General features: G+C 52.9%; 15 protein-coding genes across 24 annotated transcripts; 6 read left to right on the top strand and 9 right to left on the bottom strand.

Annotated features, from left to right (window-relative positions):
• Positions 1 to 2409: 2409 nt before the first annotated feature.
• LOC141970805 (GRAM domain-containing protein 2B-like) lies at positions 2410 to 6248 on the bottom strand. The gene is made up of 12 exons (XM_074927688.1): positions 6151 to 6248; positions 5861 to 5995; positions 5617 to 5695; positions 5231 to 5404; positions 5038 to 5136; positions 4018 to 4089; positions 3845 to 3904; positions 3474 to 3537; positions 3101 to 3172; positions 2875 to 2956; positions 2533 to 2640; positions 2410 to 2460 (listed from the first exon to the last, which is right to left on the bottom strand). The coding sequence occupies exons 1-12, from the start codon at positions 6246 to 6248 to the stop codon at positions 2445 to 2447; spliced, it is 1059 nt and encodes a 352-aa protein (XP_074783789.1). The 3' UTR covers positions 2410 to 2444.
• A 4341-nt stretch (positions 6249 to 10589) lies between these two features.
• Positions 10590 to 20740, bottom strand: MFSD12 (major facilitator superfamily domain containing 12). Its single transcript, XM_074928043.1, has 10 exons — positions 20433 to 20740; positions 16207 to 16417; positions 14429 to 14552; positions 13999 to 14196; positions 13648 to 13740; positions 13452 to 13544; positions 12598 to 12768; positions 12250 to 12344; positions 11741 to 11871; positions 10590 to 11056 (listed from the first exon to the last, which is right to left on the bottom strand). The coding sequence occupies exons 1-10, from the start codon at positions 20707 to 20709 to the stop codon at positions 10962 to 10964; spliced, it is 1488 nt and encodes a 495-aa protein (XP_074784144.1). The 5' UTR covers positions 20710 to 20740; the 3' UTR covers positions 10590 to 10961.
• A 1964-nt stretch (positions 20741 to 22704) lies between these two features.
• On the top strand, positions 22705 to 29013 carry HMG20B (high mobility group 20B). 2 transcript variants are annotated; one of them, XM_074928045.1, is made up of 10 exons: positions 22705 to 22725; positions 23191 to 23270; positions 25230 to 25335; positions 25596 to 25799; positions 26013 to 26133; positions 26251 to 26303; positions 26605 to 26680; positions 26938 to 27153; positions 27562 to 27694; positions 27904 to 29013. In XM_074928045.1, exons 2-10 carry the CDS (start codon positions 23233 to 23235, stop codon positions 27914 to 27916), a joined length of 960 nt encoding a protein of 319 aa, XP_074784146.1. In that variant the 5' UTR covers positions 22705 to 22725; positions 23191 to 23232; the 3' UTR covers positions 27917 to 29013. The 2 variants fall into 2 exon arrangements, with proteins under 2 accessions (XP_074784146.1, XP_074784145.1); XM_074928044.1 differs by having other exon boundaries at positions 22710 to 22759; positions 23188 to 23270.
• A 318-nt stretch (positions 29014 to 29331) lies between these two features.
• GIPC3 (GIPC PDZ domain containing family member 3) lies at positions 29332 to 32038 on the top strand. The gene is made up of 6 exons (XM_074928024.1): positions 29332 to 29589; positions 30068 to 30253; positions 30578 to 30758; positions 31241 to 31353; positions 31566 to 31647; positions 31728 to 32038. Exons 1-6 carry the CDS (start codon positions 29332 to 29334, stop codon positions 31877 to 31879), a joined length of 972 nt encoding a protein of 323 aa, XP_074784125.1. The 3' UTR covers positions 31880 to 32038.
• A 210-nt stretch (positions 32039 to 32248) lies between these two features.
• On the bottom strand, positions 32249 to 39042 carry TBXA2R (thromboxane A2 receptor). Of its 2 annotated transcripts, none has more exons than XM_074928016.1 (3): positions 38966 to 39042; positions 33101 to 34011; positions 32249 to 32628 (listed from the first exon to the last, which is right to left on the bottom strand). In XM_074928016.1, the coding sequence occupies exons 2-3, from the start codon at positions 33920 to 33922 to the stop codon at positions 32371 to 32373; spliced, it is 1080 nt and encodes a 359-aa protein (XP_074784117.1). In that variant the 5' UTR covers positions 33923 to 34011; positions 38966 to 39042; the 3' UTR covers positions 32249 to 32370. The 2 variants fall into 2 exon arrangements, with proteins under 2 accessions (XP_074784117.1, XP_074784116.1); XM_074928015.1 differs by lacking the exon at positions 38966 to 39042 and adding an exon at positions 38559 to 38660.
• A 2797-nt stretch (positions 39043 to 41839) lies between these two features.
• Positions 41840 to 47691, bottom strand: CACTIN (cactin, spliceosome C complex subunit). Its single transcript, XM_074928170.1, has 10 exons — positions 47520 to 47691; positions 46397 to 46886; positions 45786 to 45881; positions 45158 to 45303; positions 44914 to 45076; positions 44663 to 44780; positions 44217 to 44409; positions 43749 to 43871; positions 43000 to 43268; positions 41840 to 42529 (listed from the first exon to the last, which is right to left on the bottom strand). The coding sequence occupies exons 1-10, from the start codon at positions 47663 to 47665 to the stop codon at positions 42039 to 42041; spliced, it is 2235 nt and encodes a 744-aa protein (XP_074784271.1). The 5' UTR covers positions 47666 to 47691; the 3' UTR covers positions 41840 to 42038.
• A 272-nt stretch (positions 47692 to 47963) lies between these two features.
• On the bottom strand, positions 47964 to 98260 carry PIP5K1C (phosphatidylinositol-4-phosphate 5-kinase type 1 gamma). 2 transcript variants are annotated; one of them, XR_012635254.1, is made up of 18 exons: positions 98017 to 98260; positions 73406 to 73437; positions 71012 to 71098; positions 70581 to 70711; positions 69857 to 69974; positions 67773 to 67925; positions 65375 to 65674; positions 64681 to 64886; positions 63432 to 63515; positions 62856 to 62904; positions 61769 to 61853; positions 61250 to 61411; positions 60120 to 60258; positions 59792 to 59824; positions 57313 to 57417; positions 56896 to 57028; positions 52683 to 55142; positions 47964 to 52299 (listed from the first exon to the last, which is right to left on the bottom strand). XR_012635254.1 is itself a non-coding variant. In XM_074928216.1 (18 exons), the coding sequence occupies exons 1-18, from the start codon at positions 98249 to 98251 to the stop codon at positions 52297 to 52299; spliced, it is 2139 nt and encodes a 712-aa protein (XP_074784317.1). In that variant the 5' UTR covers positions 98252 to 98260; the 3' UTR covers positions 47964 to 52296. The 2 variants fall into 2 exon arrangements, 1 of the variants encoding a protein (XP_074784317.1); XM_074928216.1 differs by having other exon boundaries at positions 52683 to 52766.
• Positions 98261 to 99474: 1214 nt separating this feature from the next.
• On the top strand, positions 99475 to 112871 carry TJP3 (tight junction protein 3). The gene is made up of 21 exons (XM_074927798.1): positions 99475 to 99594; positions 100040 to 100139; positions 104446 to 104634; positions 104720 to 104844; positions 105033 to 105135; positions 105323 to 105776; positions 106076 to 106179; positions 107125 to 107287; positions 107376 to 107466; positions 107705 to 107769; positions 107932 to 108010; positions 108153 to 108309; positions 108694 to 108802; positions 109257 to 109476; positions 110064 to 110260; positions 110452 to 110547; positions 111345 to 111415; positions 111510 to 111821; positions 111947 to 112168; positions 112408 to 112451; positions 112629 to 112871. The coding sequence occupies exons 3-21, from the start codon at positions 104587 to 104589 to the stop codon at positions 112726 to 112728; spliced, it is 2760 nt and encodes a 919-aa protein (XP_074783899.1). The 5' UTR covers positions 99475 to 99594; positions 100040 to 100139; positions 104446 to 104586; the 3' UTR covers positions 112729 to 112871.
• Positions 112872 to 113137: 266 nt separating this feature from the next.
• On the bottom strand, positions 113138 to 120515 carry APBA3 (amyloid beta precursor protein binding family A member 3). Of its 2 annotated transcripts, none has more exons than XM_074928115.1 (10): positions 119170 to 120515; positions 118683 to 118722; positions 118086 to 118231; positions 117851 to 117937; positions 117105 to 117236; positions 116586 to 116765; positions 116205 to 116417; positions 115541 to 115660; positions 114235 to 114375; positions 113138 to 114077 (listed from the first exon to the last, which is right to left on the bottom strand). In XM_074928115.1, exons 1-10 carry the CDS (start codon positions 120298 to 120300, stop codon positions 114006 to 114008), a joined length of 2262 nt encoding a protein of 753 aa, XP_074784216.1. In that variant the 5' UTR covers positions 120301 to 120515; the 3' UTR covers positions 113138 to 114005. The 2 variants fall into 2 exon arrangements, with proteins under 2 accessions (XP_074784216.1, XP_074784215.1); XM_074928114.1 differs by having other exon boundaries at positions 117105 to 117263.
• Positions 120516 to 120553: 38 nt separating this feature from the next.
• On the top strand, positions 120554 to 121660 carry MRPL54 (mitochondrial ribosomal protein L54). The gene is made up of 3 exons (XM_074928087.1): positions 120554 to 120663; positions 120944 to 121100; positions 121403 to 121660. The coding sequence occupies exons 1-3, from the start codon at positions 120582 to 120584 to the stop codon at positions 121533 to 121535; spliced, it is 372 nt and encodes a 123-aa protein (XP_074784188.1). The 5' UTR covers positions 120554 to 120581; the 3' UTR covers positions 121536 to 121660.
• A 2005-nt stretch (positions 121661 to 123665) lies between these two features.
• Positions 123666 to 129307, top strand: LOC141971002 (mucosa-associated lymphoid tissue lymphoma translocation protein 1-like). Its single transcript, XM_074928036.1, is given in 17 exon segments — positions 123666 to 123802; positions 124028 to 124194; positions 124773 to 124903; positions 125016 to 125166; positions 125488 to 125576; positions 125578 to 125670; positions 125865 to 125961; positions 126133 to 126180; positions 126263 to 126298; positions 126576 to 126779; positions 126905 to 127082; positions 127376 to 127450; positions 127923 to 128050; positions 128121 to 128267; positions 128509 to 128666; positions 128764 to 128898; positions 128985 to 129307. Coding segments are annotated over 17 exon segments (2226 nt in total). The 3' UTR covers positions 129237 to 129307.
• A 2165-nt stretch (positions 129308 to 131472) lies between these two features.
• On the bottom strand, positions 131473 to 138887 carry RAX2 (retina and anterior neural fold homeobox 2). 2 transcript variants are annotated; one of them, XM_074927944.1, is made up of 4 exons: positions 138530 to 138887; positions 137034 to 137060; positions 134636 to 134886; positions 131474 to 132752 (listed from the first exon to the last, which is right to left on the bottom strand). In XM_074927944.1, exons 3-4 carry the CDS (start codon positions 134876 to 134878, stop codon positions 132309 to 132311), a joined length of 687 nt encoding a protein of 228 aa, XP_074784045.1. In that variant the 5' UTR covers positions 134879 to 134886; positions 137034 to 137060; positions 138530 to 138887; the 3' UTR covers positions 131474 to 132308. The 2 variants fall into 2 exon arrangements, with proteins under 2 accessions (XP_074784046.1, XP_074784045.1); XM_074927945.1 differs by lacking the exon at positions 137034 to 137060 and having other exon boundaries at positions 131473 to 132752.
• A 3484-nt stretch (positions 138888 to 142371) lies between these two features.
• On the bottom strand, positions 142372 to 144240 carry LOC141970994 (complexin-3-like). Its single transcript, XM_074928025.1, has 3 exons — positions 144046 to 144240; positions 143293 to 143380; positions 142372 to 142946 (listed from the first exon to the last, which is right to left on the bottom strand). Exons 1-3 carry the CDS (start codon positions 144198 to 144200, stop codon positions 142725 to 142727), a joined length of 465 nt encoding a protein of 154 aa, XP_074784126.1. The 5' UTR covers positions 144201 to 144240; the 3' UTR covers positions 142372 to 142724.
• An 840-nt stretch (positions 144241 to 145080) lies between these two features.
• Positions 145081 to 159840, bottom strand: MATK (megakaryocyte-associated tyrosine kinase). 2 transcript variants are annotated; one of them, XM_074927865.1, is made up of 14 exons: positions 159806 to 159840; positions 159205 to 159235; positions 149609 to 149664; positions 149278 to 149391; positions 149009 to 149124; positions 148445 to 148664; positions 147387 to 147480; positions 147221 to 147286; positions 146968 to 147067; positions 146792 to 146876; positions 146551 to 146624; positions 146262 to 146457; positions 145845 to 145931; positions 145081 to 145726 (listed from the first exon to the last, which is right to left on the bottom strand). In XM_074927865.1, exons 2-14 carry the CDS (start codon positions 159233 to 159235, stop codon positions 145544 to 145546), a joined length of 1422 nt encoding a protein of 473 aa, XP_074783966.1. In that variant the 5' UTR covers positions 159806 to 159840; the 3' UTR covers positions 145081 to 145543. The 2 variants fall into 2 exon arrangements, with proteins under 2 accessions (XP_074783966.1, XP_074783967.1); XM_074927866.1 differs by lacking the exons at positions 159205 to 159235; positions 159806 to 159840 and adding an exon at positions 153586 to 153721.
• Positions 159841 to 179592: 19752 nt separating this feature from the next.
• Positions 179593 to 220461, top strand: ELAVL1 (ELAV like RNA binding protein 1). Of its 4 annotated transcripts, none has more exons than XM_074928091.1 (7): positions 179593 to 179686; positions 191043 to 191226; positions 207116 to 207219; positions 207908 to 208061; positions 211450 to 211675; positions 215041 to 215043; positions 218876 to 220461. In XM_074928091.1, exons 2-7 carry the CDS (start codon positions 191055 to 191057, stop codon positions 219198 to 219200), a joined length of 984 nt encoding a protein of 327 aa, XP_074784192.1. In that variant the 5' UTR covers positions 179593 to 179686; positions 191043 to 191054; the 3' UTR covers positions 219201 to 220461. The 4 variants fall into 4 exon arrangements, with proteins under 4 accessions (XP_074784192.1, XP_074784190.1, XP_074784191.1 ...); XM_074928089.1 differs by lacking the exon at positions 215041 to 215043 and adding an exon at positions 215934 to 216005; XM_074928090.1 differs by lacking the exon at positions 215041 to 215043.
• Positions 220462 to 234885: the final 14424 nt, after the last annotated feature.

Genomic DNA, 234885 nt, shown 5'->3' on the forward strand with positions numbered 1-234885 from the left:
CCCAGGCACAGCCCTCGGGGGTGGCTGCAGCGGGGCTGTGGTGCAGGGGGAGCGCAGGCCCCGGCTTCTGCAAAGCACAGGTGAGGTGAAGGGTCCTGCTGCCCCTGCACAGGGGGGACCCTGGCCTGGAGGAGGAGAATCCCCAGCGCCTCCTGTGCCATGGCCACAGCCACTCCAGCCAGGCCCTGCCTTGGTTTCCCAGGGAGGGTGGGCTGTCAGCAGGGATGTGGCAGCTCTTGTGCTGCCTTCACTGGCTTGGACCACAGAAACCTCTCGGTTGGAAAGGACCTTGAAGCTCCTCCAGCCCAACCATTAACCCCACACTGACTGTTCCCAACTCCCCCAGATCCCTCAGCGCTGGCTCAGCCCGACTCTTCAACCCCCCCAGGGATCCCGGGGACTCCCCCCTGCCCTGGGCAGCCCATTCCAACGCCCAACAGCCCCTTCTGCACAGAAATCCTTCCTCAGAGCCAGCCTGACCCTGCCCTGGGCAGCTTGAGGCCATTCCCTCGGGGCCTGGCGCTGGGGCCTTGGCTCCAGAGACTCATCCCCCCTCTCTGCCCCCTCCTGGCAGGGAGTTGCAGAGGGCCAGGAGGTCTCCCCTCAGCCTCCTCTTCTCCAGACTGAACCCCCCCAGTTCCCCCAGCCGCTCCCCAGCAGACCTGTGCTCCAGACCCTGCCCCAGCTCCGTTGCCCTTCTCTGGCCACGCTCGAGTCATTCAGTGGCCTTTTTGGGGTGAGGGGCCCAAAACTGAACCCACTCATCGAGGGGCGGCCTCAGCAGTGCCGAGCCCAGGGCTCAGATCCCTTCCCTGTCCCTGCTGGCCACGCCAGTGCTGACACAAGCCAGGATGCCATTGGCCTCCTCGGCCCCCTGGGCACCTGCTGGCTCCTGTTCAGCTGGCTGTCAATGAACACTGCCAGGTCCCTCAGCTGCTCCCCACCAGGTCTCTCCTCTGTCAGATCCTGCTCCCTTTAAGGACATCTCACAAATGGGGTGCAGCCCTGTACACCCCCCCACCCCCGAGTGTCCCCTGCCCTGCTCAAGCCCTGGGGTGCTGCTGGGGAGGGGCATGAAGCCCTGACAGCTCCCTCCCACCCCCAGCAGCCAGTCTGTGATGCTGTGGGGCTCTGCCGGGGCTCTCTGCTGGGGTCCTGTGGGGCAGAGCTGGGCCCTGGGGCAAGGAGGCGGAGGACCCCCATAACACCCTCACCTCTGGCATCACCCACCACTGTTGGCAGTGGGAGGGGGATCCCCCCTACCCCCAGGGACAGCACCGAGCTGGGGGATCTGGGGTGGGGAAGGGATGACACAGGGAACAGGAAGGAGAAAATATTGGGGCAAGGAACTAGTGGTGCCTCAATTTCCCCACCTTGGGGGTGGGGGGAAAGCCCCAGGGCTTCTCCACCAGATCAGGATGGGCTCAAGTTCAAGGGCTTCAGGCTGGGATGACCCTGCTGCAGGGTGCAGGTCCTACTGTGCCCCTCCCCAGCTCCCCCCCACCCAGTTTACACTGCAGGAGGTGGCCTGGTAGGACCCCATTTGTCCCACCCCCCCACATACCTGGGACCTGCACCTGCTGGGGCCCTTCCTCTGGCAGGGAAAGGAGCAGGGTAAGAGGTGGGCCCCCCCCCCTGTGCCCCCTCTCACCCCCTTACTGTCTCCTTCCCACATGTCACCCACAGCCAGAGCCCCTGGGTGCTGGGGGGGCAGTTCAGGGTCTGTCCCCACACTCTGCTCCTGCCCCCCACCTTGACACCTGGTACATCAGCACCTGGACTCACCCCCCCCCCCCACATCTCTGCACCTACTGGTCCTGCCTCTGGCTTGTTCTGTGGAGGGGGGGGCAGAGTGGGGGGGCTGGTTGGTGTATCTGGACTGGCAAGGTGCTGCTGGGTGCTGACCACCCCAGACCCCCAAATCCTGCCTGGGGTTGGGGAGCTCACAGCCTCCCTCCACTTGTCCCAAGGAAAAAGGCAGCCACGTGTCCTCAGGGAAGGGGCAACATGCCCCCCCTCCCAAGTCCAAAGTGCCCCCAAAGGGGGTCACATCTTTATTTATTTATAAAATAGTCTGTTCCTGCCTTGCCTGGCACCGGGCTCTCCTCTGTCTGGCACCCCCCGTGGTCGTGGTGGGGCTGGAGCTGGGTGGGTGCCTGACCCCAGCCAGCCCCTGGGCGCTTCTCTTTGCCCCCTGGGCACTACTGGGGTTCCTCTTGCTGCTGCTCAGGGTGGGGAGTCGTGGGGGAAGCAAGATGATGCCCCAGAGCCTGTGTGGGCTCCCCAGGAACTGTGGGAGGGGTTGGAAGGCACTTGGTGATAGAGCGCACACACACCCCCCCCACCCCCCGCAGTTGTTCCCTGTGAGATGGAGGGAGGGCTCAGAGCAGCCCCCGAGCCACCCCCCCGGGCCAAGGCTGGTGCCGGCTGGGTCCTTCCTGCCCTCACGTCGTCTTGTACCTGGGGGGGAAGACAGGTGAGGGGTTCCATGCTGCGCTGGGGACAGAGGGGTCCCCGGCCCCTACCACTCACTGGTGCTGCAGGTTGAGGTCTGGCCAAGCCCCCACGGCCGCCAGCTGCTGCTCCAGCTCCACAATGCGCAGACCAATGTACCCCGAGGACAGCAGCAGGGCCACCATCCTGGGGACAGGCTGGTGTCAGGCACAGGGGTCACAGCCGGGCGAGGGCAGCGCTGGGAACCAGGCTCCCACGCCCTCGCCCTGGGCCAGGTCAGGTGCCAAAAGGAGGGAGGGGGGGAACCCTGGGCTGCCAGTGCCACACTGGAGAGGTGTCTGTGCTGGGGTGCAAGCAGGGATGGGGACCAGGGGGGTGTCCCGAAGCCCTGAGGTGCACGAGCGGGTCCTGAGGACTCACAGCAGCAGGTAGATGAGGATGACGGTGTTGAGGGGGTGCAGCTGTGCGGTGGTCTGGGCCCGTAGCGCAGTGTGGGGTCCCCCTGCCAGGACGAGGCAGTGTCAGCACTGCCGGGAGCCCCAGCCTGGCTCGGTGCCAGAGAACAGCCCTGGGGTCACACCCCAGCAGCATCCCCCTCCCCAGGGCCCCCTGACCCACCCCAGAGCCTGCGTGGACCCCCGCTCACCGCTGCTCAGATCTGCCGCTGCTGCCTCTTCATCCTCCTCCTCCGCTTGCCCTGGCGCCAGGCTTGGCCCATCTGCGCGCAACAGGGAAACGTTTGATCAGTGCCCAAGGACCAGGGAGGGGACTGGAGGGTCCTGGGGACTCAGCGGGGCACACTGGGCCCCAAGGGGCTGCCCCTGCCCTCCCCAGTGCTGCAGGAGATGCTGCTTAGGTGGCAAAGGGCTGCACGGCCCCTCCTGGCCCACACGTGGCTGGGGAGGGGGAGCAGAGCCCAGAGGTGTCAGTGGGGCAGGAACGCGGGTGAGGACACACGTGCTTGCACAAGTGGGGCTGTGAGTGTGTGAGGGGGCGCGTGCTGCAGCGCGGCTACTCACCTGGCAGCTCCTGCAGGCTGTCGGGATCCAGGGTGCTCTGCTCCAGGTCTGACTGGCTTGAGGTCTGAAAGCGCACAAGCCCTGGTCGTGGTGCATGTCCCCAAGGCACCTGCCCCATAGCTATGGGGACACAGGTGGCACCCAACGGTCCTCATGCCAGCCCCAAGGAGGGAGCCCTGAGGCTCCTGGAGTCTGTGCTGCCCTGGGCTGGAGCTTTTCAAGTCCACGTTTCCCCCCAAAAGCCTTCTCAGGGAGTGGGCACCCATGCAGGGTGGGCTGCTGCCACCACTCCCATCCCCAGCCCAGCCCAGGGCCCCGGGGCCGCACCTCCCTCTGCCACAATCCTCCTGCCAACCATTTCCCAGGCTTACCAGAGGCTTCCCGAGGATTTCCTCATTGCTCAGAGAGGCTGAAGGGCTCCAGCTGTTGTCCTGGACAAGGAGAGATGAAGGGTGGTGCCGGGGGTACCGGGCCACCCCCATGGCCCTGAAATGGGGGGTACAGAACCTCTGCGTGCCTGGCCCCAGCCTGGCCCAGCACATACCTGCAGGTGTTCACAGACCGACTTCAGGAGCTGGTATGTGGCCTCCCGCCGGCGCAGTGACACGAAGAGAAACTGCCGGGGAGCAGGAAAAGGGTTTGTGGCAGAGCTGCTCCCTTGGTTACAGCCCAGAGCCCATCAGCTGCTGGGATCTGGACACCCCACATATCCCCGGGCTGAGCTGCCCCCCCAGCACCATCCCTGTTCCCACTCTCACAGAATCACAGAAAACTCTTGGTTGGAAAAGCCCTTGAAGCTCCTCCAGTTCAACCGTTAACCCCACCCTGACCGTTCCCAACTCCACCAGATCCCTCAGCGCTGGCTCAGCCCGACTCTTCAACCCCCACAGGGATCCCGGGGACTCCCCCCCTGCCCTGGGCAGCCCATTCCAACGCCCAACAGCCCCTTCTGCACAGAAATCCTTCCTCAGAGCCAGCCTGACCCTGTCCTGGGCAGCTTGAGGCCATTCCCTCGGGGCCTGGCGCTGGGGCCTTGGCTCCAGAGACTCATCCCCCCTCTCTGCCCCCTCCTGGCAGGGAGTTGCAGAGGGCCAGGAGGTCTCCCCTCAGCCTCCTCTTCTCCAGACTGAACCCCCCCAGTTCCCCCAGCCTCTCCCCAGCAGACCTGTGCTCCAGACCCTGCCCCAGCTCCGTTGCCCTTCTCTGGCCACGCTCGAGTCATTCAGTGGCCTTTTTGGGGTGAGGGGCCCAAAACTGAACCCGCTCATCGAGGGGCGGCCTCAGCAGTGCCGAGCCCAGGGCTCAGATCCCTTCCCTGTCCCTGCTGGCCACGCCAGTGCTGACACAAGCCAGGATGCCATTGGCCTTCTTGGCCCCCTGGGCACACTGCTGGCTCATTACCAATCCCCCCCCAGTCCCTCTCTGACCGGCAGCTCTCCAGCCACTCCTCCCCCAGCCTGTAGCGCTGCTGGGGGTTGTTGTGGCCCAAGGGCAGCCCCGGCATTTGCCCTCAGTGAAACTCCTCCAGGTGGCCTCAGCCCATTGCTCCAGCCTGGCCTCTCACCTTCTCCCCCTCCACTGTGCGGATGCTGAGCGCATTGGGCACCAGGAGCGCTGTGTTGGTCTTCTTTAGGGCCGAGATGGAGACAATGGGTACCACTGCCTGCACCAGAGGGGCCAAGCAGTGTCACCATGTCCCTGACTGCTGCCTGTGCCCCCTGGCAGAGCCGCTGGCCCCGCACCCATCCCCAGCCCACCTTAATGTCCTTGAGCAGGAGGCTGGAGTGGAAGCAGACGTGGCGGGAGGAGATGTAGAGGCGGCCGTGGTAGGGTACCTCTCTCTGCCAGGCGCAGGAGAAGCAGGCCAGCAGCGCTTCCTGCTCGGCGAGCTCCCCGAAGGCTTTGCGGTAGCCAGCGACATGCTTGCTCAGCTGCGGGGGAGGCCGGGGCGTGGGGCCAGCACGGCGCGGTGCTTGGGGCAGAGCCCTGCCTCCACAGACACCCCGCAGCCTCCTGCTCTGTCGCCACCTCTGCCACAACACCAGGACGGCCCCTCCCTCGACACCAGCCCCACAGGTAGCATCCTGCCAGGACCACGGCGCTGGGGCTCCCCCCTCCTGCGCCCCGGTGCCCCGAGACTCACCGACGGGGATGAGTGTCCCTGCCTGCCCGCGGCCGCCTGCTCTGGCTCCTTGCAAAAGGAGGGGTCACAGGTTTTGGATCTGGGGGGAAGCAGCAGGCAGGGCTGAGCTGCCCCGGCTGTGCACACACATGGGTGTCGTGCCATGTCACCTGGGCGAGAGCACCCCGGGGCACAGCCACGCCGGACGGGCGAGGGGTGAGCGCTGGGGTGCGGGGATGCGTCCCCAGCGAGGTGCAGCACCCACCTGGCGAGCACGGGGTACCCCAGCCGCGTGCCCAAGCTGCCCCTCTCCTCCAGGCTCTGCCACCGCTTCTCCTCCAGCCCCCCCCTTCTGCTCCTCCTCAGCTTTCCCGGCATGAAGGATGAGTTGGACACGTAGCTGGGGCAGAGGGGACAGGTTAGGGGGGACGGTCCCCATGCTGCCCATCTCTGCAGCACAGCAGCTCCCACGGCGGGGTTACGAGCCAGTCCCTCCCCTTGGGGACAGTGCTCTGACCCTGCCGGGACCAGGAGAGCAAAGCCCACCCCAGTCACACGAGCACTGGTGCACGGCCACTGGCTGTGACTGCCTGCAGCTGCCGGCACATGGGACTCCCGTCTGGCTGCTCAGCCGCTCCCAGGGGGCTCCCCATCGGCTCTCGGGGGTGCACAACCCCCCCGTCACAGCATCTCCGCGGCTGGAGGCCCCGTGGCTCTGCCAGCCCCCTGCCTGCCCCCGTGACTCAGTTTCCCCAGCGGCACAGCCCTGCCCGGGGCCGTGGTTAGTCCCCGCCGCCTGCCCGGCGGCCTTGGAGGGAGGGCACAACGACAGTTATCTCCGGGAGAAGCCGCACCGCCACCCCACCCGGTCTTCGCAGCCTCCCCGGGCCCCAAACCCCGCGCCTGGAGCCCCCCGCCCCCCCCCCGACAGCCCGCACCCTGCCCCGCCGGGGTGCGGGGGGGGTGACGGACCCCGGGTCCCTCCCGGCGCTCGGAGCGAGGGTGCGCGGCCGCGCTGGCCCCGGGACCACGGTTCCGCTGGCGGATCCACAGGCGGGCACCGGAGCCCCCCCCGGGGCAGCTGCTGCCCGCCCCATGCGGTGCCCGGTGGGGGCACAGCCGAGCCCTCCCGCCCCGTCCGGGCTGCGCCGCGGCCCCACTCGTGTCCCACTCACGCTCCGTCCAGAGCTGTCCCCGGCCCGCAGCTGCCTCCTCCTCCTCCCCCCCCGGCGAGGAAGGGCGGGCAGGCGGGGCCGGGACCGGCCGCAGCAGGTTTGCAGGGAGGTGTCGGGGCAAATACCAGCCTGGGGCTGGCTGGGGGGGGCCCAACGCACCGAGCCCAGGGCCCCCGGCGGGCTGCGAAGGGGTGAACGGGCACCCGGCCGCCCCGGCTCCCAGGGGTTGCGGGAAGCCGTGTGGCCCCCACACCCGCCCGCCCACCTCGCCCGGCCTGCAGAGCCGGGGGGGTGACGCTGGCAGCAGCCCCCACGTCCCCTGGCCGTGGCAGCCCCCGTGGGGCAGCCTGGGGGGCGGAACGGGGCACTGAGCACCCTCACCCCGCAGCTCCAGACCTGCCCGCCCCAGGAGGGTCCCTGGCCACAGCCCTCTGCATCCTCTGGAGGGGTGGTGCAGGACCCCGACCAGGGAGGGGGGCAAAAAGCACCCCCAGGTGTGGCTGCAGTGGGCAGCATCTCCTGTCTGTGCTGCCCTGAGCTGGGGCCATGCAGCACCCAGTGGGTGAAAGCATGCGCTGCAGGCACCTCCGTGACCCCAGCCCTCGGGAGGGGTGGGCGGGGGCTCACCTGTCCCCAAAACAAGCTGCAAACGCAGCCCCCTCCTCGGCAGGGCTGAGAGCTGGGGCAGCACCCCCCCAGACCTACGGGCACCCCGCAGCATCGCCCACCCGGTGCCCACTGCCCACCTCCAGCCCCGCCAGGTCCCTCACAGCCCATCCCCTCCCCAGGTGGTTCTGCAGGGCAAGTCTGGCCACTGCCCCCCCCCGGAGGTCTCTGCCACGGGACAGAAGGTGGTCCCCAGAGGCCCAGCTCCAGGTGTGGGCAGAGCGCTAAGAAAAGTGGGGAGACCAGGCTGGGGGCGCTCAGCAGAGCCGAGGGTCCGGGCAGGCAGTCGGGGAAAGGCCTTTGCACTCCCTGCCGGTGCCGGGGCATGTGCCGAGGCCCCGCCTGGCCCAGGCTCAGCCCTCGCTCTCTGGACTGGTGCTGATAAAGCCTTTCTCACAGCCCAGCTGCCTGCGGGGAACAGCCATAAACCCGGTGTTCAGCCTGGCGGGGGCTGACAGCAAAGCGTGGGGTGCTGCAGCCCCCGCACCCCAGCTCCACCCTGTCCTGCACCCCAGCTCCATCCCCCCCAGGACCCAGGTCATTCCCCCCCTGTACCCCAGCTCTTGTACCGGCACTGGCGTGGCCAGCAGGGACAGGGAAGGGATCTGAGCCCTGGGCTCGGCACTGCTGAGGCCGCCCCTCGCTGAGTGGGTTCAGTTTTGGGCCCCTCACCCCAAAAAGGCCATTGAATGACTCGAGCGTGGCCAGAGAAGGGCAACGGAGCTGGGGCAGGGTCTGGAGCACAGGTCTGCTGGGGAGCGGCTGGGGGAACTGGGGGGGTTCAGTCTGGAGAAGAGGAGGCTGAGGGGAGACCTCCTGGCCCTCTGCAACTCCCTGCCAGGAGGGGGCAGAGAGGGGGGATGAGTCTCTGGAGCCAAGGCCCCAGCGCCAGGCCCCGAGGGAATGGCCTCAAGCTGCCCAGGGCAGGGTCAGGCTGGCTCTGAGGAAGGATTTCTGTGCAGAAGGGGCTGTTGGGCGTTGGAATGGGCTGCCCAGGGCAGGGGGGAGTCCCCGGGATCCCTGGGGGGGTTGAAGAGTCGGGCTGAGCCAGCGCTGAGGGATCTGGTGGAGTTGGGAACGGTCAGTGCTGGGTTAACGGTTGGACTGGAGGAGCTTCAAGGTCCTTTCCAAACTAGTTGATTCTGTACCCCAGGATCCAGCTTCTTCACCCCCTGTACCCCAGCTCTGTTCCCCTTCCCTGTAGCCAGCTCCATCCCCCCTGCACTCCGGACACACACAGTGTGTCACCAGCTGCATTTCTCCACACAACCCCCTGGTTCACACCCAGTCACCCACTGCCCATTCACACACGGACACCCCCCCCCCCCCCCCCCCCAGTCACTCACCCCGGGGGCTCCATGGCAGCCCTGGGCCACCTCATGCCTGTGCACCCCCCGCTCACGTGCCCGGCACGTGGAGACCCACCCAGCTGCACCATCATCCACACGCATGTGCAAGCGTCAGGGGTGTGCACACACACTGCCCACGTGTGCCCCACGCGTGTGCAGGCTGGTGCTTGCACACCTGCAGCAGCATTCACACACCTGCAGCGCACGCTGGCATATCAGCACACACACGGACGCACACGTGGGGGCACAGACACAGACACACACAAATACAGACGTGGACACAGACGGGCACAGACGAGGACACAGATGTGGGCACACACATGGGCACAGACACAGACATGGACACACAGACACACATGTGGACCCCACATGGGCACAGATATGGACACAGGCATGGTCACACATGTGGGCACACATACGGACACACACGTGTGCACAGATGTGGACACACATGTGGACCTAGATATGGACAGACATGGGCACACATGTGGGCACAGACATGGGCACACATGTGGGCACAGACACAGACACACACACGTGGGTGCACCCACGGGCACACATGTGGCCACACCACCCGTCTCCCCCCAGCCCCATCTCCCCCGTGCCCATGGTCCCCGTGGCCCGACCCCAGCGCAGCACCAGGCTGGGGAGGGGGCTCAGGAGGCCGCGGGGCAGCACCGGGACCCCCCAGCGAGGCAGAACCCAGGCGCTGCTGGAGCTGCCAGCGCTGCCCCCCCCGCCCGGTCCCCCCCCGGCAGGGCCTGGGCCTCGCTGAGCACTCCGGGGGCTGTGACAGGGCCCCCGGAGCCCCCCCCCGCCTGCTGGGTTGGGGTGGCCTCGTTTCTCAGCTCTGTGACCCCAGGGGCCGCAGCACATGCCCGGCCACGGCGTCCCGGCCCTGCGGCCTCTTCGTCCCCGGGTGATCCACAGCCACGCGGCAGCCAGCCCCAGCCCGCAGGTCCCGCCGGCTCCCGAGGGACCGGGCGCCTCATCTCCCCCCAGCCGAGCGCTTGTGGCAGACGGGTGATACCCGGCCGCTGCGGCCTCGGCCCCGGCTCGCTCCCGCCCGCGGGGGCAGGGGACACCGGGAGCCCCCGCGCTGCCCTGGGACGGCAGCAAGGGGAGCCCGCGGCAGCGCGGCCTCCGCCCCGGCCTCCCGGTTCCGCTTCAGCGGGAGCGGGGGGGCCCCGGCCGCAGCGCCCGGTGCCGGCAGCACCGCCAGCCCAGCGCGGCTGCCCGCGCCGCAGCGCCTCGGCGGCCCCGGGCGGGCCGGGCCGGGGGCGGGCGGGGAGACGGGAGGCGGCCCGGCCCCCCGCGCTGCCAGCGGGGTCGCCACCGGCCCCGCCCCGCTCGGCAGAGGGGGCGCCCATTGGTTGCTCTGCCTCGGGAGGCGGGACACCCGCGCAGGAACCAATCATTAGGCTCCAGCGCGGCTGCGTGGCAGCCATTTTGCTTGCGGGCGCAGCCGCCATCGTTGTTGAGGGCGGCCATCTTGTGGGCCTCTCCGTCCCTCTCTCTCTCTCTCTCTCTCTCTCTCTCTCTCTCTCTCGGACTCCGCCGCCGCTTCCCCCGGTGCCGGCGCCTCCCTCGCCGTGGAGGAGTAAAGGAGAAAGGGGGAGCACCGTGGGGTTAAAACCCCAAGAGCCCTTGTACACGCCCCGAACCACCTGCCCTGCTCCTGACTCCCAGCCATGGGCATCCCCCCCCCACCGCAGAGCAGAGCCCAGGCCCTGAGGGTCCTGCCCAAGCTGGGAGGGGCCCAGAGAAGACACACCAAGGGCGTTATCCACGGTTAGAGGTGCTTTGTTGGGTTTGTTTTTTCCTCTCCTTTTTCTCCTCCTTTAGAAAGTGCTGTTTGTACATACTGACCTTACAAAAGCAGGTTAAAACCGAGGGCCGGGCACCCGCCCCCCGTGCTGGGACCAACTTTCACAGCCCAGCCCAGGGCTTCTAGTGTTACACTTGTGCAAGCACAGGGGGACATCCTTCATGAGTCCCCGGGCAGGGCACGGGGAGGGGGGAGTGTGTGTGGGACACAAGTCCAGTGCAAGGTGACAGGGAGACAGGGCAGGGAGCCAACCCCTTCCCCGCACCCCCAGTCCCAGCGCCAGCCCCCGCCGCGGGGTCCCTCCGGGCAGAGCAGCAGTGCGGACATGGCCGTGGCTGCGGACGCTGCTCAGTTGACGGTGCCGCTCGGGCTCCTTCCCTCCATGCTCTCTGTCCCGCCATAGGAGGCCCCCACTCCGCTCAGCCCCTGCAGGCAGATGGCATCTGTGGGGACGGGAGAGATGGGACAGGTCAGGAGGCATTGCAGCTGCTGAGGTGACCCACCATACGCTGGCCTGGACCTTCTGGACGCTCCTGCCACTGGCCCAAGAAACCCTACTCAGCACATCCCCAAGGCAGAACAGGGAGCATCCACCCTCTCCCCCCACCTCAGAGCAAGGCACCCAGCAGGGCAGAGAGGCAGCTGCTGCGCTGGCACTGAGCACTGGTGCCTTGGTTTTGCACCCCAAGCCCAACCCCTGCGCCCACATTTGGCTACCAGCATGCGGAGCAGCCCCTCCGCCCCTTGGTGACCTAGTCCCCTAGGTCTGTGTGACCCAAGGGGTGCCAGGGTCAGCACAGTCATTGCAGGGCTGGGCAGGGCAGGTCCTGCTCTCCAGGAGGGCACAGCAAGCAGGCACAGCCCCCAGCCCTGGGGCCAGGAGCAGCAGAAGCGGGATGGTGACCCTGCCCCGTGTGCCTACCATGAGGGTTCCCCCACGGGCAGGGCTGCGGGCGTCCCCGCAGCCAACCCTGCCATGCCACCTCCCTCTGGGACAGGGTTCCTGCCGCCTTCCCTGGGGCCGTCTGGAAAAACACTTTCGATTTAGCCCAGGCTGGCACAGGACACAGGGCTCCCAGTGCCCTCAGCCACATGCCTGTCCCCCCAGTGCCCCCAGCCCCACTCACGGTAGCGGATACGGATGGGCCAGACCATGATGCAGCACAGAGAGGCGATGGCAGCGATGGCAATGCCTCCGGTGACCAACACCATCACCCAGTGGTAGAAGCTGATGCAGGCAGGGCAGCAGAGCTCAGTCCTGCAGGGAAGGGGCAGGGACATGGCTTGGTGGCCAGGACCGGCAGCTAGCCCAGTGCTGCCTAAGTGCCCTGGGGCTGCTGACAGGAGTCCCACATCCTTGGTGTCAGAACTGGTTCACACTGGGACATGAGTGAAATGTCTAGGGCAAAGAGAGAGGGCAGCACCCTGAGCACTGAGATCCCCAGCCCTCTTGTGCTTCCCAGAGATGCAGCCCTCATCTAGGGCAAGAAGAGAAGTTGAGGAAGGATTTAAGGCAAATCAGAGTTGTTTTCCACCCACGTCTCTTGCCCAGAACGAGAGATATTTGCTGTCTGGCCTCCAGGCAATGTGGCTGAAGCTGCCACAGGGAGGGTTCCCACTCCTCAGGGATGCTTACGGGCATGGGTGCAGGTTCTGGATCGCCATCACAGCCAGGCCATTGGCCATCTTGTCCGTGAAGCTCATGGCGCCGTAGACAAACGCGCTGCTGTGCTGGGAGGGAAGAGGAAACCTCATCGGGCCAGCCCCACCAGCAGCCTGGTGCCGGCAGCGAGAGCCTTGTGCCCTCTCATGGGCAGAGCCCACATTACAGCAGGGCCTGGGCACAGGGAGCTGGGTTGCCCACACCCCTCCAGCAGAGCCCCCTCGCAGGGATCTCCATCCCACACCAGTGACCATCGCAGCCCACGGGCTCCGAGCCCCGCTGGGATACCCCGGCCCATCGTGCCGGGAGGAGCAGATGTACCGTGTTGGTGCCGATGAGGTCTGCTGTCATGGAGAGGGAGGTGACCAGGATGGTGGCAGAGCCAGCCCCAAGCAGTGCAGCTGCCCCGTAGATTTCTGCTCCCATCTGCCCGGCCAGGATCACCCAGGAGGCAAAGGCCAAGATCACCAGGATGCCCACGAAGTAGGTCAGCTGCTCCAGGCCAGCGTGGGGACCGGCAGAGGGAGAAGAGAGCTCAGACATCCAGCAAGGCAGGGCCAAATGGGGAGGGGATGGGGGTCAGCTGCTGCCTAGGACCTGCAGGGGACAGCCCCTGGCTCTCTCCCAGCTGGATTTAAACGAGGAGCCCCCAAACAGCAAGTGCCTTGCAGTGGTCCAGGCTGTTTTACAGCACTGGCCACAGCCTAAGAGCCAAGCGCCCTGCAGAGCTGTAGGCAGGGTGCCCAGGTAGGGCACGGGGACACCAGCTGGCCAGAGAGATGGGGACTTACTGGGGGAAATGGTGCTTGCTGCAGTGTGGAGGGGGATGCACTGGAGACCCCCACACCTGCCCAGGGTGGCTCAGCCAAACCACCCCTCTCTGCACCATGAGACTCTCCCAGCTCGGTCAGGGCTGCACAGGACAGGCTGACTCTGGACCAGCATCACTTTCCCCAGCCTCAGAGACGTGCAGGAATGCCCCATGCCCCATCGCCCTGCCCACCACCCGCACTGTTCCAGTGGGACCCACGCTGCTGCAGAGGATGCATGAGGGGTCCCTGCTCTCCAGTCAGGCTCAGGTGTGCTGAGTGCTCTGCTCGCTTGTGCGGTCAGGATCTGGTCCCTGAGCCTCTCCTTGGGTCTAACTCAAAAACCACTAGGCCCTCAGGACTCACATTTCGACCTATCCACTTATTCACGGGCTTCATGAGGAAGGAGGAGAGGAACCCACTGATGTACATCACCAGGGGGATGGTGGCGATGTATTTCTGCAAGAGATGAGGTCAGGGAGAAGATGAGCTCTGGACCATCAACACAGGACCCCTGGCTATGTGACCCTGACACACAGGCAGGGACCTGCCCCGCGCCCACCTTGGGCAGCAGCAGTGAGTTGGTCAGGTACATGGTGATGTAGGTCTGGGACAGGTTGACGATGAGCCGGGTGGCCATGTACAGCACTGCGACCTGTGAGGGGACAGAGACAGGGCAGCACTGCTCAGCCTGTGCAAGCTGGGGGTAGGGAAGGCTTGGAAGGTACCTTCCATGACCCACCCTGTCATAGCACAGATGCCCACTGAGAAGGGGACAGCCCCTCTGATGTGGTACACAGGTGCCCAGTACAGCACATCTCTCTGAGCTCACCCGCACCACGGGCATGTCCCGCAGCACCCAGACAGGGCAGCAGCCCAGGAGCAGCCCCACCAGCGCTGCCCACGGCTGTACCTGGTAGAAGGCAGGCTCCAGCAGCCAGTCTTTCCAGATCAGCAGTGGGTGTGGGTGGCTCGTAGGCTCCTTCTGCAGCAGAGGTGTGCTCTCCTCCAGCTGGGGCAATGAGCCCGGCGGGTATGGCTTCTCTTTGGTGCCCAGGTGGAAGATGAAGGAGAACACGGCCCCCAGCCCCACCACAATGAGGGACAGGTTCTGGGAGAGGTAAAAGGTGTGAGCATAGCAGGGGGTGCCCTTTGCCTGCCCATCATCCACCCCCCAGCCTGGTGGATAAAGAGGGGTTCCCAAAAACCCAGGGAGAGCTCAGTACGGCCCCTGCCCATTGCTGTAGTGAGGTTTCAGGGCACTGACATTTCACTCCCTCTGGTACCTCCCCAGTGGACCCATGTCCCACCCAGGGAAGAGAGAACCCCAGGGACTGACTTACCCGAAATATAGGGACATCCTGGATGCCCAGGTGCTCTGTGCGGTCAGGCTGGTCCACCTGGAAGTTCAGCAGGAGCCAGGCCAGGCCATACACAGTGATATTGGCCATGACAGTAAAGGCATACCTGAGGGAAGAGACCACCTCAGGGTGGGGCAGAGGGACAAGCGCAGCTCCAGGCACTGCAGGGACACCTTGACCCCAGGCTGCCCACCAAGCCAGGCATGCTACGGCCAGCTTTGCACCCCAGTGTCGCTCCTGAGGTGACACCTCCAAGAGCAAACAGCATCTGGCCAGGCATCAGCCTTCCTGGTGCATCTCTCAGCGTGCCTAATCCAAGCCTCAGTGCATGACTGAGAGGAAACCAAGATCCCTGCAGGTCAGCCTGTCCACCCTCCAGTCACAGCCCACCTCTGACCCAAGGAGCTGCCTGACCCGGTGCCCCCAGAGCCAGACCCTTTGGCCCCAGGGTTACCCCCTACACTGCCCCACATCCTCCCTGCCTGGCTGCGCTCCAGGCCCTGCTCGCCTGCCGGAAGGGGAACTTCCTCCCACTGGGGCAGATAACCAAGCCGTGCTCCATCTGATAAACGCTCCTTCCCGCAGCCTGATTCTGCCAGATAAGCAGCACAGAGCTGGGCTCCGCACACCAAGGTGCACACGCTGCCCAGGCCCTGCACTGTCCCTACCTATGGGAGAGCCCAGGCAGGGCCATGCCCAGCCCAAGGGCACCCGGGGGAGACTGTTCCTCCCCTGTGAGCATCACCACAGAATCACAGAAACCTCTCAGTTGGAAAAGCCCTTGAAGCTCCTCCAGTTCAACCGTTAACCCCACACTGACCGTTCCCAACTCCACCAGATCCCTCAGCGCTGGCTCAGCCCGACTCTTCAACCCCCACAGGGATCCCGGGGACTCCCCCCTGCCCTGGGCAGCCCATTCCAACGCCCAACAGCCCCTTCTGCACAGAAATCCTTCCTCAGAGCCAGCCTGACCCTGCCCTGGGCAGCTTGAGGCCATTCCCTCGGGGCCTGGCGCTGGGGCCTTGGCTCCAGAGACTCATCCCCCCTCTCTGCCCCCTCCTGGCAGGGAGTTGCAGAGGGCCAGGAGGTCTCCCCTCAGCCTCCTCTTCTCCAGACTGAACCCCCCCAGTTCCCCCAGCCGCTCCCCAGCAGACCTGTGCTCCAGACCCTGCCCCAGCTCCGTTGCCCTTCTCTGGCCACGCTCGAGTCATTCAATGGCCTTTTTGGGGTGAGGGGCCCAAAACTGAACCCACTCACCGAGGGGCGGCCTCAGCAGTGCCGAGCCCAGGGCTCAGATCCCTTCCCTGTACCTGTGGCCACGCCAGTGCTGACACAAGCCAGGATGCCACTGGCCTTCTTGGCCCCCTGGGCACACTGCTGGCTCCTGTCAAGCCGGCTGGCAATCAACCCCCCCAGGTCCCTCTTTGACTGGCAGCTTTCCAGACCCTCCAGTCCTGAAGGAGAATCACCCCCAGTTCAGGGAAGTGTCCCCTGGGCTGTTTCACCAACATCCCCAGCATCAAGACATTCCTTCCTGGCACCAAAGGTTTGGGCCACCAACCCAGAAGACCAGTGTCACTTGGACACATTCTCCAGGACACTCACACAGCCCAGTCCTGGTCCTGCCATACCAAGGGCTCAAGTGTGCCACGGCAGGCCCGTGGCACCCAGGGGAGCTCCTGTCACACAAGCGATGGAACCCAGCACAGGCAGGGTTGGTGCCCCAGATTCAGGGGACGCCCAGGTCTGGCCGTGCTCACCTGAAAGCTGTGAGCTCCACCTTCTCATGGTCACTGGTCACCAGCTCAGGGATGAGAGACAGGTGGGAGATCTGTGTGGCTGCCCAGCCGAATTGGAAAATGATGATGAAGGGGAGGTAGTAGATGAAGGCTGCCCACTGTGGCGTGTTCTCCTTGCAACCCAGGCAGGGGTTGAAGATGAAGGGGAAGGACACGAGGACACAGGTGGTGCCTGGGAAGAGAGCGGAGCAGTGAGAGGCTGCAAGCCCTGATTCCCTGGGACCCCAACGGCCCCAGCTGGCTCAGGCACAGACAGACAGAGAGAGCCAGCCCTCTGCTAGGACAGGTCCTGCCCCACAGGGCTGGGGAGGCAGGTGGGCCCCTTCCCCCAGCCAGATGAGACGCACGGAGCCCCAGACCTTCCCTCACCCCATGTCCTTTGCTCTTGTACCCCGCAGAGAGACAGACAGACAGACGCTTGTCAGAAGACTTTTCCCTAGTCAGGTTCCCCCCTACAAAGCGTAGCACCATCTCACACCTGCTCTGTCCCCCTCAAAACCCCCGAGGACAGACCCTCATGCCGTCATGACATGCAGCCACCAAGGTCCCCTCTCCCCATCCTCAGCATGCAGATAACCAGACCCAAGGACAAGCACCACCCCGCCACCTGCCCAGGGGTGATAAGGCAGCCCAAGAGCCAGGAGGGCTCTGGGCTGTCCCCCGGGCACAAGGCCAGCCCATCTGTCCCCTTGTCCCTTCTCCCACGGGGTGAGCAGAGGAAGCCACGCTCCCTCCATGCCTGCAGAAGTCACTTGCAGAGTGATGGCCAGGGACACCCCCAGCATGGTGTGGGGGACAGGAGCAGATCTGCCCCCCACGCCAGGCTCGGAGCCGTGGGAAGGTCCCGGCTGAGTCAGGGCAGCAGGGCCAGGCTCCTCCTTTTGCTGCAGCGTGACGGCGTGGGGACGCCTGCGTGGAGCAGGCAGGGACAGGCTGACTTCTCCCTCTCCGTTCACAAGGTTATGGAGCAAATCTGCTGAGATGCTCCACGGCTCCCGACGCCCAGGCACCGATGCAGAGACGACCACGTGCCCTGTCCTGCGTGTCCCCAGCTTCACTGGATGCTGCTGAAGAGCCACAGGAACTTGTTCCTATAGCTGAGGGGAACCTGCAGCCACTTTGCCGGGTCCCCAGGGTCCCCTTTCCAGGGGACTTTGCAAGATCCTCTTCCTCTCGCCCATGAACACCCAATTCTGCCTCCTCCTCACTTCCATGGGGCACAGCCACCCCAGCTGCCACAGGGCCGGGGCAAAGCAGTTCTCCCTGTGCTGAGGGTAGGCAGCAACAAACCCAGCCCAGCTGAGATCCATCCTGAGCAAGGACGCCAGCAGGGTGCTGCCCTGCACCAGCTCGCAGCCGGCTTTGTGCTCCAGGAGCTCTCGAAGGACAGGGGACTCGGGCACACCCCAGTGTCTCTGCCCCAGACAAGCCACTGGGCTTCTCGGAAGGGTCCAAGAAAGTTCAAACCAGACCAGACCTCCTTTGTTCCCTGTTACAAGGCTGTTGGTTTTAACCAGGCCCTGTCTGGAGAATCGGGGAGGCTTTTCCCCCTCACCAGTCCCAAGGCCCCGTAGGATCAGGCTCCGCAGACCCCTATGGACTGCGAGGGACTCGCCTGCACCCCCTGGGGAGCGCTGGGGCAGGAGCTGCCCCCCCCACGAGCCATCGCCACCGTCACACACCCAGGAGACCCCTGTCACCCCCTCCTCCTCACAGCCCCCAGCACACCACCAGGGCCACCCCCACAGAGCCGTGCTCCACTGGCACGGGGCTGGGAGCTGCATCCTGACACCTGTGTATCCCTGGGCCTGCCCAAGTGAACACAGCTTCACTGTGAGCCAGAGGGGCCCTGGGGGATCCCCCCTCTCCCAAGCAGGACCATGGGAACCCCCCAATACCACCCTGCCCATCCCTGCAGCACTGCTGAGCAGGCAGCAGAGGTCCAGGCTTTCATCTCCCAGCCCTGCGGGGCAGGATCCCGGATCATGGGAATGCCAAACTGTGCAGCACAGGCGCCCCAGGCAGGGAATTTGGGACAGCACTGCCAGACTGGCTCAGACAGGCAGCTCATCCTTTCCAGCCCATTGCGGCAGGAAGCTGCCCCTCAAAAAAGCCGGCGAGCAGCATGCGGGGTGAGCCACACAGGACCGCCGGCACTGGAGCGCAGCGCCATGGCAGGGAGACGGCACCAAAAGCAACTCGTGGTATCTCCCCCCGAGCCCCAAGGCCGCGGTTTCCTCTGATCTAAGCATGGGTTGCCACCAGATGAGACACCTCGCTCCCACGCGAAGCGTCTTGCCACAGCGTGACCGAGTGACTTGAGCGTGGCACCGGCACAGCCGGTTCCAGTGGGTCTGCTGGCCCCTCTCAGTCGCGCTGCGGTCACCCAAGGGAGGTGACGGGGTAGCCCCCACCTTCCAGGAATAACAGGGAAACGCAGCCTCCAGCCGTGCTGCTGGAGCAGACAGGGCCGGGCAGGGCGCTCTGCCCCCCACAGCAGGCAGCGCAGCCCCTGTGCAAGTCGTGATTCAGGACTTCCCCTGGGGTGCACGCCAGGCAGCACCCAGCTGGGGCGGACGCGTGTGGGGAGCGGAGCAAGCAGAGCTCCAGCCACTTCCCTAAATCGAGGGCGCAGATCGAGCTGACACCGAGGCAGGGGGAGAAGCTGGCCCTGCCAACACCCTCCCTGACTCGCCAAGCAAAACTCTGGGGAGCTCAGCCACCTTATCAGGCTATCATTCGGTTGCATGAAGCGGTTGGCCAAGATAAATTTGGGATCAAGATAAGAGCACCCACACTACAACCGTCCTCTCTCCATGCTGGTCCACTCTGGACAAGCTGACGCTTGGGCGTTACCGTGCCGTTACCGGGAGGAAGCATCAAGGGTCTTTATCTCTGGCTGTCACTGGACATTTCTTCACTCTGACTGCCCCGTTCCCCCTCCCCAGGGCTGGGGCAGGCTTCTGAGCTGGTGACAGCACCAAGGACCTTCCTCCAGGTCACGCTGTCCCCTCACAGAAGGATCCCAACGCAGGAGTCCCCACCAGCCCTTGGATTTCATTGCAATTTTTGACCCCAGGGCACGATGCAAGAAGAATGCCTGTTAATAATTCACGCCGAGCTGGTGCTTCCTCTGCATCCCCACGGGGCCCTTACTCACCGGGAGCCAGCTGCCTTCCCCGGGAAGCGCCGCCTGCAAACGCGGGGTGCCCAGACACAGCCCTGCACCCCAGGGTCACCCATGGGGACAACTGGGAGCTGCCTGGCCACAGGCAAGTCCCTGGTGAACCCACAGGCCCCTGGGAAAGCCCAGATTTTACTCTTGGTCTCATTTTTACTGTAGCATCAACTGGCTCAGCACACAGCTCTCACCCTGACTTGATGCTACCCCCAGGCTGGGGGACACAGGGACACCCCGCAGCCCCCCCACCATGCAGGTATGGCCTGAGGGACAGCGGGGAGCCCAGGGGCTGTGGGTGCCCAGGCAGCACCCACCCCTGTGACAGTCACCCCAGAAAGCCTCCCTGGGGCCATCCCTCTCCACTTGGGGCATCCCAGAAAGACACCCCAGGTGACTCCACTCAGGGCACCCCAGGAAAGCACCCCCAGGGCTGACCACATACCCCAGAAAGACTCCCCCAGGGCCACCCATCTCCATCTAGGACATCCTGGAAAGGCACCCTTGGTCTCCCCAATTCAGGGCACCCCAGAAAGGCTTCCCTGGGGCCACCCCTCTCCACTCAGGGCAGCCCAGAAAAGTACCACAGTTCTTCGCCCATCCAGGGCATTCCCAGGGCTGAACCCTACCCCAGAAAGGTGCCCTGGAGGCTGACACCCCCTCACTCAGAGCACCCCAGAAGGGCACCTCCCTCCACTCAGGGCACCCCAGAAGGACACCTCCCTCCACTCAGGGCACCCAGAAAGGCACCCTTGGTCCTGTCCCCTCCCAGGGCACCCCAGAAACGCACCCTGGCACTGCTCCTGCACCCCAGAAAGCCTCCCCCGGGGCCATTCCTCTCCACTCAGAGCACCCAGAAAGGCACCCTTGGTCCTGTCCCCTCCCAGGGCACCCCAGAAAGGTACCCCAGGACTGCTCCTGCACCCCAGAAAGCCTCTCCCGGGGCCATTCCTCTCCACTCAGAGCACCCCAGCAAATCCCCCCCTGCCCAGCACCCCCCAGCACCCACCGGCGAGGTGCCAGGACTTCCTCCGGCCGTAGCGGCCGCAGCCGGCGGAGCGATCGGCCTCGTAGCCCAGCAGCGGGGTGCAGAGCCCGTCGGCCGCCTGGCCCGCCAGCAGCAGGGCACCGGCCAGGCGGTGGCCGTAGCCCAGCACGGCGTGGAGGTAGAGCAGCAGGTACGTGAACCACAGCGAAGCGCACAGGTCGTTCAGGAAGTGTCCGGCCGCAAAACTCAACCGCGCCCGCAGCGGCAGCTCCGCCGCTCCCGCCGAGGGCTCCGCCATGCCGCGCCGCCGGCCCGCAGCGCCGGGACTGCCCGCACGGGCCGGGCCGGGCCGGGGCGGGGCTGCGGGGCTGCCCGGCCCCGCCATCCCGCGGCTCCCCCCCTGCCCGGGCCGGCCCTGCCCGCCCCAACCCTCCCCTTTTCCCTGCGGGGCCGCCGCCTCCTGCGCTGGGCGAGGATGCTCGGGGCGCGTCGGGGTGCGGGGGTCGCCGGAGCTCCTGGTGGTGGGCTCTGGAACCAGTGAGGGGGGCTACTGGGGTCACTGGGACGCTGGGGTGACTGCTGGGGTCGGAGGAATCCCCCCCTTTGGGAGGGTACTGGGGTCACTGGGATGATGGGGTGTGTATTGGCATCACGGGGGCCCCTATGTAGGTGCGTACTGGGATTATTGGGAGCAGTGTGGGGTATTGGGGTCACTGGGATGATGGGGTGACTGCTGGGGTCAGGGGGACCCCCCTTTGGAGGGGTAGTGGAGTCACTGGAACGCTGAGGTGACCATTGGGGTCTGGGGGACCCCTTTTTGGAGGGGTAGTGGGGTCACTGGGACAATGGCGTGACTACTGGCATCATGGGGGCCCCTATGTAGTGTGTACTGGGATTACTGGGAGCAGTGTGGGGTCACTGGGACTCTGGGGTGAGTACTGGGATCATGGGCACCTCCTGCTTGGGTGGGTACTAGGGTCACTGGGAGCAGTATGGGGGCACTGGGATGGCTGGGACCTCCCCTCATGTAGGTCATGGGGTGACTAGGACTATTATGGGCACTACTGGGGTCACTGGGAGCAGTGGGAGGGGGAGTACTAAGGTCACTGGGACTCTGGGGTAACTACTGTTATCATGGGACCCTACCACTTGGGTGAATACAGGGGTCACTGGGAACAGTATAGGGGTACTGATGCAACTGAGACCTCCTCCTGAGTAGGTACCGGGGTCACTAGGGCCAGTATGGGCAGTAACAGGGTCACTGGGAGCAGTGCGGAGGGAGTACTGGGGTCACTTGGATCATGGGGGCCCCTGCTTGGGTGCATACTGGGGTCAGTGGAACAAGTGTGTGGGTACTGGGATGACTGGGACCTTCTCTTAAATTATTGGGGTGACTGGGACAGTCACAGGGTGATTGGGCAGTACTGGGGTCACTGGGAGCAGTGAAGGGGGTTACTGGGGTCACTGGGACTCTGAGGTGGCCACCCCTTGGGTGGACATTGGGAGCACTGGGAGGGTACTGGGGTGACTGGTACCTCCTCTTGAGAGGTACTGGGTGACTGGGACCATTATGAGCAGTGCTGGGGTCACTGGGACTGAGGTGACTAGCGGCTCAACTGGGTGCATGCTGGGATCACTGGGAGCAGTGTGGGGTTACTGGGATGACTGAGATTTCTCTTGAGTAGGTACTGGGGTCACTGGAACCAGTATGAGCACTACTGGGGTCACTAGGATCAGTATGGGTAGTACTGGGGTCAGTGGGTCCCCCCTTTGAGGGAGTACTGGGAGGGTTCAGGGCCATTGGGACCCCAAGGGTAGGTTTTGGGGTCACCAGGAGCAGCCATGGGGTACTGGGGTTTCTGGGAGCAGCAGGGGAGGGTAACTGGAGTCACTGGGACAGCCCTGAGGTGGGCGCTGGAAGCAGCAAGAGCACACCGGGGGCACTGGGCCCCTCCCGTGGTCCCGACCGGGGCTCCCGCCCCCCCGGAGACCGGGGCGGGCACTGTGGCCCCACTCGCCCTTACCCGTGCCGTTGCCCCTTTAAGGCGCTGCCCTCCGACACCACTTCCCGGTCCCCACGCCGATCGCTGATTGGCGGGCAGCCTGCCGCGCGCGCCGGCCTCAACGTACGCGCACGCGCCGCGCCGGCAGGCCCCGCCCCCCCTCGCCCCGCCCTCTCCCCACCGCTTTTCCCTGACGTAAACGGCTCCAGCCAATCCGCGTTAGGCTCCGACCCCACGGCTCGGCTCGAGCAGCCAATCGGAAGCGCCGACGCGGGCTTGTCGTTTACATAATAATAGCGGGGCGTTGCCAGGTGAGGAGCGGCGGCCGAGGGGCGCCGGGGACGCCAGGAAAGTTGGGGCCGGTGCGGGAATGGATCGCGGGGGCCCTGCCGGGGGCCTCGGGGCGGGCAGGGGGGCCCGGGGGTGGGGGGATCGCCGCGGGGGGGGAGCTGTGGGGGTGAGTGTGTGGGGGGCAGTGGTGGAGCCGGGGGGACACAGCGGGGGGCCAGTGGGGGGGGTGGGAGTGGGAGGAGGGTTGACGGGGGGGGCTTCCCTGGGGGAGGTGGAGAGACCTAAGGGGGGTCTGGCTGGGGAGGAGACGCCGTTTGGGGGGGGGGGGGGTGGTCTGCGATGCCGCCACAGGATAGAGGGAGCCTGGGCGGGGGGATCCCCCAAACTTCCCCCTTGGAGCTCCGGCAGCACCAGCCCCCTGCCCCATCTCCGGAGCCCCCCGGCCCCCGCCCGGTGCGGGTGCCAGCTCTGGCTCTGTCCTTCAGGGGTGCTGACCCGAGCGGTGTTGGTGAGGCCCCCCCGGACCCATGGCCCACAGTGCCAAGCAGCTGCCTGCTGGGATGCTGTAAGTGCCGCCCCCCCGCCGCGCTCCAGGGCCCCCCATGTCCTCCTGCATCACCCTGCTGAGGGCAGCCGCTCGTGCCTTGCCAGCCTTGGGCATCATCTTTGTGTTTTGGGGACCCCCTGCCCTCCTGCGGGCTGCACGGCTCTTCCCTTACTGCCTCCTGCGTTAGCTTGTGCTTCCACCTAGCTGGGCTAGTTAGTGCGGGGCAAAGGGAGACCTGGTGTAAAGGAAACGTCTTTTGGGATTAAGACCAGTGAGGTCTTCGCTCACACGGGGTGACCACACGCTGTCTTAAGCTGGCATCGACCACCGGCCCCCCCGGCAGAGGGGTGAGAGCCCGGGGGCTGCGGCAGCACCAGGGCAGAGGGAGGGGGATGCCAGAGCAAACCAGCTGAGGGAGGCTTGGAGAAGAGGAGGAATCTTGCCTGAAATAACTTTTTAAAGCATCCTTAGGCATGCGAGGAATCTGGATGGCGGGCTGGGGAGGCGGAGGTCCAGGATCTGGTGGTGGAGGGTGTTAGCACGTTCCCAGCTGTGTGGCTGAGCGTGATGCTGCTGGATGGGCATCTCCAGGAATGTTTCTGGTAGAGATGACAGAGGAAGCCTAAGGCTGGCAGAAGATGGAAGGAGAGATGGTCTCACACCTTCCTGTAGGCTTTGGTGTGAGCATGGGCCTTCAAGGCAGCTGGCTGGGCTTGGATCCCAATGGGAAGAGCTCGTGCTGGGCATCTGCTCCATCCGCAGGGACCAGTGCGGTTACTGGTGGTGTTCGCGGGGGCTTGCAGAAAGGGCTCCCATCAGATTACTTGCAAGGGTGGCTCATACAGATACAAGATACTGATAGTGGTTGGTTGGGGTCTCTGAGGAGATTTGGGTTTACACCTGTGGCAAACAGGCGACACCATCTGGGGCACATCCTGAGCGGGTTGGGGTCGATCTGGCTTTTGGTACGTGGCGACATTTCCTTTCTTTGCTGGGGCTTGTCCTTGGCACTGGGCTAGATACTGCGTCTTGTGACTTGCATGAAACCCAAGTGAGCCCCCCTACATGGGGAGGCCAACCGTGCTCTGCCACTGGACAGGCTCTGATGGAGCAGGAGCTGCATCAGGGACCAAAGGGTGTGCGGGGAACAGGGGCTTGGCTGTGGGATGCAGCCGGCTGGAGAAGGGGCTGGGGAGGCTTGGGGAGCCCCAGGGTGATGCTGCAGTGGGGCTGTGTGTGCTCAGCTGGTGCAGGGAGGCTCTGCCAACCCAGGTACTGGACCCGTGTCCTCTGCTGAAGGCAGATGCTGATCTGGAAAGACGAGGCAGCAAGTTGGAGAGCAGGGGTCGGGGCTGCCGGCCGCACGTTAGAGCCGCTGGGTGCATCTCGGTGGCGGCGTGGGTGGCAGGAACCTGATGGAGCGGTTGTGCCTGGAGCGGGTCGAGCCGGCGCCTGCACCCTGCCCTCATCCTCTGCCTCGAGGGTTCCCCTTATTCCTGGCAGCACTTGTCCAAGGGTGTGGGTGAGCCAGGATTCAAACCCCCATGACTCCTCCTCCCTTGCAGAGGAGGATCAACTGGTTTGTGCTGCTTGGGACTCTGCTGAGGTGTGCACCTGAGGCCTGGTGGCATGCAGGGGTGTGGCCGTTGCTCTTACCTGTCCCCGAAAGCAGCGGCAGCAGCTCCTGGCTCCCTCCCAATTGTCACTGAAAGGTCCCAGGGCCGTCACTGGACCTTGGGGCAGCTTTTGTGTTCCCAGGACTGCCCTGCTTGCCCGGTGCCGGGCTCTGCTTGAGACCCGTCACAACCACGGCCTCCCCTCACAGGGGAACAGGGGCTCTGGGGGCAGCTCTGGGGGCTGTTTGGATGGGCAGGAGCTGGGGGATTTGGTAAGCTTGAGGCTGCGTCGCTGGGGGATGTGTTGCCATCAGTTCCAGTGGTTTTCCAGCCCTTTCTGACAGATACTCTCTGGCTGCAGACATGCCACAGGCAAAGCTCAGCATGGGAACTTCCTGGTGGCCATCAAGCAGGAGAAGGGAGAGTCAGCACGAACGAGCGGTGAGAAGCCACACGGAGAGGAGGAGGTGAGCTCTGGTGCCCATATCTCTCCTTGCAGGAGCAGGGTCTGGGTTGCCCAGCCTGGGGCTGTCCCTCTACTTCAGCAACCCAGATGCAGCTGGGCAAGCCCATGGCTTGTGGCCATGGCCTGAGGAAAGGCCCAGACCTTCCTTCGAGGAACTGGAGGCCCAGGAGGGTCTGCAGGCCGCTCCTGTGTCCTGCCAGTGCGATGGCATTGTGCACTCTGATCATGACGGGTTGTCCCTTTCCCTTCATTGGGTGCCAGCCAGTGAAGAAGAGGGGCTGGCCCAAGGGCAAGAAGAGGAAGAAGATCCTTCCCAACGGCCCCAAAGCCCCTGTGACAGGCTATGTGCGTTTCCTGAATGAGCGGCGCGAGCAGATCCGCACGCAGCATCCTGACCTGCCCTTCCCGGAGATCACCAAGATGCTGGGGGCTGAGTGGAGCAAACTGCAGCTTTCAGAGAAGCAGGTACAGAGCCCCAGGAGAGAACCCCCAGGGCTGGGCAGCATCTGGAGCCTGCACCCCAAACCCCTTTGCTCACTGCCTGGCTGCGGCTCCACAAAGGGAGCTGGTCCCAGTACTGGAGGGCTGGTGAGCAGGAGCTGGGCCTTGAGTGGTGGGGAGGGGTCAGCAGCCCCCCGGGGAGCCTGAGGCTGCAGGCTGAGGATCCTCTGACCACAGCGGTACCTGGATGAAGCAGAGCGGGAGAAGCAGCAGTACATGAAGGAGCTGCGGGAGTACCAGCAGTCAGAGGCCTACAAGATGTGCACGGAGAAGATCCAGGAGAAAAAGATCAAAAAAGGTGAGTTGTGGGAGCAGGGGCTGCCAGCGTCGCTGCCAGGATGCAGCCAAGTGGTGCCAGAACCTCTCGAGGGATGCTGGGCTGGCTCCTAGGGGTAACCTCCTTCCTCCTCTCCAGAGGACGTGGGCTCTGCGGCAGTGAACACCCTGCTGAACGGGCACCCACACAAGGTAAGGCCCCGGGGAAACTGAGGCACGTGGCACCACTGGGTTCGGCCCACAGGAGCCGGGCTGGATTCAGGTTTGTGCAGAGGGAGACTTGCAGGTTGTGCTTCAGGGCGTCAGCTTCCCGTTGAAGTGGAGTCTGGCGTGGCAGGAGGCAGAGTGTAGCTCCCTCTGCCCGTCCTCCCTGCCTGCCCAGGCAGGACCACCCCTTGCCCTGTCCCTGTGCCTCCTTTCTGCCCTGCCCCAAGGAGACAGGTCCCCTTCGATGGGCTCAGCCCTGCCTGATCTTTCCCCTCCCGTCCCCCAGGCTGGCGAGTGCAGCGACACCTTCTCCACCTTTGACGTGCCCATCTTCACGGAGGAGTTCTTGGACCAAAACAAAGGTGAGGGGCTGGGCTGTGGGGCGGGGGCTGCCGGAGCTGCGGCATCTTGCACTCCCTGTTCCGCGCGGTGCGGCTGCGGCTGGCGCTGGGTGCGAGGTCCAGGCTGTGGAGGGTCCCTGGTACGCGGGGTAGAGGGGCTGGCACCTGGGGGTTGGTGACACTGAGCCTCCTGGAAGAGCTGTGGCTGGGGAAGGGCTTGTGGTGGGGTGAGGGAGAGAGTCAGAGGGACCAGCCCTGCTGACACGTGGTCCCGGCAGCCCGGGAGGCCGAGCTGCGGCGCCTGCGGAAGATGAACACAGAGTTTGAGGAGCAGAACGCCATCCTGCAGAAGCACACGGAGAGCATGAACTGTGCCAAGGAGAAGCTGGAGCAGGAGCTGGCCCAGGAGGAGAGGCAGACCCTGGCCTTGCAGCAGCAGCTCCAGTCCGTGCGACAGGCCCTCACCGCCAGCTTTGCCTCCCTCCCCATCCCTGGTGAGTTTGGGGCAGCTGTGGGGACCGGTCTGCGGGGTGGTGACACTCGGGGGCACCGCTGGGGCTCTGCATGTGGTACAAGGAGGGCAGTGGTGGGGTGGTAAATGCTCATCTTGCTGATGGGGCAGGATCCTGGAGCACTTTGGGGGTCTCTGTGGGGACCCCAGGGATGTGGCAGCCAGTTGGCTCCCCTATAACCGGGTAGGGTGGGCTGGGAACTCTCCTCTCAAGCCGTAGTCACAGGCAGAGGTCAGCACAAATCCTTTTGTCCCTGGGCTTGTGCTGGCACGAGCTCCCCTGCTGCAGGAGGTAGCACCTAGTGTTTGTGGTCCCTTCCTGGTCACCAGTGTGATGGACGGGGCTGGACGGGGACTCACTAGCCCTGCTAACTGGGCTGCTGCCTCACAGGCACTGGGGAAACCCCCACGCTGAGCACTCTGGACTTCTACATGGCCAAACTGCACAGCGCCATCGAGAGCAACCCACTGCAGCATGAGAAACTGGTGGTGCGCATCAAGGAGATCCTGTCCCGGATAGCTAGGTGAGCTGGGCAGAGCTGGCCGGAGCCAGCACCCACGGGCCCCCGTGTCCCAGTGAGCACTGGGAGCACTGGGTCAGCCCCGCGGCGGGGTGGGTGATGGCAGCCGAACAGGGAAGATGTAGGCAGGGAGGAGCTCTGAGCTGTGCTGGGCACCTGGGGGAGAGAGAAGCTGCCCCCTGTAATTCAGCTTTGCCTTCCTCCCTCTTCAGTGAACACTTGTGAAGAGGACCAGTCCTGCCCGGAGCCCGGGGCCGGCCGGACCACGGCCCTGTCCCTTGGAGCTCACACAAGGGACAGTCTCTGCTGGTGGTCCGGCTGCTTCCCCCTCCACCCCCTGCACCTCGCTGGAGTGAGCTGCGCCCCCCCAGCCCCGGTGCAGCTGGGCCCTGCGGCTGCACCATCTCTGGGGACCAAACGGTGACAGGGCTGAGAGCCACCAGCCGGGGCGGTGCTGGGCGAGAGGGTCAGCGGCGGGTGGTGTGAGCGTCCCCCCACTCCTGCCAGCTCCCCCAGCTCCCCCTCGTGACATCAGAGGCAGTCTGGTGGCAGATGAGGTGCCTGAGGGTTACTGGCCTGGACTGAATCGGCCTCTTCCTGGGTGACCCGGGGGCTGCCGTTAACCGCCCTGTGAGGGAAGGGAGGCAGCCGCCTGCCCCGGGAGCCCCTGGGGCTCGGCGCTGCCTCCTGGCCCCTAGATCAGCCCAGGAAGCCTCCTGGTCCCCTGTCCTGCAGCGGGTGACGGGGCAGGCTTCCTTCCACCCACCTCTGGCTTTATTTAATCTTCCCACTTCCCCTTGCTGCTCCCCAATGCGTGCCTTCAGCCCCCCACCTCTGTCACCCTGCCTGTCACCTCTCCTTCCCCTGCACCTCTGGGACCAGGCAGGGCAGCTTCTGCCCTCTGCAGCGGTGAAGGCAAAAAAAAAAAAAAAAATCTTTATGCTGAAGGTAGAGCTGAGACTGACCCCTTCCTCTCCGGAGCGGGGAGCCTGGGGGGGGTGCACAGGCCTTTGGCTTCCACCTCCCTGCCCAAGCCCGTCCTGCGTCGTGGGACCACCGTGACAGCAGCTGTGTCCTGGCCGTGCTGTGCCAGGCTTGGCTGTCCCAGGTCTGCCTGTCACTAATCTCAGACTGTGTAATTAGAGAGTGTCTTATTTTCTTACTAGCACTATGTTGATCTGGCCCTGGGTTTAACCCGGGGCTGGTGTGCGACCGCTCCTCTCTTGCCTTCGAGGTCTGTGCTCTGTAGATGAGTCTCCTGGTTGCCGTCTCCTGGTGGCCGCTTGGCTTGGGATGGAGATGGGAGCAAATAAAAGTTGGAGAAAGAACCATCCTGGCCTCTGTGTGTTCATGCTCAGAGGCAGCTTCGATGCTGCTCTGGCCCTAATCCCAGGGGCTCTGGGGTGTGTAGCAAGGGGCATGGCCCCGAGCTCAGCGCTGCAGCCCCCAGCCCTGACCGGGGAGGGTGCGGTGGGGCACCCACCTCCTCCAGCCATGCCGGGGCCCTTCCTACGTGGCAGAGCTCACCCGATCCCAGGCGGGTTACCTGCGCTGCTGGATCGGGTTCCCAGGCCCGGGGATCGCCTTACGGCCAAGCCGGGAGCCAGCACCCATCTATAATTCAGCAGTGCCGCAGCGGGATGCGGCGGGCGGGCAGGCGCGGCAGGCAGGCCCAGGAGGGCAGCCCCATGGAGAACGGCATGGGGCAGGAGCCAGGCACCCCTGAGCCACCCGCTGCCGAGGGCATCTCGGCCCCCCGGCCCCCCCGTGCCCGCCCCAGGCTGGTGTTTCACACGCAGCTGGCCCACGGCAGCCCCACAGGGCGCATCGAGGGCTTCACCAACGTCAAGGAGCTCTACGCCAAAATCGCTGAGGTCTTCGGCATCTCGCCCACTGAGGTGAGGGGGCTGCGGCTGCTGGGGCGAGGGGAGGGGGCTTCGCACCCAAAAGAGGGGGATGCCAACCCCGTGGCACGGTCTGTGGGCAGCCCTCCGAGGGGTCCCCTGCTGCTTGCAAATGCAGCCCCTAAAATGACCTGGAAAAGAGCAGTTTACTCTCAGGCTGTCTGGTCTCCTTTGGGTGGTGATGGGGTGACCCTGTGCCTCGGTTTCCCCCCTGGCACGTGGGTAGGGAGCCGGGGCTGCCTGTTGCATGGCTGATGCCAGCTGCTGCGTAGCCAGGAGCTGAGGGAAGGGGGCACAGGGTTGGTGCAGCCCTGGGTCCCCGGGCAGGCTGGGTGTCCCTGGACTCCTCTGCTCCAGCAACGCCCAGACCTGGCCAGTTCTGCCCATGGCTGGTTCCTGCCCTGGCACCACTGATGCCCCCCCTTGCTGCTGGGGCATCCCCAGCCCCTGATGATGGGGTTCCCTGGGGCAGATCCTCTTTTGCACGCTCAACACGCACAAAGTAGACATGCAGAAGCTGCTGGGGGGACAGATTGGCCTGGAGGACTTCATCTTTGCCCACGTCCGGGGCGAGACGAAGGAGGTGGAGGTGACCAAGACAGAGGACGCACTTGGCCTCACCATCACGGACAACGGGGCTGGCTACGCTTTCATCAAGGTGACCCCCCCTCCCTGTGGGGCCACACTGGGGCCGGGGGCAGCAGTGGGGGGGTGTGACTGTCACTCCATCCCTGGGACCATGCTCCCTTCCTGACACACACCTCCCCCCCCCCTCAGTCCTCTGGGTCCACCCTGGCCCTGGGGGTCTCCCCCAACATAGTGTAGTTTGGGGGGGGACGGGACACACCCTCCCTGCCTGACTTGGTTGCTAGAGGGACCACAGCAGTGTTTGTGTGGGGTGGGATGGGGGCTGTGCCCGTCCGTCTTTCCCGTGGTGCCACCTTGTCATTGTGTGCCCCCCGTCCCCCTCCGCGGTCCCCAGAGAATCAAGGAGGGGAGCATCATCAACCGCATCCAGACGGTGTGTGTGGGCGACAGCATCGAGGCCATCAACGACCACACCATCGTGGGCTGCCGGCACTACGAGGTGGCCCGGATGCTGCGGGAGCTGCCCCGGGCTCAGCCCTTCACCCTCCGCCTGGTGCAGCCCAAAAAGGCCTTTGGTGAGTTGGAGGGGGGGTCCCCTGCTCTTGCCCTGGGACCAGGGGGACTCCTGGGAGAAGGGTGGGGAGGGCCCTGTGGCCCTGCAGCCCCCTCCCCAGGGACTGGGTGCCCCCCCCAGGGTTCACCACACCTGTGTGCACCCCTGCATGGCACCCATGTGTGCACTCCTCGGGGGGAAGGGGGGGGGGGTCCCCACACCTGCTTGTTCTCCCTTGGGGGTATCCCCACTCTGTGTGCAGTGTCCGGGGCACCCACGAGCACCCTGTAACTGTGTGCACCCCCACCCTGCACCTACGGGTGTCCCTTATGCCTGTGCTGCCTGTGAGCATCTTCCCCCCGCATGGCTCACCCTGCAGTGCCCCCCCGCTATGTGTGGGCTGGGGGATGGCCGGGGCTGTGGGCAGTGAGGGGCAGGAGGTGCCATGCCCTGCCTGCACCCTCACACCCACCCCCCTCCCGTGCCCCCCACCCCGGGGTGCAGACATGATCGGGCAGAGGACGAGGAGCAGCAAGTCCCCGAGTGAGGGCAAGGTGGCCACCGGCAAGGAAACGCTGCGGCTGCGGGCACAGGGCCCGGCCACACTGGAGGAGGGGGTAAGACCCACCCAGAGACCCCCCACCCTGAGCCCATGGGCGCTCACACCATGCCTGGGGCGGGGACGAGCAGCCCCATGCCCCTGAGGGGTTCATTGTTGGGTGCTCACATGTGCAACATCCACGGGCATGGCCCCGTGGGAGCGGGGTGGGGGGTCCTTGGGCTGTGCCCTCACTCCTTGGCACCCACCTCCTGGGCGTCTTGCCCCCAGCCCAGCCCCTTCGAGGAAGAAGCTGCCCGGCGGGTGGATGATCTGTTGGAGAGCTACATGGGCATCCGCGACAGCGAGCTGGGTGAGTGGGCAGGGCGGGCAGGGGGGGCCCACCCCGGACCCCCACCCACCGCTGACCCTGCCTCTCCTCCTCCTCCTCAGCCTCGACGATGGTGGAGGCGGCGAAGGGGAGCCCTGGTGCGGCCCAGCTCGCCCGTGGCTTGGACTCGGTGCTGGGAGAGTTCGCCTTCCCCCAGGAGTTCGTGGCTGAGGTGTGGGCAGCCGTCTGCCACCCCAAGCCGGGGCAGGAGTAGTGGGGGGGTTGGGGGGGGGCGGCAGTAGCACCCCTCCCCTGTGTACCCTCCTCTTGTGTCCCCTCCCTGTGTCCCCACCCCACCTGGGGCTGATGGTGCCGGTGGGGGTGTCCCCATCCTGCCCCCCCGCACCCTCCTGAGCTGCACTTGAGTGCGTCCCCTGGGTTGGGGGGGAAAGGGGGGGGGGGCGAACCTAGCTCAGCCCCCCCCCCCCCCCCAAGGACCCCCCTCGTGGCCCCCCAAGCGTGGTGGGAAGGGGCCGCGGCTCATTAAAGCAGAGACTGGAGGACAAGGGCTGTTGTTCTGGTCCCCCCCCCCGCGTTCACCCTCAGTGGGTAGGAGCTGCACAAGCTGTGTTTTATTGGGGGGGTGTCACTCAGAGGAGGACAGGGGGAGCCCATGGATACAGGTGATGGGGACAATTAATTAACCTGGGTGGAGGGGGGGTGTAGTGGCTTGTGCCCTCCCTTAGTGCCTGTCCCCGGGGGCTGCTACTGCAGGACGGAGTCAGCGGTGAGCTTGCGGCGCAGGGAGGGGTTGAGGACGAGGATGGAGGGGCGGGGGCGCAGGCTGGGGTAGATGCGCTGCAGCACGGCCCGTCGGAAGAGGATGTAGACCCAGGGGTCCAGGATCTGGTTCCAGGTGACCATGCGGATGTAGATGAGCAGCATCTTCTGCGTCTCTGTGGGCAGCGTCTGGATCCGGCCGTCGGCTGGGAGCTGCTGCAGGACTGTCTGGACGATGAAGATCTAGAAGGGGGAAAGGGGGTGAGGTGTCAGCAGAGGGGGCCACACAGAGGCCACGCGCTGCCCCGGGGTGGGGGAGATGCTGAGGGGCCAAGTGTGGCATCAAGCCCATTGAAAAGGGGTCCCAGGCTGGTTTCGGGCAGCTGCTACCAGGTAGCACTTGCTCTGCCTGCGAGGGGTGCTGAGCCCCAGAGCCCACGGGCCGGGGTGCAGAGCGGTGGTGGCGGCACAGCGAGACCCAGGGCCTCACCCGGAGGGGCACCCCGACCTGGGGCCTCACCCGGAGGGACATGGAGGGGGGAACACACTGAGACCTGGGACCTCACCAGGGGGAGCATGGGGGGGCCACACCAAAACGGAGGGACACCAAGACCCGGGGCCTCACCAGGAGCACGGGGCAGGGGGAACACACCAAGACTCGGGGCCTCACCAGGAGCACGGGGCAGGGGGAACACACCAAGACTCGGGGCCTCACCAGGAGGGGCATCCAGCAGATGGTGGCGATGATCATGATGCCCACGAGCTGCACCATCATCTCCACCTCGCTGTCCCGGCGCCGCTGCACCGACTCCCGGTCGTGGTAGACACGGCAGAGTGTCACCACACTGACTGTGTTGAGGATGAAGGAGAGCAGCACAGAGAAGATGCCCAGCAGGGCGAAGAGCAGGCAGAAGACGACATCACCAGTGTCAGGCAGGAGGGTGAGGAAGCACCAGGAGCCAGGGAACTGCAGCGTGTACCGCCCCAGCCCCAGCACCGGCAGCAGCCCCAGCAGGCAGGAGAAGCCCCACACCAGCCCCACGATGGACCAGGCGCGGCGTTTGGAGATGCTGGTGGAGCGGGAGAAGGGGTGGTTGATGCCAAAGAACCTCTCACCGGCCATGGTGGCCCCCAGCAGCAGTGGGCACTGCCCGAAGAAGACCATGGAAAAGCCGAGAAAGTTGCAGAGGTGGCAGCCGGGGTCCACCCTGGCCCAGGCGAACTTGATGAAGTGGTAGGGGATGATGACCGAGGCCGTCACCAGCAGCCCCATGAAGTCCGTGACCACCAGCCCACAGAGGAAGACGAGGAAGGAGGAGCGGGCCTGGCTGGACAGCTTGCGGGAGGAGCTGAGCAGGACGCAGAGGGCGAAGAGGTTGGAGCAGAGGCCGATGAGGCCGAAGGCGGTGGAGAACCAGGGCGAGGTGATGCTGTTCTGCCCATTGTTTGGACCGGCGCTGGCGTTGAACACCCCAAAGCAGGTGTCTGACTGTCCAGCTGCGCTGCCGTTGTGGGGGTCCATCTCCCCCCACCCCATCTCGCTCCTTCTGGTGGTTTCAGGCGCCGTCCTGGCTCGGGCCCATGGCCTGTGCCCCCGGCCAGTGCCAGCACCGATCCCACCTCGCCCTGCGTGGATAAGGAGGGGGTTTAGGGCCAAGCCATGGCCAAAGCCACCCATCACCCCCCTGAGCCTGCAAACGTGGGGCACCCCGTGGCTTGTGGTGGGGGGACGCAGCACGTGCCTGGCTGGCACCGCTCTGGGGGCAGCGGCAGCAGCGGGCGGGGAGGGCCCCAGCCCCACAGCTGGACAGGATTAACTGTCCCCGGCCACGAGCCACACACGGCTGTTGCCATGAGGCTGCAATCCAGCACGGTGGGTGTTCGGAGAAACGCCGCACTGGCAGCTGGGCTCTGACAGCACCGGGTCCCTCCTGCCCCCGGGGGGACAGGGCCAGAACCCCCTGTGGGGGGATCTGCCCCCTGCCGCGGCGGGGGGGTTGGTAAACCTGCTCTGAAGGATGGGTCATGCAGGCACAAGGCGGCTGCACCTTCCTAAGCCCTGGCTCAGGGGGGAGAGGCCCCGTTCCCGCAGTGTGCGGGGGAACTGAGGCACAGGACGGGACGGCCACGCCTGGAGCTGTGCGCTGCACCCCCCGGCACTGGCACCGCGGCCAGCCCACCGCAGCGGGACACGCAGCCAGCTTGCACGTGTGACAGCCCCCCTTCCCCACCCACAGGCAAGGGTCTGTCACCGGGCCATCGGCCCCGCGGCTGTGGCAGGGTGTGTGAGGACCGCTGCGGTCACGGGCAGGCGGGTCGCTGCCGCTGGCTCGCTGGGTGACCCCGGGCAGCATCCGGGAAGCCCCAGGGCTGCTGCCTCCATCACTCAGTAGTCCAGGCTGCAAATGGGATGATGTGGGATGGGGCAGAGGCATGGTGACAGCGGGGACCAGACTCCTCCTCTCCTCCTGGGACCTTTCTCTAGGCTGTGGATGTCCTTGTATCCCATCCGCCCTGTCCCCACACCCTTGGCTGGCGCAGTCACTGGCCCGGTGGCCCCTGTGGGATGCCCAGCTGTACCCTGACCCGCTGCCTCTGCAAAGGTCCTCTGGCTGTGGAGGTCCCTGCACCCCCACCTCCCCTCATGCAGGGTGGCACTGCCACCTGCCCTCTGTTCCTGTCCCCAGGTCAAACCTCAAGCCAGCCCTGACTGGTGTCAAACCCAGCGGCTGGCCCTGCTCTGCGTCCCCGTGTCCCGGGCAAGCCCTGCGCTGCGTCTCGTGGGCTGGGACCCCCCGACTCGCCACCCCCTTTCCGGCCCCTGGTGTGAGGGCAGCTGCGGGGCTGGGAGCCGCCGTGCACACCCGAGGCACACGCCGATCCCACAGCCTGTCCAGGGGCTGGGATGGGGCCAGACATTGCAACACTCTCCTGTGGGGCCACATCCAGGCAGGCCGCAGGGCTGAGGGTGCTGGCACCCGTCTGCCACGGCAGCACCCTTGCACCCATCACCGGCTGCACCGTCAGCCCCGTGGCTGCTGGGGAGTGGGGAAGGGATCGGGGGTGGCGGTGGGGACACGTCCCCATCTGCGTCCCCATCTCCGGGCAGCGGCTGGCAGAGTGTGGCGGTGATTCACTGCCGCAGCGTGAGGACGGCCCCAGCTTTTTCCATGAGACAAGAGCGAAAACTTCCCGCTGTTTGTTTTCTTCGGCCCCTGAGGGATGGCAGCGGTGGCCCAAAGGCGTCAGTCCCCTTGAGACATGCGGCCAGGCCTTGGTGTGACGGTTCTGGGTCCTCAACAAACCACCAGCCTTTCCCATGTCCCCCGGGATTCTCCTCCTTGTGGGGTGGCCAGTTCCCCCCCTGCCCCACAGCGATGCCCCGTGGGGGCCGTGGATCAGATGTCCCACTCTGGCTGCCCCTCGCCACATGCCTGCCCACATTCTCGGGGCGCTGTCCCCAAGCGTGTGTGTGTGTGTCCTGCCCCAGAGCGCTCCCTGCGCTGGCTCCAGTGCGGCTGGCGATCAGGAGCCTGCAGGGTGCTGCCACCCTGCTGCCCCACCACCCGGGGCCTCACAGCCATGTGGGACACTTGGCAGGCTCTGACCCCTCTCCCCACCCTGTCCAGAGTGGGGGGGGCTCTCCCAACACGTGGCCGGGTGAGGATGTATCAGTCCTGGCAGCTCCATGCTGCAAACTCCAAACCCCGCTGTCACCCACGTCCCCTCCCTGTCCTTGCCTCCCCCCCTGCCCCGGAGCAACCATGACCCAGCCCCTCACCCATCACTCACCAGCGGGGTTGGGGACACGGGGGGGCTCTGCCCCAGGACTGGCTGCGATGCTGGGGCAGGCTTGGGGCTGAGCAGCTGGTGCACAGCCGGCCTGGGACCGCGCAGCACTTAGAGGGAATCAAATATTAAAGAGGGGCCATTTAGCGCCAGCACAGCTGGGAGCGAGATAAACTCCATGACTCTGCGCACACCAGAGCAAACCAGAGGCGCTTACGGGAAGGAGTTCATGTGGGGGCCAGGGGCTCCTCACTCACCATCTCCCCCCCTCAGGAGGATGTGTGTGGGGACGGCAGGTCCTGAAGAGGAGAAACCCTGAGCCCGGTGCCTCCCCCCCGCTGACCCCCTGCGCTTGGGTTTGGGGTTTCCAGCTTGGGCAAAGAGATGTTCCAGGTTTGGCTAGGAGTAGAGGCAAAGGGTGTTGGGGTGAAATCCCAGCAGAGAGGAGCTGTCTCTGAAATGGGCTGCTGGAGGCTGAGGCGCTGGCACTGCGGCGGGGGCCGGTGCAAGCGCTAATGGGGTTCTTGGCGCCGCGAAAGCCCGCGGGCCAGCGTTACACCGCAGATGCACAGCAGGCTGCCCTGCCTCCGCCGGGCACCACTTCCTGCCCTGGCCACATCCGAGGTCAGCGAGGGAAAGGCGAGAGGCTAATAGGGAGTACAGGAGAGGCTGTGCCTTATCAGCACAGCTCCTGCCCCAGCCCATTGCTTCCCCAGGCTTCCTCAGGCAGGACTGGGCGCGGGGCTAGCAGGACCAGGCCAGGGCGGGGCTCACAGGAGACGTTTGCTGGGCAGCAGGACACCACATGCCTACAATGGAACCCCAAACCAGACAGTAGCGACTCCCCCCCACACCCTGTGACCCCCCTCAGCCTGGGCTCTGCCACCCTGGACGCGGTGCTCAGCCGCAGGCCGGCTCTCCAGAGGATGCTGCAGGGTGTTTGCATTTGTCCCTCATGTCCAGTCCCTTCTCTTTGCTTGCTGGATCTCCCCAGGGACAGCTCCATCCCACCTTGTCCTGGGAGGACGAGGAGTTTCTCTGCAGTGTCCCTTCTGCCTCTCCTGCTTGATGTCCCTTGTGCAGGTGGTCCCATGGGACCCTGCCAGGCACAGCTGTCCCTGCCAGGGATGGACGCGGTGCCACCACCAACCCTCCCCCAGGCTGGGGCTCTCTGGGCAGCTCAAGGCTGGGACGGGAAAGGCAACAGCCACATCATGGGGACAGGGACCTGGCAGGGCCCCAGCGTCCCTCCCTGGACCCGCAGCCATCAAAGGGACCTGCGGCTGGGGGAGCTGGCCTGGCCTGGGGCAGGGACATCCCTGGGACACCCAGCACAAGGGACATTCTCATGGGAAGCCGTGACAGACCAGCTGGGATAGGCCCTGTCAGGCGTGGCAGCTGTCCCGCCTGTCCCTGCCATGGCCCATGGCAGATTTGTCCCCCCCCCTGCTCACCCTCCAGGCTGGCTGGGGCACAGTCAGCTCAGCTCCTGTCCCAGCCTGTCCCCAGGCCCCCGGAGCAGGGTAGACGATGGTTGGGGTTAGGGTGCACCCCCATGCCCCAGGCACCCTTGGGTGCAAGAGCCGGGGCTTGTTGGGAGATTCCCCCCCCCTCTGGACACGGTGGGGAGAGGGGTCAGATCCTTCCAAGAGCCTCCCATGGGTGCGAGTGCCCCCGTGATGGGGCAGCAGGGTGGCATCACCTCCTGCTCCCCGGCCACTGTGCCCCGAGGTGGCAGCTCGGGGGGGGGGAGCCAGGGGGAGCCCCCCCGCGCCTCGGCTGCCCCCGGCCGCAGCACCGCGGCATCTCGAGGGCTTCGAAGCTGCTGCGGGGCCGCCCGCTGCCGCCGTCCGAACCAGCCCCTTCCCGGCCCTTTCCCGGCGCTTCCCCGCAGCGCCGCGGAGCCGGCGGCAAACTTTGCCGGGAGAGCAGCGGGGGGGCGGGGGCTGCGCTGGCAAAGCCCCGCGGAGGGGTAGGAGCCGCCCCGGCGGGGGAGCCCCGAGAGAAAAGTCCTGGTGCCGGGGGGGGGCCTGGAACGTACCAGCCCCGAACACCTACCCCAGGGACAGACAGCCGCGGGGGAGCGGGAGCACCACGTCCCCGTCTCGCCCCCATCCCCCGTGGGGTCACCGCTTCCCCCCGTCCCCCGAAACGCTCCGGTTCTCCTGGGTTCGGGGGCACCGAGCGACCCCCCCCGCCCCGCGCAGCCCCGTGGGGTGTTCGTCCGACCCAGCCCCGCCATCCATCCATCCATCCTCGCCTCTCTGTCCGTCCACCCCAGCGCTGCCGCCTGTCTGTCTGTCCACCTCTCCCGGCCCTTTGTCCTTCTCAGCCCCCCCGCCCCTCCATCAGCGCCTCCCTCCCCCCGCCGACCCGGGCCCTACCTCGCTGCCGGCGGGACCCCACCCGGCGCGGCTGAGCCCAGCCCGGCTCGGCTCGGCTCAGCTCGGCTCAGCTCGGCTCGGCTCGGCTCAGCTCGGCTCGGCTCAGCCCCGCGGGAGGGCGCGGGGGAAGGGCCGGGCTCGCAGCGCCCCCCGGCCCCGCCCCGCGCCCCCCGGAACCGGGTCCGGATCCGGCCCCGCGCCGGTCCCCCCCCCGCTGCGAACGGGGCTCTCCCCCTCCCCATCGCCCCCCGCCCTGCCTGGGTCCGGCCGCACCGGGCTGCACCCCCAAACCCCCGGCAGCATCCCCCGCGCTGAGCCCCCCCGGTGCCGGCACCCAGAGCCCCGGCGCGGCCTCGAAGGCGCCGACACCCCCGGGCGGGACGAGGGGCCGCGTCCCCCGGCCTCACCTGTCCCCGCGGGGCTGCGAGAAGGGGCTGGCGCGGAGACACCCCGGCCCGCCGGCCCGGCTATATTTAGCGGGGCCGCGCTCTTATCCGGGTTACTCATTTGTTTACCCGGGCCGGATTCCTGCGTCTGGAGGGGGGGTCAGTCCTGCCGTGCCGCCGCCGCCCCGCGGGACCCGCAACGGGGCCTCGTCCTCCGGCCCGGGAGCGGGACACCCCCGCTACCCCCTGCAGCAGCCCCGGAGACCCCCGATGGGGAGGCAGCAGCTCCTGGAAGGAGGGTGGCAAAGGGCTGAGGTGCCACCAAGAAATGAGTGGGTGTCCCTCTCGACCACGTCCCTGGGTGTCCCCTGCACGCCGGCTGTCCCTACCCCGGGGCATGCGGCTGGGTGAACCCCGGGGGTTTTCACACGCTGGGGGGTTTTCCCAGCCCGACTGCTCTGAGCGTGGGGGGTCACTGTGCTGCCCAAAGCCCTGGGCCAGCCAGGCTGGCTGAGTGGCACATCTCCAGGCGCTGTCCTGCTGAGGAGGGGACACGATGGCCTCCACTGCAGCTCTCTGTGCTCCGCTGGGGAGGGCAGAGCCCAGCCCTGGCACTGGCATCTCCATTCAGCTCCGAAACACTGGGAGAGTCCCAGCCCACGGATGACACGTGGGCATCAGCAAGGCGGGGGCAGGCAGAGGGCCTGGTGATGCTCAGAGTCCTGAGCAGGAGGTTTAACTGCCACCACCTCGGCACTACCAGGGCACAGACCCCATCTCTCGATCCCTCGGTGTGGAGCAAAGACTGCCCCAGCAAAAGCCCAGGAGGGTGGTGATGGCTGGAACTGGAGGGCCAGGCTGCAGAGCTGGAACACGGCTGGTTCTGGCAGGCGGAGGGTGCCGGGAGCAGGAGTGGCACTACGGCAAGCGGAGCCCAGCTCAGCAGGCACCTGCCATGCCCGGATGCTGCTGGGGTGTGCCAGCCCTCCTGCCGTTCCGCCTGCCGTCCCGGTACCGTGTGCAGCTGCGCTCGCAGAGGATGTGGGCACGGAGGGGCTTGAAAGCGGCTTCACACCCACCCGCCACCACCCCAGGGCGAGCGGCTCTGGGAGCGGAAAAGAGCTGTGCCTCCCAGAGCCAAGCGTGGCAAACTGCAGAGCAGAGGAGCGTAACCAGCTCCCCCCAAAATAGAGGAGACATGAAGGGCCCCGAGAGTAGCCAGGGCCTGAAAAAATTATCCTGGGCTTCAACTGGATCCAGCCTCTGAAGCAGCAGCAGCACCCAGGGCTCAGGCTCTCGGCCCCTCAGTGCCTCTGTCCAGGGCTCCAAGCCAGGGGTGCGGGGAAACAGCAGCGCCTGGAGGGGGACGTGGACCCTGTCCAGGCTGGGGACACAGTGGGGTGTTTTTGGGGGTGTCCCCCCCTGTGTGTGTGTGTCCTGGAGGGAGAGGGGCTGTAGGCAGGGGCGCTCTGCCAGGCGGTTTAGCAGGGAGAGCACACAACCACTGCGTTTGTTGGGTTTTGGTTTTTGTTTTTTTTTCCCCCTATTTCTCCAAAACTATGCCCAGGCACGGCCTTCACACCCTTCCTGCACCGAGCTCAAGCCCTGAAACCCCCCTGCACCAGGCAGCTGCTCAACAGCTTTAAATAACCCACAGGAAGGAGAGGCCGGGGGACGTGTCCCGGCGCAGCTGCTGGCCCAGGGATGTCCGGCAGGAAGGGGAGGGGGCACCCATGCACGGGGTGGGGGTGTCCCCCCTCCCCTGCCCTGGGCTGGTGGGTCCCCGCACCCATGGGTGGCCGCGGCCGGCGTGGGAGCCCCTGTGGTGTTCTCAGGGCTGGATCCTGACGGCAGTGCTGAGCACAGCGGGGATAAGGCAACACTCCCCCCCCTCCCCGAACTGGGGGGGAACATGACAGCCATGGGGCACCCCCCAAAACCAGAGAGCCCCCCCCAGCCGGGCTGGGGACCTGGGCAGGCCCGGCCAAGCTGCCCCCCCGTGGGGCTGTAGCCAGGGACAGGATGCAGCAAGGCCCCGAGGGAGGAAACAACCTCGAGGCTGCGACAGTTCAGGGCCGAGGCAGAGGCTGCCCGGCGGCTGCGCTCCCCAGAGTCACCCCAGCGTCGCTCACACACCGGCAGCCTCTGGCGGCTGCTTCAGCCCGGCGTGGGGACACCCCGACAGCTCGGGGGCTGGGGGGGACAGGGCCCTGCGGGGCCATCCCAGACAAGCATGGCCGCGCTCCATGGTGGTCACCCCAAGGGACTGACGCCAGTGAGTCCCAGCCCAGGCCTGAAGTGCTCCCCAAAATCTGCCGAGCATCGCTCAAGACCCTTGGGGTTCGCCACCTCGGCGAGAGGGACCGGGGGAGCAGGGCTGCCCCTGGCCAGGGCAGTGGAGCCGCTAGGGTGCGGGGGGGAGGGACTGAGCACAGAGAAACCGGATTTTCCCCTGTAAGGAGATATCCCAACCAACACCCCGCTCCTCCTCCTCCCGAGGCAGATGCCTCGCAGCCGTTGAACCCTTTCAGCCTGCAGCCAGGGTCGAGGGACTTGGTGGTTCTCCCAGGCTGGGAAAACCATTTCCCAGGGGAAAAACATGCCAGGAATGGGGTTGGCCTGAAGGGCGATGGGCTCAGGAAGGTCTGTGGCAGCGGGAGCTCTGGGGCACAGCTGCGCTCGGGGAGCAAAGGGCACTGCAGCTCCAGCTGGGGAAGGTCTGGGCTGGAGGGGGCTGGGAAGGGGCTGATGGGGGCAAGGAGGGGGTGTGGGGGTGAGGACAGCCCCCCTGCACCATGTAGCCCCCAGAGGAGCTGCCAGTGCTGGCCCAGTGTGGTCCTGGCTGGTGTTGACGCACAGGTGAGGTACAAGGTACCGAGCAGCGTGGGGTGCCCAAGCACAGGATCCCACGGCTTAAACAACCCCTCTTTATTTGTACCAAAGTCTCAGGGTCCCTCAGGATAAAAGCAAGGACAGGGAAAACACTGAGGAATAAGCCCTGTGCTGGGCCAGGCCTTGGGTACGTCCGTGGGACAGCAGCTGTGCTGGGGCTGGGAGGGCCCTGCCATGGGGCAGAGGGGAGGGGAGCAGCCCCTCACCTGCGGTAACGGTAACGCTTGAAGTGGAACCAGAGCTGGAAGATCCCGTTGGCAAACTGGCAGCGGAAGCCGTGGCGGTGGGAGTACTCCCACTCACGGTTGACGATCTTGAAGGCGATGTCCTCGTAGGGGGGCCCGGCGTGGAAGCGCAGGATGGCAAAGTCCTTGTTGTCCTGGCAGGCCTCCAGGAAGTACTCGGGCGTCGAGCGCTTGTCGATGAGGTCGGGGTAAAAGATGTTGAATTTGTAGCCCTGCACGATCTTGGGAGGCGGGTTGTCGAAGTCGTAGTGGGTCTGGTTGTACTTGTTCCACTCGAAGCCCGTGTGCACCCGGTTGAAAAAGCGGGGCTTGCGGGGCCGGTACTTGTCAGCCCAGAGATAGGCCTTGCCCGTGAGGGGCATTTCCACGCTGAACTGCGCTTCGTCCGCACCCATCCCCTCCTTGGCCTTACGGAAGAAGATGTCATCGGCGCTCTCGGTGGCGTCGCCTGTAGGAAGGAGAAGTGACACCGGGTCCTGCCGCGGGGACACTGCGCCCAGACGCGCAGAGGGAAGGAGCAGCAGATGCTGGGCGGGGGATGTGGAGCGGGACAGAGATGTGTGCGCTGCCGGGTGGGCTCTGGGTGGGCACCAGGCTGAGCTGTGCTGGAAAACTCATCCAAAATGCTCTTCCCGCTTGTCCACAGCCCCAGCAGCCTGGTGGCGTGGCTCGGAGCGGGGAGGGACCAATGCGGGCACCCGCAGGGAACGTTGGGCTCTGAGCCCCATCCCCCTGCTCTTGCCTGGGTCACCCATGTCCCAGGCCAGCTCTGGACGTGTGCTCCAGCTCCAACCCACCCTCTTCTAAGGGCAGCATCCCTCTCCACCCCTGCACCCCGAAGCCCACGCACACACGCCCCCCACACCCCCTCCCCGTGCCAGGGCCGGCGGGCGCAGGGCCTGCCCGGGGGGCTCCTACCTGTGACCTGGAGCTGCTGCCGCAGGAGCAGCAGCCGGTGTGTGTCCTCCTCGGCCTCCAGCACGTGGGCATCAAAGGGCAGCTCGTTGGTGCCCAGCAGCCGGGGGCTGTACTTGCCCGCGTCATAATCATCCAGGCTCTGCTGGATCAGGTCCTCCTCCATCAGCACGGCTTCCCCCTCCGCCTCTGCTTTGGCCTCTGCATCCTGCTCGGCCTCAGGCTCCAAGGATGGCCCCGGCTGTACCACAATGCTCTCCTCTGGATCCAGCCTGCAAGGAAGAATCACAGAATCATCTGGGTTGGAAAAGCCCTTGAAGCTCCTCCAGCCCAACCATGACCCTCCCCCTGACCGTTCCCAACTCCCCCAGATCCCTCAGCGCTGGCTCAGCCCGACTCTTCAACCCCCCCAGGGATCCCGGGGACTCCCCCCTGCCCTGGGCAGCCCATTCCAACGCCCAACAGCCCCTTCTGCACAGAAATCCTTCCTCAGAGCCAGCCTGACCCTGCCCTGGGCAGCTTGAGGCCATTCCCTCGGGGCCTGGCGCTGGGGCCTTGGCTCCAGAGACTCATCCCCCCTCTCCGCACTCTCCTGGCAGGGAGTTGCAGAGGCCCAGAGAGACAAGAGGAGCGGGATGGGGATGGTTCCCTTGTTCTCTGCTCAGCTGAGGTCTGTCTATGGAAGGACAGCAGCACAAGGCTGCATTTTCTGTCCCAGGTGCCCCACAGATGCGCTCCCCGATGCTGCATACCTGTCGCTGGGGGAGGATGGCTCCCGCTTAATGATGGGGAAGAGCGGTTCGCTCTCCACACCCTGTTCCTGCTTCAACTTGTACAGCTTCTGGCGCAGCACGTCCTGGTGCCGCTCCCGCAGCCTGCAAAGGGAAGATGAGCTGTCAGGTCTCACCCAGCAGAACCACCCCATGCCCACACTGCTCAGAGGTGTGACACCCACCACATTGGGTCTAAACCTGCTGGGTTTTGTACAGTTTTAGACTGAATAACCCTGCAGTTCAGTTCCCTCTTGGATACCTCACTGTAAACACTGCCACTGGAGAGGGGACCGAGTGTCCAGCCCTCCTCTCCTCTTGGGAGAACCAACCATCTTGGAAAACTCCTTCACCAACGACTCTGGGTTTGCGCCTCCCCAACTCTGCTCATGGCAGAGTCTGTGCTCTGTCTTTCCACAGCCCTGGCCTGGGGACAGTCCCTGCTCTCACCTGGCCCGAGCCATGTAAGCCTTCAGCTGCTGCAGTAGGCTCTCCCAGTACCCAATGTCAAGGTTGGGTCCTCCTGCCCGGATCTTGCTCTCGATGCCCTGGTACAGCACCTGCAGCTGGTTGTACGTCTTCCCTTTGAACACGGACTGCACGTCCGAGCTGACAGAAGCGTTGACACCATCCCGACGCTCCCCTGCACAGGCAGGCAAGGGCAGTGGGTCAGCCTCCGAGCACCCAGCCTGCCTTCACCCAGGCCCTCCGGTGCTGCACCTGACAGCGCAGGCCGGACCCCAGCCAGAGGAGGGCTGCCAGATCCACAGCCTCCATCCAGCAGATCCCAGAGAACTCCCTCTGAGCCCGAGGGCACGTGGCAGACCCTACACCCCACTTTACTCACAGCTCACGCTCCCCCTGACACCCACACCAGGCTCTTCTCTCCCACTTACCTGGGCCTCCTTTCCCCGAGGCCTCCAGTTTGCGGAGCTTGGCTATCTCATCCTCCGTGATGATGGTCATGTCCCTCCAGAAGTCCACGTTCTTCCCTTGCTCCAGCTCCATGTAAACCTGGGGGCAGGAGGCAAGCAAGACATCAGGAACCTGCTCCATGCCACAGGCAGGGAAGCAGAGCTGGGGCGGGGACAAGCCTTCAGCTGCTGCCCCTCAGCCAGCCCTGGCACAGTGGGAGCAGCGCTGGCACCTGGATGTCCTCCACCAGATCTTCCATGTCAGAGACAGTCAGGCCGTTCAGGAAAGTGTAGGGCTCGTGCATCTCCACAGCCAAGTCGTCATCCTCTGCGCTGATGTACTTGGCCAGAAGATCAATCGGTTTTGCTCTCCCATCCCGAATCCGGATCTTGGACCTGGGCAAAAGAGGGACAGTGAGCAGTCCCTGCCACCCTCTACTCCCCAGCAGCCGCGTCCCTCTGAAGCCACACACCTACCGCAGCTTGGCCTGCTGCAGGTGGAAGTTGTCCTCCTGCTCCTCCCAGGTTTTGAAGTGCTCTGCCTCCTTCTCCCGCTGCAGCATCTCCAGCTCCTGCTCCCGCATCGCCTTCTCCCGCTCCCGCTCCAGGCGCAGCTGCTTCACCTGCCCAGGGCAGAGGAGGGAGATGTGAGGCCGCCGCAGATGGGGCACCCACGCAGGACACCCATTTGAGGACACAGCTGTAACCCTGCTTGCTGAGCTGCTTCAGCTCCTGTTATCAGCCCAAGGCTCCTGGGGAGCCAGGAGCCACGTGGAAGGAGAGCCAGCACGGGCCAGTGGGGCCAGGCTGCCTGCCGCTCGCTGCCAGCCCTTTGGAGGACAGAGAACACAGTCACAACTGAGTGCCTCAGTGCCACAACCTGGCACTTGTCCTCAGCACCTCCTGAGCTAGACTCAACCCCAAGAGAAGAGTCTTTTCAACCTGAAATAGCAGAAGTCAGTGTCCTGCGGTTCCCCTGATCCTACATCCTATGGGCACCCCCAGTGAGAAGAACAAAGGGACTTCCAGATTAGTGACTGGAAGAACTGGGCTGTCCACAGGGTTCTCTGTCAGACAGTGGGAGAGAGGGGACATCTGATCCCACCTTCTGCAGCTCCAGGCGATTGTCCTCCTGGATTCGCTTGTTCCTCTCCTTTAGGTCCTTCTCATCCAGGTGGCTGATCCCCTTCTTTTCCAGCGCCTGAAATAAAGGCCAAGGGAAGCTGTAAAACCCAGCAACCTCTACAGCCCCTCACAGGCCAGGGAATACCACCACACCCACCCACTCCTGCCGCTGCAGCAAGCTCTGATCCTGTTGAAGGTCCCCAAATGGCTCAAATCCTACTCCTGAAGCACCTCAGCAAAACCCAGGCTCCCCGACCTGGGGAGCACTAATGCAGCAGTAAAAGCTGCCCAGTGCTCAGGGTCCCTCTTCTGCAGCCTGACCCACCTCCTCGCCCCACACCCCTGGCTACAGACCTTGGTATTCAAGAGAAAGGGGGTAAAACCCCACTGAGCTTGTCAGAAACACCCAGCTGCTGACCTAGATGAGCGCTTTGCTCTCATGTGGCTGCTTTTAGTGTCACAGAGGTTCCCACCTCAAGCAAATGTCCCTGCACAATGCCCCACTGCTCCTGTCCTGTTCCATGGTGGCCACAGGGGCCCAATCTCCTTCAAGCCCTCTCCTACAACACGTGGACATGGAGGAGAGCTCACCTTGCTCCAGATGAAGGTACCCAGCAGGTTGTTGTCCCCAAAGGGATTGTCAGTGTTGGTGTAACCCATGTACTCCTCTCCCCACCCCATCTTCTCCCTCTTCTTCCTCTCCTTGGCCTCCTTCTTGGCCAACCGGCGAGCCCGTTTCTCCTCGGGTGTCTCCAAGGCTTTCATGAGTGCAGCCTGCTTCTTCTTCTCCTCCTTCAGCCTCAAGCGCTCCTGGAGGCTCAGCTGTTGTCCCGTCTCCTCCCTGCTCTGGGATCGTGGCAGGGAGGGAGAGCTGACGGAGGACACAGAAGACCTGGAGCCATCTCTCTTTCTCCGCCGCTCTCTGCTCTGGGCTCTTCGCTTGTCTTGCTCGCGCTCTGAGCTCGAGCCAGAGGAGCAACCCCGGGACCGTGAGCGGCGTTTCTTTTGGCTTTTATGGTGTTGGTCCCTGCTTTTGCTTTTCTTCTTCTTCCATTTCTGCCTCTCATCGCCAGAGTCAGAGCTGGGGTGGGGGGAAAATCGTATTTCAGTTGGCAGATGGTTACTGGCTCCGTGTCAGACTCCAGAGCGCACTTCCCTGCCGCAAACGTGTCAAAAACCAACCTAAGCCGCAGCTAGAGCTACCAGCAGACCTGAGAAAGCTCAAATGCGCTTTCATGGCGGTACCCGCTCCCCTCTACCACCCCCATTCCCCCAGAAAAACCCCAAACGGGCTGGTTTTGTGGTACGAACAGCGTTTTTCAAACCCCTCGCCAGCCCAGGTGTATTCAAGCCTTCCCCGGTCCCTGCCCGTGGCACAGCACGGGCCCGGCGGGACCACCCGCCGTCAGCCGAGGGAACGCGTCGCCCCCGCACCGGAGCGACCTCTCTCCCCGCCCCGAGGGGCTGGGCTCGGCGGGAGGAAGCGCCCGGCCCAGTCCCGCCGCAGCCTCCCTCCGGGTTCTGCCGGTGCCTTCACCCCAGCCGGGCAGCGGAGTCGGGGACAGGGCCCTGGTTTGGTCCGACCAGCCCTCAACCACACCGAGGCCCGTCTCCCCCGACCCCCGGCACACCGAGGCCCGTCTCCCCGCCCCACCGGGCCCGGTTCCCCCCTTCACTCGAGGCCCAGCCGCTGCAGGGCCCGGTGCCCGCTCACCCCGAGCTCGGCTCCCGGCGGCGCTCCCCGCTCTGACTGCGCCGCCTCCGCCGCTTCTCCCGGCTGCCGGAGCGCTCCCGGCCGCGCTCCCGCCGCGGTGACCGGGACCGCCGCCGCCGGGCCGGGCTGCGCGACCCCGAGCCCATGGGCCCCGGCTGCGGCTGCGGCTCCGCCCCGGGGTCCTCGACCCGCGCCCGGCGCACGGGCTGCCCGCCGCGTTCGCCTGCCCGCCGCGCGCAGGCGGCACCGCGGCAGCCCCGCGGCGAGGCCCTGGCGGGAGGCGGCGCCGGGCGGGGGTGGAGCGCGGCGGTCCACGTCTGTCCGTCCCGTCCCCCCCCCCCCCCCCCCCTTTTCTTTTTTCTCCTTTTTCTTCCGTTTTATCCCCAAAAGGGGCGGTCGGGCCCGGCCGCGAGCGCAGGAGAGAGGAGGCAGAGCCGTCCGGAGTGAGCACAGCACAGACTAGAGTATGCTTTATCACAGAGCCGAGGACAGATAGCATCCATTTACAGTTCTCTGGAACAAGGGCTCCCCGGAGAGGGAGGGGAAAAAAAAAAAACAAACCTCGAAACAACCAGTAAAAAAAACCGCTCATGACTTAAAACCCCCCAAAAAGAAGAGAAACATGACAACACCCACGGGTTGGCATCACCCCCGCGCCCCCCTACTTACATACATTCGTTACATGGTGCACGCACAGAGCGGACACAGGAAACGAGTGGGAATATGAACATCCAATAGAACATACTTGGGTCTAATGTAGACATTAATGGAAAGAAAAATCCGACATGATCCGGTACGCCTGAGCCGTAGCTTTCACCTTGTCCTTTTTGGAAAGAGCTGGAGCACAAGGGTGGCCGGAATGAGCTGGGGGAAAGGGGCCGTGCTTCGGGAGCCCAGGGACAACCCGGGGTGATGGAGCCACTGTGCCTGTGCCAGCCCTCTGCTAAGACCTGCAAGTGCTCTGCCTTCACTAAGAAAACTTCCCAAAGCGCAATTCCGGCACATGTGGTCGAGCCACTCACCGCAGAGGCACCAGCAGCCAAAAGCTGGATCCCTTGTGTGAGCATTCAGGGTTCTCTACAACAGCTCCTTGGTTTGCCCCGTGCCTTCTGCTCTACACCTGCCTGCTAAGGGCAGAGCCAGTACAGGAGCTTGACGGCAAGCACAGAGAGATGCCCATTTTCTCTTGCCAAATCCACACCTGGCAGGCAGCAGCCACCTGCAGTTTGGCAAAAGCCCAAGCCATGAGCTCACTAGAAGCCTCCACACCACACAATGTTCAGGGCATGTCTCACAGAGCTGAGAGTCCCAGCTGGGATGATGGGGATGAAGAGCAGTGGCAAACAGAGCTACGTGGGAACCAGCTGTCTCAGAGGGTTGCTCTGCTCAAATCTCGGAGGAGTCAGTGCCTCCTTGTAACTATGGAGAGAATGAAGGGGTTACAGCACCCGCTGACAAGCTGCTAGGTCACTAGAGAAAGCCCTGACAGAGAAAGTATAGGCAATTTATGTCCCTGATGAGCTGGAAGTATAGCTGGAGGGACATTCAGACCAAGGACAGGTCATGGTTCTCTTCCTCAAAAAAGGGCTGATGCTCATTCCTGTGGGCAAGACCTAGTGCTGCCCCCTCTGACTGTGTCCCCTGCAAAGGCAGCACTGACGGTGCTTGGGAAATGCTCCCAAGCTCCCCAACACTCTCCTGCCGCAGCACGGTGCAGAGAGGTGAACTAACAGCAAGTTTTAAACTCCGAGGTCCTTTTAGCCTCCATGGGAAGTGGAGGCTGAGCAGTTCTCCAGCACTGAGGTAACTGGACAGTAGGTAGCACACAGCAGGGAGCACATGCAAGCCCAGAGAGGGGCAGTTTCTGTTTCAGATCAACATCTCCCCAAAGGAAGGTTGCTTCTGCCCCTCATGTTGACAAAGTTGCTCTAAGCCCTTCACGTGTTCTCTCACAGGACCAACCCTCTGTGTCCAGACCTGCTCACTCCAAAAGGTTCAGCGTTACAGAACTGCACAAAGATTGTCTCAAAAAGCCTGAACGCTTGAGGAAAGACACTTGGAATAAACATGCTGCAAAAGGTCTGGGTTTCCCCACATCTCTTGGGACCAAGCACAGCTCCAACTTGCAATGTTCATTCACTGAGATACTCCATGAAGGTGGGGCTCAGATGTTCCCTGCACACAGGCTAAAGCAGCCTTAGAGACCCCTGAAATGAGGGGAAGGAATAAAGTCTCCATCAATGATGCTTAAACCATCTTAACAAGATGCTTGATTTCAGTTGGCTGGGAAGTCCCGACCCACCAGCCCATGAACATGGTGGGACCAGGACAGCTGGGCGTCAGGTCGGACAGCCTGAGCCCAACCTCCTGCGTTCCTCCCCAGAGCTGCATTCCTCCAGTGCAGCACCCAAGAGCAACATCTGAAGATGCAGAAGGGATATGGTTCCCTCTGGCCTCTCCAGGCATGGTATCATGCTTCTGGAGGAAAAAAACCAAAGGCTGAATTTTTAGTATTTCAAAGCCTCTTGCTTTCAGCTCAGAGGCAGGTTAGTCTGTAGGTATTGCACTCCTCCCGTCTCCCCTCCTCCAAACTACTGAGCCCCCCCAGCACTCCCAGGCAGCCCGCAGAGCCCGGGTGGGACTGGCACAAGCCGACGGGGTGGGTTGGGAGCCCCCTCCCAGCCGACTGCAGGGGCTGTCATGGAGCAACGCTACTAGCTGGGTGAACGAGTTGTCAAGTAGCGACTGAAAGGGGATAGTTTCTTGAAAGACTTTTGATAGATTATTTGGTAAATAGATGAATACATCTAATGGTAGCAGCTTGCAAGATCCCCAGCCTGTGCTCTTTAGAGAAGCTCGCCTTACAGCCTTCAGCATCTGTAGGCAAGGGGGGGGAAGGCTAGGTCCCAGACTTCTAGGCAAGAAAATATCAATTCATGAAGATCCTCACCAAGTTCAGCACATAACAGAGGGGAAGAGCATCCCACCAGCCCAGTTACCTTCTGGGACTTGAATTAATCCATCCTGAGTGCTGCTGTGAAGACAGATTGGGGAGACTGAGCCCCAAGAGAGGGGTCCTGCTTCCCCACTCCTCCTACAAGGAATTCCAATGACATTAACGAGAATAAAGAGTTTGTGACCCTCTTTCTCAAGTGAGGCTTGTAAAGAATATGACTAAGACCTGGCTCCCTCTGGCCTAAAGGATTTCCTTTCTTCTCTCTGGGAGATGAGGATGGGATTGCTAGAGTTCAAGACAATGCTATGGTGTATGATGGATGAGCCTAGTCTGAACACTACCCAGTGACACCAAATCCTCTCGCCCAAAGCCTGCAGCCCTCGAAAAGCAAAAACTATCTCAGACATCCAAAGCAGCAATTTCCAAGAGCAGATGTTACCACAGGCAACATCCCAGTCACCCAGCTATTTGTCCAAGAGAGTCCAGGAACACAACACTGCCTGGCACAATCAGGTGGCAGAGCCAGGCTTCCGCTTCTGCCTCTAGCGAACGTGGACATGCGTGCGCCTCCCAGAGCACCCTGAGGTACGGAGGATACGTGTGAACCCGATGTTCACGACCCCCAAGGACTGGGCGGTCGGATACACCCATGAGCATGCGAGGTGCTAAGTGGCTGCAGTGGGATGCAGGGTCCGGAGGAGCCACACCTGGGGCGGGGTGGAGCGGGGAACTCGTCCTCCGGCGCGGCTGGTCCCTGGCGGTGCACAGATCTCCTCTGTCCGTGCCCGTGTGTCTGGAGCAGGCGGTGGTGTGGCAGCCGGTGAGACGAAACGTGGGCTCCAAGCACAGAGGGACGGGGTGACACAGCAGTGCAGCACACGGCGAAGGCAGAACCCATCATGACGTCCAGAGAAGAGCCGAAGTGACCACGTCACTGTCACCAGGAATCATTTGCTTCCCTCGCACAGTGTTACAGCTCGAGAAGTCACTAGCAATTTCTGAATCCCTGTAAATTGGCATGGCTACTTTGGACTACTGTAACATGGGAGCAATTCTACTCAATGGCCTTTAATACATTGCATTTACATAGCACCTTTCATCCCAGGGTTTAAGTGCTTTAACGGAAGTGGGTACTGAACACCCATTAGCACGGGGGAAACCGAGGCACAGAGTGGTTAAGTGACTTGCTTTAGGTCACTCGGCAAAACCGTGGCAGAGCCTGGACAGCCTTAAACCTCCTGACTCCATCAGTTGGTTAGACCACACTGCTGCCTCAAATGAAGCCACTCCGGTCCCTGCCCTCCCCAGCAACGTGCTCCTACCAATTCTCCAGTGAGGTCTCACACTCCTTTCTGATGCACAAATATATGACAACAATAACAAAAAAAAAAAAAAAGTGCAGTAAACTAAATGTTTAAAAAAGCACATTTGTGCTGTCTCTGTGCAAAGATAAAAGAAATAAATACATGGTTAAAAAATTAAAAAGGTTCACAGTATCACACATGGATAGGTAGCTACGATAGTGCACGTCTGGAAAACACTGTGTTACTACCCAGGATTCTCTACACCCAGCTGGGTGTCTCCGTTGGGAGTTGCGGGTGAGCGGGTGGTTCTTTGCTGCCCACGTCTGGGATAAGTAGAAATACACGGTTATAGTTTTGCTCCGTTCTGAAATGCAGTGCCTGAGATCCTGCAGTGCAGCAATACTGGTGTCAGCAAGCTCTTCCCCATCCCACTGGAACGGCTGCATCAACGAAAAGGGAACACATCGACCTGCAGAGGGAATCGCTGCTCTCTGGGGCTTCTGTGTCTGCATAGAGATTACTGCAAGAGGAGAGAAGAGAGTCATCACCCAGGCACCCCCCCGCGTCCAGTTAGGTCTGAGCCCAGCCAGCTCCCCAGAATCAAAACAGGCACGAAGAGGGAAGGCTGTTTGTTTCGCATCCTCCAGTAATGACAACACAACTGGAGAACTTCAGCTCCCCAAAGCTTTCACTGCACCAAACAATACGGAAGAAGCCACAACCCTTGCTGAGCAGATCGGGTCTCTGCCAGAGCAGAAGGATCTTGCCTGCTGCCACAGAGCTGATCCGAGACGCAGCAGGGCTCTGCCGCAGCCATGCAAGAGCCCCATGCTGCGCAGAGGCACAGCGCAAGCTCTGACCTCGACCCACCAGGCACCCGGCACACGTTTCTGGTACACTTACTGTATCGCTCTCCTCATCGGAGACAGAGTGGAGTTGAGCGCTATAGTGGAGCGGGGAGTAAACCCAACTCCTCTCGTCTGTCGGCTGCCAGAGTGGCCAGAGACGGCGGGGAGAATGCAAGGAGAGCAGCAGCAGAGCAGGGAGCAAAGGAGAGAAGAGGGAAAAATAAAAGGAGAAAATAAAAAGAGTAGGAAACAATACAGTAAGAACAGCTGTACCACCTGGAGGGAGAGAACTGAGCTCAGTGCCAGCTCTCAGCAGAGGAGCCTTCCTCTTCCTCAGTAAGAACTGCTCCCTACCAGCTGGGACATGGGACAGCCGGCCAGCAGCTGACACTGGACCTTGCTCCAGCTGCAGTGGGGATGGCACAACCCTTCCTCTTGCAGGGAGAGACTTCTAGAGCTCTTGAGATGTCAGGGAAACCTCCTCTCCCTGCCATAGCATCGCCCCAGCTCCAGAGAAACCGAGATACATGGGAAGCGACTTACCTAAGGGTAGTGACAAAGCTCTGTTCCTGCTACCCAGTTCCAGCTCTCGACTTCCCATTTCCTGAGCCCTGTGCATGCTACAAGCTGGCATCTCTGGTGTCCAGGAGGGCTTTTATAGTGAAACCTGACCTGGTTTGCTGAGCCTTCCCCCCCTTCCCTGCAGGCCAAGCAAGGCAGCAGATAGGTGGATTAGACCATGGTGGATGGTGGCCACAGAAAGCAAATGGTTAACACAGTCTTGGAGACAGCGGGGTGATAGGAACAGGTACAACAGAGGAGGCAAAACACAATTGGATCCTGGAAGGAATGAGGGCGAAGGGGACGTGTGTCAAGGGAGCTGGTTATCACAGCGGTGGGCACCAGTGTGACAAAACACACTTCTGCTGCCAACGCAGCACAGAGAAGCCCAGGCAGATTCAAGGGCTGGTATCTGCTCCCAGTGTTCCCAGGGACCCACTTCCACTGCAGACAGGCTCTTTTGGCTCCAGGGGTGCTCCCAGAGAGAGAAAACTGCCCCCTTTGACTCAGCCTGGGGTCTGCAAAGGAAGACAAATGGAGCTGGGTACTTGGAAGCAGCCCGGGGGGTTCCCAGCCTGGGAACCAAGTGTAACAGTCTGTGATGTACAAGAAACTACAAGAAGCCAGAGGAGCTTTGAAGCACTGGGCTCCGCATGCTGAACCCCATCAAAGCTGCAGATAAATTAGCAGAGACCGCTGGGAGGAAGGAGGGAAGAGAAACCCTTGCCTGGAGCTTCTTACAGGGCTCTGCTAGATGTGCAGGAAAGCTCAACACTGCATAAAGCCTGCCCCACATCCTGTTTTTCATCCATCCTGACTGAACCGCATGCTCCAGCCAGCCTCCTTCAGAGCCTTTTAGGACCTCAGATGCATGCAGGGAGCTGTAAAGCCGGCGGGGGATAAAGGAGCATCTGGTGTTTGGTGTTAACCCTCCCAGTGCTGAGGCAGCCAAACCCAGCCAAGGGGGCAGGGGGAGCTGCTGGGAGGGGTGGCCCGTTTGCCCACAAAGGTGCAGCACTTTCCTCATGCCATCAGCCAAGGCCAGGAGCATGTTACTGCCCATTTCCCCATGCAGCCTGCCTGATGCCCTTCTCCACTGCTCCCCTGCCTGGGACCAAAAGGGCAGGCACTGGGAGGACCAGGCTACACAAATGCTTGTGCCGAGGCTCTGACAGCACTGCCATTACCCTCTGAGGACATCAGCTCTCCCAAAGCCTGAGAAAGGAAATACTAAAACCCAGAGCAGTCTTGAGCTCTGGATTAATCCCCTCAAATGCTCAACTGCCTCCCTGTATCTTTTGGAAAGGAAAATCCTTACCGCTCAATGAAAACGTGCAGCGAGGAGGGAGCATATCAGTGATTTTGAGAAGGGCTGGAGAGCAGAAACCATTCCCAACCCAGCAGCAACTTCTAACTCATTTGTCTTTATGAGCTGCTCACCATCCCAGCCACCAGAAAGATGACCAGCCACAAGCCTAAAAGGTTTTATTTGCAAAAGGATTTTTAGCAGCTTCAAAACATCTTAATGGTCTCTCTGGACCCTCTCTGGCTTCCTGGGCCAAGGGAGCCAAGCCTAACATTACCTACAAAGGCTCAGGTGTTTCCTGGCCAAGTCTGGTGCTGGCAAGTTTGTCCAAGGCTGGGTGATCAGCCCATCTCATGGCAGGAGCTGTGTCACCAGCCTGCAGGAAAGCAGAGCAGAACGTGTTTCTGCAAGATTCTACAGGGACGTGCATTTGGGGGAATTCGGTACGCTTCCCTGGTTTCTGCTGGGCTGGCTCCTAATGGCCACACAATACAGCCACAGCATCCAAGGGAAAGGGAGTGCTGGCCTCAGTGTTTCAAAGCTGCAGCTCTGCTTCCCTACATGTTCACTTACAATCCCAGAGGAAAGCGAGGTGGTTCGGAGTCTGCGCTGACGGGGAGAGTAAATCCAGTACCTCCCATCTGTGAACTGGATGGCCCCAGGACAAGTGAAGTGAGAAAGGAAAGAGAGGAAAAAAAGGATGATGTGAAAAAGAAAGCAAAAAACAAGGGGTTGGGCAACTCCAGGCCTGAACAGATCAGCGGGCAGGAAAGCCGTGCGTGGGAAGAGCAGCACCGATGCCCTGCCACAATCTCTGCACTTTTATCCCCCTGTGGGTGAACAGGAGTATAAAGTGCTCTCCTTTCAGAGCAGACTTCCAAAGATCAGATCACCGTCCCCTGGGACTTGACAAATCCTCTTCTGCACACAGCATCCCTTCACCGACCATCGCCCCTGTAGCTCTCCTGCGAGAGAGCAGCTGCGGGCCAAGCTCTGCTGCACTCTGCTGCAGCCTCACTTGAGCTCCAGCTTGAGTAGTTTTCCAAGGAAAGCACCCGTGGGAGCCCAAATCAGCTTTTCCCTTCATCCCAGCAGTGACAAACACTCCACAGCACACGACACACATTTAATGCAAAACTCAAGGACTTAGATGAAGTATGAAATGCTGATGAGCAGTCAGTCACACTCTGTGAGCACACACTGCACACAGATGGTTTCCTCCGGATCAAGAGGTGCCCCTCAAGTTGGGGGAGCCCACATGCCCAGAGACAGGGAGGAAGAGGTGCTGACCCTTGCTAGAAGACACTTGCCAGTGGGGCAGGCAGCATGTGCAGGCAGCTTGCACACAGCTGCCATCCACAGGCAAAGAAAGAGCAGCCAGTGTTAGAGGGAACTGTTTGCATTTTGAACAGCATGCATGAAAACCCAAACAGACAAGCTTTTAAAATGGAGCTGATTCCTTCCACAGATCCCACGAGCCTCGGAATGACTCGGCAATGAGTGAGCAGCTCTGCAGCAGAGTCACACAAGCACAGGGAAAGGCAAACGTTGCCATTTTTAGGTTAGCCTGAAGGAGCTCATCAGAAGGGCTCAGCTCATCGCCATGTAACAGACAGCAACAAGTCAGAGCAGACAGGAGCCAGGTACTTCTTTTAATGAGAAGGTTCCAGTGCCCAGGCATGGAGGAAAGCCCTCATAGGTCAGACCCTCAGCTCTGCTCTGGGAATCCACCGGGCAGGGGCAGGTACATGTGGCTAGAAAGTCTTCTCTGGTCTGCAGAAGCTGCTCAGACACTGCAAGAGCTGACTGAGGAACACAGCGCCAGGCTCCACGGCACTCTGCTGCCAACCAGCAACCACCTCACTTACACCCTGTCTCAGCACTAGATTTCCACTGCATCACCTAATGCATCTGCCTGCAGGGAAAGGAAAAGCCAGAGTTCACCAGAGCCCGAGGTCAGCCCCACTGTAACCACCTCCCTTCTGGCTTTAGGCCACTGAGGCACGAGTGTGTTCAGGAAAGCAGCCAGGCTCTGTGCCTGAGGAAGGAAGAACCTCTCAGTTGCACCTACATTCACCTTGGCTTGTCCCAGGAGGGAAAGCGCTGGCCTAGATAAGCCCTTCAGCGTTTTGAAGTAGAGCAGCACACCCACAGCTACATCCACAGCAGCAGTACCACCCATCTGAGCCTCAGTAGATGCTATTTTGAGTTCTCCAAGGGTTAATCCAGTTCCCTGCACTCAAAAACCCATCCAGCATTAAGATCTCAAGGTGCTCAACACGAAGATGGTGCGGGGCAGACACCGCCCTGCACCTGTCTGAAACTGAGACTGTTACAGCCTACTGTTACAGCTACTTTTCCCATCACACCCCTAAGAGGCCAGGTGGAGAAGGTGTCTTACAAAATATATGTCTGTGACTGGCACGTCATCTTCATCGGAGGCCTGGCTGGCTGGTTCCGAGGCCTGGCTGGCTGTCTCCACCTCTATTGTAGCTGTGGATGTTACAATGGCACAGGCTGAAGAAGCCGCCTCTCTGGAGGGGGGGAAAAAAATGACAGATTCTAGTCACTGCAATCAGAAAAGGATCAAGCAAGACCGTATGATTTATTACAGAGGAGCTCAAGACACTCTGCTGTCACACCCAGAAAGATCAGATCAGAAGTAACCATGCTCAGCTTCACTTAGCTGTCAGGGGGAAGCACCTATCTCTCCAGGAAAGCGTGTGCCCAGCAAAGTCGGTCTCCAGCACAAGTTGCCACAGACCAAATGACACTGGGTAGGGTTCTGCAAAGCTGCTCAACACTCTGAAACACTCACTCTTTGTCATCTTCTTCGGGAGCTATGATCTCAACGTCACACTTGGGCTCCAGCTCGACACTGATCTGCTGAAGCTCCTCCTCAACCCGCACCTCTTCGTGTGACCTGCAAACCGAAGAGAGACAGGCCCAGCTGGGCGCTAGTTATGCAAAGTCCTCAATTTCAGGTCAGCCTGAATCAGTCCCCAGCCAGCTCAGCCTCTCTCACCACAACCTCCCACTGCAGTAGTTTGCCCTGGCACACGCCTGCCTGCTGCCAGCCACTCCGGGCACCAAGCACCCGGCACAGACCAAGCTCTTGATCTGAGTTCAGAGGGAGATGTCAGACTGCCCAGGATGGAGGATCTGGGTAACCAAAACTCCCAGGCAAAGGAGTCAGTCCTGTCAGATTGCAGTGCATAACACTAACGAGGTGGGAAAAAGAGGACAGAAAGAAAAGGATTAATTAGTCGGTGCTGCAGAAAAGACAAGCAGTGTGACCGAGCATGGGAGGAAAGAGATTTGGCCACAGAAAAGCCTGTGCCCAGAGTTAGCCCAGCGTTATCTATCAGCTGCACAAGGGCCAAAGCCTCCAAACCCTTCCAAGACTCCCAGCACACCAAAGCTTCTCAAGCTCGCCCCAGGGTTAACATCAGATTTATCTGCCTGACCAGGAGCTGTTTGTTAGAGTCTTCAATTGAATACTTCATGCTATTACAGTAATTGCCTGTACTAGTGGTGCTGGCTCCACAGTCCTCATGGGAAGGAGGAGCAGGCACTTGCCAAGCCGAGGGCAGAATCTCAGGGAAGGGACGAGCTCCAGGTTCTTTAGCAGCCCTGTCCTGCTCCGTGCGGCCTTGGCTGGGAGCCGGCAGGCGGCACTCCTGCCCTGCTCTGAGCCGGGAACCCACTCCTCTCCTCTCCTCTCCTCCTCGCAGGGGTGGATCTCAGAAATCCAGAGGGAATTCCCCAGCAGATTAAAATAATCAGAGGTGTGACACGATCTTGAGCAAATTGGATAAGGTCTTTTTCATTTCAGCTCAGGAATGTAAATTCACACTTTAATAACTTTGCTCTTGCACTGGCTTTCACCAGGGGATCACAGAGTGCTCTACAAATACCCAGGTCCCCGCTCCTCTAGAAAGGGAACGCTGCACCACCAGCACCAGAAATGGAGAAACGTGGCAAAAAACATCAAAGGTGGCCACACTGAAGTGAGGTGGTTGTAGCTGTGACAAATCTGACCAAGACATTAAGCTCCCTGTACAGTCGAGGGACAGTCACTTTGATTCACTTGACCTGTTTCTGGATGAGTGCTCACATCCTACAGCAACTCCCTCCATTAGGTACCGAGGGAATCTGGAGTAACTCAGGTGAAGTCACTGCACTTTGCTGAAATTTGGAGACAAATTCAGGCACCAGTGGTGGGACCCGTTTGGCAATTTCAGACAACTGGTTCTGCAGGTGCTTCACGGGTCCCTGAAACTTTAACAGTTGCTGCAAACCAATGGGTCCTCACTCTCCAGCGACAAGAATTTACCAAAATTCAGCGGTATTTTCATTAAAAAATACCACAGAAAGGGATTTTTTCACAGTGTATGTGGTCTGAAGCTCAGAAAATCACTAAAAGCTAGGAATGAGGGGAGAAGTCTGTAAGATAGTGCAAACCCTCATCTTCCAAAGTCCTCATCTTCCTCTGAAGCACCAAGCACTGACTGCAGGGAGAAAGGACATCAGCCCGTCCAGCAGCTCCTCTGCCTACAGCATATCCCAAGACTGAGTCTCTGATGTGCATTTTAACGTCTGTGCCTACAACACTGACAAGATGTCCTGGAAAGCTGCGGCAGAGTCAGCACCAAACACAGGGTCCTCATGCAGATCCCGCCAACACAGGCAACGGGGCCGTTTTTACTGGTGCAAAAATATGCGCCTCTAAATCCAGACATCCCTATGCAGTAGGGGGGTTTTTGTCCTGCCTTGCCCTTGGCTCTGAGCCACCTATCACCACAGGAGGGAAAAAAAATACTCAAAATACCCCAAGTTTCTGAAAACACTGGAAGGTACTTCTCTGGGGACTAAGGGTGCTCAGTGACTCACAAAGTCAAAGCCCTTTTCCATATTCACACCCACCACACGCAGGCAGCAGGCAGATGCCAGAGGAGGAACGTTCCTGTTGTTAAGACTTACCCAGAGGGGGACATAATGACCTTCCTTGATTCTGGTGCTGATTGGGTGGGTAGATTTGGACAACTTTGTTGTCCTCTTTCCCATCAAGTAAGATTTAAGATTCCTTGCAAGCACCAAGAAATCTGCTTGTAAGGAAAATTCTGTGTAAGAAATGGGAATCATATGATTACAGGAAGAAGCTCATCATCCTGCAGAGGACCATAGCAGTATCTTGGGGCTGCCGAGATTCACATCCACCTCTCAAAAGACCTTTGCACAAGGACAAACATGAGGTCTCTGTGTAGCAGTGCAAGAAGAGATGAGACTTTTCTCACCTGCCATCCTGCCCTGAGGAGTGTGTGCGCCTCCTGCAGAAAGAAAACCAGAATAGTAGAGTTTGAGGAGCAATCTAAGATAGAAAGCCTATGCTGCCCCCAAATCTAACTCTCCACCCCATGAGGGAGATGTTCTACTTAACAGCTGACACTTCTCCCAGCAATAATTAATCCCATCAAAGCTGTGTCTGCTTGCTCCCAGGAGAGATTTAATTAAAATCGGTCATTAGCATTCCAGAGCATAGGGCAGCCTGCTGAGATCTGCAGCACGGAGAGGAATGGCAGTTGCTTGACTCCGGTGGGAGCAGGGGACAAGTGCTGTACTCACCTGTACCTGGGCTGCTCAGAGGTCTCTGAAGGGGATCGCTCGGGAACGGAGAGAGATGTTGAAGATAGTGTTGTGGCTATGGAGGCCGTGGTGGCTTCTTCAAAGGAAGGAGGTGTGCAGGGTAGCAGGTCTGGCCTGCCTGCTGGCCCAGAGTGGAGGGCAGGAGATGCAGGAAGAAAAAGATGAGTAGGTCAAACACCAACACCTTACCTACACCAGGCCTGGGTGAGGCTGTTCCACCATCAACGGGCACACCCCTCACTGGGACTGGTCAGTTAAAACCACAAACAGGCAAGAAGTTTGGCTATGTTCATGAACACAACAGCTTCTCCCAAGGCAACCTCTAGAGAGAGCCAGTAAGCATCATTTCCAGCATGACAGACAGACACTACAGAAAACATAATGCCAATGAAGACATGTCAGTGGTAACCAAAGCTGGATTAAAGGCTTGGATCACCAGAGATAAATATCCAAGTGAATTAAGAGATGAATCAAGTGCTCACTGCTTCGCATAGGTAGAAATCTAACACTTGTGCACTCGAGGAGCCTGTCCTTCACCATTCATCTGTAAATCCAGCCCAGATGGAAGCGATGAAAAGGCAGCACAGAAGCCGGCCATTTGTCTTTTTTGAATGGCAAGATCTCGCCCCTTATAACTGTCAAAACACTGTCATTAGAGTCCTGCAGCTCTCAGTACCACCCCTTTTCCCCCCCCTTTTTTTTTTCCCCTAAAGGGTGGAAAATTCAACTTTCTGATCGCTTTTGGGCTATGACTGCTGGTGCCAGTTGGCAGCAGCTCCCTTGCAGCAGTGATGCAAGTGACCGTTTTTACTGCAGAACCATACAGTGCTGCAAAGAAGGGATTCGGTCTTCTTCAATGTAGAGGCGTTGCTTCCCCAATCAACTAACTGCTGGTGCTGTGACAAAACAATACACTCTTACCTTCTCCCCTGTCCTGGTTAAGTTTAGCACCTGCAAAGCACAGCAAGACATGCAGCGAAGAGCTATCCATCAAGGAAGACAAGTGGTCAGTGCACAGTGGGGAACTTGATGAGAACGGGGAGGATCCTAAGGAACTGCTAGAAAAGAGGGTAATCACACAGCCATCAGCCACCAAACGAGACCATTACCTTCATCGTCAAGCGTGGGGTAACTCCTGGCCGCACGAAGGTCATACTGTGTTTCGTCCTTTTCAGAGGGAAGCTGGCTAGCTGAAAATGCAGCTGTTGGACCGGCCGTCTTGACAGCTAGCAAGGCACTACGCCCTTTCTTCGAGGGAGATGACTTCAGAGCTGGGGGAGAAGAGCGAAAGAAGATGAAATTACCACCAACTACTACTGTCACACCAGAGGCATTTTTCCCTTCATGGGGAGAGGCCTCTGCCCTCTGACACAGACAGACAGACAGACACACGTTCTGCAAGTGCCACCTCTAAAGGGCTGAGCCTGAGTCAGGCTGCAGGCAGAGCTCCGGGGTGGGAGTCTGAGCAGACCAAAGCAAGCCCTGACAACCTGAGAGCTTTGCTCTGTCCTACAGTGGAAAAGCCTGCCCAGGCTGCCCAGAAACTCTCCACATGGACTGAAGCAGCAAGATTGAGATAAGGCTTGCCTCACGTCACAAGGGCAACAGCTCTTAGACTGGGTACTTACAGGAATTCTTTCGAAACACCGTGTTAGTCATGAATTTGAAGAATCTCTCTGCATAAAAGCTGGGTCTGTGTACTGACACCGTGTCCTACAAAGGCAAGAAGCAATTGTTTAATTTTAATATTATCCCTCAAGGCAGAATTTCTATAACAATGAATGCAGTCTTTTTATTCCAATATTTAGCACTGATAGAGCCTTAAAATGGAAAGGCTTAACTGAAATGATCTGATTAATGCTATAAATAAGCCTGAAGCATTGCCTTTGATTTGATTGCATGTGATTAGATTCTTGCTGTAATTTTATAATGCATTTTGGTGATTTTATTCCTTTGTAGACTTTCTGGATTTTTCCAATATTAGCCTGATTACAGACATCGAATTTCTTCTGGCTTTGCTGGCTGACATTCAAAGCACACGTGAATATCTTTGCATATGACAAAGACACCAAAATTCAGCCAAGGGTCTCCATATGTTTCAAATGGTTTGCACTTTTTCTTTAAAATAGTGAAGATGAAGCTGTCTTTGCTTCTGATGTTTGTGCGACCATGACTTGGCATCTACACATTTCCTTTGCCTTATTATTTAAGGGAAGCTAGAATATACAATGATGAAAAATAGTTTCCCCATCCAAAGTTGCTCTTTTGCAAACACGCACCTGGCTGCTGCAGGAGACAAGACAGCAGGGAAACACTGGAAGGGATTTATTAACAGATAGCTTACTGAAGTGGAAACACAATCACAAAGAGAGCAAACACAGGGCTCCTCAACACATACACGAATGCACACGCCTTGTGCGTGCAGCTCCTGGTATCATGGGGAGGAGGAAAATGACAGATGGGAGCAGAGGAGGAAAGCTGGTAGCACGACAGCTAAACATGCGAGGAGGTGGAATGAGCAAGAAAACCTGATTGGGAATAAGTGGCACTACACCGCTGTGGAGGCATAAGAGGCAAGAACGATTCCTTTCATCAGCTTCAACTGTGCCAGATCAGGCACTATAAATAGCAAGTTAATCGGCACCAACTAGCATAAACGAAGCCAAGGCAGGTAATCCTGCTGAGGACAATTCCTGACTCTGTACAGGCACTCACCCCGTCATGGACAAGGGCCTTCCAGGTATGTTCTAGCTTCTTGATGAACCTAATTCCAGGGGAGAAGCAGAGAGAGAGAGAGAGACACGGATTCAGGCACGTATTCTATATAAAGCCACCTTTCATACCCCACACAGGAGAGGTCACTAAGCTGCTAATGATTCCTCCTTCATCTGGAGAGTAGCTTTCCTCCGGCCAAGAGAGGTCAGCTGAGCACACCAGCATCTCTGCAGTCAGGTCAGGACTGCCTGGGAACTGTACAGGGAAGGAGGAGCTGGGCTGGAAGAGGGGCAGAAATCACCTTCCATCCCTGGGGATATGCTGCTCACCCCAGGCACAGAGACAGGAACTTCTTTATGAGCAACTCACTGTATCTTAGAAAAATGGCTCTGTGTCACCAGCTGTTCTAAGGACAGGATAAAAATCCACAGCCCCCAATGCACATCGACAGACGGCTTCAGGCAGCCTGCCTACTCGTTACCAAATTCTTCCGGAGAGGAAAGTCTTCCTGCTTTCATTCAGTATTAAAATAGATGCTAACACACTTAAAGGACAGACAACTGCAAAGTTACCTACCTGTATGATTGAAGGATATCTATTATTCCTACATGTAGGAGGAGACGCTCTCCTTTGCCATTCACTGCTGGGATTCCTCCCATCCTGCAGGTAAAACAGAACCTCAGAGAGTGTAGCCTCAAAAAAAGTACCTGTACTACCCCTGAGACCGGCAGAAGGGCAGACAGCAGCACTGAAGAGGGGGCACTGATGTGGTGGTCAGCCACAAACTCACTTTGGGCACAACCATGGGAAGTCACCTACTGACCCAGGCCACCTCACACACGGTGTCCCCAGGGTTGCTGCCTGCCTGGATCACCAAACACCATCAGGACAGGACCAGTGTTGTATGGCAGCAGCTCTGCCTGGGCCAGGAAGCACCACATTGTTTTTTCTTAGCTACAGGACACTGTATTCTGGAGATCAGATTATTTATCAGGTCAGAGCGAGCTGTCTGCCTATTAGGGCAGCAAACCTTTAAGGACAAGGCTATTTCCAGTCCCATGCACACTAATATCAGTCCTGCCAATGGTGCAGCAACCACTAGCACCAGCACACACCAAAAGCATGCAAGTATCAGGCAGGCCACTACAATTAATGATGCTACTTGAAAGAATGGAAACTCCAAAGTATTATCCTGGCTCCACTGTGACTGATCCTCCATCAAAACTGGAGCAGCTGGTTTCAGACAGCAACCAACAGCAAACTCCAGCACTTGTCAGCAAGCTTGGTCCATGGACAGAGAGACAGTCACAACAGCCACCCGCAGCCCAAGAGCCATAGATCGGGCACAGCACAGGACAGGTTTGGGCAACCCCCCACAGCTCCACCACTTACTCCAGCACTTGGATACGCTGCTGTTCGCTAACCACACTGGGATGGCTTCACAGTACTGTCAGGGCTTCCAAAGAGGAAGCGATGGAGAACAAACTCCAAGCCCCTAGGGACAGGCTGATCCCTTCTTCCACTCCGGTATTTGGATACTGAGCTAATTTCTCCTCCCCAGAGCATGGGTGGATGTTTAGAGGCTGTTACCGGAGCTGACAACCTACAGACTGGCCTAAGAGATTGCCGTGAGGCTGTAATCTTACAGAAGCATTTCCCACCCCAGCTTCCCTCTTTCACACCACACTGCTTTACTGGCAGCAGTACCATGACCCCCGCAGAGATGCTCACTCTAGCAGTTCTTATGAGCCTCATCAAGGATTTACTACTCCAGCCTCCACCTCCACTCCTCCCAGCAGCGCAAGCAAACCAGGTTTGCACCTACGTGTCATCCGTGTCTATGGACTCCCCCCGGGCAGCCCCACCCTGGATGGACTCCATGGCCGTGGAGTAAAGTGCCTTCTGCCCCATGGGACGCTTCTCATCCGACGTGCTGTGGGCTCCCTCAGACTGCCGCTCCCGTTCTTGCTGGTCTATGTTATGAACCCCAAGCAGGAGGCTGTAGTCCATGATTTTAAAACTTTCCAGCACCTACAGGTTAGTATTGAGTTGAAGAATAAAGACAAAGTATCAGTCCAGCAGCTCAAACACAGCACAGATCCCAAAGCACAGATTCCCACTAACAACTCCCTCTGCCACAGTTTGAACATTTCAGAACCAAGAGTCATCTCTGGACTTGACTGCATAGCTTGGCCATCCAACAATCAACCCAAAGGCCCAAAAGGCTTGCAAATAACATTGTTGTACCATGTATCTGCTCCACACTGTATAGGAAAAAAATGTATTTAGGCCCAAGAGCTCAGCTACAAGTGGAGCAGGTTGCCACAACTTGATGCACCAAGCAAAGGAATGCAGCCTTAGTCTTCAGAGGCTGTCATGAGATCCAACTCCCACTGCCCTTTTTCCCAAAAGCAAAGCAGTGATTTATCCTGCTTTGCGGTTAGCAGATCAGCAAAGTTCTCAATCATTTGCTTTTCCTCTCAAGAGCCGCAGAACTTCATTAACCTGCTTCTCCTTACCAGACAGTCTCGTTGCAAAGTTTTCACCAATGCACTGAAGGTGTCTGCATCCAACATCAGGCCCTCAGGCATGTCTTGTATGAAGTCTAGATCCTTGTATGTAGGGCTGGACTTTTCTTTTTCCTTCTTTGATGCCCGGCGTTTATAGGTTGAGCCTTTCAGGTCAAATTTCAGGTGCATTTTCACCACGCGAGGCAGAATGTTGTTCATCACGACCACGCGGATGTTTTTGCCCCCTGACTGCACACAGTACAGTCCATAAAACTTCGGCAGCAGCGTCCGTGGGTTCTGGTTCAGATTCTGCAGGAGGGTTGGAAAAAAAGCATGGGGAAAGGTCATTTTGGCAGAAGACTCCTGTTGTGTTCAACACGAAGTATGTTAACAGATCTCGGGGCAGTTAGAGTAGGGGTTCTTCACCTACAGATTTTCTGAACTTTACATGAGAGTTTACTGTATACATTTGACAAACTCTTTCATTTCAGTGGCTTTACGACCTGAAAATACCACAATGCCTTGAATACAGGGAATGAGATGTTCAGCACTCTCTGGGCAAATAACCAAGTCCGGAAATTCCCCGCTTTCCCCATCAACAGCAGCTAAAAAAGGGAAACCAAACTGGAAGAGAAATAAACACAATAAGTGGGAACTTCAAAGTTTAAAAATAACAGCTATCTTCATCTCTTCAGAAGTGTCAGAAATCAAGAGCCGTTCCCTGTCCCAGAATAAACCAGGGACAGGGTACTTTTTTTAAACAAAACAACATAAATTTTCTCCTCCTTTTGCAGAGTTACTTTATAAAACACAGTTGGCCAGAGAGCACGGATATCCTGCTCTGCTGTCATGTCCTTTTTTTAGGTAGCAGTATTATTAGGAATGACTTGACAGGCATGATTTGCTTGTTCAGCTTTAGGAAAGTTTGTGAAGGAAACAGAACATCTCTGCATGCTATGAAAGGACAGACAGACCTGACAGATTCTCTGACAGACGGCAGAAGCACGACTGTATTAAAATTTCATGCACCTCCTCATCTTACTTAACCGGGCACACGAGTCAGCCCTCTTTGTGAGGGCACTGTTCAACATGGTGCAGGTGAAAAACAGCAGAGGCAGGCAAGACTAAACACAAACAGCACTGGCCCAGCTTTAAAGTAACTCAGGATGAAACCACTCTGCTTCCTGTCCACTGACTCCTTTTACACCATGGGGGTTCCCCAAGAACAGCAGAGAGATCAGGTGTTAGCACCACAGTAACCCACAAACATTGGAATGCTACAAGTAGACGCTAACTCTGCACCAGACAGGTAAGTTCAGCTCAATTCATTACACCGATTGCTAACCAGGACAACTGTAGAATTCAGAACAGTGCAACTCCATTCCCATTCAAAACCCTCCACTGGATTTACTACATCCAGCAGGTAACAGGCAACACTTTCCAGGAAAGCTCATCCTGTCCAGGAACTTGACTGTCACTTGCAGAATCAAGTGACTGGCTGTCGGTTATATACACACACCTTGTCTCACCTTGGCAAATTCTTGCCAGTTAATACTGAGCAAGTGAAGTATTTTCATGAAAAGTGTATGATCACATAAATCAAATCCACTGCAATATGCACACAGATGGGGCAGCATTACCATCGCTTGCCATCACCTTCCCCTTGGCCTCTCCACAGCAAACCCCTGGGTGGTTCTAACTGAACTTCAGCGTCCTCATCTATAGAGCTGGACTCTTCACCACAGTTACACAGGAAGACAGCTCCTGTTCTACACACCAAAACATCACATTTGGTTCTGATTTACTGGTTGTCACCACTTGCAAGTCCTCTGGGTCTCAATATATTGCCTTGCTAGCCCTGAGACAGGCAACAACTATCTGCAGCAGAGTGGATGTGCAAAGCTGGCTGGTACTGAAGGAGTCTTTAGCTCAGTACTGCAGCTGGTAGGAGCCAGGACAAGCAGCAACTGCCTTCAGAGTAACTGTTAAACACCAGATGGGGAGATATCCAGCGACAGCACCAGTTTCCCCACAAAAATCAAGGTGGCCATGTTACTGCAATCGACAGCCATCCTCAAAGCCAGGCTGAGGCAGATGCACGGTGCCAAGCAGAGAAGATTGAATTAGTGGTGGGAAAAGGACACCCAGAAGCACACATCTGGGAAGCCATTTTCAGGCCAGAACATGCCTACAAGCCACGGCACAATTATCTGCCTCAAGTTTAGCCACAGAGTCTGCAAATAATTGGCAAGATTTGTGCTTCTTCAATTGCCTTCATGACACTCTGTTAACACTGTCCCTGGCTCAGGACAGGCAGGCCACAAGAAACCCAGGTGGAAGACATGCCCTGTGTGATGCTTTAGACAGAAAAACTGCCATGACAAGCCCAAGGGTGATTGATACACACCATGTAGTAGCCAGGAAGGAGCTTCTGTAGGAATTCAGCTTCCTTGTGCATCACAGTTTTTATGATGAATTCATCGTCGCTGGTGACATAGAAGAGGGAGCCGCTGGCACCAGGGTTCGACAGCTCTATCAGAGGCTCGTTACATAATGAATACTATGGAGGAAAAGAAAAAAGATGTTTTTAGCCCCCACTCGTTGCACCTTGAGTTCTTGAGGGCTTTCCCCAGCATGCTGTCTCCCTGTGAGATTAAGGGGCAGCAAAGCTGAAGTGAGAACTATTTTTATTATAGGTTAGGTCTAAGCAGCAAAGCCGATGGACAATTTACAATTAGAGACCGAGATTACAGTTCAGAGCATCCCAACTGCTCAGAATCAAGCTAATCATCTGCTTTCAGTAACATCCAGCCTTCACAATGACATCTTATCTTGTCCCATTGTGCGTGTACACGTGTATCACATTTAGGCTTCTTTCAGCACATTACCACAAGGGCAGATGGAAAGAGAGGATTTTAAGAGACATGCCAGTCTGCTCAGGGTACCACGTATGACCGTGCTGGAGGGAACACAATGCGCTGGCTGTTCTCAGCAGCCTCCTCTGGCCTTGTGCTGCCCTGCTACAGAGGATTTTTACAGCCATAACTCACCCCCCTCAGTCCTGCTAGAAACACATGAAAAGTATTAGAGCAGGTGTCCAAACAAGAAGAGGGATCAGCGCCGGGTAAGCACAGCAAGGGGTACTGCATCAGGAACTGAACTGGGAAGACATTTCTAGACATCAGTAAGCAAACAGCAGGTCCTCAAATGAGGACATGCCTTGCAGCAGCAAAATAAAAGAAGAAAGCACAAGCACGCACGAGCATTTTGCAGCCAGGTACCAACCCCAAGGTAACTGTGCAGGGCAAGGGGGTTCAAGGCAGTATCACGTCAGAGCTGCCACAGCAAGAGGTAAGATAGGGAGAGGGAGGGGCATAATCATGACATACAATATATAAGGGACATAATCAGAGCAATAAATTAAATGCTCATCATTACATACTGAAAACAGCTTTCAGCCCTGCACAGATTAATGATCCAGGACTTTATCAAGTTAATTATCTCATGCATAATTAAAGACATTTGCTGCTGTAGCAGGCAAGAGAGAATCAGGGGAAGCAGAAGCAACAAATCAGAGCTGTGACCTTTGCGACTGAGGCAGGCTCTTTGCCTCACCCAAGTTTTGAGCCACTCATCAAACCAGCCAGCATTATCTTGGATGGCACAGACAGGGACCAATGTTACTGTCAAACTGTGCAGTGGCACAGATTTGTTTCCACTCGTAGGTGTTCAGCTACGATTACCCCTGTCTACAGCTGAAGCCAGAATAAAAGGGCTATTAAGAAAGGTGGAGGGCATGCACTTATTTGGATGTATTGTTCCCTTCCCCGGTTCAACAAACATCCTTTTCCAAAGAGCAGGACGTCACATACATGCAAGGGACCAAGTTCAACCCCAGTGTACTCCAAGCTCCAACAGCTTGTATTACTAGGTATTTTAAAAACAGCCTTTCCAGCTCTGAGGAGCTTTCTGAGCACAAGAACAAGCTGTATTTTATTATGTCTTTGTAAGATGATTAAAATAACTACACTCACATAGCTCTTGAGTGAGTACACAGGAAAAATTCCCATCTTTGTCCTCAGAGCCCCAGGGGACATTACAGGGTTGCACCCAGCAGAACACAACTCCTTTTGCTTGTAAACACAGTACGTTATTGTCACCACAAGCAACAGAAAGGGAACCCCACTGCACAGCTTACACAGCACACACTGGATGCGGATCATTTCCTCTCCCTCCAGTGTAACCTTGTGGTAAGCTTAGCAAATGAAGACTTCGGCTAAGTGGTGCTGGTCTTGCTGGGACTGTCACTGGATCTCCTCCAAAACTGAACAGAGTCCCTGAATCCACAGCCTGTTCCCACTCCTTGCTGGGATCAGAACAATTCCTCAACACTTTTATATCTGTTTTAGGCAAGAATTACTGACAGCCTTGATTTAGGGGCAGATTTCTTGCATTACTCTAGATCATCTCAAATAAAGAAGGAAAACATACCAAATAATCATCTGGACGAATGCCAAAGAGTTCTCGGAAGTACCGAAAAGCCACCGGTGCATAGGTCTTGAACCTGAAGTCAGCATAATGGTGAGCCGGGGTGAGATTACTCCCTTCGCTGCACAGAACAGACATCACATGAGCAGGGCCTCTGCATTACCATTCACCAGATATGTACAGTCAGATCAAGGTGACAGTGTATTTAAGATTAGTTGAGCCTTGCAAAAAGACATCTTAGTAACAACAACAACAACAAACATCTTTCTTACGTGGCAGGACAATAGAAAAATAGGTTTTAAATTATCTACTAAATCTATTTCCAAACAGTGCAAGGAACAAGCACTTGCCAAGCAGAATATATTTACACAGGGCATATAGCTTTTAGGAGCTTTGTTTATTCACAGAATTAAAGAATGAATTTCTTCCATTTCAATCATGGTATAGCTCTGCAGAAAAAATTCTAAATGGACAGGTAGAAAGAAAAGCATGTAGGAGGCTAACAAACTCAAGCATACAGTACTGCATCTTACACTGTAGCTCCTTGCAGCCAGTGTACTGCAGAATCTAACACTTCCCACTGTTACGTTTGTATGTAATGGATGCATATTTAAAACATTCAGAGCATCCAACTCTGATCTAAAGACAGATGGAAGCTCTCTTGAAAAATCAGTGAGCAGAAAAGAAATAGCTCATCCACTCGTTTTGTTTCCCCTGTCTCCCTTACCTTGGGAAAAAAATGCTCTCCACCACGTAGAAGTCCTGCATCAGGACATCTCTCTCTGGCTTGGAGCTCAAATTGCCGACAGTATATCCAATCCCCAGCTGGATGGCCCCCTTCAGAGTGGATGAGGTGGTCTGACAGAAAGAAAAGGGCAGTCAGTAAGCATTTCACAGCAGATTATCACAGTAACATCCCCTGTATTAGGATACAGTCATGTCTGTGACTTCTGTGGGGTCATCTTGGGCACTACATACTGCTAAATGAGTTCAAGCAGCTGCTGAAGAGATGGATTAAGGCTTCCAGGCTTGCCATTTACAAGATTATGCAGTACAAGGGTGCTGCCTAAAATCTAAATCAGATTGGTAGCTATTGGGCCCCAACTTCTCAGCCTGCCACTGACACATAGCTCTAGCTCCCCACTCCCAAAACCAAACCTTTTTGTAGGTGGTTTCACCAGAAGCATCAACGCCTCGATGACCTATCTTCTTCCCTTGTCCAGGCTGTCCTGGTAGTGATGGTCCCTGCAATGAAAGAGCATGGCTAAAGCCCAGATCAGAAGCTGACCTGGCTGACAAGAACAAGCAGAACAGCACAGGCACAACCATGCTACCACAGCTGTAAAGGACAGAGGGATCGCTCTCTACTGCTGGAGAAGGGTACTTGCAGGGTGCAAGCAGGTGTAATTGGTACTGGCAAGCTTTAAACAAGGCTGTCTGAATTACATCTCCATCCCTCAAGACAGGATGAGTTACAATACCCAACCACTCCATCTGACACCCTCAGTACTAACTGGGCTGAGTCCTCAGCAAAGATGCTGAGCTCAGGAAAGAGCTTCCTTCCCAGCTGCAAAGATCGCCCCCTTGCTTCACTGTGGTTTCTCAATGACTTATAATAGTGATGTATTACATCAAACAGCAAGAGAAGTTTATTCTTAAAAATCCCATGCCCTCAGGTGTCATACTAATACCTTGCGCTTCAGTGGAGAAATGAGACAGATAACAGGGACAACACAGCCCCATGCCTGTGTTCACATGGAGATAATCCATTTAAGCAAATCTCATTTGTTTACAACTGAAAGGGCGAGCCCACACAGGGTGAACTGCACTAACAGCTCTTCCTAAAGTTTTGCAAAGAGTTTCCAGAAACACTGTAGGACTGCCAGTACTCTGGAGTGAGAACACATCTATTTCTACCCCATTCTCCTCTTCTACCTGTGAATCTGCCTGGGCCTTTTTTTTTTTTTTTTTCCTGATTCAGGAGTGAGCCAACTGTGGCTGCACCCTTTAACAAGGCACTGGAAGCATGTTTTGTGTTGTTTGATACAGTTCCTTTTGCAGCCCCTGGCACAGGGCCTCTGTACTCTGCCACAGAGCAACATTTCACCTACTCCCCAGCTCTCCCACCACCCCAGCCAATTGTGGAGCCTAGCAGACAGCTAAAACTACCCCTGAGCCACCAGAGACATTTTGGGGTTTGTTACGTTATAGAACAGCCAGACCTTGGATGTTCCTCTAAGCAGCACACAGAGAGACCCAAGGTCACTTCCCAAGTGACAATATTATATCGCTCTCTCAAGTGCTGCACAGACCCGTCTCTCAGCACTGATGTCTACAGCAGACAATGTATAATTTTGTTCTGACTACAGAAGTTCTTTGTGTTTTAGCTTTTAATCAAGAACTTGAAGCTATTTCTGGTCAAACCACTTGTACTTGTGGTATTAAGGGGCAGTCTTGATTTCTCCTTCAAAAATCTTATTTCCTACTCTGTTTTAAACATTTAGCACAGCCAGGCTTGCTTCCAAGTACTCCTCCAAGCAGTTGTGATCAGCAGTACAGCTTATCCCTTCCTTGCAGCTTCTAACCAACAAGCTGGATCCTATTACACACAAGCTCAAGCTGTATCGTCCTGCCTCAGCCACATGGCCCATCACCATGCTCTCAGAGCAATTAACAGACACAAGTATTGGTTAAGAGACTGTCATCATATGAAATGCAGTAACAAAAGTCTCTTCCACAGTCTCTTGGTTTACCTGTGACTGTTTCCAGGGCAAGAAAAAGCAGGGTTATTTGTGTATTGAACAAAGCACTCAACTTTCACAGAAGTTGAGCTTCCTACCATGTTATTTCTGGGAAAGCAATAAAGAAGCAAGTGTCACATTCCTGGCAGTTTTATGGGAAGATTTTGCTATTCATGTATACAAATGCTCATCATCCCAGGTGAGCAATGTAAAGGGGTATGTCAGAAAATTAGATCAATCAAGAATCATTTGAACATGATGCCCTAAACCAAAAGTGTGGGCTTCAGGGAACAGCTTTCAAGCACAGATCCTCCTACTAGATTCTTTGCTGCCAACTGTGAAGAGTTTTGCTCCAGAAGGTAACGGTGATTCAGCAACCTGTGACCTGGATTATCTGAGAGAAGATCAGTCCCTCAAGATGTTCCCGTTTTATGGCTTGACTGGCTCCCAGGAGTGGGTGAGACCCAACACAGAGATCTGGAGATGCCCAATTCTCCATTTATCACCTTCAGGTTCTGGTGTAAAAGAGGTGCCCCCAGCCACTCACAGACAAAATGGATCATGCAGCTAAAATTGGTGACATGGTGGGCATAATCCTTTCAGATCCTTTCTATGGCTGTGCTGATGCCAACATGGGAAAGACCTGCCACTAATTTTCTTTCTCCCAGATAACAGATATCAAATTTTCTGTAATCTTAAATGTATTCTGAAATCCTGCTTTGCTCAAAAAAGTCAGGCAGAAGTGTTTCCTACAGCTCTGTGTTCTCATTTTTCAGCATGGGATTTTCAAGGCCAGCTTTACACATCTCACCTCGGTGATGGCTGCCTTCTTTGGTGCTAGACCTGAGGAGAGAAGAGCAGAACATCAGTAAAAGTAGAGACATAAAAAAAAAAAAAAAACCCAAACCCACTGAGAAAATAGCTTAATGCTTCACTCTTTCAAGCGAGCTGGCAAGCTTTTCAAGCAGGTAGCTTTGCTGTTTTCAGTTTCACTAGTGCAGGAGGCTGAAGTTATAGGGGTCACTCGAACAATTTCGTATGCAGGAACACAAAGATGCACAATTCTTCCCAGCAATAATGTCTCCTTCAGTAGAGAGAGTTCTTGTAAATCTCTGCTGCAACGTGAGCAATAGGTCCACACTACACTGAAGAGTTGGTTACGTACAGAAGCCCGGAGACACACTTAAGCAGCTGCTTTCCAGCTACTCAGAAGGCACTTGACAAACTATATTGATAATTGAATCTATTTATAGAATCCAAAGTCCAAATGTATTGCAAAAAATGGATGCATCATTTATCTAACACTGCCTTTGGGAGAAGCCACCATTACTCCATTACAGTGAACGGTGAGAAATTAGGATTTTGCCTAAAGCTGTCAGATATATAATCACAGCTGGAAACGTGGGCCCAAACTCTCCTCTGAAACGAGGCCATCTTTCCACTTCCTAGCACAAGCCCAAGTTTGCAAGGAGCTCCTTATTTTTAGACAACAGTGAGAAGAAACTCCTCTGCCACCAGCTCCACAAGGTGTTTGCTGACCTGAGAGCCTTGCATGTGGGACCACAAGCTCCAGCCCAACTGGCTCCAGAGAGCCACCATGAAGAAAGATCAAGAGCTGCTCAAGAAGAGCTCCCCACCCCATCCCGGCAGCACAGCATTCCCTTGCCAAGGCAGCCCTCCAGCCTCCCCGAACCATGTCTGCATGCAGAGCCCAGTTATTAGGAGGGAAGCCCACTTGCAAACAATGCAAACCCGTGTTTCCATCTGTTTCCAGGTGTGAGTCTGCCATTCTGTGCTCCTGTCTGAAGTGTTCCTACAAGCATAGATCGTTAACCAACCCACAATCCTTTAGAAAGGGCTTCATTTCACAAGAAACCATCGAGTGGAGCTTGAGACTTTTGGCTCTGCAGATAGGCTCTTCCAACCCCTCAACTATTCCTCCACTTGAGGGCAACAGGTGGATCACACAATCTGCAGGTACACAAGTCCTCTGACTCGAGGAGAGGGATATGTACACCCAAGCTGGGGGGGTGGTCCCTCTCCGGGGGAGCGGGAGATGTCCAGCCCTCCCAGGTGAAAAGCAGGAAAAGCCCCAGAGGATCCAGCCCAACACACTGCTGCTTCAGCATCTCCCCCATCTGGCCAAGGAGGAACTATGATGATTTAGCTGGGGTAATGGAACTATGATGGTTTAGCTGCTTAACATCCTCAGATACAAGCAGTGATGCTTTGAGGCTTGTTTCAAAATGAACCTGAGCAAGAAGTTGGGTGTAACAGGAGCGCAACGCTCTGCAGATGACAACAGTGCTAAGAGAGTGCATGATTCAGTTGTATTTCAGGACATATTTCAGACACTGGGAAGCAAAAAACCAACAAACCCAACAAAAGGCCCTTGGTGGTCACAGAGGAGATGAAAACTGCTCTCCATCAGAAGTGCTGAGGTTATTTCACCATCATGATCTCTGCAAACTGGGGATCCCCTGGTGCAAAATGGGTCTTGTCAAGGTAGCAATCTCAACTGTCCACAGTGCAAACCCCAGCCCAAGAGCTTGACCCACTTCTGCAAAGCTGGAGTGGCACAGGAAGATTCACTGCTTGTTGTTTTGTTCTACATTGTGCACTCTAGTGCCCAGGTTTCACATTAGGAAGAGAATCAAGGGACTGAAGCAAAGGTCTGAAATCCTTCTCCCTCCCTGAGATACATTGCACAATCCCATCTCCACCAGGAGAAGGGGAGGTAAGCAGAGTGGGAGCCCCTCACCCAGGCAGAGCAGCTCCTCTCCAGCACTGCCCTGGGTTGCACAAGGGGCCGTCACCGTGTGTGATGGGCACCATGAAACCCCATCACTCCCTCCAGCTCTTTGGGACTGCACCAGCACACGGCTCAGAGGGCCACTGCTAGCTCAAAGCCTGCATTTTTGCGCTGAAAACTTAGCTCTTTGGCCTAAGACAATACAATTTTATGATTATTCAACAAAGAGCCCCACAATGGCCAGGGGAGCAGAAGATATGGCACTAAGTGAGCATTTGGCTAACGAACTTTCAGGGCATGGGCTGGAGTAGCAACTCAAGACCACAGAGGAACCTAAGGGGCAAGTGGTGCTCCAAGTTGAACACTGGAAATTGCTGGGAACACGCTGCAGCCAAGAGGGCCCTGGGCCAGGGAGACCGTGTTCTCCCTGCCATGGCCACAACCGCTCCCCTACTGCACTAATCTCTTCTCTGCACGTTGTCACAATTCCAGAGCAGGAGATTATCTTTAATTTTGTGATAATCACCACAAGTCACTTTCATTCCCAGCTTTTAAGTGTCTGCTGCTGTACACATACCAAAAGTGGAATCTACACAAACTGCCTGCATTAAGGAAAGGTTCCTTACCAGAGGTGAGGAACTGTGGATCTTCAGGAGAAAGGATGCTTCAGGTAGACAACAGCATTGCCAGTAAAACCTCCATACCCACCCACCCCCCCTTCCCCCAAGAAAAAAAAATTGCTTTATAAAATCAACTTGTCTAGGCAGAAAATGAAAAAAAAAAAAAATCTTCCACTGGCTACTTGGTGCACAGCACCCGGCTGTGCTCATCTCAAAGAACCTGACAGATGGCCCTGCAAAAACTGATTCAACTCCAGCTTCAGGGTTATACAGCCATGAGAGACAGCATTCAGGTTTGCGGGGAACAGAAGCTTTGCTGCAGGAAGTTTCAACAGTTAACAAGCTAACTGAAATGATTCTTATCTGATTTGGTGCAGCTTAGTGAGGCTGTATTCAGAAATGTGACAAATGGCTCTGGAAGGGAACCCAGGATGAAACCCCAGATTTCTGCCCTGCCTCCAGCTTGTGCCTGGCTTCTGTAGTGTGTTTCATGCACACTTGACCTGCTGCCTTCAGTTCCTCTTCTCATCAGTGCACAGCTCTGAGCTGACCCTATCCCAATGCTCAAGCTCCTGCGGAGCCTCAGAAATGCTTCGGTTGTGGCATTCGGCAATTCTCATCTCTGACTTAACATCTGCTTTTTGTCATATGCCTCTCTATTCACAGCCACCACCAGCCTGCCCATCCCTGCCACAATGCTGACACCCCACAGGACAGGGATGAATTTACTCCTTGGAAACCCTCTGCACATTTACTGTCCAACACAGAAAATGACTCTCAAGCTTTAGCATGGGCCAGAGGAGCATAAACCTACACAAGACTAGATATCCCTTTGCTCCTCTTATGCAATATACTGCATCAACAGATGGGTGTTCAGACATTTTTAGGCCCCTCACCCTCCATTCACATGTTTGATTGCTTGCTCCCAGTAAGCAAAGGCCAACACAGACCAGCAGGAAGGCTGCTCTCACAAAGGAAAACCCTCATCATCGTTACCAGGTTCATCAACAGCCTTATCGGTGCATCTGAACTCACAAAATGGTGCAGGGTTGGGATCAGAGCAGCTCCCTTGGCTTCTTCCAGCCCACAGACTCTCTAGATGCTGTCATCAGGGAAATGCAAGTGATGGCAGAAGATGATAAGTTAAAATTGTCGAATCTTTGGGCTTAAAAACAAATTTCATGAAACCCAGAAAATACTGCCCTGGATGTCTAAAACTTCGAATGAGTTTAAGTTCAAAATACAGGTTTCAAGTTTTGTTTACATGCAGAGAATAAATTTTAAAAACTGATCAAGGGAAAAAAAAGTCACTCAGATCTCTCAAAACCAGCTAAGGCAAATTGACTAGCAAGCCCCCTTCATTATAAACCTGGAAAAAGCCACGAAAGGCTTCTATCCACTGAAAAGGAATTTAAGAAAGTTTACAAACATCCAGCAGAAGCCTCCTTTAAGATCTAACAAAGAAGTCTTCTTTATAAGGCAGTATTTGATGCTTTATGATGCTCTAGAGAAGTCAAAGTAAATTTGCATAACAGGGAGATTTATCTGGACTCCTTTCTTGGGTCAGAGATGGTGCTGCATCTTTAATAAAGGCTTTACTTTATTAAAGTGTTTATGAGGAGATATACAATGTGACTGCAACTAAAAATACATTAGAATATAAACACCACGTAAGCTCTTCAGCTGCAGGCTGTACCAACATGACCCCTCCAAAAATGCAACAGGCTAGAGACTTGCCATTTGCCACTCACTCTCAATTGGGGTGGTAGTAATTGCAATCAAACATGGCTAGTTTTCAAAGTACATTCTCCAAAAGTGCCGGACCAGCAGTTTGTATTTGTTGCTGTTGGCTTTTTTATTTGTTCTTTGTTTTTGAACTACTGAGCTGACAGCAGCCTTTGCAAAAATGACATTTAATACTAACCCAGTGTAATCTGCTAGAAAGCCATGAAATTCTGACAAGTCACACACACGCTGAAGGAGGTCTGGATCTAATTTTACACTTATTCAATCAAAAACAAGACATGACACACCTGAGCAACCCATTTAGATGATAAGAGGTGGTGAAGACTGCAACTAGGATGCTATGATTGTTCAGACCACTCTAAATGCAGCCCTGTCTGGTCAATGCATTATGTACAAAAGCATTAAGAAACAGAGTGCTAAGACATGAGCTGTGAAAGTTAAAGGCTATACACATGTAGCAGACGTGTTGCAGTCAAAATACAGAAAGTCTGAAAATGAAATGCATCCATCAAACGAGACGGCTGTTACTTCCCGTAAGGGACTGCTGATAAAAAGATTAAAATTAAGGGGGGGGTGGAGGAAGACAATTCAGAGAAGATGCCAGAAAACACGTCTCGGCTGAGAAGCAGCATCTGAACTAGCACAGGCAGCCAGCCGGGGCTTCCTGATGAGCCAGCACGAGCACCAGGCTGTATCAAAAGGGAAAGGCAGAAAGCACCTCTGAATTTCTTCTCACACTTGAAATGTGCGGCTTCAGCTCCCAGCAAGCAGCACGCAGGAGCAGGCAGCCCAGGGCAGTCGTTAGAGAGGAGGGAACAGAACCCGGATGGATCCTCAGCAACCTGGAAAAGGCACCTACTGACAGCCTGCCCTTCCCAGGCATCAGAGATGACCTACTTCTGATCATTAAACACATTTTCTTCCCATAAAACAACACAATTTGATTAGGATGAGAAACATCAAGTAAGCCACAATAGTAAATAAAAAGTTTGGGCGTTCTTCCACCATTAAATGCAGCATCTCTTGGCAGAAAGAGCTGTAGCCAACTGCTCTGCACCCTGGCCATGGAGAACTGCTTCAATGGAGAGCTTGTAGGAATAACAAGGAAATAAAGCAATGTGAGAAATTATCCTTGTCATATAGAATCTACATAGAGCTTTGATACCAAACTGTATCAATTTTTCCCTGGAGCACTTGCTGAATGAATTTGTGGGATCATCTACACAAAACTCACACTGGCTGAACACAGCCTAAACTCTCTCTCCACTGTTTAGCCCCATCCGGGCCGGCGCTGAGGCAAGGCTTGCTCGGTCCCCAGGGGCAAACACGGCCAGGGGAAGGAGAGACCCTGCTCCAGTGCACCTGCAGCACAGGTAGCTCCACATTCCTCAGGACAGCTCAGTCACCGTCCAAAGTCCAGCAGTAATTTGCAGACAGATAGAAGTGCTGGCAGCACCGGGTAGTATTCAGACTGGACTACCAGGAGCAGCCGGAGATAAGTAATCCCATTTAATCCCACCTTGGCTGCCCTGCTCTCCTCCCCGTCCTCTGCTCCCACTTACCACCCACATCAGCTCCGTGCCTCGTTTTGCCATTTCAAGCACACAGGAACCACCTCCACTTTGTGGAGAGAAGATTACATTTCCAAACCATGATCTGATGCACCAGCTCTATGTGCTGCACTCTTTTCCCATGCCCTTTGTCTTCTTTATTTGAGCATAAACTTGTTAGGGGAAGGAATGGCATGGCTTGTACAAATTCTGGGAAAGAGCTTAATGTACCCTCTAGGTAGGACAGGGCCTCGGGGCACTGCCATGACACCTACCCAAGAGCAGTGACACAGCTTGCTCCCTCATTTCCACCCTGGGCAGCTTTTATCTACAAGCTCTTCAACTATCCCGAGACAGGCGGGCAACAGGAACCCCCTGAGCCAGCAGTGAGCCCCAAACCCAGTCCTGCCCCAGTCACACCTCCAGGTTTCTGATTGAGGGATTTGAACCCCAAACCAGAAGTGGTCTCTCTGCTCCCTTGCCAGCACTCCCCAGTCATCAAGTAATTTAAGCCCTGTATTACAGAGCCCAGCGAGGGCTGCTCAAAGCAAAGCCTATGGAGCATCACCACTGCAAGGGACTGCCACAAAGGGATGATTCTGCAGTAAAGGCACCTACCAGCCTATTTTATTTTTGTTTTTATGCAGAAACTCTTTCTGCCTCAGAAATAAATCTGTTTATTGCAGCTCAGGAGGCAGGGCAGAAGCTGAAGATGCAGGCGGGGAGTTAACACATTCCTCCCTCAGCTGCAGGTGCGGGACCGCATCCTGGGTGCAGCCCTCCTCGGGGAGCCACACTGCTGAGCCAGGACATACCATGCTAAAACGTTTCCTTGACAACTCCCCAGAAAAGCACTTACAGCACGGAAGCCCAATTACAGTGAGGAATGAGCAGGACAAGACCAGGGAAATGAAATTTAAAAAGAACTGATTTGTTTTCTTGTCTCAGATCAGCTGCGTGTAGAGAAAAAAAAAAGGACAATTTCTGAGCGCCTAGCCCGAACCGTGTGACACAGCCGACAAAAAAGCCAAACAAAAATCTCATCAAGAGGAGCACACAATAGCTGACACCCAGTAGCGGAAAAGGCTGCAGCCGTTCGGCTCCACGTTCAACTGTGTAATTATGCAATCCAGTGGGATGTTCAGGCAAACATCTGCTAGATGGGAAAGGTGCAGTCTTATCTGAACAGAGTGTTCCTGCTCCCTTCCACGCTGCTGGTCACAGGAGGACTGCGGAGTGGAACAACACACGCTGCCTGGCACGTCCAGAGCGGCCGAGTGCTCTCCCCACTGCCCACGCGGGCAGCACAGGCGGAGAGGCGAGATGCTCCCAAGGTCAGGCACCCCGGCTCGGCGTTAGGGATGCCAGCCTCTTCCTAGCCTCTGGGTTCTCTCTTTATTACAACCTTCAAGTCCAAATCCAGAATTCACAGCAAAACTTGATTAGGATTAATTAGAGACAGCAAACATCACAGCAGGAAGTGTAACCTCTCCAGGACAGAGACAACTCTCTGTGCCTGTGACGACATCCAGGCACAGTGGCACCACACTAAAACCACGACGCCAATTTAGAGCAAGGCCGTAACCAGCTGAAGGACTTTGAAGTCACATTCCTTACTATTAGCCAGAAGAGCTACAGCAACATCCAGCTGCCCCCTTACCTTTGCTCAGGGGTAGGATAAACTTCACATCACCTACTAGCGGGTCCCAACCCACCGGCACGGCTTCACTGGAGCATCTCCTGCCTGCTGGGAGAGCTGGAGTTCAGCAGAAAGAAGACAGAGAACAACCTCTTATTGCCTTTCTAGTCGTGTTGCAAAAACATCAGGGACCTGAATATAGTGCAGGACCCCAGGCAGCCCTTGGGACCCTTTGTGTGTGTTCAGATGCAGTTTTCAGCTGCCACAAGGTCCCAGAGAGCCCATTTCCCAACCGCAGGTCAGAGAAGCACAAAACAGCTCTGCCAAGGCTTGGTCCAGAATTCACTTCCCTCCTTTGTTTTCTGAGTGTTGCTATCTCCCTGTCTGCAGGCTCCTGCCTAGAAGCAGGATTCAGCACTTTTAACATGTGTCCTGCCTCTGTGCAGGGCAAGGATGCTCAGCTGCATCCTCCGTTATGCTGTTCTCCAAGTGCCCCTAAAAGAGGAGAGAGGACTAATCTGAGGTTCCATACTGCTTGCCAGAGCCAGAGCAGTTGTTCTGCCTCAAATACACATGGTTTGTAGTGTGACATGGCTCAGTGCTTCAGCTGCATGACCTCAGACCTCAGCACCTCCTGGCAGGTAGGGATGAGTGCTCTGGAGGCTCTTCTCCACCATCTGACCTTTGCAACTCACTGTCTCTGCAATGATACCTGCAAGGCTGGTACCAGGCACAGGGACAAGGAACCAGTGGTTGGAAAAAGGGTGACTTCACTGTAGCCAATCCCCAAACTTCTTAAGCTGATAAACAGCACAGGATATTGTTACTGAGAGGGCAAAACCCCTTTAACTAGAGAACAGGAGGATGCCTTTGCACAACATCAGTTTAGTTCCCTTCACAATATTGCTTCTCTGGGTATATCCTCCAAGGATCTCAATGTGTCTTGGGAGAGCACTGGCAAGTCAAAGAAATTATTCAACCTGCTTGTTGGAGCAGCACAGCAAATACAAAGAGCACTGGACTGCAAGCTATATGAGACAGTGACAAACTATCCTCCCTATTTTATCCCTCAGCCCTTTTGCACAGAGGGTTCTGCAGCTAAACAAAGTCAGGACCTCTGATCCAGGAGGGATGGGTCAGATTGCTTATTGCTGCCACTATTTAAAAGTCTCTTCCTCTAGATGTTACTTGACAGAGCTTACTTCCCTTGCTCATTCATCGTTAAGAATTATTCTCAGACTAAATTACATCAAAATAGAAGAATGCAACTCAAGAAAGATATCTACCTCCCCAGATTTTCCATTTTCTGACCTTCTAAATGACACGTTGAAGTCCAGCTGCTACAGTCACAGCAGGTCAAGAAATCTACCTGAAGTTCCACAATAACCACCTACCACAATACCAGGATATACAGAAGTTACCATTGTACGCACAGCTTTAAAACTGTGGAGGCTCAGCATCCCAACCAACAGCAATCTCCAAAGGAAAAACAGTTTGCAGGCCACCATTCACAAGTCATCCTGAAGATGCACCTGGATTTTTAATGAGTGGGGTACTTCCTGATTTACTCCGTAGCCAAAGCTGCTCGGCTAAATCCTCTAAGATTTAATTCCACTCTTGCTAATGTCGCTTGACAGATTTTCCAAGGGTGCTCAAACACTGAAGACTTGGAAGGGGATTTCAGAATGGGGTTGCATACAACATGCGTCATTGGATATAAAGTCCTTTTGCTAGGCTGCTCACATCAGGCCAAGTAAACTCTCCTTCACAAAACACTTTCAGGTTGCCACGGGTGCTGCTGCCAACACTGCAACATGCACACGGATGTAGAGATTTGCACTGCAATGCTGAGGACAAGGTCTGGGTGGGAGAGGAGGTGAAACGTGATGTCAAGACGAAAGCATCAGGTTGAGTTTCTGGACCTATTTTTAGAGCATGGGTTTGTGACACAGCCCCTCAAAGAGCATGTCCTTCACCCAATTCGGACACAGCTTTCAAGTGGACCAGGTCCCACTAAAAAAATGCAATTAAAAGACATCATAGGAAAAGCAGACCAGTGATCCATCTTTGACAAATATACTTCTAAACAAATCTAAGCTTTTGTTGCTTGTAACAACTAGAAATTCAGACTCTCCAGGCTGCATGCAAGTCTCATCTGAGCTCGCTGGGCACCAAGCTATCAGAGATTTCTTGGCCTCTTTCTAAATTAACTAGCCTAACCGACATGTGGCAGAAGGCCAGGTCTGGCTGGTGTTTTGCTGATTCCCATCAGTGTCCTCTGCCCGTGTCACAGCACCCTGCCCCCCGTGCTGCTTGCGCCCTCTTCCTGTACAGGCAACAGATTTCACAGAACCCATCCAAACCCTATGGCAAGCCACAGTGAGGGCCAGCCAGCTCCTTAGGAGCAAACTCTGCTTAGTCCATCCCAGCTACTGCAAATCCCTTCCGCCAGATGGATCTTATCCCTCCCTGGACGTGCCAATGCTTCCTCTGTCCCCAGACTGAGGGGGCTGGTACCCAGGAGGGGTACTGAGCCTCCAGTCCTCCTCACATTTCCTGTGAGCAAACATCCCCTGCAGCAGCAGCGGCTCTACACAGACCACATACCCATGCTATAAGACTGAGGAAGGACCTCTAGGGCAAAAGTTAGTGCTGCAAGGCATGGGGGGACTGTAAGTTAAGAATAAGTTTAAATTATTGCTCACCACCATGTTCTTTTCCCACCAGCCTCATTAAGACCACTTCTGCTCTCTGTGACTGGAGTGTTTCGGTTGGGTGCTCCTGCTCTGCTCTAACAAAGGCACCTGAACAGATGGAACAAAACAAGCTACAGCAGAACAAGCTCAAAAGATGAAGTGTGCTGCCAAAAATCGTAACTCAAAGTTCAGCAAGTAGTCTCTTCTCTCCCTGGGATCCTGGCTGAAGCATGGCAGCCAGTGACTCAGCTATCAGCTGAAAATAAGTTACCTAAAAAATAATCTAATTTTTAAAAGCACTTCTGGAGCTCTTAGTAGGAAATACAAACAGGTGAGACCCACATAGATGGTGGGAACTGCTAACAGGGTGCCTATGCTGGGCTACAAGGATATTTCAGTTGCATTACACCGACAATCACGGACAGCATCCTCCGATACAGGTAACCACAAGCTGAAGGACAGGCTCCTTCTGGCACAGATCCGCAGTTTGCTCAAAAGCTAGGTCAGTAAAGCAGCTTCTCCTGCCCAGCCTGGAGGATTTTCAGTTGGAGGCTGAGCCAGGCATTTATTACTCCTATTTAACCAAGTGCAGCTATGTCAATTTATTTACTCATTCGGGAACAAGCTCTGCTCCAGACTCCGCACAGGTATGTGTCCAAACTAAAGATTCAAAAGAACAAAGAGCAAAATCCAAAAGAGCACTTAGGCTCCCGAAGTGCTGCGTAGGCAGAACTGAAGCACTGATTACCCGCAAACTCCTGAAGGCACCCCAGGTGCTGAGGACCCTTCAGATTTCTGGCACCGTTTTCCCAGAGGCTGCAGCACACGTTCACACCCAGTTCAGCCAGCAGCCCCCCTGCAAGCGGCACCACCGTTTGGAATTCCAAAGAACACAGAATCCACGGGCATTGCTGAGCTGTGCACCGGGCAAGTGGTGCACTTACCCTCTGCATCCTGCACTGCATGGGACAGAGGAGTGGTCAAGGTCCTTCTGAAGTTATTTTGTGGTTTCTAGGATGTGTTTGATAGCAGACTGTTACTAGGTGAAAGAAAACAAGTTACCGTGGAGCTGAACAACAGCCATCTGGGTCAGCTCTTTTCCCAGCTTTCCAGAACCCCCAGCTCTTGGGCTGTAGGTTTTGGCGCAGCTCTGCTTCAGTGAGAGTGGATCTATTAAATGCAGAAAGCCACAGCCGAAGATCAGGCTGCAGAGACAAGTGACCACCTCAGAAAGAGCCCACATGGCTCATACACATGATTTAACTCTGTAAGCTCGAGGTGCAATTCCGGTCCCACAGGTCCTAAAACAAGAGTCCTGAACCATGAACAACTTCATTCTTGAGCCCTTCCCAGGGCTTTATTCAACATCTGACTGATATAAGGAAAAACTGGGGATGCCTTATGAAGAACAGGTACAGAACAAAGTAATTCAGGACAGCAGCATCGAGTAAACTTCAGTCTAGCATTTCTGAGCTACACAGAAGAATCTACAGGATATTTTAATATTGTTTGCTAAGACTTTAATAAAACCAGAAATGAGGTAGTTCCCCTGAAGCTACAAGGCTGGATCAGCCAAAAACACACTGCCACTGACTTGCGAAGGAGGGAGGGGACAGCACAGTCTTCTCCTGCATTTTGAGAGAAACAAAAACTACAGCCAGGCACACAAACATCATACCTTCTCTCTTTAAAGCATCTCCAGGAGGACAACCCAGCCTCCTGCTCAGGTTTCCCCTCTCAGCTCAGCTGGTAGGCGCTGGCTCTGTTTTATGATGGTGTGTGCACTGTGGGGTGGGAGACAGACGTGTGCAGTAACACTGGCCACATAACAGCTCTCTGTGGGGAATATAAGATACACAGGCTGACATGGGAAGCCCCATGGCTTAAACTCTGTGTTTCTTGGCTCCCTACCCAGTAATCTTTTTCCAGGCCAGATGGCTCAAGCCTATAGATCCGTACCCACCAAGCAGCATGGCTCCTCCAGCCTCACCAGTGAGGCCAGAGAGATTTTAACAGGTGAGCGATTTTTACAAAGCACAGCAAAATGGAAGTTAGAAGGCTAAGAGCAGTCAGGGGCTGAAGGCTTTCCACGTGAAGAGAAAAGGCAGGTCTGATGGAGCAGAACCATTCTGCAGATACTGCAATGCCACTTAAAGATGGACCTGACCAAGCTCTGAAGTTGTGGATGGGGCAACACTACTTGGCTTTATCTTCATCAAAATGGGTGCACCAGTTTTGCCAGAGCTTAAAGGCCAACCATAAGGCAAAGGACATTCAGAGACCATTATCTTGGCAAGTCAAAGCAACCAAAAGCAGGCACTCTAATAGAAAACACTAGGGAACAGACAGCACTTGCCACTTCTGCCTGTAATATATTACTTTTCCCTTTAGATGAGCAGCTGCCATTCAAGCATATTTTCTCTCTCCCTCCTCCAGGCCTTGGATTAAGTAATTTTTCACCCCACCTCACGCTTACGGATTGTTTTTCACCCCACCTCATAGGAAAACTTGCATTTAAATTTAATTTCTTCAGGTACTGTAAAAACCCACCTCGTTCCCTTAGGTTACAGTTTACTCTTCATGCTGGTTACCTCCAGCCTTCTCACAGTCCTAGTTTTCAGTTTAGAAAAAAGATTAAAAATAAAACCAATCTCTGTGTTTTAAAACCTGGGTAGTCATAGCATCTCTCTGAAATTGGTTATAAACCTTAAATCTCAATACCTCATGGAAGCTCATAACGGCCATCCTACCAATAAAAACAACAGCTTGCATGTATTAAATGAAGTTCCTCCTGAATTACCACATTCTTCGTAGCTGATGGAGTCCTGACAAGCAGCCCGTTACCAGCATTTCATCTCAGAAGTGTCTTCAATTTAATACCAGACTATATTGGCCAGCTCTGCATCTGGTATATGATGGGCAACCCAGCTTATTATACCAAAGCGAAATAGATAAGGCAATTGCCGTCTTTAACTGAAATAGAACTGTCTTGTCTGACAAAGTGCACAGTCTTTTTACTTTTTTTTAAAGACAGACCCATGTTTATCAGGACTTCGAGGCTCTCTGCAAAGGAGCTGCAGTCAAGACTGCAATTATACACAGGAAATGCACGAGGCCAGTCCACGAAGAAGCTGCAGAAGCAATTAGCAGTTTCAGGATATTCACTCCTTCAGTTGCTCATTTTCTTTAATAAGCATTTTCTGGCATTACCAGCCTAGAAGCCTCTTTCTCAAAAGAGCGTCCTAGATAGTTAATCCACCAGTGACTCCTACTTAATACTGAAATGAAAACAAACATCCAAACCTCTGAGACTAAGGTGGAGAAAGACTATGTCATCATTTCTCTTCCATCAAAATTAATTTAAGCCTGAAGAGATGCCGGTTTGAGAGGAAGTATCCTGGAATTAAAAAAAAAAACAGTATGCATATCAAAAGCTACAAAATGCAGCACAATATGCACCCCCCAGAAAAACTTAATTATCTTGTATCATAAGTTATCATTACAGGAAAAAAAAAAAAGTAGAAAATTAAGCAAAGGCAATTGTTAGCCTTCCAGATTTCAGCTGTGATCACTGAACAAACAGTCCTTACCAACACAAGAGTTATCCCATAACGTGCTATTTAAACCCACAAATAATCACCACCTGTTAGGCCAAACTGAAAAACTTTGCCTTATTTCTGGATTCCACCTAGGCAAGTGTTTGCCCTGTAACTGAGGAGCATGTCATTTAACACTGACAAGTACAGCTCCAAGACGGTATAATCTTCTGCTGTCTTTGTTCCAGCTTTGAAGTTAGGGACTATTTTACATCTCTATAGTTTGCATTTCTGCCAGCAAATTCTATGCCGTTTTGTACGCTGCCCCCGTCAAGATGCATCCAGACAGATGGCGAGAGCAGCACCAAATACATACAGAAAGGAAAACTGTCATTTTAAAGACGACACCCATTCAAAAGTGACATTTTAAAGAGAAGACAAGCAGTTTCAGGTATTGCATCTGCCCTCTCGGCAGCGCGTAGGACTTCTGATCACATTACCCCTTCCTCTTGGCGTGGGGATGCACACACTGCAGAACCGGCTGCACGGACAGAAACTGTGAAATCAAGAAATAGGAGAGAGAACCAAGTTTCACATCAGCATCTAAATGGAGTGACTGCATGAAGTGCCATCAGGCACACATTCAGGGAAGGAGCACTCAACCAGATGATGATTTTAGCCAGCTGCCTCCCTCTGAAAAATGCAGTAATGGACAATTTTGCTTTGAAAAATCCACAAAATTTTGTCCATCAGATGTGCAGAGAGACTATAGAAAGAAAACTACTGCAGCATCTTTGTCATCAGCTGCTGTATCCTACCCACAGTAGGGGCTTTGGTAATATTTTGCTTGCGCTACTGCCCAGGTCATGGAAAGTGCCAAACATGACAAGCAAGCATTAAGTCACAGGCAAATTTCTCCTGTCTTTTTACAGCAGTTAGCAAAGCACCATCATTTCTGCCTTGTGTTAAGAGTCTTCCCTCTCCACACATTAACTAGCCATCGGTGTTGCAAAGCCAGCGTGAACTTCCCTTAGAAGAATCCTGCAGGAAGAAACCAGGCCACCTGACCAGTGGCAATGGGAGACTCCAGCTAATCACCTTCATTTTACTTTGTAAAATGGAAACTTGTGTTTCTAGGCCTTATGCCAAACCTGAAGGCTCTTCTTCAATCCCTCAGATCTTCAGGACCTCGAGTAAAATCAATGGACATCAGAGATGACAGCCAACATTGGGCTGCCAGAAGCTGACCCACTTCAAAGCGGTAACAAAACCGAGGAGGTTCCTAGAGCAGAAAACCATCTGTGTCTCATTTCAGCTGTTGCAACCCCCAAGACCTTACTGACCGTGTTGACACAGCAAGGGTACATACTGTTGGTGGTGTTTCCATCACTGATGTACATGTTGGTAAGATCAGCTGTTTCAAGGTACAACAGCCTGCCGTGGGCCTTGCAATACTTTGGAGATGTGTCTTGAGCTTTGGACAGGTTTCACAAAAATCTCTCAAAACTTGCCAATTACATAAAAATATTTCTCAAGTGCTCCAAACCCTTTAAGCTGTATTGACATGCCAACCAAAATCTCTCCCAACACTCAAGTTGCTTAAACTGGTGCCAACTGGCCTTAATTACCTGAGCTCGGACAGCCCTGAATGAAAAATGAAAATCCATATACAACCCTTCTGAGCCAAACTCCAATCACTGGAGGGCTGAAAGGACTAGCATTAGAAACATGTTTATACAGGTATTCACACTATAACTGAAGCAGTACTGTAACTGCACTGCTGCCCAATTTCAAGTGGAGAAAAAACAAGTAAATATCCAAAAGCTCAGGAGGATGCTGTTAACTTGCCTTTTAAACAGAATCAGTTCCACCCATAAATCAGGAATTCCACCCTAAAAAAAATAATTGGGAACACTTTGAAGCCATTAATTTCATGCACAGAAACAACATTATTCTGCTCCACTGCTGGAGAGAATTATTTTTTTTTTGGTAGGTAATAAACTAGTAGAAAAAACCTGCAAAGATCACAAAATGCTCCAAAGGTAGAAAGCAGCAAAGCAAAGGTTGTCCCACCTCACTGTCACCCTGCAGCAAACGTGGCTGGGACTCTCTCTCATCCCACAGGAAGGGGAGGAGGGAGAGCAGATTAAGATGACCTACATTACTCCTGCTTTAAATATAAGGTAGCATCGCTTTTATTCTACTTATCTCATTCCTCCCTATCCTTCCTGCCTCACATGGACAACACACCCTCTGCTCAGGTTGGCACACAGGCAGGTGGAGCGCATCCAGCCTTGACCAGGGAGGCAAAAAGTTGTGCATCAAACCTGAACTCACAAGAGAATGACTTCACAAACGATGCTCTGTTAATGGAGACTACATGTGTCTTTCATGTCAGTCCTCAACTCCATCAGGTTCTCCTTCCCTGGTCTCAGTGGCCATCTCAGCCACGGGAGATCTGGACCTTAACTCACTTGGAGTGACAGAGTATAAAGCAGCAACAGAGAACGGCAAACTCCAAGGGGAAGAAGAGTGTAACTGGCAATTTAAACACAACCTTGCCAGGCAGAGAATGAAAGGGCAAAATAATCTTGACTAATCCTGCTCTTGCAGGATGGCAACATGGTCACCAGCATGGTCTGACACATTCAAATGCCCATTTTGAAGGGCAGCATCCCAATGTGTCCAAAGTGTGAGCTATGTTAAGGACAGGCTTCCACACCAGCCCTGCCAAACAACTGTGTGAACTCAGCTACTCAGTCTCAAAAGCAGCAGATCTCTTTGCCTCCTACAGAAAAAACATGAAACAGCTGGGGAATTACTCTGAAATACTAAATTCAGTGAAAGAGTAGGGACCCAACTGGCTCCCAGCCCAGCACTCCCCTTCCTCTGCTGCTGAGCTGCCTTTCCTCTGGGAGCTCAGTGCTGGTTTAGGTTGAAGTGTTCCCACATCTTCTGGAGAAGAGATTAGGAGGTGTCTACCATGATACAGGGACACAGTGAATCTGAAGAGTCAGTAGTGTGACTGAGCTTCATCAGAGAAAGCATCGACAAGTTTAAATGCAGAGTTATTAACTACTCTGGCTACATGGACCCTTGAAGCACAAAGAACTAATTTTGCAGGAGCCACCAAGCCCCCGCCATGCGAGAGCATCACTCAGCAACAGCTACTGCAGGCACCAACGGGATCACTGCAAATCCACAAAGCAGAAACAGTAAAGTCTTAGTAGTGGCAGCCAGAGCACCAAGACAGAAGCTGAATTAACACATCTTTTCCCTGCATGGCTGGGAGAGATTTAATGTTCTGCAGTAAAATGAAAAGCAGCGTTTGAACTACTTGGAGTTTGACCGGCACCAAGCTCCCCACGTCACTAACGGTACCGTCCCAGCAGCACGCTGCTACGCTTTCATGACTGCAAACAAGGTAAAGCTGCCCTCTTCTTATAATCCGTTAATTCCTCCAAATTCAGGAGATTGTGGTGTTTCACACAGAACAAAGACAAGAGCTTGTTGCATGCGGTGTTCCCATGCTCAGCTAATCTCCAGGCCCTTTCAGAGGCGGAAGCGTATCTGCCCAGGTTGGTCTTGTGACAAACCCTGGGCCATGACCCAGTTTCCGTTGCCAGATCCATGAGCACCTTGTGCAGAGGGAGCAGCTACAGGTGTGCTACCAGAACGTGGGTCCTCCCCTCCCAAAATCTACTCACACAACAGGCCAGTCTGCAGCCATGTAGACACTAGAGAAGCAAACAGCCAGCTTCCAACTTCTCTTTCCTCCCAGGAAGTCTTTCCCACCCTCTCAAACAGCAATTTTCAGCAAAGAGAACATGCAGATTCTGCTAATTACAGAGGAGATGAGGACTGTGCCCCCTTGATGAGTCTGCAAAGCGTTTTACACTCCTCTCACTGAATGTGAACTGTACAGGCAGTGATTGGACATTTTGAGGTTTATTTTCTGCCACTCCAGATCCAATGGCTGCAAAGTCACGCAATTATCCAGAGGGACAGCTCTTCCAACAGTCAGTTGCAGAGATGCAACTGTACAGAATATGCGATCTCCATGCTATAAGATAATGCTGTTCTTTAAATATCAATTATTCCAGCCCGTTTCTGTGTTACAGTGAATATTTAAGAGAACCCTTCATATTACACACTGACTTTCTAGCTGTATGCATTTGTATTTTTTTAAACAGGATTAGGGAAGAGTGATGGGTATTCAAAGAAAGCTGGAAGAGAAGCAAAGGGGCTAACTCATAGAGTGAAAGACTCTCAGCCTCTCCCTAGAGCTGTGAGACGATGAAACCCGTTGTGGTTAGCAGTGATCAGCAGTATCGGACAGGCCGTGAACACCAGGGCAACTGAACATGTTGAAGCCTCCAGATTTCCTCACCACCACAGCACATACTCTGACTCATCCTGGGTTATTCACCACAAGCCAGTGCAAAAACCCACACGTAAGCTGGGGAAGCCACAAGAACACATGATGGAAGACGACGACACTTAATTAGGGGTTGACAGCATTTTCTGCTTAAATATGTGGGTGAGAAGAGACGAAGTGACAGAAAAGCTGCTCTGATCACTTTTAGCTTTTTAATTACAGAAAACGTTTCCCAGAAAGTCCCGAGGTTAACTCAGCTACTGGCAACACTGAAAAACTCAAACAAACAAGCGCCAGGCTGCTTAGGAACAGAGTATTTCTAAGACCTACCTAAAGAAGGAAAAACCCCAACATTACCTTATTATCATTGGCTCTTGGTAAGGCTGCTTGGAGAGGCCAGGCTCCCCTCCCGGGGCTGAGTCTCCTAGTTACCCAGAGAGGAGGTGGAGAGCCTGGGAAAGCCAGCAGATGCTTTTCCTTTTGGCACACAGCTCCCCACGGAGGTTGGTGAGCAACACCCGGCTGCTCTGCTGAGGTGGTCAGTGCTGATCAGGATCAAAACAAAACTCACTTCACACAGGACACCAGTTTGGTTTTTACACAACCCTCTTTCTGGAACTTTCGTTGTTTCATTTCAAAGTGCCTTTTCTTTCCAGTCCCTTGCAGCGCCTTCATCTCCCTTTCTGCCGTGCTCCTGTTGTTCCGTTGCCATGAGTGCAATCATGCAATGGAATGGATGGGCAGCCCTGCACAGGTGAGGGCTCAGCACGACACGTTTTCACTATAACATCCTTCCCATTAGAGGAAAACAAGTGGCTGCACTTGCTTGTTGGACAGAGTGGTGCACCATCAGTAGGCAGCAAACACAGAGAGGGCGCTTGTGCCAGGATTTCTGCTTTGCTAAAGACTTATAGAAAATTACAGTATTTTGCTCCTTTGAGTTTCTGCACCAGCCACAGATGGATTTAAAAATGGCGAAATGCCACACAGCATTGCCCCAACAGTAGCTACTTACTGGGAACCCACACCAAACAGTTAGGGCTTTGCACCTGCATAATGCTTTAAAAATATCTTCTGCCTGGCCCCATGGACATGATCACAGACGTCCAGTCTGATGTGAGTAAGAATTTCTGTTCTTGGGCACATTCACAAGGTGACTCAGCTTGCAGGCCTGGAAGGCAACAGCTTGGGAGAGTGATACTGTCAGCTGGGTTATTAAACAAATTGTTTAAAGGGTACTATCAGAAATTTTGGTTAGACACCTGGAAAGACTTAATGTGAAACAAAAACCCCCATCTAGGCCTTCTTCTACTGTTCTGCTGATATTTATGAGTTCAAACATACAGAGTCACCCCTCTCCCTGCACACACATCTTTGAGAAAAGGAGGCACCAAGGCCTCCAGTTTAAGCTTTCCAGGGTCTAGAGAGCACGCCCCAAAACCAGCAGCCTGCTCTGATACCCACTGCTCCTGTCAGCTCCTCCAGCATCACAGGCTCTGGGGGAGATCTGAGAGAGCACACCCATGGGATCAGACCATCTGAGGAGGCCAGGACCCATTTTGGCTCCTGCCTTCCCACAGACAGGCTACAAGAGGGAGCATCTCCCAAGAGCAACATGAGCAGCAGCTCTGTCCGTGAGCTGTTGGTGGGAGCAGAGCGTGTGAACCAGTCTGCTGAAGGTCACTCCCACCTAAACACAGCCAAACCCTCCTTGCACTGGGAATTTGCAAACATTTCCCCCTCCAACTCTGCTTCTGACATTCCCCAGTACAGTGCAAAAGGTTCAACGTTTTCTGACTTGTGAGTTGCAAGTTAATTGTGCCCATGAAACGCCTGCAGTTCTCATACGCACAGACAGGAACTGATCTCCTGCTGGTAAGGTCCCACATGCAGCAGGTACCACATTCATGTTGGGAGTAAGGCACCTGCCAAGCCCCTATAGATTAATCCTGGTCTACAGGAATATGCCTGGCAGCCCTAAAAGATGAATGGGAATAATCAAACATGACAAAGATGTAAGCAGCATTCAATGAGAAGGGCTCTCCAAGCCTCTGTCAGGGTGTTGCACTGCCATGGCAGACCTGTTTCTGGACTCAACTGGCTGTGACTGAAAGATGTTCATGAAGAAAGCGAGCACTGGAATTCCTGCTGCTGCTTTCAGGCTGCAACCACCTTATATGGGAAAATCATATTTAATAAGACTGTGCATCTGGCGAGAGCCCATAATGGTCATGTCAGTGAATCACTTCAATAATCGTTCCTAAATTACACACTGCTCATACTAAATCCACTCAGGTCATTCCCTGAGGAGCCCTTCTGGAGAGGCCCAGCGACCTTCCCAAGTGGGACACGGTGGCAGCAGCTTTGCCAGACGCAGATCCATCAGTGGTGTAACAGGCTATCATATACAGGTCAATGCCAAATGCTAGTTAATGAAAATTAGATTAATCATTCTTTGTCCCGGGTTCTTGGGGATTCATTCTCCAGCCTGTCCTGACACTGATACAGAGAGCCTCAGTGTCCTTTGGGCAGTGCCCACATCTCCCTGCTGTACAAACGCTGCCCTTTGCAGCCCCCAGAACCCATAATCCCAGCTTCCCTATTCATTTCCAGCCGATTCATATCTTAAAGGACAATTAATTTGCCAGAGCAGCCTGAATTCTATTTTCACTGCCTTCCTCCTTCCCTGCAGCTGAGCTGTGACTTATTGACTGTGAAGTAACTGCAGGGTCTTTAAAAGTTCAAGGCACAGGGTGTTTTTCTGTCTGTTTTTGCCTAGCTGACTCCCTCTGTAATCATCTTCGCTAGCACCATTTCACAGGAAAGAGGCATGTGACATCCAACTAAGCTGTGAACCATAATCATGCTGGGGATGATGTTTACATTTGATTTTTTCCTCAAGCTGATAAGCTCTCTTCAATTTCCCTCTCCATCACGTTGATATGGATTGAACTGCTTGTGCCCCACAGGGTGGAATTCTTCTCTTATCTCTAATCTGCTCACTGAAAAAAAAAAAAATGCTTCCAGCAACCCTTCAAAAGTCACTTCAAAGTTATCATTGCAAAGAGCGAAGAGCTGCAATACCGTTCGTCATCTGTCGCAATCAACGCTCTCCCAGCGCTTTTTGCAGATGGCCTTACAGGTGCCGCCAGCATCCAGCACACTCAGCACCACTGGCTGGGGCCAGGATCTCCACTTTGCTATCTCCAGCTCTGGGTACAGTGAGACAACTGTTGAACGAGAGCATAAATACTTGTTAAATCATTTCAGCTCCCTAAAGCAGAGGAATTCAACCCTGAAGATCACGTTGGAGCCTTCTGCCCAGGCTCTTAAGCCATAAATGATGGGCAGACTGCAACTTATATGTAGCAGGAGACGTGAGAAATGGAAATAAAGTGGACATCAACTTTACTTCCCCATCAGGCTGAGAATTTACACCTTTGTGAGGAGATGGTGGAGACCTGCTTTGGTATCAATTTTGTACCAACAGCTCTCCAGTGACTTGAGCCCCTTGGATAAAAGGAGGTTTCCAGACAGAGGTCTCCGGGTGCACCCAGGTAGAGGGATGGTGATGTGCCCTCTTCTCACCCAACCATTTCTGGGGTCAGGACACCCCAGCCTGAATGATCCTGGTGCTCACCTGTCACCCTGCCCGCACACAGTACCTCTGTACATCGCCTCTACTCCTGCCAAAAGCTCTGCTATCTGCACCAAAACCGGCAAACAGACCCTTACACTCCCAGCAGCCCCTTCCTGGGGCAAGGGGGTGGAGATTCAGGGAGATGGCACAGCAGCCATTTACATCTGACAGATTTTGAAACTCCCTCTTCAACCACAGCAGTTACAAAACTTTTAAAAACCTCAAAGCTAGGTCCTTGGAAAGGGACAAACTGGGCCTGTGTGTTCATGCATGAGTCCAGCTGCTGGCACTAAATGAGGTTTTACCCTCAAAGATATTATGAGACTTCCAAAAGCTCCCTTCAGAAGACTCTCCATGCCTTAAGTCAACCTAGTGTCAAGGTTTCCCTGACTTTCAGCTCCTCTCCTCCACCTAGTTTTACTCCTGTACCAGACTAACCGGCTCCCCTCTTGGTATTTCCTGAGCACTTGGGGAAGCTCTTTGCTGACCCAACCCATGGCCTGGATTAACCCCACCACGTCCGTTTAAGAGTACAGCACACAGCCATCCTCACTCTCTGACAAAGAGCTGGGGAGCACACTTCAGCTACACTGACAATCCTTCATCAATAGCACGAGCATTAAGGTAAGTGGCACGAAGCAACTGCATCAGTGGGTCATGGACACTTCAGCCCCTCCACCACCGCTTCAAACAGCGGTGAAGGCATCGGCGCTCCGCACGCGAAATTGGGTTTGTCGCCATCGGCTTTGAAACAATCAACAAAACGGGATGGTGTTCAGCATCTGCTCCTGGGCACGCTGCTGTGACACAGTATTCCCATCTGCTGCCACGAGGACCACCAAGCACACCGACGTGCTCTGTCAGTCCCAACCCAAGACATGCAGCAGAGCCCACCCTTCACGCAGGCATAGCCGTGCCTTCGTGTACAGCCCAAGGGCCACCTCCAGTCCCCCCAGGTTTTGTTCTCTTTCAGAAAATGCTCGTTAGCTGTTGTGCACATTGTCCCCAGCCCTCCTGGGAGCTCCAGTTGCAAGTGCAGCTGAGGCCGAGTGACACAATTTGGACGCTACCCAAGTGAGGAGTAAGCAACTTGACTTGAAAAATCAAAGCATCGGTGAGATTACTGGCTCCGTTTCATCTTTTTTTACTATCAGTGTAGGGTATGACAGCCTACAGGTTCGTAAATTCAGATTTACTTGCGAAGGGAAGACAAACACCTGCTTAAACCCCTCCTGAGCAACAGCCCCCAGATATTTTGTCTTGACCTGAACAACAACCCTCTCCCCTCCCAAAAAACAGGAAGGTGACAGAGAAATCCTAAGGATAAACAATATTTTAATTGTTCATCAGCAAGGGATTCTCTCTTTCACTCCCTCAGCATCACAAGCTGGAAGTCCACCAGCCACACCACACCATGCTAGGAGAATAGTCCCAAAAAAGGGGTCTGAGCAGTGGGGGGGGGAACGCTTCGAGCAACCTTGGGAAAGGCAAGTTGCACGCAGCCAGCCCCTCCATTTTCCCTGCAGCACCAAGAAATTGAAGCAGGAAGGCTGGGGACAGCTTGCCACTTGCCTAAATCTCAGCACCTTACCAAAAATTACACGTTACATCCAGCCCCCCTGACACAGCAGATGACATGTATGAAATAATCACAGCTTCCACTGTAATTTGTTGGCTTGTAGAAGATCTAATGATCCTCATTTAAAGGCCTGAAGACAAGGAGATTGCTGTCATAACACAACCAAAACCTGTCTACCTCGTAGCAGGCTCTGAATAAACTTCAGGCTCAGACAGGTGCTCCGGAGCTTCGCGTCAGGCCCACAAAAGAATATGTCAACCCAACAACAGAGCGGGGCTGTACGATCACAGGCAAAGCTAGCAATTTTGAGGTTGTTAATGAACTATAAATTATTAGGAAGCAAAGGTGGACGCAGGTGCACTTGCACAGCCCCACATATCTGATCCCGCCAACCGAGGAAGCCAAAATCTTTTTGTTAAGGCTGTCAGCAGCGTTGTCAGGCTTAGGCTTGCTCTCTGCCTCTTACAAACGGCCCCCCCGGTCTCACCGCTGCCCAGAGGGGTCCTGGCGTGGCAGCAACGCCGCCTCCCGCTGCCGGGGGCCGCCGGGACCCCGCGGGAGGCAGCGCCGGGAGCCGCAGCAACTCCCCAGAGCAAGGCAGGACCCTCCACCTGCCTTGAGGCAACAGGCCCCTCCAGACCCTCCCGCCACCCCCCGGGGAAGGGGGATGCCCGCGGCCCATCCCCGGAGAGGAGACGCCGGGGGCGCGGCCCAGGGTCGCCCTCGCCAACCGGGCAAGCGGCGGCTGCTGCGGCACCGGGGTCACCCGGTGTCAGTTGCCGCAGCGCCCGCCCCAGCCCTGCACGGTGCTCCGGGGGGCGCCGCTGTCCGTCCCCAGCAAGCACCGGCCCGGGACAACCCGAGGCGGGCGGAGGCAGGAGACGAGAGGCAGCCCCAGGCCGGCATCCTCCCCCCCCACCGGTGGTCGGGGAGTCCCGGGCCAAGGGGCAGCCCCGGGGGGGGTGGGACCATTCCGGATCCCCGGGGCGGGGAGGGGGGGAAGCGGGAGTTGGACGGGGCCACGCGGTGCCCCGGGGATGGCACACGCCGGGGGGGTGTGGTGCGGCTGGGCTGAACCACTCCGAACCCCCCCGGGGGATACAAGGCACAATGCGGGGGGCCCGGCCGGGAGGTACCACTCAGACCCCCTCCGGGGGGTGCAACTAGGCTAAACCACGCTGGGCCCTCGGGGGGACGGGACACGGGGACACACACTCCGGGGGGCCCGGCACGGAGCGGCCCCTCGAGGGAACACGCCCCGGAGCCCGGTGCTCGCAGTGCGTTACCTCCTGCCGCGTCCAGTGCCCCCACGCCGGCCTCCGGGGTGATGGCACCGGCACCCGCCACGGCCGAGCCTTCCGCCTCCTCGGGCACCTCTAGCTCCATGGCCGCCGCCAAGGCCGCGGGCAGGACAGGCCCGGGGCAGGGCACGGCAGGCCCAGGCCCGCGCCCGCCGCCGCCGCCGCGCTCCTCCCGGCTCTGGCCGCCGCCGCTGAGGAGACTGGGAACGGCGGGGACCATAGAGCGCGGGAGGCGCCGCGGCTAGACACGCCCCGGCGCCGCAGGGCGGAAAGGGCCGCGGCCAGCACCGGAAGCGGAGCCGTTCCCTTCCGCCGGAATTAATCGCGACGAGGGGGCTGGCTGTCGCGATAGCCCGCGGGCTGCGCCACCGCTCCCGCCTGGAAAGGGCAGGGGGAGGGACGGGGCTCGCGCGCTGTAAAGCGGCGAAGAGAACGGCCACTCCCGTCCTCTCTAGCCGGCGGGAGGCACCATAGAGCCGCGGCCCGCCGCGCGGGGGGGGGCGGTGTCTGCCGGTCGCCATGGCAGTGGGGGCGGGGCTGGCCCGGTGCCCCGGTGCGGTCAGCGTGTGGGGCCGGCCTGCCCCGGGGCCGCGGGACAGATCTTCCCCGGCGCGGCCCCGTGCCAGGCTCCGTGTGGCCGAGGCCCCGGTGCCCCCCGTTTGCCCCCCGCGGGACCGGTGCCCTCCCCCTCGGGGGGTTCCCCCGGAGCCGCGAAAGCCGCCGGGCCGGGCCTGCCACTCCACCGGGCACCGGGCGCGCTCCCTCCGGCAGGCCCTGAGGATGGGCCACCCCGACCCGACTCAGCGCCGCCGCCGCTCTCCTGCCCGGGCCGGAGCCCGGCTCCTCCCGGCCCCGCGGCGAGCCCGGCCCGTGGCACCATCTAGTGGCACCGCGGCGCGGCCCGGGGAGGCCTTGGGATGTGGGTCAGCCCCCGGGTGCGGGTCAGCCCGGGCCGGCCCCGCCGGTTCTCCCGGGCTGGACTCTTCCCGCCAGCGTGCCCCGGTCCCCGACCCCGAGGGACAAACGTGTCACGGGCAGACCCAGCCGGGAAACCGGCTCGGCATTAACGCCCAACCCTCGGCGCAGCCGGGGAAGGTACCAGCGGCCCTAACGAGGCTGCTCGGCGGCGTCACTGTCCCCCTGCCCGGGGTGCTTCACGCCACATCCCTGCGCGGGAGCGCAGCTGGTGGCCCCGGAGCAGCCGGGGAGGCTGCGGCCAGGCCTGGGGAGCGGCGGCGGCCTGACTGGGAGCTGCTCCATCCTCCCCTCGGGGCTGGCCGGGGGCTTTGGTGAGAAGGAGCCACTTGATGCCGGCCTGAGGAGCGGTGGGGAAAGCGGCGGCTCCATGTCCCCAGCTCTGGGGTGGCGGCTGGTGGCCGGGGGGTTCAGGAGGAACTGGTCCCCCCGTGACACCCCACCGCAGGGCTGTGACCTCCTGCGGCATCGGTACCGACCCCGGGTGGAAGCTGCAGCCTGGACGGAGAACCAAGGCGTGGAGCTGATTTCTGTCGCTGCAGGAAAGCGACCCCGCAGAAAGAGGAATGGCGTGGGCCTGGTCCCCAGGTGGGGGGCAGAGGAAGGGGGAAGGGGAGGAGAGGGGATGGCAGCCATTAGCAGGGTCACACCACCCCCCAGGACCTGAAGCCCAGACTGGCCACCATCTCTGTCCCCTCTTGGGGCACATGAGTGAAGCTGTTGGTCCCCCCAGGGACTCCTGAGCAGGGCTGCTGGCAGGGTTTGTGGGTTCAGGGCGGCACAGGTTGGCACAGAGCCCCATGACCTCTTTGGAGAGGGTCAGGCTGGTGGGAAGAGGGGGAAAGGATCCCTGTCCCCAGGCACTGCCACCACCTGCATCCTGTGAGCCTGTCCCTGCACAGGGCTGGGTGGGGGGCGAGTGGACGTGGCTGAACCACCAGCACCGTGGAGGACAACAGGGACAGCCCCCGTGACTCGTGCTGTGCCCAGGAACCTGTCCCAGGACCCCCTTCCTCCTCCTCCCCTCCTGCAGGCAGCGTCTGGCCCACAAAGGGTTACACAAGGCAACCTGGAGTGACACCACCGCCACCAGCCCGGGAGCTCGGCTCCTTCCTGGTCGGATCGGAGGCTCGGTGAGTGCCTAATCCTGTCCCCCGGGATCTGCCGGCCCTGCTTCCTGGCTGGGAACAGGGATCCGGCCGTGCTTTCACCTGGGGCTGTGGCCATGCTTTGTCCCTCTCTGGGTGGCGCCAGGACCCGGTGACCCTCCTGGAGTTCTGCCCCAATGGCAGAGAGAGACCCGGGAGGAGTTCTGGGACCCTGCCATCACAGCTCCGCGCCCCAAGGGCTGGAGGACGTGCCCCCTCCTACTGATTTACACCCTGGCTGGGTCAGACCTTCCAGAGACCCTTTTCCCAGAGTGGGGGGGCAAGATCAGGGCATTGTGTTGTGGGTGCGGTTGGGTTAGAGGAGCTTCTGGGGGGATCCTGCACAGCCAGGACCAGACAAGGGACGAGCGGTTTTGCAGCACTGGCTGAGACCAGGGACCCCACTGATCCCGGGAAAGCTTTGGGGTCCCAAATTGAGGACCCCCATTGGTGGGGGTGTTGGGAAACAGGTTATGGGTGGTGGGGATGGCTGTGGGGCAAGACTGAGGTGGGCAGGGTACATCACTTTTGTGTAAATAACCTCCCCACCCGTTGCTGTCCCCCATGGTGGACGCTGCCAGCGGCGACACCTGGGGCCAGGCACAGCCCTGAATCAGGGACCTTGCAGTGGGATGAGCTGCTCCAGTACAGCCCGGGCTTCATTTGGCATTAAAAACCCTGGGACATGCCAGGCACGGTGTGTGTGGGGCAGAGTGGGGTGTGTGGGCTCCCCACGGTGCCAGTACCTGGTGCCGGGTGTGTTGGGCTGGGCCGTGGTCAGCTCTGCCCAGATACTGCCTCTCCCGGCGGGGCCATTTCAGGTGCGGGCTGGTTGGTTTCTGTTGGAAACCGGCCGAGCCGGCTCCTCCAGCTCCCAGCCTCGGCCTTTGGCTTGGACAGGCCCTACACCAGGACTCGAGGGGGAGACCGGGGACAGGACAGGGGCTTGGTGGCACCATGGGCACTGCCTGTGCTGGCAGCTGCTACTGTCTCCATGCCGTGTCCCCCACCCCAGACTGCTGCTGGCCATGGAGAGCCATGGGTGGCAGTGGGATGCAGGTGTGTGGCCAAATTATGGTGCCCTGGTGACGGGGGAACAGTGGGAGCTGGTTGGGGACAGTGAGAGGCTGTGTTGGGTGGCACTGGGGTTGGCTCTGGCAGATGAGCCATCACCCCAAGAGGGGGGATGCTCTGGCTGCCCCCCAGTCGAGGTCCCTGTGACCTGTGGCTCACACCTTGTCACCTGCGGGCATCCAGGTAATCCAGAGTGCCAATAAGCACTGACCAGCTGACACTGGTGACATGGCTGAGATGGGACCTGCCAGTTCAGCTCACTGATCCAGCAGGGAAGCACCCCACCACTGTGCTGGGGTCTCCTCCTTATTATCAGTCTTATAAGTGCCAGGACAGGACCACGGGTGCCACTACACTGGGGCCCTGCTCAGCCCCAGCTACTACCTGGGCACACGTTTCCCCACGTGTTGAGCGCTGGTGGGTGGCGGGTGGGCACTCGGGCTGCTCCCAGCAGCTCATGATGCAGAGTGGAAACCTGGACTCTGCCCTCCACGCTCACTGGCTTGCAGCCCCGGCTCGCTGGGGCTCTGACGCCTAGGTGAATGATTACACTGTCCCTCCCCAGGGCTCCCTGGGTCTCATTTTGGGGGCCCAGCTGGCTGCTTCGGTCCGGCTCTGGCTGGGGGCTGGCCACAGAGAGCCCCCACACTGGGGCTGAGCCACCGTGCTTGCCCCAGGTCTGACTGCCCACCGCTGGGAGCCCTGCTCCGCATTGCCCACGGATGTGTGTCCCCGATGCCCACTGGTCCTGCTGAAGCTGCCCTGCAGCCGATGCCCGAAGGGGCTGTGGATGTTTCCAGCGTCCCATGGAATTGATGTGGAGGGTCCTCGGCTGGGCTTGAGGGCGGCTCAGTCATTCTGGGGAGCCAGCTCAGCCCCCGGCGCAGCCGTCCCAGAGCCCCTGGGCCCCGCAGGGCCGTGCGGGTGGCAGGGCCAGCGCGGCCAGAACTGGGGACTGATGTCGTGGCAGAGCCATTGGCCAAGCAGAGCCCAGGCAGATCTGCTATGGCAGAGCCCTTGGCCAATCAGATGCTGGAGAGACATGTCACAGTACAGATACCAGCCAATCAGAATCCAAAGAGGAGCCACCACAGAACTGTTGGCCAATCAGAGCTCAGAGAGACCTGCTACGGCAGAGCAGCCGAGCAATGGGTGCCTGGAGAGACCTGTGGTGGCCGAGCCATTGGCCAGCTGGATCCTGGGGTCCTGCCCTGGCAGAGCTGCCAGCCAATCAGTGCTGGGGGATAGTGCCTGTGCCTTGGCTGTCAGCCAATAAGCACTGGGCAGACCTCCCCCGGCCGAGCTGCTGGCCAATCCCCAATGGTGGCCCAAGGGCGCCTTATCCCAGATCCGGCAGGGCCAGCTGTCCATGGCCCCTTGTGCCCGTGATGGGCCGTGGCTGTGTCCATGCCGTGGCTGTGCCCGTGATGGGCCGTGGCTGTGCCCGTGATGGGCTGTGGCTGTGTCCATGCCATGGCTGTGCCCGTGATGGGCCGTGGCTGTGCCCGTGATGGGCTGTGGCTGTGTCCATGCCATGGCTGTGCCCGTGATGGGCCGTGGCTGTGTCCATGCCATGGCTGTGCCCGTGATGGGCTGTGGCTGTGCCCGTGATGGGCTGTGGCTGTGTCCATGCCATGGCTGTGCCCGTGATGGGCTGTGGCTGTGCCCGTGATGGGCTGTGGCTGTGTCCATGCCATGGCTGTGCCCGTGATGGGCCGTGGCTGTGCCTATGCTGTGCCTGTGCTCCTGATGGGCCGTGGCTGTGCCTGTGCCATGGCTGTGACTGTGCTGTGGCTGGGACCAGGCTGGGTGCTGCCAGCCCCTGAGCGCCTGGGGCAGGAGCGGGCTTGTGCCGGGGGCAGCCCAGCTGGCGGGGGGGTGTTCCACCGGCTCTAGCTGTGGGGTTGGAGTTAGCATGGGCAGGCGATGGGTTTGGGTCTGTCCTCCCTGGTCCCTGCACCAGTTGGAGGGGTGAGGACCTGGCGATGGTGGTGGCAGCATCACACTGGGCTGTTGGCCTTCCTGTCCCCATCACCTTGGAGAATCATCTGATGGTATCACCAGGGTTTCCTTGGCATGTGCAATGGCCCAGGTGAACCCAGACCCTTTGAGTCCCTGATCAAACTGTCTCCTTCCTGTCCCACCCCATGGGAAGTCGCAGGAGGGTCTGGGCCCACTGCCCCCCACCCCGTGCAGGGATCCCACATCTCTCTGGCTGCATGCCAACGTTTCCTCTGGGGAGCCAGGAGCTGGTTGAGGGGACCCCTGGGCCCATCCCAGGTGTCTCAGTCCAGACAGGATGGCACCCTGTCAGTCGGGCTCATCTGTCCTAGGTGGAAAACGCTGGATTTGGGAGCCAGGGAAATCAAAGGGTGAAGTTGGGACAGTGGTGCTCCTGAAGAGGTTGGCAGAGCTGCCGGCTCCACCGTTGTGCTGGAGCCCAGAGCAGGGGGGCAGGAGGGCACTGAAGCACCATCCAAAGCAGCACTCTGGGGTCTGCTGGCTCCTGGGAGGAGGGAGGGGAGTGGGACTACGAGGATGGTGTGGGCAGATGGGCCCAACTGAGGAGATGGGTCCTGACCATTTGGGGTTGTTTAGTCTGGAGAAGAGGAGGCTGAGGGGAGACCTCCTGGCCCTCTGCAACTCCCTGCCAGGAGGGGGCAGAGAGGGGGGATGAGTCTCTGGAGCCAAGGCCCCAGCGCCAGGCCCCGAGGGAATGGCCTCAAGCTGCCCAGGGCAGGGTCAGGCTGGCTCTGAGGAAGGATTTCTGTGCAGAAGGGGCTGTTGGGCGTTGGAATGGGCTGCCCAGGGCAGGGGGGGAGTCCCCGGGATCCCTGGAGGGGTTGGAGAGTCGGGTTGAGCCAGCGCTGAGGGATCTGGTGGAGTTGGGAACAGTCAGTGTGGGGTTAATGGTTGGGCTGGAGGAGCTTCAAGGGCTTTTCCAACAGAGAGGATTCAGTGATTCTGTGACCTCCGTGCCCTGGATAAAACCTCCCCTTCTGTGGATGCACATCCGAGGGGACCCAGATGGACCTCCTACGGGGGTGATTTCATGCTGCATGGAAGCAGCTCTGGCTTTCAGAACCAGCTCACATGTGGGGTTTGCCGGGGTGTGACACAGCTGGTGGGTGCCTGGGCACCGTGGGGGGCTCGGTCCCCTGCACCCTCACGGTCCCTGGTGCCTGCAGCTCAGCTTTGCTTCTGCTCTTCATTGAAGCCTGGAGTGGGATTGAGGAAGGGGCCAGCGGCTGCAAAGAGGAGCTGGAGCCGGGCTGCACCCCTGGACGCCGGTCAGGGGCTGCCACGCCAGCCGGCTGCTGCGGTCGCCCTCCCTCGTGTGCGTTGGCGGGTGGTCACCATGGAGGAGATGGTGATCTGGGAGCAGCACACGGTGACACTGAGCAAGGTGAGCAGGGCCCAAGGTGGCCGCAGGAGGGGATGGGGTCTGTGGGGCTGGCTCTGTCTGACCCCTCTCTGCCTGTCCTTGCCAGGACCCTCAACGGGGCTTTGGCTTCGCTGTCTCTGGAGGTCGGGACCGTCCCAACAGGATTACCGGGGACACAGCGGTGGTTGTTTCGGATGTGGTGGCTGGGGGACCAGCGGTGGGCCGGCTGCAGTGAGTGTGTGGGGACACGGGGTGCTTGCTGTCAGCGGGGACAGGAAGGACAGAAATCACTTCTGCTGCCACCCTGCCTGGATGGGATGGGGTCCCCCTGGGGCAACAAGGTGCCCTTGCCACCCTGCCAGCTCCCACTGCTGGGGACTGCACCGGGGGCAAAGCCACAGCTGCATTTTCCCTCACAGGAGGAAGGATCACATCGTGATGGTGAACGGCCTTTCCATGGATAATGTCTTGTCCTCCTTCGCCATCCAGACACTTAAAACCTGTGGCAAGATCGCCAACATCGTGAGTGTGCCCTGCAGCAAGATGGGGGCTGGTGTCATGCACCGGACTGCACAGTGCCTGTCCCCATCCTGGCTCCCTTGTCCCACACACTCCAGGGTTTCTGTTTGGGGCTTAGAAATTGCTGTAGAAAATATCTCCTGGCAGAGACAACTGCACCCCCAATCTTGTTCTCACTTTCCACCTGCAGACACTGAAAAGACCAAAGAAAGTCCACCTCCCTGCAAGCAAGAGCAGCCCTGGGTCCCCCACTGTGCCCCGACACTGTGGCTTGGATGAGGACTACGGGTTGCGTGGTGCAGATCCAGCCCTGCACCACTCCCGGGATGACCTGGACCACAGCCAGGGCTATGACGGGGACTCATCCAGCGAGAGAAGCTCTGGCCACCACCGGGATGACCGCCGCCACCCCAAGCCGGTGTCCCGGAGCCAGAGGCGAAGCCAGCACAGCAGCCACTGGAGGCAGAGCCCTGGCAGTGGCTCAGATCGGAGGGGCTACAGCCGGCACCGCTCTGCCAATGGCTTCAGCCCCGAAGGGGACACCAACGGGCTGGTCCTGGTGTCGGGCTTCAAGCGGCTGCCATGCCGGGATGTGCCGATGAAGCCCATCACATCAGTCCTGGTGAAGCAGAAGCAGAATGAAGGTGAGGCCCCCCCACTCCCTCTGTCCCTGGGTCTTGTCACCTGATTTGTGACTGCATTCCCCTGGGGAGGAGGCAGTGGCAGGGTGGGTGCCAGGGTCTGGCACGCAGCGAGGGAGCAATGGGTGCTGGGTGCACCAGACCTGCCTGGCCTCAGCCTGGGGATGCAGAACTCAGCTTTGGGGCTTGCTAGTGCTCCATGGAAGCTGGGGTGGGCTTGTGGGGGTGGTGGCGAGGGGGGACCTCGAGGGGGTCCTGCATCTGCCTGGCTGTGGCACTGTCATGGGCTCTCTCTGCTGCAGAGTATGGCCTGAAGCTGGGAAGTCAGCTCTTCATCAAGCACATAGTGGAGAGCGGGCTGGCAGCCAAGGCCAGCTCCTTGCAGGAGGGAGACCTTATCCTGAAGGTATGGGGGCCCACGGGGAACACAGCACTGGCTGGGGTTCTCATCTCCCCCTCTCCAGATGGCTCTTTCCTGGCTAGTGTCACTGCAGGGGACAAGCCAAGAGCGTGGTTCTCTTGGCTGCATGCAAAGGTGCCTGCACCCTGCCCCAGCTCCCCAGCCGTCACCAGGGACCCCGCGTGGGCTCTCAGGGACCTGCTGGCTGTTGAGGCAGCCCCGCAGCATTTAACCAGGGGTGGTGGCTTGTCCCACTGCCCCAGTGGAGTCATGTCTGCTCCACTGTCCCCACAGGACATGGGTCCTGGCCACTGTTGCATGTCCCCGCTGGGGGAGCAGTTGTCCGAGGAGCTCAGGTGCTCAGGCTATGTCAAGTGAAACGTTGCTTAAAGTATTTGGGGAGGAGGAAGTAGAGAGAGGGAGACAATTCATTTGCACATGTGGGCCAGGCAGGCCTGTGGCTACTGGGAAGTGGGGCCAAAACAACTATGGGGTAAACAGGAGGGATTTCATCCCAGCAACCTGATGGGAAAGCTGATGCACCTCGGGGAGATCATAGCACCATGGTCTGCTTGGGGCCTGCCTCCCCGGCACCAGTCCAGCGTGTGGAAGGACAGCATGAGGCCAGGGTCAAAGTAAAACTGAACTTTGGGCATCTGAGCGTGTCTCTGCAGCTCCTGCTTCTGTGCAGGACCCCCCTGAAGCTAAAGGTGGGAGTTAATTAGCCACACTGATTTGTTTCCTCTGTGCAGGATGAGGTTCCACTGGGAGGCAGCCAGGAACGGGGATGCAGCCCAGGATAGTTGAAGCCCTGGGAGCTGGGGCCGGGCTGGAGGGGCTGGGAAGGGACTGGGGAGGCAGCAGTTGGAGCATCCCACTCAAGCAGGGCTTTCCTGGTGGCGGCTTTCCCAGGAGCAAGTGCCCTGAGGCCTCCTGCTCTGCCCCCTCCAGATCAATGGGGTGGCCAGTGAGGACATGTCCCTGGCTGACACCCAGCAGCTCATCGAGCGGACAGAGGGGACCCTGACCCTACTCATCCTCCGGGACCACCGGCAGTTCCTGGTCAACATTCCTGATGTAGAAGACAGCCAGAGCGACAGCTCCCGGATGGATGGTGAGGGCACACAGTGACGGGGCCGGGGGCCAAACACCAGCATAAGGACTGGACATTCACTCATGCATCTTCCCTCCTGTTGCTGCAGATATCTCCGACATTGAGTCTGAACTGTCCCATCCGTCATCCCTTGAGACCTCCCTGCAACCTCCAGCTGCTGCTGGGATGAATTCACCACCGTAAGCCCCGCTCTGGGCCCATGAGCCACACTTTCCCCCGTCGGACTCCCCAGTGTTCTCTGCCTGTCTGGAGGGGCTAGTTCTCCTCCATCCAGGAGCTGGTTCAGCCTGGAGGTGGAACTGCCATTTAGCCCCCAGGTTGCTCCGCTGTCCCCGCTGCCCACTCAGTGCTACCTGCCTGTGCTTGTCCAGCACCTGCCTCCGTGACTGCCTAAATCCTGCCCCAACTTTGTTCCAGGGAGAGGAGACGTTCGAACAGGGACCCTGCAGCCGACATGGTTGTTGATGGTGCTCAGGGCCCTGGTGAGTGAGCTCGGATCAGGCTGGGGGAGTGAAGGGCACTGAGTGGGCTCCAGGCTCCTCCACGTCCCCCCTGGCAGAGCCGTGCCAGGTCTTGCTGTGCCTTGGCGGCCCCAACAGCGGCGCAGCCACTGCTGCCTCCTGGACCCACCTTCCTTCCTGCAGACCTGCTGGGAGCTGTGGAGGGGGATGGCTGCCGCAGCCCCCACGCTAGCCCAGCTGCCCGAGCTGCCCACAAGGACAGGTACGTCTGCCAGAGCTGGTGGGGAACGGCTGGGGGAGATGGGGAGCTGCTGCTCTCAGTGGTTGGGGTCCCAGGGCTGGTGACCCCCTGTGCTGTCTCCAGGATGTCACTGCTGGGCTGACCGCAGCTTCCCCTGGGGCAGGTACAGCTCCGACTCCAGGGTCGTGCACTTTGTGAAGGGCAAGAGTGTTGGGCTGCGGCTGGCCGGCGGGAATGACGTGGGCATCTTTGTGTCGAGCGTGCAAGAGGGGAGCCCCGCTGACAGCCAGGGCGTCCAGGAAGGGGACCAGATCCTGCAGGTACTTGGGGCTGGGAGTGGCTCTGGACGCTGCTGCACCCAGCCTGGCCCATCCCTCTTGGGTCTGATACCTGCCCAGGGTTTGCATTTCTCTTGCTGGGCATCATTTGGGGCAGTGCTGGTGCCTGTGGCCTGGACCTGTTGGGCTGGCTCTGCAGCACTGCCCAAGGGGATGGTCCTGTCTCCAGCACCGTGCTAACACCCAGCAGGTCCAGGCACCACCTCAGCTGGCCCAGAAGCCCTCCCCAGTGTTACTGGGGGTTGTGGCAGGCACTTGGGTGACAGGGACCACCCTGTCCTGGGCACTGCTGTCCATGGGGTCCCTGCGGGTACCCACCCCCTCTGTCCCACCAGTGGGGCTGTGGCTGAGTGTTTTCCACGGCAGGTGAATGACACCAGTTTCCAGAACCTGACCCGTGAGGAAGCTGTGGAGTATCTCATGAGCCTGCCACTGGGAGAGGATATCACGCTGTGGACCCAGAGCAAGCAGGACAGTGAGTGACGACTGGATGCATCCTGGGCTTGTGCTTCTCCATCCTCTGTCTCTTCTGAGCAAGCATCAGAGCTGCCGGAGTTGCCATGGTCCTTTCTGGCCCTGCAGGGTGGTCCTTTTTCTCTGCACTCTCCTCCTCCTCCTCCAGAAAGGTGATGGGAGGGGATCAGACCATCCCTGCCCCATTTGTGCCTCAGCATCCTGGAGCACAGGGGCACAATGGCTTAGCCTGGAGAGCCCAGTGTGTGCTGGGGGTCAAGTCCTGCTGTCCCCAGCATGCCTGAGAGAGCCATGGGAGGAACAGGTGTCCCCAGCACCCTCCTTAGCAGCAAGGACTCCTGTGGAGGCTCCTGGCCAGTCTAGCTCCTTCCCAGATCCCTCTAGCACCTTCCTCTCCAGCATCTTCCTTCTCAGCCACCTCTTCCCCTGATGGTCCCTCTCACCCTGGGCTCCAGTTTACAGGAAGATGATCTCATCCAACGTGGGTGACTCATTCTACATCCGGACACACTTTGACTTTGAGAAGGACACACCGTCGGGGCTCAGCTTCACCCGTGGGGATGTCTTCCACGTGCTGGACACCATGTACCGGGGCAGGCTGGGGAGCTGGCTGGCTGCACGCATGGGCAGGGACCTGCAGGAGAAGGACAAGGGCATCATCCCCAACCAGAGCAGGTAGGGATGGAGCCAGGAATGGCCCCAGGGTAATCAGATCCACAAATCACAGAATCCCAGAATCATCTTAGTTGGAAAGGACCTTGGAGATCCTCCAGTCCAACCATGACCCTCACCCTGACCATTCCCAACCCCACCAGATCCCTCAGCGCTGGCTCAGCCCGACTCTTCAACCCCTCCAGGGATCCCGGGGACTCCCCCCCTGCCCTGGGCAGCCCATTCCAACGCCCAACAGCCCCTTCTGCACAGAAATCCTTCCTCAGAGCCAGCCTGACCCTGCCCTGGTGCAACTTCCAGGGGAAGGCTCCCCAGTGAGATGGGGACAGGAGTGGTGGGCCCACTAAGGAGCAGGGCAAGGGGTGGTGGGGCAGCAGTGGGAAGCATGAGCCAGTGAAATCCTTCTCAGGGGTGGTGGGGCAGTTGATACTCTGGTTGTCCAAGGTCCTGGAGGGAAGAGGCCACCACAGCCTCATCTGGCTGCACCACTGAATGGGAACGCTGGCTTCTGTCCTGCTCCTCAGAGCCATAAGAGGCAAAGCTGGGTGTAAATCCGGAGACTCCAGGTTTTGAGTGTTTTCTCTTCCCAGGGCCGAACAGATCGCCAGCCTGGAGTCGGTGCTGAAAGCCACGTCTGGTGTCAACCCCTCTGGGGCACGGGCTGAGTTTTGGAAGCTGCGGGGCCTGCGGGGGGCCAAGAAGATGCTGCGAAAGAGCCGGGAGGACCTGTGTGCCCTCACAAAGCAGGGCCGCTACCCGCCGTATGAGAGGGTAGTCCTGAAGGAAGGTGGGTACCAGAGCTGTGTCCCCATTGCCTCGACCCACCCTGCTGTGGGTGCTGGTGGGCTCTGCTCTCCTGGAGGGGTGGGGTGAGTCCCAGGCCCACGGGCACCTCAAGGAGTGGGGCTGGACGCCTGGGTTCTGTGAGCTCTGCCCTCACCTCCAGCCTTCTGGAGCTGATCCGTCTTCTCCTCACAGCCAACTTCAAGCGGCCGGTGGTGATCCTGGGCCCAATTGCAGACATTGCCATGCAGAAGCTGAGCACGGAGCTGCCCGAGCTGTTTGAGATTGCCCGTAAGTGCTCACCCTGCCAGGGGGAAATTGTATCCAGGAGCTGCACCCTCAGTGTCCAGGATGTGTGGGAGCTTTTTACCTGCAGCTCTGTCCCGATACTGCCCCACTTCCCCCTCCCCGTGACACCCCAACACCTTCCTGGACTCATTCACCCTCTTCTCATGCATCATGGTACCAGCCAGGCCCCAGCCATGCCCCTCCCTCGGGGGCCACAGCCCTGGGACCAGGCACAGCCAGACCCAGCCTGGGGCTGCCAGAGATCACAGAATCCCAGAGTTATTCAGGTTGGAAAAGCCCCTCGGGATCATCAAGTCCAACCCTCAGCCTGACTCTACAAAGTTCTCCCCTACCCCACATGCCCCCACAGCTCATCCCAACGGCCCTTAAACCCCCCCAGGGATGGGGACTCCCCCCTCCCTGGGCAGCCTGTTCCACTCTCTGACCACTCTTGCTGGGAAACATTTTCTCCTCCTGCCCAGCCTGACCCTCCCCTGTGGCAGTTTCCAGCCGTTCCCTCTTGTCCTGTCCCTGATCCCCTGGGAGCAGAGCCCAGCCCCAGCCTCTCTGCAATGTCCTGTCAGGAGCTGCAGAGAGGGATGAGGGCTCCCCTCAGCCTCCTCCTCCTCACACTGAACACTCCCAGCTCCTTCCCTGGCTCCTCACAGGATTGATTCTCCAGCCCTTCCCCAGCCTCGTTGCCCTCCTCTGCACTCGCTCCAGCCCCTCGAGATCTTTCTTGTATTGAGATGCCACATCTCCCCCAGCCCCTCTCATGCCATTGTCTCTGTGTCCTGCAGCGAGCGTGCCCCGAGATGGGGCATCGTCCAAGGTCATCAAGTTGGACTCGGTGCGGCAGATCGCAGAAAAGGTGAGAGACCTTTCCCTTGTCCTTGGAGCCAGGTGGGCCGGGGCCTGGTGGGGAGCCCACAGCCGGTGGGGCTGATGGCTGTGCCCTGCCCCAGGACAAGCATGCCTTGTTGGACATCACGCCCTCGGCCGTGGAGCGTCTCAACTACGTGCAGTACTACCCGGTGGTGGTGTTCTGCGAGCCCGAGAGCCGGCAGGGCATCAAGGCCATGCGCCAGTGGCTGGTGCCCGACTCCAGGAAGAGCTCCCGGCGCCTCTATGCCCAGGCCAGCAAGATGAAGAAGTACTGCAGCCACCTTTTCACTGCCACCGTCAGCCTCAGCGGCAGCAGCAACACCTGGTATGAGGCAATCAAGGACATCATCAGGACGCAGCAGAGCCAGCCTGTCTGGACAGCAGTGGAGCAGGTATGGGGCACGGGAGCCCTGCGGCCAGGCTCAGCTGCTGCGGCTGCAGTGGGGCAGGGGCCAGGGCCACACACCCAGCACCCCCACACCTGGGGTCCCAGGTCTCTGTCACCCCCACCCCGCAGGCAGACGTGGCGCTGGAGGACAGTCTGGACCTGCTGAACCCGCCAAGCGCGGCGGCCTCGGGCTACCTGAGCTGCGACAGTCACGCCAACAGCGACTACGACACGGATGGCGAGACGGGTGCCTACACCGATGGTGAGGCAGAGGAGGACTGTGACCAGCCTGGGCTGGCCCGCTCCTCCGAGCCAGCACCAGTGGCCCCAAGCAACGTCCTGAGCGAGGAGGTGGGTCCCCCCATACTGGTATGAGGAACTGGTGGGGCAGTGGGGGGTGGCACAGTGCCTGGCTACGGGGGCTAATTGGGCTAATTCCTTTCCCCTGTGGCACAGGCAGGGTGACACCTCCAGCTGCTGCAGGTCCAGCTGCACATCCCCGCCCAGCTCTGGGAAAACAGCCCAGCCCCAGGCTGGGGCACAAATCCTGCCCCTACCTCTGACCCCCTCGTCTCTCTGGTCTTTCCCAGGTGACCGAGCAGCAGCAGCAGAGCCGGCGCTATGACAGCATCAGGTACCCTGTGCCCTGGGGCTGGCCGGGGGCTGAAACAGCCAACGGGGGGGCTGGGGAAGGGCCTGCGGAGCTCTGGGTGCCAGCTCTGCCTGGCCAGACCCTGCCTAGCAGAGAACTGTCCCTGCCACCCATCCCGACCAGGTGGCAGAGGCAGCACCCCTGCTTCTTATCCCCCAGGGAATACGAGCACGAAGCCGTGAGGAAGAGGTTCACACGGGCCAGGGATGACTCGGACCAGGATGAAGGCTATGAGTGGGGCCCAGCTACAGACGTGTAGTGGCATCGCTGGCCTTCATCCCCCTTGGGCCAGCCCTGCTGCAGCCCCACGCGACAGCCCAGGTAGTGCCATGCAGCACCCCCTGGCCAGGCTGGGCCTAGTCCCGCTGTACCCCTCACCACTCCGCACCATCAAGTGCCTCCTTCCCCCTTTTGGCCATGGCCTCTGCTGCTGGAATAAAAGGGATGTTTTGATCAGGACAGGCTGTTTCCGTCTGTGCTGAGGAAACCCCTGGAGCAGGGTGGTCTGGCTGGGCCCCAAGCACCGCCACAGCCGCACAGCATCGGTGCGGGGATGAACCTCAGGGTGTGCCGAGGTCTGGCAGTGCAGCAGGCCCAGGGCGCAGCCCCTCGAGCTGAGACTCCTCTGCTGCAGCCCAACCAGGCTGCCTGAAATGCAGCCTCCCATATTCCCCAAAACTTTTTATTTTTACATCAACCAAGCACACAGGCAAAGTCAGGTCAGCGCTGCCCCGGCCGTAGGGGCCCAGAGACCCTCTCATGAAAAAACACATCACCAGGGGCTGGTCCCTGAGGCTCCCTGGGGTGTGGGACCAGGCAGGGCTTCGTTCCCTTTCGCTGTGCCCAAGGACAGCCCCAAGGGCTGCGACCCTGCGCCCCGGGGCCCGGCTGTGTGTGTGCGCAGAGCAGTTAAAGGCAGCACCAGGGAGAAGCAGAGGTAGTTTCCCAGCTTGGTGCAACAGGTCTAACGTGAATTTGTTTGCACCCTCACCAGGCCCCTGGCAAAGCCAGGGAGGAAGAAGGGGTGCCAAGGGTGCTGCTGTCCTTAAGGCTGAGTCTGGGAGCCCTTGGGGGTGCCAGCCTGCACCCACACAACGCTGGTGTGCAGGGTCAGTGCTGCTCTGGGACTGTGCTTAGGGCGAGCCCTGGAGCTGTGTGCTTCCAGCACCATCCCCACGGGGGGAAAGGCACCATCGGTGAGTGTAAAAGCACTATCTGTGGTCACGGGACGGGATGACCTTTCGTGCAGGGTCCCCTCGCCTGCCAGCACCAGGCCAAGGCGAAGGGACCCTGTGAAGCAGCAGGAGAGGCACCGTGCAGGCACTGAGAGGCAGGGAGGGGTGGAATGGAGGGGGAGGAGGTGCCCAAACCTCCACCATAGGCCCTGACACTGCTCAAGATGGGTGTCAGGCCCCCGGAGTCTCCCACTGTGTCCTGAGTAAAACCAAAGAGGTGCAGGATTAGGCCCTGCTGGGAACCAGAGGGCCCTGATGAGGGTGCTGGGACAGAGGCAGAGCTTGACGTGGCCCCAACGGCTCATAGGAAGAGAGGCTGCTCCTGCCCGGTCAGTAAGCGGTACGTGGAGGCTGGCATGGTCTTGATGTGGACCTGGGCAGAAACACACAGATCAGCTGGGACAGGCCAAAACCCTGGGCTGGGCTCAGGCTACAGGTGCAAAGCCCTGGGCCCGGCCCGCTCCGTGTGTGGGCACAGCTGCCTTGCAGCACGGGGGCCCTGAGCAGCCCCCGGCGCCGGCCCCGCTCACCTCGCTGACCGCCTGCGTGAGGATCTGGATGATCTTCTCGTGGGGCGTTGCCACCACGCTCTGCCCGTTGATCTCGATGATGCGGTGCCCCACGCGGATGCCGCCTCTCTCTGCGATGCCCCCGCGCATCAGGCTGCAGATCTGGGAGGAGAGAGCTGGTGAGAGCAGAGCTGTGCCCACAGCCCGGGGTGACGCACAACCACCACGCCAAACCCTCAGAGCCATGCAGGCTCTGGGTGGGGACGAGCTCTGGGCTTGGGTGCTGCCTCCTCCAGCCAGCCCATGGGCGTGCAGCGAGGGCAAGGATGTCCCTTTGCCCGTGCTGAGCTGCAGGGCAGGGGCAGGCCGCAGGCTTTTGTTCCCCCCACCCGCCCATCGAACCCTCGTGCTCCCTGCGAGCCTGAGCTGCACAGCCAGAGCTTCTCCCCGCGCACCTGTGGGGTAACGGCGTCTCCGATACTATCAGGAGCATCAGTCAGTGTGTGACACGATGTAACTGTGCCACCCCCGCCACCACCCGCCCAACCCACCAACTTTCACTGCTCCTGGAAATGCTCCTCTGCCTCCCAACACAGCCCAGAGCAGGGAGCAGCTGGGGCAGGGAGGACAGCAGCAAAGGTCACTAAGGTCACACCAAGAAAGCTGGGAAGAAACCACCACCCTGAAAGCAAATGGCTAAGGAGCAGATCCAACTGCCAGTGCTGCAGGAGAACAAATCCTGAGTGACTGAAGGAGCTGGGAGTGTTCAGTGTGAGGAGGAGGAGGCTGAGGGGAGCCCTCATCCCTCTCTGCAGCTCCTGACAGGACATTGCAGAGAGGCTGGGGCTGGGCTCTGCTCCCAGGGGATCAGGGACAGGACAAGAGGGAACGGCTGGAAACTGCCACAGGGGAGGGTCAGGCTGGGCAGGAGGAGAAAATGTTTCCCAGCAAGAGTGGTCAGAGAGTGGAACAGGCTGCCCAGGGAGGGGGGAGTCCCCATCCCTGGGGGGGTTTAAGGGCCGTTGGGATAAGCTGTGGGGGATGTGGGGTAGGGGAGAACTTTGTAGAGTCGGGCTGAGGGTTGGACTCGATGATCCCGAGGGGCTTTTCCAACCTGAATGATTCTGGGATTCTGAGGAGCCTTTTGCTGTGGCACAGCAGCGCCCTGTGAAACCTCAGCCCTGGCAGGCACAGGGAGCACTGCAGCTCTGTGCTCGTGCACAGGGATGCATCCAGAGCTGTGCGTCCCGATGGCAGACGGGCAGCTGGAGCCCTTGGCTGACCCTGGCCTGGCTCCACTCCTGTCCCCGTGGGCATTTGCACTCACCACACCGTTCTCAACACAGAAGCCCAGCTGATACTTGGAGTCGGGGCGCCGGATGACAGCTGTGGTGACAGGGGGACAGTGCACGATGTTCAGCGTCACCTCTGTCTGGTGTTTCAGCTCCTGGGAGATGGGATGGGGCTTTGTCAGACTTTGGTTGAGAGGGGCGATGCAGCTGTGTGGCTCATGGGAGGGCTGAGGACTGGCAATATGTTTTCAGTGGGGAAACCAAGGCACACACAGGGATACTGCCATGCTCAAATTCAGGGAGACTTTATAAATCCAGTTCAAGATGTCCCACTCTGCCCCTGAGGCCACACTGTCCTTGCTTTCTGCTCCCTCCTGCCCCAGAGGGTATAAAATGCAACAGGTTCCCTCCAGAATCACCTCCAGAAGCACCTGCCTCCTCGCCCACCGTCCTCCTCGGGTAGGGCACCCTGCCCCAGCAGGTTTAGTCCCCAGCTGTCTCTGCTCTGTCACATCCCTTCCTCCCAGGCACTCAGAGCACGGGCTGTCACAGCTCATGGGATGGGTACAGCCCCCCACATTCCTGCCCCCTCTGCCCCACAGCCTCTTATCCCCCCTCCGCCCCCAGACACCATCAAGCCAGTCCCTGTCTCTGCCAGGGTGGGGGCAGGAGGCTGCCCCCCACGCAGCCGCAGCTCACCCTGATGATGCTCTGGCAGGTGGCGAGGGGCAGCCCCACCAGGCTCGTCCCGTTGACGCACATGAGGCGGTCTCCGATGCTCAGCTCGCCCGAGCGCTCCGCAGGGCCCCCGTGCATCAGGTTGGCGATGACCACCGTGGGCAGGATGGAGCCCCAGCCCGACTCCACGATGGCGATGCCCAGGATCTCCCCCTTCTGCTTCCGGATGCAGACCTGGGCAGTGGCACAGAGGGGTTACGGTCACCAGAGTCATGTGGCACCCCAGCACGGGTGTCCTGAGCTCACAGCCAGCTGGGATGGGGCTCAAGAAGCCGTGGAGGGGACCACAGAGGTGTCAGTGGGTACCCCACGCTGTCCCCACCCCTTCAAAGCAGCTCTTACATCCTTGCAGTTCTCCTGCCGGGAGAAGTGGGTCAGCTCTGTATTGTATTGCTCCTGGTCCTCGAGGGCACGGCTGTACTGGCGAGGGCTCAGCTCGCTTGGGTCAATGCTGTTGGCCTCCAGGAAGTGCTGGTAGGCCACACCGAACGCCTGCCCGATGGCCTGAGCAATGATCTGGGCCTGGGGAAAGAGAGGGGTCGTTTGTGTCCACAGCTCAGGGCCAACAGTCTCACGACCAAACAGGAGCCAAGAGCTACCAGCACCCTGCAATGCCCAGCACAGGCACCATCCTGGCTCCTTCCCTGCCTGCCTGGGCCCCTTTATGGTGCCAATCCTCCCCCAAATCCTCGCTGGGCTGCTCTGTGTTGCAGAGGTGCTCAGGGTGGGCTCCTTCCCCCTTTAGGTGCTCGTCAGGAGCCCCCAGCACAGAGACCCAGAGCACCCGATCATGACAGTGGGACAGGGCCCGGGACACCAGCACTGCCCCCCCGCTCCCAAGAGACTTGTGTGTCGCCTCACGTCAGCCGAGTGGAAGACGTGGCAGATCATCTTGTAGAGCCTCTTTTCCTCCGCCACCTCCGACCGCCGAGGCAGTTTCCGGCGTGCCATGAGCACCACGAGGGAGCCGATGTCGGCGATGTAGGAGATGGTCTGGAGGGAGTGATCCATCATGGCCTCCTGGCAAGGGGGACGCAGGCAGAGAAGTTCAGCCCTCCCCAGCACGATGGACCCCAGGGGCAGCCTGCAAGCCAGCCAGGCACAGCCACCAGCACGAGGGGTTTGGGTTCAAACACCACTGTACGGATGCAGCTCAAGCACCTCTGACATGCTGGGCAGAAACCATGCCGGGCAGAAAGCATGCCTACACTAAAAGGTACAACCAGCCCCTTCAGTCATGTGTGTCTCTGGGTGCTGCTGGGGAACAAGACAGTTATTCCCTCTTACTATAAAGCAAAAAGTAATCCTGAGGCAAAGAGCTACTGAAATGTCAGTCTAGGTTCCCTGGAGCTTGGTCTGGGAACCCAGCAGCTCCCGTGAGGTGCAGTTTGCACGAGAGGCTTCATGCAGCCACGCAGAGAGCTGGGGGACACGACACATCTGTGTGGGATGGCTGCAGTGACACGTCTCTTCCCAGATGGGTGTACTCACCCATAGGCCATCCCTGGGCTCAACCCCACTGGCGTGGGCACAAAGCAGATCCCAAAGCCAAACAGGAAGGTTTCAGCAGCCCCAAAGCCATGCAGGTGCTCCTGTTCCCCACTCACCTGTGTGTCGGCCGTGAGCACCTTTATCCTCTGTGTGGAGACAAACAGATCCACATCAGTCATGGGCTGGGACTCCCCCTCCGGTGCCTGCAGAACAAAGAGACCAGGGGAGGTCACTGCTGCTGCCAGGACTCCTCTGGGTCCCTGCCCCACGGCCGGGAGGTCCCCCCGAGCGCTGCGCTGTGCCCTTGAGGGGCCAGGCTGGTGGCAGTCGTGCCCCCATACCCTCCTGCACCTTGATCCTGTCCACAGCCTCCTGGGCCTGTGCCATGCGGACGCTGGTCGCGGGGTTCCTCTCTGAGACCAGCTGCGTGGAGCCCAGGTACTTTGCCCCAAAAATCACACCGTCCAGCAGATCCTCTGGGTCGCAAGGGCCTGGAACTGAGGCATTGCGATAACTAAGCAGGGGCTGGTCCCCCCACCTCTGAGAACTGGGGGTACCAGCTCCTACTGCCCGTTAGCTGCGTTCCTACACATGGCAAAGCAGGTCAGCGCGTGGGAGACAGGCTTCTGGCATCAGTGTGGGACCAACTCTGACCCCAGGGCTGCTTCCCCCTTCTCTCAGGCACACCCTGGCATCCCTCTCCCTTCCCAAGCCTAAGCTTTCCCCCTCCCCGACCCCTGAAGCATCCCCATTTCCTCAGCAAAGGGCAAGCTGGGATGGAACAAGCCACTTAGAGTCTGCAGCCATGTTCCCACCGTGCGTGGGTGCAAAGCCGGGTGCTCCCTCCCCAGCTGGGACCACTGGCCCCCCAGCATTTGGGGTCAGAGGAGGAGGTGGTGGGTCAGGACTCCTGAGTGGTTTTGCTGCTTGAGCACAGAAGCAACTCACCCTCTTTGAAGGCCGGGCAGGAGGATGGGGGTTCCCTCTTCTGCAAAGCAACGAGAGAGCAGGTGAGGCTCTGGTTGGGATCCCAGGGATTCACCCTGCCTGCCCCACAGCCAGGCTGCCCCGGGAGCACCAGGACAGTGAGGGGCACAGCATCCCAAGGCATGGGGAGCAGGGAGTGCAGGGTCCTGGGGCTGGGAGGTGCAGGTCCTGCGGCTGGGGGACTGTTCCAACCCACCAGCCTCTTCCCCAGGGCATGCACGGATCAACCAGCCATACAAGCATCCCCCTGCCTTCAAGGCAGCAGGAGCCAAAGCCAGTACTGAGCGTCTTATCTGGGCACCCCAGCAGCATGAGGCCGCATGAGACCTGGGAAAAAGACATCCCTGGCTCCCCTCTGTCCCCACCCAAAACTTCACGAGGGAGCCGAGCCAAGGGGCATGTCCTGGCTCACTGCCGCACCGCCGCAGCCCGTGCGCGATGCACTCACGGTCACAGCGCCTTGGGCTGGCTGCTCTGCCTCCGGGGCCGGAGCAGGAGGCAGGGCCACCCAGGCAGGCTCCGGGGAACCATCCCGATTGCCCTCACAGGCAGAGTCGACCTCGCAGAGCCCCTCTCCATAATACCAGCCGCCAGAAGGTCCTTCCTCTGAGCTCTCTGGCCTCCCCAGCCCTTCAGGCTTCTCCACAGTGGCCAGTTCCTCCTGAGCCTGCAGCATCTCCAGGTTGGTTCCAGCCAGGACTTCGGAGCGGGCCAAGGGCGTCTCGGTGCTGGCTTCAGGCAGCCCCCCCTCATAGCACAGGAGGCTCAGCAAGTCCTCGCGGTCAGCCTCGGCAAAGAGCAGGCCGTGGCAGGGCCGGGAGCAGGCTGAGTGCTGGGCGCAGCAGGGCTGCGTCTCCAGGCCTCGGCCCATGGCCACATGCAGCGGGCAGGGCCGGCACTTGCCCTGGCACTCCCGGTAGCTCCGCCGGCTCTGCTCACCTGCCAGACGGGCTGTGCCAGCGCTCGAGGAGGGCAGTGGGCCCCGCTCTGAGGTGGGCGAGCGGTCGCAGAGGTTGGGGTCGAGGGTCTCGAGCTGGGCCAGAAGGCCCTGAATCTCCGAGGGCTCCTCCTCTGCATCCTCGGCCCATTTGGTCCCACCTGGGCGGGTGCTGGTCTCGGGGGCCTCGTCCAGCTCCATACCCATCAAGTCACCGCTGCTAGGGGCTCGGGGGTGTCCTGCGTCCCGAGGGGTGCTCCTGGCGCTGGGCTTCCAGCCGGCAGAGCCCTGCGGCCCCGCGGTCGCTGCCTCCTCTTCCATCTCTCTTTCCAAGTCCCGGCAAAGTTCATTTTGTCCACCCCCACCTCCTTCGGGGTCCGAGGCTGAAGCAGGCCCCGAGCTGGGCCTCAGCCCCCTCTGCTGTCCCTCAGGGGTGGGCAGGTCCTGCCCGGGGCCGCAGCCAGGGAGCAGGGTGATGAAGGGGTGTCCCTCCGGCTGCCCGGCACCCGCACGGAGCCCAGGGGCAACGGGCCGCCCCGCCGGCCCTTCCTCCGTGTCCATGGCCGGCAGCTCCGGGGCCTCGTCGGTGCCGAGGTCAGGGGCGGAGGGCGCAGCCGCCTGGAAATCCATGCTGCTCTCCATGGCGCCGGTCCGGCCCGCAGCCCCGGGCCCGAGCGAGGAAGGGGGCTCGGGGAGCTGAGCGGGGGGTGCCCGGCGGGGCCGGGGGAGCCGGGGGGGGCCAGGGCCAACCCTGCCGGCGCCGGCTCTCCCCTGCAGCGGGGCCGAGCCGGCCCGGGCGAACTCACGCGCTGCCGGCACCGCCGGCCCGGGGAAGGGACGGTCCCGGTCCCGGTCCCGGTCCCGCCGCCACTGCGCATGCGCGGCCCCGCCCCCTTCCCGGCGTGCCCCGCGGCGCCCCGGCAATGGCGGCCCCGGTGCTGCTGCTGCAGCGGGCGGCGCGGGCGGTGCTGCCCGGCCCGGTCCGGGGCTACGCCAAGAAGCCGGGTGAGCCGCAGCCCCTGCCGGTGTCCCCTGGCCCTGGCCCATCGCCTCTCGGCCCCGTGTCCCGCCCCGCGGCCCCCGCGTCCTCCGGCCCCCTCCCTCCCTCCCGCGGTCCCCCGTGCCCTCGGCCCCTGCCTCGCCTCTCGCTCCCATCCCCGGTGCTGCTGTCCCCTGCGGTGGCCGCGTTCCCGTCCCCTGCTCTGACCGAGCCCCCATCCTTTCCCCTCCCTGCATCCGTCCCACTGTCACATCCCCAGACTTGACCGTGCCCTTGTCCCTGCAGCTGCGAAGTCCAAGGGCAGGAGCGCGCCCAAGGAGGCGCTGAAGGGGCCGGAGGTGTGCACGGACCCCACCATGCTCGCTACCTATGCCATGGGGGTCAATTACTTCAAGGACGGGCCGGAGGTGGCCCTAAAGCCCGACTCTGAGTACCCCGACTGGTAGGTGATGCCCAGCCCCCTCGCTGTGTGTGGTTGCGGGGTCCCCCCTGGGGTGCTTGTCGCTACAGAGGTGCCGTCCCAGAGGCACAGATGAGTGTAGGAGCCAGGGAGCTGTTCTGGGAGGAGGAAAACTGCCACTGTGCAGCCTAAAAACCTTCCCTGAGGGCCGTGGGAGGAGAGCAGCCTGTGATGCAGTGGGTGAGGGATCCACATGTCCTGGTCACATTCTTCCATCGCTCTGTCCTGTGCTTGTTCCTTTGCCCTCCCTGCCGCATCCTCACATCCTCTGCGTTCACCACCAGGCTCTTTAAGATCCACCTCGGGCCCCCCAAGAAGCTGGAGGAGCTGGACCCCGACTCGATTGAGTATTGGAGGCGCCTGCGGAAATACAACACGTGGCAGCGCAACAAGCTAAAGAAGGGCAAGAAGCTGTAGGTGCTGCAGAGCTCGGGCTGTGGGGGCTGCTCTGAGTGCCAGCATGGGTGGTGCTGGGACCAGCTCCCTCTTTTAGTCTTTTCTTGCTGTAAATGAGTAATAAATTCCTGGTGTGATACCTGTTACGGAGGCTGTGGCAAACCTGAGCCCTCGGCAGGCTTGGTGTGGGTCGCCCTCATGCTGGGGGCTGGTGAGGGTCTGAGGCAACACAGGCCACAAATTCTCAGTGTATTTGCTAAAACAGAAACTCAGTTATTTGCTTGTCGAGGGAGTCTCCACCACCAGATGGGTCTGCACTGCAACAGCTGGGGGTTAAGCGCCCCGCAGCGGGGGTGTGTAGTGGGGTTGGGCTGGGGAGTGACACCCCTGGTGTCACTGTGTGCTCTGGGAGCGGGCTCTGGGGGTCTGAGCAGCCTGTGCTGGGGGGATCGGGAGCAGGGGGGGTGGGCTCTGGCAGTGCTGTAAGAGCAGCAGACAAGGTGAGGGGGGACACGGTGGCCCCCCACTGTGCCACCACTGCGCTACACTCCCGCTTCCTCCTCGGCAGCGGGAAAACAGCAGCTGCTGGGCTCCTGGCCCGACTGGGCTGAGGGATGAAGGCAGACTCCTCCTCACAGCAACAGGGGCCTCGCTGCCCTGTCCCTGCATGTCCTCGGCCAGCTCTGGCCTGGCAGACCCCAGCAGCTTCCCCCAGGCCTCGGTCCTGCCTGTGCATGGGGCTCCCTTGGCTGAGAGGTGCCCCCATCGCCTTGGTTCTTCACCCTGGACTTGCTGTCCTGGCGCTCCTGCCTGGCCTTGAGTTGGGCTCCAGGGACAAAGTGGCCACCTGCAAGGTCCTCCCACAGCGAGGGAGGGGCAGTAGAGCCCCGGCCTGGCCCCACAGTGTCCCAGCGCCCCACACCCTGCAGGAGGAGGTGGGGGCCGTGCCCCGCTCTGCCGGGGGGTGCCTGGCAGCCGGGTTGGCAGCTGCAGCACCCACACGCTGCGGCACAGGAAGCGGCAGAGGAAAGCAGAAGTGTCGTGTTGGGGGGGGGGAGCTGGGGGAGGTTTTGGGTTGAACCCTCATTTCCTCTGCGCGGGGCTCAGTGTGCGCCCTCGGAGCTGACAGGGCTCAGGCCAGGCCGTATCCAGCGGTGAGTGCCCTGTCCCCGCCGTGCCCGTCCTGCAGCTCGCCCTCCCCTCGCCACCCCGCACTGCGTCTGGCCCCCCAAGCGAGCAGAGGGGGCTGCTGAGTTGCTTCCCTCTTGTCCCAGACCCCCCCCCTGCTCGGGCAAATGTCACCCAGCTGCCATGGACAGCTTGGTCCTGGGGGCAAGTGCCCATCTGGGGTGGGCCAGTGGGGAGGGACCTTGGGGGAGGAGGAGGGAGCCCATCCCGGGTGCTGCCCCAGGCCGGGGTGATTCATACCGCCCTTCCCTCACTGCTGAAGCTTTTGCCAGGGTCAAGGGGAGCTGAGGTGGGTCCCAGCCCCAGGACCCCTGGGCACCTTCCCCTAACCTGCCCTGCAGGCAACTCGTGGTGGCCCAGCAGGGCTCGTGGGGGCTCCAGAGCCACCCCCAGAGGCCTGGGCATGGCGGGGGCCTGCTGCTGTCACGCTGGGGGCTCTGCCAGAGGAGAAGAGTCCCCGGGCTGAGCCCTCTGTGATGGGCCCTGTTCTCTGCGTCCCCAAAGGGACAGGGAAGGTGATGGGGGACATCCCTTCTTTCCAGTTCCTTGGACCCTGTCCCGCGAAGGTCCCTGTCCTGGGGCCAGGCTAACATGGCCCTGGCTCCTTGCCCGAGGCCAGGGGGTGAGCAGGGTCCCCCGTGCCGCTGTCATGGCTCTTGTCCTCCAGGCGTGGAGGGGGATCTTGTGGCATTCCTGGCTGGCTTCCTGCAGCCAGATCCAGCAGCACTGCCCAGACAGTTCCCAGCACCTCCCCAGGGAGGCCAAAACTCTCCCGGGCACCTGCAGGGAGGTGACCCAACGCCTGTGAGCTTGTGCTGGTCCTCTCCCTCCTGAGCCACCCTGCACTGGGCCAGAGCAGTGACTGGCAGTGTCTGGTGGTCCACAAGTGCCTGTCACCCCATCATCCAGTGACAGCTTGTCCCCTCCATGTCCTCAGGCAGGTGGCGGCGGGGCTGGCACGGGATGGGGGACTGGAGCATGCCCATCGGCTCGCTGGGCGAGGAGGTGGTGGCCCGGCTCTGCGAGCTCCTGGATAACGCCAGCCGGGGCTGGCGCAAGCTGGCCGAGGTGGCTGGGGTGGAGAAACGCTTCAAGTGCAGGTAGAGGGGGGGGTGGGGGTGGTGCATCTCTGGGTTCTGTCCCCAGCTGGGTGTCAAAATTCATGTGAGCACAGCCCTGCCATGGGCTGAAGAAGGCACAGGTCTCTGGCCACCCCGTTGTGGTGGCAGCCTGGGCTGGGGGCCCTGTGGAGTGCCCTGGAGGGATCCCCCTCCTCCCCTGGGTGGAGGTGAGCTGTGGTGCTGAGCGCTGTGGGCACCTTGCAGCGCAGAGGAGCTGGAGACGTGCTCGCTGAAGGTGCTGGAGCCCCGCGGCAGCCCCACGCAGTGCCTCCTGCAGCTGCTGGCCGAGCGCGACTGCACCCTCAAGTACCTTCTAGGCTGCCTGGAGAGGATGGGGCACACGCAGGCCTGCCAAGTCCTCAGCCGTGCTGGTAGGGACGGGCAGCAGGGTCCCACGGGCCTGGAGAGGGGCTCTGGGGACAGGGGACCAGCAGAAAGAAAGCAGTGGAAGATGAGGAGCAGCTCTTCCTGCTGGTGGTCTTGCTCTGGGGATCGGGGCCCTGAGAAGGGTGGGGTGGGATGGGATGGATGCAGCAGGGTGAAGTAGGGTGGGATGTGGTAGGACAGGCAATGGGATGTGATGGGACCAGATGGGATGGGACAGGATTGAACAGGGGATGGGATGGGATGGGATGGGATGGGATGGGATGGGGTGGGATGGGGTGGGGTGGAGCAGAGTGGGTGGGGTGGAATAGGATGGAACAGGATGAGATGGGGTGAGGTGGGTGGGATGGCATCAAATGGGACAAGGTAGGATGAGGTCGCTGAGACAGAACAGAGGGGTGGGATGGGACAGGGTATGACAGGATGAGGTGGGATGCGAGAGGACAGGCTGTTGTGGGTGGGAGTGGGACAGTATGATGGGACAGGGCAGGGTGGGACTGGATGTGATGGGATGGTGTGGGGCTGGGGTCTCAGCCAGCCCAGGCTGGACTCTCCTCTCCTGCAGTTCAGGACATGATCCGCATCACAGTGCAGCCGGAGTCACAGGTGGTGGCGGAGGGGATGCGGGTGTCCCTGACCTGCTGGGCAACCGGCCCACCCGGGCTCACATACCAGTGGTTCTGCGGGAGGCGGGAGGTGAGGCCCTGCTGTGCCGCGTCGAGCAGGGCCCCTGGCTCCTGTCTGTGGCGAGGGCACCTGGACGAGGGGGAGGAAGCCCCTGATTCCTTGGCCCCTTCCTGTCTCGTAGGTGCCTGGAGCCACGGCTCCAGAGCTGGTGATTGACACGGCCACCCCTCTGGGCCAGCCCGAGTGGTACATCTGCCGGGTGAACTGTGGGGCCACCTTCGCCTTCTCCAGGTGGGCCCACGTCCAGGTGGAGAAGAGCAGCAGCCCCAGCTCAGGTGGGCCCCGAGAGCTGCGCCCACGGGCTGGCACCCGTGGGGCACCACTCACCCCGGGTAGCTCCTGTAGGACACTGCTCGACCCATTGGAACAGTGGTGGCTCCTGGAGGGCATCACTTGCCATGTTACATCCTGGCTCAGCGCAAGGGACTCTGGGCTTGCGGGGGGTTGGTGCCCACAGAGGAACTGAATGCCCTGTGTCTTCCTTGTGCCCACTGGCTCATGCCAGGGCCTGTGGGTGAGGAACCTGGGGCCCACGAGCAGCTCCACGGAGGTCTTCCACGGCTGGGTGCTGAATTTGCCACCCCATCCCCTCCCCAGCCAGTGGTTATTGCCCAACCATGGTGGGGCTGCAGGTCCTGCGGCAGCCACGGCCTTGCCGTCTGGCCGAGGGGGACACACTGGTGCTGGAGTGCAGAGCCATCGGCAACCCCCCGCCCCAGTATCAGTGGTTCAGGAACCGGTGCCCTGTGGAGGGTGCACAGGCACCCCGGCTCCAGGTATGGTGGGACATCCAGCGTGGCACAGCACTGCAAGGTATGGCATGGCACGGCATGGCACGGCATGGCATGTCACACCATGGCACACCATGGCACACCATGGCACGGCATGGCACTGCATGGCAGAGCACGGCATGGCATGGCATGGCACACCACGGCACACCACCCCAGCTGCCCGCTCGTCCCACTGGCAGGTGAAGCTGGTGACCACGGCCGAGCGGGGCAGCTACTCCTGCCGCGTGTTCAACCTCTTCCACGAGGTGTGGAGCCAGGAGGTGGATGTGGAGATCGGTGAGAGCCCCGGCCAACCTCTGTGGTCCCCCACGCCTTGTGGGCTGTCCTGCCTCTGACCTGCCACACCATAAAGCCCTCCAGTGGCTGCCCCATGGTTCTGGGGGGCTCCAGCCTGTGCCAGGAGGTGCTGCTGCACATGGGGCTCCCTGACACCTCCCTCTGCCACAGGCCCACGGCTCTTCACCTCTGGAGGCTCCTGGCAGGAGGGGGACGGAGGTAGGTGAAGGCAGAGCAGGCAGGTCCCCGCTGCACTCCCCAGGCCCTGTGGGGCCATAGCACAGTGTTTCTCTCTTTCCAGGCTCCCCGGATCGTGGCAGCCCTGGCCAGCTGTACGGTAAGAGCCTGCCCAGGAGGGGTTGGTGATCCTGTGGGGCCGTGATGGTCCCCAGTGTCACTGCTGTCACCCCACGAGGCTCCACTTGGCCAGAAGTGCTTTGGGTGCAGCACTCTGGGGAGAGTGGACCAGCGAGGCAGGGATGCCACGGGGCACCCTGGTACCTGGGGACAGCAACACCCACCACAACCAGGTGTCACCTCTGTGGGCTGAAGGGAGCGGGGACAGCAAGAGTGTCCCACTCCATCCCCAGCACCTCCCTCTCCCATCCCAGCAGCCACCGACAAAGTGGCCCTGCTGATCGGGAACATGCACTACCTGCACCACAAGCAACTGAAGGCGCCCATGGTGGATGTGCACGCCCTCGGCGCCCTCCTCCGCCAGCTCGACTTCAAGGTGGTCTCTCTGCTGGACCTGTGCAAGGCTGAGATGCAGATGGCTGTCAACGAGTTCCTCCTCCTCCTCGACAAGGGCGTCTATGGTGTGGCAGCACCCGCTGGGGCAGCCCCAGCCCGGGGGAACCGGGTGGTTTTGTGCTGGCGGGGTCTCGGGGGGCAGCTAGGCAAGAAGTGGACAGGTCAAGGAATATCACCATCTCTCTGCCAGGTTTGCTCTACTATGCTGGGCACGGCTATGAAAATTTTGGCAACAGCTTCATGGTGCCCATCGATGCCCCCAGCTCCTACACCTCAGTGCACTGCCTGTGCGTGCAGCGGGTGCTGCAGCGCATGCAGCAGCGCCACACCGGCCTCAACATCTTCCTGCTCGACATGTGCCGCAAGAGGTGACTTGGCCCTGGCCACCAGGCTGGGGACAAGCGGCCACACTTGGGGGTCCCGACCCGGGGGTACTTGTGGGTGCTGATTCCCAGGGGAGCGGAGCGGGACATCCATGGGGTCCTGTATAAACCTGCTGGGTTTATCCGGGTGCCCCGAAGCGTCACTGCCTCAGCTGACCAGCAAATGCTACGATGGGTGGGCAGAGGGGCACGGGGCAGTCCCTGGGATCTGGGGCACCATGAGGTGGGTTTGGAGGGGCAGAAGGTCTTGAATCTGTCTGGCAATGCTTCTCTTGCAGGAATCTCAATGACGACATCATCCCACAGGTCGGGGCACTGCAGGTCACAGCCAACATCGTCTTCGGCTACGCCACGTGGGTCCCCTCCCCACCATGCCGCAGCACAGGCAGCGGGGCTGAGTGTCCCTCTCTGGCTCAGAGCCAGGGCAGGGCTCAGCCCTGTTTGCACCCACATCTTTCCCCCCTATATGGGCAGTGTCGCTCCCTCTGGTCAATGCTGGAGGTGGTGGGCAAGCAGCAGCCCGCAGTCCCTTACAGGTCAGGGAGATGCCCATGATGCTGTTCGGCTTTGGACAGCACCCAGGGGGGAATTAAGCCCTGAGGCTCCTCTGGATCACAGGGATTTGGACTAACGATGCTCTAAGCATCCAGGATCTGGCTGTGGCTCCCACCTCTCCCCAGCACTGTGGCTGGCTGGATTGATGGGAGCGGGTAGAGCTGTGGGCGCCCGGTTCTGGCTTCCCCAGGGCTGTCGCCCCGGTGGGGGCCAGTTCCTGGGGGAGTGACTGAGCCCATGACGGAGCTGACCACTGTCCCATCCCCACAGGTGTGCCGATGCCGAAGCCTACGAGCTGAACCAGGGCGAGCTCTCCAACGGCATCTTCGTCACCTTCCTCAAGCGCTGGCTGCTGGAGGACGAGAAGATCACAGTGCTGCTGGACAAAGTGGCTGAGGGTGAGTGGGAAGTGGTGGGAGACAGCAACCCCCCCAGCAGTCCCTGCTGACCCCCCTGTGTCCCTTGCAGACATGGGCACGTTGGAGATCACGCGGGGCCGGCAGGCACTGGAGCTCCGCAGCAACCTCTCGGAGAGACGAGCTCTGACAGACCCCATCCGCCCCCCAGGCCAGGATGAGTCCTCGGCCAGGAACCTGCAGTGGGCCAAGGCCCACGGTGAGTCACGGCCACCCCGTCCAGAGCTGGCACCCAGGGCAGAGAAAGCCCCGAGTCGCAGGGAGAGGCTGTGGACAGCACTTGCCAGGTTTCTCCCACCCGTGAAGAGACAAACTGCTGGCACAGAGCCACCAGCCCGGGGGCAGGAGCATCATGTCAGTGTCTCAGCTCCAGGGTGACCCCAGTGGTCACCTCACCTGCGGGTGCAGCTCCAGCCCCCAGCTATCTGTCCCCTCTCCAGTCCTGCCGGAGAGCCGACACCTCCGCTTCGACTGCGGCGTCACCGTCCAGCTGGGCTTTGCTGCCGAGTTCTCCAACATCATGATCATCTACACCCGTGTGGTGGCAACACCCGAGGACATCACCAAGTGCGAAGCCAAGCTCACCGACATACCCGAGGTGGGAGCGGGCTGCTGAACCCCGTGCTGGGGCGATGCTGGGGAACAGGGTGGGGGCACCCGTGGTGGTTTCCACGGCTGGATGCTCTCTGTGCCAGGAGCTGGACGTGGACCTCAAGTGCACCAACAAGGAGAGCCCGGAGGAGGTGGGCAGCCCTCTGGCACCTGCCTGGAGCCTCGACTGCCCCTCCTGCTGCCTCTACAGCCGGCTCTGCGGCTTGCAGAAACTGCGGGTAAGAGCTGGACCGGGCAGGGGGCCGGTGCCAGGAGGGCAGCTTGTGGCCCAGGACGGGTCCCCACTCTGCCGGTGCCCCTGCAGCAGGAGCTGGTGTTCACCGTCTGCCTTCAGTACCGCTACCGTGGCATGGATGACTTCGTGGAGGAGAGGCGGACGGTGAGCGTGGGGAAGCCGCTCATCGCCAAGCTCAACCTGCGGCTGGTGGCCTCCCCCTCGCCGCCTGGCAGCCCCCTCTCCGCCTCACCCCTGAGCTGGGGGGCAGCGGGGAGCTCCTGGGTCAACACCCCGGAGGAGAACCTGAGCCCCGAGGTCCCTGGCTCCCACGCCCTGTAGAGGGACAGCGCAGCTCCCCCTTGTCCCCACAGTCCCCTGGGGCCACGTCTGTCCTGCTGCGGAGCTGGGGGCTGGAGGGGACGGACGTGACGCGTGCGGGAGGGGGTGAGCCTGATCCTGGCCTGTGCCAGGGGGTGTGGGGCTCGCTGTGCGGCACAGCTGGGTCCCCCATGCAGGGGACTGCAGCTCCGTGCTGCCCCACGTACCCAGTGTGGCCCTGCAGGTACGGGCAGTGCCAGCCCCACGTTCCCTGGCAGAGCCCCGCCAGCCCCAAGTCCCCTGGCATGGCAGTGCCAGCTCCTCATCCCACGTCAGTGCCAATCCCAGGGGCCAGGACACTGCTGGCAGCCCCGGGGCTGGGGGGGGAGAGGGCCCAGACCCCACGGCTCAGCTGGCGCGAGGCGTCGCACTGGGGCAGGGCTGGGTTCATTCAGGCCTAGCAGAAATAGAGAGAAATAAGCAGATTAGGGGGTAAATCCCATGGGAGGAGATTAGAGGGGGTGGGAGCAGGAGGGCTCCTGCTCTGCCAGGAGGGGCTGGGAGAACCACCAGTGCCCCCAGTGCTCCCAGTACAGCCCCAAGTGCAGGACTGTGCCAGTCTCTGGGCAGTGAGAGATTTCAGGACAGAATTGGGATCTTGGGGGGGAAAAAAGTGCCTTTCTGCTTGGATTTTTCCCAAACGTGGCCCCACGTGCAGTGGCCACAAATGATGCAGGGTGTGCCCCACTGGGTCTCAACAGGGGAAAGGACCAATAAAGAGGGAAGGGCAGGCAGCTTGGCTCTGCTGTGGCTTTTCTGCATTTAAATGTCTTTTTTTGTCCAGAAATACTGCCTCTTTCTGCACAATGAGTAACACATGGGAGGGAAAGGGCAGTCAACCCCTCCCATGAGGGTACCCCAATGTTCCCCACCACGACGGCCTGGTGTGCACCAGTGCCACCCCATGCAAATTATCTAATTTAAATAATTTGCATCCCTCTCCCAGCCTCAGGGAGATGCATCCTCATACAGGGGCCTCTCCACACCCTCCCTTTTGGGTGATGGTTGCAAGACTGGGGAGGGAGCACCCTCGCCCCAATTAGGCTCTGATCAAACGGGTCGGAGGGTGCAGAGCCTCCTGCTCTCCGCGCCAGCCAGCTTTTGTTGGTGCTCGGGAGGCCGAGGGGTGCCCCGGGCTGGCGCCAGCCTCGGCAATTATGTCATGTGAAAAGCGCAGCCCCCATTGAGCGCGTCCCTTCCCCCGGATCAAACCCCATTACTTCCGCGGCCGTTGCTTCATTATCTCCCTGCCCGAGCACGCCTCTGCCTGGGCCGCTTCACCTCGGGTCCCGGCCCATTAGCAGGGTTGGGGGGCCGGGGGAGCATCGATTATGCATTTAATGGGTTGTTAAAGGTTTAATTGTCACTAATGATGCAGAGGAGCAGCAGCAGCCGGGGGATGGGGGACAAGGAGAAGGGTCTCGCTGGGGTCAGTGCCTCGCCTGGCCCAGTGGCCGCCTGGTTGGTCCCACCTGACCCCGGGGTTGTGGGGATGTCAGAGTCCGGCCCCAGGGCTGCTGGGTTGGGGTGAGACCCCCCTGGGGTGGCTGGGGGTGCTGGTGCTGAGCAGGGTCTGGCCTGTGTGGGGACATGGGGACGTGGTGGTGCCCCAGCAAAGCCCCAGTTTGTGGCTGTCATCAGGTCTGAAGCGGGAAGATTTTCTGAGGAAACATGTCGTTTTGGTGGCGGGAGGGTCAACACTCTCCTTGCTTCCCCAGGGACCTGGGGCACACCAGGACACCCCAGGGACCTGGCTTGCCCAGGGCTGAGCCCCCAATTCTCACTGTCCTGGACGTGCTTCAGCACCTCCAAGCCACGGTGGGCTCAGCCATCTCTGCCTTCCCGCAGTGGTGAGGGTGCCAGTGCCACTGGCTGCACCCCGAGCCCTGCCAGGCGGGCAGGCGAGGTCCCCTGGGGCTGCAGAGCCATGCTGGGGACACCTGAGGACCTGGCACCTTGCCACCATCACTCTGCTCCCACCTGGCAGGAACCACTGGCAAGGGATAAGTTGGGTTTAGCACACCCCGCCGTCCCCTGCCATGAGGACCCCAGGGCTCCCAGCCAGCCCCCTCCTCTTCCAGCCCCAGGTGGGGGCTGTGGGGATCCCGCCGCCGGTCGCCCTCCCGCCGGCACAATTATGGCAGCTTTGTGCAGCCAACATGTGGCCAGGCGGGCACCACTGGGGAGCAATTAGGGCAGGCGGGCGGCGGGTGCAGCCCCCCGGGGATGGCCGAGCAGATGCCCCTTGACGAGACGCCGAGGTCATAGTGCGGCACAAAGCTGGTCCCAGTCCACAGCCGGGGCTGGACCAGGTCACCTGTCCCTGGATCCAGCCCCAACCCTGCACGCAACAGCCCGAGGGAGTGAGGTGGGAGGGTGCCTGCGGATGATGCTCCTGCATCTCCCCAGAAAGCTCCTTCCCGGCAGAGGCTCCTCAGCCCCAGCACGATAACGAGCAACACCGCAAATGAGCCGCACGGCAGGCAGGACCCCGGCAGCGCCCAACTCCAGCATGCGGCAGCCGTTCAGCTTATCTCCTTTTACTCATGATACAACCATCTTCTTGGTGCCGGCACATATACCGGCACAACCAGTGCTGTGCCCCAACGCGGCTAAAATAAACCCCCAAGTACTCCCTACAAAACTAGAGCTCTTCTGTTCAGTTTTGTTTAAATCTGCAGCATTAAAAAAAAATTAATAATAATGGGAAGGGGTGTGGGGAAAGGAGGTGTCCAACCAGGGAGGGGGGGGTGTGGCCCGGTGGCACAGTGGCCAGATCCTCAGCCTGGGCCGGTGCCTTGGCAAGGCAGAGGGGTCGTGGTGGCTGCTGGGGTGCTCCCCCATGGCAGTGTCCTGCCAGCACCCTGTCTTGCTCCCCTGCCACCGATGGTGCTGGCTCATCAGGGGGAAGATGCAGCCCGGCATCCCTGCCCTGCACCACCTTTGGTCCTGCCGAGCATCCCACCGTCGCCCCCTCGCCCACCCCAGGTCCAAGCCGGCACCAGGGGCTGATGGGGCCGGAGGGAGCGTTCATCAAATGGGCTGCCAGGTCTTGTCAATGGTCTGAATGTGCTCCTTGGCTTTCATGCGGAGCGAGGCGATGCTGGAGCTCCTCTGGTCCACCTCCTCCAGCGGGTACTTGTCCACAAAGGTGGTGCTGCACTGGTAGGGCGCGGGGGCCATGGGCTGCATGCCCTGTGCCATCGGTGCGGGGGTATTGAGGAAGGAGTGGCCGCCGTAGGGCGGCTGCAGGGCCTGGGGGGCTCCCATGAAGCCGGGGATGCTGTGGACTGTGGTGGCGCTGGAGATGGGCGACGTCAGCCACGGGTCGAGCGGGAGGGAGTTGCTCATGGGCCCCACGTTGGGGGTCATGGGGGGCCGGTTGAAGGAGAGCACGGGGGTGTCATGGAGCTTCATGGAGCTGGCCTCCATCTTCTCCTGCCGCCTCCACTTGGCTCGTCGGTTCTGGAACCAGACCTGTGAGGTGAGAGCCAGAGTGAGTCCCACCATGCCCAGCTGGTCCCTCACAGCGTGCCCCACATGCTGTGCTGTGTGCAGGGTCCCCCATTGTGCTGTATCCCGTGGGGGGTGCCCCACACGAAGTCCTCCAGGTGGGGTGTCTATGGGGTATCCCATCCTGTGCGGGGTGCCCCTGGGTGTTGGGTCCCACGCAGGGTGTCCCACAGGTCACCAGCAATCCCCAGCACTCCGAGCAGCTCTGTCAAAGCTCCCCCACAAACCTCAGGGACTGAGGGCACCTCTGAGGTGTGGAGGGTGAGAGGTGCCACCGTGCACCCCCCGCCCTCACTGCTCCATGGCAATGTGCACCCCAGCTCTGCAAACAGCTACACAGTCCTCGGTATAAAGTTATCTGGCCTTCAAAAGCCCCTTGTTAAAAGCTTTTAGAAGCCAAACTGCCACGGTTGTGCAAAAACACACAAGAGGGACCGGCAAGCCGAGGCCCATGGAGGCTGCTGGTCCCCGTGTCCCCAGAGCCCCCAGCAGCGCAGGGCACGGGCTGTCTGCTGCCTGGCACGAAGGGGGAGTACAGATGAATGGCTAGGCTGCAAAGGAGGTGTCGCCAGGGGCTGGTCACAGCTGTTGGTGGACACTGGGCTATACTGGTGCAAAATTCATGTCCAAAGAAGAGCAAAGAAGCTGATGAAGGGTCTAGAGAACAAGTGCTGTGAGGAGCAGCTGAAGAAACTGTGGTTGTTTAGCCTGGAGAAATGGAGACTCAGGGGAGACCTTATTGCTCTCTGCAACTACCTGGAAGGAGGATGTAGCGAGGTGGGGGTTGGTCTCTTTTCCCAAGTAACAAGTGATGGGACAAGAGGAAACAACCTCAAGTTAGGCCAGGGGAGGTTTGGATTAGATATTAGGAAAAATTTCTTCACTGAAAAGGTTGTCAAGGACTGGAACAGGCTGCCCAGGGAAGTGGTTGAGTCACCATCCCTGGGGGTGTTTAAAAGACGTGTAGATGTGGCAGTGAGGGACATGGTTTAGGGGTGGACTTGGCAGTGTTGGCTTTATGGTTGGACTCGATGATCTTAAAGATCTTTTCCGACCTCAGTGATTCTATGATTCCATGAAACTGGTCATTGCTCAGAGAGCTCAGCAGAGGTGTCCCTATGGTCTGGACCCTCCCTGAAAAAGGCTGAATTGTCTTGGACTGGGGCTGAGGCCTGGAAATCTTGGGTCATTTGTAAGGGGATTACTGCTTTGTTTCGCAGTGGGTTGGTCGATTCTATGACTCCCTGACCCTTTCCTTCCCCCCAGTCTCACCCCATCAATCCCAGGGGCAGTGGGGACCAGTGGGACCCCACGCTCTTCCCCAGGCTGTGCCTTCTCCCTGCAGAACCTTCTCTGGCAGTCCCAGAAGTGAAACCTCCCCATCCCTACCCGCCCCCCCCCCCCCCCCCCGCCTCTCTCTGACAAGCCTAAAACCCCCAAATCTGTGAGGATCATGCGCTTTCCCAGCCCTAAAGTCCTGGAAGCAGTCAGGAGCGGCTGAGGTTTAGCTGCTTTCCCAAGGGATCAGCTGGAGGGGTGGGAGCAGCCACCAACATCAGGGAAAAAAGACCCTAAAACCCATCTCCCTGCCCAAACAGAGGCTCTGGCACGTGGGCTGAACTGGGACCTTGTGGGGGAACAAGGTTCAGCCATTCAATCCCTTCTAGAGTTTTGGAAGGAGCAGCCAGCTCTGTAGAGATGATGCCAATGGGAAAACTGAGGCACGGAGCGAGGTGGCAGCGGTGGAGCTGGGAGCAGAGGAAAGCTCCTCCAGCACCAGGGTGGTCCCTCTGCCACTGCCCAGGGGACAGGTTCGGGGTGCTGGGGCCCCCGGGAGTCCTCCCTACCTGCACGCGGACCTCCGGCAGGTTGACCTTCATGGCCAGCTCCTCGCGGCTGTAGACGTCGGGGTAGTGGGACTTCTCGAAGGCGCGCTCCAGCTCGTGCAGCTGGTAGGTGGTGAAGGTGGTACGGTTCCTCCGGTGCTTCTTCTTGGGCTGCTCCTCCTCAGCGGCGGCTGGCGGGGTGCTCTCGCTGTCCCCCGGTTTCCGCAGCTCGCCCAGGTCCCCCTCACACTTATTCAGGAACATGGTGGCGCCTGTGAGGGGACCACAGGGGTTAGTCGGGGTGTGGGGACGTTGGAACCCCCGCTATGCAACCCCAGGCTGGGGACGGACAGGCAAGGGGATGAAGGGATGGGAGGATGGGGCGGCCCCAGAAACGGGTTATCAGAGGTGTAATCCTCTCTTCTGCGGCAGCGTTATCCCAGGGCTGCGGGGTCCCAGGGGCTGACGCGGGGTCCTGGGGACTGATGCGGGGTCCTGGGGACTGACAGACGCGGGGTTCCTGGGATTGATGTGGGGTCCTGGGGACTGACACGGGGGCTCCACTGTGAGATGCGACCAGGCCAACACCCCCACCCAAAGCTAAAAGTCAAATTTCACCTAAAGTGGAAGATTTGATGGAAGCACCGTCCCTGAGAACTAACCTGACCCCCCCCCCGCCCTGGTGTGGAGGGGACCAAGCCCAGGCTGGCTCCTTCCTTCCAGCCCTGCTCCTCTCCTCCAGCCCCGCTTGCCCACGGGCTACCGAGTACCCACGGGAGGAGCCAGTGTTGTCCGCGAGTGCAGCCAGAGCAGCCCGATGCTGTCCGCTGGCTAATAACCTTTCTCTGCACACTTATAAGCATTTTCAACCCTTGCAATGTTTCATCTTTAAGCTTTTTATCCGGCATCTGAAATCTTCCTGCAGTATTTGCTGGGGATTAAGGGTTCCTTTCTGCTGCGAGGATGTAGGCAAACATGGAAATGGGGCAGAAAGCTGTAATCCTGGGGCACTTCCACCGAGGGGAAGGTGCTGCAGCGCCCAGACCCACCAGCAAAGGTCTGGCCAACACCAGAGTGGGTACAGGGAGGGAAAGGGACTGTCAGTTAATTCTGGGAGGGAATAAATGGGGGTCCCGAGCAGGCAGCGTGCAAGGGGTAGGTGTCGGGTGTTGCTCAGGGTGTGCACGTGTGGGGTGTAGCGGCCCAGTGTGCACAGTGAGAGCCTGTGTGGGCAGCGTGGGTGCAGGCAGCGTGGGTGCAGGCGGTGTGTGTCTGGGTGCGTGCAGGGATGCACACGGCGAGCAGCCCCCCGCCGCGGGCAGGTCTGGGGTGCTCAGGAGCACCCAGGGGCACACACACGGAGGTGCGGGAGCGCGTGTGTGCAGGGGGCTGAGTGTGGAGCAGGATGTGTGTGGGGCCGGGTGTGTGCGTGCAGGGCGGCGTGTGCCGCGGGCCCACCGCAGGCAGGGTGCGCAGCGCCCAGGGTGCAGCGTCCGTGTGCCACGTGTGCAGCACACAGAGCGCGACATCCACACCTGCGTGTGCGCAGGGCAAGTGGGGCGTGGGGGTGTGCGGGGAGCAAGGGCGCAGTACAAAACCACACACAGCAGCTGCGTGCAGTGTGTGTGCAGGGTGTGTGTGTGTGCAGTGCTCGCAGTGTGTGTGCAGTGTGTACAGTGTTTGCACGGTGTGTGCAATGTGTGTGCAGTGTGTGTGCAGTTTGTGCGGTGTGTGCAGGGTGTGCAGGGTGTGCAGTGTGTGCAGTGTGTGCAGGGTGTGCAGTTTGTGTAGTGTGTGCAGGGTGTGCAGTTTGTGTAGTGTGTGCAGGGTGTGCAGGGTGTGCAGTGTGTGCAGGGTGTGCAGTTTGTGTAGTATGTGCAGGGTGTGCAGGGTGTGCAGTGTGTGCAGGGTGTGCAGTTTGTGTAGTGTGTGCAGGGTGTGCAGGGTGTGCAGTGTGTGCAGGGTGTGCAGTTTGTGTAGTGTGTGCAGTGTGTGCAGGGTGCGCAGGGTGCGCAGGGTGTGCAGGGTGCGCAGGGTGCGCAGGGTGCGCAGGGTGTGCAGTGTGTGCAGGGTGTGCAGGGTGCGCAGGGTGCGCAGGGTGCGCAGGGTGGCACGTGCAGCTCTGGGCGCTGCCAGCCCCCAGGATGCCCCTTGGCCCCCCGGGACATGCTGTAGCCACAGCGCCCCCGGGCCTGGCCCTGCCGCTGCGGGGGGGCTGCACTCTCAGGGTGCCCAGGGGGAGCTGTGAGCCAGGGTGGGGGTGCTGGGCGCTGCATCCCGGGGTGCCCCGAGGAAGGGGTGGGTGGGTGCTGGGGGGAGCAGGGGCCCTGTTGTCACCGTGGGAGCGTCGCGGTGTGTCCTGGGGCTGGGGACATGGTGGGGGGACGGTGTCCCTCGGCACCATCCCGCTCTCACTCACCTGCTTCTCATTTGAGCAGCTCCACACCTGCAAGGAGAGGGGAGAGGGGGTGAGCACCCAGCACCCCCCAGAGCCCCCGGAGCCCCTGCCTGGGGCACGGCCCCCCCGGGGGATCAGCACCCCTTCAGGGCCCCTTGGCTGCCCTGCCCAGCCATGGTCTGTGGCCCCACAGAGCAATGGGGGGCACCTGGGGCTGGGGGGGGGGGGGGGGGGGACCAGGGGAACCTGGGGCAAAGGGAATGGGTGAGATTGGGGGGGGCGACGGGGTATGGGTAAGCCAGGCCTCTGGGGGGGTTGGGGTCAAGATGGGACAAGCGGAAGGAGAGAAGAGGTGGGGCAATGAGGGGGGACAGGGACAAGGTGTGGTGATGGAGTCAGGGCCAGGGCTGGGGACAGCCCTATCGTCCCCCCACCCTGACCCCATCTGAGCGCAAAGGGGGCTAAAACCCCCCCAGGGAGCAAACTCTGGCGTGGGAGCAGGGACAAAGCGAAAAACAGAAAAATACCCGACAAGGAACAACCCAGCAGCAGGGCGGCAGCACGGGGCCCTGCAGGACAGGGTGGGGTGGCAGGGCCAGGACCCCCCCCCAACCCCTCACCCGGCTCTGCCTGGGCCTGGCCGGGGTCACGGCTGTCCCTGGGCATGGAAGGGGGGATTCCAGGGGGTCAGCCTGGGGGGTGTCAGCACCAGCCACCTCATGGTCCCTGTCCTCCAGGGACGGGCCCTGGGAGCCCTGAGCCTCTGCCCCCAGCATTTCGGGAATCCTGCCTAAAAACGGGCAGCGCGGGGGGGCGCAGCGGGGGGAGCCAATTCCCTGCCCCGGTCGGACATTTTCCAGTGGCTGCCGTCATCCCGGAGGCAATTTTGGGGTTTAAGACCTTAAGCTGTAAAACTGTGCTGGGAACCACAAGCACCCAAAGCCTTGGGAGGGGTCGTTCCTCCCCCACCTACTTTACACCCTGACCCGTGGTTTTCCTGCAGGGGCTGCTGACTGGAGCAGGGGGGGGGGGGGGGGGGGCTCTTGTTATTAATGACACCCGAAAAAGCAACAGAAATGGCATTGAGCCCTGGTTGAAGTGGTTAAAAAGCCATCATTTCCCTGGTGCCGGAGAGCAGCAGAGCATCAGTGAGGCCAAGCGGCCTCCCCGGCGGTGGGGGGACACAGAGGCGACAGCCTGGGGGCAGCCCCGGCTTTTGCTAGGTCCCATTTTTTTGCCTCCAAAAGCCTGTCTGGGTGCCAGGATGTGGCCTCCCGGGCTCAGGCCACCTGGGACCGGCTGTTTGCAGCAGGGAGGAGTGTGGGTGGCTCCTGCCCTTCGGCCCCGGGTGTAAATCGGTGCAAGTGATGCTGATGGGTGCCCAGCACCCACTCCCGAACCTCCAAGGAAGGGTGCCAGCCCCAGCCCTGGCCCTGGGCACACACCAGTGTCACCCGCTCCCTTTTTCAGCATCTTCCCCCGGCGCTTCCTCCCGAATCGGAATAAAACGGTGTTACCTGCTGGGCCCAACTTGGCTTTTCCAGGAGTATTTAACTTTGCCGGTCCCTCCTGGGAACCAAACAAGCGGCTCAACCTCACCAATCTCGCAGCTTTGGCAGCCAAAGTTGCCTCTAGTCTTCTTATTTGTCACAGAACCGCCGTGCTAAGGCTCGGGAGAATCTTTATTTAGTGTTGCAGATGTCACCAAGGCACCGCAGATTGGAAATGAGTCCAAAGGATTAAGACGAGGTTATTAATTGGAGGCCTTCCCCTTTAAGAATGATTGACAGTTACTTTCTGGACAAGTAATTGCTCTAAATGTCCCCCCAGCACGGGTCCGGGGGGGCGGCAGCGGACAAAGCCCCGAACTGCCTTCCCCACTCAGATTGTCTCCCCACAAAGGCGTCCTGCTGGAGTTTGCCGTGTAATCCCCTCATTACGGGCGAGGAAAAAGAATTAGAAACAGGGGGAGTGGAGAAGAAAGGCCGGGTCGGGGGGGGAAGGGGGGAGGATTTCCTTCGGCTGCCGAGGCTCTGCCCCAGGGATGGGGTCCGGGGCAGGCACCCCAAACCTCGGCGGGATGGGGACGCTGTGATGATGGGTGTTGTCCCCCCCCGGACGGGGATGGCGAGCCCGGGGGTGACCCCCGGTGAGCGCGTGTGTGGCCCCGTGGGCTCCCGGGGATGCGGCCTGCAGAGCCCAGGCCGCGGGGGGACCGGCGATGGGCACCGGGCGTAGGGACAGGGACAGGGACCAGGCAGCGGGGGCTGGCTGTGAGGACCAAGTGTGGGGACGGGGTCTGGGGACCTGCTGTGGGGTCTGCGTGTGGGGACCGGGGTAGGGACCCAACACCCTGAAGAGCCCTGGGGACCTGGGGTGGGGATCAGGGCTGGGGACCAGCAGTGGGGACCAGCCCTGGGGCTGCCCACGGGCCCCTGACTGGGGGGGCAGAAACACTGTCTGTCACCTCCCCGCTCCTGCTGTGACCCCGGGGACCCCGGCCCAGGGGACAACAGGAACATCATGATGGGGATCCTGGGGTGCTCCGGGTTCTCGATGCTGCCCGGACTCCCCTGCTCTGCCAGACAGGTTTGGCCCTTTTCTTTCTCATCTCACTTTTACTTTCTCCCAAAAGCCTCTTCCTGCCACCTGCAAAAGCTGCTGTCCCCGGCCACCGTCTCGGCTTCCTCCCACTCCCTTCCTCTCCTCAACATGGTTCCTCTTTCAGGTGGCAAATGTCACCGCAGGGTTTTTGGAAACCCCCCCACCCCCCCGTGCCAGGTGGCTGCTGGCCCCATGAGGGTCTGAGCCCTCCCCACCAGGAGTTGCTGCTGGCGGGACCCTGCAGCCACTTCTGCAGCTGGTTTGGGCCCCGAGGCCACCTTGGCACCCTCCCGGCAGGGCTGCGCGGCAGCGCCCGCCCCGTCTGACACCGCTCTGGGGACAGTGTGACACTGTCTCGGGGGTAGTGTGCCACCAGCCCGGGGACAGCATGGCCCTACACACAGGGGATGGCAGCCCCTGGGGATGGGGTGACCCCCCCATGCCATTCAGTGCTGCTGGGGACATGCAGGAAGGAGTCACCTTCGGGGTGTGGGGACACCCCGGATCACAGGCACGGCGCACGGGGCTGGGAATTCAAACGGGCAGCTGGACCTGCTGCTCCCACTCGCCCAGGGCCGGTGCTCGTGCCCATGCTGGCCACCACAGCGGGAGCAGGAGCCGGGTCCCCTGTCCTGGTGGCCCTCAGTGGCTTCCCCCAGGGTGCCCCACAGCCCCGGCGGGTGCAGGGAGGTGCCGCGATGCCATGGCCTGCGGGCCCTGGGGTGCCAGGGCTGGTTTTAGGGGCGGGGGCTGCCCGGCTGCCAGGCTCCGGCGTTGCCCGCCGGGCAGTGTGTGCGGCACCGGCCCCGCAGACAGCCTTGAGGTGTTGGCTCGCACGCAGGGGAGGGGGGGGGAGGCCAGCAGGCTTATTTGCCAAATGATTATAATTGCCTTTTAGGAGCAGATAGCAAATTGATTTACTTCCTCGTCCAAGGCCCATAATCGCTTCATCACTTTAAAATATTAATGCTATACTTCTTTGCTAGTTTCCCAATTACCCTAATTGAAGGCAAATTGGTTAAGAAGGTGCAATGCAGAGTATCAGGGGGTTTAGTTCACTCAAATGACAGTTTTAAACCTCCCTAATCCTATTAGCCAGCAAAGCTGCTAACGCTTAGAGACGCTGCGTCAGCTTACCGGGGCGGTGGGGCCGGAGGCGGGGGTCGGGGCAGGGGGCGCCTGGGGGGCCACCGGCCTCACGTGACCAGCTCGGCCAGGGATTTATCACTTTTTTAGTTCATTAAGAGGCCTTGGGCAGGCGGGGAGGCGGCAGGGGTGACCCAAAAGGGTGCTGAGCGGGAGGCAGGTGGCAGAGTGGGGAGGATGGGGGGGGGCAGGATGATTAGCCAAGGAGACCTGGCGGAGGGTCCTGACCCGAATCTCGGCCAGCACTGGGAGCCCCCAGGCAGCCCCACTGGGAGAACTGGGAGCTGGGCTGCCTGTCAGGGTGCGATGGGGCCCCAGTGCAGAGCGGGGCTGGAGGAGCCGGGCCTGCCGGGGCCCTCGGTGTCACCGTTCCTGACTCGCAGCGCCGAGCCCCAGCCCTGGGGAGAGCAACGTGGGGTGGGAACGGGGCTGTGCCAGGCGCCACAACCGCTGCTGCCCCATCAGGGACCTGCCCGGGGGACCGGTGGGGACACGGACAGCCCCATCCCATGCAACACAGGTGGATTTTTGTGCCCAAATGGAAGATTTTTCAAGTTCCGGAGAGTGGGGATGGTAGTGTCAGCAGGGACAGTGGGGACAGCAGGTACAGCTGGGCCACCAAACACAAGGAGGCTCCCAGGCTCTGACATGCATGTCACACGCTCCCCTGGGGTGTTCCGGCAGTCACCAGCCCCCCGACTGGTACCTGGAGGGCTGGGTGCCCTGCGGGGGGGAACTGAGCACCTCACGCACCCAGGGACCTCCTTGCCGGAGCTCCTGCAGCTCTGGGTGCTCCAGCTGGGGTGGCTGAGACCTGTGGCTCTTGTGACAGCGATGAGCTCCATGGCACAACTCCCACCCAACCTGTGCTGGATTCAGCCGCCCCTCTCTGACCCACCACCGAAGCCGTGGGCAGCCCAGGGCAGGGCCGTCCCCACACACAGGCCTTTCTGGAGCAGATGGCCCCGGCGTGGGGAGGACGGAGGCAGCTCAGCGCGTCCTTTCTTTCATGCAAACGCAGCGTGACTCCCCCGGCGGCGCCTGCTCCAGTGCAGAGGTGCTGCTGGGGCCAGCGCTGGCGGTACATTTTACAAGAGTTCAGCTAGCTTAGTCCTCGGGGACAGGCGACTCAGGCAGATTAGACCTCACTAAAATAGGCAGGTATTAGTGATCTCAGCAGCCCCCAGCCTTCCGGCACGGCGGCATTTAAGCCGGGGCCACTGCTGAGTGCCTGGGAGCAGGGAGTAAGTCTTCAGAGGGGCAAGGGGCAGTGGGGCACCCCGGCCCTGGCCAAATGGACCTCCCTGTTGCCTGTGCTGGCAGAGGGATGCTTCAGGACCGGTTAAAAGCCGTCACACACCCCCACCAGTGCTGCCCCCAAGGGATATCCCGGGGGCCCCGGGCATCCCTGGCGTGTGGATGTGCCTGGGGGATACCGCAGAAGGCGGGGGGATGGATCCAGTGGGAGCATGATGCTGGGTGCTGGCCTGGGGGCACCTGGGGCAGCTCTGTTGCAGCAGTGTCATTGTGTTCCCCGCTCCCCCCTCCCACCCAGGGCTGGGTTTGTGTGGATGTGGGGTACAGTGGGAAGACCAGACCGGTGCTGGAAAATTCTGCATTTATTGAGCCAAAGGGTGCCCAAGGCCCTGGGGCTGGTTGCTGGGGGTGACAGAGCATCAGGAACCACCACTCGCCCTGTCTGGGGGCTCACACCAGAGGCACCCCAGGAAGGGGCTTGGCCAGCGGCTGGGTGTCCTGCATCCCAGCACCCACCCAGGGCACCCTGGAAAAGCGACAGGGTTTTGGGAAGGAAAACCCACCCTCAATGCATGTATTGGAACCCCCACCCCCAGGTAATGGCACCAGTAACACTCACATCCCATTGCTCCCGGGGGGGAGCAGCGGGGCAGGGCTGAGCCCCAGCGCTGCTGCTGAGACCCGCCAGCCAGGCGGGCAGCGATGCTACATCAGGACACACTTCCCCTTCATCTCATCCATGCTGCCCAGCGCACTGTCCCGCAGCGCCAGCAGGTTCACCTCCCGCAGCTTCGTCAGGAAGGCAAAGGCCCCGTCATCCTCCTCCTCTTTGTCTTCCTCCTCCTCGCTGTGCACCATGGCAGCCAGCTCCTGCGGCAGCTCCACCGCGCCGCCGGCCACATGCAGCTGAGCATCATCCCGCTCGTCCTGCGCGGGGGTGGGAGACGGTGTCAGGGTTTGTGGACAGACCCGGGCACCCACCAGCCATGGGGTGGGGGACAGAGGGGAGCAGGGTCCCTCGGGGCCAGCCGGGCACTGCGGGGGCATTGGGGGTGCTGGGGAGACGCGGGACTGTCCAGTTCCAGATTCGGACAAGCTGAAGGGACACGTGGGCAGGCGGATGGCGCAGAGACAGCAGCCATTTGCTGCCCTCTTCAGGAATCAGCTCCCATCCCAGGGGAGCCCTGGCAGCTGCCAGGACCTCCACATCCCCTGGGATGGAGGGCTCCAGGGAAGACCCCCAAGGCCCGACCGTGGGCAGGCTGGTCCTTACCTGGGGCAGGTGGTACTTGTCCCGCATGTGCATCCGTAGAGTGGCCCGTTCTGCCTTCTTCTGTACAAAGGCCTTGTCCCGCTCGATCCTGCAGCGGTGGGTGCCACACTGTCACCCCCCACCTCACCAAGACCCCCACTGGAACCACCCCCCCACCCCCCCCGCAACCTGGCATCACCCTGGTCCCCCGGCAGCAGTGTGGTTGTGCCAGTCCCGGGCCGGGGCAGGAGGAGAAGGGGATGCAGAAGTCTGTAGGAGGGTTGCAATGGGGATCTGGGGGCAGGGTCCACATCCTGCCCCTCCAGCCGCAGCACCCAGCAGAGGGTCAAGTGAAGGTGCCCGTTGGGGGGACTTGCTCCTCCTGCATTCTCTCAGCTCCCAGATGCTGGGTTACCAGGTCCCCACAGCACCTGGACCCAGGGCAGTGGGACCTTAATGCAATCCTCTGCTGGCCCCTCTCCTCCCTCAGCTCCACGGGTGCTGGGCTGACACCAGACACCCACTGCTCTGGGGCACTGACACCCCGGGGGTGCCCCTTGTCACCTACAGTGCACCGAGCACTGTCCCATCCCCGTGCCAGCACCCACAGGGACCAACTCTGCTGTGGGGAGAGGCACCAAGGCACCTTCTCTGCCCCTGTCCCTTGTCCCAGCTGCCTCCCTGCCCCTCCCTGGGGACAGCCTGTGGTGGGTGGGACCCTGGTCGCAGAGCATGGGGGACCTCAGTGACCCCACAGCCCTGGTGAAGCCTTACTTCTCCTCCAGCAGTTGCCGCTGGTACTCCTCAAACTCCTCACGAGCCATGCCATTGGGCAGCGTGGCCGCCTTCTCATTCTTGGGGGGCTCCTTGGGCGGCTGCTCCTCATTCCCCTTAAAGCTCTTCAGGGCACTTGTGAAGAAGGAGGCCATGGGTGGGCGGCTGTGGAAGCCTGTGCCCCCGCGGTGCCCGGTACCACTGGGTCCCTGCCCAGGGAGAGTACCTGCAAGGTCAGCGGGACCGACTGCCCCAGGGGCGCCGCGGATCAGGGGGGATTAAAGCATTAGGAGGGGATGCCACAGCCACCGGAATGGAAAGACCTTCCTGTGCTGCACCTAAGGGTGCTTGAGAGGGACAGTGGTGTGGGGGGGCAGCAGGGTGCTGCCTCATCAGGGTGGCCACCGAGCCACCGAGCCCCAGTGCCCCCCAGATTGGGCTGAAAGACCCCCCCCATTTGCACGGGCCCTGATGGAGGGCAGCACCCGCAAGACTGGATCCTTCTAGGGGGAGCCCTGTGCTGTGGGCACCCAGAGCCACCCACAGTGGCACAGGGGGTTTGGAGGTGCAAGAAGGCAGTGCAGTGGATTATCTGAAAAAAACCATTCGAGGGTCAAAGGACTGGAAGGAAGACAAGGCGGCGGGCAGGCGCACGCACACAAACACACACGCGCGTGTGGCCCCCTGCCCCCATTAATCCCGGCTCCACCGAGATGTCGAGATTGCTTGGGAGCCGGCGGGGCCGGGGGCTTCCCGCTGCCAGAGGACGTGCCCCACTCCTGTAATCTATATGCAAGCAATTCCCATACAGACTCTGATTAAAAGAATAATCCCCAGCTACGCAAAGCCCAGAGGGGAGAGGGGCTAGGCTGTGCACGGTGGGCTCTGAGGGCTGGAGCTCCTGGGTCCCCACTAAGCCATTTTCTGTGTTTTGCCAGGCCCCAAGTGAGGGATAGGCCTAATTTCAGCCCAGAGGCTTAAAGATGCTGTTGAATTAATTTCTTTGGTTTAATCAAAAAGCCCAAATCTGTGGGGTTTAGCTGGCTGTGTCCAGTGTCTCCGCACGGGGCCAGGTGGCTGGAGCAGGGCTGTGTCAGGGTTGGGATTTCATCCTCCAGCAAACAGAGGTGTCCCCTCCTGTCCCCTGTCACCGGGAGGGACAGCTCGAAGGGACCCCATGTGCAGCACCCACCGTGTGTGGCACGGTCCCGCCGTGGGGCTGCTCTCCCCACCCCGGCGGGTCAGGGGAGATTGACCCAATAGGAATAGTCTCTGGGCTGTGTGGTGGGAAGAAGGACCTGTGCCAGGATGGACGGAGGCTGTTGCCTCCCCTTCAGGCACCCTGGGGGAGGAGAGACTCCCCAGCTGCTGCCCATCTCCACCACGAGAGAGCGGTGCCGCGGGCCACACCGCTGCCCAGCCACCCCTTGCTGTGCCACTCCCAGCCCTGGCGGGTCCGGGGGGCTTCTGGTCACAGGTCCCAGGAGTGAGACGGGGCTTAAATATCCCTCAGGTGCTTCAGCTCCTTCTGCAGCTTCTCCGTGAGTTTCTTGAAGGACGGCCGCTTGCCTGGCTCCAGCTCCCAGCAGCTCCTCATCAGGGCGTAGACGGTGGGTGGGCAGCCCTCCGGGGGGTCCATGCGGTACCCCTGCTCCAGCAGCTCCGTCACCTCCTTCAGGCTCTGGCAGGATGGATAAGCCAGCTGGGACTCCCCTTCCCCGCCCAGGGGCCAGTGGGATGTCCCTGTCCCATTGGTGCAGTGGGGTGTGACCTGCGGCACCCCCCAGCACAGCACTCACCAGCTTGGGGTAGGGTGCTCGTCCAAAGGAGAAGGCTTCCCACAGGAGGATCCCGTAGCTCCACACATCCGACTTGGAGGAGAATTTCTGCATCGGTAGGAGGAGGGGAGGCTGAAGCTGGCCGGGGGCCACACTGGACCCCATCCCTCCGTGAGGGCAAGAAAGGAGACAGTGCCTGTCCCCTGCCACCCCCAGCTCCCCGAGATGCAAACCCTCTCCCTTCCCATCACCCACATTGCCCTGGGCCCATCCTGCCGCATCCTGTCAGAGCTGCCCCAAGTCCCACCACACACCAGGGCAAGGGCTGGTCAGGACAGAGCTCACATTTCAGGAGATGCAGGGCTGAACGTGCCAGAAGCCACCACGGGGCAGAGACGGGTTGGCAGAAGGGGGGACAAGCAGGGGAGACCCACTCACGTTGTGTTTCAGGGCCTCCGGAGCTGTCCACTTCACGGGCAGTAAAGTGGCGTCCGCACCCTTGGGGTTGACCCGGGCCAAGCCGAAATCGCTCACTTTGGCCACGTTCTCCTCAGAGATGAGGATGTTGCGGGCAGCCAGGTCCCTGTGCACCAGCTTCTTGGACTCCAGGTAGTCCATGCCCTGAGCCACGTCCCTGCCGTGGCCAAGCAAGACAGAGCACAGTGTCACCTCTCGGGGGTGACACAGAGCACCAGTCCCCAGCCTGGAGGGAGGGAGATGGACTTACAGAGCAAACAGGAGGAGCTGCTGGGTCGGGACAAGTGCCCGGCCCCGTGTGCGCAAGAAGTTCACCAGGTTGCCCTGATAGAGGAGGACGAATGTGTAAGGACCAACGGGACAGGGCTGCCTAGAGACTTGGTACCCCACAAGGGCTGCAGCACCTGCCAGCCGTCCAACTCGGCCCCCATATGGGGATTTTGTTCCCAGCGACAGGTCCTGCTGGCCAAGGACTGGCTGGGTGTTCTCACCTTGCTCATGAACTCCATGACGATGTAGAGGCCGTTGTGCAGGATCACGCCAAGCAAACACACCAGGTTTTTGTGCCGGACCTTCCTGAAACGCGGGGGATCCGGGTCAAGGGGGTGCCTGCTCGTCCCCGGATCATGGGACAGGGTTGGGCTGTATCCCCCCACAGGGCACTCACGTCATGGCAGCTGTTTCAGCAAGGAAGGCCTGGGCGGTCACATCGCACTTGACATTCTTCACGGCCACCTTCTGCCCCATATACTCACCCTGCAGGACGTCTGGGAGGGGACACAGGGGATCAGGCTCAGCCCCAGACCCAACCCCCGGCATGCCAGGCTAAGGCCCCCATGTCATGGGATGGGGAGGGGACATCAGGGGACATTTGGGGAAGCCTGCGGCCAGGAAACCTCCAACCCCACCTTCTCACCTACCTCCGAACTCTCCTTGCCCAATGCGGTCTCCCAGTGTGAGGTGCTGCAGGTTCAGCAACCAGCCAGCTGGGCACAGGCACAGGGGCAGGTTAGCAGGGGACACCAACAGGGCCATGCTGCTGTGTCCCCAAAACCCAGACTACAACCCTCTCGCGCCATACCTTACCTTTGGCCAACTCCTCCTCGGCCGACTTCATCCCGGTTTTTGGTTTGGGCTTCACCAGCTTGGTGCAGATAGCTCCCTGCTCCTTCATGTAGTGCTGCCAAGGGATGAACAGATGGAGGCAATGCAGTGCTGCCATCTCTGACCCCCAAGCTCGGGGCATGGAACCAGGAGAGGGCCACGGGATGCTCCACAGGACCCCACCACCATCGAGGGGCCTGGAGCCCCTTCAGCTTGGCAGCAGCATGAAATGCTGCATTTCCCACAGCGCCTCCATTCACAGCCCGTGGCTCAGCCCCGCTCCCCTCTGGGCACAGCCGGGAAACACCACGATGGACCCCGGGCAGTATGGGATGGTTCTGCTGGGCCAGACGGCGGCCGAGGGGGTTAAAGGCCCAGCAGACACTGCAGCAGCCGAGGGTGGTTTGCAGAGGTGACATGGAGAGGAAGTGGCAGGACAGCCATCGGGGTTAGGCTGGGGCTGGGGCAGCTGAAAGGGGAAAGGACACACTCAAAAGCAGAAGTTGTAATTAAATAAGGAAGGTATGAGATTTCAAGCCCCCGGAAAGGGCAGTAGCTATGAGACAGGGTGAAGATGGACCTTGAGGAAGAGCTCGCTGGAAGGGTGGGAGCTAACGCAGCAGCCTGGGAGCCCTGAGAGGGGCGCTCAGAGTGGAGAGAAACATGGCAAAACGCCTCAAAGCCTCAGCGGGGCTCAGACTTTATCCAAGGTCCAGGGGTAGCAGAGGATCTTCACTTTCCAAAATGCCCTAAGCCCTGCTGCTGTGTGAAGCACTGAATGAGAAGGGATGGGGAGAAACATGGCCCCAGGCAGGGGACTGGGGCTGCTGCCGGCACGGCCGGGTGATGGCAGAGGACATCCATGGCACCCCAAACTGAGCAGGAACCACGAGCCTTCGGCAGGGATGGAGAATTACACCAGGTAACAGAACCACACGAAAACCACAGGAGAAATGGATGGGGATCTCCACTGCTCCGTGTGACCCCATGAGGTTCTTTGCCCTCGGCAGAGCTCACTGCCTGGGGAGGGAAGGTCTCACCTCGATCATGTCGATGAGGTTGGAGAAGTACTGCTGGCTGTCGATGCTGAGCGTGTTCTCCTCGTGCACCACGCGGTAGTGGATCACCTCCTTGCCGAAGCTCACGCACAGCACGTAGTCACCGGGGTGCCGGACAGACTCACGCACCAGGAACATCCCATCCTCGGGGGGCTGCAGCTCCTGCACCGCCTCCACCCCCGAGATCTTCCCGTGGAACCAGCTGGGAAGGGGGGCAATGGGGAGAGGGGCCGTGCCAGTGGGCTTCCCCCAGCACCAGCAGTGAGACAGGGAGAGCAGAGCCCCCGCTAAGGCTACATAGACACCCCCCCCGTGCTGAGGTTCATCCAAGCTGGATGGGAAACAACTGGGGGTCTTTAAAGCCAGGTGCTGGCCCCAGAAAATCCCTCCATTGCCAGTGCATGGATACAGGCTGCTCTGTGCCAGCTGCCCACCCAAAACCTGGCTGAGGGGAAACACGCTGGACTCATCCGCTGCCGCAGCTCCCGGGGGCTCATCTGGGCTGCTGCCCCCGCCCTGCCCAGGTCCCCTCCCAGCTGTACTCACGGCATGAGGCTGAGCTTGGGGTCGACGCGGATGGCACCGCGCTCCCGCAGCGCGCTGGCGGCCAGCACCCCCTCCTGCCCCGTCTCGTTGTGTCTGGCACGGTACCAGCCCTTGCCCTGGGGGCAAAAGTATCTCAGAGCAAGAGAAGGAAGGGGGGTTCCCGCTGGGAAGGTGGGAGACGGCTCCAGCAGCACAGCTGGTGACCCTGGGGTCCCATGCCCTCCGTGTCCTTCCAGGGCAGCGTGTCCCCCGAGCACCATCAGTCTCACCTCCACGGCCTCAATGATGGTGACCATGTCGCCCTTGCGGAAGGCCAGCTCCCGGGCCTTGGGCTTGGTGTGGTCGTGCTTGGTGACGCACTGCGTCCCAGGGGGCCAGTGTTTCTGCACGGGAAAAGACAGCATCAGCAGGGACAGCGAAAGCTGCCCTCCCACCCCTCCTACAAGCATCAGGGACAGCTCCAAGGACCATCTGAAGCCCTGGCTGGGGACAAGGGGCACTGGGCACGAGCCCTTCTCCACGCCACTGCGGTCCTGGGGGGACACATCACCCCGATGTTGGCAGGGGAAGTGCTGGCACCCCTGTGGTAATCCTGCTTACCCCAGACATGGTTGCCGTCAGTGCATCAGAGACTCCCCGTCCTCTCCTGCTGCCACCTGCAGAGAAGGAACCAAAGGGGGCTGTGGAGGGATGGGGCTGAGCTGACCTGTCCCAGGCCACCACTGCTGTCCCCACAAGCTCCTCTGGCCAGCGCAGCTCCCTGCAAGCCTGTCCATGCAGGGCAGCCCCACACCACAGGATGGAGAAGAAGGATTAGAGCAGGCTGAAAACTGCCTGCACTGGTTGTACCCTGGGGACACTCCTGTCCCAAAGCCAGGTGGGAGTAGGACCCTCTCTTCTGGCCTCTGCTCCTTCTCCCCACCTTGGAGTCTAAAGATGCACTCCACCACCCACTGGCACTGCTGTCATAACAGGAGCCCATCACCACGGCCACCGGGGGAAATGTGGTTTTACTAGGAACTTGTGTTTTCATCTTCTGTTTCATCAGTTTCAAGTCTTCAGGGCCACAAGAGGCACCAGCTGTGGGGCCCCGCTGACGTGGGACACAATAGGGTCGATGTGGGGGCTGCCAGCTGCGGGAGGGGACGCTGACGGCAAGGCTGGGCTGAGGAGGGATTGTCACGTCCGCTGGCTGTGGGATCATCATGCAAGGTCCCTGTGCTCCCCCTCCCACCAGCTTGTCATGCTGGGATGCATGTGACCACTTTACAGTTCAAAACTGTGGGTTTTCCCCTTCTGCAGCCCTTCATTTCCAGTGTCACCTCCATGGGAGGATCAGACTCACAGAATGGTTTGGGTTAGAAAGGACCTTTTAAAGATCATCTACTTCCAACCCCCCTGCTGTGGGCAGGGACATCTTCCACCACTAGGTCAGAGCACTCAGAGCCCCGTCCAACCTGGCCTTGAACCCTTCCAGGGAGGGGGCAGCCACAGTTTTTCTGGGCAACCTGTGCCAGGGCCTCACCCCCCTCATTGTGAAACATTTCTACCTCATATCCAAGCCAAATCCACTCTCTTTCAGTTTAAAACCATTGCCCCATATCCTGTCACTGCAGGTCCTGGTAAAAACTCCTTCTCTGTCTTTCTTGTAAGCCCCCTTTATATATAGAAAGGTCACAACATCTGCCCAGAGCCTTCTCTTCTCCAAACTGAGCAGCCCCAACTCTCTCAGGTTTCTCCACAGGAGAGGTGTTCCAGCACTCAGACCATTTCAGCAGCCCCCTCTGGACCTGCTCCAAGAGTTCCTTGTTCATTTTGTACTGGGGGGCCCAGAGCTGGATGCAGTGCTCCTGGAGGGGTCTCACCAGAGTGGATTGTTCCCCCAATCTCTGCCATGCGGTTCAGGGGCTTGAGAGACGTGGGGAGAGAGATTACTGTTGAAAACTGAGGCAAAAAAAAAACCCTGTTGAGCACCTCACCTTCTCCATGTTGGTTGTCACCAGATCTCCCAACTTATTTAAGGAGGACACACATTTTCTTTGATCTTCCTTTTCTGGCCAATGTACCTGTAGAAGCCCTTCTCATTATTCTTGGCATCCCTTGCCAAATCCCACTCTACCTGGAGATCAGCTCACCTGATCCCATCCCTATATTCTTTCTAGGATACACGTCTCTGGTTCCACTGCCTGTGCATTTCCTTCTTACACTTTGGTTTGACCAAGAGGTCCTTACCGAGTCACACTGGCTTCCTGCCTTCCTTGTCCAATTTTTTTAATGTACTGGAATTAAGAGCTCTTGAATTTAAGAAAAATGTCCTTAAAGAGCTACCAGCTCTGTTCAGTGCCTTTATCCTTAAGGGCAGTTTCCCAGAGGGTTCCATCCACTAATTCCTTGTACAACTGAAATTGTGGATGGTGGGACTCAGTGGGAAAATCCTCTCCTGCTGCCGTAGCAGCATGGGGGGCTGGAGCGGGGGCAGCCGCCCCGCTGGGGTGTTGTCACCAAGCCTGTGTCCTTGGTGGCACCGCTTGGTCTGCAGGGCATCCCCATGCCATGGCCTCATCCCCAAACCCACCACACTCTTAAAAGTCAAATCATGGCTTCTGTAAGTTTTGTTCTGATTTCAGCACCCTTCTTCCAGATCCATTTTGCAGTTGGAATTTCTCTCTATCACCGCACTGCAGACGCTTTCTTTCCTTTCCTAAAGGAAGGTGGGATTTCTCAGTGCTTGCAACTCACACTCTTCAGCTTTGCCAAAGACGCCATCCGGTGAGACCCACGTCCTCTGCAGGCAAAGCTGCTTTGTGCCCACCTTGCTCCTTCATACCAGAGAACTAGATAGTGTGAAACTATCTGCGCAACTCAGTGCTTCTCTGTTTCCAAGACCTCAAAACCACCAGGGAAGCATCAGTTTCCAGAGAAGAGAAATGTCTGATGGGGAGAGGTGATTTCATTCACACACAGGTTTTCTTGGCACTCAGTGAGCACGAGAGCCTGAGAAGGGCAGGACAATGCAGGGCTGGGACCTGGCCCTGACTGCGCCGCTCTCGGAAAACCCCACTCTTGGCCTCTTGGAAACTTCTAGCCAGAGCAGGACGACGTCTCTGCTGTGCCAGGAGAGGTGTGGGGGCTCACTTGGCTCCTTGGAACGGAGATGACAGTCTTTGCTCTATTCCTCTTTTGGAGGGTGAGTCATGGTCACTCCTCTGCATCACCGGTGGTAAACCCCAGCCTGTCTCCATGACGGCAAGGATCCAAGGACTTGCCATGTCAGTCCCTATCCAGAACAACAACACAAAAGGGACAATTGCAGCTGTTGCAAGGTTAATATTAGCAGGCAGCTTTATCTGTTCCAGAAGCCATCGTTAGTTAGCACAGACATCCTCTCATCCTGCAGCCCATCCGTGCCACATGTATTATCTCAGTGGACTCAGAGATGCACAGGCAGCCACTCCATGCCTGCTTCCCCGCAGGCACAGCCGGAGTCTGATGTGACTGGATGCAGCTCAGCTCACTATCAGAACGGGGGAGGGCCTCACAGGCACAGAGCTTAAGGACAGGGTCCACTCCATACCCCTCGCTGTGGTACAACCATGTCCCTATGCTGGCTGAGCCAGGAAGGACGACAGCAGCCCTGACAGTTGGTCCTTCATTTTCTTCTGCTCCAGGACAATAATTTCTGGTGAAAAGCAGCAACTGTTTGCTCAGTTCTGCCCCTGCGTGCAGACAGTGGGTGGTCCTTAGAAGGGATGGATCCTCCACCCTGAGCGCCCAAGGGCCTAGCTTCTCTTCTGCCCAGCTGGCACTAGGGCTTGGGGTGCCAGACATGCACCCCCACATGGATACCTGCTGCTGGCAGGGCCTGGAGAGGGGCCAGTGCCTCCACACAGCCACCAGTGGCAGTGAATCACCTTCCTCCTGGTGACACTCACATGCCTTGTCCTAAAGCAACTGCTTGTTCTTGGAGACTTTTGGTCCATGCAGTTCCACCATTGGAATGATCATTTGTCATGTCCCGTCATTTCTCATAACGTGCCCACAAGCAGGATGCGTGGGCAGAAAGCCTGGGAGGACACACTTGCCCCCTTCTTTGTTTTGGAGCTGTTCTATGCTTTTTTTTAATCAGTTAACCTGAGTATTTGCAATGAGCATGAGAAGTACAACATGGTGGGGTTTGGTGGAGCCATCCCAACCCAGAACTGGAGAGTTCACGCTTGTTTCTAGCGCAGAGTTACCCCAGCTGAGGAGCTGCAGGACCCAACAGCCCAGTAGTAGCAGGAGAGGAGACACAGACATTTGCATCTCGCACCTCTGCACTGCAACCGGAGCTGGATGCATTGAGCACACACCTTTGAAACACAAACTGGAGAACTTTTTTACAAACACCCGTCGGTGCTAAGGGTCACTTCGGCAAACAGCAAGGACAGCAAAAGTCTGGCTGAAAAACAGGTGACACCTGGTCACTTCCCCACTGACCACAACGCTCTTAACGCTACAACACTATGCCTGTCCCTCTCCACTGACAGAGCAGACACAGCAACACGTCACCTGCAACTCTAACAGACCCTCGCACTCACCTCCCAGCAACGTCCATGCAGGGCCTCAGGGGCAGCGAGGTCTCGGAGTAGTCCACAGCTAAACCTGGCTTCAGATTCCTGAATTCCTGGAGAGTAAATTCTCTTTCATATGGAGCAACAAAGCTTCATTTTCAAGGGCATGCTCCCAGAAAGAGCTACTGCGTTATTTCCTGATCTCTCTTCTGGTAAGGGCTGCAGATGCAGCGTTGAGGAGGTCCTAGTGCCTGCCGCCTGCACAGTTAAACATTAATCAGCAATGACTCATTATCTGACAAGACTTGAAACAACTTCTACCCTTTGAGGGCACAAGTACACACCCTCCCTAAAAATGAGCTGGAGATCATCAAATGCTATAGCCTGCAGTGCTGCGTAGCACTCACAGAAAATTAAAGCTCCACTGTGCAAATCGGGAGATTTAATCGAGTTAGTGCCTCGATGCTGTTAGCGCCACGATCAGAGCAGCGGGTGCCCACAGTGGCAGCAGCTCCCCATGGCCACTGAGACTCAGGAGAGGACGTGGTGGGAGCAGGGATCCAGAAGTCTAATCACATCTCAGTGCTGGCTTCTGTGAGACTTGGGAGAGGTTGACCCAAGAGCAGGGCCGCCCCTTGCTGCTCTACAGGGGATGAAAACACGGTTTCGTTGCGGGCTGGACAGGCAACTGCAGAGAGACCTTCAAATGACCACCACTGTCAAATGGCAGGGGCTTATCTACATCCTCCAGCACCCACAACTAGTGGGGAGGGAATAATCGCCTCCGCAGCTCACCCTCCCGGCCAGAAAACTGGAAACATTTGCACTGAAGTTCAACATTTCCAATATTCTGAGCAAAATGGTGAAAAAGAAGATAATACACTTTCAGGCAAACACCATACTTCATTCAGGGGTCTTGGCAGGGGTTTTTGTGTGTATTTTTTGTTTTTTAATAAAATGGTGTTTAAGACTTCAAAAAGTACTGTCAATTCAAGGGCAAAGGCAGCGCAGAAGTAAACTATTCCAGACTAGCCAGTAGTTTCAGCTCCTGGTTGTACTTTTCCATCAACAAACAACTTCCCCAAGACACTTGAGCCAGGCTGTTCACAGGATTTTTGGGACACATTTCCCGAGGAGCACTCCTTGCATTATCCTCTGGATTTGTGAGGACGGATCCTTAGATACCAGGTCTGTCCACACTTCAGAAGAAACACAGAGCACATCCTTACAGCCCCTACACTACGCTCCCGGGGCTCAGTATCAGGTGTCCTGGGGTCTGCACTGTACTCTCTGTGACAAACAGATGCTTCACACTTTTCGGTTTTGCCACATAAGGTCATTGTTACAGATGTGACCACAGCCCAGAAAACTCAGCCTCACACAGAGGGAACAGCTCACTCAGACTTAATAAATGGGCTTTCCCCATCCTATGGGGATGGTATGGCCAGCAAAGAGACTCTCACTTGCTTCTGCTGGAACTGGTCTCCCCCTTTACATATCTGGGTATCTACCACCCAGTTAGTGCCACAATCTTTAATACACTGATCCTCAAAACTGTCTTCCTCCCTCCTCTGCTGCAGCAAAGTAGGCATTTGCACTGCATGGCCTGGTTCAGCATGGTACAGCTGAATCACCAGCATGCCCAGGTCCCTCCAGAACAGCCAAAACATCAAGGGTTTGTAGCACTTCTGAAGTCACTGGGTAAACGTATGGGAAATGTTTTTCTCACATCCTAGGCTGAGGCTTTAACCACTTGTCAGTCTTCCTGCTGGCATCCTTCCTTGGGTCAGGGAGAGCCAGGCTCACGGTCACCAGGGCAGTGTCCTACAGGACAAACTGTTGCACAGTGCCATTCCTGATGAGATGAGAGATGAAAGTTATCCAAGGAAGCAGAGGCTGGAGCAGGAAGGATAGGGAACAATATTCATTAGGAACAGCAGCACATTTTGTACAGAAAAACCAGCTGTTTTCTTCCCAGCACAGATTCAGGCATTAGCAGCCCATAGCCCATGGGCTCTCCTTTGCTGACTCAACTCCCTTTGGTCTACACTGACTATACATTTGGATTCACCAGAAATGCACCTTCTCAGCCCGAGGAATTTGCTCTGCGTTTCAAGCCTTTGAAAAAGAAATCAGATTAACTGCAATATGTCACAAGAGCAGACAACTCTTCCCCTCCTTGCCTCCACAATAAGTTGGGGGAGTGATTCTTTTTACACCTCTTTTTAGCATCTGAAGTCAAACCTCCAGGTCCCTTCCAGCTCCCTCTACAGCCAAAGGAAAAATGGGCACTTCCAGAGTGCAGCTTGGCTGGCCTGGCTTCCAGCACTGGCCTTGAGTAAGCCAAGATGACCAGCAGGACTCCTAAGGGCAGCACAGCGTGGCTAACTGGCAGCACAGCGTGGCTAACTCAGTCTTTGACATCTGATCTCCAACATTTAAAGAGAACAGCACTGAGTTTAAACAACCGCTTTCACAGCAAAGATTTTTATTTTAAGCCAACAACACTGTTGGGTGACTTGGACAGAGGATCATTTGAAAGGGTGTTTCACCCTAGATAATGGCTGGAGCTTTCGATGTGCCTTGACCTCACCCTGCTCCATGCAAGCAGCTGCACCCAACAGCGGGTGCGGACGCTGTGAGGCACCCACTCACCACGCACACTGCGTGACCACACCGAGGGATTCCCCTCTGTCCCCACCAGCCCCAAAGAGCAGCGTGGACAGCAAAGATGATCTCACTAAACACTTGTAGAGCAAATAGCTACGCACAGATTCCTGCCCCAGCAGGAAAGCAGAGTGGGCACACTCAAGGGACGGGTGGGAGATGAACAGCTACTGCTCACCACTGCGGGTCAGCACCCCCGACCCCCGCTGCTGGGGCAGCTGTTTTATCTGGACACGTAAGGCCTTTGCTGCAGTGTCTGTGCTTGTGTGAGGTGACTGTTTTGGGGGGTGACGTGCAGCACTTAGAGGCATGTACCACATTGGGGTTCTGGGTTTTACAGGCGGCCACATCACTTCCCCAGAACAGGGGCTGCTACCTCAGCTGAACTCTCCAGTACTAGGTATCATAACTCAGCTTCCACCTCTGGCAGCACTTGTGGCAGTATCTAATGGTTTTACTTCCTAATTTCTAATGAGGGAAGCTTTTTGGAGTAGATGCACTGTTTAATCCTCTTTCGAGCTAAGGTAAAAGGTTAGAAACTGCTTGCAATATTTCATCCCTTACCCACCTTTCTGATTTACTAGAACCAGCTGAGGATAACCGTATGGCAGAAGGCAGATAAGGATCAAGGCTTCGGCATGAGGTTATGGTAATGTTAAATGTACAGGAGGATGGCAGCAGCTCCAGCAGAGCCAGGTAGCTGTGAGCACCTTTTAGTTCAGAGCACCCTGCACTCCACTAGTTAAACATCTATGGAAGTGCTGAATGCATCCCTCTGCAGTTACATATTTTTGTTTGGCTTATAACTCTTAACCCAGAATATTTAGACACAACCTGCTTTACACCCCCAAAAAAGTACTTAAAGAAGAAACAGCTTTCTCTGGCAATAAACAGTGCAGAAATAACGTTTTTTCCAGTAAGTTCTAAAAAGCTGTTGTTCAAAATACTCCAGAAAACCTGAAGGAATGTGAGGAGTGATTTGAAACTGAAGTTTAAATGAAGAACATGTGCATGAAGCCAAAGCCCCTGACAATCCACTGGTTAACTGGCAACATCACAGAGAACCACAAAAGTCTTCAACTGGTCCTCTTTTTCCAGGTGCAGTTACAACCCCAAAGCCGTGTTCCAGCCTGTCCTTCACACATTTGCTTGGTCAGCTTTGCCAAACCCAGCAGAAAGGCTCTAAGCAAGCAGCTGAGTATCGCTGTACAAGCCCGCACGCCGCTGCTCCCCAGCAGTGACCCCGCAAGCACAAGATCCCCGCTCCAGACCGGGTGGGGGGAAAATCCCAACCCATCCAACAAGAACTGTCTCAGTTCCAGCCCCTTCAGGCCAGGCTAGAAACTGCCTCCAGTTTGAGGGTAGAAAAGTAAAGTAGGAAAGAAAATGTATAAAGCATGCACACAATACCAGAGGGATGGGGTTTTTTGTTGTGGGGTTTTGTGCTTTTCTTTTTCTTTAATAGTATCTGATTGTCTACCTGTTTTGCTGCAGAAGAGTTTTTTCTAGGGCAAGGGAGTGGGAAGGAAAGGAGATGTAACAGAAGGAAGAGAACTGTTGCTACAGGCAACTTCACTCTTACACAATGGTGCAATTTCTGTAGTGATTATACTACAATTTAAAAGTACCTACAGTACACTATTTCAAGGAAAAGTCATTAAAAATACAAAACATCAGACTAAACCAGGACCTCCTCTTTATAGATAAAAATTGAAAGCATGTAAACATTTTATACAGGCAAGTATCAGGCAGCAGCTTCTTTTTTATTATTTTTCCACCTCCTTCACCTTCTGCTCTTCTAGCTGTCTCTTCCTTTTTTATTGCATGCATTAAATGTATTTTTTGCAGATGGCAAGGGGCCCATTCCAAGTCCACCAGGTTTTTTTGGGTTGTTTCGGGGGTTTTTTGTTTGTTTGTTTGGGTTTTTTTTTGGGGGGGTGGGGTGGGTTTGTTTGTTTGCTTTTGGTTTGGGTTTTTTTTTCCCTGAAAGCCAGGATTTTTAAAACATGGTAGGAGAAGGAGGAGATAAAACGGTAACAACCCGACCGAAATGAAGGCAGTTGTAGGAAGGAACTACATAGAAATCTGCAGTTCTTCCCACACACACTATGGAAGCTGGCATTTAAAATTATTTAGAAGATCACCACCACCATTACATCATATATAGCAATTAAGCTCATATTGCAAACACTCACCTAAAGCTAAGGTAGCCAGCTACTTTGAAAAGAAGAAATGAAGAATCTGGTGTCCAAGCTGAAGTCATCTTAATCAAACTTCCACACTGAACCACAGAGGTTTCAGGCAAGACTGGCTACAGCAATTTTAATTTAGTCTCGTACCTGATTTACTTTCATCATATGTAACACAGGTAACTGTAGGATTTTAATGTTTTCTTATTCAGTATTGGTCAGGAATGTCAATGCTTTCATTGCAAAGAAACAGCATGGTCAGGCAAATTTTAAGTGTCAATGAAAAAGAAGTAATTATATGTAAATGTCCTTTCCTACTGCATACCAAACTAAGAACAACTAAGCAAACAGAATGGAAGAAGGCTTGAGTTATGCACTGTGCAATTGTATGTGCTACAACAAGTTCTATGGTTTTCCATATAGGCAATAAAAAAAAGTGACAGAGGAATCAATGGCAGATAGAAACATTAAAAACAAGTACCATTATATTTAAAGACAACCGGACTCTCATTTGAAATATTCATTTACTTTGATGAATCCCTTTAAGAGCAACATCAACACAATTTCTGGTGTTACTAAAGATAAAAATACAATAATAAATAAAATGTAGACCACATCTCTCAGTAGTTTAAAGGTGAGAATTGCAGTGGGGATCTCCACTATACCACTGCCAGGAATATTTTACAAAGTGTCCTCCTTAACTCTTAACTGATCTTCTTTTCCACCTGTGCACGGACTGTGACATCATCTCACTCCTGACAGCTCAAAGTCCCCAAAGCATCCAACTTACCTTTAACAGTGATCTTGCAGCCCAGGTTCATCTGACAATGCAAGATATGAGAAGGTAAACACATCACAAAAATATACTGCAGTTGCGTTTTTAACAGCAAAACTCAGCAGGCAAAGAATTAAAAATAAAGTTTAAAAACTGTTTAAATAGTTCTGGAATTTTGCTTTACCTCAAGTAAGAAAATGTGACAAACTGATCAAGCTTTAGATTCTCTGGAATGAGCACACAGTTACAGCATTTGAGACTTCCCTTAAAAGCTTTTCTATAAATAACGACTGCAAGCGTTCAGAAAAGCAGCATGAGCTTTGTAAAAGCCAAGTGTGAGTGCCTGGGGGCTTGAAATACATCTCTGACAAATTCAAGTATTAGTCTTTCCTCAGGATTCAGAAGGTAGACAAGTCTCTCCTTCTTGGAGAGAGCGTTGGTATCAATATTATTTTAACAGAGCAACTCAGCAGTGCAGAGAAGTCAAAACATCACCCTTAACACACTTTCATAACAAACCAACCAAGAGGCAGCAAAACGGAGGAGCAACGTTCACAGCATGAGCTGCTGCGCCAGAGGTTCCAGCCAGGCTCCTGGGCAGTGCTGCGACACCCACCTGCCCACAGCACTCCTCACACCACACCTTCAGGAACAGGCTGCTGCCACTGCCAGGGTTTATCAGGCTTGATGTCCTGCTGAAAGTCCTTTCTACAAAACTCCCATTGCCTATGGAGAGGATAAAAGTGACTTGTTTGAAGTTAAAAGCAAACAAACGTGCCTTCCCTTTAACCAAACCTTGCTGCTTCTCTAGATATTTGACCATTCTTGGGACCCTGCCTTGGTTTTTTTAGCACTCTGAAATTAGTTTATAGATTACATTGTCACTGGCCTGCAAAAACACAAGGAATGCATCAACTTTTGGGATAACTTAATCATATAAATAGCCAAGTAGGAAATTATCTTTGCTACTTAACCACTAAAGCAGACACACAACACCCTCCCCAGACAACCGCACACAGAACAACCCTTTGATCTGCATTTGATAATAAACAGAGCTTCCTAGGGATGAATGTCAACTTAATGAAGAGTTCGGTTCAGAGCTTCTTTCTAAAAATGTTAAAGATCTGAGAAAACTGAGTGCATGCAGGATTTTACAGCTGCCTGGTAGTCTTCTTAACTGCAGTAATCATACAAGAAACTCTCCCTCAAAAGCACACAGAATAGCAGAATATGTCACCTGTCACTTAGACTGGCTTTGGGGTCTCCATAGATATTTCTGGTACTTACTGGCATTTTTTCATCACTCACTTACTGCAGTTTCATGGGCGTATGCAAGAGTAGAACTTTTTTTCCCCACCTCCTATCACATTTTTTATTTTGTTGGTAGGATTCTAGCACTAGTCTCTGAATACTAAATACAAACCCACTGAAACTGTATTCAGAGCTTACAATGAAGTCTGATATTTTTTTCCTTCATCATTTCCAATCTGAGACATAAAACATGTTGTTCAGGATAACTACCCATGACAGTAACAACTGTTTTGCCTTTAGGAATTCCTCACCAGAATGTACTTTCACAAGACGCACATACTTATCCTTAATAAAATTTTGCCAACCCAATGAGTAATGTACAACTATTTTAAAAGCTCACAGCAACATTACAATGCTATTTAAGACAGGATAGAAATATAACATCTGTTTAAGTTGCAAGGGGCTCTAGAAAGACACAACTGAAAACCCTACACAGAAATTTAATTAGAACATGATTCATTCACATACAGTGACAAGACAGTATTTGTCATCATAAAATGACTTCATTTTAAAGCTCATAAGAAACAGCAATCATCTTCTAGCAAAGATTTTCTTGTAGCAGTTTTTTTGAGTTCATAGTGCACCCAAGTACATTCTTTTGTAGATCATTACCACTTCCTGCAGCACCCACCTAATCCCTGGTATTCAATCACCTGTCTGTGTCATCACGGGCTTTTTCCAGGCATAAATAATTCTTACACTTTCTTTTTTTTTTTTTTTTTTTTTTCCCATGTGCTTTTTCTTATAGTGACAATGGGAAGAACAAAAACTGATCTCATTGGAAATGCTATATCTGAAGATTTAATTCAGATTTCAAATCTTAATGTACAATTTCATAACTAAAAGCAAAGTAATATATTCACAAATCCATTAAATAATAATGGAAAAAATCTCAATATTTCATCACCTGGCACAGCATTGAAAACAGTATTTAGCCACAGAAAAAACCCTGACTAATACAAAACCTTGTGTGTAAGACCATAAAAGTATACTTGAAAAATTACAGTATGGTAACTATGCACAAAATAAACCAGCATGGAATAAGTTCGACAGCTAGATCAAGTATTGTTGAAAAAAAAAGCATTGCAATTATGTTAGAAATCCTGATGAGTATGTCTAAAATCAAAAGTTTCACATAGCAATTTAGCTTGCAAGAAAAGATGTTAACCTCTTCTATGTGGTCATGTAAAACAGGCTGTATATCCAGAGCCCTCCAGGTGTATTTTTAGAGACAGTTGTTGTTCCACTTCTGCTTTCACCACCTTCTCTTCCACAAGTTTGTTGCTATTCATAGACTATTTTTATTAGTCTATGAATAAAGAAAACTGGATTAATAGCCCAATTCTTTACTATTTAGGAAGACATACTTAATAGCTTTTAAGTTAAAAATCCTTCATATTATGTTCATCACCATAAAAATCTTCCCCAGTTTGTTCTATTCCTTCATTATAGCAATTATTATAGCAGCTGACAGCAGTGGATTAAATTTATTACTGAGATTTGCAACTCTAATGCAACACAGCCAATGCCCATGCTAAAAGTTTTGCTTTATTAAGCAAAAGCTTCTGCTTGAGTATCTGTTTCGCATTCAGACAGCTGCAATGTTCAACAGGTAACATTAAAAATTACTCTTTGCAAAGCCAGGATCTCTGAAAAGACAAGAAAAGTTCTTCCAATGGTAAGAAGTCTTTCAAAGGAAAAGGCAGTCTGAGACTCTCCTGGAACCTTTGTGCTCTGCAAACACAAATTTAACTGTCATTATTTCTTTGATGCTGGGTATTATATCAGCTACAGAACTGTAGTTAGGCCTGAAAGATTTTAAGTTTTTTATCACAAACTGACTGAACATCTATATGACGCTACACACCAGACACTGGTGCCTTCGATAATCCAGAATATTTCTGAACAGGTTATAGCTCACACCACATCCTCCTCTTCATTCTCAGCATCCCTTCTCTGTGAGCAGTTCTCAGAAACCAGCTGCTTCTAAATTTCTATTCGTGCAACAGTTTCTAGGCTCGACAAACTACAAAGAACAGTTGCAGACCAACTTCAGATGCACAGCTGATCTCACAGACAGACCAGACTTGTCTCGGCAAATACTGGCACCCTGCTGTAAATACTCTGGTATGAAAGTGGACATTAGAAAAGAACTCCAGTAAAGACAACTCTGAATAAGCACACAATAATCTCTTAGAAGTACTATGTCCAAAGGTGACTGAACACTTGGAGTAAAAGATTTTTAGAGACATTGGCTTGAATAGTCAAAAACAAGTTCAGTTGTAGAATAATTTTCAGGAATATTTCAAGAAATAAATTTGAAATTTGATTCTGCTTTACTTCAGTTTTCAGGGTTTTTTTAAGTGATAGTTATTTCCCTGTTAACCATAACATCACTTCAACATGAGTTTAGAGAAAAATGTTACAGAAATATTTTTTTTAAATGGTTAGTTTTCTCATCATAGATTACAATTTTAGGAGAGGGACATTTGGCAAAACTGAGCAACACACTTAAGTTCAGATCACACCTGGTTATCCCAAGAGTTCATTCACTGCAGTGAACTGACTTAAAGCATGTGTTTCTATCACAATTTTTTTTTCAGAAATGTTTCTGAAAGATCTTTTCCTTGCTGGACACACTTCTAGAACATAAGCAAGCTCTGTCACGTTCATAACTCTACAGACCTATCCCACCTTCTGATGGCTCCCCGGATACATGCTGCACACGCACCCTCCCCTGCGCAAGAGACATCACAGAGCTCACATTGAAGCTGGTTTTGAATCCTGTGGGGCTCCTGTTTCCTTGGTTTCCTGTCTTCTGAACAACGTCTTTCTTTTTGTGCTTTTGTCATTCTAAGGGCTCCTGGTAAGTCTGCAATCAAACAGGGCAACATATTCATTTCCCTTTCAATGACGGTACTGTTTTTCTTCTAAAACACTAAATGTCCTCTGAAAATAAATGGAAAATTTCCTGAAACACTCAGATTAAAAACAAAAACACTCCCTTTGGAGTCACATTCAAACCTGCAACGTATAAAAAGCTTGCAAGCACTAACAGTTTGATGAATTTCTCCCTTACTGCCTTGCACTATTGTAAGCACTCACACACAACCTATTCATTTTAGGCTCCTTACACAACCAGTCCAGTCCTGGCTGCGAGACTTACATATGGCCAAACGGACCTACCCGATTAGCTTTTTGTTGACTGCAGAGCATACCTAATGCAACTGGTTTAGATACAGGTGACAATATTGTAGGCATATGCACTTGCTTAGATGCATGTCACCTCACAAAATATGAAGAACCAAGGTCTCTTTTGTCCCAACCTCTTTGTCATTTAAGTTGTCAGTAAGGTACTGACTAAGAATTGTAACTAATGTTGAGAGAAGTTCAAAGAGGCCAGGCAGTTACAGGCTTATCACATGCTTCCTTCTGAAAAAAACCTGTAGGAGTTTTAGATGTGGTAACTTCGTGGTTGTTAATACTCTTGTAAGACATAGCTCTCTGTAAACATCGCTTTAAGTAACAGATCTCTCTTCCACCATAAAAAACAAGTTGACATTCAGGCAGCAAAGTAACATTGGTAAGGGGCAAACTCCCCTCTCAAGTTTTGTTTCTCACAGTGGAATTCACAGGTGTGGGGGTTCCAAACACTCCTCCATGGGGGCAGCTGGCCCCCACATCCCAGGCATTAACGGACATACCAATAACCAGTTGCAGGGCAGAAGGCACCCCAGAAGATGTGTTCAAACTTTCATATAAATTAAGTTAGGAAAGAGATTGTTTAGCTCATCAATAAAAACTTATTCTTAAGACAGAAGGAGGTTATCTAACAAAAATCATAAGAATTCAGGTGAATAAATACAAAACTAAGTAAATAAAAAGTTTGAAATAGCACATATTCATTCCAGTAGTCAGAGAAAAATCGCATTTCTCATCAAAATATTTACATTTTATCTGGAGAAGAAAGCTTTTCTCATCACTAAAATAAATATCTGAAGGAAAAAAAGAAAGGGTTGACAAAATGTGAGTCATTTTTTAGCACTTCTTCCTTCCTCAACAAGACAAAGTTATCCAGCAATTTTAGTTACAAATATACTGCTTGCTATCCTATGTTTTTCAATACATACATATGTCCAGGAGCTCAAGGAACATATTTTTAGAGTCTCTCAAACCGTGTGCTCACCACCCCCAATCAGTGATGGAGTAAGCTAATCTACACCATCCATTATAAAGGTGAAATACTAATTCTGTAACAGTTTCATTTCAGATTTTTCAAATTCAGTGCTACAGAAATATCACTCTTTCTAGCAGAATTTCAAGAATTAATGAAGAATATTTATAATCCACAGTTCATATCATCATATTCTCTCAATAAATAGATAGGGAAAATATTGCTTATGTATTCAAGTTACTTCAAATTCTGTTTGGAGACCTGATTATGAAGTATAGTGTTATGTCCTCTGGTTAAAAAGACACAAAGTAGTGAAAATAATTTCCTGCATTTCTTACTTCCAGAGTTTCAGAACATGCATTAAATACAACCTGTTTATGAGAACTGATTGCCTGATCTGAAACACGTATTTGAGCAAGAAGGTACCACTCACAATAGTCATTTCACTATTCTTTTTCTCTTAGTAGAGGGAGAGGCTTCTCCAGAAAGAGATTGAGCAGGAAGCTCATCTCCTTCTGTGACTACAGGAAGTAGTGGCCTGGACTGCAAGAATTTAAAAATAGAACATATACATACACAAGACATGGATGCTGGATTCCAGCAGCACTGGCTTGGCGGGCAGTACGAATCCCTGGCAGCATGCTGCAGCTGAGCAGACAGGCCTGGGTGGTGGTACTGCTTGCTCTCAGAGCTGCTCGCAGATGTTTGTTGTTCATAACTGTAATTATCCTGTATACAGAATTCCAACAGAAAAAACAAAAATATTAATAAAACAGACTGTAGTAAAAAAGAGTTGGTTTTAATTGACTGACACAGCAGACAATTCACAGATTTAATTTCTTGATGTCTGCCTCAATAGTGGATAACGAGGTTGTTTCTAGAAAAAAATACCTAATGACATTTTCGTGGTATTGGCAGGGAAGGACTTGGGAGCAGGAAGAAGGCTAATTGTGCTTAGTCTAGGAGAGCTCAGCTGGAGGTGCAGGGGAAACAGCAGCAATCACTGACAGTAACTCTGAGACAAAGGCAGTTTTAATTCACTCCCACAAGAGATCCATTCCAATTCCAAATGCTGCTCATTTTGACTCACCCCAAAATGAGGGTATGTTTCAAATTTCTAAAGCAAGATACAAGACCTCATGAAAAAATACAAAGTCCAGTGTTCTTGCTAGTATGACTGATACCGATTCAAAATAGATACTCTTATAATGGAGGGAAAAAAGAAAAAGAGTAAGATTTGTTTATTCTAAGGCCAACAGTATGAATTTCACTGAGGGCAAATGCCGGGGGCTGCCCTTGGGCCACAACAACCCCCAGCAGGGCTACAGGCTGGGGGAGGAGTGGCTGGAGAGCTGCCGGTCAGAGAGGGACTGGGGGGGTTGAGAATGAGCCAGAGTGTGCCCAGGGGGCCAAGAAGGCCAGTGGCATCCTGGCTTGTGTCAGCACTGGCGTGGCCAGCAGGTACAGGGAAGGGATCTGAGCCCTGGGCTCGGCACTGCTGAGGCTGCCCCTCGATGAGCGGGTTCAGTTTTGGGCCCCTCACCCCAAAAAGGCCATTGAATGACTCGAGTGTGGCCAGAGAAGGGCAACGGAGCTGGGGCAGGGTCTGGAGCACAGGTCTGCTGGGGAGCGGCTGGGGGAACTGGGGGGGTTCAGTCTGGAGAAGAGGAGGCTGAGGGGAGACCTCCTGGCCCTCTGCAACTCCCTGCCAGGAGGGGGCAGAGAGGGGGGATGAGTCTCTGGAGCCAAGGCCCCAGCGCCAGGCCCCGAGGGAATGGCCTCAAGCTGCCCAGGGCAGGGTCAGGCTGGCTCTGAGGAAGGATTTCTGTGCAGAAGGGGCTGTTGGGCGTTGGAATGGGCTGCCCAGGGCAGGGGGGGAGTCCCCGGGATCCCTGGGGGGGTTGAAGAGTCGGGCTGAGCCAGCGCTGAGGGATGTGGGGGAGTTGGGAATGGTCAGGGTGAGGGTCATGGTTGGGCTGGAGGAGCTTCAAGGGCTTTTCCAACGGAGAGGATTCTCTGATTCTGTGATATTTTGACTCTCCAGAAACACCTATATCTGGAACACTGTTAAATAAGAAACACATCTTACTATTCAAAAGAAGCAGATAACATGCTTAAGTCTAGAAACATTTTGCTGAAATTCACTAGAAAGTCAAAGCTGGTTCCTTCATGGCAATACCCAGAGATACTTATGAAGGACTGAAACACATTGTATTAGAGAAAAAACTACATCTCTCAAGAAATGGGACTCTTCGATCAGCACAACATACAACAACTTCTCTAGTTATTCAGTTATCCTGACAGCTGCCTAGGGGCTGCAGGCTTCGCACCAGTGGCAGATCAAACCAAGTGTCCTGGCACTCTGAATGGCCTGTTGGCCACCAGCCAGAGGACATACAAGTCATCAAGAAAATCTGTCAATTCTCAGTGATCCGAGAGCAACAGGCATCTCTGAAAGGTAACTCATGCTGGCTATTGCTTTTTGTTGCCTACAGAGGGAGTCTAGACCAGTTTACACAGAAGGCAGAGACAACTTCAGCAAAATGAAGCCCACACAGAGAAGAAAATCGTGCTATAGTAATAAAGCAACAGCGTGAAGTCTATCAGAAAGATAATATCTGGCAATAACGCATCCAGGTCTATCCAGTGCCGTGTCCTCTCTCTAGCGGTGCCTATAAGCAAACGATGAGGAAAGAGGCAGCACAGAATACTCCCTTGCAAGTCCCTCTGCTTCAGTTGTCAGCCCCAAGGATATTCCAAGCCTGACATAATTTGTCCTGTGGTAACACTCAAAACATCTCTCACGTACTTGCTCAGTCTCCTTTTTTCTCCCCTTTTGCTTTCTGTAGCCACAGCATCCTTGAGCAAGACTCCGACCCATCTACCGCCTCTTGCAGGAATTGTCACTCCTCTGGTTTGCTCTGAAGCCAGCTCCTCAATAGCTTCACTTGCAAACCTCAGCTCGTGCAGTGCTGGAAGAGACAGTGAGCTCCTATCCAGCTGCTTCATGCCACTTCAGATACTGTCAACATATAGTATCTGCTTTGAATCACCTCTTCTAGGCTGAAGAGTCCCTGCCTGCTCAGTCACTCTTGCTGTGGGAGCCAGGCTCTGCTTTTGATCATTTCTGCCACCAGCCTCAGGCCCTTCCCAAGTCCTGCCACATCCTCTCCAAGACAAGAGGAAGACAACTGCTGCCATCAGTATCTCAAGCACAGGAAAACCACTCTCATAGAAAACAGCAGCATGTTTTCTGTCCTCTGTTTTGGTTCTTAATGTCTAAGATTTGATAAGCTTCTGCTCTGCACTATCATAAAATCCAAAATTTTGCTCTTGAGTAGCAATAGCCATCATAGCTCCTTTTATTGTGGAAAAGCTAGGACAGTTTTCCCCTCAATTTTTGTACATTAACTATTCAGTCATGCATAAAGTCTTCCTATAATTCCTCCTGTTCACTGCTCATGGTTTTTTTTCAGTGAATATATTGACCCACATGTCACTCTGCAGAGTTTAAAAACACACTATGTAACTCCTGCCACACTATATTGCCAGTATAATCTGCTATAATCTGGCAGAAAAACGTCTCCTCACACAAGAATTTCAACATACAACCAACCAGAAAAACCCCAAATCTCTTCATCTCCAAACAATTCATTTCATATTACACATTTGCAGTTCTAACTGACATTAATGTGTAGAGCCAGCTGTGCACTGGATCCCAACACCTCCTACAGCCAGGAAATGAAGATTCAATTATTATCATACTTATTACAGAACTATGATACAGGTATTCTGAGAAAAAAACAAATACAATTCTGTTTTCCTAACGGTCCATGAAACCTGAGGGAGTTGCAGAGTGTTCAGCATCAGGAGTGATTTCTCCCTGTATGAACTATGCAGTCTATTCCAAGAGCTAATCTGTTGGCCCCCATAATTCTCACCCTCATCTATACTACAGCAGGCATATCCAGCATTTCAAACAACTGAAAGCTGTAACAATTCTAGCTTAAAAAGCTTACTGACAATTTTGGTTTGGAGTAAGAATAAAAAAAAGGCAGTTATGTTTAGGTCAGCAGGTCTACAGACTTGCTATCCCTGGTATTAAACATGGACCAGCAAAAGAGTTGCCCCTGTGGGCAAGCAGGGCTTATAAATGAGAAACTTGTTTATTATGGGAGGTGGATAACAGTCGTGTTCTCTGTCCTCTGCAGAACAGCTCATCACTTCTGTTACCATGGAGCGTCTAGCAAGGATTATCAGTATATTCTGCTCAAGCATGAGTGTGTCTACATTGGGCTCGAGCTCCTCAGCAGCTCACAGGATCCCTTCCTCCTTCAAACATCCTATTCTGCACTTGGCAGTAACTGGATACTTGCCCCTACAAATACATCCTTTAGGTTAGGACAAATGCCTAAACTGTATTTCCCTTTAATTTTACTTGTTGTAACTCCACCTTGTCATCTTCATGACAAAAGGGAACTAGGACATAAATAAGTGTACCAAATGTTAATGACAGAGTGGGTTGGAGATGTTACTGCAGTTTGCATTGATGGTCAGTCTAGGAAGCTTTCTACACTCCCAAAGCTTCACAAGTTGACATTTTTTCTTCAAGATGCCAAATCTACCCCTCTGTCAGAGCTACCAATCTGCACTGGTGCAGATAAGCCTCACTTTTTCAGTAGGAAAATAAAACATTGATGTATCCATATAGACTAAAAGGTGCTGATGTATCTATTCATCCTTGATGCCAAAGCAGAAGTATACCTATAAAAATAATCAGAAAGCTCCCATAAGATCCATTGTCTGCCAAAGTGTTCTCAGTACATAGATTAAAAAAATAAATCAAAGCAACTCCCTAGTTAAGCAAACTTCCAACAAGCCTACTAGTTCAAAGCCACAAGTCTGAACAAAATATCTGTTGGGTTTTTTTCCTCCCTCCTTGGAAAGCATTAGCAATGTAAGTCTACAATAAATCACATGAGATGTAAAGACAATGAGTCACTTCATTATCTTTAAAGCATGAGAACAGACTACTCCAGTGAGACAGAAGTCCCTAGGAAATGCTGATATCAGCTGCACTTTGCTCTCTGGTAGCAGTCTCAGCAAGCCAGGAACAATAAAACAATTCTGACAAACTACCACAGAAACAGTACCGCAGCGATTATATGATTTTAGTCTGAATTTCTGTGTTATACACACTCATTTTACAGTGACACAAAAGCTCCCTTTAAGGAGCAAGTCTGCAAATTCAACATAAAGTCTCAAAATTAAGTGTGGTGCAGAGTCGAGGAACACACATGCCACCAAAACAAGTTCCGGCAGCCAGAGAAAAGTAACCTCTTGGGATGTAGTAACCATTTCTGTTAATAAATCACAGTGATTCGTTCAATATATTCCAAAACCGACACTTCTACTATGAGCAATAAAACCTGCCAAATCTTCATAATCTGATACTGTGTCAGAACAGCAAACGCAGTCCTCACTACAAGCTACATCTCTCTTTTCCTGATGCAGCCCAAGTCCTTATGGTGGACAGGTCTGTTTTATCTGCTCTATCAGTCAGCCTAATAGCCATGGGTGACTGGAACCAATTTCTCCTAAAATGATCAGAAATCTTGACTTTAATCCAGGGAAATAAACATAGTTAATGAAAGATCCGAAATTTAACCATAATTCTGTATGCACACGTTACGTAGCCACTGCCTGAGATTCTGTGATCTGTCAGGAGTCCCAGAGAACCACTTGCCTTAGCCTAGACCAAAAACTTGGATTTATTAATCGTGATGCACTGCCTATTACTTCCAGAGTTACCTGAGGAGGAATATTCAGCAGTAAAATTTAAGTTCCATTAAACCGTTGTGTGGCAGAGAAAGCTCCAGAATTGGGTTTTCTTTTCATTATCCCATCACCCCAAATCCACATTTGAATGCCTAAATGAACTGTGGAGTCATGAAGAAAACTGAAGGGAGTGACAACTGAGTCTTTTCAGTTAAAGATTAGACACACAGATCATAAAGAATCTTAATAAATGCTGTCTTGATGGTGCAATTAGCATAAGCAAATATCATCAATACAGGCTGCCAATGAAAACCTCCTCAGGTATTAATCCATATCCTCTTCCTGAGAGTTTGGTGTTAGGACAGGTTGGAGAATAAGTTCCTAGTGCTGATAGGCATGAGCACAAACCTGCCCCGACTGTCTGACATGGTCCAGAGGCTGACAGCCTCTGTAGGAGATGCCCACATGGGAGTAAACACTACAGCTTGCTCCACTGATGGATTACACTGTAGATGGCTGAGTGCTGTCAAAAAAAGAAATAGGTAACAAGTTTTATTTGACAGACCCAGCTTCCATGCATTGAATTTCCTCATACCACATTTTAATATCACCCTGCACGCCAGTCATCTTATGAAGACTGACTATTGCAGTTCATGTCCATGATACAAAATTAAGGCCACAACTGATTAGATGTGAAACTAAGATAAAAATCACACAAACAAGCCAGAAAATGCCAATCAATAAATAGCCGTTGCTTTCCTAGTAATTAGGGATTAATGTTACTTAAAGTTGTTAAAGGTCTTCTGCCCACTGCCCACAAGCCCAACGCTGTTCTCTTATTTAGTACGCTCTAAGTTAACAATTAAACACTGAATTTTTGTAGGTATTCTTTCTATCACAAAAAAGCTGCTCTTTTGTCTATGTGGACAAAACAGCAGTAGCTCAGGTCCCATAAGTTACCATAGCCAATGCTTTTTCTTTTTCTGAAAGAAAATACAACCCTTCAATTTCTACCTTACAAGTTTTATCGCAGACCTGATTTAGGAAGAAAATAAATTATCTTTTCATATTAGCTTATAACCCTATTTCTGTATTCAGAAGTTTTAGTTTGCTGTGAGATTTAAATTAAAGCATGAGCCATACAATGCAGATAAGCTGGTTTATTGCAGTGGGGAAGCATATGCCACAGAGATCCAAAACTGAATGTTTTGGGAGAAAAAAATATTAAGGTTCATTAGTTGTAAGAGCTAACAGAACAAGTTCCCTGAAGTGACTCTGTTCAATTGCGTAAGGAAAACTGACTTAAGAATTTGCTCCGAAAGCCTTTATCGGATCATACACTTTCTCTTCTTACCAAGGAAGGTAGAAAACTACTTGAGCATCCCTCCTCTCTTGCTATACCTCCATTGCTTGTGTATATATTATTTCAAAGACACAGTCCACCTCAACATCAAAATTATAGAGCTTTTAATTTTAAAAAGCCAACATTTACAAAGATTTTTTTCATCATTTATAATGCCACTTGTTTCCATGCTTAGTTTAACTGCATAGGTGAAGTTATGGTAACAGAGTTACTTTTTCCAACTTCAGAAACTATTAAAATGGAAAGTCACTGGCAATAGTTTACATTTAAACTGAAATATTTTAAAATTCAATACTAGTATTACTTTGATAATTACAAGCATTAGTTTCCATTTCACTGAGAAGAACCTTGAAGACAGAAACAAGAATTATGCCTTGTAAAGAGACTTCAAAAAGATACTGAAGGAGCATCATATCGTGTCTTAAAAACCTAACAGCTTCCCATCCTCGCCAGAAGCAGAATTTTGTCATTCAAAAAGAAAGCTGAATCTGCATTAGTGCTGTGACATAAGTTTATTATCAGATTTAGTTCTTCAAGTAAACAAAGACTTTGAAGTGTGGGCATCTTCTAGAGAGAAGGTGAACACTTAAAAAAATAAAGTAATGCATAGGTGAACATCTTGTAACTTTTATCAAAGATACATTATTTATTCATGTTGGCTTTTTTTATAAACATAGATGTTCTTAAAAGATGTTTTAGAGTATTATCTTAGAGGCAGTTAACTAGCAAACATAAAAAGCACTGAGTGCACAAGCTTAACCTATAAAGAAGGGAAAAAAATATTCTTTATTGCTACCAGGTAGATCCTAAAGCCTGAAGCATCATGATTTCACAGGAGAGAGAGTTATTTAGAAGCTTACTGTTCACCCAGTTCAAACTCTGTCGAATCTTTTCCCACACTGTATCATACAGGCAGAAGTAACACCTACATCTACTGCTGAACTTTGACTAAAACATGAGAGGTCATGCTAGAATGCAGCAGACCATAGTTACAGGACAACTAATTACCAAGTCATGTCAGACAGCTTAAATGTACACGTGCTACAGCAAACTCAGCAGGGTCAGGAGAGGGAGGATGGGAAGAGACCTTTCGATATCGATACCAGAATGTATGACACCATTTGAAGGCCATGCTTGATCTGCCTGAGGCCATTCTGAATTGGTTTTGGTCATACCTGACTGAGTGCTCACACATGACCATGATGGCTGATATGCCTGAATTTAAACTGGGTATCAATTTTCCTCAGGCCAGTTTTGCCTCCAGTACTTTTTGACATTTCTAAACTGTTCAGGGGAGGGATTCTTGAAAGACAGGACTTGGGTTGTTGTTACTATGCTAATGATATGTATCACCTGACAGTTGTAACGTGCAAGTTACTTGGGACTAGATGACTAGAACTTCTGCAGTTAAATCCTTTAAAAGGCACAAATAATGTGGATCTGTGTGAGTAGACATTCCACCTATTCATAAGTGTTCAGCAGTAAAGATATAGAAAGTGTAATGGTGAAAAGAGGAGAAAACCAAAACCAACTCTCAGACATACAGCTGGAGAGCCACACATGAGCTGGCACTCTGATCAGTTGACTGACAATCAGCCCCTGCAGACAGCTCCCACTGCATTGGGTAATGTGTCAAACTAAAGGACCAACTGAAGCTCTTACCTTGAAAATGCAAAACTCTACACATTTGGGGATAAAACCAGATCAAGACTACATGTTGCTCCACTATTTGCTGCAAACTGGTATACTGAGCACAACAACTACATCAAGTCCTTTCAGCTAGGATTCGGATCTAATTTGACACTCAAACTTTCTCCAAACTTTGGCGCCCTGTGCAGACTCATGTTACTACCACACAAGCCTCAACAGGGCTTTCACATTTCAAACTTTCAAACAATTTTAGCTATAGTCATGCCTTCCTCCATAAACCCCCAGTGTGGAGAATTCTTTTCGTTGATGTAAGTGAAGTTTGTGGAGACTATGTGATGAATGTATATTTTAATGATAATAAGACTTTACAAAGTCTTGCTTAGAATTTTGAAATATGTTCTCGAAGTATGAAGACACGCAGAGTCTGATAACACAGTAGTTCTGTAGTGCTTTATGGCTTCCATGGCGGCGGTAAGAGACACTTAAGGCTTGCACAACTGCCATAAATTCTCAAGCCAACTAGTTACTTCATAAAATCTGGGAGATTTCTTAAGCATTATGGTGTTCATATCGCCACATTTTCTGTAATTAAGACCATCAAGAATACATGCTCTGAAAACCACAAACCTCTGGCAGTGAAAGCAAACCGTTCACATCAAATGTATTAAATATGTATTAAAAACAGAGAGCACTATGTAACTGTTGTTGGTCCAAACAATCTTAGTGCCAAGTTTGGCAGCTGTATCAATGGACTTACCATTGATGATGCACGCAAACTAAATTTGTGGCTTCAAGAAGGCAGTTACACCACTGTAGACATTTGAGCCATATGACCACAGGTCAGTAAATTTATTTCCATTGGGGTTTTTTGTGTGTCAGTAAATACTTGATCTCAAGACTAACAAGCCACGCTCAAACAACCATTCTTAAAGCACACATTAAGCTCTTCATAACTCCCTACTACTACTACTAGTTCATACATGGACACCTGAGCAGTAGGTTTTGCCAAACATTCCAAACTACAGAAAAACTAGGCACTTTCCCCAAGTGTTTGGGGAAACAAAAAAACAGTGTGTTACTATGCATTTTACTATTGCTTGACAACATTCTGAAATTTTGAGGACTGGAAGATGGCAAGAAATGTAATTAATAGTCTTACTGACAGCTGGACAAATTGTTTTTCACACCAAGCTGAGGCTACAAAATGCAGCCAGTCAGTAAGCTTAGCCTGTCTTTCTAGGCTAAACAAGGCTACAGCACACAATGCAGTCTCATGCCCAGGCCAGAACTAGTAAGCAATACATAGTAGTGATTTACCCTACTACAAAAAAATACGTATTACTTTGCTCCTGTACAGAAGAAACATGAGCAAATGAAAGCACGCTATCAGCAGCCTCTGCAAGTTATTATGATTTCGGAAGGGATCCGAAGTGCCAAAACTTAAATGCATAATCAGATTTGCCACAAAATACGCCAAGCACTTCCCAGGTATTTGCTTCTCTGTTTGGCCCGAGATACATAGCAAGATTGAAGATTATAAAACTCTTTATCAAACCTTCTAGATTTTAATTGCAATAAAATATTAACAGCTCACTGAACAAATACAACTATGCTACAAATAACCAGTACATGAAGTTAAACAATTTACATAGATACCATTCACAACTGGTATAAAACCACATGCAGCCGCAAGCTTCATAAATTATGAGATTAAAATAAAGATGACTACTGGCAACCAGAAAAAAACTTCCATTTTGCTTCCTTCTGGTTTGTTGTCTGACTGTGGATGTCCTTTACCCACTATTAAATTTTAAAGGAGATCATTTCAGAAACTAGGCTAATAGATAGCGTGACTTGCACAACAAACTGGGGGGGCAGGGAGGAGACAAAGCCTATTAATATGTAAAGGAAAGGGGAAATCAAAGAAAGCGTAAAAGAAAAATCAGCTTCAATAACAGCTTATAATAATTCCAAATTTAAATTGAATTAAAACTTATCCACATCTGTTCACAAATGATTACGTGTGGCTGGTTTAATTAGAAAAGCTTGGTGCAGGGAAACCTGAACCAACACGTTCACCAGCCAACACGCCCACTACTGACTGAAGAGGCTCACTCCAGTCCAAAGCTCAACACAACGATTTGCCACGGCTTTCTGCACTGACCTGAGAAAGGCCAGAGACGTTCTGCTACAACTAACGGAAAATTTAAACGGGGGCGATCTTACTGCAGTGCAAGGAAGATACAAACATGCCCCAGGTGGCATAATTCACCTCCCAAGTCAAACCACAGCACAGGCAGAATGAAAAAGAGCAGTTAAAACTAACCACAAGGAAGAGAACTCTCATGGGAGTGAAATACCAGTACAGCTCCATCTTTCTGTAAACGACCAGGAGAAGGCGCTTCTGAATGGACAAACCACTCCAAACAAGTGGGTATTATCAGACCAGATCTCTGGGGAGGAAACCACCCTCAAGTACAATAAAAGTACCAAGGACTGAAAACCAGAAAGATCAAGGAGAGCATAAGGAAACCCCAAGAAAAGGAAACCAGAAAGCATCCTTCAGAAGGATGCTGACAGTGGAGCAATTTAGGAGCCCCTTAATCTGGCTGAGATTACGGTATGGAGCCACAAACCAGAAGATGAGCAAATGGGTGCGTTAGGTGAGCAAAGTCTTGGAGCAATGCCAGGGCGTTTGCTGAAAGGAGGGGAGGGTGAAACCAGAAGATAATGGAAGTCCAGGGGCTGAGACCCTGGGGAGAGAAAGCCACAGGAAAGGGCAAAGAAGGTTATCTCTTAATGGCATGGAGAAATCAGAGAATAACGCAAGACCCCGAAGGAGGGAATGAAATAAAGACACAGAGGAGGCCTGGCTGCACAGGAGCCAGGACACCTTTCAGGTGGGAGACACCCAACAAAGCAGAGGATCAGGGAAGTGGGAGCTCCCGAGCCACTGCAGCACCGCCCGCCCCGAGGAGAAGAGGCCCTGCGCAGAGCCGCGAGGCGGAACGCCAGGGCCAGGGCAGCGGCACCACCGCCCGAGGCCGGACAGCAAGGCCAGGCCACCTGCACCCCCCCGCGGGCCCTCAGCCGCCATTTTCCGCACCCCGAGGGCGGGGGGAGGGGGTGGGGAGCGCGGGGCGGGGACTGGCGGCGGGAGCAGCCCCGCCCCGCCCCGGCCCCGCCCCCGGGCCGGCGCGGCCCCGCCCCGCCGGTACCTGCCCCGCGGCTCTGGCGGCTCCCGGCCGCCATTTTACGCGACCCCCGAGGAGGGCGCAGGCGCTGTGCCGAGAGACCGCTCCCGCAGCCCCAGGAAGGATAAACCGCTATTGTGAAAGCAGCGGGTTTTGACAACAACGGAAACAACATAAAAGTAGGGAAATTAATAGAGATGCTGTCCGGAGGCTCAGAGAAGTGCCTGGAGCCGCCTGAGGCAGGCGGCACTCCGGAGAGCGGGCCCGGGGGCGGCAGCTGCTGCTCTTGCAGCAGGAGAGCGAATCCCGGCTCGGACGGGCTCCTAAATCCTTCCTGCCGCCTGTGTTGGATTTGTGCTGTTAGAAAGCTCTGCAAGAATCTCCCTCCTTTTGTAATCTGAAGTTTCTAGCCGATGTTTATTCACAGCGGTTAGAACCATTTGTCCTCGTGGCAACCACTTCAGTAAATTCACACTGTTCATTTTCTTGCCACGTGAGAACCATGTTGGCGTCTGGTATTACCCTGTTTGCAGGGAGTTTTTTTCATGTTTCAACATACCTCAGGAAAGCACGACTGAACATACCCGTGAAGAACCTGTCGTCACTTACGTTGCATTATTGTAAGGTGATTTCACTGGGAGACCTAGCTTCACATTTCTAAAATTACACATCATCATGATACCTTCAGACTGATGTGTTTTCATATCGAACTGAAACACTGCAACAGACAATGAATATATTTCAGCAAAATGAGATCGCTCCTTTAAAAACTGACATACAGTTTAATAGGATAATATCTTCTAATTGCCATCAGAGTTTTAAATAACACCGTGTTTATGGTGATAAATGAAATGATGAGATTGCAAACATGCTGTTACAAGATAAAGGCATCAAAGCTCTGTGCAGCTTTGTCTTAACATCCATGACCTCGATTTTTGCAATCCGTGATCTTAGGCCCAAGAATGGGATTGCTTAATTAAAACCTGAATGATAGAAGGAAAATACAAAATTCACAGTAACAGAAAGCTGCCATTGATGTGAATGACAAAATTGTGATATTGTGGCTGGCATACATCTCAGCATGAGCAAATAACAGATGCACAAACATCTTTAATGTTTTATGAGGCCTTGAAGGGTATTTCCAGACCTGTCAGGCTTGGAGTTTACATGTGAGGATTCCCCATCTGGCACTGAAAGCTATGATAGATTAAAAAAGAAAATGTCAAAATTTTTAACATCTCTCTTAATCATTAATCTCCTTGATGGACTCTTCATTTAATGATGCTGACCATTATGTTTTCTTGATACACCGATACTGTGCCTTTTGGGAAAGGCTGTTCTGGGTCATAATGTATAGAAGATTAGGACCATTGTAACAGGACCACTTGAAGTGGTTTCTGGGAAGATAAATCAGATACCATCAGTGCAACAATGTTGGGAATGTACTATATGAGGCCTTGCCAGAGGCCATGTCAAGAGATAAAAGATATTTGCATTTTCAATGTGTGATTTCCCACTGTCATTACTAAGTGCAGAGTATTTTACACACACGTGTGCAAGGAAATGGCAATAAATGCATACTCCTATATATGGTTTTGTTGCTATGTTGCAAGTTCCTATCCTTCAGGTGTGATCTCACTGTTCTGTTCTAAAGGTGCATTAATTTGGTTTTTGGTCATGTTACTCAACCAAATAAAACTCAAAGTATGAGTTGTCTGTGCATGAAAAATAACGTCACACATTTTAATGCAGCAATATTCTGAATTTTTGGCTAAAGTTGAGTACCTTGACAGGTAGACAGGATTTACAGACCTGCAAGTTTACAAGGATGTCACATATGAAACCTACTGCTTTTGTACCCTGGGTATTATTGCAGAATACTGTGTTAATGACAAAAAGATTTGTTTCCTGCAGAATAGTAGAATTTTACATCCACAGGCTTCTCCTGTGCAGTGGAAATAGGTTCACATACATAGCAATGCCCTTGGCTACCAAAAAATCGCTGGCAGTGGACAGAGGAAAAGCTCTTGACCAGCAGGTCCCTTAAGCTCATTGCAGAAGGACTTCTTTGAGCACAGAAAAGTGACCACCCTGGCTTCTGCTGCTGATCATCACTTGCATCTCATTTACACAGGAACAATTTAAATCTCTTAATCAGTCAGAAGCATTCCTTTGTGCTATTGCTCGGGGATGCTCCCCTATTTGCCTGAGTTACAGCAGGCACTTGACACCCACAGAAGGGTCTGCAGCTACTGGGGAGCTGCTGACTGCAAACACCCCAGAGCCTGGGCCTGTGCTGCTACAGCTTCTACTTGAATCTAACTTTTGCACCAGGGAAAAACTTGGCGTTTCTCGTCTTCTACAAGAGCAGTATGGAAGGACTTGCACACAAGGAGCAAGAGATGAGACCCACGTTTGCCTCCCAGCTCCTTCCTGACTTCAGCAGGCCCCAGCGGAGCAGGCCGAGCGGGGAGAGCACCGGCTCCGCTCCCGGCCGCTTCTCTCGCCCTGGGCCGTTCCCGTGGGGGCTGCTCGGGCCGCGCTGCCTGCCACCTTCCTGCGCCCTCGGCCAGCCGCCTCTCCGGGAGCTCCCCTCAGGCCTGCTGACGGAGCGGGCCGGCGCAGGCCCCACGCTCACCCGCAGAGGCTGCCTGGGCACCCCCGGCCTCGCTGCCGGGAGAGGGGCGAAGGCGATGCCCTCGCCACCGCGCCTGCCCCGCGACCGGACTGGAGGGGGAGCTCGGGCGGAGGCCGCGGGCCCGCGCCGCGCCTGAGGCGGGCCCGGGGGCGGCGCGCAGGGCCCGGTTCCCCGCGCCAGGCCGCCGGCGCGCCGCGAGTAGGCCGCCCCCGGCCGACGCTTGACGGACGGGCCGCGGGTCCAACGGGGCGCGGGACACGTGTGCGCGGCAGCCAACGGGGCTCGGCGGGCGGGGCGGGGGCGTGGCCGGCGGCGCTGCGAGCGGCTTGTTGTGCGCGCTGCGGAGCCGTTAGCCTCCCGCTGCCCAGGCCCTGCCGAGCCGGCGACAGGTGAGGCCGGGCCGCTGCGGGCTGCGGGGCGGTGCCCGCGGAGCCCCCGGCGGCTCCTACGAGGCCGGCGCGGGCAGGAGCGGCGGCGAGGGCCGCGCCAGCGAGGCCGAGGCCTGGGCCTGCAGGGGGAGAGCTGGGGCCTGCGGGGGGGAGGGGCCAACTGGAGGGGGAGCGCGGGCCCGGGGCGGCCGGGCGGCGAGCCGGGGCTGCGGCCTGCGGGCCGGAGGCGGGCCCGCAGCGTGCGGGGCTGCCAGGGCCTGCGTGGGGCGGATGGGGCACGGGCTGGGGAGGAGGAGCCCGTGGCCTCCGAGCTTGTGGGCGCCGAGGCCGTGGGTCTCGCTGCCTGGGGCTGCGGCGGAGGGAGCCGGCCCTGGGTGGCAGATGCGCTGCCTGGGTCCGTGCCTTGGGGCCTTTCTTCGGAGTGATGTTGTCTTTTATCTTTATTTTGCCTGCGTCTGCACGGACACGGCTTTTAAATCTCCCACCATCGTTAAGACTGGTGCATCTTTATTGACTGGCAGTATCTGAGGGTGGGCTTCCTAATGTGGTCAGTACGTGTTAATATTAATGGTCATTTGGGCCTGCTAGGAACAGGGTTCGGTAATGCTGTGCGAAGTGCTTTTGCCCAGAAGAAATCATGACTAAAGGAGCAGCCCCCTATTGTCAGTACTCGTGGGAGGCTTTTCAAAGTAGAGTGGTTACCCTTTTTTAGTGACTGGAAGAGGCATGAATGTATTAGGGGGCCATTCAGTGGGAGGAGGCGGGTGGAAGGACGGTGTGTAGAGGTAGCCTGGAGAAAGGGCCACTGAGTTCTGGTGGAGTGTTTGTGTGGAAGTGTGTTCTGGCTACTGTGTTCTGTAGTGCTGGCTAGTGAAGTGGCATTATCTCTTGGGCAGAGGCTTACATTTGAGACTTGCTGAGAAGGGAAGAATGTTTTGTTGCATGAAGGACTTGCACTGGGATCCTGTGATCCCCTTAATGAGGCATCTGAGGAAAAGAAAGGAGGAAATAAATGGAAAGGGTAGAGATTTATTCCCTTTATTAAGGCTTCTTGTTGTTGACATGTGGTCTCTGTATTTATGTTCCTTTTTCCTTTTATGCCTTGAATGGGCATGTTTACTGATCATATTGCTCAGCTCTTGCCTCTTAACCAGTCTGCTGCTCCCCAATACTCGTGTTTTAACAGCTTTTCTTTCTACCTCTGTGTGAACAGAGTTCTCTGTATATCTCTCTTTAAAACTGGGGCAATGCATGTGTTCTGTAGGCTTTATCAAGCTCATACGGTTGTTATGATTTCTTAGATTTCTGTTGGGTCTTGGGTTATGTTTGTCTTGTATGATAGATAATAAAGTCTAGATTCCTGAGTTTGTAAGTCTGTGCAGCATGATGCATTACTCTGTGGCTGTCCTAGTTTTTGTTCTGAAGCAGTGTAACTGTATTTGTATAATGATGCAAATGACTGTGGCTTCGTGATTCAAACTGTTCAGCTGTCCTGAGTTACAGAACCACAACCTGTGCTTGCAGCAGGCTCTCCCCTTGGCTTGATCGGAATATGAACCGAAATGTCTTAAGCTGGTAGAGTTGTTAAATATATTGTATAGTGAGTTTATAGCTTTAGTTATTTAGCCCTGATGTGGATGGTTCTACAGTACCAGGTAAATATGGTTATGCTGCATTCCTGTGTGAGTTGTCTAACGCAGTGCCAGGTTTGTGGGTACATTGGTAGCAAGCACAGTCTAAATGGAAGTGTGACTGTTGTATGTAGCATCTTTCTTAACTTATTTGTGTCTGTTGAATGTGGCCGGTGTCTAGTACTGACGTTAGCTTACCATGAAATGTGCTCTAAGCTCCTAATTAAAGCATTCTATTTTCTGTTTGCTGCTTCTTGTGTGTTCTGTCACTTTTTTTCTTGCTGAAAAAAGCCATCCTTGTCTTGACCTGTCAGAGACATATCATCTTACTTTCAGAATCTATTTCTTTAAGCTGTTGCACCAGACTACTTTCTTTCCTGAAGCTTTGGTCTCTGTCTTGTTTCTTGCTTATTTGTTACGAGCCCTCTGTGAATTGATTACAGTAAAATGTTATTAGATGTCATGCTGATTACAAGTTTTGTGGATAAGCTACCTGTGCAGGTGGTAGACTTTAGTTACAGGAAAACTCAAGCTTGCTGTATTTGCAGACTTCAAAAAGATGTTTAGAGAGTAGTTCCAAGTACTTTAAAAAAGTACTTGGAAGGCAGCTGCAGGAAATTCCCACCAATTGAAGCATTTCGGAAGCATGACATAGCTCAGCAAATGAGAGGTGTTAAATTTTGCCTTTTATTGGAAATTGATCCGGGCACTTCTCCTTTTTGATGTGCACTTCTGTGATCTGGGCATCTTCAAGCTTCAGACTGCTGGCTGGAATGATCCATTTGATTATACAACCTTGTTACATGTAGGTGATATATGCAAAAATAGATTTTAAGCTTCTTTTGTTGGGGTTTTTTTTGGGGAGTGTAGGGTGAAAATAAGGTATGCTGAGAAGGCAGAGATGATCTTCTTGTGCATGGTTTTGCTTTTTTTTTTTTAATATTAGTAGCAGTGGCATAAAGTATATAATTTTCCTCTCACCCACCACTTCCATGGCCTCCTTGTAGGAGAGCAGTAGCACATTGTGATGTCTCAACAAACCTTCGGAGATGGATTTGCAGCTACTTGTTTTGTGCTGGTGAACGAGTTGGATGCTGTCTCCTCCTCCTGTTTTTTCACTTGCCTTCCTGTCCCATCAAAGTGAAAGTACCAGCTGCTAATCCAGGGATGGATCCACGTGTGGGGGCAGCTGTTGCTGGAATGCGTCTGGAATCTGCAGTTCTTATGTCTGCTTCTTACCTATTGCAAGTGTCCTGTGCAAAGGAAAGGAGTTGTTCCCTCACAACACAGTTCTTTGTCTCCAGATCTGTTTTTTTTTTTTGTAGGTGAAAGAATTGCCAGAGGCAATTGCTGACACTGTCTAGAACAAGGAAGATAACTTTGTTCTTTTTGTTATATCTGTTTATCGTAAACCTGTTCTTTTTAAAATACCAGTGTGGAAGGTGAGATAGTCTCAGCTACAAAAATCTGTCCAGCTGTCTCTTCTCTGCTTAAGAACTCCATTATATTAACTGTCACCATCTTTGACCCAGGGACAGAACAACTGTGGAAGGTGTTGACGTGAAGCTCTGAGCAGAGCCTTGTAGCCTACTCTGTCAAGGCTAACTATTAACCTTGAAAGATGAGGACATCTCAGATCTAACTGCAGATGTTTAGTATCTTAGCTGCATAGTTTCCAGTTCCCCTTGTTCATACATAAGCAGACAGAGATGATGTTGGGAGGCACCAGTCTTCCCCTTCATGTTAAAGCAGCAGTGGATGGTGATTATGCTGGGTCTCTATCTGATTTCTGACAGCATCCTAACTGTGATTAGTTGTGTTCCTGTGAATTGAGTGTAGTTCATCAGATTGATGGTAAAATGAGGTCATTCTTCTGAAGAATGCAGCTTTTTTTTTGGCCTCAAATACTTCTGTCTCTGGCCATGTAAGTATTGACAAAAACATTTACCTTGATGTCATTATATTAAAATTAATAAAAACAACTAAGAGAAGAGTTTAAAGGCTTTTTAGACAAATGTAATTGTTAAAGAGTATGTAAGACTACTTTGTTAAAATATTAAAATTATGACAGTTGGGATTTCTTAGACTACTAATACATTTAAAACTAAGCTTATGCCCAATGTTATAAAACAAATTAAATGAGCTTAAAATATGTTGTACTAGAAATCGTTGATTTAGCATATGGAAGTAAAGTTTGTTGAAATGCAGTTAGCAGATTTTAGTAATAGCCACTTCTGGAACAGAGATATTTTTGTTGTCAGAACTGACAAAAATGTTGGAATCTTAAATTTAGTCAAGCTAAGGAGAAAAAGTTCTTTATTCCAGGTTTGCAAAGGGGAAGAGAAACTAATAAAAAGATTAGATCTATTAACTCTGAAAAATCTGAAGGCCTGACAAGCAGAAATGATCTATTTGGTCACCAGATTTACAAACAGAACTTACATGTTACTGTGGAAGGAACATACGTGTTCAAGTGGAGTACCTTACGTGGCTTAACACTTAGAGTTCAATGTAAAAGAATCTTCCTGTCTAAAGGCAAACTTTTAAGTGACCTTCACTAGTATGTTTCAGTAGTCTGAGCTGGTTTCATTCTTGGAGGAGAGGGGAGAGAGTACAAATGCCAAACAAATCAAATTGAATATATATTTCTCCTGTTTGCTGTTTTAAAATATTGTGGCTGCAGGGGAGACAGATGAGGGGCAGTCAGATGAGACAGCTATGTGGGAGAAAATACCCACCTTATTGATTGCTGTGGAACAATAAAAAGAGAAAGAAGGTAACAGTTCAGTTTGGGGGAAAGAATCTGTGACACCTCATTTTCTGCCTTTTAAGTTTTCATGTGTACCCAAACATCAGGCTTCAAGGTTCTGGAAGATGGCTATTCCAACAAAATGTGAGATTCATGCTCATGAAATGCTGCCAATCAGCCTAAGCATGCATAACAAGCAAGAAAAGATGAGATCAGGATTCTTCCTTTGTGGTCATGGACTTGCTTTTTGGAAGCAGCATCAGGCATCTCGCATAGACACATTACCTTATATCTAAATTATTTTCATTTAGAAGGAAAACCTAAGCATTATCACCTGCCTTTGCAAGTATACATAAAAATAATGTGTTGGAAGACTTAAGCATGTAGCTCAGATCTGAGTTGAGGTTTTGAAGTGTGTGACCTATCAACCTATTCTGTGCACATACATGCCAGTATAACCTTTATTAATGTTTTTTCCCCTCATATGCTGTATAAATGTTACTCTTGAATGGAAGAGAGAATCTGTGGATTCTGTGATTTTTCTCCCCCCTTGGTTTTTGGTGTGGTCAAGATTAAAATCCTCTGCTACCTGAAGTAGTATTGTATGAACGCAGCGTGAGACAAGCAGCAGTGGGTCTTCCCGGTGTGGTCATTGACCTGTAGTCTGTATGGATGTTTGTGGAGGGGTCTGTGCTTGTGGGGTGCAATGTGGGGAGCTGTTGAGGACACGAAAGGAGTTTGTGTAAAGAATAGAAGGGGTTTTCCTGATGATTATGGAAAAGAATCTGTGGTGTAAGTAAAGTAGAGGGGTCTGATTTAAGACTTCTGGCTGTGGAGCTTATGGAAACTTTTTTTCTGGGAGACAAGTGGAGGTTTTTCTGCTGGTGTGGCTTCTAAGGTAAAACCTATTCTGTTCCTTACTGTGATTTCTGAGAAGAAAACATGTTTTTTTTTGGTGTGGGTTATTTTTTTTCCCCAAGTTTCTGTCCCTTCCATGTCTTGATTAACCTCTTGCTTCTCAATCCTGTCTTGACAGCTGGCTGCAAATGAAGTTTTTGCATGGGAATTTTCCTGAAACAGTTGAAACTGGTGGGGTCTCTTCAGGTCCTTCTGTGTGTGTGGCATTGCTTCTGGCATGTGTTCAAACCTAGACATCTCAGCACCTCTGCATCTGCCTTTTGCAGCTGTGTGGATTGGTTTGGCACTTCCCTTGATGTAGCAGTGTCCTTTTTGTTCTATTTCAGGAGTGATCTCCAAGGAAGACTGTTCTGCAGCTTCAAAATGGAGTGGTAGAGCAGTGTTCAAGACAGCCAAATTCGTTGTTTGCCTTTGAGTCAACCATGACTTGGGGCAGGGTGGGGGGCATGCCAACAAATATCATCCATATGCTGAGGAAACAGGAGGAGGTCTCTTCTTTGTATAGCCCGGGGAGATGCAAGTTCTGCCGTGGTTTGAGAACCATGCTGTGCTCAGTATGGCCCATTCACAGTGTTCCAGTGAAGGTGTCACAAACTCTGTGCCACAATACTTGAACACATTCATCTGTCTCTGGGCAAGTGTCAGATATTGGTGTAGTCCGTGTGCTGATATCAAGGACAAGAAATATATTTGAGGCAGTTCTGACCTTGTGTTCAGCACAGCTGGTGTTATGCTCACCTGTGCATCTGCAGTGCTACAAGGCTTTCACTGTCCGGAAAACTATTTTGCATAAATGCGAATAGGTCAGTCCCTGGAGTGATAAGACTTGCTGCCTGGATTTTAATGAAGGTGCTAATTGCTGGCATGAAGGAGCACAGAGCTCACTGCTACTGGAAGAATTTCCCATCTTATGTTGTGCAGTAGCTAAAATGCTTATGTTATCTATCATCTGTTGAGGTGTCTACATTTGAGTTTGTGATCCCAGTAGAGCAGACCTGTGAACAAGGTGTGGGTATACTAGGCCTTTTGTCTGATCTTGAAAACTGACAGTTATTTATCTTGCTGATGTTCCCGTTTCAGATCATGTCCTCAGATCCATACAGGTCTGTCTTCTTAGCAAACATTTCACAGTGAAAGACTTAACAGCACTGTATCCTAGAATTCTGGATGGAGATACTGAGTGTCATTTGGAAGAAGCTTTTATTGGTCTGCTGCCAGAACCATTTGTGACATTTTTCTTTTAAACCTTCTGGGATCTTGTGTACTTTTGTGAGAAGGTGATTGTCATGGTCAGTGGAATGTTTCTGGAAAAAAAAAAAAAGCCTGAAGAGCTTTTCAGTCCAGTCTTGAGAATGCACACCTGGCTGTTGGTGAATGAGCAGTCTTTGAAGCAGATAGTGAAGCGTTGGTCTATGTGAATTTGAGCACCTCCAGAATTAATGGAAGATTTGGGCACAGTACAGATGGTTCCTGGTGGTTGCTGGGTGCATCCTTGCATCATAAGTTTGAAGGCATCTTACACAAGGAAGAAAAATAAGGCTGCCTTTTAAAACAAGCTGTTACAGGATATGGTTATTTAAAAAAAAAAAAAAATCTCATTTAGGAACTGCAGTGCAGTGGAACTTAGTCTTAAGAATTCCTTTTTTTGGGACATGGAATTGAAGACCTTTTTTGGAGAGGCTGCAAAGGACCAGTCTTATTACAGATAGCCTTCCTGAATGGAGGTGTTAGGTCTTGTGTCCGTCCTTGACCTGTCCACTGAGAATATAAGTGCAATCAGACTTCTGATTTATGTCAGTATGGACTGACAAATGTCAGTTAATGAAGTTACAGATTCAAGTTAGCTTCTGGGCTTAGTTCTCAAGTCTAGAATATTTACTGATATAATTTGATCCCTCTGAAAAAAGATCAGGAGACTCCTTCAATATATGTCAGTGAGAGTGGAATAAAAAACTTGCTATCTTATGTAGCATTTCTGATTTCATCCATACTGACCATCTTTTACCACCTTTTCTTTTTGGAATTCTTTTCAGTATGCAAAGGTTAACAGTTCTTCAGGGGCTGTTTTTATTCTCACTGGAATGAGAACTGTTCAACTACCAGCAGAGGAAGTGGTTTCCCACTAACTTCCAGGATGGCCAGAAAGTGTTAAGTCTTGCAGTAGATTGTGTAAGTGCTTGGTGAAAGATTAGGAAGGAAGAAGCATCTTCTTTATTAGCACTCTCTCCTCTTCTCTACTATGCTTTTACTGCTTCTGCATGCTTTTGTTCCTGGTATCCCATGAAAATGTTGCCAGTCCTTTATGCAAGGACTCTATTTTTTTTTCTAATGTCTCAATAAAAACAGGTGGAAGGCTTCCTTCACAGTTCTAATTGGTTTTGAATCAACAGTGCCCTTGGCACTCCTTGTTTATCATGGGGAGATGTAGATGGAAGTATTGCAGTGAGATTAGAGGCTGTGGTAGAATGATTTAGTTGATAGCCACTCACCAAACTCCTGTCAATTTTGCTTAATGCCAGATGTAAGTCTGGTGACCTGCCATCGTGGTGTGTTGGGGAGTTTTCTGTGCTTGGTATTTAGCTGTGATGCTTGCTTTTTAGGCAGCAGATATACCTTAGAGGATAAGGAAAATAGAATTTTTTTTTTTTTTTTTAAGTATTGGAAATAGATAGCAACTTCTTCAACTTGACAGGAGGAGAATCATGGCAGCAGGAAGGATTTGTATCTTGGGAGAATTTGGTTGAAGTGAAGGGAATTTGAACTTTCATAAAGCTGGGAAAATCTCAACATTTCTTCATTTGCTTGCTAAATACTCTAATTGTACTGTACAACTTCCATACTCATTAACGTGTTGGTGTGTTGTGCTTTTACAGCTTGAATTTTATACAGGACAAAGGCAAGCGAAGCTGCATTCCATTAAAACAATTTTCAAAATGTAAGTCATCTGATTTTATAGCTCAGGTACATTGAACAAAGAAGGTTCAGCTGTTGAGTGTCATTTAGCAGAACGAGAAACTTTTCAGAGGTTGTGCTCAGACAGTTTTGACAGAGCTGGAAGAGAATGTGTATTTAATGACATAATTTCACAGTACAACTGAGACAACCTGGCAGCTTAAAATCATCTGATGGGGGGGGAGTCTCTTCCCCTGCCTCTAGCTTTGCAGTTTCTCCTCTTGCTCTCCTGTCCTCTGGCATTAACTGGTGCTTATCTTGCTGCAAGGAAAGCAGATTAAAACTGCTGACAGAACAAAAAGTCCTTCCCTCCTGGTGTAGTTTTCCATGCTCTCATGGTACAAATTGGTTATCCTGTCGGCAGAAGGGTGCTGGGGCTTGTTCATGTTGATACTCACAACACAGAAATGGGAGGTGGAAGGCTAATCAGTGTGCGAGGGGGAGCAGGACCTTTCCTTCTATAAGATGTCAGCAGTGAATGCTTCAACACATTTAAAAAACCCTAAACGATTCAGTTTATATCTATGCTGTGCTAAATCTCAAATTAACATAAGTCTAGTCATGGCTTATTCTAAAATGGTGTACTCGGTTAATGCCATTTAAAAGAAATCTGACCTTCACAAGAAGAAAGTATGAAATAAATACCAAACATGACTTAACAATGGCTACTGGTAAAGGGACTGAAAGTCCCTTCCTGCAGGCAGCATTCCCTTTCTAGATTTAGGATTTCTAGTTGCTGTTCCTGACTTTTTCCATTGTTCAGCTTCTGGTTGTCAGTAGTGGTGTGGTCCCTGGAAAGGCTCATCCTTTATCCTGGTCTGTAGAATAGAGCAGTGTGCCATTGCTGCTCAGGCCCTTAGCATAGAGGGTGGTGGGGTAGTTTCCCAAAAATCTATAAGCTGATGCTACGTAGTTGTTTTGTGGTGTTAATGGTTGTAACTCAAGCTCGCTGTATTTGAGAAGCATATGTGGACATAGGAATGCTTCTGACCCACCTTAATGTAACAATAAATTGGTGAATGTAGACAGTATTAACTACGTGATACTTGCCGCCGTGCTCTCTGTTGAGATGAGCTAGAAGCTTTTGCATCCTCTGAACACTTGACCTGATGTTTTACTGGTGGCTGAGTAGCAGTATTTTAAACTGTTCTAATTCAGCTCGGATTGATTATCCCCTCAGGTGAGATTAGCACTGTGCTATTGATACCTGCTTCAGATAAGATGCTCAGTTCTCTGGCAAACTGCAACTAGAGGAATTTTAATAGTAGTTGCTTATGTATAGCATTTTATGTTATTCTTTTGGCCAAATGAGTGTATTGGCCAAAAGTTCTGTTGAAGTAAACACAAAGTTCATTTTTGAGCCTGTGGTAATGAATTCTTCTGTTGTGGCACTGAGACATTCAGTGAGAAGTAGGTTTCATGCTGAACTTGGAAGGTTTACGCTAAACTTTCAGAAGGGAGTTAGTTGCAAGTCTGCTAAATTTCCAGTTCTTGAATTTGTTATTAGATTGATCTCTTGCATCAGGTGAAGCATTCATTTACCTTTATTCTGGAAATACCGTGGTTTGAATCTGGATTTACAGAGCTGGTAAGATGAGTATTGCAAGAACAGATTATTAGCTAAGCAAGCACTGCTGATTTAGCTAAATGCAGCCAAACTTCTGGTCTGCTCTTGTGGTGAGAAATCTGGATTAAAGAAGAGACTCAATTCTCTCAGATTAGCCTTAATTTAATCCAAAAAAAAAAAGTGTTTTGATATGGTTATCAAAAAATAACCTACTAAAATAAGGTTTTATGCCTCTAACTAGTGGAGTCTGAATTGGAAATATTCATACTTACACCATAAAGTTGCAATAATGTTTAAGTTGACATGTCTTTGTGATGTGAATAGACCAAAGTGTTTGGATTCTGTGGTAAAATGCACAAATAGTGCAATTTAAGAGGAGGATTGCTGAATTGAGTGTTAGGAGGCCATGAATTCACTTCAGCTTTTCTGTTAATTCTGTGTGCTTCACAGCTGGTTTTGAAGAGCTGTTAAACAAAACTGTGTTGTTTTGGAGCTGGAGATATTGAGCGCTCTCAGAGAGGATGAACAAATCTGCAGTAGTGGACTTGAGAACCAGAGTCTGGAACCATGGAAGTTGGCTTGGTGGTGTTTTCCAGAAAGAACTTCCTGAATCTCTAGACCTTCTTTTTCTCCTGTTGCAGGCATAGGGTTTAGGTATCCCAACTGTGACAATTTCCAAGTAGTTGTAAAAGCATTATAAAATCTACTGGCAGGCCATGGAGGAGAAGCAGCTTGGGCCTGTTGTGAGTTTGAGTTGTAGATGTCCTCTGCATCTGAAATGACAGGATTCAGTCCCTGCTGGTGGCTGAGTAAGGCAGGGAGTGTCTTAATGTGGTGGAATTTCTGAGTGTTTTCTCAAGGCTTTCTTTAAAAAGGTGTGAAAATAGAAACTCTATCAAATACTCAATATGCACCAAAGTTGGTGTTCCAGTATAGATTAATCCATTTCATATATGCAATTAAGCAGTCACCCAAAGGCAACCACTTAACAATAACAGGGCCTTCAGATGCAGGGTAGGCAACATGTAAAGGAAAAAACAGTTCCGAAAATAAATAGTCCCTGGTTGAAATACTGAACTGAGTCTAGTAGATCTGGCTGCTGCTCCTCTTTCTGTTGTTTAAGTTCTGAGTATAAGGTTGGAATTAAGGTTGAGGTGGTGGTTTTGATTCTGGCTAGTCAAGTGCTCGGACGTTGTAAACATGATTTTTAACTCAACTGTTGTGAGTATGTTGGTGTTTACAGGAATGTCTACAAATTGTGTCTTGATGCCTTTTATTAATGTTAAAAAAAACCCCTTAAGAGCTCTTTAATGGTACACAGCTTTGTAAAATGGCATGCTTGTTAGTTTGAAACAATGAATAGTCCTGGAATTCTCAACGAATAATGTTTTTTTATGAGTGGAAAAAATGTGTAATTGAAACAATTGCTTGTTCTCAGTTTTTTAAAAGAACGAATATTCAAACTTCTTTCAGGTGGACAAAGTTCGGCTTATTGAAATGCAAAGATCGAGAACTTATTTGGGATTTTTCTCTTTGCAGATATATTATAAAATGTCTAATGGTTATGAAGATCACATGGCTGAAGATTGCAGGGATGATATTGGTAGAACAAATTTAATTGTGAACTACCTCCCTCAGAACATGACGCAAGATGAGTTACGAAGTCTATTTAGCAGTATTGGCGAAGTTGAATCTGCGAAACTTATTCGGGACAAAGTTGCAGGTATAGTCAAGTATATAAGAAACTTTTACTTTGTGATGGACTGCTCAAGCAAATAATTAATTGCATGCAATTTAATGTAGAAATATTAAATATTTGTGTGTGTAATCAAACTGTTAACAAGTATGCATATAACTACAGTAATGCTAAGACTAGACATTGAGTATTAGGAAGATAGAATGCTTATGGCTAAACTAATGACTGTTCTGTATATGGTGAAGAATTCAAAGAAGTACAATTTCCAAATTTGAACATCAATAGGCATATCTAAAACTGGTTTGAATTTGGTCCCCAGCTCGCTTATTCTTCCTACAGTCTGAGCGTTTTTGACTCTACCAGAGCTCTAAATATGTAAAGAAACCTTTTGATCTGATTTTGATCAGTAAAATAAAGGTGTGGCATGTCTCTGAAACGCTGAAAAGGTGGGCCTTACCACTCTTCAAGAATTTGTTCTTGAACTTGGTCTTTAAATAGGATTGTTAGAAGTAGCTTTAAAAAAATGAGAGGAATGAATTAATCAGATTTGTGAAACTTATTGTTTCCTTGAAACCAAACAAATGCTGGTAGAGCAACTGGTTCCATAAGCTGTATCTATTTAGTTTCAGGAGCTTTTTATCTGCTCTGTGAAGATGTTTTAATTCTTGCACTGTTAAAAATCTTAATTTACAAATTCTGGTTATTCTTGTTGAGAATTCATGGAATCTTGGATTTAGTGGGAGAGCATAGTTGTTTCTGTAAATAAAAGTAATTGTGCTAGTAACTAGCTATGCATGCTTGTTTGTTCTCAGCCTGCAGATGATTGCCTTGTGGGATTTTCTGCTGCACATGCTCAATCTTGTATTTCAGAATCTAGCAATACTGATTTAGATAATTATCTAATCCATAATGAAACAGGTCTGAGGCTACTTCCCTGTCTTGTAAAAACTGCATGAAAGCTGATGAAACACATGAGAATTCTTTGTGTGTTAACTGACTTCAGTACTTTATTTTATATGCTTGAGAATAGACATGAGAACTGAATAATTAAAAACTTTAGCATTTATTTCCAGAATGGCTTCTCTGATTTCCATGTCTTTAGTTTTCCTGTTTTCTTTCAGATGAAGTTTCACATGATAGCTGTCTATCTAAATCTGTACTTATGGAATGTATATGTAAAATCATCATTAAATAGTAATAAAATACTGATTTTCTTGAATATTGTGATAGCGGAGTATTCAGCCTAGATTTTGTCATAGTTTGAGATGCTTAGAAGTAGAGGCTTGCTCTAGAGGGTACTTTTGCAAGGAAGTAAGACCACTTGTTTAACAATAGCAAGCCAGTCATCAAATGTCACTGCTGATCCGCACCTTAGACTTTCCAATAAGCACAAAATCATCTGCGTGGGAGGTAAGGATATTTTAAATGGGAAGGAAGACACATCATGACCTGAAGTTCGAGAGTCTGCTTCACACTGTTTCCTGTACTGTTGAATACTCCGATAAAGTGTGGTTAACTTAACTTTGAACTTGACTGTGCTGGGTAGTTTAAAGCCCAAAGCATCTGCTTGTGTGCTTCAGGTTTTTCTTAACAACCCTCTGAAGAATCAAAAGTAAAATTCCCATTAGCATTGCATGGAGTCCTTGAATGCCTGTGGACAAAATGCTTGCTTTTCCTTAAAGTGATTGCAGGTGTTTAGCTCCATGGCTATGTTGGTCAGACCACTTAATTTTTTTGTTACCTAATTTTTTGTTCACTTGCAACACTGTTAGAAGCAATTACCAGTCTTCTCCATGCTCACTGATAGTTTTGGAATATCTGTAACTAAGAATTGGCTTCTTCAGGAACCTTCTAAAAAAAGTACTCTTTTTTTTTTCTTCCTTTTGCTTTTCTTTCTGCCCCTTCATGTTTGCATTAAGATTTCTGTACTGTAAAACTCTGCTCTAAGCAGATTTGATGTTTGGCTGCCCCTGAAAAGAGCAGTCTTGTGGCAGAGTTCTGCTGTTCTTGTGCACCACTTGCATTCTTCTGACCTTATGGCAAACTATTAGAAAAGTAGAGCTGCAGAAAAACCTGTTTACCTCCCCAACCTTGGTTTCGGTGAGGTCAGATAAGTCATAATATTGGCATGTAAGATGTAGTGGCGTTGAGTGGCCTGGACAGGAGGGACGTAACCTCTCCTTTTGTTTGAATTAGACTTTTTAGAACAGTTTAGTTCTTTTCAATAAAATCACAGCTTTGGTGCCCTCATGACATTCTATTAAATCCAAGCATTTTGTCTTTGAAGTTGCTTTTATTGATTTCATTTGTAGAGTTAAAATCAATGTTTGCTAATTCTTATTTTTCATAAAACAATGACTGATACATATATTTTTCTCAATTCTCTAATAATGAAACATGTGGGGCAGAAAACGTCTTCTGCCTGAAATGCAGTTTTTAACAGAAAACTGCATTTCAGTCACTTACTGAAATAGCCTTAGCTTTCTGGTGACTGATTACTTTGCTTCAAGAATTGATCTGAAAGCCAAAGTTTTGTTTTGAGCAAAGTATTTCATTATGATCAGAGTATATATGTTGTTAGGTTTTGTTTCCAATACAGCATGGTACTAAACAATCTTATTTTCTGTGTATTAGATTGTGCTTATAAAATTTAGAGAAACTCTTTGAAACCACTAGACTACTCATCCTTTATTTCATTATTGATGAATGCTATAGGAAGTTGAAAGTAGCAGCAAACCATAGTGTCAGTTTACATTCCTTACTAAAAATTTTCTTCTCTGTGTACACATGGATTATAGCAGCTGGTAAAAAACCCTATGCATTTGTTGTTTGAGACATAACTTCTTTTTCTGTTTTTTGCAGTAACTGTAAAGAGAAGCTTGTACACAGTAGATGAACATTAGACAGGGTGCAGTGCTCCTTCAGCTCTTCCTGATCATGCTGGAAAGATAGGGTGCTGGTCTCTTCATTCTCCAATCTGTGTATTGCATTTCTAAATCACTTCCCGACATGGCTTTGCTTAACTTGTGATGTGTGAATCAGTACTTGGGGTCAGTGGGCAAATACTGGATGGTTGCTCCATTGCTCACTGTACTTGTATTTATGGTAAGTATGTCTTGGACATGCAGGATTTTCAGGACAGAATTACAGAACTAATATTGGATATTGTTCTTTCTGTCAGATCTTGAGACTTAGCACTAGCCATACCTTGGGGCTTTGAGCCCTGGGGAAACATTAGAAGGTCGCTTCCCAATATAGTATGGCACAGAGTCAAGTCTGAGATGTAAGTTTTCACTGTTACATCTCCTGGCCTTTTGTGGTAATTGCTGAGGCTTGTAAGTAGCCATTGACCCAATTCAGTTGATGAAATCCTCTCTTCCTGTGGCTCTGCCTCAGGAGGCTGAGGGCAAGGAAGAGTTCTGGCATTTGTTCCATCGCTCTGCACTGATCAGATTGTGGCCCTCTAGAACTGACTTGAGATAAAATGGTGCCAAATTTGTGCTCTGTACTGATTTCCTACCCAGCAATGTGTACAGTGTTAAATGCACTCTTTCCTGGAGCATCTGCCTCCTACCATAGATGATTCAACAGGAAAAATATGTCCTGTACCATATTTTGCATTGGGGCTGCTTGACTTTGCTCGGACAACCAGATTCTGGGGTCTGGGTTTCCAGCCAGTCTGCTGTGCTGGACTCCTCTTACAGGTTGACATTTTTAAAGCATTTTGCCTCCTTCAGTATCTGTTAATGTAAAAATCCAGGTCTTTGTGCCACCCCAGTCTTGCTGAATGTCTTGCAGCGCAGATGCAGGTGGCTCATTGTGTTAGGATATCTGTGCACAATGTGGATGCTGCTAATCAGTAGCTGTAAATTTTTTGAGAGAACCTGATCGTCTTTAGTCTGCTGGTGTACACAGAGTGTTAGTCCTTCTGGACCAAATGCTAAAGCTGAAAGTTAGTCTGCCATGAGCATAAGTATTTGGTTTCTGTTTTCCCCTTACCCTGTTGAAGTGTTGGTACTTTCAAACCCTGCTGTCCTAGAGCTCTGAGAAGGTTGGGTTAAACTTTTCCCATGTGTTTAGGGTCTCAGACCACTGTGGGATCTGTTTATTGCTCATGACACCCATAGCCCTGCTCTGAGAACCTGGTGACAAGTTTGATGTGTCCAGCTCTCACTAAGTGTTCCATCTGTTGGCAGTTGATTTTGTTAGGGAGACCTCAACTTCTTGAGGGTTCTTGTTCTGTCCCTTGCACCTTCTGTATGGCCTGAGCAGGGAATAAGCTATCCCTGTGATTCTCACAACAGAATCTCATGAGGTTTTGCTCTAGGAAATCTGGGATCCTTCAGACTGTGCTAAAGGCTCTCTGTATCTGTCCATCTCTGTCCAGACACTGAAAGGAGATGCTGGGCTTCCTCTCCACTGTCTACATTTACTTATGTAAGTTTTTGAGCTCTCTAGCTCACTGAGGTTGAACTCCTTGATCAGCAGCTATTAGGGACAAAGGTATCGCTCCGTGGTTGCTGAAAAACGTGGAGCAGATAGACATTTTAGGGTGACTTTTTAAGGTTTTGTGCAGAAATCTGGGGTCCATTTCAAAACATACTGTTGTGGCTCACTTGCACTGCAAGTGTGCACGTGGCATGTTGCTGTACAGGACCAAAAAGAAATCGCTTCTAGGGAGCTGGAATTCCTCAGGAATCAGTGTGCATCTTCACCTTTTCCTTGTCTTCTGAGTTTCATGATGTCCCCTCAGGAAGACACTTTCACAGACATTACATAGCTGAAAAAGAAATGAATGGCTGTGTCCTTATAGGCTTTTAAAGCAAAAAGAGAAGGAAGATTTTATTGTACCGCTTTCAGATGCGGAAAGGTGGTGAGTAGCTCTCTAGCTCACATGACAGGGTAAATCTATTCATTTCACTAGTGCAGTGGACTCCAGTCTAGAAACAGAATTCTTAAGTGTCCTTGTTTTGTGGAAAGTATTTAAAGTATTTAAGTACTCTTTGGCTGAAATTGTTTCCTTTTGCATGGAAAACAACCATGAAATTGCTTATGCAGTTTTGCTGTTAACTGTGTAATTGGAACGCATCATTACCTCTGGATTTTTTTTCTGGCTTTTTAATCACATTTGGTGGTATGCAATTTCTTTAAACGTGCATTCTAGAATGCCTAGCAACAATGGTTCACTTAATGCAAAGTGCAAATGGTTTGCAGACAAATTGGCCAAATGCTGAAAATGTTAACATCCTTCTAGCTTTGCCAGCTTCACTTAATTTCCTTTATCGCAAGTTTGGCCATATAAAGTACCTCAGAGGTCGTAACTAAGCATATTCCCCTATCCTTGCTAGAACTCAATGTAAAGGTTGCTTGGGTTTAAGTGGATTCAGAGCACAGCTAGTAGAAGCAGCAACTGGTTCCTTGGCTCTGTGTCTGAATGTTCTGGGGGTGTCTGGGAACCCTCTGAAGAACTGAGTGCTTGCTGCTGCTGGGAAAGGATTGTAGGAGACATTGACTTCTAGCAAGTTGCTTTGAACTCTGTCAGCTTGATAAGAGGGAGGTTGGAGCTTTTCTTCCAGTTGACCTCTGGTTAGGGAGAGTCAGGCACATTTCTAGCTGTTGCTTGGGACAGGCCTATGTAACAGTCTAGCCTAGAGCATAACTCCCAGGGCACGCGATCAGGTGTAGCAGTGCAGATGGGGACCATGGACTGCTGCGATCAGCCTGTATGCACTCAGCAGTGGTGGGGACAAGCTGCGCAGTCTCCAGCAGTCATTGTAACGGCTGCAACATCAGAGGCCTGGGCCAAAAAAGGGATGAGCTCTGCAGGTCTTGGACTGAAGGCAGTGCCTGGGGCTTCTGGCTTAGGCTGGGCAGAGAGACATGTCCTTATTGCAGCAGGAGGTGTGCGCTGCTAGAGGACCTCTGTCACCAAGTGAAGGACCTGTGGTTGAATTGGAAACCAATCTGAGGTTGGTGATCAGCAGCACTGAGCCCAGCTGAATGTAAATCACTAGTGGAGAGCCCAAAGGTTTGATATCACAGCCAATTCTGTTTAAAATTTTTGTTAATGATCTACATGATGGGACAGATTGCACCCTCAGCATGTTTGCAGCTGGTACCAAACTGGGAGGAGTGGCTGGTACACCAGGTGGTTGTGCTGCATATTGAGTGGGTTAAATATAGATATATTTGTGCTTAGTATCCCTCCTTATGATACGTAGGCATCTAAAGTCAGAAAGGCCAACACAGTTGTACTGGCCATTGCATGAAATAATGATCTGTGTTACAGAAGCTGACATCTTCATTGCATTTGCCTTTCTTTTCCCTCATCAAGCCATAAAAATGAGCCATATAGAAAAATCTTTAGTTGTACTCAATATTTCTCAACATGTTTTTAGTGGGAGTTATTGTTCCACGTCTTAGAATACTTCCATTCTCTTCCAGTGGAGCAGCAGTATGTTTTTGCTGAATAATGAATTAGTTCAGCTTAACCTATGATCGTGTGGACTCTGAACACTTGCTGAGGTTTTGGGTTGTAATGTTTGCAGTAAAAAAGTGTCACTACTTGAAAGCTGAAGTTTCTTCCTAAGGAGGTGGGGGAGACTTTTCAGCCCTCAGTGTCTTGAATAGTCAGGTTTCTGTTCCAGCCACAGAAGAACAAAATCTGTCCTAAAGTTTAAAGAAATGAGCTCTTATAGTAAGTGGGCAAGGCATTTTCCTCCCACAGTTTTCCTCAATAAATCAGTCTGTGATATTCATGCACAATTTTGGGCCTGGTATTTTCTGTGTTCACAAATGCTTCTCACTTCACAGCATCTAGGGTGCTGGCTATTCACCTGGAAGAGCCCTGGAACAACTTAAATTAAATCTCAATAGAAAAAACGTTCTGGAAATGAGAGAAAGGGAAAAATAGAGAAGATGGAAATAAGTATGCAGAAGGGCTTCATTAAGTGAAATTTAATTACTAAAAATGTTAAACTGTTTGTTTTCAGGATTTAAAGCTGTCACTCTTGCTGCATATGGTCACATTTTTAAAATATTGTGGAGATACTGAGATTCCTGGAAGCTGTCTCTTTGAGCCAGGGTAAAGAACAGACTTATGTCAACTGAGCTTTGTAGCTTTTGACTCGTTTTCTCAATAAATGTCTGTTTGATTGCTTGTAGTCATCTTTTGTTTCAAGGCAAATACCGTTTATTTTGCAAATGGAGGAGAGACTACTTTATTTGTAACTTGTAGTGTTTTCCTGAGTTGTTTGAAGGTCAGGCTTTCCAAACCAGTTAAATGTGATTTTTGCCATTAAACTTCCATAAATGACACTCACTATTCATTGTTTGGCCATGGAACAGAAAGGCTTGTGTCCTGGTTTATAAAGCCAAATGAAGCAGTTGGGGACACAGTCTGATCTAAAAATTGTTATCAGTAAAACTAGATATTATTTTCTTTGCTTCCTTTCTAGTTCCCTTCTTTTGCAATCCAAAGTCTTTTCAGTAAGACATGCTGGTTTTAAGTCTTAAGCAGGAACTGGCTCAGATGACAATCTGTGTCTTAGTTGTAGAAACTAATAAAGCTGAATTCAGTTACTGTGGAAGAAAGGTAGTGAGCTGTTGCATTGACACTGACCTTAGAGGCATTTAAAAGGCAAATATTATGGAAATGCGGAAGTACAAACCTAAACTTCTGGTTTGTACTCTAAAGGGTATGCTTTAAGTGTAAGTGGAGCATGGTGCAGTGATTCCTGGCGTAGTGTTTACCTGACTAATCCAGCCTTACAACAGTACAGTGTTTCCCAGGTGTCTTATTAGGTTAGACACAAGACTAGACTATCTATCTAGGCTGAGCTTTGCCCCCAGCCTGACACAGAGTCACAGAATCATAAAATCCCAGAATCATCGAGGTTGGAAAAGCCCTTGAAGCTCCTCCAGCCCAACCATTAACCCCACCCTGACCGTTCCCAACTCCCCCAGGCCCCTCAGCGCTGGCTCAGCCCGACTCTTCAACCCCCCCAGGGATCCCGGGGACTCCCCCCCTGCCCTGGGCAGCCCATTCCAACGCCCAACAGCCCCTTCTGCACAGAAATCCTTCCTCAGAGCCAGCCTGACCCTGCCCTGGGCAGCTTGAGGCCATTCCCTCGGGGCCTGGCGCTGGCTCCTTGGCTCCAGAGACTCATCCCCCCTCTCTGCCCCCTCCTGGCAGGGAGTTGCAGAGAGCCAGGAGGTCTCCCCTCAGCCTTCTCTTCTCCAGACTGACCCCCCCAGTTCCCCCAGCCGCTCCCCAGCAGACCTGTGCTCCAGACCCTGCCCCAGCTCCGTTGCCCTTCTTTGTATTATGTGGGATTTCTGCAGTGTTCTCTTGGTGTTTGCATGACTGATGATAGTTTTGGACAGCATTTATGACTAAACTGGACGTGAAGCAGAACTGTAAAAAACAATTCAGAATGATTAATTGTAGCTTCAAGAAGTTATTCGGGGGGGAAAAAACCCAACTTGCTTCCATTTTCCAAAATCTGTTTAAAGACTAGAATATTTTTTTGGGCAAAGTGAAAGTGATTTTTAAGACTAATATGCTACTTCAGCACCTGTACTAAAAACTCCTGTATTTTAGTTCTGTCTCATGCAGCCCATTTTCTAGTTTTCTGGGACTTAATGTGGTCTCTGAGGTACAAGTGGGAAAGAATGGATGTGTTTCAGATAAGGAAAGGAACTTCACAGTATCGCTGATGAAGCTGGGTGTAAGGACTGAAGAATAGAGGGCTGCGTACTTGGGGACTGGATCAGGAGAAAAACTTGTTGTTCAGACTCTGGGTTTTAGCTTCAGATTCATGTGACTTCAGAGTAGCTGAGATGCATCATCTGTAATTTTTAGTGAAGGACTGAGTATAGGGGGTATTTCCTGTATATTCAAAAATATACTGAGAGCTATGTAGTAGTCTAGCAATAAATAGAATCACTTCCGTGTTGTGATGATAGGGTTTGATCACAATAGGCTTGTAATGGAATATCATGCCCTTCTACTGTTAATTTTGAAGATCTGTGATTAAATACTTCAGATGTTTGTTCATATCCAAAAATATGTTTTGACAAAAATCCTTCAAGAAGCTGTTTTCTTTTCTTTTCTTTTGTAGTATGAAAACAAAAACTGCCAAGGGGATAACAGATAGCTACTGCTTGTCTCCAAAGTCAAGCCAAGCAGTTCTTGCAGAACATAGCAGGTTCTGAACTTGGCATTTAGACTATTAAAGTGAAAAAGTGGTTAAAATTTATGATGTGGAGCAGATTTTACATTGGGCTGAAGGACATGAGGAGCTAGAATCCATCATCATCATCTAAGACCAGTGGACAAAAAAGTGGCAGAAGAAAACTAGTAGAAACCTACAGAAGTGAGTTTTCTCTAAATTAAATATAGACTATGAGAGTAGGTGTTACCAAAAATGTGTGATGGAATAACTAATCCACTGAAAATTGGTAGAGTCTGTGTTCCTAGCTGTGTAGAAATTTTGGTAATTCCAAGATTTGGTTTAAGCACTACACTAGGAATAAAATCAAAATTTAGAAATGGTTTGATGAATGGGAGAAAAATACTGCGAGGGAGAAGTGGGATTCTTTACCTTCTCAAAACCTTCCCTTAATACTTCATTCTGTTATATCATTACTTAGATGACCTATGCCTGTAGGCTGTCTTAATACAAAAAGACCTTGTTCTGTGCAACTGGAAGAACATGAGATTAATGCGGTGTTGATTTCCTCTGTCACTTGGATCATAGGATGGTGCAGTTTTAAGGGACACTGGTCCAGCCTCTGGCTCAGAGCAGAGTCAGCTGTGAGGCCAGACCAGGTTAATCAGGACTTTATCCCATCTGGTCTTGTAAACCTCCACATGCTCCAATCCCCTGAGCATCTTGGTGACCACTGAGCTCACTCCAGATTATCAGTGCCTTTCCTCTATTGGGGGACATTAAAAATATGATGCAGTATTCTAGGTGTGGTCTGGTGAGTGTTGAGTAAAGGGGGATGATTTCTTCCTTCTGTCTTCTGGCTGTGCTTATGTTAGTACAATGCATTCTCCGTCATGGTGCACTGCTGGCTCATGCTCACCTTGCTCTATACCATGATTCCCAGGTCCTTTTCCATAGAGCTGCTCTCCAGACAGTAAGTGCCCAGTCTATGTTTTTGCCAGGGTTTCTTCCTTCCCATGATCAGGATTTTTCATTTGTCTTTGTTATGTTTCATAAGGTGACTGTTGGCCCATTCCCCCAGTGTGTTTCAGGCTCCTCTGGGTAGCAGCCCTGCCCTCCAGTGTATGGGCAGGCTCCTCCCAACCTGGTGTCATCTCTGGTCTTGGTGAGGGTGCACTCGCATCATCTCCTCCAAGTCATGGATAAAAAGTTAAACAGCAGGTTCCAGGAGAGATCCCTGCAAACCTCCACTTGTTGCAGGCATACATGTAGAGTGTGTGGGGGGGGTGGGTTTTTTTGGTCTCTTTTTGGAGATGGATGTGGCATTTGCCTTCCTGGCACTTGTTGGGGACCTCTTCCAGTTTCCATGACCCCTTCAAAGGTGATAGAGCAGTTTTGGCAAGGAAAGCCTGGTGTTTCAGCACCCTTAGACCCCATCTTGTCCCTTGAACTTGTATGGGTCAGGTTCTCTCAACCAAGCAGTCCCTGACTTGGTCCACTGGTCCTTCCTCTTCAACTCTTTAAGTGCAGAGGCCTGCTACTCTGTTGGTGCAGAGTGAGGCAAAGAAGGCATCATGTGCCACTGTCCCCAAATCGTACCCCCTATTCAGCAGCTGTCCCGCATTTTCCTTTTTCAGCCTTGTACTGTTGAGACAGCAGTAGAACCTTTTCTTGTTACTCTTGATATTACTTTTTTTGTTTGTTTGCATTCCTTTCAAGTCTCAACTACAGTTGAGCTCTGGCTTTCCTGAGGCTGAATGGACAGTGTTTCTAAATTCCTCCTTTCGTAGGCTGTCTCTGCTTCCATCTCCTGTATGCTGCCTGTTTGCATTGGAGCTCTGCCATGAGTTCCCTACTTAGCCAGGCTGCTCTGCTGACACATCTGCTTGTTTTCCTGGGTGTTAGGATGTTAGGAAACAAAAGATGCTGTATGCATAGTGGTGACTCGTCTCAGGGGGTTAGAATATAGCCTCTTGATCACTTGCTCTGCTTTGCTGCACTTCTGTGTTGGCATAATCCTTTTTTGGGTAGTTTGATGCAAGGGTACTTGCCTTTTTCTCAGGATTGATGTGATTATGTATCCCCAGCTATGCAATAGTGCAACTGTACTAAAGGAAAGCCACACAAGGCACATCTCAGCACTTTTAATCTGTTCTTATCCTCTGAAACTACAGAGTAACCACTTTGAATTCTGCTTTTTCAGCACATTCATGTCGTATTTGGACATCAAGAAGTGGTACTTCTTGATGCATTCATACATATTTAAGCTATCTGGTTATCACTTACAGCACATTTTGTAAAGCCAAACAAACAAAAAATCCAAACCCAGCTCTCTTTCCAAGATGCTTCATCCTCCCTTGAGTGACATGTGGGGAGATCTGTTCCATCCTTCTGTGTTACTTGGGCTTTTTTAATTTAATCTTAAAATGCTGTTCTCAAGTTCAGAAAACAAATTCTAAACTAAAATGCCTTCATAAGGAGGTGCTTTGACATAACAGGAGCCAGGTTTAAATTTGCGTTTTCTTGAGGATTGGATGGGTAGAACCTGTGTTAGAGGGCACAGATAGTCTGTAGTGAAGTGGAAAATAAGTACTAGCTCTGGTCTTGTATTAGACTCCCCAGAGTTGTCAGTCAACAGGAGGGGAATAAGAAACGAGCTAGTAACTGAAGCTGTGCGTCTCGGGGAGCTGGGAAAGGAAGCAAGGACATGGACAGAAAACCAAGTGATGCACAGAAAGAAAATGAGTTCTCTCTTTCATGAAAGGGCTTTTTATCATGGAAACAAAACTAGATTCTTTCTACTGAAGGAGTGTAGTAGTTTCCTTAAAACTAGGTTTTATGGTCACTTTGTTAATTATTCATCCAGATAAGGACCTATTTGTTGCTTTTTAAAATCTTTGTCTCTTGAGTACATTTGTATTTATGTATATGCAAACTTTTTTAAAGGGTTTTTTTTTTAAAGGATCTTTAATTTACTATCCACTGAAATAGTTTGAAAACCGTCACAGCACTGCTTTCTTTTGCATGATAGATTTCTAGCAGGCTCTTAACATCACCGTAAATGAAATAATTGGTCTCGTTGCCTGAGGTAAACACTTGACATAAATCATAATTCTGTATAAATGTCAGTTCCTTATATATTTTCTGTCATGCCCTAAAAGGAAGGTAGTTTGTACTGTTTAGGTGGAGAGAATGTGGGGTCAAATTTTGAGGCAGAGAATATTCCTGAAGAGTGATCTGTCAGGGGAACAGTTGAACGTGCCTCTTGTGATGACAGGACTGTCATGTGTTAGATATCCCAGCCTGTCGAGAGATTAAAACTCATAACCAAATGGCAGGAGATGGCTGAGACTGATGGTATCAAGTATTTAGAGCAAGATAAGTTAATATATGTTTTCAATTTTGCACGGTTTGGCTTTTTTTAGCACTTAAGAACTATAAAGTCATGTTACACTGATGTAATTTAAAGGTAAGTACAGACTAAAAAGGAAGGTCTGTATTCTAGTTTTTTGTAGGGAAAGATGGGTAATTGATATTTTCTTATCTTGTGGCAGGTAAAAGTTAACAGGACTGTAATTTCTAGGTTTTAGTACAAACTTACTGTCAAGTACCTACAGCAAATACGAGAAAATCTTGTAACTGTTGTAATCCTGCCCATTTTCAGACCCTTCTTTTTTAAATCTGTGTGTGTTTCTCTATACCCATTCCATGCCTGCCCTCTCTTTTCCCAAGATATTTAAACTCTTTGATAGTCCTTGAATAGTCATTGAGCAACCTCTATAAAATTAGAAGTGGAAAAGGTGCAGAATTTTGCTTGGATGAAAACAGTAAAGAAGGCCAAGGGGATATATATCATCACTGCTAGTACTGTGTACTTTGGGGAACAGACACTTGGAGGGGTAAGCATGTGTAAGCTCAAGTATTTGTGCAAGAACAAGTGGATATGAAGTATGAAGACCTGCATTTAGACAAGGAAGAGCATTGGGGGGAGTTTGTGAAACATTCAGTTGGAGTGCCTGGGACAAAATTCTTAACTGCTTTTAATGTGCAGCTTGATTATGTTTTGTGATTACAGGGACTGGACCCAGATCATGTGGTCCTTTTTTGGTCGTGTGTGTCCATGAGTGCTGTTACTTATATATGGGATAAAACCAAAACTAAGTGGCTTAATCTTCCTTCTCACTGATCTCAAACAGTGCATAAACACATAACCTGTCTGATGCTTTGCAAGAAAGCTGCTGGCTAAGTAACAGTTGTATGCCTACAGTGTTCTCAGGGAACTTGTTGCAAGGAAATTTGGAAGGATGCTCAGTCTCACTGGTCATAGGCTGAGCCCCTGATCTCCGTGGCTCAGAGTACTGAAGATAGTTCAATAAATTTATAGAGTGTGGAATCCTGCTCTTCCTCTGTCAGAAGAGTATAGTCACCCCCTCCCCAGTGCAGCATCCACCCAGGGAGTGACTGCTGGGGCTCAGTGGTTCAAACTCAGAGGATTAGTCTTGTTAAAATCTGTTTCCCTCATCTTTAAGGACCTATTTCCACAAACTTTATTAGGACCTGGTTCTCTTCAGTAGTCTGCTAGATTATTCATGTTTATTTGGCTTTTGGGAAAGACTGAAAATATCTATAAAGCAGCTGGTACTCTGAACCTTTAGATCAGGTGCTGGCATGCTGGGCCTGTGAGGGGTGTCAGACTCTTCCCATCGTCTTAGGGGAGGAAAAAGTCATTGCCTACTGTCTGTGTGATATTTGTTCCCTCTTGAATTTATCCTTGTTTTTTTGGTCAGACTTTGGAGAAATAAGCCAGGGTCCAGTTACTAAACATTTTTCTAATTGTTAAATTATTGGTTTTCTTAATCAGAGGAAGATAATCTCAGTAGGCAAGTGATTGTGGACTAAACAGATTTGATCTAAACGATTGACCATCTCTGTGTAATAAAACAGAAAATGAATGTTATAAAGAAATCAAAACCCATGCTGTAGGTACATGTAAGGTATGTCTGCAAAATCCCAATCAGTGTTATTTGTAAAGCATAAAGGTGCTTTTATTGCATTTCTTTGTTTCCTGTGTAGAGTTAAAGCCTATCGAAGAGTGATTTGCCGTTACAGTTGTGCAGAAGTGTCTGGCATCATAAAAGTTTGATCTGTGCTAGTGGAGATGTTTTAACACTAGGTCTGTAAGAGAACAAGCCTCAGACAAGAACAGCATCCTGAACACAGGGGATGTGGTTTCTTTAAGAGCTTTAGCAGACAGTAACAATTAACTGGGACTGTTTATACAAGGAGTGTATTAGGAAACAGGCAGTGACATTATTTGGATGAGTTACTGGTCTGTTACATTTCAAAACAAAGCAGACAGATGCAGAGGACATGCCAGGGAGTTGTGCTGTTGTTCTGCAGTCAGTCTGTCCTGTATGCTGGTAGTAATACCACTCTGAGGGATATTTGGAGCTTACTTCCATCCCTTGTGGTTTTCAGACTTGTAGGTCTCAATGCCCTCAGTAGACCGGTGATTCTTTTTTCAGAAGGTGGAGTTAATCTGCAGTGTGTGTTAGAGCCCTTCAGTTTCCCTCATATTTTTTTTCTGGGATAATCACTATTTGACCTAGGCAGGGAGGGAGAGGGGAAAGGAGAGGTATATTTGGTATTCAGGCATGTCTAGAAAGTGTAAGAAAACTTCCTTGCCAGCTAGGACTATTGCAGAGCCACACCGTGTGATTAAAAAAGGGCTGTATTTCAGAAGAGAATCCTCTACCATAACGATTGATTGTGTCTTCTAGTGTTCTTAAGCCTAACAATGGAGCTTAATAATCAAAATAGTTTATTGTTAAAGTAAAATGGCATATTCTCCTATGCCTGCTTACAGTTTTCTTTAGAAAATTCCATACATCTGGATGAGACAAGGTCTGAAAAATGTGTCTCTGTTATTGATTGGGAGTTGCTTTATTGCACTGAGACAGTCATTAAAGTATTTTTAGGTATTAGGTCGACAGCTATAAGAGCCTCTAATTGTTCGGAAACTGGAACCCCAAATGATCTTAGTATGTCGTGTTATAATTGATAGTAGTATGTTGGAGATAGAAGAATAAATAAGCATCCAAATAAATATCCTTTGCCTTAAATGTTTTAAGGATTTGTATTATTAGTATGAAATTACTTTTGTAAGAGTTAAGAGTAAACTTAAAGTAACAGTCCATGAGTTGTCTGTGTTAAAGAGAGTTTTTCACGCTTCTGTTCCATCCTGTGTTTGGGAGACTTACTGCTTATTAGCTGTATGGATGTATGAAGGATTGAAAATTTTTTTCCCTCTTCTCTCCAGGAGTGAAGGTTGGAATAGCTACAGAGAAATGACTAACCTGATGATCTCTTACCTAGCAGTTGATGCTTTCTCACTTTCTGCTCTTTATCTACAAGAGTTTGTGCTAATGAACTTTGTTAAATTTTTGCCTTTGTTCAACACCCACTGTTTACAAGACTGTTCAGAGTTGGTATTTTAGTCTTGAATTTCCTACTGTTGATGGATCATCTGCGGCTGTCTGATACACACTTGAAGACAGAGGGATGACCAAAGTGGCAAATGAAAGAGCTTATGTATGTCAGCCTTGAGAAACTTCTTCAGCTTACTTAATTGCTGTGTGGATTGTTTATGTTGAGTCCATTTTCTCATTTGCATTTCCTTTAATTTTGATGGTGATAACTTCCTTTTGTTAGGATTAATTTTTAAAAAATATTCTTCCATGTAGGACACAGCTTAGGCTATGGCTTTGTGAACTACGTTACTGCAAAAGATGCTGAAAGAGCAATAAACACACTGAATGGCCTCAGACTTCAGTCAAAAACTATCAAGGTAGGATGTTTAGATTTTTTTTCAGTCTCCTGTGAAAATGGCACTCTAATAAACTTCATTGTGATGGTAAGGCTCGTGTGCTCTCCAGTTGCAAGAAGGGTAGCTTCTGGGAGAAGAGCAGTGAAGTGAGCTGTTAAGCCTCTCAGGTTTTGTAGCAGCTTTGTATTCAAAGATTCCCTTTTTTACATTCCCACCATTTTTACAGCATTAGGTGGGACCATTCCGAAGTGTTGCCAGGCTTTTGAATTCACGTGCATCTCAGATAGCTGATGATCTCTATTTTATTTTAAATTGTGTTAATACACCTGCATTCCTTTTCTGAAATAGCAGCCAGTACTGTATATGTAGGAAATCACACCTGCTTAGGTGATATTTGTAACTTTATCTGGTAGCAGAAATTAAGATAGAAAACTGTATTCCAGCTGATAAAATCTTTGAGGCTTTCAAGAACTTGTGCTCAGTATAGTTTTTTGTGTGATCTGTGGTTACTAACAGATCCAGTATCAGAGTCAGAACTTCAGACAGGGATTCTTCAACGTAGCAGATAGGTTTGAAAGCATGAGCATTAGTCTGCTGCTGTCTCTTTATTGCAATACTGCTATATTTTTTTTAATCTGTTGGATAATCTCAAACTGAATGGATTTATGTAGCACCCTGAACATATGTATGTTTGTTGGTTTTTTTTAAGGTTTCCTATGCTCGTCCAAGTTCTGAAGTTATTAAGGATGCTAATTTATATATTAGTGGACTACCAAGGTCAATGACACAAAAAGATGTAGAAGATATGTTTTCACGTTTTGGACGCATCATCAACTCGCGTGTGCTTGTGGATCAAACTACAGGTGAGTTCTGTTGCATTAGCTTCATAAAACTGTCCTGTACGTAGCACACTTGACACTTTTCTGAGACTGGCAGTTCTTAAACTAAATTAGACTTTCACAAAGTAACAACATCTGGTGTCAACCACTGATACAATTTTAATGGGATATCTTTTTCCAGTTATTTTTTTAAAACACAGAATGACTTGGCTGCCTCCTCTGCTAGCTTGCAGTCTAAACCTTGTATCATATTTTATGCTCTTATTGTCAGGCTGAGCTGCTGGTTTGCCAAATCTTCTCTCTTGCTATGACACTTGATATTACTGTAGTGCAATGTGCCTCTGGGGAATGTTCTTAATCTGGAATGCTAATGTTACCTTTATTTTGCACACACTCAACTATTATCCACAGGTAAATTCCAGACCATAGTTATATATTAAAAAGCAAAACAATGTTTTATGTTTTATACTAACTTGGAACTCTCACAAATTTCTCATATTTTAAAACATTTGAGGTATTACCAGTCCTCTGTGGTTACTGCTAAGCAAAAGAATTAACTTAATACACTTAGTACTACCCTCTTGAATTTTCTGGATGTATTTTGTTTATTTAAAAAAAAAAAAAAAAAAAGAAAAAGAAAAAGGGAAGTTGCTTAGTTAAGCACTCAGCTCAGGAGAGACCAAAGTTAAGGATTTCCTTTATAATATTAATTCTAACTCTGTTATGGTGTCTTTTTCAGAGTTTTAATTCCTTACCTAATTATTTCAGATTATATAACTGAAGAGTATGCCTTATGCTATAACCTTAGGTGTTCTGTGTTTTTATACTTCAGAGAACTTTTTCATATACACTTTTCATTGATTATGCATGTGCTGTATTAGAAGCTAATCTAATTCTACCAATTAGATAGTGTGTACATTTATACACGGTAGTTAAGCAGCAACTTTCATGCTCTGTGAGGAATCTGCTGTAATTTAGAGTAGGCCATCAGCAGCTTTTGGTGGGATTAATCTGACTAAATGCTAAAGTCCACAATGTTAAGTATTTCCATCAGAGCTAGCCTCTTGGACAGGCATCTGCTTTTAAGTGTTTTGATTTGGTCAGACCACACTGTAAACTCAATTGTGTGCAAGAGAAATCTGAGGTGACTAGATGAGATCTGGATACTGACATTGTAGACACTTGGCGTCTTGAGTGAGGAAAATCCTATCCTTCCTTTCCTGGAAAGGAGGATTCAGTTTGTCCAACTTCGATATCTTTATTCTTCTGTCTCTAGACCCAGTTATCTTGGTGACAACTATAGGTAGAAGCAAGAAAAAGAATTCTAGAGCACAGAGAACTTAACAGGTGTCCAAAATAGTCATCCTTCTCTGGCTGCCAGTGGAACCTAGATAGCTAGCATCTGTCTTTGACAGAGCTATGAAATGAGATGACAGAAGTCATACAATTAAAATCTCTCCAGGAATAATAAGTGTTCATTGAGTGTGCTGAGGCATGATGCTGTCTAACGCAGTGTCAGCTCAGAATATACTGCTTGCTCTCAAATAACCTAAATAATGTATATATTGTTTGAAGAATGTATTCAGTTTACATTATAAAGTTTAATGAATGCATAACCTGGGTTTCCTTTCCCTTCAAGAATGTAGCCATACCTTGGCTTTAAAACCTGTTTCATATCTTGATCTATTCCCAGTTAGGACAAATTTTTAATTTATGCTTTTAGATATGCCCTCTCAGCAGAGGTTGTTCTCTAGCTTTTGAGAATTAATCTGCTTAAAAACATGTTTTCTACAATATTTCTTTTTTTAGGTGAATGCTATGATAGGTCAAGTGGGAAGCACTAAGACAAACAGCTTGGAAGTGGAGAAGTAGTAACAGTATGTTGGACTCTGGGATAGTATTTGCTGACTTCTGGGCGATGCTGCTGTTCTGTGCCTTTCCAGGGTGGGGCATATGGTTCCTCCTGGCACAGAAAGGCTAATCTCAGTGGTATCGGAGCATATAGTACAGTCAGCTCTAATTTCATTACTTGATCTGGTCCAGCCTCCTGTTTTGGAAGTAACCAGCAAGAAATCAAAAAATGGAATAACTTCCTCATAGGTTGACTCCTTTCCAGATCACTCTAGAAACACCAGCCACAGAGCTGCTGCTAGCCATCTCCTGCTGTTATTCTGCAGTTTTTTTCTTCAAAAAGTACAGTGACTCAGGAACTTTAAGTCTGTGTGACTTTGCATATTTAACAACATGCAGTAAACAAGATAAGTTGTTAGTTATGGAAGTTCTCCCAGTGCCCCAGAGGAAAATACGCCTTTCCTAGAGACCATTCTATGGGTTGTTGTAGGGGTTGGGTTCCCTTTATTTGCCTGCTGCGTGCCCAGGGTTTTGTCATGCTGTATTTGTTTCTGTGAAGTACAAAAAATAATGTTCAATTGTTGTTGTCTTATCACATAAATTACAACTTCTGAAACTGCCTCTGAAGATTGCCCTGTGTGGGTGTAGAGACAGCATGAAAGTACTTGATATGGCCCTTTCTGAAACAGAGCTGGTAAAGTCCTAGAATTTGTATAGCCATGATATCTGCTTTGGAATGAAATTTAAACAAAATGTACCCTTTTAGCTTTACTGTGACAAACAGTATTTCCAGACTGTGGTCAAGTCACAGGTGAGAAGCCAGGGGTGAGAGGGAGAGATCTCGTAAGGCATAACTTCTACTTCAATCAGGATAACAGCATTCAGTGCCTGAGGTCTGGAACTAGGAAAAAAAAAAAAGTATGAAAATGTTTAACAGCGGTGTAATTGTTTCAGTACAGTTTTTAATGAATTAAAAATAAGGTATGTGACAGCTAGAAATAATGGACGTGATATAGATGAAATTGTGATCTCTTCATTGCAAAAGGTTAAACTACTTTAGTACAGTTAGACCTTTGTGCCCTCACCTATGAACCAGAGTGTGTTTTCAGCATGGAAAGCTGATAATATTTGCAAAATGGTGTCAATTTTGTGTTTGCAGATGCTTTTTAGTGATAATCAAAGCTAAGAGATTTTGTTTTGTTTTTAACCAACTGGAATTGATTTTTTCTTTAATTCATTTAAAATGTTGGGAGGCTTTTTTTGTTAATGGAAATGTCAGTTGGTGAAGGGTTTCATGGAATTCTACCACACTGGTGTTTTTTTAAGTGTTTGAGTCACTGTGGTTGTTATGGCTGAAATGAACGTGTTAATTTGTCTTTTGTTTCTTAATTTTGTATTTTATCCTCTAGCTGCTGAAGAAACATTAGTAAATGTAGAGAACTTGGAAGCTGTGACCATAGAAATATTTAACTTTTTCGTTTTTTGCTTTCAAAGTTATTTTGAGTTTATCCTGAACTTCAATTTTTTTTTTTTTTTTTTTTTTTATTGGTTTGGTTAAAAGGTTTGTCCAGAGGGGTCGCATTTATCCGGTTTGACAAAAGGTCAGAAGCAGAAGAGGCAATTACAAATTTCAATGGTCACAAACCCCCAGGTTCCTCCGAACCCATTACAGTGAAGTTTGCAGCCAATCCTAACCAGAACAAAAATGTGGCACTGTTATCGCAGCTGTGTCATTCACCAGCTAGACGGTTTGGAGGGCCAGTGCATCACCAGGCGCAAAGATTCAGGTAGGTTAGGAAGAATAATGCGTTTAAGGCTGTACTACTGTTCCCGTGTCCGTCTGGGAAACTGTACTCTTGCAGCTGTGCAGTAATACCTTCATTGCAGCATGTGTGAATGAATACATAGAGCACTATATGTGTTATGTAAATAAATTGTTGAATTAAAATATGATTAATTTAAAATCTCACTTGTAAAATTTATATTTAAGTTAATTACGTAGAGCTACATACACTACGGTGTCTATTTCTTCAATTGAGTCTATAGCGAGATGATAAAAGTAGCACATTCCAGATGGGTATTGGTAGATGCTTGTCTCAACAGATCCCCATTCTGTAGTCCATATATGTGAATGCAGATATAATTTGGCAACTTAATGAAAGCTCTGAACCATTGGTTCCAGCAGGGAGGTGTCAGTAAAATAGGATCCTTATTGCTGATGAATAGATTCGGTGGGATTTCTGCCTACATCTTGAGCTGTGCAGTGTTCTCTAAGGGAAGAGTCCTCATAAGTTCAGTAAGATTGAGTAATTGCAATGTATTGTCTGCTTCCAGAGCTGTGGAAGATATTATGTATTTTGCCTTTGAGAACTGCCTTAGTTGCTCTGAATATGAATTGTTTGAATTTGAATTGCTTTAGTTGCTTAAAGGAGGAGGGTGTTGATAGTTGGATTGTGCTCTGGAAAATGCATTATATTTACTGTCTTGTAGATAAGTAATTGGCTTTAAGACATGTGCTCATGAGAGTTTGAGTGTAGTGTATCCCTGTTGAGAACTTTTTTTAATTCTTTTTCTCCTCTGAGATATCCAATTAACTTAGTAAAATTGGACTAAAAACTAAAATAGTTTTTTGTAGTGCTACTGTTACAGTATTGCTGTGACCTTTCTATAATGCTTTAGTTCAGCATTTTAAGAACAGCTAGGTGTAGTGTCTCCCCAGTGAGAATTAGTACTTTATAGTCATCTCTTGTTTTACACTAAGGGCGATTGAACAGGTTGCTCAGAGAGCCTGTGGAGTGTCCATCCCTGGAGATGCTCAAAACCTGGCTGGAACGGGGCTGAGCAACCTGCTGTAGGTGCTCCTGCTTTGAGCAGGGAGGTTTACTAGAGGATTTCCAGAGGTCCCTGCCAACCTCAGTCATTCTCTTGATTCTCTTCACCTGTAGCCCAGGCAAGTTTAATGCAGGCAGCTCCTCAGATAAGTTTTCAATTCCCCGAAGCACTCATCCAGATCTCCACACCCAAACTTCTAAGCCACACCAAGGAATTAAATTCTACATTTTTGGCAGTTAGGTGAAATATTAAAAAACTTACACAGTTGTCTTTTTGCATCAGCCAGGGCTACAGTGTGTCCCGGTCCTAGTAAAATCTTGAGGCTTATGTCTCATGTTTTTCATTCTTAGTGTAATTGGATACTTTCATCATCATTCTTCCCCTTAAAATTTATAACAGAATTAAGGTGCATCAGAATAAGCAGTACAAATAATACTCACATCCATAATTAAGATACTAAATAACTTTAATTCTGTCCTGTAATGATCACTCAGTAACAGTAAAAATGATTAATGTATTTGTTAGTAGTTGCAGGTGAAACTAAATTTTAATGGGTGGTTTGTTCATTGTTCTTTTATTGTACCATTAAGAGCAGCATTAGTGCTATTTCAGTGCATTTCCTGTGTTTCTATAGGCATGGGTTTTCACAAGTGGGGATAAGACAGAAGAAAATGTCTGTCTTTCTGTTCCATTCCTGCTTCTGTGGTAACTATGTCCACTCAAGTCATCTGTGCCCAGTGCTCATTTGTCAACACATTTTGGTCAACTTCTGCTCCAAGTTATCAGCTTGCTGATGAAGAAAGAGCTGAAGAGTTTTAGGTACTACAGGTTGGCAGAGGTAGTGATAGGACAGTTCTGGGCTAAGCCACAGTGTTACACATACACTATGGAGACAAGATTCACCAGCTGACTTGACAAGAACTGTCCATCTCTCCATGTTTTGTCACAGACTTGCAAGAACTCTAACACTTACTATAAAACTTCCTTCCCTCGATCACATGCGCATGCATAAACATATGTACATGTATGCACAACACACACACCATCCCACAGCCCTTCTGACTTTTCTTCTCACCCTTGGTGTTAACTGCAAGTTTTTCTAGTGAGTCTTCCTTAAAGGGTGTTGAATTCAATGAGTTATAATTATTCATACTGTGGTAAAGCTTAGGAACCTTAGCTTGGACTGAGTCTTGTTTGTTTTGTGCAGTGAACAAAACATGATGAAAGGATAAGCTGCTTCAGAAGAGCTCACAGTCTGTATAAATTACACTTGTGGTCTCTTGCTACAAAGAGGTTGAATACTTAAACTGACATTTTGATTACACTTCATCTCATTCCATCATATCCCTGTAAATCCGGGATTAAACCGTTAGTATCTCTAATTTGTAATTATTAATTTCCTACAGATATCGCTCAGACTCTTTGTTTAATGTTCTGTTAATCCTTTGTAGTTCCTGCGGTATTTGTGGCTCACATCAGGAACTGGTCTTAATGCCTTGTCCCGCTGGAGTGCTGGGTTCACCTGCTAATTCTGAGACACAGTCCAAAGTGTGTTCTGATTCCATCCGGGAGGAATGATGCTTCAGCATGGGATAGTGCTTGGAGGATAGAGAAAACACCTGGGGCAAGGTTTTCTTTTGGGTATAAGATCTGTTTGCTTAAACAGAAGAGCAAACTTTAGGTGTTGAACTCTGCTGCAATTAAGCAGTTTAGCTCCAAAAGCTTGAGAAGCTAGGGACAGCTAGAGAAGGCTGTCCCTAGAACTCCTGTGCTTTTACAGGTCACTAGAGCTTTATGCTAGAACAATTTTCTTTCAAATCTCAAAAGTATTCCCAGTTCAGGTGGTTTTGCTTTCAGATTTGTTCAGGGTTGGAGCCAGTTCCCACTTATTTTAATGTCCATACTTCTATTGATATCAGAGTCTATCAGTTAGGCCCAAAATGCTTGAAAGGGGAGTTGTTATTTCTTGATAATTCTTTGATCAAGGGGCAATGCGAGAAAAGAGTGTGTTTCAGCTTGTTGCTGACTTTATTGATCAGACAGCTCCCATGCATCTGTTCTGTTTCACTCCAGTGAAATTGTTCAAATTTTCAACTTTGAAGCAAATTTGTAATTTGGATGCAAGTTGCCTGTGTTGACAAAGCCACAGAAGAAAACAATTCATCCAGAGTAGTACTTCATCAAACTTTTAGAAGTTTGTGGCACTGAAACCCCATATTGCTGCTGCTCTCTGATATGTGGCTGTTTAATTTAGCACCCTGTTATTTCAGGCTTAAAGCTTGTATCACTGAATTCTCAACAAGCCTTGTTTTGTACACAGTAGGTTGTTCCTATCTGTATTAGGGTATAGGAGAAAATTTGCTTGTGGGGAAAACAGTGGATATGACTGTTATCAGTGTAGTTGAACTCCTGCTCGTTATGGAACTGTTCAAAAATAGAAAGATTCCAAGCTCATGTGAGAAGGCAACATAGACTAATATTTAAAAATATTACTGCTTATTAGCATTGTGTAAGATGTGGGATTGCTCCCACTTGTGATACTGTGTATAGCTGTTTTCAGATTGCAGAGAATTCAGCAAAAAGAATTTATAGGACTTTCACAGAACTAAAAATAAATTGTTTTCATTTAGGAGTGTCATTTCTGAGATTGTCCTCTAGTGTGTTAAAATAATCCCACAATCTATTAAATGAAGATGTCTGTCTCATAACTGTAGAGCAAAAGGTTGTTCACATAAACGAGAAGCTTATAAAGTGAAAAAGAGATAATTAAAAATATACTGTGTTGATACTTAATGTCACAAGATGTTAGAGTTTTGAGGCTAGCATGACTTAAAAGAACCATCCATAGATAACATCATCTACAGATGCTTAGGGAGGATTGAAAAAGCCATGTGGAGGAGACAGTACAAAAATAAACACAACAAAAATGAGGGCACCAGCAGTAAGTATGAGAAGACTGAGATCATTTGAATTACAGTATTAATGGAATTATAAAACATTGAAACATCTTGGATCTCTGTGGGCTTTAGTGTTTGCCCAGATTGTAAACATCCTTAATAAGTATAACTTTCTAAGAGTCATCTTAAATTTGTGTGATCAGAAAAATTTTTTCCTATAGGATAAAGAGTTATTACATGTCAGCTGCTCTGTGCCAGGCTACGTACAGGCTGTTATCCCAAGCTAACCAAGAGATCTTGTGTCCCTCTTGTGCAGGCCTTCAGTCCAGGATAAGCATAGAGATTTATCAGCTCAGCTGAATTGCAGTAGGAGCCCGCTCTACTCATCGTGAGTGCTCTCGCTCATGGCCTCTGTCCTGTGTCGTGCTTCCAGGTGGATGCAAGTCTAAACGTAAACTTAGCCTTCCACATAGGTCTAATCCTATATTATGTTTACTGTCATTTTTGCAAATTTTTTTAATGGTTGCTTTTTAACCAACCAGAAACTTTTGTGAAAGGTTTCTTTTTTCATGTAAACTTGCAAAGTATAGCTTCATTTTGGAATCATATTAGATCTGGGTAAGAGGAATATTATGTGTGCAGTTATGTTTCCTATTGTTGTGTTTTTCAAATGACTCTTCAAGTCTTTTAGGGGTGTTTTTACCCTGTTGTTTTTTTAATAAACCAGTAACATTTTTTGTGAATCAAAGCAGGAAGAGGAGAATCTGTTTGAAAGTGTATCCAAAGAACAGAGGTACTTGCTATTTTAAATTATTTTGCCTGTAGTATGCATTTAGACTTGTTGTCTTCCTGTGTTGAACCCCCAGCTGCTCTTTTACAAGTGTTTCCAATCCTTGATGTACTGTTGATCTGGGCTTGTGGGCAGAGCCTGAGGCTTTATAGCAAGCAGGTTCAGAGCTACACTGACTGCTGGAACCAACATCAGGCAGTTCTGAGCTTAGTGATTTTCTGCTCCCGTACATGTGAGCAGGAACCCAAGACTGGTGATCTGTTGAGATGAAAACTTTGCAGATATTAAGATAAATACATCCTACCAGATCATTACTTAAATGGAAAGAAGCTACAGAACTGAAGGTGTCTGTCAGAAAAAGTAAGTGTATAAAGCATGCAAACACAGGAACATTTTTAAATAAAAGCAAAGCAAATAGTAGATATGTCACATAATCATCAGATCACATGGATTAGTGCGTCTCATTCACATTCTGATACTCTTAACTGCTTTTTCAGTTTTACTGTAGTACAAGGATTCCAAAACTTGGATTTGCTTGGGGCTGGCCAACAGTGGCAGCAGCAGTGAGTATGTGCAGCCTGAGCTCAGGTGTGTCTGCACTGTGCTCTGGAAACACCAGTGGCAGGGAGCCAGCTGGGCCAGGTCAGCTCCGGTGCCTCCAGGCAGCCCGCAGCAGCTAGGGTGTGATGGAGGGGAAGGGCTCCCCCTGCTCTGGGTCCAGGAGGGTCTGATAGCTCAGGCATCCAAGGAAATGAGCTCTCTGAGCACCAGAGAGCTTGGGGCCGGGGAGATGGTGACTGAGTGATTATCTTGTGTGAGTGCATCGACCCAAGTGCCACACTGAACATGAGCTGACTTCCCTGTGTGTATGTGTGTGCTGCTGCAGCTCTGCTCCCCTTCCTTCTGATGCACGTTGCCTTGAGCCCTCCCTTCTATATAAAGACAACAGTAGCTCCTATCTTTATGCAGGGCAAGAAAAAGTCAGTGGGGAAGTGTTTGGCACTTAATGCAGCGTTCACTGCCCAGACATCCATTCCCTGTTTTCTCCAGGTCAGCAGAGAATCAGGAACTGCCACCGCCATGTTCTTGGCAGAGAGCAGCACGTGTACCGCTTTTAAGTGGTTTGCATATCACCAGTGGTACACCACAGTTTGGGAACCCCTGGTATAGTATAATTATATTTCTACAATCACGTGACCTCACATTTTTAAATAATACATAAGCACAAGGGATCAAATAGAGCTTTTTACCTTAACTTTCACATTTCCTGACCTTTGAGTGCTTAGCTGTGCAACTGTAATATTGCATTAAAATATTCTGAAGCTTTGAATTTCTAGGATGGAGACCAGAAATAGAATAAAGGGAATTAGGGATGTGGGTTATAGGAGAAGAGAAAATAATACAAAGCAAGACATAAAAAGGAAAGGGTTTTTGCATAAATACTTCTGGGGTACTGTGCAGGAGATGGGGTTTAGGAAGAGTGAGTGGGTAGGTGTTTTAAAAAATCCAGTTCAGTAAAGTCAGATAAGTTTTTTTTCCTTTTATGAAGTTGGTATAAAATTAATAAGAAAACCATACATGCATACTGAAATTGTAAAACTGTGTACTTAAATGTGGTTTGCTATTTTGATGTTTGAAAGCTACTCTAGTTAGAATATCTGCATAACCAGTATGAAGGAATAAAAACCTGAGATTTAAATTCTGTAGCTAGAAATGTGGGGCATCCCAGCTACTGAGAATTGACTAAGTGCCATTATTTTCTTAGCTGCCTAGTAGCTGTGAGTATGCACAGATGTGGCTTATCTGGTAGCCTGCTCATATTGGGAGTGTTTGCCAGCACCTGCTGCCTTATGGTGGAAAAGGGAGTAGGCTTTGTTCTATTCCACAAAAAAAGAAATTTAAATTAATAATGCACGCTCTCTACTCCTAAAAACAAAACTCCCTCCCGCCCCAGCAAAACCCAAAGAAACTGTTTGACTTAAGAGTTCCCAATGTGCTATCTTAGAGGCAAGAAAAGGAGGATATGGGATGCAAACCCCTTGAGCAGAATAAGTGAGAGATGCCCGAGGGTGGCTTGAAGCAAGCTGGGGCCTCTGGGGAGGTGTTGCCTGTTATCTGCACTCGAGTAGTTCTGCACTGATGCCATGGAGCACTCTTTAACAGCCTGGCTGAGTTTCAAAGATCAACCCAGGTCCCCTGTGAAGGTGATCACATAATCTTGCCTTGCAACTGTTCTGTTGCCTACCTATGTCCAAGGATAGTACCCTATTGATAAAGTAGATGGAATACTTAACTTTTTCCTTCCTGGCAGCTGTCAATTTGATTGTCAGTTTGAATGGGGAAACATTTCTTTCTGGCAGTTTTGATGTCCATGTAGAAAATATTCATTCTCAGTTGCTTCCCATTCAAGTTAACTTGCTTAATTGAATTGAACTTTTACATGAAATATTGTGCTTTTTATTTGCTAGGTTCTCTCCTATGGGTGTAGATCACATGAGTGGGCTTTCTGGTGTAAATGTTCCAGGAAACGCATCTTCTGGCTGGTGTATCTTCATCTACAACCTTGGTCAAGATGCTGATGAGGGAATCCTCTGGCAGATGTTTGGCCCCTTTGGTGCGGTTACCAATGTGAAAGTTATTCGAGATTTCAACACCAACAAGTGCAAAGGTTTTGGTTTTGTGACCATGACAAACTATGAAGAAGCTGCAATGGCCATAGCAAGTCTTAATGGCTACCGCCTGGGGGACAAAATCTTACAGGTTTCCTTCAAAACCAACAAGTCCCACAAATAACTTGCTCGTGCTTTTTGTATGGAATAGATAATTGAGTGACAGAAGTTGAAACATTTTTGTTAGTGTAAAACTCATTTTGCGCCAATTTTCACAAGTGTTTGTCTTAGTCTAAATGAGAAGTGAAAAAGGTTTTATATTCTGGGATGCAACTGACATGTTCAAATGTTTGAAATCCCACAATGTTAGACCAATTTTAAGTTCCTTTAAGTTATTTCATTTAAAACATGTTAAAAATCCCCTGAAATCTTAAGTAGATTGCATTAACTAGACCCTCTGGATGGTGGTAAAATTGAAGCATGCTTTCACTTATGAGACTAACATTTGTTCCATTGAATGTTGTCTGCAAAAACTGGAATTTTCTGAAAAAATATCAGGCTGAATTCATTAATTTTCTTGTTTTTTGTGTTTGTTGTTTTTCCTACCCATTCCCCTGACCTTCTCTACCCCAGACTCAGTAGTATGGAAGAAAAGTTGAGAAATACTAATGTTTTAGTTGACAGTAAATTGTTTGATGAATTAATACTCATTACTGCATCTATAGTTGAGGATTAGGCTTTTTAAAGTCAAGGTCTTGTAAGTAGTAGCATGCCAGCATAACTTTTAACACCATTGATGAGGTAAGTTGCACACTGAGCAGTGGCCAAGCTGTCAAATTCAAAGGTTTTAGAAAATATTACTTTTAAAGCCCACTTTCTAATAGGAATGGACCAAAGAGTTTCAGAGAAACTCCAGGAAGATTTCAGACTCAAAATGAAACTCCAAAAAGAGAGTGTGAATATATGTTGCTACTTTATCAAACTGAATCTCTTCTGTCCAAGTATTTAATGCATGGTGCACTACTTACTGGTACATTGTAATGCAGCAAGATACTTACTCATTTTCAAAGATCATTATAGTTTGAATTCCTTTGGTAGTTGTATTCTGTAAAGAAAAAAACAGTTATAAACATTTGAGCATTGTATTTCTCGCATCCCTTCTAATGAGTGCTAGATTTTTTTTCTATTTTAATAGGATTTTGTTTTGACAACTAGCTTTACTTATTGAACACTCAGCAGAAAAGTACTTACTACTTGCAAGTTAGATATTAACAAAAAAACCCTTTGATTTGTAGATTTAAAGATTAATCCCCCAAGTTTTCTGCAGACTGCCTTGAAACTTTGAGTTGTTCTGTTTCTGTTAATTTTCTTTTGCTTTTTTGTGTTTTTTGTTTGTTTTTACTTTTGCATTTAAGAACATTAAATTTGATTTTGTTTTGCTCAAATTTTGTTTTGTTTTTTATTTTCTGTTATTTTTTTGCTAAGTATTGCACAAAGTGTCCAGCTTTCAAACGAGTGTTGTTTTGAAGAACTGTATTCCTCCTTAAGAGTTTTAAGTTACTCCTTTGACAGATGAGTAGAAGAAAAAGGATTGTGAAACAAGAACACTACAATAAATCTGTCACATAGTTTCTGTGTGCCACGGACTGATGTAACCCTGCAGGTGTTCTTTGGTAGGAAACCTGAAAAGGATTACTCTATCAGGTAAAGGCTGTGTAAGGATACTGTGCATGACTAGAGACTTGGCCTGGGCAACTTTCAGGCCTAGTGTTTAAGTCCAGTTGCCAGAAGGTAGAGCCAATGTGCGTATGAGGTCAGCGGCAGTTTTATTGCAGTGTCTCCTTTTTTTTGTGTGAACCTCTACCAGTCCCAAAGTTTATTTTCAAATTCCAGAAGCCGTTCCATGCCGCCTGTTTGTATCACTCCATCCCTAGCTGACTGTGCCTTGTGTTTGCAGTCATCTCTGCAGTTCCTGCAGTAGGATCTGCAGTCTTGCTCAGCCCATCAGCATCTCTGCATGCTGCCACCAAGAGTGACTGAACTAGCTGCCCATCTCCGTTAATTACCTTCAGCTCTGTCTAGGAAATGCTGTTGCTGACATTTCTGGAACTGCCTGTGGCGTACTTCACGCTGTATAGATAGGTGTTCACATGGTGGGCAACCTCCCACTGTTCTTCAGCTTGTGTGCAATGAATCTCAGTGGGATTTTTACTATTAATGCGTTCAGCCTTGCCTTTCCTGCCAGTCCTGTTCACTCTACCGTCTTCTGAGAAGCACAATGGGCTGTAGAACAGTGGCTGTGACAGAGCAACCAACCAGCTCCCGCCCCCCCAAAGTGTGCTTTCAGACTGTCTATTCCAGATGTTTCCACTAATTCATCATCATTCTTTTATCACTTCGATGAATACTGCTTGAGATTCAGAAGCATTCAGGGGAACTCTCCCAAGTTAAAACTCTCTAGTATGGGGAAGTCCTCGTACTGTGTCCCATCACCTCTTAACTTCACACTGTCCTGTTCCACAGGAGTGGGTGTGCACTCGTTTCTAATTTCCTGTCATTCTCTCTTGCTTTATTTCATATAAGATTAATTCTCAACTATATGGGAGTTACTGTTTTATCACAGCATTTAGATGGGTGTTCTGACTTGCAATAAATGACACCCTAAAAGTGACTTTGCATCAGTAATCATTGCAAGTGTGCTGGTCGTTGCAGCAGTGCCAGCAGCACACTGCTGTGAGCTCACCAGCTGTCACTTTTTTAATAAAACTTTTCTTGGAGGCTTTTTGGCATCACTGTCATCTGACTGCTTCCCTGTTTTTCCATCTCTCATTCTTTGCTAAATAAGAAGGAAATGCAGGAAACTGCTTCAGTAGCAGTATGAAAACATCTCTTTTGGGAAACATCTGATCCCATCTTCATTTGATAGTTGCTCTGAAAATAGTTACCAGGCAATTTGTGTGAACAAACAACTGCTGTTTGAGTCAGGAAAAGAAGAAGAAAAATCCTGCTAAAATATTAAGAGCTGATACCTAAAGCATGTGGTCTGCACTATTCTAACAGTCAGGAAGTACTTGGCATAAGTATCTGGTCAAGAAAGAATTGTGTAGGTATTCTTGATGCTTTTGGTCCTGAACAACAGCCTCTGTATCCTACTAGTAAAGAACAAAAGGAAGTTTCTGGAAGTGGAAACTAAATTCTAACAAATCTGCCAGCAGTTCTTCTAACCAGAAAGGTAGGAGCAGCTGGTTTCCTTACCATGTCATCCATCATACCCTCCTTTGAAGGTCTCCCTTGGACATACGTGCTTCAAGAGAGGTTTTCACCTCTTAATTCTCAGGGGGTTTAGAAAAACTGCAGATACATTCTGCTTTTCATCCTTTAATTGATGGAACAGACATTTCCTTCAAGTGACAATTCTGTCTCTGCTTAGAAAATCTTTGTAAAACCAAAGGCCTGTCTCAAACCAGAGGACTCTTACCTTTCTGGTCAGATGCAGCAGGCTCAATAAAGTCATGAGGACTGGAAAGTTTTGGATGCTGGATTAGGATGTGATGATCAGATTTTAAGGACCTGGATTTGATGGTCCATACTGGAGATGTGCTACAGGGAACAGCTGTGATGGGAATGTTGTGGGGTCCTTTAGAATAGTTTAGAAGTCTTGCAGGACGCCCCCAGGGACCTGCTTCTGAAGGATCAGGTATAATTCCTTATGAAAACACATAGTTATGGCCATGCTGCTATTTCAGGGCCTCATGTGTATGTGTCAGAGCGGATTTCCCATGTCTCAGGGGGCAGTGTTTGGTGGTTTTGTGCCAGCATTTCTGAAGGGATCAGTCTGGCTTTCCTGAACCTGCAATTTGGGTGACACCACTTCCTTTTTACACTTACTTGATCAAACAGACAAATACGGTGACAAAATGAGAAGTCTTATCTGTCTGTGTTCAGAAAGAAAAGGGGAGAGAAGGCTTTATCATCAATCCCCTTATGGTCAGGGTAGCTGTCCTCAGAGCTGAAGATCTGCTGACTGGGAACAGGAACAGCAAGACCAATGATACCATTGTCAGGCTTCAGCTGGGCTTTATTTTCAAATGGACCTGTTTGCTTTGTCCAAAACTCACTTGCTTTCACAAAGAGAGAATTTGTTTGCATGTGAATACTTAGCACTTCAGCAGAAACTGCCCTTTGCTTCTGTAGCTCTTTCCGGCAGTGAGTCACCCTGGGTTTTCCCTCCCCTGGCCGTGAGCCATCTGGTTTGGAAGGCAGTGTGCAAACCAGTCACCTTTGGCTTCTGTGCCGATAAAAAGGCTTCTCACTACGCAAGGGCGGGATCGTACGTTGGGACTCGGTCAGTCTTCAGGACTTAGAATGTTAAGCCAATTACTTTTTTTCAACTGGTAAAATTTCCTGAATATCCAAAGTCACTTTAATTACTGCTTTGTCACTTTTAGCTTTAGAATCACTTTGTTTTATCTTGGTATTTCTTTTGAAAGGGAAACTCTGCTGCCCTTACTTGATACCTATCCTTTCTCCACTTTTTTCAAATACTGCTTGTATCTGGTACTCCAATAAGGCTCTTAACAGGCCTAGGCATGGCTGCTAAACATGCTTGTTATGGGGCTGCTTCCAAAATTGCACATGAGCAGTCTTCATTCTTTGTGAGACTGTGGAGTTTCACTCCAAAATGAGACAATGCCTAGTTGAGAGCAAGACTGTCCTGGTCATGGTTGAAGACCACCTCTAAACATCTCTGAAGAAGTTCTGGGCTTTAGTTGTGTTGTACAGTATACAAACAAATTTTGGAAAATAAATCTGGTTTTCTTAGTATGTACAAAAATTTGAGTTTTATCAAAATTAAAATTCCTTGAAGGCTTTATTCAGACTTGGTCTTTTCTAGTCTGTTGATTTATTAATGCAAGTTTTTATTCCTGCTCAGTAACTTACATTTGCTTCCCAAATTTCCACTATGGATGGAATTCACCCTTGTGCAGAAAGCTAGCCACAAGCCTAATCACAGTTTAAACCTTCTGTTAACCATTTGCAGATAGGGAAATTTCACAGTAAATATGGAAAAGGAAACTCTAATGTTGCTGTGTACTTTGTATAAGCTGGCAGAGGCAAGTACAGTTCCTTCAGATAAGGAGATGGCGACATCAGAAAAGCTATAAACACGAGTGGAATCAAAGCAGCTTAGTGTGTTTAATTTTCTTATGATTCAATTTTAGATGGGTGTCTGTATATTGAAGTGTTGAATTTATTTTGTTCTTCAAGCTACGTCATCATAAGTTTGGTTTACTTGACACGCTGTGCTCCACTCTTCTCTGAGGGAGGGGAACTGAGCCAATGCAGTTAATGTTGCCTCCTGTGCCGAGCTTGTGCCAATCCCTTCGCTTCTGTTCTAGCTCTGGGACTGAGAAGGACTTGAGGATCCATCTTTTAGGGTGGAAGGAGAAGTCAGGAAACACCACTGTCCAGAACAGCATCCCCACGGTGGTGTGTGTCCACACATCTTTTTCCTTCTCTTTGGTTGGTCACGTTTTTTCATATATCTGTATCATGATGGCATGAAAACCACTGAAAATTCAGAGATACACAAGTCACTAAAGTAGGATAAATTTCTCACTGCAGTGAGTACTAGTTGGTCACTTTATGGTCACTTACATTTGTCCAGATGACCAAAGGGTGTCAGTATGGAGAGGACACCTATTTTTGTAGGGGTATTGAACGTTGTAGTAATGTTATTTATACAAAGCAATTAAAAAGCTTTAAAAAAAGGTAATTGGCACAGTTACATTTATAGAAGGACTGTTCAGCAGTTAAAACCAAAATGATGAATATGTGTAAAGGCAATCCATTACTTTGAATGCTGAGTTTTGGAAATTAATAGTCCTGAAGGTCCTTAAACATTTATTATAATCTTATGTTTCTTTAATGTTCTGGGTAAGGTCAATAAAGTAGAGATTCTTCAAATATTTCAGGAGAGATTTTTTTTTTCAGTGTATTCTTAACTGTAATAACTGAAGTTACTTTTGCATAGTTTATAGTTGCATATGTGCTTTTAAAAAAAAAACAAACAACACCTTGGAGAATGTCCCCATGTTTAGTTTTTAACAAAATAAACAGGTCTTATAATAAACTGTTTATTGAAAGTAGGTCCTCTGATATATCTACCTGCAAAATGTTAGGGTTTGTGGGAGGTTTTTTAGCATACAGCTTTTTGTGAACTGCTGATGGTGATCTCATGGTTCAATCACAAAAGTCAAATACAGAGCAATTTGTCTTAATGCTACCTCTGTCATAAGGTTACCATATTTTTGACTTCTGTAATGAGGAAATTTGTCCTTTGTAACACTATCAGTGAAGCACCTTATTGTAACATTTCTATTTTTAGGCTCCAAAGAATAGCTTTAGAGTGAAGGGACCAAATTCACATTTAGCATAAGAAAACACAGCTCCCTTTGAGCTCCCATAGTGGAGCTGCACTTAGTTTGGTTTTTTGGTTTTGTTTTTTTGTGGTTTTTTTGTTTCCTCCTCCCCAAGAACTGCATTTGTCACCCTAGGTACTTCAATCTCTGTATTTGGAAGCAGAAGACTGTGCCATAGGCAAGTTCCTCTAATGTAGCTCTGCACTTCTCAGTGTTGGGATACTCATCACAACAGAACTGATAAATATGAAGGTCAAAAGGGTAGTGTTTATCTTTGATGGTTTTTATACCTTACTGGGTTTTCTACTTACTAATTTAAAAAAAAATGCGGAGTTCATAAAAACGGTTGCAATTACCTCTCTCTTGCTTGTAAGAGGTGGTACCTGCATATTCTGTGACTTCTCCATGACACAGCTGGCAGAATTGAAAATTGCAGTTAATTTCTAAAAGTGTCCACTCTTAGATGAATTAGGCATAGCATCATTTTTGTCGTAGTCTTATGTAGTAAAACTAAACAAGACTTTTAAGTGTCGCTTTCTCCTTCTGCATGATTTAAAAAACCAGTTGAAGCCTTTATGATCTCTAAAGCAAAACACAACACCCAGTGAGTAGACGTGAATTTAAATTCTGTTATTGTTTTTTTCGGTCTTGCTGCAGTTATTTGTTATATATCACACTTGGTAAAACATTTACAAAGGTTGAACTAGAAATATTTTTCTGTTGAGTGGAATTTTCAGCACTTAAATTCTTTTTGTTGATAATGATGGAAAATCAGTACTAGATCTGCCACCTGAAACCTTGAAAAATTGCTACTGTGTTCACGTTTTAGAATCTTATCCTCATACTGTTGTTCCTTATTTTTAAAAATTTTTCAGCAACTTTTCAGTGGTACAGCTGAACCTTTTCACTTGGTCATTGAGAAGAAAATTACTTGAGACATTTGAAACATAAGTTGGGATAAACCTTTATTTGACCAGTAATTTTGAATAATACTGTACTTCTAGTCTTTTTATTGATTTAATTTCCCTTATGTAATCTTTTGTTTATAAATTAATCTGTTTGTGGGACAGAAGGTTTTATCAATTGTTTTCCATACTGTACAGTATATGGTTAAACATTTTGTATATTTAGTGTGTTTTTAAGTTATTGATTTGTTTTATATCAAATAATTTATTTTTCAGGTACCATTTTCATTTAAACTTTGTTTTTACATGGGTTTATTTTAAATAAAGTATGACACTGCTTTCCAAATGTCTACAATGAAGTTGAATCCCATTGTGTTATTTTGAGACTACTTATGTAAATTAACTTATTTTAGAAATAACTGCAAAAATGTACCAAGTTCATACTTTGGTTGTGCTTCAATTCAAGTGCTTGGAAATTTTCTGCAATTATTTTTGAGCAATTTGAAAAATAGGAATTTTCATATTGAAACAGTTCAAAGATTTGTTGAATGAAGCAGCAGCTTTGTAGAATCCTGTGGATGGAATTATGAGCATTGTTTTCTATGTGGTATTTTCAAAATTAAATGAAACAACGCCTAGATATTTTACGCTAGTGTTAACACTTAAATTATCTGTTAATTGTGCAAAGAAGTTTTGTACTTTTGCCACATGTTCATTACTGTTTTTGTTGAGTACTTGTTTAGAACACGCTCATGATGGTTTTTAAATGATCCATGATGAAAGGTGATGTTCTTCAAAATAGAATTAGGCTTTTACTTAATTGTTCATATTTTGTCTCTTTTGTCCCTACAGGAATTGGATTATTATTGTGCAATTTGGAATTTCACTTTTTTTCAGAAGAATCAGAACTGTGTTCATGAATAGGCTAATCAAGCTTACTCCACTAAAGATTTTGTTACTTCTAGCCTTATTAGAAAGATGGAATTAAAAAGAAGGCACATGATTTCCTTTTCATTTTTCAGGAAAAAAAGTTGTTCTCTCCATCTTATGATGTTCATCCTGATTAAACCAAAGCCCAGCTACACTATTGCTCAGAAATGTGTATTGAAACTTTTGAGGAGAGCTCTCGAGAACAAGAAATCCATCAGCCTTCATGTCAGGCAGGGAACTCTGCTTCCTCTTGCCCAGTTGCAGCTCTGGGGCAGGATAGGTACCCTGATGTAACCGCCGTGGGGGAAGTTGTGTAAATCACCTGTTTAAGAAATGCTCATGAAATCGTGTCCTTTCAATCGGAAGGAACCTGTATACTACTGGTGATTCTGAACAGACCGTAGTCAAGTCTTAGTCCTTTCTTCACCAACACAAATTTTTAAAGATTTGCGAAATTAAAGTTGATTCCCACTGAGTTTCAGCAGGTGCCCTGCTGTGTTCTTAGTCACAGAAATTGTCTGTCTCTTTTACAGCTGGGCTAATTATCATACCTTTGAGGCACTGCCTCTGATTTTTCTTTTAATTACTCTACCGGTGAAAAGAGATGTAAAATAAGAAAAAAATAGGGTCTTGAGTATGTTAACACGGAATGGATGGCAATGCTGCATCGGCTTGGGCATCTTGATGCAGTGGAAATCTAGGTTTCCAGTTATTTTTTCTTGTTACGGGAATTGCTCAGTCCAGCACTGTTCACCAAGTTGCATTTATTCTTTGTGCTAAATTGGTAAAGAGCAGAAATGACCATTTCCTGTTACTGCCAATATAACAACAGATTACTGAATATGCAGCACCCGTTGTAATCAGGAACGCTTTATCACTAGTGCAGAATTTTAGACCTTTCCTGGGTTTTTCTTTGGATGAAGCTGGGGCGACTACTACATTCCTACTCCTACCAGATGTTAGTCCCGTGTGATTCACTTTGCACAGGTTCATTCTGATCACCATTGTGTTTTCCAGGTTTTTCCTCTATGAAAAATCATGAGAGAAAACATGTATTCACCACCAAAAAGCTTAATCATGCAGTACAGCCATGTGAAGTGTGGGCCCCTCTCAGAAGTGGCTGTTTTTTCAAAAGCAGACCAAAAAATTTAGTATAGACCCATTAACCCCCATGTGGAGATTCTGTTTTTGCAGAATTCCCAATAAACTCCCTGGCTTTAGACTCTTCCCCACTGTCTGTGCTGTGGGGGCTGTTGGGGTCCTACTGTTAAATTTCACGCCATCTGCAGAATCCTGGGGGGAGGTGTTAAACTGCATGGATTGCCATCGTGCTGATACGGCAGGGAACAAGGTTTCCCTGCCTTTTTATTTTTCTATGTATGTTCCATCTTTGAAAAAAAAAAAAATCATGGAAAAATACTAGTGTGAGGAATGGGTCATGTTAATGGTGCGTTTAGCTCAGGATTTTGTCTCCAGCAGTGGCAGCAAGAAGCTATTTAAGGAAAACATGTTAAGCCTGGCCACCATCCCTTCTTCATTCCTCTTGTGCTTCCCCAGCACAAGCAGTAGTTGGGTGTCAGAGGGGCCCTGCCTGTTCCCATAGCTCCTCTCCTTTTGCTTCATGATTTTTGAAGCTACCTTTCTTTTCCTTAAATGCTTTTCTGCTTTCAGCAACTGCTGACAGCAGGAGACCGGAAGGAAAAGTGGAATGAGGTAACTTTTTCTTACATGGGTGTGTTACCTGTGCAGTTGAATGAAGGTGAATAAATAGTGATGTTTCACTCTTTGCACTGTGACATTCTTTCTTTTCTTTCTTTTCTTTCTTTTATTAAAGTATTTATGTATGGAAGCAGTGAATTTAGCAAAATCAGAATGTAATTTGTCAGGACATAACTTCTACTAACATGTCACTGGCAAATATTTTTTTTCTTCAACAAAAGTAATTTAAACAATTTGTCACAGTTAAAATACAGATTTTATTTTTAATTGTAAGTACAGCATATAATGCTTTAAATGTGGAACTTTTCAAAATGGATTGACTTCTCTCTGCAGAGCTGTAGCTGGAGTGCTTACTAAAGAGCACGTTCTCAAACTAGAACTTAGAAGGAACTTCACTGAGTTTTTAATAAAAATGAGTTTGGGGCTTGCTGTATTCTTTGAGTATCAGTGGACCTGCTTAAACTTACTGTAACTGAAATTCTGTTTGAATGTGTTGGAACAGATTCTGCCCACAAGTCTACCCTGTGCATGCTACAAAGAAAGATAAAGGAGAGGAAAGCAGAAATTGTTTGGCTTAGGAGCAGTGTTGAGTCAGTATAGACAGTGCTGAGCTGCTTCCTTCTCATAAACTTCAGTAGGCTCCAGCTCAGGTATCGTGGAAGGAGCGTGCACTTATGCTTTCAGGATTTCGAGGCTGTATTGCAGCCCACAAACAGCTATGGTAAGTAAGCTTGTGTGCTCCTCTAGGGTCGTGCCATAAATGTCTAACCAGACTTGCAAAATTTGGGATGGAACATTTTTGTGGCCATATATCCTAGTTCACCTTTCTGTCCCAGATTTTTCTTCTGCTTTGCATCTTTCAAGAGATACAGTTTACATACACATGTGTGTATACACACACACACACACAGAGTACCTCCGTGTGTCTGCATTAAAATGTATGTAGACTGTATAGATAGTTTTAGAATACAAGTATGTATATTAATTGTATGTATTAGTGTTGTGTATCTGCTGTGTATGCACATATATGATATTCCACATACCTACACAGTGTAGAATTAATTCATACAAAGTTGTATATCCTTAAAAATCCAAGTTTATGTAAAACCTCATAGTTACAAGGTATTGTTAACAATAGTACAGTAATGTGATGAGTAAGAAAATCAATCTCCAGGTGGGTAAACATTTAACATTCACATTTTTCTAAAGTTTCTCTTGAAATAACTAGAAAATGGCCACATCAGTATATTGTATCTTCATATTTCTCAACAGTGATCCTGTAATGCACAATAACAGTGCTTTTTGGGGAGCACCTTCCATTCACTTCTCCCTATGAGACAAAATGCTGTCATTTCTTTGGGAGTCAGTGACTTCTGAAATTATTTTCATTTTCTTTTAAACCACCTTGCCTATGTTTTTTTTTCCCCTTTTTGTTTTTGCCGTGTTTCATGGACCTTAATGTTTTAATCCTTTCTTACTGCAGGACTGGAGGAAGGAAGACAATTCAGCTTCAAGAAGGACTGTGATTCTAGTGAAATGGCAGTGACTGCCCGCGCATGCCATGGCACACGGCGCGATGTCTGGGGTGCACCGCCAGGCCCTACTCCCCCCCAACCCTCTCACTGGATTCCAGGATAGGCATCCTGGCTGCTTGTGCTAGCTTAGATAAAACGTATTGAAGCCTTGCCCAGGTGTCCTAAGTGCTTTTTTTCTGAACAAAGCAAAGTTAAGGTTTGACGTACGACACACTTTGATGCCTTTGCCTTGTTCACTCAGCCTATAGGGACTTGCACCCGTTGTTTTACTCCTGGGCAGTGGTGGCTCCAGCACTGATAGTTCCTGGGGAGTGCTCTGACTGTCCTGATCTGAATCTTTTGTTACCCAAACACAGTAATTCTTAAAAGCAGCACAAGATACAGCACAGGATAAGTCTTGTTTTGAAGCTTTGTGCTTTTCTCCCCATCTCAGTATTACAGCATGCTCAGCAGGACTGATCTGAGCCTCACGTTCTCTTGGACTGCTGATGGCCTTGATGAAGGAATGTTTGCCCTGAATTTGGCCCCTCTGTGTTCATATCACAAATACTGACCTTACAGAAGAACATCTCTAACATCCACTGTGTGGAATTGAATGATTCCCCAGTTCCTTTGTCAGTATGCGATCTGGGTTTGGGTGAGGGCACAATGCAAGCTAGTTGTATCCAAGAAAGAATAAAAAGGGAAAAGGACAGGACTTTTTGTTAAATTGGTGAGATTAAGGCAGCCTGACATAATTTGTGAAACACTCCTGCAAAGAATAACTTGGTGAGAGTCTTGTAGCTGCTGGGTGTTGAACACAGTGAAAGGAAGGTGTCTGTGGGAGTGTTAGTGGCTATGCTCCGTGTTGGTGTGGGGTGAGGCGTCCTTGGAATGGGAGATCTGAGCCATTTCACCCCTTGGCTCACTGAGGAAGGTGAGCATCATCTAACCCTAAGCAAACTCTGCTGCAGGAGCCAAAGGAGGAAGAGAGGTGTGACACCCTAATACAAACAAAGATGAAATATTTTTGCTCAGAAATGTTTTAGTCTTTTGTAGTATACATGCTAGAGTGGGATCATCTCACCTGCTGGGCAGTACTGCTGCTGCTGCCAGAGCTGCGCTGTCAGCTGAGGCCTGTCCCTCTCCTGCTCCTCATTGGAGCTCGCTGAATGAGAAATCCCTTACAACGGCTGCACTTCCACCCTGTCAGCTCTCATATCTGTGAAAGCTTAATAGGTTATTAAAATACCTGTGATACGGCTTCAAAAACGTTTTTGTGTTACAAGAGGATTTTAGATACTGAGGTCCTAAAAAAAAAAAAATAATCAAATGTCATTGTAGACATCAGTAAGACTCCAGAGGTGAGTTCTGGATATGGTTTTAGATGATGGTCTTGCTATAAATGCTCTAGTCTACCAGCATCCTATACCAACACTCCACCCTCATCTTATTTGTGCTGATAAAGCTGTTGGCAGGACTGACTTAAATGAAAACCTCACCAGCAGTTACTTTAGACCCAGATCATTTCTTGGATCCGTTTTCCATGTAGTCCTACAGGGATATACATACCAGCTCTGCTGAAGGGGCACTTAAAGGGTGGGATCAAACAGCTGAGCCTGGGGCTGCTTAAAGTGGCACTGGCATCAGGAGATGGACTCGGACTGCTTTGAGTGCTTGGTGTCAGCTGGGTGGCTTGATGGAACGGGAGGAACTCTTCAGGGAAACCAGCTAGACTAGAGGTGGGATATAGGGATGGGAAGGAAATCAAAAATTGCTGGTATGATTGTCAGTCTGTGTGCTTGACAGAAGAAAAAAAAAAAATGCAGTGAGAAAAATATAACCCAAAATATTAAAGGAAAATAAGAGTAAATGGAGGTGGAGGAGGACTGGTTAGCAGCAAAAGATATATGTAAAAGGTAAGGAAGTGAAGGAGTTGTTTGTGATGCTCTGAGGTGGGTTAGAGAGAGGCTTCACGTTCAGCTGAAGTGTGAGGATGTGGCGTGTTTGGCAGCAGAGGGATGGGTGGTAAGAGTAAGCAAGGAGACGACTACGCTGGTGAATGCAAACCAGAAGAGATTTATCGTGTTCTTAAGTGTAAATGCATCATTAGCACTGGAGTTCTGTTAGTAAAAACACATTCTTGTCAGTCCTGGGGGTATCTTATGAGTGGAAAATGGCAAATTACAGGCAAATCTGTGTAAGAGGAATGTGGCATGGGCCGGTACAACCCCGTTAAATCTGATCTCTCTGTACTCTGTGATGTGTTTCAATAGGCAGCACAGTTATCTCTGCAAAGTGCTCAGCTTGGGCAATGAAGGCTGCAGCAGCTTCGTCCAAGGGGCTGTGCACTGGGGAGGCTGGAGCCCCACCGAGGCCTAGCCTAAAAAATTATTCTAAAGCTGTATACTTCAAAATTTGTATAACAGATTTAAACTCACAGAGGTAAATGAAATGGTTCAAATACATTTTGTCACCACTCGTTACAGGTTTTATCACAGAGTCAAGTTATTTGGTGGGTTTCTTTAAGTTATTTATAAAGAAATAAATTTTATACATAAATAAAATCCAGTAACTCCCATTTACCTGGACTTCTGTAAAGCATTTGATAGAGTACTGCATAACACTAAATAAACTTGGGTATTACAGATAGAGGAAATTTTAAGATGGGAGTTGCTTTAAAGACAGTAGCAGGGAAGGTTAAGCAGGAGATTTTCAGCTGGGGGGACACTGAATTTCTCAGCTTTTTGGGATATATTTTCAGCATTGACTTACATTGAAATATATGAAATCCTCAGCTGGAAATTGCTGAGAGACGCCATAGCTCATACCTGACTTCCCCCTCCCTAACCCTTCTCCCAGTCTTTCATGAGTATGAGGAGAGGTTTTGGAGAGGCATAAAGTGTGGATGAGTACAGATGTTCTCGCACAGGGCATGGGTCTGACGTGATGGAGAGTGTACGGACACGTGTTCAGGAGCCAGGTGTGCAGAGCTACAACCAGGGGTAACGTGGGTGTACAACACTTCTGTGGAGAGGAAGCTTTGAGTTTAAATTGTTCAGGGCCCTGTAGGAGCAGGAGGGCAACGGTCAAATGGACTCAGTCACATGCTTTGTAGCATCTTGAGTATTGTGTCCAGGTTTGGGCTCCTCAATACGAGAGAGATCGCGAGTGCAGAGGAGGGCAGCGAGGCTGGGGAAGGGCCTGGAGAATAAATCCTGTGAGGAGCCAGTGAAGGAGCTGGGAGTGTTCAGTGTGAGGAGGAGGAGGCTGAGGGGAGCCCTCATCCCTCTCTGCAGCTCCTGACAGGACATTGCAGAGAGGCTGGGGCTGGGCTCTGCTCCCAGGGGATCAGGGACAGGACAAGTGGGAACGGCTGGAAACTGCCACAGGGGAGGGTCAGGCTGGGCAGGAGGAGAAAATGTTTCCCAGCAAGAGTGGTCAGAGAGTGGAACAGGCCGCCCAGGGAGGGGGGAGTCCCCATCCCTGGGGGGGTTTAAGGGCCGTTTGGATGAGCTGTGGGGGGATGTGGGGTAGGGGAGAACTTTGTAGAGTCGGGCTGAGGGTTGGACTCGATGATCCCGAGGGGCTTTTCCAACCCGAATGATCCTGTGATCTCGTGACACAGCACTGAAGATGGTGATGTGAGGGCTCCGTTTCTATGTGCTACGTGTGCCGTTGGTCTGTACCCTTTGGCTAGGGGATGCCCAAGGCTGGGAATGAGGAAATGATTCTAGGACAGGATTTGGCAATCTACTATTGATCTCATCACTTTTTTTAATAAAAATGTAGTGGAAGGCTGTTGATGAGAACTTGGAAATCTCAAAGCATCTGGTTGTTCAGGGGTTTGTCTTATGGGTGGCGTGGAAGGGGGGAGGCTCAGGTTGGCCAATTAGTGATTTCTCTCCTCCAAACAGGCTGCAGTGAGCATTTGCAGAGCAGCTTTTTGGATGTGCTGTTCCCAGATGCAGTGCATGACAGTGCCACTGAGCTCGTGCTGACAAGGGCTTAGGTAGAAAGGCTCAAGATTTTGACATGCTGTTAATTTTGAACTGAACTATTCTGCTTTTCTTATTCTGACCATGATCCAGTAGAGCAATTTGGTGGTTTTCTAGCTGGGGATGGGACACAAGTAGAAGTGAGGGTATCACGTAGGTTGAGGACACAGTGAAATGAATGCATAGAAACCTGTTGAGCTGCCAATATTTTCAATTTAGCTTAATGCCTCTTTTAAGTAAAGCTTGTGATGGCATTGCAGTGAGAGTGGACACAGTTGTTTGCTGTCCAGAGCCAGCCAAGGAGTTGTGGTACTCGTCATTGAATTAATATCCTTATCAGAATTATCTTTGTAATACTGGGTTCAAGCAGTGTGGTCCTAA

The sequence above is a fragment of the Athene noctua genome, chromosome 27 (genome assembly GCF_965140245.1).
Source record: "Athene noctua chromosome 27, bAthNoc1.hap1.1, whole genome shotgun sequence".
Lineage (NCBI taxonomy): Eukaryota > Metazoa > Chordata > Aves > Strigiformes > Strigidae > Athene > Athene noctua.

Coding starts and splice junctions, on each gene's coding strand:
- LOC141970994 (XM_074928025.1), bottom strand. CDS start 144,200: ATGGCCTCCTTCTTCACAAGTGCCCTGAAGAGCTTTAAGGGGAATGAG. Junction 143,381..144,045: donor CGGCAACTGCTGGAGGAGAA/GTAAGGCTTCAC, acceptor CCACCGCTGCAG/GATCGAGCGGGACAAGGCCT. Junction 142,947..143,292: donor ACAAGTACCACCTGCCCCAG/GTAAGGACCAGC, acceptor ACCCCCGCGCAG/GACGAGCGGGATGATGCTCA.
- GIPC3 (XM_074928024.1), top strand. CDS start 29,332: ATGCGGCGGGCGGGCAGGCGCGGCAGGCAGGCCCAGGAGGGCAGCCCC. Junction 29,590..30,067: donor TCGGCATCTCGCCCACTGAG/GTGAGGGGGCTG, acceptor TCCCTGGGGCAG/ATCCTCTTTTGCACGCTCAA. Junction 30,759..31,240: donor GCAGCCCAAAAAGGCCTTTG/GTGAGTTGGAGG, acceptor CCCGGGGTGCAG/ACATGATCGGGCAGAGGACG.
- MFSD12 (XM_074928043.1), bottom strand. CDS start 20,709: ATGGCGGAGCCCTCGGCGGGAGCGGCGGAGCTGCCGCTGCGGGCGCGG. Junction 16,418..20,432: donor GAAGTCCTGGCACCTCGCCG/GTGGGTGCTGGG, acceptor CTCTCTTCCCAG/GCACCACCTGTGTCCTCGTG. Junction 13,741..13,998: donor TGGAGCCTGCCTTCTACCAG/GTACAGCCGTGG, acceptor GTCCCCTCACAG/GTCGCAGTGCTGTACATGGC.
- CACTIN (XM_074928170.1), bottom strand. CDS start 47,665: ATGGGCTCGGGGTCGCGCAGCCCGGCCCGGCGGCGGCGGTCCCGGTCA. Junction 43,872..44,216: donor GCTTACATGGCTCGGGCCAG/GTGAGAGCAGGG, acceptor TTCCCTTTGCAG/GCTGCGGGAGCGGCACCAGG. Junction 42,530..42,999: donor GCAGCAGCTCCAGGTCACAG/GTAGGAGCCCCC, acceptor TCCTTCCTACAG/GCGACGCCACCGAGAGCGCC.
- TJP3 (XM_074927798.1), top strand. CDS start 104,587: ATGGAGGAGATGGTGATCTGGGAGCAGCACACGGTGACACTGAGCAAG. Junction 107,288..107,375: donor CGACAGCTCCCGGATGGATG/GTGAGGGCACAC, acceptor CTGTTGCTGCAG/ATATCTCCGACATTGAGTCT. Junction 111,416..111,509: donor TGCGGCAGATCGCAGAAAAG/GTGAGAGACCTT, acceptor GCCCTGCCCCAG/GACAAGCATGCCTTGTTGGA.
- HMG20B (XM_074928045.1), top strand. CDS start 23,233: ATGGCCCACAGTGCCAAGCAGCTGCCTGCTGGGATGCT. Junction 25,336..25,595: donor AGCCACACGGAGAGGAGGAG/GTGAGCTCTGGT, acceptor ATTGGGTGCCAG/CCAGTGAAGAAGAGGGGCTG. Junction 27,154..27,561: donor TGCCTCCCTCCCCATCCCTG/GTGAGTTTGGGG, acceptor GCTGCCTCACAG/GCACTGGGGAAACCCCCACG.
- APBA3 (XM_074928114.1), bottom strand. CDS start 120,300: ATGGAGAGCAGCATGGATTTCCAGGCGGCTGCGCCCTCCGCCCCTGAC. Junction 116,766..117,104: donor ACGTCTTCCACTCGGCTGAC/GTGAGGCGACAC, acceptor CTCTTTCCCCAG/GCCCAGATCATTGCTCAGGC. Junction 114,078..114,234: donor TCACGCAGGCGGTCAGCGAG/GTGAGCGGGGCC, acceptor GTTTCTGCCCAG/GTCCACATCAAGACCATGCC.
- PIP5K1C (XM_074928216.1), bottom strand. CDS start 98,251: ATGGTCCCCGCCGTTCCCAGTCTCCTCAGCGGCGGCGGCCAGAGCCGG. Junction 64,887..65,374: donor CTTTGCAACGAGACTGTCTG/GTAAGGAGAAGC, acceptor ACTAACCTGTAG/GTGCTGGAAAGTTTTAAAAT. Junction 61,854..62,855: donor AGGCCCTTGTCCATGACGGG/GTGAGTGCCTGT, acceptor TTGCCTTTGTAG/GACACGGTGTCAGTACACAG.
- ELAVL1 (XM_074928089.1), top strand. CDS start 191,055: ATGTCTAATGGTTATGAAGATCACATGGCTGAAGATTGCAGGGATGAT. Junction 208,062..211,449: donor GCTTGTGGATCAAACTACAG/GTGAGTTCTGTT, acceptor TTTGGTTAAAAG/GTTTGTCCAGAGGGGTCGCA. Junction 216,006..218,875: donor AGGAGCCCGCTCTACTCATC/GTGAGTGCTCTC, acceptor TTTATTTGCTAG/GTTCTCTCCTATGGGTGTAG.
- RAX2 (XM_074927945.1), bottom strand. CDS start 134,878: ATGTTCCTGAATAAGTGTGAGGGGGACCTGGGCGAGCTGCGGAAACCG. Junction 132,753..134,635: donor TGCCGGAGGTCCGCGTGCAG/GTAGGGAGGACT, acceptor CTCACCTCACAG/GTCTGGTTCCAGAACCGACG.
- TBXA2R (XM_074928016.1), bottom strand. CDS start 33,922: ATGGGGTGGGGGGAGATGGACCCCCACAACGGCAGCGCAGCTGGACAG. Junction 32,629..33,100: donor TCTGCTGGATGCCCCTCCTG/GTGAGGCCCCGA, acceptor TCCCCCTTCTAG/ATCTTCATCGTCCAGACAGT.
- MATK (XM_074927865.1), bottom strand. CDS start 159,235: ATGAACCTGGGCTGCAAGATCACTGTTAAAG. Junction 149,392..149,608: donor TGACGGCAACCATGTCTGGG/GTAAGCAGGATT, acceptor TTTCCCGTGCAG/AAACACTGGCCCCCTGGGAC. Junction 146,877..146,967: donor GCTGAAACAGCTGCCATGAC/GTGAGTGCCCTG, acceptor CCCGCGTTTCAG/GAAGGTCCGGCACAAAAACC.
- MRPL54 (XM_074928087.1), top strand. CDS start 120,582: ATGGCGGCCCCGGTGCTGCTGCTGCAGCGGGCGGCGCGGGCGGTGCTG. Junction 120,664..120,943: donor GGGCTACGCCAAGAAGCCGG/GTGAGCCGCAGC, acceptor TTGTCCCTGCAG/CTGCGAAGTCCAAGGGCAGG. Junction 121,101..121,402: donor GACTCTGAGTACCCCGACTG/GTAGGTGATGCC, acceptor GTTCACCACCAG/GCTCTTTAAGATCCACCTCG.
- LOC141970805 (XM_074927688.1), bottom strand. CDS start 6,248: ATGGGGAGCCCCCTGGGAGCGGCTGAGCAGCCAGACGGGAGTCCCATG. Junction 5,996..6,150: donor GGCCGTGCACCAGTGCTCGT/GTGACTGGGGTG, acceptor CCTCTGCCCCAG/CTACGTGTCCAACTCATCCT. Junction 3,905..4,017: donor CGGTCTGTGAACACCTGCAG/GTATGTGCTGGG, acceptor CTCCTTGTCCAG/GACAACAGCTGGAGCCCTTC.